We start from the raw sequence: 288,358 nt of genomic DNA on the forward strand, positions 1-288,358 counted from the left end.
GCAGTGGAAGTGTGGAGTCTTAACCACCTGAAACCAGGAAAGTTCTGAAAATGTTTACTTCCTATGACAAAAAAGAGTCTGAAATGCCATGATGGAAGGCTGAGTTCTCACAGAGAACACCCTACAGTGGTTTCTTCTGAATACCTTCAGGTTTTTGCCTCCACTCAGGGAGAAGACCAGGTGCCAATTTTCAATTACAGGGAAACATCCAGTATGTAGCTAAATTCCCTACTGTTTTAGAGAAACCGGTTGAAGTTTTTGGGCTGCTAATCTGCAGGATTCCTTTTAATCCCATCATTTTCAGTATGAATCAAAATTAATTTTTTAAAAAGATTTTGTTGTGTTAAATCTTAGAAAAGATTAAGGGGTGCAAGTTTAGGTAGTTCCCCTCATCCTGTTTTAAATTGGTAAAACATTCCCAGTTGAAAAGCATCCTGTGCCATTCTTAGAATCATATACTTCAAACCTTGCTCAGCCAAATGCTCAACTATTTTAAGAAAGGTGGCCAGCTCTAGGGGAGGTGTTAGGCCATTCTGTTTTTCCATGTCTTTCAGCTGCTAATGGGCAGCATCTTCAGCCCAGGAAAAGATGCTATCAGCTGATTCTTTTTGGAATATTTGGGATGTCAAATTATATTTACAAAAACAGGATGTGACAAAGTATCCTTTTTCCTTGGAAATAAAGGACTTTAGGCTTACTGGTCTATAAAGTGATGTGCTTAAGTCTTTAAGACTTGAGACTTAATTCTACCAAGTCTAAGAAAAGTGAGAATCCACCAGTGTTTATGGATTTGTAAAGCAAAGCCTGTTTGGCTGGTTAATGGCTTTTTTGAGATTCCCACATTTTAAAATGTTTTCAAGTTAATTCAGTCATTTTTATTATTGATTTTACAATGTTGTTTTAATTTCTGTTGTACAACAACTTGAATCATCAGTTCAGTTCAGTCGCACAGTTGTGTCTGACTCTTTGCGACCCCATGAATTGCAGCATGCCAGGCCTCCCTGTCCATCACCAACTCCCAGAGTTCACTCAAACTCAGGTCCATCGAGTCAGTGATGCCATCCAGCCATCTCATCCTCTGTCATCCCCTTCTCCTCCTGCCCCCAATCCCTCCCAGCATCAGAGCCTTTTCCAATGAGTCAACTCTTCGATGAGGTGGCCAAGGTACTAGAGTTTCAGCTTTAGCATCATTCCTTTCAAAGAACACCCAGGACTGATCTCCTTTAGAATGGACTGGTTGGATCTCCTTGCAGTCCAAGGGACTCTCAAGAGTCTTCTCCAACACCACACTTCAAAAGCATCAATTCTTTGGTGCTCAGCTTTCTTTACAGTCTGACTCTCACATCCATACATGACTACTGGAAAAACCATAGCCTTGTCTAGACAAACCTTTGTTGGCAAAGTAATGTCTCTGCTTTTGAATATGCTATCTAGGTTGGTCATAACTTTCCTTCCAAGGAGTAAGTGTTTTTTAATTTCATGGCTGCAGTCACCATCTGCAGTGATTTTGGAGCCCCCAGAAAATAAAGTCTGGCACTGTGTCCACTGTTTCCCCATCTATTTCCCATGAAGTGATGGGACCAGATGCCATGATCTTCATTTTCTGAATGTTGAGCTTTAAGCCAACTTTTTCACTCTCCTCTTTCACTTTCATCAAGAGGCTTTTTACTTCCTCTTCACTTTCAGCCATAAGGGTGGTGTCATCTGCATATCTGAGGTTATTGATATTTCTCCTGGCAATCTTGATTCCAGCTTAAGCTTCTTCCAGCCCAGTGTTTCTCATTATGTACCCTGCATATAAGTTAAATAGGCAGGGTGACAATATACAGCCTTGACGTACTCCTTTTCCTATTTGGAACCAGTCTGTTGTTCCATGTCCAGTTCTAACTGTTTCTTCCTGACCTGCATATAGGTTTCTCAAGAGCAGAAGTGTCCTAAAAGAAGTCAGCTCAAATGTGCCCAAAACATTACATGGTTTTACCTTTCTTCCACCTGCTTTTCCTACTGCTCACTTCCACTTCACTTGTTAATCCCTAGCAGAGCTGTGGCTGGGACAAGGGAAGTTATTAGAGAGTTGAAATGTAAGGTGACATCAAGATATCATCTCCAGATTTGGTGGGACACAACCATTATTTTTCAGAAACAGGACTGGCAGGTGTGGAGAATAGAAGGTGGGTAATACGGTGTCTAACCACAGGTGCATCTGCTTCTGGGTCTCGTTCCTGTGTCTCCAGGGTTGACCAATCAATACAGTCATTTCCTGGGTAGTTATTGTGTATATTTACCAAAAGGTCACAGAAGCATCTTCCCTGTGAAGACTGAGCTGGTTTGTTATAAGGTGGATACTCCAGTATTTCCATAAAACTTTATATTTTATGATATTTTGTGATGATTCATTTTACGAGTCTTGCTTCAGTGATCACAATTTTCAGTGTCACCTGGGCATGATGGATGACAACAAGGTAGATTGAACAATGTTGTCTTTAGAACATTTGGTGTTTTATGATAAGGCACAGTGGGTGGGTGGTCCTAACACATTTTCTTATCCAGGCTTCTAAAGCTCTAGGCAACCTCTACCAGGAGACAAGCAAAAGTATTTTCATTGTGTGGTTTTAAAATGGGCAATTTGGCTCATCTACAGTCAAAGTCGATGGTTATGGGTGAGGAGACCTTTTTACTTAAACAAGTGCGGCCTCTTTCAAAGGCTCCTGCAAGCAAAACATTTCCTGTTTTCATTGGAGCATTCTGTTATGTGGTCTGGCAAATTAATCCTCACAATCTGCAGTCAGATATCCCTTTCCAATTTTCATCCCATTAAGATTTTGTATAAATTTGTATTGGTGAGACAATTCTGGTGAATGTAATTTAATAGTTTGTGTTAATCTTGGAGAGGGCGTTAAGTAAAATGCTTCTTCTGTAAAAAAGAACAAATCTTGTCTTCAATTGATCTATAGATTTAGGATGGGTGAGAGGGGAAAAAGGAACTACAGAAAAGGCAAGATATTTCTCCAAATGTGACTAGGAGGCATGCAATAGGGAATGTCCAAACCAGCTTTTCTCTGGGGCAACCAAAAGGAAAACTTGTATTTCTGTGGTTGAACTATGGGAGCCCCCATGGCACATAGAACTGTATGAAGAAGTCTGACATTGGCCTTGAGCCAGAATGGGGTTCATAAATTCTATGTCAGAATCAAGTGTGGACATCAAAATACAGATTCCTAGACATAAACCTGAACAAGAACATCAAAACTACTTGGGACGGAGTCCAAAAGCTGCAGTTTAAGATGTTCCTCAGGTAATGTCTTATATATCCTAAGATTTGGGAATCACGGACCTACGCTGTTTTTCTTATCCATGTCTATCATTTTAGACAGTGTTAACATCTAACAACTTTCCAAGTGGCTCTGTAATTGTGGCTTACTCTCACACGAATTTATAAACCTTTATTCAAACTAATTAGAAAAATTATGACCCACAAGGTTCAGCCTCAGAATGAGTCATGAGTACAGTCTAGCCAAAAATTAATTTCAAAATAACAGCAAGTCTTTCGTTTCTGGAACGTGACTTGCAAGACATTTATAGGTTTCTGCACAACACCCCCTCCCTCTCCCATCTGCTCCTCCACATGAATCCTGATGCTCCATCTTCAGCAGTCTCCACTGCCCCATTCCTTCACATGCCTGCCCTACCATGAGAACATTTCGTTCTTTTATTCCAATTTCTCATAATTCTGAATCACAAAACTCTAAAAAGTGGGTTTGGTAAGGGAAGGATCTTCTTTTGAGGTTGAAGGGTGGGGTGGAAATTGGATGAAGACAAAGCCATCTGGTGAGCCTCAGGAGAGTTTGAGAGCCTATTCACAGTTTTACTCCCAAAACATTTATAGATTTATACATCATGTTCTTAGGATAGAGTAGATTACAGGGAAGAGTTAAATGGGGGTCAAGATATGGAAGCATAAATTTCTGTTTCCTAAGGGAGTTTGGTTCCATTACTGTGTTGTTTTGTAGAGGGTGTTCAAGTGAGGGGAAGAGAAATACGTGGAAATGAGCTTTCTCATGGTCTCTGTAAAATGTGTGTGCCTCAGAAACTAAGGCACACTTTTTACATCTATAAAGAAAGTTTAAGAAAAAGATTTTCCCCCAGGAGGTGAAATTCTAGAAGTATATGATAAAAACAAGGGAAACAAAGTCATGCAGTACAACTTCTGCTCAACAGAAAATATTCAGGTGGAATATGATCTCCAGGTGATATTCACGACCTGCCATAAATCAGTTGTTTTAAAAGTAGGATCAATTTGAAATGAAGGTAGAAAGTTAAAGCTGATATGCACATGAAAATAACTGATTTATTATTAAGTGAAAGAACAACTGTTAGTATATTTTAGGAAGCTGTATGGGGGAGGCCCACATCCCAAGCCCCGTGCTGGTCGCTCTCCATGCATTCTCTCTCATTCTAACAACAGCCTTACAGGTAGCATTATTCTTATTTTACAGAAAAGAAAACTGATTTTCAGAGTTTAAATAAACCATCTAAAGCAGCAAAACTGGGATGTGGGTGGATCCAAGATTTAAGATCTAGTCAGCCTTACTTGGGTTTCCCCAGTGGCTCAGTGGTAAAGAATCCACCACAATGTAGGAAATGCAGGAGATCTGGGTTTGATCCCTGCACTGGGAAGATCCCCTGGAGAAGGAAATGGCAACCCACTCCAGTATTCTTGCCTGGAGAATGCCATGGACAGGGGAGCCTGGTGGGCTAGAGCTGTGGACTCACAGAGTCAGACACGACCGAAGCAACTGAGCACAAGCTTACTCTAAGACTTTCCTTCATATCATGCAATATTGCCCTCAATTTATTAAAACTGAATTCTCTTTCTGGAATAGATGGGACAGGTTCAATGCAGTGGGTGGTTGTGGACTTCTATGTGTGAACAACTTGGTAGTGCAAGTGTGTAAGGTAAGGTAACTCAGTGTCTGAAGATGCTGTGTTTCCTTCAGACCTGGTACTGCCCAAGGTAAAGCTGGCCATGTCCTCTAAGCCATTTAACCTCAGGGAGACTTGAGCCTCTATTGTTGGCTCTCCCTCACTCTGCCACTATAGCCACCTGGCTAAGCAGGACAGGAGGTGTTCATCCTCCAGCCCCTTCCTGCATCCAGGTTTGATGAACATTTCTGTCCATTCTGGAATTCTTGGCCCCTCCCTCCTGGCCCACAGTTTAGCCTCCAGCACCCTACAGATAACAGGGCCTTCCCAGGTGGCTCAGTGTAAAGAATCTGCCTGCCAATGCAGGATACACAGGTTCAATCCCTGGGTCAGGAAGATCCCTGGAGAAAAAAATGGCAACTCACTCCAGTATTCTTGCCTGGAGAATTCCATGGACAGAAGAGCCTGGCAGACTACAATCTATGGTGTCACAAAGAATCACACATGACTGAGTGAGCACGCACACATATGTACCCCCATAGACAACAGCCTCTCACTGCTTATGGCTTCCCCCAGGAATATTCTCCCTCCAGGAGGGCCGATGAGATGAATCAGTACATGCACCAGTTCTCTTCCAGCTGACCCTGTTTAGTCCTCACCCATGATCTTGGCTAGGAAACTAGAGCCTTCCTTTATGACTGTGGAGTTGGTCCTTGCTTTGGCTCATCATTTCCCCCTCTTTGGGGCCTCCCACCTGCATTAAAACTCTCACTCCTCCATTCTCCCCACCTTCTAAAGTGAAAGTGAAAGTGAAGTCACTCAGTTGTGTATGACTATTTGTGACCCCATGGACTGTAGCCTGCACCAGGCTTCTCCATCCATGGGGTTTTCCAGGCAAGAGTACCGGAGTGGATTGCCATTTCCTTCTCCAGGGTGTCTTCCTGACCCAGGGATCGAACCCAGGTCTTCCGCCTTGCAGGTGGATGCTTTACCCTCTAAGCCAGCAGGGAAACTTCTAAAGCTTTTGAGTAAAATCTCACTGTCGATATCATCTGAGAGGTTCAATATGGTCCTGTCACTCTCTTTGCTTCAGTGATCTTGAGATACAGATATTGAAATTTATCTTAGTGTATTTCAGAGACATTCTCTTCAGGGTTTTGTCCCAATGACAGAACCATGAATTTATGAGCTGGATAATATTACAAAAATTTGGCTTCATTTCATTGATTCAAAATCATGAAATTTCAGCTCTGGAAACAGTCCTTCATTTCAGATGATAAATGAGCTGGACTAGTAATAATAACCATGACAGCAGTGACAGTTGTTGGTGTGATGTAATCTTTGTTATACATTTAGGACTAGGATTGTGCTTTACATGTATGGGCTCATTTAACCCTAACAAGGCCCTAACAGTATTAACCAAGAAGCACAACATCTCAGTTCTAGTAACATTATCATGGAAATAGAAATGACTTATTATAACTAGCTATAAAGCCACATTTGTTCGTGCTGAGTGGGCTTCCCAGGTGGCACCAGTGGTAAAGAACCTGTTTACCAAAGCACAAGATGCAAGAGATTCAGATTCAATCCCTGGGTCAGGAAGTTCTCCTGGAGAAGGGCATGGCAACCCACTCCAGTATTCTTGCCTGGAGAATCCCATATAGCCTAGTGGGCTACAGTCCATGGGGTTGTAAAGAGTCAGACCCAACTGAAGCAACTCAGCATGCGCACACACACCCTCGTAGTCAGGAAAATAATCCAAATCCAGCAAAAATCCAAACTTTTAGCCCAGATTAAGACTTATTTCCTCCCACAGCTTGGACTTTCTATTATTTTTCACAGAATCACTATCTGAGAAATTCGTAAATCATCACGGTCCCTAACCTGGAGACGGTGAGATGCTTTCATTCTTTTACGTGTGACACTTCAGTGACATTTTGCCAGCTGTTGCAGGCCAGTAGCAACATATGAATTGAAACTTCTGCCTGAAAATGGTTCCTCAGATGGTCAGAAGGAAACCCAGAGAGCAAGTGATAAGCACATTATAAAGTGAATCAACAACTGCCAGTGATACTTAATTGGCATTTTAGGAACTGAAAAGAAAGTAGGTAATAAGCGCTATCTCTGTCACATCAAGTACCTGTGAATGCTTTAAAAAATACTTTTGTGAATTTTTTAAATCTGTAAAGGAAACTTGATGTTCAGCATTTATGACCTAGCTCATTTTCACCTACTGACTTCTAACAGCAAACAAAACCTCTTTCAGCCAAGGAATTGCTGGAACATCCTGAGGAGGCTCGCTTCTCTAAAATGAAAATATGCTGGCCTGGGAAATGGATTCTATAATGTGATTGTTATGCAGATCAGACTCAATTGTTCTTGACTTGGTCACCACTGTACAAGATTTGAGGATTCTGGGACAAAGGTCTTCTCAAACTAGCTCCTGGTGTTTATAGGCTTCCTGGATATCCAGGAGCTGACCATCTGCCCCTAGAAAGCCGCCAGCTCAGCGTGCCCTACCCCATAACTTGAAAGCCGGTCTCATATGCACTTCACGGAAGGCAAGACCATTGTCCAGGTTTGATCACTTCTGGAGCTAAGTATGGAAGACTCATGCCAGATTATAATAGCTGCCTTTTGCAAGGAACTTCAAGTAGCTAATGTGGGTTTCTTATCAGCATCAGTCTCCTTAAACCAATATTACAATAGATAAAATCTAGGCTCACCCTCGGAGAAGGCAATGGCAACCCACTCCAGTACTGTTGCCTGGAAAATCCCATGGATGGAGGAGCATGGTAGGCTGTAGTCCATGGGGTCACGAAGAGTCGGACACTTACTGAGTGACTTCACTTTCACTTTTCACTTTCATGCATTGGAGAAGGAAATGGCAACCCACTCCAGTGTTCTTGCCTGGAGAATCCCAGGGACGGCAGAGCCTGGTGGGCTGCTGTCTGTGGGATCGCAGAGTTGGACACAACTGAAGCAACTTAGCAGCAGGCTCACCCTAATTTAGTCAGCCTGTCTCTCAAGACTGCATTATTTCTCCTGGAAGAGTTGGATGCTTGCTCTTTAATGACTGCTAAGTGACATTGTACAGGAGACAGGGATCAAGACCATCCCCAAGAAAAAGAAATGCAAAAAAGCAAAATGGCTATCTGAGGAGGCCTTACAAATAGCTATGAAAAGAAGAGAAGCAAAAAAGCAAAGGAGAAAAGGAAAGATATAAGCATCTGAATGCAGAGTTCCAAAGAATAGCAAGGAGAGATAAGAAAGCCTTCCTCAGTGATCAATACAAAGTAATAGAGGAAAAAAACAGAATGGGAAAGACCAGAGAGCTCTTTAAGAAAATTAGAGATACCAAGGGAACATTATATGCAAAGATGGGCTCGATAAAGGGCAGAAATGGTATGGACCTAACAGAAACAGAAGATATTAAGAAGAGGTGGCAAGAATACACAGAAGAACTGTATAAAAAAGATCTTCACGACCCCGATAATCATGATCGTGTGAGCACTCTCCTAGAGCCAGACATCCTGGAGTGTGAAGTCAAGTGGGCCCTAGAAAACATCACTATGAACAAAGCTAATGGAGATGATAGAATCCCAGTTGAGCTATTTTAAATCCTAAAAGATGATGCTGTGAAAGTGCTGCACTCAATATGCCAGCAAATTTGGAAAACTCAGCAGTGGCCACAGGACTGGAAAAGGTTAGTTTTCATTCTAATCCCAAAGAAAGGCAATGCCAAAGAATGCTCAAACTACTTCACAATTGCACTCATCTCACACGCTAGTAAAGTAATGCTCAAAATTCTCCAAGCCAGGCTTCAACAATACGTGAACCATGAACTTCCAGATGTTCAAGCTGGTTTTAGAAAAGGCAGAGGAACCAGAGATAAAATTGCCAACATTTGCTGGATCATGGAAAAGTTCCAGAAAAAACATCTATTTCTTCTTTATTGACTATGCTAAAGCCTTTGACTGTGTGGATCACAATAAACTGTGGGAAATTCTGAAAGAGATGGGAATACCAGACCACCTGACCTGCCTCTTGAGAAACCTATATGCAGGTCAAGAAGAAACAGTTAGAACTGGACATAGAACAACAGACTGGTTCCAAATAGGAAAAGGAGTTTGTCATGGCTGTGTATTGTCACCCTGCCTATTTAACTTATATGCAGGGTACATCATGAGAAACACTGGGCTGGAAGAAGCTTAAGCTGGAATCAAGATTGCCGGGAGAAATATCAATAACCTCAGATATGCAGATGACACCACCCTTATGGCAGAAAGTGAAGAGGAATTAAAAAGCCTCTTGATGAAAGTGAAAGAGGAGAGTGAAAAAGTTGGCTTAAAGTTCAACATTCAGAAAAGTAAAATCATGGCATCCGGTCCCATCACTTCATGGGAATTAGATGGGGAAACAGTGGAAACAGTGGCTGATTTTATTTCTGGGGGGCTCCAAAATCACTGCAGATGGTGATTGCAGCCATGACATTAAAAGACGCTTACTCCTTGGAAGGAAAGTTATGACCAAGCTAGATAGCATATTCAAAAGCAGAGACATTACTTTGCCAACAAAGTTCTGTCTAGTCAAGGCTATGGTTTTTCCAGTGGTCATGTATGGATGTGAGAGTTGGACTGTGAAGAAAGCTGAGTGTGAAAGAATTGATGCTTTTGAAGTGTGGTTTTGGAGAAGACTTTTGAGAGTCCCTTGGACTGCAAGGAGATCCAACCAGTCCATTCTAAAGGAGATCAGTCCTGGGTGTTCATTGTAAGGATTGTCGCTAAAGCTGAAATTCCAATACTGTGGCCACCTCATTGAAGAGTTGAATCATTGGAAAAGACCCTGATGCTTGGAGGGATTGGGGGCAGGAGGAGAAGGGGATGACAGAGGATGAGATGGCTGGATGGCATCACTGATTCGATGGATGTGAGTCTGAGTTGGTGATGGACAGGGAGGCCTGGCGTGCTGTGATTCATGGGGTCACAAAGAGTCAGACATGACTGTGCGACTGAACTGAAGTCACTTCAGTCGTGTCTGACTCTGTGCAACCCCACAGACGGCAGCCCACCAAGCTCCCCTGTCCCTGGGATCCTCCAAACAAGAATACTGGAATGGGTTGCCATTTCCTTCTCCAATGCATGAAAGTGAAAAGTGAAAGTGAAGTCGCCCAGTCATGTCCGACTCTTAGCGACCCCATGGACTGCAGCCCACCAGGCTCCTCCACCCATGGGATTTTCCAGCCAAGAGTACTGGAGGGGGGTGCCATCGCCTTCTCCTCTTTAATGACTAGGAGAGGTAATAGGGGATGTGGACAATGGCAGACTAGATGGTGGAAAGTATGTAGTATATTCTGGACATTTTTTATTCTTACTATAATTGTAACTAAAAGGTCAGAGGACTTGCTTCTGAATTATTAGTTTGGTACCCAGAATCCCCCTTTTATATGTATCCATGGTACACAGTTCTTTGTTGGGGGCAGAGATTGGCCGAGAAACCAGTTTTCTGTCATTTTGTGGTTTTTCTGGTATAACAGTGCTGGCTACACATTTGAATCATCTGACAGCATAAACAATTTTGACTTAGTTGGGCTGAGGTGGAGACTCAGTCCCTGGTATTAATATACCCAGGTGCTTCTGTTCCGAATCAAACTTGTGTCTACTCACCTGTATACAGTAGAGCTGATCTACTGATGCCGGATTGTGGTGAAGGAAAGTGCAGCATTTGTTTGCAAGGCTGATCAGGGAGTACTAGCCTCTAATGCTCAAAAGACCCCCAACTCCCCAGTGGTTTCAGGGAAAGGTTTATTAAAGACAGGGTGAGCGAGAGGTTTGCAGGGTGAGTGATCAGCTCAAAGACAGTCTAATTAGCCAGGAGTTAACATCAACCTCCTGGTTCCAACCAATTTGGGATCTAAGTGCTTGTGGTCAGCATGCAGTTTAACTTCTTCCACCTGGTGAGGGTTTCAGTATCTGCAAACAGCTCAAGGGTATGGGGATAAGGCAATGGCACCCCACTTCAGTACTCTTGCCTGGAAAATCCCATGGATGGAGGAGCCTGGTAGGCTGCAGTCCGTGGTGTCGTTCAGAGTTGGACAGGACTGAGCAACTTCACTTTCACTTTTCACCTTCATGCATTGGAGAAGGAAATGGCAACCCACTCCCGTATTCTTGCCTGGAGAATCCCAGGGACAGGGGAGCCGTCTATGGGGTCGCACAGAGTTGGACACGACTGAAGCGACTTAGCAGCAGCAGCAGCAAGGGTATGGAGACTCAGGAAGAACTAAAGGTCCTTGATTGTGTTTAATGGCTAAGTTATTGTTACTCTCTTGTTTGGTTGTTTTCCTTTGTTTCTGCATTTTCTCACTTTTCTGATTAAATTTGCTCTTCGGAACTTGGGGAAGGCCTCAGAAGCTAAGTTTTCTATAAGCAGAGGCCATGAGGTGGTCTTTCCTGGGAAGGCCCCATAGGGTCTTACTGAGTTGTACTTTAGTTATTTAGCCAGAATTGAGATCCAGCAGGTTTTGTTAAAATATGAGTTACAACAGCTTAAATCTACATTAGCAGGTATAGTTTAATGGGTGAAAGTCTGAGAGCCTCAGCCAAAATGTTGACAATTGGTGGTATATATGAAAATGCTTTGTAAATTATGAAGTGCTAAACAAGTGAGATTTTTTATTAATCTCCAGCAAATGCTTCCTAAGAATACCTGTGCTTGTAGTTCTGAAGTTAGTAGCCTTGGTCTTTTCACCCTTAAGAGATTGTGGCCTAATTGTTTACAATCTAATAAATGGTCATGTTTCAAGTAAGTATGTCTAATGAATAGTGGCAGTAATTGCGGTCACCTTATTATAGGCCAGACAACCAGATACAGTGTTATAGTCTGCAGGGCAGCCAGGGGAGTAATGATCAGCAGCAATTATGACACGAGTTAAAAGCAGGTTGCTTGCTGCAATTTTTAAGAGCTCTCACATGAAGAGAGACTAAGAACTCAGACAGCCAAAGGTCACTTCTGAATTTCAAGTAGAGCTAGGGCTTCCTTTCAGGTATCCTGGGTTAGACAAGACAGTAAAACCTCAGATGATTCCCATGTAATTAATTGCATTCTGTGACTGGCAATCATTGCATGGAGCCAGTGTTGCCCCAAACAGCACAAATGAATGTCTGATGCACTCAGATCAATAAAAGACAAGAAATTGTAGGAAAGCAACCGCTGTACTTCTAGACATGTCTCATTTGGAAATATAATTTGAGCTCTATAACAAGGAAAGAATCTCTGTGGAGGCTGAGGTCAGTGTTAACTGCATTTTACAGGCTTCCCAGGTGGTGCTACTGGTAAAGAACCCACCTGCCAATGCAAGAGATGTAGGATACTCAGGTTTGATCCCTGGGTCAAGAAGATTCCCTGGAAGGGGACACGGTAACCCACACCAGTATTCTTGCCTGGAAAATCCCATGGACAGAGGAGCCTGGCAGACTACAGTCCATGGGGTCGCAAAGAGTAAGACATGACTGAAGTGACTTAGCATGCACACCTGCATTTTACAGATAAGCATACCCTCCTTTGTGGGCTGTATTACACATTTTTTCAAAGTTTTCTCCCACATTATCACATAAGCGCAGTGATAATATAGGCAGGATAGGTTTTGTCTGTTTGGGAATTTAATACTAACACAGGTCATGAGCCTAGTCCAAGATTCACACAGCAGTAAGGGTCAGAGTGGGGTCAGAGTCTGGCAATCCCACCCCCTCCCAGGTGCTGGCCCCACTGTTCCCATGGTGACCAGCTGGTGATGGAAGAGATTCACAGAAGGGCTCATTGAGAATAGTCAGGACATTTGATATTAAAGCAAAGATTTGAATTGTATACATATTATTGGTAAACTCTCACATTGTGCACAGCTTGCCCTTTTTCCTCAGTTTTCTTCCTGTAGACAGGTTAATCAGCCATGTTTCTCAGAATTCCTCACTATTCCCTCACTCTTGAGTCCCAGGATCTGTTTGAGGTTGCATAATCTGAGAACTTGTGTTGGCTGTTTTATCCTAGTGTTCTGACTATCTTTGCTGATGACTGTTTATCTGGCTCAAACCACCACTCTATAGTTTTGGAACAGAGACAAAACAGAATACACACCACATTGAAATGGTTTCCCTCATTCTTTAGCTTATGGATTTGACTACTTTAGCCCTGCATGTCAGGAGTTAGGCATTAGAGAAAAGATGTTTTCCTATGCCCAAATAGCTCATTAAATTCCCTTAAGAAAGTTCCCATCCCATGATCCTTACTTGTAAGATAGATTCACTGCTAGCCTAGAAAGCTTTCATGTAAACAGTGATGAGACGTAAAGTAAAAGTAACTGCTAACAACTTGAATTTTTGCTGGAGCTCTGTGATCCAGCTCTTCTGAGTAAGAGGAAGAAGGTGATGCTTTCCTTCGAGGAGGGAGTGGTGCTCCAAGAGGTCTGCAATCCCCTTCCTCCCTTTACTGGAAGCCCTTCCCACTCCCCCTTTTTCCTTAGAAGAGAAGCCTGAATTAGGATAGTTCTTTAGGATATTAGCCCACCCTTTTCTTCATCTGTTGGCTTTTTGAAAACTCACCATTCCTTGCCTCAACATCTTATCTCCTAACTTCTTGCAGTGGGAAAGGCCTACGAACTTTGACTTGGTAACAGTTTCAATTCCAAATTCAAAGAAACTCTTCTACCTCCCTTGTAAGACCTTGGTCTTACGGGAGACAAAGCTTCTAACAAGTCTTTTAGGCCCATTTCCCACTCCCCCATATTCCTTCTGTTCCAGCAGTCAGGCTTCTGTTAGCTCACTTCCATTACCCTATTAGATAACAGCTCCATCACTGCCCTCAAGAAGGTATCTGACAAAAGATCACTTTCAGAGAAACTTAGACCCAGTTTGAGAGCTGAAAATGGCACTCTGCTTGGAAGGCACCACTATGGTTTATTTTGCCCTAAGCACAGCAAGCCAAGATGCCTGGATTTGAGGCAAACAGAATTATTTGCAGCAAAAGAGCAGAACAAAGAGACAGAAAAACAGAGCTCAAATCTTTCTTTTGAAGGCCAGAGGTGGGGGTATTTATGGGATGAGGACTAGAGAAGCACATCATTGGTCTGGGATGTGAGGAGCTTGGGGAAGTAGGGACAGGTGAGTGGGAAAAAGTGTGTCATCATCGTTCTGCACAGGCGTAATTAGGCTATGGGCCTCTACATCTTCAAAAGGTCACTGAGCAGATACTTACACATGCCTAGTTGGAGGGTCAGTGGTCCTAGCTAGTCTTAATGGGCTCAGCTTGAACCAGGCACATCTGACTCCAAGAACCTGGACAACAACTCAGGCAAACATCTTATTGTTGAAGCTACATGCACCTTGGAGAACATGCAAATTTTAAAATGATCTTGATTAGAGAAGGCAGGTGAAGTGGATTTGGCCCAAGGTTTCATACCCAGATGCCTAGGTGTGGCCCTGAGGGCTATGCATTGCCCTTCACAGTGTTACAGCAGCAGCAAGAATGTGGACCAGGAGCCACAGGGATTCAGGGCTGGCTTTCTGCTTTGAGATTTTCCAGGCAAATCACTCCTGGCATTTAGGTGCTTTGAGGGCCTCATTTCTCAGCCATGATTTTAAAATCAGTGTAGTCCCAGAAATTGACTGGCTGTCTGCATGGAGCATAAGGTGGAGGTGAGGCGCCTGGAGGGTGTGCTCCCCAGTCATGCTCCTGCAGTAACCTTCTACTTTAGTGAGGACCTCATTGACCGGTCTCTCTTCTACCCCACACTTTAAGTTGAACTGTTTTCTTTGTTGAAATACTCAACTATTTTGCAAAAGGTGGGAAATACCAGAGTAATTTAGAGTGCAACCTTTGGTGTCAGACTGTCAGCGTTCCAATTCTGCTATGTAGTTTTAGGCAAGTTACTTAGCCTCTCTGTGCTTCAGGGTCCTGATCTGTAAAATGGAAATGATAAAAATAGTACCTACTCTTGTGTTACTGTTGTGAGAATTCTATAAAATAATAAAGTGTTTTAAGACAGTAACTGGTACGGAAATGTTCATTAAGCATTAGCTTTTATTAGCATAATTCAACCTCTTCATTTCTTTGAAGATCTCAAAATGCCTCCACAAAATCTTTCCTAACTAACTGTACGACTTGGTTTTCAATGCATTTTCTGATCTCAGTAAAGGTACCTTGAATAGCACAGCCCTGCTATAGTTTGCTGTATTACATTGACTTATTTTCATCTTAAGGCATTTCATTTTGACATGACTTTTATCCACTAGATTATTAACTCTTTCAGGGCACAGAAATCATGTCTTCTACCTACTTACTCACCCCCACCTCCACAACCCTCCAAAACTTGAGTGTGATTTTTCTCCTGTTACCTGAACTGCTGAGATGGAATTGAAGAGCTCTCTGGCCCTCCCAGTCAGGTTGCCTAAGAATAGGCTGGACAAGTTTTAAAAGCAGCCCTATAGTCCCAAGACCCATCATGAACCATGAAGCTAGAGAGTAAGTATTATGCTTTTCTTTCAATCTTTGATTCTTTATTCACTTTTATTTTTATGAGGATGCATTTGTCATCTGGCTAGATTGTAAATGCCTTTGAGGACAGGGACCAATTACCATTCATCTTTGTGCCTACCTTCCTTACATCATGCCTCCCAGGAGCTCGATAAAATATTTGCAAATAGAGTGAGTTAATAATATGGTGTATTAAGGATGTGACTTTGCTCCGGGTAATCCCTTCCATCATTCAGCCCTCCCACGTTCAGTAAAGACATTCACTGCCTGAGAGATAAGACAGTGCAGCAGAAAAGCAGAAATCAAGAGGTCATTCTTAGCTCTTGAGTTTCAACTGTTTAAGCCATTTGGGATTCAAAGCATAAAATGTATGCCATAAACAAAAGATTTGGAAGAACACATAATTAGAGTGAGTTTCTCTAGTTTCTCCTGGCTACTCTCAAGTTAAATAAGCATTCCATAGGCGGGGGAAGTGACAAATAGGGAAGGAAAGGAGAGTTGCAAGACAGTGGGAAGAAAGGCACTGCTCTGTGAGGGTCCAAACTAGTTGGAAGGGTAGAGGAGAGACATATCAGGTGCAGTTGGCAGAGGTAAGGGTAGAAGCAATAGGAATAAAGGAACAAAGGAGGTGATTAAATGTTGGTGATTAAATAGTTAATCCCATTAGGGAATTGTAAATAGAAAATGTATGAGTTGCTGTTGTTCGGTCGCTAAGCTGTATCCAACTCTTTGCAATGCCATGGGCTGCAGCACGCCAGGCTTCCCTGTTCACTGTCTGAGTTTGCTCAAACTCATGTCTATTGAGTCAGTGGTGCCATCTAACCATCTCATCCTCTGTCACCGCCTTCTCCTCTTGCCCTCAATATTCCTAGCATCAGTGTCTTTTCCAATGAGTTGGCTCTTTGCATCAGGGTGGCCAAAGCATTGGAGTTTCAGCTCTATCCCCAGTCTTTCCAATATCCAGTAATCAATATTCAGGTTGATTTCTTTTAGGACTGACTTTGATCTCCTTGCTATTCCAGGGACTCTCAAGAGTCTTCCCCAGCACCACAGTTAGAAAGCACCAATTCTTTGGTGCTTAGCCTTTTGTATGGTCCAACTCTCACATCCATAACTACTGGAAGGACCTTTGTTGGCAAAGTGATGTCTCTGTTTTTTAATACCTGTAAGTTAATGACCATTCAAGAAAGAAATTTACTTAACCACAAAACCAAGCAGGCTTGCTCAGCAACAGAACTATGTAACCAAACTAAGAGACATGCCCCCAAGCAATAAAACAATTGTAGCATGAGCCCCACATCCTGCCCAGTGAGCTCAGTAAATTAGGACATACTCTCAGCATACATAAAAAACAATTTGTGAACCTAGCTTGACCATATAGGGACAAGAAAACTCCCCTGCTCAGGAGGAGAAGCTGACGATGAAAGCGTAATGTCCACTCAAGAATGATGAAGAAGGTCTTCTCCCCTCCCCACTTTCTTTGATTACAAACATGTAAGTCACGAAGTACTCAAGACAGCACCCTCTCACTTTATTCTAATACATCACTTGTCTGTGACTTTTCTTCCAGCTAAATTCTTTCTGTGCTGAGACACAAATGACCAGAGCTATTCAGAGCCCTGAAATGCTACCTAATACTTTCAGAAGCACCTGTGATTTACTGGGTAGAACATATTGAGCTTGGGAGGAAAGGCTGTGAGGAGTGTTTGGCCAGACAATCCTGAGCCAGGCTAACAGGCCTCTGTGGCTAAGAGTAGAGACAAGCCAAGGGAGAGAATCCGACACAGCAGGCCTAGCCATGTGGAGACAGGGACCTTCTACGTGAAGTAGCAGATGAGGAGAGATTCTGTCTCAGCAAACACAAGGGTGGGACAGAGGCTCCTCTGCCCTCTGTTAATTCCTTGAGTTTTAGAGCCACCCCTTTGGGTTCATAGGCAACCCTGAAAAGTTGAGGGAGAAATCTAGGTAAAATGGGGACTGAAAATAGAACTTAATTATGGAAAACTAAATCAACATGTTTTAAATGCCTGAGTGTGTGAGCTGAAATTCTTACCAGCTGCACAAATAAAAAATACATTTAAAATTTGTGAGATAATTGAGATAATCACTCCAGTTGATCACTAGTTTAAAATTTGGAAGACACAGTATCCCTCCTCGGTGTAAATATGGGGAAAAGAGGGGAAGGTGAAGGAGAGAGAGAGGAATGGAAAGAGGTCCATGTATTAAAGGCTACTAGAGTTGTCACTTCCCTTGTTATTTTATTCAATGACTCAGTAAATGTTTGTTCAACATCCACTTTATGCCACTGGGCTTGGTGCCTCATCTTGGGAAATATCCCCTTAAAGGGGATGATTAATTTTTCATTTTTATTCTTCATATTTCTGCACTTCTGTTTCATTAGGATGAATACATGCATCACTTGCATTTAAAAAGAGAACAGTGAAATGAAGTAGAGCAAACTGAGCGTGTAGCATGAAGAAAGCAGTGCAGCTGGAATGAAAGGAGTATGGGATAATAGCAGCGCAAGCTCTCCTGCACTGCCAGCCTCTGACTGGACCTCAGCAGAGCAGAAGTATTAAGAAGCTCAGTATCACCCACGCTGGATGCTTAGATCCCAGGGTGCAGGTTCATGTCTAGTTTAGGAAGAAGTTTCCAGGGAACTGGGTGTTTTGCATTCATCTCCAGGTGAAGCATGTGGATACTCAGGTAAGAACAGTACAGCTGTGTCCACTTTCACAGCTTCTTAGGAACTGATAGCCAGCAATAACATTTTTCATAATGTTTTTGGAATACTGGTGCTGGCCCAGACCCAGTTCAAATGCTCATCATCCTTCCATCATCTTTTGCTTTGGCAGGGAGTTGTTAGATAAAGACTCATTCTCCCTAGCAAATCAATGGTGTACATGTGGGGAAGGAGGTGGCCCTGGTCAGTCCTTGGAGCCCACTTATCTTCAAGTCCTGCTGTCTCACCCTATGTGGGTTTATTACATGATGTTACTGTGTTGTATATTTTAATGGAGACTTCATGTTTTGATGAAGTTACTCACTACCAAGTTTGGGTCAGGCTGAAGCTAAAGCTCTGGTAGTTTGACCACCTGATGAGAAGAGCCAACTCATTGGAAAAGACCCTGATGCTGGAGAAAATTGAAGGCGAAAGGAGAAGGGGGTGGCAGAGGATAGATGGCTTGATAGTATCACTGACTCAAAGGACATCAATTTGAGCAAACTCCAGGAGATGGTGAAGGATAGAGGAGCCTGGTGTGCTGCAGTCCATGGGGTTGCAAACAGTCTGGCATGACTTAGCAACTGAGCAACACAACCCTCAGCTTCAAATCCATAGGATTTCCATAATGGAAGGGACAATTCCTAGTGGTAGAAATGAAGGCATCTATGTTGTGCCTTCCACAGAAACAGACCTTAGTTTGGAGGAGAGCAATTTCCATCACTGACCTCACCTACAAAGATTGGCTAATATAATAATACCTTTATTCCATTTCTTTTTGTTACAAAATTTAAAAAATCCATTTTTATTTTTATCATGTATATCATACATGTACATATCTAAAATTAAAAGACTTATGCTTTTAATAGGAAATAGGAAAGTCTTCTAGAATGATTTCCATCCAGAATAGTAAAACTGCAGACGAGCTCCATTGAAAGAGTAAATCCTCTGGGTTTCTGGACAGCTGATAGTTTTATTGATCTAATTAAATATATGGCTTTTTTTTGTTTTCCTGTGCATAACTGCATATCATTTCTTGCTATCACCTGATAATGAGCAATTCTTACTCTTCTCATTTTATGACTTGATTTTATGTTGAGATCCCCCACAACTTTTGTGGCATTAATCATCACTGTGTGGGTTTACTTGTTTCCTAAGCAAAATGGTATCTTATGATAAATCATAAAAAGAGACAGAAATCATAAATACCTTTATGATAAATCAATAAAGGACAGAAATGGTATGTATCTAACAGAAGTAGAAGATATTAAGAAGAGGTGGCAAGAATACACAGAAGAACTATACAAAAAAGATCTTCACGACCCAGATAATCACGATGGTGTGATCACTCATCTAGAGCCAAACATCCTGGAGTGTGAAGTCAAGTGAGCCTTAGGAAGCATCACTACAAACAAAGCTAGTGGAGGTGATGGAATCCCAGTTGAGCTATTTCAAATCCTAAAAGATGATGCTGTGAAAGTGCTGCACTGAATATGCCAGCAAATTTGGAAAACTCAGCAGTGGCCATAGGACTGGAAAAGATCAGTTTTCATTCCAATCCCAAAGAAAGGCAATGCCAAAGAATGCTCAAACTACTTCACAATTGCACTCATCTCACACACTAGTAAAGTAATGCTCAATATTTCCAAGCCAGGCTTCAGCAGTACATGAACTGTGAACTTCTAGATGTTCAAGCTGGTTTTAGAAAAGGCAGAGGAACCAGAGATCAAATTGCCATCATCCATTGGATCAAAGAAAGAGAAAGAGAGTTCCAGAATAACATCTATTTCTGCTTTATTGACTACACCAAAGCTTTTGGCTGTGTGGATCAAAACAAACTATGGGAAATTCTGAAAGAGATGGGAATACCAGACCACCTGACCTGCCTCCTGAGAAATCTGTATACAGGTCAAGAAGCCACAGTTAGAACTTGACATGGAACAACATGGTTCCAAATTGGGAAATGAGTACGTCAAGGCTTATTTAACTTGTCACCCTGCTTATTTAACTTATACACAAAGTACAACATGTGAAATGCCAGGCTGGATGAAGCACAAGCTGGAATCAAGATTGCCGGGAGAAATATCAATAACTTCAGATATGCAGATGGCACTATCCTTATGGCAGAAAGTGAAGAAGAACTAAAGAGCCTCTTGATGAAAGTGAAAGAGGAGAGTGAAAAAGTTGGCTTCAAACTCAAGATTCAGAAAACTAAGATCATGGCATCTGGTCCCATCACTTCATGGCAAATAGACGGGGAAACAATGGAAAGAGTAACAGATTTTATTTTCTTGGGCTCCAAAATCACTGCAGATGGTGACAGCAGCCACAAAATTAAAAGACACTTTCTCCTTGGAAGAAAAGCTATGACCAACCTAGACAGCATATTGAAAAGCAGAGACATTGCTTTGTCGACAGAGGTCCGTCTAGCCAAAGCTATGGTTTTCCAGTAGTCACGTATGAATGTGAGAGTTGGACTATAAAGAAAGCTGAGCACCGAAGAGTTGATGCTTTTGAACTGTGGTGTTGGAGAAGACTCTTGAGAGTCCCTTGGACTGCAGGGGTATTGAACCAGTCCATCCTAAAGGAAATCAGTTCTGAATATTCATTGGAAGAACTGATGCTGAAGCTGAAGCTCCAATACTTTGGCCACCTGATGTGAATAACTGACTCATTGGAAGAGATCCTGATGCTTGGAAAGACTGAAGTCAGGAGGAGAAGGGGATGGACAGAGGATGGAATGGTTGGATGGCATCACTGATTCGATAAACATGAGTTTGAGCAGGCTCTGGGAGTTGGTGATGGACAGGGAAGCCTGGCATGCTGCCATCCGTGGGGTCACAAAGAACTGGACACGACTGAGCAACTGAACTGAACTGATGATAAATCATGAAGAGCAGAACTTCCCAGCCATTTCAGTTGAGCTCTGATATGGCTGTTCCACAACTGTCACCGACAGGATTCTCGATCCAGTGGCACACACATCCCAGACACTCTGGCCACTGTCTGCCTCTGCTTCCTTGACGCCATGTGCCTGTTCTTGCATAGAAGCCTCTGATACCCACAGTGCTTTCACAAACACAGGGCTGACAACAAAATTGCTGGTCTGGGACATAACATCAACACCTTTGAAAAATACCTAAAGTACTTGATACTTGATAGCTTATTTTCTAAACTCTCAGGAATACCATCGTCAGAGTCTGAAAAGCTAGTCTGTAGCAGCAGACTTCCATTGGGAAGCTCACAGCAGGCACAGGGAGTAGGTCAGCAACAGCCACACGAGTTAGACACAGAGAATGCTGGGGGGTGGGTGCGTGAAGAAGCAAGCAGAGAAAGGCACAGCACAGGCAGAGGCAAAGACACGCAACAGGACAGTGAGCACAACAGGCTGTTACAACAAAAATACCAAAGACAGAAAGGTCTAAACAAAAATGTGTTCCTCACAGTTCTTAGGCTGGGAAGTCCAAGATCAAAGGGACAGGCAGATTCAGTGTCTGGTGAGGGCCCATTTCCTGATTCGTAGCCAACTGTCTTCTCACCATGTCCACCTATGGAGAAATGGGCTGAGAGCTCTCTGGGGCCTCTATATAAGGGATCCCACGCATGAAGGCTCGGCCCTCATGAAATAATCACCCCCAAGATCCCTCACCTCCAAATACCATCATTTTGGGGTCTGGGGTTTCAATATAGGATTTGAGAAGGGATCATAAACATTCAGTCTATAGCATATCAAAATCCTTTTTCATAGTTAAGAACAAAAGCAGAATCTGCCTCATTTTCCTACTGACTTGTAAGCTCCTTGGGGGTAGAGCTGGGTTTGCTTGCATCTACACTAAGTTAAATTAATGAGGAAGAAAACACTGTCATGATAAGCACGCAATCCTTAATGCATATTTGAAAACAAAGAACAAAGGACAATAATGTCCTAAAAAAAACTCTGTTTCTGTCATTGCCACAAGGATTAAAATAGCTGTTAATTTTACTCAGGTTTAAAATTCCCAAATTCCTGGCTATTATATCTAAGTCATCTGTTTTTTGTGTGGTTTTTTTTTGGCTTAAAAGCTCTAAAAGCTGTATTTGATTCCATACATCCTAATGGACAGACAGTAGCTTTAACTGTACTGAGTTAATTATCTCTTCTTTATCTTCTATTATCATGCACAGTCTTCTAAAGTCATCTATTTTTCTATGAGTAGTATTTTCCCTTGCCTTTTGTTCTAGATGGAATCAGTACATTTTGAAATATACAAATCTACAGACAAAACAACTGAAATGTACAAGGAAAAGCAGATAGGAAGAATTTAGCCCAGTATTTCAGATTGTTACTTTTTTATCTTATTTTTCCTATCCTATGCTTTTCTTTCGGAGAAGGCGATGACACCCCACTCCAGTACTCTTGCCTGGAAAATCCCATGGACGGAGGAGCCTGGTAGGTGGCAGTGCATGGGGTCGCACAGAGTCGGACACGACTGAACAACTTCACTTTCACTCTTCACTTTCATGCATTGGAGAAGGAAATGGCAACCCACTCCAGTGTTATTGCCTGGAGAATCCCAGGGACGGGGGAGCCTGGTGGGATTTCTTATGCCTCGCACAGAGTCGGACACGAATGAAGCGACTTAGCAGCATGCTTTTCTTTTCTCATTTTTCTATTTTTAAGACATATAATTAAATCTGCAGTATCTCTTCAGGAATGAGTAAATTTGAGACAATAGTTGAGTAACAATCTTTAGAAACTAACATTTATCTGAATTTAAAACTACTTTTTTTTTTGTTCTGGCTTTCCCCAAACTAAATTGGTCAGACATGAAAAAAAGGAAAGGATTATGAAGCATTCTAACTTTTGATTTGAGTATGAACAACATGTTGGCTAATCTGTATTGATTTTATCTGCCAATCCAGATGCAATCACACTTTTAAAAGTAGGTTCCTGTAATTTGCTTCTCTATAAACTGTCACCAATGCATTAAATACTTTGAAAACAGTCTTTGTAAATCAATCTGCACTTATTAGATTTGTTTAAACGATAGCATTAGAATTCCATGCCGAGATTTAATTTGGTTTTAAAATAACTCCCTACATGCAGAACATTTCCAAGGGCGGAGAGGCTAGTTCCCAATTATTTTCATGCCGGCAGTGCTAAATGTGTTTAATGACTCACTTACCTACAAGCTGCGGGTTCTCTGAAGACCTCACAATTTGGTGGAACACACACATTTACCTCAAGCTATTTTATTTATTGAAAAAAGGAGGAAATGCAGAACCATACCCAAATGATAAGTAAAAGTTCTTACCTTGTTCTTGACCATGGTATTACAGACTTGACCAACATGTCGACTGACTTTTTGATTCAGACCTTGCAGACCCAAGCATGTCAAACTCAGGCAGTGTTTGCAGACTGGATGGGTATTCCATTGTAAGTTTTCTGTACCGCAGGTCTCATTAGCAGGAACTGCTGTCTCACCACCCACTACAGATTTGTCAGTCCCCATCCTGATTCACTGTCTATAGCTTTTTCTCTATTTTCATGTAAGGTCTTTCTGAATTTAGTCTCTCACGCTTCACTAAAACTTGAGGTTAACATATGCTCTTAGAAAACTCCTCTAAACCTCTTACAGCTATAGGCTAAATAAGAATAGAAAGCCAGTGAGATTAATTCATCTCTACAATTTTAAGACCAAGGTCATCGGTTAGTATCTGATGGGATTGTTGCTTACTACCATTCAGATAAATACTTTTCTGTAAAGGACAGAGACAATATTTTAGAGGGTAATCCTTGCCATATTGTTAGCCATAAATTACACCTATATTTGGAGAAAGAAATGGCAACCTACTCCAGTATTCTTGCATGGAAAATTCCATGGACAGAGGAGCCTAGAGGGCACTGTCCATGGGGTCACAAAGAGTCAGACACGATTGAGCATGTACACACACACACACACACACACCTACATTATTGAGTAGTACAGTGGGGCTTAATGGAAGGAATTTACAATCAGGAGGTGTGGGTTCTAGGCTTTATTCACCACTTATTAACTACATAGAAATATTACTTTGGTAAGACTCAAGTTTCTCATCAGTAAAATAGTATCAAGAGTATTTTCCTTCTCAACTGTGAGAGAGCCTGCTGAGGGCCCGCCGAGGCCTGGCTCAGGCTGGGAAGTCACTTGCAGTTTCCCCGTGCTCAGGTGGCACTAGTGGTAAAAGAGCCCACCTGCCCACGCAGGAGATGTAAGAAACTTGGGTTTGATCCCTGGGTCCGGAAGATCCCTTGGAGGAGAAAATAGCATCTCACTCCAGTATTCTTGTCTGGAGAATCTCATGGACAGAGGAACCTGGTGGGTTACAGTTCACGGGGTAACAAAGAGTTGGACACAACTGAGCGACTTGGCACACAGCACGTTTTCCTTTTCACATCTGAATATTGTGAAGATAAATTTTGATGAAGAACGTGTTTTAAGCCATGGAAAAATGAAACATTCTGAGTATTGTTAAAATGAAAGAAATTCTATGTTCAGGAGAGGGAAATAAGTAAATAATGAGTAGTAAGAAGAGTTGTAGATGTGATAGCGGTAAAGTGTGGTCTGCAGAAAAAGGAAGGTATTGAGCTGTGTCTTCCGGCATTGTACTTGCCACGGCCCCTACCCGCTTTTCTGTTCTTGTCTCTTTTGTCTCTCAAACCTGCATCTACCATACTCTCTGCTGCTAGGTTTATCCCACTCTGGTCCCTGGGATTATCTAGTCCCTGAGCTTATCTGGTCCCAGCCAAGCCCAAATTGCCAGTGGACTTCAAAGCTGAGCCATTGGGCCTAAAAACTGTACCCAGGGTCTAATAATGGAAATGAATTGTCTCTGTGGTCCCCAAGCCATCTTGCTACAATCCATATTTAAGAGTAACAGAATTACATTATTTCCTCCTAGAGTCATCTGGTACCAAGATGAATCTCCTCCCCTAAACTTACTCCACTTTATTTCCCCAATTCCCATGCTGACTCAGTTCATAAGTCTAGTCACTGCTTTAGTCCCTATTCTTCACTATAAAACCCTTCTGGAGCCTAAATGAACTGCCTTGACAGGAAGAGGGATGTTATGATTAATTTTCTTTCAAACACATCGATGTAGACTTTCAACAGAAAATTTCTAGTTTATAATTAGAGTTAGATAATAGGTGTTCAATAAAGTCATAGAAATTTAGGACTTATTTATTTGGAAGTATTACTTGAAACCATTAGGGTAGATGAGATTTCTTATGCTGAGTAAAAAGAGAAGTTGAGATACTGAGGACTCGGCCCTGAGGATTATTCAGTTAGGAAATATGAGGAATACTCTGTTAAAATTTTCAAAAACAATTCTCTAAGAAAGTCCCACTTCAGACTCTTTCTAAATGTCTGCCAAAAAAATGCTCAGAGGCACTGACTTCTCACCATTAACATTTGTTAATCACCAGTTCTTAGATTAAAGGAAGAATGGACACTGATGATGGCAGAGGAAGATAATGAAAGTTTTTAAGGGGCCAAGAATATCCCTTATGGAAGGAAAACTTTGGATAGATCAAGAATGCAAGGACCTGAGATCCAGAAACTGTACTTAGTCATACCAATTATGCTTTAAAAAAATCTGTATAATGATTACTTGAGATAAAAAGAATTCTTACACTGGATATAACATTTATATCCAAAAATCAGAAATCTTGCTATATAAAACATTAACCAGTCAAAAGATAAAGGGGAAGAAACATTTCATTTATAATAGGCCATATAATAAATCTAATTACAATAAATATAACTATAATATGCTAGATGTAGTTGAAGAAAAATTTAAAATTCTAATATAGGTTACTAGTGAAGAAGACTTGAATGTAACAGAAAAGTCTATTTGGTCTTGAGTAGAAATATATATATACACACACACATATATATAAGCAATTCTCCCTATATTAACCTATAATATTACTACAAACCCAACAAAATACCAATAAAATTTGAGGGGTAAGCAGTGAATGAAAACCTAATTCTCATTCTAAGTTTGAATGAGAATTGCACATGCAAGGATACAAAGAAATATTTCAAAAAATAAAATTATTAACTAGTCCTAGCAAAACAACATGGATCCAACAAGAAAATAAAAGATGAAATGATCAATAGAGAAAATAGAAAATTTTTGTTTTTTAGAACTCAGCACAAATACAAATAGAAAATTAACATGCAATAATATGGTATTGCAGATCACTGGGATTGATTATTCATTTGTTAATTCTGGTTCATTAATATGGCTATCTTGAAACATACACAACAAAGTCAGATTTCTAACTTACCCCTTACATCAAAATAAACTCTAGATTAATCAAAGATTTAGCAATATGATTATCAAAATTATTAGAGAAAGCAAGGTAAACTTTCCTATAATTTTAGCATTAAAAAGTACTCTCTAAATATGACTAAAAACCCAGAAGCCATAAATGAAATTAAACCAAAAATTTCACATGACTCACAACACCATAAAAAATGAAAATGAAAAACTGTGAGAAAATATTTGTGATACACATCATATAAAAAAGATATAGAAATATAAAATGTTTAAATATAAAATATTTAATACAAATATAAAAATAGTTCCTATAAATTAGCAGGGAAATATAGCCAAGTTGAAAAATGAACAAAGGCCAAATTCTAAAATTCAAATGAATTCTAACCATGAAAAAGCACTCAGTTTTACTTATAAGAAATAGTGCATTAAAGCTACAAGTATATATCATTTTCAGCTATTTGATTAACAACATAAGAGACTTTGATAATTCATGATTTTGGTGAAGGTGGGAGGAAATAGGCATTCATATATTGTTGTGGGTGTTTATTAATACAATTTTTATGAAATGCTATTAGGCAATATATAAAATGTACATACACTCTGACCAAACAATTCATCTTCTGAAATTTTATTTAACAAGTACAATTGCACACATGTGAAATGAACATATTTATAAGAATGTTCACTGTTGTGTGCACGTAAATCCAAAAGGATGAGAAAATATAAATGTAGAAAAAAGAATGAATAGTAACAATGAGATATCAGAAAGGGAATATAAAAAAAATCCCTTTTAAAATTGCATCAAAAATATTTAGGAATAAACTTGATCAAGGAGGTGAAAGATTTATATGCTAAGAATTCTAAAATATTAATAAGGGAAACTAAAGATGATTCAAAGAAATGGAAAGATATTCCATGCACTTGGATTGGAAGAATTAACATTGTTAAAATGGCCATACTACCCAAAGCAATCGGAGAAGGCGATGACACCCCACTCCAGTACTCTTGCCTGGAAAATCCCATGGACAGAGGAGCCTGGTGGGCTGTAGTCCATGGGGTCGCTAAGAGTCACACACGACTGAGTGACTTCACTTTCACTTTTCACTTTCATGCATTGGAGAAGGCAATGGCAACCCACTCCAGTGTTCTTGCCTGGAGAATCCCAGGGATGGGGGAGCCTGGTGGGCTGCCGTCTATGGGGTCACACAGAGTCGGACATGATTGAAGTGACTTAGCAGCAGCAACCCAAAGCAATCCACAGATTTAACACAATCCCTATCAAATTACCCATTACATTTTTCACAGAACTAGAATAATCCTAAAAGTTATATGGAACCATAAAAGACCCAGAATTGGCAAAGCAATCCTAAAGAAAAAGAAGAAAGTAGGAGGCATAACCTCACAGATTTAGAAATACTACAAAGCTACAGTAATCAAAACAGTGTGGGACTGGCACAAAAACAGACATATGGGTTAATGGAACAGAATAGATAGCCCAGAAATAAGCCCAAACATTTACAGTCAATTAACCTTTGACTAGTAAAGTAATGCTCAAAATTCTCCAAGCCAGGCTTCAGCAATACCTGAACCGTGAACTTCCAGATGTTCAAGTTGGTTTTAGAAAAGGCAGAGGAACCAGAGATCAAATTGCCAACATCTGCTGGATCAGTGAAAAAGCAAGAGAGTTCCAGAAAAAACATCTGTTTCTGCTTTATTGACTATGCCAAAGCCTTTGTGTGGATCATAATAAACTGTGGAAAATTCTTCAAGAGATGGGAATACCAGACCACCTGACCGGCCTCTTGAGAAACCTATATGGAGGTCAGGAAGCAATAGTTAGAACTGGACATGGAACAACAGACTGGTTCCAAATAGGAAAAGGAGTACGTCAAGGCTGTATATTGTCACCCTGCTTACTTAACTTCTATGCAAAATACATCATGAGAAACGCTGGGCTGGAAGAAGTACAAGCTGGAATCAAGATTGCGGGGAGAAATATCAATAACCTCAAATATGCAGATGACATCACCCTTATGTCAGAAAGTGAAGAGGAATTAAAAAGCCTCTTGATGAAAGTGAAAGAGGAGAGTGAAAAAGTTGGCTTAAAGCTCAACATTCAGAAAACTAAGATCATGGCATCTGGTCCCATCACTTCCTGCGAAATAGATGGGGGAACAGTGGAAACAGTGTCAGACTTTGTTTTTTGGGGCTCGAAAATCACTGCAGATGGTGACTGCAGCCATGAAATTAAAAGACACTTACTCCTTGGAAGGAAAGTTATGACCAACCTAGATAGCATATTCAAAAGCAGAGACTACTTTGCCAAAAGAGGCCCATCTAGTCAAGGCCATGGTTTTTCCAATAGTCATGGATGGATGTGAGAGTTGGACTGTAAAGGCTGAGCACCGAAGAATTGATGCTTTTGAACTGTAGTGTTGGAGAAGACTCTTGAGAGTCTCTTGGACTGCAAGGATATCCAACCAGTCCATTCTGAAGGAGATCAGCCCTGGGATTTCTTTGGAAGGAATGATGTTAAAGCTGAAACTCCAGTACTTTGGCCACCTCATGTGAAGAGCTGACTCATTGGAATAGACTCTGATGCTGGGAGGGATTGAGGGCAGGAGGAGAAGGGGATGACAGAGGATGGATGGCATCACTACCTCGATGGACGTGAGTTTGCGTGAACTCCGGGAGTTGTTGATGGACAGGGAGGCCTGGCGTGCTGCGATTCATGGGGTCACAAAAAGTCGGACATGACTGAGCGACTCAACTGAACTGAACTGATAGAATGGAATAATAAGGAGGAGTTTAAAGATGAGATAGTCCTACATGTACTGATTCTGATATGGAATGATCTTGAAGATAAATTAAGTGGGAAAAAAACAACAGCATTTTTGGATGCCATTACATCCGTATTTATATCCATATAATAATTTATAAAGTTGTATATACATTGATTTTGGATGAATTCATAAGTAACTGTTAAAAGCATGCCTCTTAAGAAGAGTAATTAAGTAGCTAAAGACAAGAATGTGGTAAAAACTTTCACCATATTCCATTTCTCCTGTTTTCAGTTTTGTACTACATGGGCTTCCCTGGTGGCTCAGATGGTAAAGCGTCTGTCTGCAATGCAGGGGACCCAGGTTCGATCCCTGGGTTGGGAAGGTCTGCTGGAGAAGGAAATGGCAGCCCACTCCAGTATTCTTGCCTGGAAAATCCCATGGATGGTGGAGCCTGGTAGGCTACCGTCTGTGAGGTCGCAAAGAGTAGGACACGACTGAGTGATTGTACTACATACATGTACATAAAAATAAAATTATACAATTACATGAACTATTAAATGTTTTATTGCTTTTATCCAAAGTTGCAAACATTTCTAAACAAAAGTTATCAAGGAAAATGTACAATTCTTACATGTGTAATATAATACAATTTTTATATGTGTAATATATATGTAATATATGTAAGATATATCAAATATATCTCAAAGTTGTTTTGGGAATGTATATTACCTGCTTTACTGAATGCTGGCTGTAGTGGAGAAGGGGTATAATGTCTTCCTTTTTCAACTGAAGTTTCATAAGGAGGTGATTCTGTAGTCCTTTGCGTATTGCTCTTAAGAACCATTTTTACAATCTTTTTAGTGAAAACAAAATATAAGCCTAAGCAACATTTCTTTCTTAGTAGCTCACATGAGAATTAGAGAACTCTGGAAATGGTTTCTGAAAGAACAGGAAGAGTTACAGAACAGAACTGGGAAATATGCAAATTATAACTCAGTCTCCATTTTTAAAATACAAAATTTTCGTACCATTAAACAAGATGAACTTTACAATAACAAGAACAGAAGAGATTTCTCTTTTAAAGAATCTTCCTTTTTTTTTCTTATTAGCATTTTAAAAAAGGGAATGCCTTTTCTGACTTCTAATTTTGAGAAATACTTTCCTTTTTTTCTAAAAGGAGGCAATGCCCTGTATCTGTAGTCACTTTATTTACAAAAAGCCTTCTGAAAAAGAAGATTATCTTCTTTCAGCAAAGCTTCTAAGTAAGCATCAATCTGCTCCAGGTCTCCGGCTGGACCACCCTGGAAAAGAGAAGCAGCAGTCATAATTGGGGAAGAAGCTACGGGGTTGAGCCCGGTTGTCTGGGTGACCTTGGACCAGTCTTCCCCATAAATCATGTAGCAACAAAACCCAGTTTGCATCTGAATAATGCTTTTAACCTTTTGAAATGATTTTGCATTTAATCTCATTTTATGTTCACAAGTGGTTAGGACCTTGGATCTTTTTCTTTTTCCTCTTCTTCTGTAGTGGAGGTTGTTTAACTGTGGTCTTTTTTTTCCCTTTGATTTAATTACTTGCCATATTCCTAAAGCCCCCACTCATCTCATTTTTATCTGTGTGTGTGTATTACAGGTTCTTCTCTTCCATCTTAAAATTCATGAATTTTGAGCCTTAGAGGCAAAACAGATGGGTAGGCAAATTCTGACTTCTCTGTTTCTCCTTTTTTCTCTGCAGCATCTTTCCCCATAGCCTTGGGCTTGCTGCCCTGATTTGTCCCCCTTTCCCTTTCTCTGTCTCTTTCTCTCAGTAGTCTATTGGGATAATCTCAAGCTCTCCTTTCCTGAGTTTCTTGATCCATGAACAGTTGGACAAATGCTCCCTCTTTCCCTAAATCTCAGTCCCCCAGGCCCGACCACGGGATCAACTTGCTCTCCAACTGAGCTCATGGATAGGAGAATTTTTAGCGAGGACCTATCAGGAATAATCCCGATGTTATCACTGTTTCCAAGTATCTGGCACTACCACAGTTTCTCCATCCCTCATCTGGTTCCATTAAACGTGTTGTCTGCTTTGTTCCATTTGCCCTAGATTTGTTCAGTCCTCTAACAAGTCTGCACTATACCACATCCCAGCTTTGTAAATAGGACCCTGTTTCTGCAGATGGGTTTCCATGATGCTGATATTCATTAGGATTTCAAAATATTCACAGACCCTGAGGCAAGCCCTGTGTGACCCTTTCTAACACTAACCGCTTTCAACCTGTTCCGTCTGGTCTAATTCCCTGGCTCCTGCTTTCTACCCAGCAGGCCAGACTTCCTCCTAGGACTCCAGGTTGGTTCTTGTCCTCAGCTTCTTCACGATTTGCCCCAAAAGACTGCTCCAGGTCCATTTAACCTCTCGTCTCTGCTCTATTCCACGGTACTTGCTCAGGCAGAGGCAAGGAAAATGGCAATTTCAAGTAGGGAAAGCAGGAGCCCTTTGAGCACCTCTCCAATGACACTGGATAAAGCATTTCACATTATGCGGCTAAAGCCCTTCACCTCTTTACTAAACTTTGTGAATAAAACAAATTAAGTTAGTGCTGATATAATTACTTTGGTTACTTTGAGGAAACCCAGGGTCTAACACAGAAAGAAGAGTAAACTAGTATTCTTTCATTTATTTTTTCCTAGCTGAACAGATTTGCTATTATGAGACCCAATAGTTTTTATGAATTTTCTTGATAGAGAGAGGTATTCTATTACTGTGATGAAGAACTTGGGTCTCTACAGTTTTTCTTGTTAGTGAAACAACAGACATCACTGAAACCCTACCGTGTGTGGACCCAGTTCTGCTCCAGGCCGAACTCTCTGTGGGAGACAGCTCCTGCCTTCTCACCCTGCATGGCCCAGGAAGGACCCGTCTCCTGTCCCAGACTCAGGGCCGATGTCTGAATTTTCTGTGCAGCCCAAGACAATTTTCTCCCCCTTCAGGCCCTGTTCCGTATATTTTTAAAGCAGGTTCTATGATATCTAAGGATCTTCCAGGTTACCATGACAATGAACTGAGCCAAAGGCTGGCTGTGAAGCAGCCCCGAGAGCGTGCCGGTGTCCACCCACAGTGCTGGGGAAGCAATGGGATGTGCGGTGCTGAGTGTACGATGCCAAGTTGCTCCAGACACAGACCTGCCCCGAGGGCCTCTACAAAGCTCTCTGAACCCCTCTTAGGGATCTTTCCTAGGGGTCCCACTCAACAACCTTTGTTTACACCCCAAGAAAAGCTGAGCAACACAGACATAGTTCCTGGGCTCACTGCTGATTTCTCAATTTATTTTTTAGCATCTACAGAGAGACCTTTTCAACACTGGCTATATATATTTGAATTTTTGATATATTCTCCCCAGCATTTCTGTATACTGTAATCAAAGACAGACTGTTCCTTACTGACCCAATCTATCACAGAAGCCCAATTCTTCATGTATTTAAATATATAAAAAACAAACAAGAGGAACAGTAATTCATACTTACATGATATTTCCTGATTTCTCTAACCTCACTTCTAAGATTAGAAAAGTCTGTTTTTTAACCTATATGTTAGGATAAAAATTAAAACGTTTTGTTGTCTGAAAAAATTTTTTTTAATTCCTACTAGAAATAAGCTATTGAGAAGGCAGAATAATTGAAATATATCAACAGCCCAAAGCTTCTAATTTTTTTTTTAAGGGAAAAAATAATAGGTCTTTTAACAATGTTCTAATTTATACTTTTAAAGCTCATTTATCTGTGATTTCCAGGTCTTAGGGAGAGTGAAGGCTACAATAAGTGACCTCAGTCCACTCAGTAAGTGGACGACGATGTCAGGAGAGGAAGCCACCCCACGGCTCTCTCCACAGCATGTGTTCCTACTACTCAAACAACACTTAACTACTTACCAGCTGAAGCTTCTGCAATAATACTGCCAGTTTTACACGAAGCTTATTCAGTTTATCTTCAGTAAGTTTTCTCTTTTTTTCACATTGTCCCAGAGATACTTCATTAACTACTGCTCTTTTGTTTGCATCGCAGATAACAGACTGAATCCTTCTCTTTAGTTTTTTTTCATATTGGACCATGTAAACATCACAGATCTGGGAATGTTTTTAAAACAGTTTTAGCATATTTTAAAAATATTACTTTCCCCTTCATATCACAATTCTACACATCTGTCCCTATATGTATGTACTCTGGGTAGTCTACGTTTAAGATACACTGATCCCTTAAGGAACTGACAATCTGATGGAAGAGGAAGAGGAAGAGAAAGGAGGAAAAATGTACAACAGTCTAGTAACTATGATATGAGCAGGCACACCAGGGTTGGTTCAGAAACCCTTGCTTTGAAATGAAGAAGAAACTGAATAATGGATTTGTTCTCCCAAACAGGGCTACATATTCTTCAGGGCACAAAGGGACAGGCGCCTGTGCCCCCTCTCCATAGCACAAAGCCAGCAACTTGGGGTTTCTAGACAGATTAGGTATTGTCTATGACTCAAATCTGTAGCAGCTGAAAAACACAGAAGCTACAATAAGAGGAATTCCTAGTTTGTCACTCTCCTTGGGTTGTTTAGTGTGATGTAAAGACTATGGTTATCTACTAACATGTATGACCTTTGCTGATTCAAGAGCCTTGGTGATTTTCCAGGAGCTCGTATTTATTATGCCTGAGGCACTTACAGAGCAGAGAGAAGGCATGGAGCAGCAAATGCTTCAATTTCAAAATGACATTAACTGCCTGTATCAACATTTTGAGGAGGCCAGGGGGTATTCTGAGAAAAGAGATATAGGGCAAATTCTGTTTTGACAAACATTTGAATGTTTCTGCAATAAGGAGGTTTCTGTGTTCTAACATGCTGGGTTGCCAGGAAAATTGTAAGGTAGCCGTGTCTGTTTTCCACCACACTCACTGCACACGCAGGCTCTTGCCCAGCACTGTCCATGTTATCTCCTTTCAGTACTCCTTGACCTCACACACAATTCTCCTTTTTCTATAAAATTCTTTAAACAAACAAACATCCCTAAGCACACTGAATTCTGTTTAATAGTCACTGACTACTTCCTAAATTCAAGGCACTGAATTTTATAATAGGTGATGAAGAGATATACAAGGTTCAGTCTTTGCCCTCGACAACCTTCTAGTCTACAGAATAAGAGAATACAAGTATGTGAATATTGTATCTTACAGGAGAAAATGTACTGTGCCTCAAGTAAGGCACAGATATTACTAGAGTTGAGAGGAGGGTGCGGAGTCTCCATTAAACTGAAGAGCATTTAAGTCCTGACTTAAGGTACTTGAGTTAGGTTGACATCAGTAATTTACCCCCAAAGGTAAACTTCCATGTGCTATTAACTGAGGGAATATTTGGGAGTGGGGACCCAAATACCACTCCAAAGTGGCAAACATTGGCCATACATACACCTGTTTACACACATACATACACTCACATATATCATGTGCGGTATTAAAGGCGAGACTTCATTGTGAGATCTATAGATTGCCATGTAAGGAAATCTTAGATGTTTTAGAGACTTACATTGCCTGGATGTTTGTATGAGGGCACGAGGAATTAGACTCTGAAATCCTTGACCTGGCTTTCCCTCTTCTTACCTTACTTCCTAAATTCTAGACCTCGATCTTCCTGGTATACACCAAGCTCTCTTGTCACAGGCCCTCCTGCACTTGCTGCTTTCTTTGTTCAGTAAATTCAGCTCCAGGTCTGCACAAGGCTCCTTCCTGGCCTCAACCAGTATTAAAACACAGCTCAGATATTCCTTGCTCTCTGTATCTGAAATAGCCTCCCCTTCCCCAACACACCAAGACTGTCTATCCCCTGGGCTTACACAATTATTTTATAGCACATCACACTGTATATTTATTTATGTCTTAGTTAAGTGTGTATTATCTCTCTTTCCCTCTGGAATGTAACCTCAGTGTAAAAAAACCGAAAACTGGTTTCATGCACCTTTATTTCCAATGCCATAGGACACTAAACAGTAAAAAGCTGGGACAGCAGATGTTCAGCATTCACCAGCAAGGGGTTTTCACGCATGCGGGCCAATCCTGCCTTGAAAAACAGGCTACGTTTTGAGATCTTGGAGGGGAAGCCATTTTTGAAAATCCTTCCTTCAACCTACAAGAAGCTGATGGCTTACAACTAAGGCCACCACCACCTCCTCCAGGAAGCATCAGAGGCACTTCCGGTGGAGGCTTCTGTCAAATCTAGGAAGTGAGATCTCCCACGGAGAGCAGGGTAAATAATTCAACACAGTGGGAATAATGACGGCAGAGTTATAGACAGTTCAGAAGTCAGCAGCCAATTACAGTTCTTAGTTTTCAGAACTTTAGAATTTACAGCTTTTGCCATCCTGAACAATAGCCAGGAAACACTTTCTTATAAAAGGCAACAACAATAATAAAACAAACTAAAATAGATAAAATTAAAAAGAAATACAGAATATGAAAAACAATTATTACTTAGAAACATAATAGTATTGCTCATCAGCAATAAAAAGAAATACGCAACTGTTATACTTAATGGATTTGAAGGGAATTTCATTGATGAATAAAGCCACTTGTAAAACGACACCTACTCTATGATTCCGTTTCACTAACATTCCTCAAATGACAAAACTATAGAGATGGATAACAGCTTGGTGGTTGCCTGGGGTGAGGGGTGTTTGTGTGTGTGGCATGTGACTATAGCTGGCTAACACAGGGAGATCTTTGTGGTAATGGGAGTTTGTATCCTGACAGTGGTGCTGGTTACACAAATCCACACACATGACAAAATGAGACACACATTCTACCAATTTCAATTTCCTGGTTTTGATATTGCATTATAATTATATAATTATGAAAAATAAGCATTGGGAAAAATTGGATGAAGGGTACATGGGACCTCTCTACTAGTCTATAATTTGCTGTGTATCTATAATTAATTTTAAGTTCAAAAGACAGCACTGTTAATGCAGTATAGCTTTAAGAATGTTTATACAGCACACTATATTCAAAATCATATTCAGTCTCTCAAAGTTCACTATTTTGTAACCAGCGAACTATATTTCCTTCAAAGGCTACTGGCCAACTTAGCCAGTTTCTTGATTTATGCTTCTTTCTTTCTCAGGCTAACATCTCCACGAGGTTTCTATAAAAGGTGACAATTTTGACAACTTTTAAAGCTCAATGTAAAAGGACTTCTGGCTGTTTTAACATTTTAATTAAGGTGGGTATAGAATTGTAACAGGATGAGAGGCTTAGTTCTGCTGGTTAAACTCACTCTTGTAGAGGTATTTGTGGTGGATCAAAAATGGAATTCTTCCAAACCCTATTAATTCAGGATAGAATTAGGATTTGAAAGAAAGGATATTCAACTGAGATTTAATTTTCTGCCTTGAATTTAAAAAGTCAGAGCTCTGGCAGCTCTGGAGCTCCAGAATCCTAACAAGTTTGCACAAAGTAAGGCAGGCCTACAAGATCTATAGATTTTTGTCCTCTGTTTATAAGAATATGCATGTGTTTGTGCAGGCAGACACTGCAGCAGAAATAATCAACTTTGATTCAATGCATGTTAGTAAGGTCCAGATGCATCAAAGGTTCTTATTGATGCCTCTAGAATATGAGAGGATTGCTAATTTCAAGGATTCTATAATCTAATTGGGGATAAAATAAAATACAAGAAACTACTGTAATATAAGGCAGAAAATTTAATTAATGCTAAAATAGAGTTTTAAGGTTCTCTCAGAACACAGAAGTCAAGATTAGTTAGTTTCATATGGAGAGACTAAGGTAGGCTTGAGATAGAAGGCAGCATTGGCTAAGCGCTCGAGACAGCTGTGGACTGGGGAAATGGGAAAGAGTATTTGGGGCGGATAGCATGGGCAAAGGCTCAGAGGCTTCCCAGTGTAGTAGGTTGGGGAAATTCCATTTTGGATGGAGCAGATGGCTTGCAAAACGAAAGAATGAAAGATGGTAGTTCAGGTTGGGTTACGCAGGACCACCAATGCTGTTATGAATCAGCTGCTGTTCTAGTAGTTATGGAAATTGCTGATGCAGTCAGGGCAAGGTGACCAAAGAAGTTTGTAACTACCAGGGGTCCTCTCTTCATTAAACATACATACCTTAGAGCAAGGTGCATAGTTATCCCCTAACAGATTTCAACAAATGATTTTAATATTAATAGTTTTTATAACCATGTACTTAAGGCTACCAGACATTAACAAATTCCCTAAGATCAGTTTCATGGGAGGAAACTCATGATTTCAATTGTTCTGTATTTTGCTTGTGATCTCAGTTTCAAAAGGAACTCATGGTCTCCTGACCCTTTATTTGCTTTGCTTCTTTGAATCCCACTTGCCCTGAACATTAAGAGGATTCTGCTGCTGTTGCTGCTAATTCACTTCAGTCGTGTCTGACTCTGTGCGACCACATAGACGGCAGCCCACCAGGCTCCCCTGTCCCTGGGATTCTCTAAGCAAGAACACTGGAGTGGGTTGCCATTTCCTTCTCCAATTCATGAAAGTGAAAAGTGAAAGTGAAGTCACTCAGTCGTGTGTGACTCTTAGCAACCCCATGGACTGCAGCCCACCAGGCTCCTCTGTCCATGGGATTTTCCAGGCAAGAGTACTAGAGTGGGGTGCCATTGCCTATTCTTCCTCTATTAATATCTTGAATAAACAGTTATTCAGTCTGGCCTCCAACACCCGACAACTTGGCTCCACTATCAAGTGTAGACACTGAAAAAATATCATTTAGAACAGATATGAAGGACACGTATATACCTGGATATGCTGAGATGTATGACAAACTAATTCATAGAAAATTTCTAAGTTTTACAGTGTAAATATTTAAAACAGAGTTCCCTAACCAACAGATAAAGATCCGTTGAGAGATCCAGGAGCCTTACTGGCAATTTGTTAAGCTGGCTACCACAGACTTGGGACAATTCCTGGTGGGACACTGAGCAACCTGCCTACCACATGCCCTCCCCACACCGTATCTTACTGTCAGTATCTCCCCATATAGTCGTCCTGTAATGTCAAGGTGGCTAGTAAGTAAACAAGAATCTTTTATACCAATAGGCTGAGAAGCTGTAGTATACCTGTTGTTGTTGATGTTCAGTCATTAAGTCATGTCCAACTCTTTGGAACCACATGGACTGTATAGCCCACCAGGCTCCTCTGTCCTTGGGATTTCCCAGGCAAGAATACTGGAGTGGGTTACCATTGCCTTCTCCAGGGGATCTTCCAGACGAGAGGTTGAACCCATGTCTCCTACATAGCAGGAGGGTTCTTAACCACTGAGTCACCTGAGAAGCCTGTAATATACCTACTACAAGTAATACTTGAAAATTCTCTAAGGATGAACTGTTACAGTCTGGATAAGAATGAGATGGAAGAAAGTGGGGTCGTGAAAAGAGCTCTGCAGCGGGACAAATCTGGGTTCCAACCCTGAATCTACTACTTACTTGCATCATGACATTGGAATGTTATCTTTCTGATTCTCCATTTCCCTATTACTAACATGGAGACAGTAGCACCTACCTTCCAGGTGTTGTGAGAGTTAAATGAGGCAACATAAGTAAAAGCCTAGTTTAGTGCCTGGCACTAGTGACTCTTAGTCAATCACAGGGTTAGATTCACTGATGAAAATATTAGTACTGTGCTAGAATAAGATAAAAAATATGTTGGATAAAAAGGCTGTCTTTTATTCTAATTAGGAAACGCTGACAGCTAAGTCTTCATGCTGAAAGTGTTCAATTGCAGCTTTCTCAAAAAAACATTATCTAGAAAATAAATTCATTTTTCAGTTGAACAATGATGAGAAAATAAGAGTTACAATATTCCTTCATTTCCAGTTGCTTATCACAGGCCAGCAGACGCTCAGGGAGAGACATCAGAGGCAAATATATCAACAGGGGTATTACGTTTAGACACACCCTAAAATCCAAACACTTTGTGACATAGCCTTTTTAGAAGAAATCTAGATTAGGTTCAAATTTTCATTTCAAGTCTGCCTAGTTACATGCTTCGGGGAACTTACTTCCCAATTCTATTTCATTTATTAAACATGAATATTCAAATGTACTCCATTCCCTACAAAAGGGGTAAGGAGATGCCTCTGCTTATAGTTATACTGAACACAACTTCAAGGAGCATGCTTCACCTCCCAGTCTTTATAGATTTTCATGTTATTATGAGAGCTTTCCAGAAGACGGCTGTAAACATAAGCACTTGGAAGAAGATGCTAGTATGTGTGCTAGTGATGGAGCTGGGACACCTGTTGGAGCAAACACAGGTGAAGTGTCAGTGGGGTCCAAACATCTCAACGTTGATCCTGGTGCCATGGAAAGTTCTAGACTGTTGTGGCCTCCATGAAGTATCTGGGAACTTCCACGGTGGCACTGGCTCCAGTGCTAATCCCTTGTATTGGCTGGGCCAAGTTCACACCTTGCAATCTCAGTTCCCTTGAGTGTGAATTAAGGAAGTTGAGGGCATATGATTTTGAGGTATTTCTCCAGTAGAGCCAAAGGACTCTATGGACTCTCTTCCCCTCCCCCACCAAGGGAATCTTTAAGAACTAGATACAGAGTATTCTAAGAAAACTGTAAAAAAAAAAAAAAAGGCATCTGCTGAGATAAAGATGATAATGAAATACACCAAAAAATACCAGTGATCTCTGAATGGTTGGGACTAAGGATGAATTTCTTAAAATTCCTTTTAATTTCTTTTATTGCCATTAACTATTGAGCTACTTCAAATCCTAAAAGATGATGCTGTAAAAGTGCTGCACTCAATACGTCAGCAAATTTGGAAAACTCAGCAGTGGCCACAGGACTGGAAAAGGTCAGTTTTCATTCCAATCCCAAAGAAAGGCAATGCCAAAGAGTGCTCAAACTACTGCACAATTGCACTCATCTCATATGCTAGGACGGAGAAGGCAATGGCACCCCATTCCAGTACTCTTTCTTGGAAAATCCCATGGACAGAGGACCCTGGTGGGCTGCAGTCCATGGGGTTGCGAAGAGTTGGACACGACTGAGCGACTTCACTTTCACGTTTCACTTTTATGCACTGGAGAAGGAAATGGCAACCTACTCCAGTGTTCTTGCCTGGAGAATCCCAGGGACGGAGGAGCCTGGTGGGCTGCCGTCTATGGGGTCGCACAGAGACTGAAGCGACTTAGCAGCAACAGCAGCAGCAGCATATGCTAGCAAAGTAATGCTCAAAATTCTCGAAGCCAGGCTTCAGCAATACGTGAACCGTGAACTTCCAGATGTTCAAGCTCATTTTAGAAGAGGCAGAGGAGCCAGAGATCAAATTGCCAACATCTGTTGGATCATCAAAAAAGCAAGAGAGTTCCAGAAAAAACATCTATTTCTTCTTTATTGACTGTGCCAAAGCCTTTGACTGTGTGGATCACCACAAACTGTGGAAAATTCTGAAAGAGACTGGAATACCAAACCACCTGACCTGCCTCTTGAGAAACCTGTATGCAGGTCAGGAAGCAACAGTTAGAACTGGACATGGAACAACAGACTGGTTCCAAATAGGAAAAGGAGTACGTCAAGGCTGTATATTGTCACCCTGCTTATTTAACTTCTATGCAGAGTACATCATGAGAAATGCTGGGCTGGAGGAAGCACAAGCTGGAATCAAGATTGCCGGGAGAAATATCAATAACTTCAGATATGCAGATGGCACTATCCTTATGGCAGAAAGTGAAGAGGAACTAAAGAGCCTCTTGATGAAAGTGAAAGAGAAGAGTGAAAAAGTTGGCTTCAAGCTCAACATTCAGCAAACTAAGATCATGGCATCTGGTCTCATCACTTTATGGCAAATAGATGGGGAAACAGTGGAAATAGTGGCTGACTTTATTTTTTGGGGCTCCAAAATCACTGCAGATGGTGACTGCAGCCATGAAATTAGAAGACGCTTACTCCTTGGAAGGAAAGTTATGACCAACCTAGATAGCATATTAAAAAGCAGAGATATTACTTTGTCAACAAAGGTTCGTCTAGTCAAGGCTATGGTTTTTCCAGTAGTCATGTATGGATGTGACAGTTGGACTATTAAAAAAGCTGAGCACTGAAGAATTGATGCTTTTAAACTGTGGTGTTGGAGAAGATTCTTGAGAGTCCCTTGGACTGCAAGGAGATCCAACCAGTCCATCCTAAAGGAGATCAGTCCTGGTTGTTCATTGGAAGGACTGATGTTGAAGCTGAAACTCCAATACTTTGGCCACCTGATGAGAAGGGCTGACTCATTTGAAAAGACCCTGATGCTGGGAAATATTGAGGGCAGGAGGAGAAGTGGATGACAGAGGATGAGATGGTTGGATGGCATCACCGACTCAATGGACATGAGTTTGGGTAAACTCCGGGAGTTGGTGACGGACAGGGAGGCCTGGCTTGCTGTGGTTCATGGGGTCGCAAAGAGTCAGACACAACTGAGCGACTGATCTGAAATGAACTAATAGCCACTTTTAAAATAGAAAGATCATAAACCCAAAAAAACTTGATAGAATTTTAAAAACCCAGAGAGATATCATATTGTCCAAAATAAGGACGTTAACACACAAATGATTTCTGATTTAACATAGTGTATCAAAGATTCAATGAGTCTATTTCTTAAAGACTCCGAATGTCATATTTCCTGTTCAAAATATAGTCCAATTCCAAGTGTTTCATAAGCGGTATGGTTTGGAAACATTTACATCTTTAAAATTCAAAAAAATGTTGCTTTGTGACATCTGATATGCTACACATTAATCTAAGTCTTGATAAATGAATGCAAATTTGATTTTCTTTCAAATGTAACATTTGGAAATGTGTATTATTTCTCCTTTGGAATACAGGATCATTTAGAATATAAATGACTACACTGAAAGGAAGCTTACCTGGTTGAAACACATTTTCAGCTTTTTGTTTGTCTGTTCTGGGCACTGTTCCAGCTGTTTTCATAAATGATAACAGAACAGGATATTAACTTTTAGAGAATGAGCTGTCTACAGCTGAGTTACAGCGTGTAAGTATCTAGTAGTATAAACACAGCATCAAAGCCTAGAACTTGCCAATATTGGTACTATGGGTTTTTTAAGTCCAAGTCGAATTAAATTAATTACCTACAGTAGACCTCACTTCATTCTAAAAATTATTAAGATAGCTTACATTATATAATATGGTTTAAAAAATTTGCAAGTGAAAAGAAAATCAAGGAGAGGGAAAAGTAAATGATTAACAATAAATAAAGAAGTTGGAGTTAGGATATCATGGATGGGGACACAACAGAAATAATCTGGGGAGAGACAGTGACACATGGGTCAGTATTTAAAGTTAGAGACTAGTTGAGGTTAGAAACATTTAGTAGAAGAAAGTGGTACAGGAACAAGCCCTCAGACATGCCAATGCCTAGCAAACAAATAGAGAAGAAGTTGCCAGCACAGAGGATGGGAGGGAGGGAAGCAGGAAAATGAAAATTTTGTGCTGTCATGGAAGTTACACAAAGAAAGTGCTCCAAGAAAGAAAGAGTGGTCAACTGCACTGATGTCTCCAAGAGGTCAGGTAAGAGAAGTGACTACTGCATTGGTCAGGAGAGTGGTCACTGGTAGCCTGACAAGACAGTCCCAGTGAAGTCATGGAGTCAAGCTCCACGGGAGAGAATGAGGTGAGAGTAGATGGTGAAGAAGCAGAAACGATGATGCAGGACTTCATCCAGGATCAGATGAAGGCATGTGGCACCTCTGCAGATTATCATGTGGTGCTCTTTTCACTGATACGTTTTCACGTGCATCTATCTTTTCCACAAGCAACACCAGGCATGAGATTGGAGACGGAGCCCCCTAACCCCGTGTACCCAGTGGGCCTCCTCCAGCCCCATGAGCAGCTCTGGTGGCCTCGGGCCCGCACCCCTCACTCAGCTTCAGCCCAGCCTGCTGGGACTCAGCAGCTCGGGGACTGCCCCCTGTGAGCCAGTGCCATGCTCATCCTGTGTGCCCCAGGGAGCTGCTGGTCAAAGTTTTCCTTCTCATCATATATAGTATTGCCACTGAGAGGAGACTGTGTAAATATGGATACAATGTTCCTCATCCTTCCCTGTGACGTCTTACTGATTCTAACCCAATCTTCTACTTGGCTCCTCATAAAAGGTGGCTGAGGGACAGTATCTAAGGAACAGGGACTATTTCTGGTGTAGGGAAGGAAGTCAAGGACTATGTCCTGTCTCTTTCCATCTCAGTGACCAACTACTCTCAGTCTGTACAATCTTCCCAGAGTTTAATTAAACTTTGGCCACATTAGTTTCCAATGCAGCTTTAATTCTCAGCCACCCACTTGGTATAAAGTTCCTAATTCACTAAATCTATTCTAGGTAACCCTTTACCTCTTCACTGAAGATTCAATTCAGGGTATTATGTCATCTCAAAGTTTAAGAAAAGCCAGCTTACCTCAGAACATGCTGTAAGTTCCTCCAGAGATGCCTGGCCAAACTCTGATGGTAGCTGATACTCAGGAAAAAAATACAGAAGAATCTCCCTAGGAACGTAAGCACAGTAGAGAGGGGAATACACCAAGAAAAGAGACGCAGCACTCATCTGTCAGAAATAGATCTGTCTCCTGGGTTCTGTGAAATTATCTTGGCAAAGATAAACATTCATAACTGGCAAATAGTTTTTATCACTGGCATCAAAGTGTTCTACAAAAGGCACTGACTTTCGTAGTGGGGACAGGGAAGTGGCTGTGCTGTAAAAGGGCAGCACGAGGAATCCTCTTGGGGATGGAAGTGTGTATCTTGGCTGTGTCAATGCCAAATATCCTAATTGTTATATTGTTCTATAGCTTTGCAAGATGTTACAAAACCAGATAAAAGGTACAGGGGAAACCTCTGTATTATTTCTTACAACAGCACGTGAATCTGCATTTATCTTCAGATGTTGATTAAAGCAAGCGAGTATGAGCTCACAATACCCATCCCTAACCAAGCAGTCCAGAAGACCCTTGCACCTACTTGAATGTTCTCCCTGGCAGAGGTCCAAGGCAACACTGCAAATCTCCTGGAGGAAAAGAGGCTGACAATAGGCTGACTGATTTTTGCCTAAGAAATTCAAGGAATTTAACTCTCTGGAGTAATTTTTTAATCCAGGACTATTTCAAGAACTCATGCATGGACCCAGCTTTTTCTAGACAGCAATGGTCATTGTTCTGACAGGTGTTTCATTTTGTCAAAAGGCAGCAGCACTCTGTCCTTCTAGTGTTCTGACTTTTCTAGGATTAATCACATAAATGATACATATTTCATTCCTGGGAGAACAGGACATCTAGAAATTTACAGCTACATCTTAAAAGTGAATAATGTTTTATGTTGAAGTATTCCAAGAACTTCCAAGGGATTTACAAATTTTTTTCAATTATAAAATAACTTGGCACACAAAGAAAAACATCTCTTACATAATTTACACTCCCAGTATTTTAAGTATATTATTGGTGGCAATATTCATTTGTAATTTTAAGGAGATTTAATCTAAAAAGTTAAAACTCCTCAGGATTTTTACACACATACAACACCTCAGAATTATTTGCCTGGCTAGTAAGAAGCTGAGTGGATAGGAGGCAAGATGAAATGGAGTTTCTGGGTATTTGAGCTGAGCAGAAATCAGATGGCATAGAAATAAAAGCTTCAACTAGACTCCCTGGGAAAGGGGGCCTGTGGTCAAGTTTATGGTGGGTTTGGTGAAGCAGAAGTGGTGAAAGGTTTTTAAATACAAACCACCCCTTTCCTTCCCTAAATCTAGTCTCCTCCCCTCCAATACGAACACAGGGTTGAAACCTCATCTATGCACTGGTCCTTTTCAAGGTGGGTATAAATTCTTTTGGGTTTAGATTTAGAGCTAGTCAGTAATCTTCCAAGGAAGTATTTCTAGAAAAACAAATATGTGGAGGTGGTGGCATGTGGTGGGTAGTGGGAGAGGGTAAAGGGGCAGGTTGGGGAGAGACAAAGTTCTGAATCAGTTCTGGATTATTCTCAATCTGTAAAATCTCTGCATCAAAATTTACATGAAACATCATTATAGTCTGAATAATGTCTCACACATGTGTACTAAAGACAGAGAGGTAAAGAGACAGACACACACACACACACAGAAAGATTATTTTAAAGTAAAACACTTTATATAAAGGTTTATGGAATCACTTGTTACAAATAGCTCTTGTCATGGTTGTATTTTCTCAGTATCCTCAAGCTCATTCATTCCACAGACATTTCCCAAACCTCTACTAAAACCCAGCCTGTCTCTAGTGGCACTTTCCAGAGACTGGCATCATGCCCCCATGCTAGGAACCCAATATAATCTTATTACACTGAATTCAGCCTAGTAGAGAATGCAGACATTCTCTATGGAAGCAAACTATCCAATACAGTGTCACAGAGGCTAAAATGAGAATGCAGCCTCATGGTTACCTAAAGGAGGGGCCCAACCTTGTGCTTGGGAAGCCCCAAGGAAGGAAGAGCTGGAATTAGCCAGCTGGAGGGGCAGGGGGTTCAGCCTGTGAAAAAAGAATTGCAGGAAAAGAAATGCTGGAGAACTGAGTATTTTTTGATGGCATTGAGAGCCCTGGTCAGATTCAACCACTCTCTAAAGTGCTAAAAATGTGTTTAATGTTGCTATAGGCTTTATATACAAAACTTCATATAATACTTACGGAAGCTCTTTGATTGAGGATTTATTCCTACTTCAATCTCTCTGGTTCTCTAATTGTTAAGGACCCTCATCCCTACCCTGGGACTTCCCAGAGAGATCAGTGGTAAAGCATCTGTCTACCAACACAGGAGATGCAGGGGACATGGGTTCGATCCCCAGGTAGGGATGATCCCCTGGAAGCAGAAATGGAAACCCACTGCAGTATTCTTGCCAGGACAATCCCACGGACAGAGGAGCTTGGTGGGCTACAGTCCATGGGACCACTAAGAGTCAGACACAGCTGAGAAACTGAGCACATCCCCACCCGACCTCCAGTCTCCTTCTCTGCCCCTCTCCCTCTGGGACCTCAGAATCTAGCTTTGTACCCTCTTCTCCGCATGGCTTCTGCTAAACAGTTCTTCCCTTGGGGATTCTGTCCCATGAGACTGACAAAGAAAACAAATTATTAATATGCTGCTCCTGCGGTTTGCAAGTACAAACACACAGACCTTCACATTTTCCTTTTACTGAAAAATTAATTCAGGAAAACTGTTAGACACTACTGAACAGAGGGTAAGCAACCAACAATCACAAATGTAGGATCTGAATGTAGATGCTTAAGAGCTCTTTAAAAATTCCTTTATTTATTGTCCTGAGTCCCTTTCTTCAACGATAATCTTCAATGACACCTTCTTTTGTTCCTGAGGATATATTTCATCAAACCTCTCTCCATCCTCAAACTTTAGGTTCCCTTTAAGACAGAGATAGTGATCCTCTAATCCACAGAAGGTCCCACAAGGAGGTGCTCAACACAAAACAATAGGAATAAAGTGGTGTCTGGAGTATCCAGGTGGATGCTGTGTATTTTGAGCGGGCTCATGAACTAAGTGGGCTTCCCTAGTAGTTCAGACAGTAAAGCATCCGCCTGCAATGCAGGAGACTCGGGTTCGATCCCTGGGTTGGGAAGATCCTTTGGAGAAGGAAATGGCACTCCAGTATCCTTGCCTGGAAATCCCATGGACAGAGGAGCCTGGCAGGCTAGAGTCCATGGGGTCACAAAGAGTCGGACACAACTGAGTGACTAACACACACACACGTGAACCAAGTGCCACCATTCTTGGGGAGTCTTTGCACCAGGAACACCCCTTCTTCCCTTGGAGCATTTACTCATAGTTCTACCCTGAAACTTGATAATAAAATCAGGAATTTGTCTTTAATAACATTATCTCTCTTCTTGGAAGCTCAAGAAATAAGTATCCTAAAGATCCTTCAGAGCTTCTCATCTGTAAAATAGGGATAATGAAAGTATCTATTTATAGGGAGGTTGTAAAGTTTAAGTGAGTTAACATATGCAGAGCCCTTAGGACAGTGCCTGGCACATAGTAAGTAGATAAAAAATATTACTGTTGTCGTTGAAAGTGATCTGAGATTTGATACTGCTTCAATATTTAGGATCTGACAAAATTCAGCAATCTGGATCTCAGTTTACCTTATTTACCTCTTACTAACTAACACAACTCAGGTGCACCCCATTATTTGAAAATACTTTAACATCCAGAAATATTATTCACTGCTTTTTACATTAATCCCCTTCAATTTAATTAAAAGTGTTCTTTGAAAATCTACTAATATATGTTAGACACGATGTGAAAGACTCAATCTGTTTTCCAAGGAGTTACTATATTTGCAGATTAAACAAATTAATACACATAAAACAAAAAATAATGCAAGATAGGAAAATGCTAAACTAAGCATAATCAGGTGATAAAATGGACAATAAGAACTACCATTTTTAATGGACGAGGCCCACTTAGTAGTGTTGAAAGGGATAAAAAAGATGTCACATTCAAAGTGACCCAAGTGGAGGGAACACTCCACACCCTGCAAAGGAACTGACTGCTCTCTCATCTGTGACAAGCAAGACAAGTCTGGTGGATAATCATGATTATAAAGAATATGGTGCCCTCCACACTGTAGACCGGCCACCAAAACCTTCATGTCTGGAAGAATTTAACGTCTAGTTAACACAAGGACTAACATATGGACCAAACAATAGAACAGTGCAGTATAAGGAGGAAAAAAAGAAACATAACACAGAAGACAAGAAATTTTTCTTCACTGGTGAAATTTAAGAAAACACACTACATCTTGCTAAAGGCAAAAGAGAAAATCGGTAAGTGAGGAGCTCCTTTTATTCCAGTTAAAACCTTGTGTTGTGTACAATTCTTTCCCCAGTGAATATTTTTATAAAATAATCACCCCCCAAAAAATTCAAGCCAGGATAGAAAGGAGCTTATTTATTAATTCATTTGGCTTTCAGAGAATTCAGTTGATAATAGTATGATGATTTTAAGTACTAAAGATTCTGCATGTTCATTAGGGAGATGGTTTCTGGAAAATTTTAATTTTCTACTGATGCCTAATTATAGAACTGGATGCACCTTACACTCTTAATACTCTCAATCAGATCATCTCCTTTTTGATCACACGTAACTCATTAAAATGAACAGTAATGATACACTTAGATGCAGAACAAAAATTAGACAAGTAAAAAAGTAAAGAAAATGATAATGTATAGTTGTACATCCAAACTCTACTACAATACAACCAGGCAAGTCTCTCCAGGCTTACAGTGTAGAGATAGCAAAGCACGTGTGGTATCTGTATGTGTGTATGTATTACAAAAAGTGTGTGTGTATATATGTAAGTCTGTACATCTGTATGTATGTGTGTGTGTGTGTGTGTGTGTGTATACACTGTGATTAAGAGGATGAAATTCCAAATCAGGGAGCTGGACTCAAACACAGCCCTGTCCTTGGCAGCTGTGTAATTATATCTGTGACTTCAAGCATTACTTAGTTTCTATCTCCCTTTTTTTTTTTTGGCTATACCATGTAGCATGTGGGGCCTTAGTTGGATTGAGACCAGGCCCCCCTGTACTGGAAGCTCTGTGTCTTAACTACTGAACCACTAGGGAACTCCCTAGTTTCTCTTTTTCAGTTTAACTTAAAAAAAAAAATAGTTAAAAATAATATCAGCTTTGTAAGTTTGTGTAAGGAGCTAATGTATACAAACCACTTGAGTGAATGAATAAAATAAAATAATAATGATTTTTAAATGGTAGCTATTATTATCAAGAAGGCCTGGTTCACTTGAAGCAATGTTCCAGTCATTGGACATGTCATGTACATTGTCCATACATTTTAAAATAATATGCACATATTTATTCAGATGTACACAGGCATATTCATATATAATTTATTGTATACTATACCATGTCTTAGGGACCAATTGACATGCCTGAATCTTATAACTAGTAAGAATCCAGGATTCAAATTTATGGCTACCCAACATCAAAGATGAGGATCTTACATAAAACTTCTGATCAAGTACTGACAGAAGGCAAGAAAATGGTTGGAGAATCCCATTCTTTAGGGACTATACTGTAGGCCATGGCAATATGACACTGACATCCACCATATAATTGGGTGATACTGGTACTGTCCTGAGGTGTGGTTTCCTTCTGTTCTATTCCCATGCTAGTACAAGCTTGCCAACCCAGGCAACATGCAGAGTTGGTGGTCATGACTTAGTGTTCAGGGATGCAGCACTCTGACTTCATTCCTTGGTCAACACCTTGTCACTGGGTTCCTACTGTCATTAGTGAAAATGTGTCCTGATACAAAGTCCAAAGTGGATTCACCTACATATAACAAGAGCTTCCCTCTTTCACCTGGGGCAGGATAGGCATTAGATATATGTTCCTAAAGGAGAGCAGGTGGGCCTTAATGCTCATGTAGTATAGCCCCATGGCCCTGGATGCTGCCACAGAGACTTCCCTAAAGCCCAGGGCAACTACAGAATGGCATCCATGTCTTCCAGTGGTTTGCAGTCTACTTTCACACACAGGACCCTAGACCCTGTCCTGGGCCTGAATAGGGGCCCTGGCTCCCTATATATATGCCCTACCTCACCTTTCTCTTCCTACCTGTTTGCATTCTTTGCCAACTCTCTTCTTCAGGAAGACTGTGTCAGTCTCTGATAAGAAAGTCAGTGTCCTAAGGGAAAATACTATTCCAGCTAGAGCACAGTGTATGTTTCCTTCTGCTAAAAATCTCTTACCTTATCCAGGCTGCTCACAGTCTGTGAAGCCCAACCAAACCAATTGGCTGTACTAACTTAGTGGTGTTTCTGCTCCTGACCCCCACCCTCTCATATGACACCTATCTGAGGGCATTCTTCTGTATAGTAACTTCTTTGGCTTGATTGTGAAGCCCCTTATCTTTGGTCCCTACTTGGAAAATCTCTGAACTTTGAACTTTATGCTCATGTCTCCATCCTTGCCAGTAGTACAGATGTGAGACTTGGGCCATAAAGAAGGCTGAGCATCAAAAAATTGATGCTTTCACGTTGTAGTGCTGGAGACGACTCCTGAGAGTCCTTTGGATAGCATGGAGATCAAACCAGTCAATCCTAAAGGAGATCAACCCTGAATATTCATTGGAAGGACTGATGCTTAAGCTAAAGTTCCAATTTTTGGCCACTGGATGTGAAGTGCTGACTGATTGGAAAAGACTCTGATGCTTAGAAAGACTGAGGGCAGGAGGAGAAGGGGGCAACAGAGGGTGAGATGATTGGATGGCATTACCAGCTCAATGGGCATGAATCTGAACAAATTCCAGGAGGAGGCCATGGCAACTCATTCCAGTATTCTTGCCTGGAGAATCCCACAGACAGAGAAGTCTGGTAGGCTACAGTCCATAGGGTCTCAAAGAGTTGGACACAACACAGCAACTGAACAACAACTCCATCCTTTGAGAACTGAGATCCAGACATTTAAATCCCTCATTAACCATGCCCACGAATAATAAGATTCTACACTGAAGCAAAAGGTAAAACTTAATTTCTTTCAATAAGTTCAGTATCTAAAGCTACAAAAAAGACTTCTTAGAAGGCCATAATGTCATTAGGGTCTTCAGTTCAGTCGTGTCCGACTCTCTGCGACCCCATGAATCGTAGCACACCAGGCCTCCATGTCCATCACCATCTCCCGGAGTTCACTCAGATTCACGTCCATCGAGTCAGTGATGCCATCCAGCCATCTCATCCTCTGTCATCCCCTTTTCCTCCTGCCCCTAATCCCTCCCAGCATCAGAGTCTTTTCCAATGAGTCAACTCTTTGCATGAGGTAGCCAAAGTACTGGAATTTCAGCTTTAGCATCATTCCTTCCAAAGAACACCCAGGGCTGATCTCCTTTAGAATGGACTGGTTGGATCTCCTTGCAGTCCAAGGGACTCTCAAGAGTCTTCTCCAACATCACAGTTCAAAAGCATCAATTCTTCACTGCTCAGCTTTCTTCACAGTCCAACTCTCGCATCCATACATGACCACAGGAAAAACAATAGCCTTGACTAGATGGACCTTTGTTGGCAAAGTAATATTTCTGCTTTTGAATATGATATCTAGGTTGGTCATAACTTTCCTTCCAAGGAGTAAGTGTCTTTTAATTTCATGGCTGCAATAACCATCTGCAGTGATTTTGGAGCCCCCAAAAATAAAGTCTGACACTGTTTCCACTGTTTCCCTATCTATTTCCCATGAGGGTCTTAGTGAGGCAGAATAAAAAAAAAAGAAGAAGGGAAACAAGGGAGGGAGGGAGAGAAAGAGGGAAGGAGAGAGAGGGGAAGGAAGAAGGAAGGAGAAATTCAGTAAGAATTTTCTTTTCCCCCTTCATGATAAATGTCCCTCATTCCTTTGTTTTTAATAGCCCTTTCTGTCCTATCTTCTATCCTTACAAATTCTGATTTTTTATTACACTGGAGAGAAAACTAACATCCACTATATTGCTGTACCATGTAACAATAGGACAGTTAGTGACAATAATTTGATCTCAAAAGACATGTAACCCACACTATATCTAAATCAGTGCAGTTAGGAGACAAGTCATAAAGTCATTTTATTGAATTTTCTCAATAATATTACCACTCAATAGAGAAAGAAAATCAGGAGTTCTCACTGCTTAGAAAATTCAACAAAGCAGGTAAATATCTTTACCTTAAATTAGATGTCAGTTTTCTTACTGTTTCCTTGACAGACGTGCTTTGAGAAGATTCTGTCAGTGCAGAAGCAACTTTACAATCACCACTCACAGAAACTCTGGCTTTATATCCAGAACTTGGATTTAAATCTTCCACTGGCATACTGGGCAAAAACAAGCTGAGGTTTAGAATTTCCAAGTGGAAATCATACACAATAAATGAGGTGTTAATATACAACAAATCAATGCATGGACATAAATGTAATGCTGAAAACTGTCATTTACACAGCTATATAAAAGCAATTCTCAATTATATGAATACTGTTTATTTCTAAAAAATCTTGTTTCAAGGTTTTTGGGCAACCACAATTAAATAGAATTGGCAGTAATTTATTTTTAACAACAGCAGTCATCTACCACTTGCCTCTTATTTGTTGAAAGAAGTTTTTAAACCCAAGTTCTACTTTAGCCTGTGGGAGAGTGAAAATGTTAGTTGCTTCAGTCATGTCGGACTCTCTGCAGCCCCATGGACTTCAGCCTGCCAGGCTCCTCTGTCCATAGAATTCTCCAGGCAAGAATACTGGAGTGGGTTGCCATTTCCTTCTCCAGGGGATCTTCCTGATCCAGGGATCAAACCCGGGTCTCCTGCATTGCAGGCAGATTCTTTACAGTCTGAGCCACCAGCTTGTGGGAGGGTAGGTACTAAAGGTAGGTCCAGAAATAAGGCAAAGTCAGTGGAAAGAAGTATTTAGTCAAGACCTGATGGAGGAAGAGTGTTTCAGGTGAAGGGTAATGATACTAGGGTAGAAACAAAGTAGGGTCTTTGCGAGATACTTGAGAAGGCCAGGGCTGCAGGCGTGGGGCACACAGGAAGATGCAGAGAGCGGACCCGAGAGGTACTGGCTATGGCGTGGGGGCTGGGGCTTATTTTAAGCAGAGCAGGTGCTCCCACTCGAGGGTTTCTTACATGGAGGGAGGTAATCTGATTGACACATGTTTTAAAAGGATAACTGGCTGCAGCATGGAGATTAACTAACAATGATGATTCATGAAGTAGCACATAGTGTGTTAATGAGGCCTACGGGTTTCAGTGTTATGAGAATAAAAATGCTTAAGAGGGCTAGGGGATACACAATACGGGAGGCAAACCCGGGTAGGCAGGTTGGGGCCAGATGATGCAGAGTCTTGTCCACCAAGTGAAAAGGAGATTTTTGTAATCCTTTCGTGCTAACATCCATGAATTAAGACCACAGCTCTGGAGAGTTTCCTGTATTCACACTATCTGGGTCTTTTTAAAAAAACTGGATAATAGCTTATAGCAAATGGAAAGTGCTTCTACTGTCAACAGTTCTTTGGCATTAATTATACTGTCTAACTTCAGCTGATACTTTATTTAAGATTAAGAACATTATAACTAATGCTTAATTGTCCATTAAAGAACATTCACACAGTGTCTGGCACTTATTAATTATAACCTCCTTTATGCTGAAATTTTATTAGAGAAGTCCTTAAAGTTTTTTTTTTTTTTTTTTTACCATTTTGGGGATGCTGGAAACTCAGGCTGCTGTTGGCATGGAGGGTAAAATGCACTACACCAGAAGACACACATTCCTCCCTGAACCTTTGTTTCTTCTCCTGCCACATAATAACAGAGCCTACTTCACAGAGCTGTGCCAAAGATTATACAAGATATACACAGAATTTATGCCTCTGTTATTAAGTCCTCAGTAGATGGTACCTAGTTATCATTGTCATTATAATCATCTTTATTATTACTACCACTACTAAATGAATTTGATGATTCTTCCATTAAGATTTTCTTAATTGGATCATAGTTCTAACATGAACTGTGTAGTTATGATTCAAAGATTATTTGAAGAAAATCAAAAGTTCATAAAAACCTAAAAGTAATATATGAAGTAATACACAAACACACATATACAACATGTGTATACACATACACATACACACATACAGACACATTCGGAGCAGAGTGAGGTAAGAATTTGCTTCCTTGAAAACATTTTTTCCCTCTATTGGATAGCCAAAATATTTAGCTGATTACATTTAAATGTGACAAAAGGCTCATGTCAAGAATATCCTAGCATACAATGATTATTACACTTACATATATGTATGGAAATAAGATTATAAGCCATACAAAAAAAACTAGGTCATAATTTCATAGTCATACCTTACATATACATGACATTTTCATTCTTTGACTGTATTAGAATAATTTGAATTAGTTGCTTGCTACGAGTAGGAAGTTAAGCCTATTCCATTCCTGAATCCTCACAAAAGAAAATAAAAGGTTTGGGAAAAAGAGTAAGAAATCTAGGGTATTCTATTCTTTCCTATCTCCTTTAAAATTCTGTTCCACTTTTAATTGCCTTTGCTTGTTGCTATTATTTTCTTTCTCCTTGTATTTAAACACTGGTAATTACTTTTCAACAGTATAATTGTACTCCCTTGGAATTTTGTATAACTGCAGTACACTCACCTTTCCCAGTTAGGTGATGAAGAATTTCTGTTTATTTCTGGAGTATCACTGCACAGCTCCTGTTTTTCTTCTAAAGAACATAGACAAAAATGAAGATAACCACATTTTGGCAATCACACGTAAGAGTGAACTAAAGGAAGTGTTAGCAGCTCATTAACAACTTGCACGTAATTTGGCTTTGTATTCAAACACTCTTGTAAAACTGCACCAATATCTTTTCAAGACAATTTACAATAACCTCTTAATAAAGTGTACACAGTGTACAAGAATCTGAGAGCCTCTGTAGCTTGTTTTTTTGTAATTTCTTTCTAATGATGCTTATTTTCTGTTATTGGTGTGCACAGGATGACTCACTGGACCTGTTTAGTGTCCCTTCTCTCAGCAGCCTCTGCACCCAGACAACAACTTGTCTTTCCCTAGTGTCTTACTCTCTTCCTTTGGGTTCAGGTTCAAAGACATCCTGAAAGACCCCAATCAGAAATGTGCCCCTAGAAGAGAGTTGGATTTTAATGCAGTAAGAGACCTACAATCATTGAGTTCGTCTTCTCACTCAGGGAACCTCAGAATCAAGAGGTTCAGAGAGGTGAGTGCTTTGTTAACAGTCCATAGAAAAGCAGAAATGCTTTGATCCCCTTGGACTGGTTTCAAGAGGATCTTGGGGAGAGTCTAAGAAATAAGTCAAAGTGTTCTTATTCCATCTAACTCTAGAATCCTTTGTGATAACTGTGATATTGTTCCACCAAGTAAACCCTTGCTACAAAGTCCAAGGCCATTGAAGGCCAAGTGGAACAGGAAAGCAACAAGAAATGTTTTAGATGGTTAGGACCTGCCCGACTACTCTAAGGAGACATAAAAGAGAATAGACAGAGAGGTTTTCCAAGCACACTGCAGGCACTGTTGGTTTTACTCATGATCTGCATACAAAGTGAAATTTCTTAACCTAATAGCCAACTAATTCATAATTACAGTCATTTGAAAATATTTCACAATTTGTTCCTTCCAAATCCAGGATGAGTATTTGAAATTAAATGTTAATTTTAGGATCAAAATTGTACTAACAATTTTTCTATTACAATTTGGAAATCCAACTGGCACATACTTGAAGGCATGTTAATAGCTTGAAACTTCTATAAAAGACTGGCTTTAAAATTAACAGATTCTTACAATAGAAATCTTGATTGTGTAATGGCAAATTATCCCAATTATGATGAAAAAGAAAAAGTGTGATTTCTTATGGCCTTCACTAATGGGTTCAAATATAAAGATGTGAATGAATGACTGATTAGGTTACCTAAGCAACAGAGTATAAAGGAAAGGAGTGCTTACATCTAAGAGTGAACACGAAATGATGGCATGGATCAATACAAAAATGACTGGGAGTGACTGAGTCAAAATGAACAGAGACCTATTTAGGAGACTAAGAAAGCCTTTAAAACTTATTTCAGATTAAGAAGATGACAATGAAAAAACAGTGGTTCTGCTGTTTAGGCCAATAGCATAATATTACAATAAAGGAGACAATGGTATAATAATATGAACATAATGAATTCTGGTAATAATAACGAATGAACACTAAAGAAAATAAAATTTTCTGAGTCTAGTTTGTTTCCAGCTCTCTGTCCTGGGAAATTGTCTTTAGATTGAAAACTATAACATGGGAACTTTATGTTTAAAAAAAGGTCAAATCTCTCATCTGAGACAAATTACACCCCATGGATAATAAATGTGCTTGTTGAACTACTCTTAGTGATCTCAGAGGAGTCATGCAAAATAGGGAAAGAACTAAATGACTGAAAACAGAGGAAGGTCATCATCATTTTCAAAAATAGTTTCTGAAAATGACAGACCTGATATCAATCCTCAGCAGATTTCTAAATAAAATTCAAGGAGGAGGGTGACATCTGTGCACTCTTGGGAATTCTAGGCAGTGAGGTCATGCAGGGGGCATTATTTTCAGGCAGGGAGTGCCCCTTCAAAACGTGTGAGGCTGGCAGCTCAGTCTCTATCACCTCTCCTCCCACTGCTGGAACAACAGATTTAACTTTTCAAAATCCAAACTGCTACCATAAGATATGTCACATAAGTCAAACTGAAAACAACTCAAGACATTACAACTAATATATGTAAACTGAATTCTTTTTTTTACCTTTTTTCATAAGAGAAACTTCCTTTTTTTCTTGTTTCAATGGAACATCAGTGTCACTTTCATCTAAAATCTGAAAAACAAGCTCTTTATTTAAAGCTGCACCAAAACAAAGGGTATATCGTAAGGTGAAAAAATGACCTTGAACATCAATGCCCATATCAGAGACCATAAAGTATACTTTAGGGACATGTTATGCAGGGACACAAACATACATGTTGTCAGAAATTATACTGGCACGCAGCTCAAGTATGGTTGCATTATAAATGTCATATTTACATCTATCATTTCTTCAAAGGAATATTTACATTCCTACCAATACTGCGATAGATTTTTTTTAAAATCCAAATCTTAGGTGGATGTCATGTTGACTGCAACACATGGGCCAAGTATTTGATCACCAGGAGCAACCATGGAGCCTCTGTTGTTTGGGAAGGGCAATCCCAGCTCTAGTTGCTACAGAGTAGACCCAGAGAATGAACTCGACATCAGTGCAATGAGAAGTCTGGGGAGGCTCAGGCCTCGGGCCCAAGAGTGTGATGGGGAAGAACATGCGGCCCAGACTGGGGAGCACACCTGGGAAGGTGAGAGAAGGGACACCTGGTCTTCTGACAAAAGAGGAAGTCTGCTTAAAGTGGGATGCAGAGCCTTAATGTGTTGAATGCAGGAGACAGGAGGGTTGGTGGCACTGAGAGTGAGGGGAGGGGTGTGTGTGTGTGTGGTGGTGGGGATGGAGGCTAAGTGGAGTTGGGAGAATTTGGGGGGTAGAATATGACAATCAGAAGCCAGGTATCCCATAACTTTGCGAATTCTGTGAGCCTATTTTTCAAGGCTCAATCAAAATAAATTTATATTTTGGGAATACACTTCTTTAGATCAGAGGCGGGTGGTGGGAGGAGTAGAGAGAGTTTATTTATACGTGTGAGTTGTTCAGTCGTGTCCAACTCTTTGCTACCCCCTGGACTGTAGCCTACTAGGCTCCTCTGTCCATGGAATTCTCCAGGCAAGAACACTGGAGTGGGTAGCCATTTCCTTCTCCAGGGTATCTTCCTGACCCAGGGATTGAACCCTGGTCTCCTGCATTGCAGGCAGATTCTTTACCATCTGAGCCACCAGGGAATCCTGAGTTTATCTATACCACTCAGGAAAATAGACCCAGAAGCTCCTTTCATGTATTTTCAAGTGTGTGAGAAGGTGGGGTAAAGACAGTAAAAAAGGAATATGGAGAAGACAGGGGGCAAAGCAAAAGCTCTGTCTGCTCCTTGATCTGAAAACCTCTGAACACTTGCTGAGATGCATGAGACTTCTGACTACATCACCCGTGTGTGGCATGGACCTGTCAGTTCTCTGGAGCTCACCCTTTGTGTGTGTATCCTTCACCTTTCCTGTCCCCTCTAAACTGCTAAACCAATGTGGAACAGAGAGTCTATCAACCCTCCTTCTCTCCTCTCCCGGGAAACAAAGGCACGTATTTTACATGGTGTTCGGGAGACAGCGCTCTGTCGAAGCAGGTTAAATGGGCACACATGTAACCTAGCAACAAAACAGCAGTGAGGCTGTCCATCACCGTCATTTTCTATTCCGCCCAAATCAAGAGAAAGCAAGCCTTGCAGGTAGGGGAAATAAATAAAACTGATTTTAAGCTACTTTGGTCTATTTCAAAATGTTTTTATTCTTACACTGTGAATAAATTCATGTGCCAGGAAGTAAATAAAATGCATATACTTTCAAAAGTTCATCTTGCAAAATGACTTTAAAATGGATATCTTATTTATTTCCGATGTAACAGAAAATTTAAAGTTATCTTCTGATGTGTTGACGTGTAAGGAAGATCTACATACTTTAAGCGTCTCTCCTTTGAACTGAATCTTTTTTGACTAGTTTATAAGCAGCATGGGCTTACCTGGTGGCTCAGATGGTAAAGAATTTACCCACAATGTGGGAGACCTGGGTTCCATCTTCAGTCAGGAAGATCCCCTGGAGGAGGGCATGGGTACCCACTCCAGTATTCTTGCCTGGAGAATTCCATGGACAGAGGAGCCTGGCAGGCTACAGTCCATGGGGTTGCAAAGACTTGGACAGGACTGAGTGACTAACACTTTCACTTAAGCTTAGCACACACTATTTCCCGTCACAGTTAACAGCAATCACAAGGGAAGCTCAGGAGAGGAATGAACTACTTAACGCCTTTAGCAATAACCACTTTATAATAATCTATGATGATCCTGCTCAGATGTGTTCATTTTCTTTGGTAACCTCTCCTTATGATGGAAATCAGACAAGATAAAAGAATCCAAGCTTAACAAAAATGGCAGGACTCTCAGCAAGAACTCTTGGGGGTGGTATTATTAACTCAGTCTCCTGAAATTACTTTTGCATTTTATTATTTAGCTCTCTGCTTTGAGCTTGCTATGTGTAGGGCTGTTTCCATGAAGATCAGCTATGTCCACTCACCCCTCTAGATGTTACTTAAACAGAGCTTTACCATCTCTATTGCAGGAGAGACTTCTTCTTTTCTTTTCCTTTCTTATATTTCCTTTATTCTTTGGCATAGGAATGTTTAAAATATTTTGGATAAATAATTCACAGTCTACAGTATTTCTTTTTGAATGACACTGTGTAAATATCTGAGTTCAGAAGAAACTGTTTTTTGTTTGTTTACAATGTACTTGTAGTTTTGAAGGTCTGGATTTTTTCAAGCCGAGACAAGGAAACACGTAGTTGTTTTTTCAATGACACTATTTGTATACTCTGATACTTGCAGGGCTCTTTCACATACATCATTTCATTATAGGAATATTCTCCAGTCTCTTAGGCTTAACTGTGTCTCATACTCTGCAGTCTGGGGATATCGCTTTCCTAAGATTTTACCTCTAGTCATGAAATAGATAACACTTCCCACACAGTAAATGAGATTACAGTTAAGTCTTAACGAGAGGTTTTAGATACCTTAATTAAAATTATGTTAACAATGAGTAGAGTGGGATTTGTCAGTTCTCCAAGGGATGCAAAGGATCAGTATAATACCATATGCTCAGTTTTGTGAAGTATGTATTTAAGAGGATAAATAAATCATAAAAAAGTTGGAGAGGAGAAAGAACACACCGTAGTCAATTGTGTAACAATCTTCTCACTCAATTGTCTTTAAGGAAGCCTTAACTGTTATCACTTTGGTTTTTCTCTGTTTCTTTGCCCCTCCACACCCATCCCAAACATTTTATCAAGGACCCATGAAGGCTACCAGGCTAGTTTGTGCCCTCCTGCCAAGTTCCAAGACCCTTCCTGTTTTTACTCTCCCAGAGTTAATGCTATGTTCTAGGTACTTCCCTTTGGTTCATTAATGTATTCAATAAAATTGAGTTCCCTGTATGGGTCAGACACTGCTATGATGAAGACAACAAAGTCCTTCCTTTATGGAGCTTATTTTCTAGTGAGGCAGAGAGATACTAAATAAGTAAAATGACAGGTATATAACTCTGCAAGTTCTGTGAAAAAAATAACGCAGGTAAGAGAAGAATGAATCAAGTTACACGGCTCCTCTCTGGGCTCACTGTTCTCTTCCACACTCGCCTTTTCCAGGTCTTGGACTTGCTGTGGATTTGTTTATTCCCCCAACTTTTTTCTAGTCTCTTCTCAAACACCCTCCTTCAGCTTGGCCTTGCTTGCCCCCTCTATATCAAACTGCTCTCACTCTCACCATCCAACAATGACACTTCCTGCCCCTTCCTCTGCTCTATTTCTCACCTTAGCACTTACCACTGTCCACCATGAAACACAGTTTACTTATTTATCTTATCTGTTGTCAGATCCCCCCACTAGAATGGAAGGGCCATGAAGACAGGGAGTGGTGCCTAATTTTTACCTGCTATATCGCCAATATCTAGGTCAGTAACTGATACTCCATATATTCATAGAAAGAAAGTGAGTTAAAAGCAAGTCAAGAAAATCCATGTGTGTCGCTGAGGGTGGGGAGTCGTGGAGTCCAGGCATTATGAACACGGGAAAAGGCTGTGAAGGAAAAATAAACTTAGGGAGCTGGAGGCCAAGGAAGATGAGGGTGCCTAGAGTGAAGTGAGAGAAGCAATGAGTAGTAGGCAGTGAGGACAGAAAGGAGGTGAGGCCAGGTCACACAGGGCCTTGGAGGGCACTTCATTTCGTTCTAAATGTGAGCAGAAGCCATCAGAGGGTTCACCTCCCACACTGTTGGTGGGAATGTAAACCGGTGTAGCCACTATGGAGGCTCCTTTAAAAACTAAAAATAGAGTTGCCATATGATCCAGCAATGCCACTCCTGGGCACATATCCAGACACAACTCAAATTTAAAAAGACACATGAACCCCTATGTTCATGCAGCACTATTCACAGTAGCCAAGACATAGAGACAACCTAAATGTCCACTGAGAGATGAGTGGATTAAGAAGATATGGTGGAACAGTATTCATCCTTAAAAAAGAGTGAAATAATGCCATTTGCAGCAATGTGGATGGACCTAGAGATTATCATACTAAGTGAAGTAAGTTAGAAAGAGAAAGCAAGTACACATATGACATCACTTACATGTGCAATCTAAAATAACCACACAAATGAACATATGTATGAAACAACAGACTCACAGACATAGAGAACAGACTTGTGGGTCAAGGGGCAGGGGAGCCGGGGCAGGAAGGACTGAGAGTTGGGAATTAGCAGAGGCAAACTATGATATGCTGCTGCTGCTATGATATGCTGCTAAGTCGCTTCAGTTGTGTCCGACTCTGTGCGACCCCAGAGATGGCAGCCCACCAGGCTCCCCCGTCCCTGGGATTCTCCAGGCAAGAACACTGGAGTGGGTTGCCGATTCCTTCTCCAATGCATGAAAGTGAAAAGTGAAAGGGAAGTCGCTCAGTCGTGTCCGACTCTTCGCGACCCCATGGACTGTAGCCTACCAGGCTCCTCCATCCATGGGATTTTCCAGACAAGAGCACTGGAGTGGGGTGCCACCGCCTTCTCCAAACTACGATATATAGGATGGATAAACAACAAGGTCCTACCATACAGCAGAGGGAACTACATTCAATATCCTGTGACAAACCACAATGGAAAAGAATATGACAAAGAATATATGTATGTATGTATGTGTAACTGAGTCACTCTGCCGTACAGAAGAAATTAACACACATTCTAAATCAACTATACTTCAATAAGTTTTTCTAAAAAGGAAGCCAGCAGAAGGTTCTATCAGTAAGTAGGAGAAAAGCATTATCTGACATTGTTTGGATGAGATACTCAGATTTTCACACTGTGGAGTCAAAAATAAGCAGTGGAATCATTTATAGAGCTATTATTGTGGTCTTGGTGAGAGACATCAGTGAATTGGCCAGGTGGGTAGCTATGGAGGTGACAGAACAGAGTATATATTTGAAGGTTGAGTCAGTAAGATTGGTAGATGGGTTGAGTACAGGCTGTGAAAGATGGAGAGAAATTCAAGTTTTGGCCTGAGCAGCTGCGAGTGATGGTGACATTTACTGATATGGGGAAGCATGCAGAAGTCCCTTGGAATTTTTTTCCCTCTTGATTTAGATAACCTTCTGTGTCCCAACTCATCCTGGTAATTATTATTTTTCCGTCTATAGTCAATCCCTCAAATAAAACTTCAGGGGGTTAAATTATAATAAACTGTGGAAAATTCTGAAAGAGATGGGAATACCAGACCACCTGACCAGCCCCCTGAGAAATCTGTATGCAGGTCACGAAGCAACAGTTAGACTGGACATGGAACAACAGACTGGTTCCAAATCGGGAAAGGAGTATGTCAAGGCTTATTTAGCTTGTCAGCCTGCTTATTTAACTTATATGCAGGGTACATCATGAGAAACGCTGGGCTGGACCAAGCACAAGCTGGAATCAAGATTGCCAGGAGAAATATCAACAACCTCAGATATGCATATGACACCACCCTTATGGCAGAAAGTGAAGAAGAACTAAAGAGCCTCTTGATGAAAGTGAAAGAGGAGAGTGAAAAAGTTGACTTAAAGCTGAACACTGAAAAAACTAAGATCATGGCATCCAGTCCCATTGCTTCATGGCAAATAGATGGGGAAACAGTGGAAACAGTGGCTGCCTTTATTTTGGGGGGCTCCAAAATCACTGTAGGTGGTGAATGCAGCTATGAAATTAAAAGACGCTTGCTCTTTGGAAGGAAAGTTATGACCAACCTAGACAGCATATTAAAAAGCAGAGACATTACTTTACCAACAAAGGTCCATCTAGTTAAGGATATGGTTTTTCCAGTAGTCATGTATGGATGTGAGAGTTGGACTACAAAGAAAGCTGAGCGCTGAAGAATGGGTGCTTTTGAACCGTGGTGTTGGGGAAGACTCCTGAGGGTCCCTTGGACTGCAAGGAGATCCAACCAGTCCATCCTAAAGGAGATCAGTCCTGAATGTTCACTGGAAGGACTGATGTTGAAGCTGAAACTCCAATACTTTGGATACCTGATGCGAAGAGCTGACTCATTGGAAAAGACCCTGATGCTGGGAAAGATTGAGGGCAGGAGGAGAAGGGGACGACAGAGGATGAAATGGTTGGATGGCATCACCGACTCAATGGAGAAGAGTTTGAGTAGACTCCGGGAGTTGGTGATGGATAGGGAGGCCTGGCGTACTGTGGTCCATGGGGTCATGAAGACTTGGACACAACTGAGCAACTGAACTGACTGAACTGATGCAAACAACGGCTTCATTGCATCACCCACCGTAACTCCTCGTCTTTGCCCCAGTTATTTTCAACTGACTTAAGGACACTGACCCTGCTGAAATTTCAAATCCTCAGTGCCACCCTTGCCCACTTAGATTCCTCTGGTCAAGTCCTCTTTATAATGACATTATTGTTCCAGGTTTCCATCTCAAAACTGTCATCACTTTTTATGGTTTAATCTACCATACACCTTTTCAAGCTGTGCTATTTTTCCTTCAAAATGTTTCAATATCCCTTGTCTTCTTGTACTAAAATCTCCAGGCAGCAGATTCCAATTTGGTTTTTTCATCCTTAGTTTCTCATCTTTGCAGAACTGTTTGACTATCACAACATTTTCATAACATAAAGAATTAATTCTTTAGAGAAAATCTCCACTATTCAACTTTCCTTCTCAAAACTGGGGTTCCAGGTCCTGACTACTTTCTCCTTCAGGTACAAACCCTTAACTGGTTTTCAAAGCTCTTTTCAATGTGATTCTAAGATATCCGGAAATATTTTCAGTCTTTCTTAATAAGTCTTTCTTAATAATAATCATCCTCCGTAAGAACCAAAAAAGTTCTCTTCAGAATCCCCTGTGAGCATTAGGTAGCCTTCTGCCTCCATGTCTTGGCCCACACTGTCCTCTCTACCTGAAATACATTCTCTCCTCCTTTTCTTTAAGTCTCTCTCACATTTTAAGACAACTCCCACTCTTTCCAAAATGTCCTTTTTAATTTGCTCTAGCACATACTCTTTTCCCTAAAGAAGTATTATCAGTAAATTACAAATAGTTTTAATTATTTTCATATCTATGGGACCCAGACAAGAGTGGAATCCTGTAGCAGCCTTATCAAGACACTTCAAAACAGAATTCAACACCTGAATCCATCTCCCAAAATCAAATCCAGTAACCCTGTATACGAGACAGCAAAAGAGACACTGATGTATAGAACAGTCTTATGGACTCTGTGGGAGAGGGAGAGGGTGGGATGATTTGGGGGAATGGCAATGAAACATGTATAATATAATATATGAAACGAGTTGCCAGTCCAGGTTCGATGCACGATACTGGATACTTGGGGCTGGTGCACTGGGACGACCCAGAGGGATGGTATGCGGAGGGAGGAGGGAGGAGGGTTCAGGATGGGGAACACATGTATACCTGTGGCAGATTCATTTTGATATATGGCAAAACCAATACAATATTGTAAAGTTAAATAAAATAAAATTTTAAAAAAAGCATTAATAAATATACAGGTTTTACTGAAAATTCTGCTGAGAAAAGGAGGAAACATTTAAACAAGGCAAAAATCAGCTTAAAATTACCATGAAAACACTCTAGCTTACTTCTTCAATTGCTAGCTGCCTCATCTCTCTCTACACACCTTCTCCTCCAGACTCTCCAGTTCCACAGCACCAGTGTTTTTCTGCTTGTGGGATTACCTCCTTTTCCCTCCCTCCCACCGCTTCCCACATACACAGAGTCACTCTCCAGCTCTGGCTTCTTTTCCACATAGCATTGTCACTCTCTCAATTTGCATTCTTTACTCCCACCTCCTGGGCCCCCGGAAGGCAACTGCCTTCTTTGGAATTACAAAAGGTGGTTTTTAAAAATCCCACTGCTGGGCATACACACTGAGGAAACCAGAAGGGAAAGAGACACGTGTACCCCAGTGTTCATCGCAGCACTGTTTATAATAGCCAGGACATGGAAGCAACCTAGATGTCCATCAGCAGATGAATGGATAAGAAAGCTATGGTACATATACACAATGGAGTATTACTCAGCCATTAAAAAGAAAACATTTGAATCAGTTCTAATGAGGTGGATGAAACTGGAGCCTATTATACAGAGTGAAGTAAGCCAGAAGGAAAAACACCAATACAGTATACTAACGCATATATATGGAATTTAGAAAGATGGTAACAATAACCCTGTATACGAGACAGCAAAAGAGACACTGATGTATAGAACAGTCTTATGGACTCTGTGGGAGAGGGAGAGGGTGGGAAGATTTGGGAGAATGGCATTGAAACATGTAAAATATCATGTATGAAACGAGATGCCAGTCCAGGTTCGATGCACAATACTGGATGCTTGGGGCTAGAGCACTGGGACGACCCAGAGGGATGGTATGGGGAGGGAGGAGGGAGGAGGGTTCAGGATGGGGAACACATGTATACCTGTGGCGGATTCATTTTGATATTTGGCAAAACTAATACAATTATGTAAAGTTTAAAAATAAAATAAAATTAAAAAAAAAAAGAAAAACAAAAAAAGTAATGTAAACCCCTATCCTTCTCTTGATTAAAAGATGTAATCAAGTAACGTCTCTACCTTTCATTGTTTTAGATTATATACTATTTGCCCTAATACGTACTTTAAGTAGGATAGAAATATCTTTCTTCTGCTGTTATTCACAGTGGATTAACCATTCTCCTTTATTTCTCTTATTATGCCTCTGGTAGATTATCAACCTAAGATATCAAATTACTATCTACTAATTTTCTGCTTTTAGAATCTATCAATCAAAGATAAGGATTATGCACTCTATCTTTATTTGTAAAATTAAAATTTAATTGCATAAAATTAGGATGAACATGATGTAACACTCCATAATTTGGGTAATTTTCCATATGTCAGAAATTACATTTTTGCTAAAGGACTGTCTGCTACTATTTTGGTAACAAACTTTCTGGATTCACTTTTAAATTCCTCTGCCAATTATGTAGGATAATAACATTTCACTATTAAAGATTTAAATAATGATATTCATTTTGCTATAATGATATTGTGCTACTAAATATAGGGAGAAAATCATTAAAGAAATTAAAACACTGAAAAAAAAATGTTTTTCATAATCTAAAGAATTATTTTCATTCGTTACAAATCATCCCGTTAATTCTCATAATAACCCTAAGAGTAGGTAATATCATTATTTCCCTTTTATAGGTAAGAAAACAGAAGACCATGAGTTGATACAGCTGACATGTGGCATGTAGGGCTGAATGTGAACCTGGATCAATCTGTCAGAATTCATAGTCTGTCTCTTTTCCATAAAACAATGCTAACTCGTGGTTTTGTAAAATTGTCTTCCAATTTTTCTGCTTCTTTAGGGTAGAGATAATGGTTTTTGTGTGTGTGTCCTTCCAAATCTCTAATGGAGATTCAATAAATGTGTCTTAAATTGGTGTATGGTTGCTGACAGTTCACAAACTCGCATTTGAATATTTAGATTCATTATAATTCACCCATGAGACTTTCCTCTAGGTCAAGGGCTGTATCACATATTGTCTTTGTGTCTGTCAATCTGTTGGTGAGTTGATGAATGATGCTGCAGAGGGTGAGTATAGACAATTTTTCTTCCAAAGCCCTTGGGGCAGCTCTGGTTTTTATCTTATAAAGGGGCTGCTCTATCTGAAATTTCTGATACCATTAGCAACAATCACAGGACAATACAGGCTCCTACAGAGGCAATGGTAACATCATCAACCAGGAAAACTGACTAAGAAATGGCCTGCTTTTAAAGTAACACATCTTCAGTCATCTGAAATCATATGGCAATATCAATGCAGTTTCCTACTAAATTTTTTTCTGTTATAAGGCAGAAAAATTTATATATTTAATTTTTACATTTGAAGGGTGAATGAGGCTGATTTAGGGACTAGCTATGCAGGTTGTTTACTTTTTTTAAATCTTTTTTTGGGTTACTGAGTCATCTTTTCATTTTCACTGTCATACAATGCTGATGCTAAAACTTATTGTGGCCTTTTGTTTGTTTTTGGATTTGGGTTGCTTCTTGGGGGTACTACCATAGAGCATAAACCTAGACATGGGGAACTCACCAGCTCTTCCAGACCTTCCTCAGCTTCTGTGTTTCCCCATGGAGGCCCTGTCAATGACCCCAGGGATTCAGAGCTGGTTGATGCCTTTCCTGGACTGGCATCAGCATCTTTTTTAAGATGCCATAAAGAGCTAATTAGGTGCAACTGGTAAAGGATTTAATTTATGCTGAGACTGGAAGATGGTTCCACCCACTCATTCCTTTACTCATCAATCTTTCTTCAGCCCCAGAAAGTGCCACACTCTGAACTAAATGCTGGAGGTTACATCTTTCAGAGTAAACCCTGGAGACACCATAGCCAAATTCTTAAAATACATCTGTCAGTGGTGATCTGGCCACTGAATTTTTTAAATGTCTGTGGTTTTGAAAAATGAAAGGAATCTATCTGTCAGTCTGTTCTAACCTAAGACCAGGTACAAGGCAAAAAAGACCTAAATGACCACAGAGGACAAAAGGGCTAAGGCCAAAAAGGTAGTATGGTTCATGGTTATTAAACAGGCAGGTCCAACCTGACTTAAAAACAACCATACCATAGATATTCTTTCATCACCTTAGCAAATGATATTCAGAGCAGTAACTGAAAGAAAGATTATTATAAAATATGGAAAAGCAACAAATACTGGTATAGGAAAAGTAAATGCTGTTTCATGGTAGAGTCAGAAAATTTGCATAATGTCAACTTGGAGTACATGTTGTGCCAAGATGAAGAAGAGCATGTGTGTAACAAAAAGTACTTTCATCACCCTGACTTGAGTCTCAGAAAATTATTCTTGCTGAACTTTTACTGTTGGCATTGGTAATTTTATTCCCCTCAGGTTCCTGCATTGTGAAGCATTCTTCTAATTGATCATTTGCTTGCCTGACCATCTGTTGTGGTTTGGCAACCTGATTTTCCCCATCACCTTTCGGAATAGTTTCCCTAGAATGTCTATTCCATAGAGTCACTTCTTATATCTCAACTGGTGACTTAACTTGAGATTGCTTACCTCTTTGACAAGATGCTTGAGAATCTAGTCCTATTGCTTCCTTTTTATTTTTATCGCTTCTATTAAGCATGGTACAATGACAGTTGATCAGACCACGTCACTTTGAGGGGCACTGGGGTCCTATGGAGCTCATATGCCAAATTTTTGCCTGGAGTAAAGTTGAACTGCCAATTTATCACAGAACAGTGCACAAGGAGCTTTTAATTGAACTCAGACAAACCCTTAATTACAACGGTACCGCGTGGCATTGCTCCAGTAAAGCAGAACTGCCTAGCAAGCTTCACTCAGACTTGGATTCCTCAGACATCTGTGAGAGGTGCTGCAAAAGAATTTCTACTTCCTCCCCTTCTGGAGTTAACTGGGACATGTTTGAACTTTACACTTGGGTGTGTAAATGTCTGAGACAGAAACGGTTCAGAATAGCCAGTATTCATTAAAAGGGAGGGCAGGGTGTGTGTCTTGAGCATGGAAGATGGAAAATAATATTTTCTGGAGGCCAAGGGTCAGGAGACATCAGCTCATGGGAGGGGTTGACAGTACAGTTATGATCACAACTATATTAGTAGACTTACAGTCTTAGGAGAGGAGAAAACTCTCCTTTCTAGGAATCAATCCTGAGACGATTATCCTGATGATTACTATGGAGACTGTAGGTTGACTGGGAAGAAAAGTGTCAGATCTTGCACACAAAAGGTCAAGTTTGGGGTGGATAAGGTAAGAAATGGGTTAAAGGTTAATGGGTTAAATGAAATGGGTTAAGCTAAAAATAGCTTAATCTGGGCAATGAATGGATGATGGCTGGATTTAAAAAAAAAATGAATTCAAGACTCTTGGCTGGAGAATGAAACTTTGTAAACCTATCTAAGCCACAATAGGCTGAATGTGAATCGATGCAGTATTTATCTGTGCCTTCAAATCCTGACCCCTGAGTAAGGAGTATTTGTGCACTCCAACCAATCTGTGTGGAATGGCCTGGCTGAACTGATGTGGGGTCAGCACACAGACATGAATGACAAAGGGAGAAGTCCTAATGAGGAGGGGTTAAGGAAGCGGGAGCTAGGGTTGAAGGTGACCACTTCCTGAGAGTATGATCCTCAACAAGTTTATTTTCCTCATCTGTAAAAATGGGGATGAAAAGAGAACATATCCCTTCAATTATTAAAATGATTAGATGAGATGATACATGTGAAGTATTGTAGCTGAATTTCATCATGGTCACACAGAAAAAGGAAAGGCTAACTCCACGAAAACACACGTAGTGCACACACACACAGAGTAGAATTTCAGAAAAAAAATACAGTTTTGCAGGAGCTGAGATTAAAAAAAACTGGATTGCACTAGTCACCTTGAAATGGGGGAGGGAACCATGGCAGTGCTAACAAGATTCTACAAAATAATGAAAGAAGTCTGCTGCAGCGCAGACTGGTGATCCCACAACTAACATCTCTGAAGTTCCAATTGAATGGCTATGTAGGGCATTCTGAAGAGGGTTAAGATGTCCTTAAAAAAAAAAAAAAAAAAAAACTCCTCATTATTTTCATGACAGTTTTTAATCTCTAAAATATGCCTGGAGTTTTAACTGAATCCCAATTGGATATTTCCACAGCTCCAAATGACATGCAAGCAAGGTCTTACCAAGAACACTCATACTGCATGGATTCTGAAAATGAATGGCCCACAGTGGCTGAAAGGCCAAGCATAAATTAGTATCAAAAAGGAAAAAGTGAAGAGAAAGAAGGGAAACTGCCACAGAAGTGACACCTGCCAACTATGTGATCAGAAGGAACTGGTGATAAGGCAAATGAAGTCCAACACCCCATGAAGGATTAGGGAGCATGTGAAATGTGATACACATGAGATGCAAACATTAAAAGTGACTCAAAAATAAGGATTACCCCACTGAGAAAGAGTATTTAAAAAAAATAGCCTCCAGAGACTGTAGGCCTTGGAGAAAAGAAATATAAAAAGCATTCAATCAAGGACTAAGGGGAGTAGGAGGAGGAATAAGTTAGGAAACAGATCAAACTGCTGTAACCTTGAGCCCAGCAAATGAGGTGACTTTGGAGATTATGACAATATAACTGAAATAATCAGCAATGGTTGGATTCAATATAAATCTGAAAAACAATCAATGCTTTTATCATTTCACTTGAAATTGCACAACTGTTGGTACAAAAGCCAGAGTAACATATGTCTGAAACTTGGAAGAGAAGAAAATGAAGTACCCTAATATGAAAAAAAAAATTCTTTCCAAAGGCAGACTGACAGACATTAACAACACACAAAAGAAAGAATGTGCTGATCAGAATAAAGATGTTCACAGTATTATTTATAATAGCCAAGATACTGAAGCAACCTAAGTGTCCAATGACAGATAAATGGATAAAGAAGATGTGGTATATGTACAGTGGAATATTACCCAGCCATAAGGTAGAATGAAATCTTGCTATTTGTGACAACATGGTTGTACGTGAAGGTCATTACGCTTAGTGAAGTAAGTTAGACAAAGACAAATGCTGTATACCTTCATTTATATGTAAGCATATACATGCATTCATGCTTAGGGAGCATGTGAAATGTGATACACACGATATGCAAACATCAAAAGTGACTCAAAAATAAGGATTATCCCACTGAGAAAGAATATTTTTTTAAATAGCCTCCAGAGACTGTAGGCCTTGGATAAAAGAAATATTAAAAGCATTCAATCAAGGATTAAGGGGAGTAGGAGGAGAAAGAAGTTAGGAAAACAGATCAAACTGCTGTAACCTTGAGCAGGTCATTCATTTGAACAAATGTCACAAAACAGAAACAGATTCACAGATACAAGAACAAACCAGTGATTGCCAGAGGGAAGTAGGTGGGAGGAGTGGTGAAATAGGTGAAGGAGATTAAGAGATACAAATTACCAGTTATAAAGTCAATAAGTTACAAAACGTAACGTATAGCACAAGGGACGCATTCCATGTTTTATAGTAGCTTTGTACTCTACACGATCTATGAAACTAGTGAATGGCTATGTTATATACCTCAAACCAATGTCATGTTGTAAGTCAATACATATTTCAATACATAGTAAAAAAAGAGTGGATGTAAAGCCTACTGTTGGTTACTGGAAAAAAAAAAAAAAAAAGAAGAGAGATGTTCTCCATGTAATGTGAACCAAAACACACACACACACTGGAAGAGCACAGGATGAGGGTGCTGGGCCACTGCCCTTCCAGTGTTACAGTTACAACTGGTAACGTCATTCCAGTCATCCTGTGCAGGGCAGTGGACACAGCAGGCTGTCTTAGCTGGAAACCCTTTAAATATTCAGGCACATAGCTCACCGGCACTGTCAAACTGTACTGGCCAACCCATGCAGATTGGCATAAAGGGAGAAAACACACGGTGAAGGTCAGAATGTGTCTTCCAATTGGACTGAGGCTGGGTTTATCTCTCAAAAGACTAAACAGCTGCTATGATATTGTACAACAGTCTCATGAGTTTGGATAATGTGAAATCATTTCTGTGAGATAAGACTTTCTCTGAGCTGAAGACAAATTTTAGAGCCTATGACACCTGATGCTTTCAAACTGTGGTGCTGCAGAATCCCACGGACAGCAAGGATATCAAAACAGTTAATCCTAAAGGAAATCAACCCTGAATGGTCATTAGAAGGACTGATGCTGAAGCTCCAATACTCTGGCCACTTGATGCGAAGAACTGACTCACTGGAAAAGACCCTGATGCTGGGAAAGATGGAAGACAGGAGGAGAAAGGGATGACAGAGGATGAGATGGGTGGATGGCATTACTGACTCAATGGACATGAGTTTGAGCAAAGTCCAGGAGATGGTGGAGGACAGGGAAGCCTGGTGTGCTGCAGTCTATGGAATCACAAAGAGAAGGATGCAACTTAGTGAGTGAACAACAGCATGACACCTGAAAATAAGACCCTGGGCTGCAGTAAATTCCCCAAAATAATAAAAACCACCTAACTGTGGCAAGTGGTCAGTAGCCAACGACTCTTCCTTAAGTGATAGCCCAGTGCACCCTGTGTGCCCTCTTTAAATTTGACAGGTGCAGGGTCAGAATTAAAGCACACGCACATGCACGCGCGCACACACACACACACACACACACACACACACACACACACACAAGCACCACAGTAAGAAGATAACTGGGGAGGAGCCCAGGGGTTAAGAACAATCTTTTTTTAATTTCCAAGTTTAAGAAAGTACAGGCAGACAAACATGCAGAAGCAATTATTTCCTACTTGAATTGCTGCAACCACAGCCAAACAGAAAAATTAATGGGCATCTCTGGATAATGTATAGTGTTTATCCAGATTAATTAGATACCATGAATTTGAAAACGGACTTCCTGCTAGGATCACAGGGACACAAATTAATCATACCACACACATTCATGCAAGTAACATAAGAACTTGAGAAATATTACATGAAAAGACAACAACAATTTTAACATAAATGTCATACTTAATTTGTGCAAAAGCACTTGCTAAAAGCTGCATGCAGAGGACAGAGAAGTGACAAAGCAATGGCTACATGAAAAACACACAAAGACTTTGAAGATTCTGCAAAGCAGGTGGGGACGACTAATATGCAAAGGTACATTCTATCACATTTGGCTTCCAAGAGGTAGAGAGGCTGAGTTCTTCACAACACTAGTTATATAGTCCTCTCTTCTTTTCTGCCCTCTGAATAAATGTTGACCCTTTTCCTTTTGAAAATATGTTGGTGCTCACTTCCTCCACATCCTATATTTAGTTGTTCCTTACTTCGATGTGAAGGGTTTTTTTTTTTTCTTTCCCATTCACAAATCACTTCTAGAGCTTTTCAACATCCTTTCAGATTCCTTCTTTAAAACAATTATAATTATGGAGGAAATGATATGATGTTTGGGAATAAAGCTGGGGAGGGGGAGGATACAGATGAAACAAGATCAATCACGAATTGATAACTATTGGAACTAGGAAATGGGCACACAGGGGTTGACTCTGCTGTTTGAAATGTTCCATCTTGGAACCTTTTTAAAATAAACCTCCATTATTGTTATGTCATGTACCTTGTGACAATGTTTTTCTGCTGAAGGGCACATAAATTAGGCTAAAATCAGAAGACATTGTGCTTCTCATTGACTCATTTGTAATTAAAACTTAATCCATAATCTTAAATTGCATTTTGAGATAACTTACCTAAAGACACGAAAAATGAGGCAAGAATTTGTCTAATTACTCTCTCTTATATTATCATGTCAAAAAATTATAATCTAGGCAAAAATAGTTATTCTTATACAGATTAAAGTTTAGTTATAAGCTTCTTGGAAATCAAGGTACAAAGAGAACTATAATGAGTAAAAAAATTCATATTCTGATAAAAGAAAGTATCAAATAGATTTTTTTCATGATATTAAATTCTAATATTCAAATGAACCTTTTTATTATTAATATAACACAAGGGGTGCCCTATAACATAACAAAGTCTTTAACATGGCTTCATAGATAAAGTATTTCTCATAATCCTTGAGTCAATTCTTCCCACACATGCATGATTAGTTGCTCAATCATGTAGGACTCTGTGACCCCATGGACTGTAGCCTGCCAGGCTCCTCTATCCATGGGACTATCCCAGTAAGAATACTAGAGTGGGTGGCCGTTTCCTCCTCCAGAGGATCATCCTGACTCAGGGATCAAACCTGCATCTCTCTGCACTGGCAGGCAGATTCTTTACCACTGAGCCACCTGGGAAGCCCTCTTCCTACAAACCAAGGACTTTTACACTAGGTTCAGTGAGGAAAACTACCTCTGCTAGGGTCTATGGCAGAATAGTACGATATGCAGGTCTTTGATATTGACTACCAAGTTAGAATCAGGGACACACAATCTATAGAGAAGCACATGGGAAGCGTGTCTAGATTTCTTGAAGAGACTTCTCTTTGAAGGGTTTTTGGCAGTGTCCTAATTTAAGTCAGTTTAGAATTATACTTTCTAGTAAGAATCCACACTATGAATTACAGAAAGGTTCATATGCTTTGGATTTGGGCATGTAGGTAGGTTTTGAGATGAACTTCAAGTTTATGTATATACACACACACACACACACACACAGTTTATATATATATATAATGTTATACACATATATACATTAACCCAATAGAATGGGTTCACAAAGAGTTGGACACAACTGGGCAACTGAACAACAATATTAAAGCTTTCTCACCCTGACAACCAACATGAAAAACACTACAAGATTAGTGGTCAGGAGGCATAAATCTCAGCTGTGTTTTCACTAATTTGTGTAGTTTTGGGCAAGTAACAAACTTTTCTGAGTCCTGTTTCTTCACCTAAAAGCAATTATTCAATTAAATGTTTCAGTTACTTTGGGCACTAATGTGAAATACCTCTTGGGTTCCTCTAATCTTTACAAATGTGAATACATTTCAAGGTATCATTTAGTCAGCAAAGTTTGTCTCACCGGGATTATATCTGAATTGCTGTTGCTGGTTTCAACTTCAATTGAAGCAAGGTTTTGACTCCTCTTTCTCTTCATTTCCCAAGAGGCCTATAGCAAGGTATTAACAAAAAATATACAAGGATTAGTAGCAATCAATTGTACATATTAAACCACTGTCACTCTTTCCTTCCTTCAGCTTCTATTAAGTGCTGGCTTCTGTAGGATAAACAGAGGGCATTCAACAAAATAACATCATAATGCAAGTTAAGTATGAGACGAATGGTGTAGATTATGGCACTCAACAGTGAATCAAAGGCCTTATAGTATTTTGCAAAGAATTTGCATGAATTACTGTCTATATACTGAATATATAACGTTTCATATGGATATATATATATGTATATATACATTGTTTTTAAAATTTATGTGGATGTTGCTGGGAGGAATAAGATATATATTCATTAAAAAATATCTATGATGGCTTTCTTTTACTATGTCATTCTTAATCAGTAGACGTTGAATATGCCTAGTATGTGAGATGTCTGCAGTCATTTAAAATTTTTTTTACAGTTTCAATGTACATTTTATAAAATATTGGCTATATTCCCAATGTTGTACAATATAGCCTTGTAGCTTATTTTATATATAATTGCTTGTATCTCTTAATTCCCTACACTTACATTGCCCCCTTCCCTTTCCTCACTGATAATGACTAGCTTGTTCTTTATATCTATGTATCTGCTTCTTTATCCTTATATTCACTAGTTTGTTGTATTTTTTGATTCCATATATAAGTGATATCATATAGTGTTTGCTGCAAATGGCACATTTTCATTCTTTTTATGGCTGAGCAATACTCTATTGTATATACACGCCACCTCTTCTTTAGCCATTCATCTGTTGATGGACACTAAGGTTGCTTCCATATCTTGGCAATCATAAATAATGCTGCTGTGAACTGCTATGAACACTGGGGTGCTTGTATCTTGTTAAACTAGAGTTTGGGTTTTTTTTTTAATATATACCCAGGAGTGGAACTGTTGGATCATGGGATAGTTCTTTTGTTTTTTCAGTGTCTACAATCAATTTCATTTTAATATAATCTAAACACATACCATTTAGAAAATACCAAGAAAAATTTCTGTACAAAAGCTGATACTATTGCATTTGGACAAAGCTGGCAAGTTCCTGCTATGAGCATAGCCCAGGAGACACCACCGAGGAAACCTAATATATTGGAGTAGATGTTATGTGTTTGGTCCACAGTTTGATAACTCTCAGGGTTAACCTGAAGTTGTCAATGTTTGGTGCTAGATGTAAAATTTCACTGATTACCCTGAAATCATTAAGATTTCTTAGACATATCTAAATTTTTAAGTAGACTTTCATCTAGAAGTCCAAGTCTTCTAGAATAGTCTTGAGTGCTAACCTTGCAAACCAAATATCAATCTCTATCCCATCAAAACACTATTTTTTGAGAAACCTGCATAGTGTTTTCCACAGTGACTGCACCAATTTACACTCCCACCAATAGTGTATGAGGATTCTGTTCTCACCAACATTTATTTGTGTTCTTTTTAATGACAGCCATTCTGACAGACATGAGGTAATATCTCAAAGGTTTTGATTTGTGTTTCCCTGATGATTAGTGATGTTGAGCATCCTCTCATGTGTCTTGTTGGCCTTCTGTATGTCTTCTTTGGAGAAATGCATATTTAGATCTTCTGCCCATTTTTTTACTAGGTTGTTTTATATATATATATACACACACACACACAGCTGTATATATATAGCTGTATTAAGTTGTTTGTATATTTTGGAGCTTAATCCCTTGTGGTTACATCATTTGCAAATATTTTATCCCATTCTGTAAGTTGTCTTTTCATTTGGTTTGTGGCTCCCTTTGCTATGGAAAAGCTTTTAAGTTTAATTAGGTTCCATTTGTTTGTTTTTGCTTTTGTTTTCCATTACTCTAGGGGACAGATCCAAAAAAAAATCTTGCTGCGATTTATGTCAAAGAGTGTTCTGCCTATGTTTTCCTCTAGGAGTTGTATAGTATCCAGTCTTACATTTAGGTCTTTAATCCCTTTTGAGTTTATTTTATCATCAATTACAAGGAAAAAACTGCAAAAAAAAAAAAACACATGGAGGCTAAACAATACACTTCTAAACAACTAGTGGATCATGGAAGAGATTAAAAACACCTAAAAATAAATGAAAACAAAAACAAATTTTTCCGAAACAGAATATGCAGTTCTAAGAGGGAAGTTTATAGTGATACAAGCTTATCCCAAGAAACAAGAAAAATCTCAAACAACCTAAAAATTCTTCCTAAGAGTTGACGTACAACATGTCTTCATTTCTTCCCCTTCCACTTGCTAAATCCATTGTAACCTGGTTTCTATTCTCTCCAATTCAATAACAATGAAATTCCTCCTGTGATTATTCCTATTACTACTAAGTCATTAAGTTAGTGAACTTTTTTGGCCTTTGGCCTGGTTGAGTTGACCTTTCAACCGAATTCAGCCTCTCCGATCATCTACACCCCATATCTCAGCAAACGGGTCAGTGTTCCCTCCTCAAGCCAAATACACAGGAACAAATACATCCACTTCTCTCCCCTCCACATGATCACCTCACCCACACCACCATTATTTCCCCCCAAGGCCACTGCAATAGCCTTTTAACTGCTCTGCCCACATTCATTCTGTTTGCTGAGAATCCATTTTTAATACTAACCCAAAGCAATCTTTTCTAAAGGAAATTTTGATCATGCCACTTCCCTGTTTAAAATCCTTCAGTGTTTTTCTATTGCTTTCAGTATAAATACAAAATCCCTTATCAAAGTATCAGCTTGCATGGTTCTGATGACTCCCTGCCCATCTCACACCACAGCCCCCTTTCCCTCACTGCCCCACCACAGCTTAGCTGTCTTCTTAGTGTCAGTGAAGTGTCAGTCAGTCAGTCATGTCCCACTCTTTGCAACCCCATGGTCTGTAGCCTGCCAGGCTCCTGTCCATGGAATTCTCCAGGTAAGAATACTGGAGTGGGTTGCCATTCCCTTCTCCAGGGAGCTGTCTTCTTAAGGTACTTTGTATTCCATGTTCTCTCATTAGCAAATAATGTTTGCACTGATTGGAAATGATCTTCCTCTCCATTTAGCCACTTAATTGGAATTCAATCGTAAAAGTTATGTCATCACTTTTTCAAGGAAGACTTCCCTGTCCTCCCAGGGTCAAACTTCCTATTATAAGGACTCACACTACTATGTCATAAAAACTGCCTCAGTGTCCGTTCCCATTTATCTGTATAATCATTGGATTGTCTGTCTCTATCACTAGACTATAAGTTCAGCGGGGACTTGGGACTATAGGTGGTTTTGCTCACAGCTAAATCCCCTGTAGCTGGCTAACATACTGAATGGCACATAACAGATGATTTTACACATAATATATTCACATATACATATGTGAATCTCCATATTTACATTCTAAAATGTGCTATTCTAACACAACTTTGTGATCACTTGTATGTTGTCTTTGGAGCATGCAACCTCCCCATAAAATTAGTCTACAAATCCCAAATCTTGAAATTCCACAGTTAATGAAATCAGGAGTTAAATGAGATATAATTATAAAGTGATAGCAACTGCTTTTTCTATTATAAGCATGCAAAAGTTGAGTATCTGCTGAATAGATGAATTCCTACACTCAAATATAATGCATAATTCAAACTAAAATTCTGAAGAAGGTGGACAGATTCAAGATTCAGTTTGGCCTCAACAGCCTCAAGAAAAGACTTAGGGCCAAAACTTCAAAATTATAGGGATCTGTATTTCAAATAATCTAAGAGAATGAGCTACCCAAAAATGAAGTAAGAAAAGGCTGCCTTTAGGAGGTAATAAGCCTATATCACTAAAGATTTTAAAGAATCCAATACCATTTTCCAAAGATATTACAAAGGAATGTGTGAGATATTTCTGTAATTTAACTATTATTCAGAATAATTCTTTTTTAAAGAACCATGCCTGAAATCTTGTCTTCCACCATGCTTAATACACTATCTTACACAGGGCAGAAGCTCAGTGGATATTTGCCAATGAAATTAGTTCCCTGCTTTCAGATATGATGGCAACTCATTGGAATATTTTCCATGTGGCCCATATTCACCCTTTCAGGGTAAAGTAAATTTTTAGAAACAGTAAAAAAACATTAGTAATCAAGTTTTATCAACAAGGCAGATAAACTAAGCAATAAATTTTGGCTTATAAAAGATTTTTTAAAGGTAGTAAGATAACGAAGTGAAGTGAAGTGAAGTGAAAGTGTTAGTCGCTCAGTGGTGTTCAACTCTTTGTGACCCCATGGACTATAGCCTTTTGGGACCTCATGGATTGTAGCCTGCCAGGCTTCTTTGTCCATGGAATTCTCCAGGTAATACTGGAGTGTGTAGCCATTTCCTTCCCCAGGGTATCTTCCCAATCCAGGGATCGAACCTGGGTTCCCCACATTACAGGCAGATTCTTTACCGTCTGAGCCACCAGGGAAGCCTGTGAGATAATAGCTGTGGTCACTGAACACTGATCAGGCACAGGGTAAATGCCCACTCAATTTTAAGTGTTGTTATTATTATACACTGAAACTAAGGGCAGATTCTCAAAGAGGAATTAAATAAGCGTCAACACTGTAAGAATGAAAGTGTAATTTTTTTTTTTAAAGAAACTCATTTAGATACATGGAAATCCTAGGGTGTACATTCATTATAATCAAGCTCAGCAGTTAGTTACATTATCAACATCACATTTTATTTTTCCAGAACTTGGACTATAGGGATAACTACCTATGTAAAATTTGACCAAGCATTTTTGCTATAAAGCACTGAATGCAAATTTCTCAAGATTACAGGTTTATCCTATATGGGTATTTCTCTCTTAAATACAGATTAAAATCTTTATCCCATAGAGGTGTTCTTTAGGAGCCCTTCAGTGCTGATATTAGCAATCTGACTTTTCTTCCAAAAGAGACAATGTAGGGAAAAAATAGAAATTGGGACTTTGTCCAGGGAACTCAGATTACAATATGTATGCTATAATTAGAGTGCTTTAAAAAAATGTGAAATGAAGCAAAATCTTTAAAAAATGTTATTTCTGGAAAAGTGAATGACTATATAGTTTTGTGGAAAAGTAACAAAAAAAAATCACCTGGTCTCTGCTAGCTAGTTTGACATTTTCCAGTGGAACTGCTGGATACATCTGCTGTTGAGGTTTCACTTTCTTCTGCCCAGACTTTTTCATAATTTCAGTCTCTGAAATATACTCTACATCAGAGTCCGCTCCTTCTGTGTTTTTTTCCCAGCCTCTGTGGTTGACCAAAAGCTCAAAGGATGAAAGAGACTCATGCTTCCAGTCATCACTGGAAGGTCTGATTCTCTGAATTTTCTTATTTCCCTTAAATAAGAAAGAACATGCTTTTAATTTGGGGTAGCTGGCTTATTTATAATTAGTTACCATTCCCTTATAATCTTATAATATTAGGTGATATTTATTACTAACAACAGTTTTAAAAATCAGAAGCTTAGAAAATAAACTTTGGCAAAGGTATACTGCTATAATGGCTTATTCGGAATTTGATTCAGCAGAGTTGGGCTGAGTCAAGAAGTCTGATCCTAAAGATGCAGAAGACTCCAAACTGGTAATACACTGTGCTTCCTGACTTACTCCTGAGCAGAGATTTTCTTGCTTTTGGATCTCTGGTGCATGTAGGTCAGCTATTTATTAACATAAAATTTGGTTGAGGTTTACAATCTCACCATTTGCCTGCTAAGAAATCTGAATAACCAAAATTGTAAAGAGTTTTTCATAATTTTGTGTGTGTGATTGATATAACTGAAGGTTCAAAAATTTTTAAATTTTAGATAATAACAGATATTTGAGGAATAAAATGTAATATGACATTTAGCAAAATAAGAAACAACATAGGAATTACATATAGAACATATTTCTAGGTAAATATATACCTACAGACTCACATACACACTCTCTCTCTGATTTTATATGCATAATTTTATATAACACATATATATTATAAATAATATGCTGGAAAAATATAATCATAAATACATTAAGATATCTAAAATGGTCATCATCTCCATGCAGTAAGATACATTAAGATATCTAAAATGGTCATCATCTCCATGCAGTAAGACAATGGGTGGTTTAAATTTTCTTATTTATACTTTACTTTCTGAGTTTTTCCTAATAAACATGAATTGTTATAATAAAAAATGATGATGGTGAAAAAATATCTATGAGTGCTTCACTTTCTGAACATATTAAACCATGATGACATTTGGCCCTTGGTAAGTCTTATCATTCCTATGGGAAATGTCACAAATGACTCAATCCCACTTTAATTACTCACCTTAGATGTTGAAGCTTGGAAGGGGCTAGTGAGCTCAGTGATCCTATTCACTGGTATAAACTGAGGCTATTATGGAAAAAAATCATTAGACAAATATAAGTAAAAGCAACTTTTAATTGGCATATTATAATAATTCAATGTTCTTCATTTTTTAAAGAAGTGCCAAGCTCACACACTCTTGCCAATCCTTAAGGAGTCCCTTTCAGTTTAGACATACAGTAATGGTATATGATTGGTAGTGACTGAACAGTACAAGATAATGCAATGAAGTATTATAAGCAATACAAGCAAAATTACAAGCAATTACAAGCAAACATCTTATGAGCAATAGAAGGGTGCCATGGTATCAGAAATTGTCTCCACAGCCCTCATCTCCCCTCTCTGGAGACCCTTTTTTCTCCACGTGTAGTTTCCAGCATCTGGAACAAATCTTGACCATTAGCAATAGCTCTGCATAGGTCAGAGCCCTGGATCTGAGCTTCAAGGGACTGTTGAGGATACACTGCCCTTAACTGTGTCCCTAAAAACTGACATCCATATTTATATAGTGCTATATTCATATATTACCGGGATAGTCTTTTCTTTTTTTGTAGATATTTAGCTGCTATCATAGTATCTTAAACACACCATTATAAGAGTTTGGTTTTCCCAGACTATCTATCTGCCAGAGTTTTCTATAGGAAGGGTAGGTGGAGGATAAGAGTCTAGGCGAGTTTTTCTTTTTTGTTTCCATAAGCAAAATCTCTTTTCTCATTTCTCCCCAAGAAATTCTTTTTCTCATCTTCTGCAAACATGGCTTTTTGAGTACTTTCATGTACACTCCACATCTTCTGTGAACCCAAGCAGGTCCAGTAAAGTTCCAAGGCTATAGATTTTCCATCTCCAGATGAACCCTTCTTTAGTAAGTGTATTTGTGTTGATTCTTTAGAAGTGCTATTGCTGGGCTCTTTCTTCCATTTCTCTCCGTTTCCTCCTGTGGGATTCTTGCATTATCTTGACTGCCTTGGGCAGCCCTGGGGTATTCTGGTATATATTTCCTAGCTCTACTGAAACTAGAGTTTGCATTTTTGTTCTCTGTTTTCCGGTTGCTCTTACAAGACTCCCAGGAAAAGAACAGGAAGATGCTACATCTATATAGCCATATATTTATAGCAGAAATCACGGTATGTATCACATTGTGTCATAGTCATGGTAATACTTGTATCTCTCTCTGAAAGTCATTTTTTATCTGTAGTACCCATCACAGTGTTTAGTGCTTTGAGTGAGTGAGTGAGTGAAGTCGCTCAGTCGTGTCCAACTCCTTGTGACCCCATAGACCAGCCCACCAGGCTCCTCCGCCCGTGGGATTCTCCAGGCAAGAGTACTGGAGTGGGTTGCCATTTCCTTCTCCATTAGCACTTTATAGGTACTCAATAAAATGTTGGTGATTAACAGGATAAACAGATGTTCCCAGAGACTATTGCTCATTTCTTTCTCTGTTGAAACACCGCCACAGTTCTATTCTGCACTCATAATGTGACTACTTCTTCATTACCTGTCAGATGTTATCACATATTTGAGATGCTTTATATTAAATGCCAGTGTCTTATTCCTGATATAGAGAAATGGATTGAGTGTAGCCTAGTAACAAGGTATGATACACTTACATCATTTGGGTTTGTATCATTTTTGGTGCTAGCTTAAAGATAATTACTTTTTGATAAAAAGTTTTATTACAGTGAGTTTTAACCTGAATGACTAATCACATCACTGAAGTTGTAATAAAAATTTTTAATTCCATTCGTTTTCCTCTTTTTATATTCATTTCAGAGTTGTGTTTCTACAAAAGAACTTCAGACATCATAGAAATACACAGCAAAAATGTCTCAACTACATTTTGAATAGAAAAATACCACTAATGGCAGCACATCTTTGCATTTTTTGTAAAACAGAAATCTAGGTAACATAGCTAATCCATTTCAAATTCTGTCTCAGTTACTTAATGAATGGTTGTTTGCTAGTGGTAATATCTTTATCATCACCATCACCTCTTCAGATTTCAGAGACTCATCATCACCTTAGAAAGCTTGCTAATATTGGTATTTATTTTTATATGATACTCATAAACTCTCCCAGAAAGACTGTTACATTTCTTTCCATTTTTGGAAAGTCCTGAAAACCACAGATTCAATAGCAAAAGCTGCAGAACATGAAGTATCTCTGCCAGCAGGAAAAACAGAGGGTCCTTAAAGTCAGGAATAAAGGAAAAAAAGGCTGTGGTGCATAAGAATCATGTGGAGAGCTGGACAGAAAAGCAGATTCCAAGGCTTCTGTCTCAGAGACTCTTGTTGAGTCAGTCTGCTGTAGACCTCAGGAATTTGAATTTTTACAAACATGTGAAGTTCTTACACAAATGACCTGATCATCATAGACTCACGGCCCTGGAAGACAGAGGATTCTACATTTTAATTTTAGATTCACGCTTAGTGGGACTGTAGAGACAATATTTTTATGTTTCTGTACTATGAAGGCTTTCTGATCAAATTTTACCAAAACTTTAGACCTAGCCTAGAAGAACAAATTTTAGAATTTAATTTATGACTAATTATTAGTGAGAGAGTATCTGAAGAGATTTACCCTCCTAGAGGTATGTATTTACATGTTAAGGAAGGAATGAGATCTGAGGATGTACAAGCATAGCTAAAGAAGATAGTCTTATCTTTCCCCTAAGAGATTTACTTATATTCCATAGGGTAACAGTAAGAATCCAGGATCCTTCTCAAAGAGCAAAGAAGTATGTGTCTGACAGGCAATAAGGTGGAGTTAGGGAGGAGGCTGCCCCTCTCTTATATAAATAACCAGATTTTTTCCCCCCAACTTTCTCGCTGATGATACAAACTCCAGTATATATAGGATAACATATGATCTGCCTCATCTCATCCACTGCCCCAGGGGTACAAATTAGGACAAAAGGGAATCAGAGTAATTATTTGCTATAATTAAATAATAGATCTGCTCTGCTCCAGAAACCTCATGTTTGTATTCAAAATAAAACAAATATATACAGGCATTACAAATTTAACACCCTGTAAATGAAGATGGGCAACTCACACTCATAGGCTCTAAAATTGGACAAAAGTGAAAGTAAAAAGTAAAGCGTCAGTTGCGCAGTGGTGTCCAACTCTTTGCGACCCCATGGACTGTAGCCCACCGGGTTCCTCTGTCCATGGAATTCTCCAGGCAAGAATACTGGAATGGGTTGCCATGCCCTCCCTCCAGATGATCTTCCTGACCCAGGGATCGAACCCAGATCTCCTGTATTGCAAACAGATAAAATTAAATGGATATTCACAAATACCTAGTTTAATCCCATTTTTACTGGGCTGAAGGGGGAGGGGTGTGCTAGGATCAAGGACTAGTGACATCAAACAGACCTGAGGTCAGCTTATAAACAACTCTTCCATAAAAAGAACAAACTCTTGCCATCTGTGACAACATGGATGGACCTACAGGGTATAAAGCTAAGTGAAATAAGTCAGACAGAGAACGACAAATATCACATGATCTCACCCATGTGGAATTTAAGAGGAAAAAAAAAGAACAAACAAAGCAATTAAGAAACAGACTCATATATATAAGTTAGCGGCTGTCAGAGGATAAAATGGTGAGGAAATGGGCAAAATAGGTGAAAGGGATTAGGAGATACAAACTTTCAATTATAAAATAAATAAGTCAAGAGGATGCAATGTACAGCACAAGAGATACAGTCAGTAATATTCTAACAACTCTCTATGGTGGCTAAACATCGTGGTGATCATTTTGTAACATATGAAAATATTGAGTCATTATGGTATACACTTGAAACTACTATAACACTGTATGTCAATTAAAATTCAAGAGAAAAGAAAAGAATGTGGACAAGCAAATCAAGCTAAGGAGTGGAAGAGCTACTGTTGGACATCTACTGTGCCCAATACTGAGCCAGATGTAGTGATGGGAGATACATGAGGAAGTGAACTCATGATATCTGCCCTCAAGGAATTTCCACACATGTTCCTCATGAGCAATAGTAGCTTGTTTGCTATACTGCGAACACAGGGCCCACAGATGTGACCGTATCATGCATTATCCCTTTTGGAATGACAGGTATCACCACAGAGAAATTAGATCTTTGTCACAAGAGTAATAAAGTAAAACATTTCAATTACAGTGAGCATCATCAGCCTCTTGTTAGACAGAGTGTCATAAGAGCTTAGGTGTCATAAATTTTAGATCATGGAAGTTTATGTAAGGAGGCTGAAAAGCTTGATAAACAAATAGATTTTCTAAGGCATCAAGCTCCTTAGTATACAGATTAGAAATCTCAGCATCCTATACAACAATGATACATTAAAAAGATTATATTCTAAATGAGAAAATGTGTTCACAGTCTTCAGTATAAAGTTGTGCTCAGATATGCCATTTCATTTTGAAAACACAGCTAAAAGGTCAGCGAGCCTTCTCTGCCTTACATTTACTGCTAAACTGTACACTTACTGTGGGAACTGTCAGACCACACGGCCTCAGTTTTTGTGTCCATGCAAGCACCATGAAAGAACAGAAGGCTATTGAGTTTTCTCAACAGGCATGGAATTTTACAAAGGCTCTTCATGTGATGCAAAGACTATGAATGTGACAAATGAAATCCAAATATAGTCTCTATACTCCCACTCAAATGCCAACACTTCATTTTGACCAAGTGTGAGAACATTATGGTGTCCAAGAATAGATGTAGACAGTTTTAAGTCTAACCTATATAGCTTCAACCAATCCAATGAAAAATATTTATCTTTGTATCTAATTGTGAAGAATTCTGCATAAACCAAATTGTTCCTTCAACCCTTCACTCATTTGGCAAACATCTATTATATAAAAGGTTCAGGTCTAAGTGTTATTGGGAACACAAAGATGAATAAACATGTTCCCTTATTTCAAAAATCTTACAGTCAAACACAGGAGACAGATAAAACACATGACTAACTATAATACCAGGTAGAAAGTGAAACACGGAGACTTCCCTGGTGGTCCAGTGGTTAAGAATCCATCTTCCAAGGCAGGGGATGCGGGTTTGATCCCTGGTTGGGGAACTAAGATCCCACCTGACAGGGGCAACTAAAGCCAGTGCGCCACAACTAGAGAGAAGCCCACGTGCCACAAATAAGACACAACCTAGTCAAGTATATGGAGAAGGCAATGGCACCCCACCCTTTGGAAAATCCCAAAGACGGAGGAGCCTGGTAGGCTGCAGTCCATGGGGTCGCTAGGAATCGGACGCGACTGAGCGACTTCACTTTCCCTTTTCACTTTCATGCACTGGAGAAGGAAATGGCAACCCACTCCAGTGTTCTTGCCTGGAGAATCCCAGGGACGGGGAGCCTGGTCGGCTGCAGTCTCTGGGGTCGCACAGAGTCGGACATGACTGAAGCGACTTAGCAGCAGTCAAATATATAAATAAAAGTTTTTTAAAAAGTGAAATATGTCCTTAAGAAAGACACACAGGAAGGGTAAGGGGAAGTGGAAGAAGGAGATATCTCTACAAGCAGGGAAATGGGAGAAGACTTCACACAGCAATGACATTCATTTTGGACCCTGAAGGACTAGGGAACAAAGGCACTCAGACAAAGTGTCAGGAATGGAGGCATGCGGCATCAAGGAAGTGGAGAACACAGAGGAACCTGCGGGAGCTCAGGGAGAGAATCCTGCAGAAGAGAAGAAACTTACGCCAAGGGACTAGTGTCAGATTAGAGAGAGCCTAGACTGTGGCTCCAGATGGGAAATTAACATTAATCAGAGAAGGTTAACCCAGAGGACCCAGAGAATACACAAGCAACACAGCACGTCTGCACAAATGAACTGATTATATAAATATACTATACTACCCACTGACTTTGAAAAAAGTGAAAGTATTAGTCAGTCAGTCATGTCCGACTATGTGAGACGCTATGGACTGTGCTTGCCAGGTCCCTCTGGCCGTGGAATTCTCCAGGCAGTGGACTGTTAATGGATTCTCCAATGGAGTGGGTTGCCAATCCCTTCTCCAGGGAATCATCCCAGTGGTACAAATGGGTAAACAGAGTAGGCTTCATCAAGGAATCAAGTTATCATTTGCCTTATAATGATCTGAAGGCATTAAGTGTATTTAAAGTGGTACCAAAATCCCTGAATGAAATGGACCTAAAACAATACTCCATATGTGTGATTATGACACAGCTGTCCTGTTGAACAATAGAAAGTAGAAAAGACTGTAAATTGTGATGTTAAAATTGACTGTGGCTCAGATCATGAACTCCTTATTATCAAATTCAGACTTAAATTGAAGAAAGTAGGGAAAACCACTAGACCATTCAGGTATGACCTAAATCAAATCCCTTATGATTATACAGTGGAAGTGAGAAATAGATTTAAGGGCCTAGATCTGATAGATACAGTGCCTGATGAACTATGGACTGAGGTTCATGACATTGTACAGGAGACAGGGATCAAGACCATCCCCATGGAAAAGAAATGCAAAAAAGCAAAATGGCTATCTGGGGAGGCCTTACAAATAGCTGCGAAAAGAAGAGAAGTGAAAAACAAAGGAGAAAAGGAAAGATATAAGCATTGACTGCAGAGTTCCAAAGAATAGCAAGAAGAGATAAGAAAGCCTTCCTCAGCGATCAATGTAAAGAAATAGAGGAAAACAACAGAATGGGAAAGACTAGAGATCTCTTCAAGAAAATTAGAGATACCAAGGGAAGATTTCATGCAAAGATGGGCTTGATAAAGGACAGAAATGGTATGGACCTAACAGAAGCAGAAGATATTAAGAAGAGGTGGCAGGAATACACAGAAGAACTGTACAAAAAAGATCTTCACGACCCAGATAATCACGATGATGTGATCACTCATCTAGAGCCAGACATCCTAGAATGTGAAGTCAAGTGGGCCTTAGAGAGCATTACCACGAACAAAGCTAGTGGAGGTGATGGAATTCCAATTGAGCTATTTGAAATCCTGAAAGATGATGCTGTGAAAGTGCTGCACTCAACATGCCAGCAAATTTGGAAAATTCAGCAGTGGCCACAGGACTGGAAAAGGTCAGTTTTCATTCCAATCCCAAAGAAAGGCAATGCCAAAGAATGCTCAAAGTACCGCACAACTGCACTATCTCACATGCTAGTAAAGTAATGCTCAAAATTCTCAAAGACAGGCTTCAGCAATACATGAACCGTGAACTTGCTGATGTTCAAGCTGGTTTTAGAAAAGGCAGAGGAACCAGAGATCAAATTGCCAACATCCGCTGGATCATGGAAAAGCAAGAGAGTTCCAGAAAAACATCTATTTCTTCCTTATTGACTATGCCAAAGCCTTTGACTGTGTGGATCACCATAAACTGTAGAAAATTCTGAAAGAGATGGGAATACCAGACCACCTGATCTGCCTCTTGAGAAGTGTGTATGCAGGTCAGGAAGCAACAGTTAGAACTGGACATGGAACAGCAGACTGGTTCCAAATAAGAAAAGGAGTACATCAAGGCTGTATACTGTCACCCTGCTTATTTAACTTCTATGCAGAGTACATCATGAGAAATGCTGGGCTGGAAGAAACACAAGCTGGAATCAAGATTGCCAGGAGAAATATCAATAACCTCAGATATGCAGATGACACCACCCTTATGGCAGAAAGTGAAGAGGAACTCAAAAGCCTCTTGAAAGTGAAAGAGGGGAGTGAAAAAGTTGGCTGAAAGCTCAACATTCAGAAAACTAAGATCATGGCATCTGGTCCCATCACTTCATGGGAAATAGATGGGGAAACAGTGGAAACAGTGTCAGACTTTATTTTTGGGGCTCCAAAATCACTGCAGATGGTGACTGCAGCCATGAAATTAAAAGACGCTTACTCCTTGGAAGGAAAGTTATGACCAACCTAGATAGCATATTCAAGAGCAGAGACATTACTTTGCCAACAAAGGTTCATCTAGTCAAGGCTATGGTTTTTCCTGTGGTCATGTATGGATGTGAGAGTTGGACTGTGAAGAAGGCTGAGTGCTGAAGAATTGATGCTTTTGAACTGTGGTGTTGGAGAAGACTCTTGAGAGTCCCTTGGACTGCAAGGAGATCCAACCAGTCCATTCTAAAGGAGATCAGCCCTGGGTGTTCTTTGGAAGGAATGATGCTAAAGCTGAAACTCCAGTACTTTGGCCACCTCATGCGAAGAGTTGACTCATTGGAAAAGACTCTGATGCTGGGAGGGATTGGGGGCAGGAGGAGAAGGGGACGCCAGAGGATGAGATGGCTGGATGGCATCACTGACTCGATGGACGTGAGTCTGAGTGAACTCCGGGAGTTGGTGATGGACAGGGAGGCCTGGGGTGCTGTGATTCATGGGGTTGCAAAGAGTCGGACATGAATGAGTGAATGAACTGAACTGAACTGAACTGAAAACTAAGAAAAGGGCAAAATTGAGTACTGCCAAATCCTCAAATGCAGAGGACTTGATTCTGTTACTCTGTCTTATGGTTTTAAAATTCTTGTCTAGGTTTACTGAAAAACAGAATGACAATTATCTAGCTGATGGGCCAATTAGTAGCTAAACAATCAAGAGTGATGATAAAAATGAAAATGCTTCATTACTTGGCCAGCAGGTGTCACTTGTCACTCGGTATAGAAAACAGCAGGTGATGAGGAATGAGCGCGGAAACGCACAGTGAGGAACACTCATTCATCTCTTCAGAGAGGAGAAGAAGCAGAATGTGCTGCTTCAGAAGCACAATTTATAAAGTGGCTCTTGGCTTGCTGGCACAACTTATCAATTACATCTTGTATTTGAGCCCTCCTACTAGGTTTATGAACTTATACATTTCTCTTAACAAATATGATTTGCATTACATCAGCTTGTGGCCTTTGTGAATGTTTTCATATCCTTTTTGACTATATTTATCATATGAGATTGTGAGCAGATTGTGTTGGAATTAGGCAAAAAGGAAACCAAAGTTAACTTCACCATTTAAAGATGTATGACTGATTCAACTTACTGAATTGCTCTGAAATTCACTCTCTTTCTGATGTTATAATTGTTATAACTGTAATGTGAGGATTAAATACAATACCACCTGTGGAAATGATAGTAGCTTTGAACCAACATGTTTAATTTTTCCCTAGAGGACAAGATCTAATCACTGAGGTACCTCTTCTACCAGCAGTTTTCTGACCCACTGTGAATTTTCTCTAAGTAGGGCATCCTGCAGTGGGGCACCTAGAATCTAGACTTTGTCACTCTGCATACCAGTAGTATGCAAAAAGGGTGGAGAAGACACTGCAGCTGCTGATTTCTGATACTAATACCATCATACTACCCTTCCTACCATTATTCCATCCTCCCTGGTTGTCAGTGATACAAAACCAACAACCAAAGAATCGAAGATCCTGAAAGGCTTTTGATTTACCAAGTTAACTCTTTGTTTTCCAGATCAAGATGCCTTCTGCCATTAAAACGGAAATGCAAGAGTAAGAAATGAAGTATGCAGATTTGGGCCATTTTTATATTTGCTCCCCAGATTTAATCAACGAATAAGTGAACATTGGTATCCAGAGGCAGGAAGAGAGAACAGGAGGTGGGCAAACCATAATTTCATGGCATGCAACTCATTATTTCCTGATATTGAGAGAATGGGCACCACTGATAGATATAGTGGAATGATGGTAATACACTAGCCATTACTTGATTTTCCAGTGATGTCTATCCTACACCTGAATAGTGTGTGCACTGAACCTGAATGGCACCAATGCCCTGTTTTTCTCACTTTGCCACCCTTCCTACGTCATAGTCTAACAGCACTTCTTCTAAAAAGCAGTCAGGAACAAAGTAAATTCTCATTGAATATTGGATGGTTTTGAGTCTTTTTTTCTGGCATCAAACAGCTATTACCAAATTAGTTTTTGAATACTTTCATAAATAATTTTTGTGAAAGGGGAACTGAGCTCACCTTTCAGAGGTCCTCTATTCAGTAATTACCATATCTTATAATGATTTATACAGTTTTTAAAAGACAAGCATGTCACAGAAATGCTGAGTTTATTTTTTAAAATACGAAAGTTTAGCATGTAATTTAAAAGACTGGTTCCATGAAGGAAAAAGCCCGTGCTCATCTCCAGGTCTTTGTTTATAATGCTCTTCTCACCTAGAATGCCCTGTTCTTTCCCTTTATTTACCCTAAATAGACTTTAAGATACAAATTGTGTCACTTCCTTTATGAAACTTTTTTGAATGAAGCCACCCTCCCTATCTTCTTGTAACTTCTGATTTAGTTTCAGCTATGGTAAAGAATCGGCAAAGGCAATGGCACCCCACTCTAGCGCTCTTGCCTGGAAAATCCCATGGACGGAGGAGCCTGGTGGGCTGCAGTCCATGGGGTCACTAAGAGTTGGACACAACTGAGCGACTTCACTTTCACTTTTCACTTTCATGCATTGGAGAAGGAAATGGCAACCCACTCTAGTGTTCTTGCTTGGAGAATCCCAGGGACGGGGAAGCCTCATAGGCTGCCATCTATGGGGTCACACAGAGTCGGACATGACTGAAGTGACTTAGCAGCAGCAGCAGCAGCAGTATGGTAAAGAATCTGCCTGCAATTCAGGAGACCTGGGTTCGATCCCTGGGTTGGGAAGATCCCCTGGAGGAGGGCATGGCAACCCACTCCAGTATTCTTGTCTGAAGAATCCCCATGGACAGAGAAGCCTGATGGGCTACAGTCCATTGGGTCACAAAGAGTCAGACACAATTGAACGACTAAGCACAGCACATGATCAGACAAGTACTGAACTAGCACTGGTTTACAGTGGTTGTTAATTTTTAAATAGCTGTCAGACTTGGTCCTCAAAGGGACTGTATATTATCCAAGGTCATGTTTTATTTCATGATTCAACAACTATCTGTTGAATACATGCCAGGCAGTGTTTTTGGTAATAGACAGTGAACAAAACCAAAACTATCCTTACAATCATGGGGCTTACATTGTGGTATTAGAGTTATTTGGTGGCTCAGAGGTTAAAGCGTCTGCCTACAATGTGGGAGACCTGGGTTTGATCCCTGGGTCAGGAAGATCCCCTGGAGAAGGAAATGGTAACACACTCCAGTAGTCTTGTCTGGGGAATACCATGGATGGAGGAGCCTGGTGGGCTACAGTCCACGGGGTTGCAAAGAGTTGGACACAACTGAGCGACTTCACTTTCACTTATTCCCCACCATGCCAAGCACAGGACAGCTCCAAGGGCAAGTATGAGTTTAATGACCACCTCAAAATTATGCCAACAACAGAGGAATGGATAAAGAAGATGTGGTACATATATACAATGGAATATTACTCAGCCATAAAAAATAAAAAAATAATGCCATTTGCAGCAACATGGATGGATCTAGAGATTGTCATACTGACTGAAGTAAGCCAGACACAAAAGGACAAATATATATGATTTTGCTTATGAATGGAATCTAAAAAAAAAAGGTGTAAATGTTATTGACAAACCAGAAGTAGAGCCATGGATATAGGAAACAAACTTATGGTTACGAGAGGATAAGGGGCAGGGAGGATAAATTGGATGACTGGGATTGACGTATATACACTACTATATATAAAACAGACCAGTAATGAGAATCTACTGAACAGCATAGGAACCTCTACTCAATATTTGTAATGTCCTATGTGGAAATAGAATCTTACAAAGAGCGGATATGTGGATATATTCGATCGATTCACTTTGCTGTACAGCAGAAACTAACACAATATTGTAATTCAACTAACTCCAATTAAAAAAAATTAACTGGTTTCCTATGGTTAGGTGAACCCTAACCAAATTTTTCCTTGATTACCACAAAAACAGGGTCAGTTAAGGACCCTGAACCCTGGAAGCGTGTTAAAGATGTGAGGATTGTTTTCACAAAAGCAGGCGAAGGGAAGATGATGAGTCTTAACATCCTTTGAACTGTTTGGAGTAGGTTTCTATTTAAGTACTGCTAAACTTTTTTGTTTATATCTGAAACAGACGGAATCTATAAACCTGGCTCAAGTTTTTATGAAAAAACCGACTACCAAGAAAGAAAGAATAAGTAGAATGGATGGCTCAAATCTGTTATTTCATCAGCCTCCATCAAAATCTCTACCTTGATGATGAATAAAACATCCAATCCTAAACAGAAAAAGGTAATTAAGACTTCATGACATACACTCTCACTATCTAAGGGTCAGTGCTATCCTCTATAGGAAAAAAAATCCAGAGACTGCAATAAAGATAAAACCAGTTCAAGATGTGCTGAATTCCTTCATAAAAATAAAAGGGGTGTTAAGGAGAGTAAGAAATAAAACATAAGGCAGAGGAACCAGAGATCAAATTGCCAACATCCGCTGGATCATGGAAAAAGCAAGAGAGTTCCAGAAAAACATCTATTTCTGCTGTATTGACCATGCCAAAGCCTTTGACTGTGTGGATCCCAATAAACTGTGGAAAATTCTGAAAGAGCTAGGAATACCAGAACACCTGACCTGCCTCTTGAGAAATCTGTATGCAGGTCAGGAAGCAACAGTTAGAACTGGACATGGAACAACAGACTGGTTCCAAATAGGAAAAGGAGTACGTCAAGGCTGTATATTGTCACCCTGCTTATTTAACTTCTATGCAGAGTACATCATGAGAAACGCTGGGCTGGAAGAAACACAAGCTGGAATCAAGATTGCTGGGAGAAATATCAATAACCTCAGATATGCAGATGACATCACCCTTATGGCAGAAAGTGAAGAGGAACTCAAAAGCCTCTTGATGAAAGTGAAAGTGGAGAGTGAAAAACTTGGCTTAAAGCTCAACATTCAGAAAACTAAGATCATGGCATCTGGTCCCATCACTTCATGGGAAACAGATGGGGAAACAGTGGAAACAGTGTCAGACTTTATTTTTCTGGGCTCCAAAATCACTGCAGATGGTGACTGCAGCCATGAAATTAAAAGACGCTTACTCCTTGGAAAGAAAGTTATGACCAACCTAGACAGCATATTCAAGAGCAGAGACATTACTTTGCCAACAAAGGTTCGTCTAGTCAAGGCTATGGTTTTTCCTGTGGTCATGTATGGATGTGAGAGTTGGACTGTGAAGAAGGCTGAGCGCTGAAGAGTTGATGCTTTTGAAGTGTGGTGTTGGAGAAGACTCTTGAGAGTCCCTTGGACTGCAAGGAGATCCAACCAGTCCATTCTGAGGAGATCAGCCCTGGGATTTCTTTGGAAGGAATGATGCTAAAGCTGAAACTCCAGTACTTTGGCCACCTCATGCGAAGAGTTGACTCATTGGAAAAGACTCTGATGCTGGGAGGGATTGGGGGCAGGAGGAGAAGGGGACGCCAGAGGATGAGATGGCTGGATGGCATCACTGACTCGGTGGACGTGAGTCTCAGTGAACTCCGGGAGATGGTGATGGACAGGGAGGCCTGGCGTGCTGCAATTCATGGGGTCACAAAGAGTCGGACACGACTGAGCAACTGATCTGATCTGATCTGATTAAAATAACAACCAGTGATGATATCTTTATGTCTGACCTGTTATAAAACTCAAAAGCAGACACTCTAGGATATGTAAAATGTTGAGCAACTCTGAGGATTGAAGACTGGTTAGGTGAATATGTTTCCAAATGACTTTCACTCTCTTCCCCAAAGAAACTCTGAGACTTCAGGCTAAAAGGGGAGAGTCAGTGTTTGTTGTCTATGACCCCAGGTGGTGGCTGACCTGCACAGCAGATCCTCAGCAAAGGTAGAGAGGTAAGAAGATGAAGCTGGGGTAGAAAAGAAGGTTTATTTTCCATGAACCCAGGAACACACATAATAATCAGGTGGTAAGCCCGAGTGTCTTAACTCCCAATTCAGGAAGGGAATTTTCTACTCAAATGAGCATTTTATTTCCTGACATCCACACAGGAGTCAACACATTTGGACATATGCTGCTGACCTCCTCAATTTCTATTTGAGGAACTTGACAGGCAACACAATTAAAAAATGCTGAACTTGGGTGCTAAATCTACAGAAAGGGATGCAATTACTTTATTAGTTAAGAGATTAAAACAGTAATTCTGCACACCACTTTTTCTTTCACTTGCAATTGTCATGGTTATCTATATTTACTGATACTGTTTTATTTATTGAATTTTCTTAACAATTAAATAAGACGTTAAGTTCCTGTATTTATAGGCTAGTATTTTTTAAAAGAATAACTCTTTACCTCAAAACATCTACCCTCAGGGAAGAAGCCTAATGAGATAAAAAGAGCATAATCTTTGTAGTCATATACATCTGAGTCCCAAACTTGACTGTGTGACCTTTGACATACCGGCTGACCTCTACAAGGCTGTACGCACACCCTAGAGTGGAAATATATTCCCTTATTTCTCACACACTATTGTGGAGATGGACTTATATTATCACATATAAAAATACAGCATTATTTGAAGAAGTCCTTTCCCTTTCTGGATCCCTGGAGTACCTGTGATCACCTCTAGAACAGTCCTTAGATCCAAAATGAAAAGGAGGTGACAAAAAAAGAAGAAAAAAAGAGGCTACACATTTATTTGGGTAAACCACTTTAGTTAGTCTGTATGCACGAAATCTGTACTCACGCTCAAGAATCTGGGTAGCTTTTGGAAAGAATTACTAACAGCTCACCTGTTGACGTGGTTCTACCAGCTGATTTTGGTACCTTTGGACTGATTCTTGAAGCTGCTTGTCTTTCTCATTCTTTGACTGTGATACTGTGCTCATAGTGCCCAGGGGTATGGAAGGTAGATGTTCTGTCCGATGACAACTTTTTACAACCAAGTACAAGAGAGAACATCAGGAAGAAATATAAAACTATTTACTGTCTGCAAAAGATTATTTATTTCAACAGGAATTGTCTCTGGCTTACACCCAAAACTCAAATACAGCATTGCTCAAATACAGCATTATATTGAGAATTTAGGTAATACATTAAGTTTCCACTTTTCTTGGAAAAGAACTTAATGGAAAATGTGGAGGGTACTATGGATTTACAAGAAAGGGAGAATATTCATTATTTACTAACGTTTCATTTATCCTGAGTTATCACCAAATGAGAACTTTTGCAAAAATATTTTTTAGATAACTGAAGCTTAATTCATTACTACCATGCATTATTCTTTTCCCAAAATATCTGGGATAGAAATCTGTGGTGGTGGTTTAGTCACTTAGTCGTGTCCAACTCTTTGCAACCCCATAGACTGTAGCCCTCCAGGCTCCTCTGTCCATGGAATTCTCAAGAATAGTGGAGTGGGTTGTCATTTCCTTCTCCAATATGTCTCTGTAAAAATACACCAAATAATTCTGCTTCGGAAGCACATAGATCCTTTGTTTGAGGATTGAGACTCACTGTGAAGACCAGTGACTACTATGATGGGAGGCAGCACCTTGTGATCACCTCAGGGGTTATGGAGCCACATGGTGGAGCCCCATCGAACAGCCCAGCACCCCATCTTCCTCTCCCTGCTGCTGGAGGCACACCAGCTGCTAGAGAACTCTCAGCTTCCTAGCCTTACTGATGGGCTGTCTCCAGTCACCAGTGGGTTAATACATGCATTACATAATCAAGCAGAATTGTCTATAAATTGCAATAAACAGGCTGTGCCTGAGGGCTTCTGTCTTTATGGTTGAAAAGAATACTAATGATTTTTGAGACATATGCATGCGAAGGTTTGAGGCCTTTTTTCCACCCTACTTCTGATTTCATGGCTATGTTCTGGGGCGCTGAGCTAGCCAAACTGCTGAAAAATTGAGATACCATCTTATTTCACTTTGGTATGGAGGCCTGGCAGGGACAAGAAGTTCCATTCCCATTGGACATGGCCTCAATCCAGGGCAAAGCTGAGGACATGCAATGTGGGAAGGGGGTACAAAATGCTGAAGTTGATTCTCAGAGCCTTACACAAGAGTTTTTCTACCCCTGGTAGGTACCAAAAAGAGGGGGAAGTGCGTGTCATAAAATACATGGGTGCTAAGCTCGGAAAGGGAGGAGGAGGTTGAGAATAGAGACAAGGGCTTCTTCAATCTGAAACAGTGCAGGGAAAGCTAAGCATCTCACTCTCACTACATTTCTCTATTTCCCAGGGTTCACCATATATTTTTCTTGCCCCCACCAACAGAGAAGAGTGAGGACTACAATCAAATTCAAGTACTGCTGTGAAAAACACTTAATTCCACCCACATATGGTATTTGTTTTTATTGTTATTTTCAAAGAAAAGTGGTAGATAAATCAGAGGGACACCTACCTATATATATAAAACCTATATATATATAACCACATGCAGTGTTCATCTGAAGACATCTGTGGGATAGTACCCACACAGGTTTATATTTCATTTGAGAAAGGAACCTTGTGGTAACATTAAGTTTTTATTTAGAAAAGAAAAACCTCAATTAATTTATTAAAATGCAATCTGTTTGATTGTCCTCAAAGATTTTTATAAACAAATTAAATCTTAATATGCAATATAAGCCATATTTTAAATATTTTTAAATATCCTTTCCAAAACTCACTTTTGGGTCTAGTCAAATGATAGGTATCATTTTTACTCTGCTGGTGATTCCTGTTCTAATATATACAAATACACAGAATGAATGTAATGGAAGCACACTGATATTTATTTCTTGGGTACTGTGACCAAAATGTGTAGCCTCCCTCTGTGCTTAAGGTGGAAAACAAAACAAAACAAAAAGGTGTCTTGGGAAAGAATGACTCCATTTTAAGCTGCCTGAGTCACCAACGCAGAACACTATCATTTTACGGGTATGTTTTACCACCACACAATATTTGTCTGGATTTGGCTTCCTGAGCTAAAGATCCCTACAGGTGGGGAGAGTAGTAAGGCAGAAAGAGCACAGGTTTTGAATCAAAGTGCTTGGATTCAAGTTTCAGGCTTAGGGAGGAATGGTGGACAGGTCACTGAACCCCCCTTAGCTTCACTCTTTTCTCCTCTGAGATTTGGAGAAAGCTCACGTGGTTATTCGGAGAAGGCAATGGCACCCCACTCCAGTACTCTTGCCTGGAAAATCCCATGGATGGAGGAGCCTGGTGGGCTGCAGTCCATGGGGTCGCTAAGAGTCGGACATGACTGAGCAACTTCACTTTCACTTTTCACTTTCATGCATTGGAGAAGGAAATGGCAACCCACTCCAGTATTCTTGCCTGGAGAATCCCAGGGACAGAGGAGCCTGGTGGGCTGCCGTCTATGGGGTCGCACAGAGTCAGACATGACTGAAGCGACTTAGCAGTACGTGGTTATTGTAATGAAATGACATAACATGTAACTTCAATGTAAGAGGGAGATATTATTGTATTTCCTGTCCCAGTTCTGGTTACACAAACTTTGTTCATTCAAATGCTGTTCATTGGCTTTAACCCTGCTGACAATTGGCAGGTGACAATTAACTGGTGACAATAAACTGCATTTTCTGTAAATACATATGATGCCACTTTTCACCCCGTATTGCTATCCTTTCACTCATCCAGTATTGCCTAATAAATAACTATACTTCCTTTCTCATCATTTTAACACACATTTTATCCACGTCTAACAGTGCGTATATATCAGAGTTTTGCTATTTCACAGCATAGTCTCAAAGTATGCATGGTCCATTTAAACATACTGAATCAGAGAACTGAATGAGGTCATCAGATCAACTTCTCTTCCCATGGGAATCTTCATCTGCATTGCTGTTGATAATCTCCCTTAAAGGAAGTATCAACTTTCAAGTAACTGCCCTTATAATCAAGAGTTTTTCTCCATAGCTCCCATTTCTAAATCTCTTGCTCTCACTTTAAGCATTGTTTTTGTCTTCATCTTTTCAGTGGAAATGAAATGCAGATGGTCAAAATTATGTCAGTATATTTAAAGAATCAAGGACTTAAGAAATTATAAATATAGGACTTTTTGCATTTCAGGCTTTTAAGGGCCATCCGTTTTCTGTGAACATGGCAAATTTATCTTGCCTGTCATCAGAAATGGCAGTGTTTTGATGTATAAAAGAGACAGAATTAGTATGGCTTTGAAACTAATTTTATAACACTCAGTGATGGCATCACCACTTTTCAAGGAGAAGGGACAAGCATGTCAATTCAAGGATAATGATTAGCTGGAGAAAAGGGAATCTATAGAGGTCAGATCCCCAGTTCTGTGGATCTGAGATGGCCTAAGGCTGGAGTGAGAAGTCATAGATATATGGCTAAAATATAATGGGAAAAAAAGTGAAAGTGTTAGTTACTCAGTTGTGTCCGACTCTTTGCGATCCTGTGGACTGTAGCCTGCCAGGCTCCTCTTTCCATGGAATTCTCCAGGCAAGAATACTGGAGTGGGTTGCCATTTCCTTCTCCAGGGGATCTTTCCAACCCAGGTCTCTTGCACTGCAGGCAGACTCTTTACCATCTGAGCTACCAGAGGAATCTAAATCCTCATGGCTTATTACTAAGGGCCCCCCAGTGACCAGGGACTTAAGACTGTCCTTAAAAAGGGATTCAGCTGGACCTAGAAAAGGTGCAGAGGGTACTATTATTGCACTCTATTCTATGTGATGGGAAGATGAGTTATAGAGAGGTTTTATCATTTGTCCAAGGCTTCACAGGCTAAAGGAGCCATGAGTCAAACCTAGGTAGTCTGGCCCCAGAGTCTGAACTTTAAACACTATCCCACACTGCATGAAAGTTTTGAGCTCACAGAAAGTGATCAATATTATCACCTTTTTTTTTTTTTTTTTGGACAGTTGAGGGATGGCACCAATTTTATTTACATTTCCAAGCACAAGTCTTTCCACAGAGAAATTTAAAAAACAAAACAAAAACAAAAAAAACCCAACTTATTTTAAACAACAAATGGGTGAAAATAATGACAGTAATAATTAAGACACTATCCATCAGACTATTCTTAATATCGAAACTGAGCCACTACTGTGTTCCTATTTGGGAGATAGTCAAGTTACAGGTTAGGACTAGAATCAGGTTGGCAGTCAGAAGATCAAGGCCAGCAGCTTCATAAATAGTCTTCTCAACCCCTGTTTGGGCTTCAATTTTCACTTCTCTTAAATGAAGAAGTGAGTCTAGATCAGTATTTTATAATCATGCTCCCTGGGGCTGTAGGCTTTTTACAGAGAGCTGGAGACAGAAATGAGAAGTAGATACCTCTGGCCCCAAGATTCTCAGCCTCCAATTCAATCAGGACAGTTCTGTTTTTATCTGTTTTATATACCTGAGGTCAGAGACAAATTTTATTTGGGGATTAAAAAAAAAAAAGGTTCTGCTGCAATCCAAGAAAGGGAGACTGAAAAACCCCTTGGGCCATGTGAAATCTAAGAGCCCCATCACCTATGACATTTTTCATTAATCTCTAAATATGATTAACTTGAAGACTCCAGGTTGAAGAGGTTTTAGTAGCAGTTTCTAAATGTTTTATTCCTTCTTATTTTTTTTTTCAGTTACTCTTTTTTTTTCAGGGCTGGATAAAAATAAACACGAATTATTACCCTAATGTCTATATTAGCAATATCGATCCACTCATCCAGGTCAAAGAACTTAGAATAAACTCCATGGAAAAGTGATGCTTCACTTAAGGGTGCCTCTGTTAAAGGGGCATATTAACTCTTTAGCCCACAAGGAAAAGAAGTAAGTCAAAAAGGGTGTGCAATAATGTTGACATCCATCAATATTTAATTGACCTTTTTCCTGTTTTAGTCTGAAGTTCTTCCTCCAAAAGCACAAAGCAATGAAATCAATATATGACTTAAACAGAAAAAGCACATGGTCTAACACTTAAGTATCTAGATAAGACTCATGCACTATAAGATTGTACATTGCGTGAAAATGAACTGGAAGACAGAACTCTTAAACACAGAGGTAAGGTTTTCCATCAGTGGAAGTGCAGAGCTGCACACCCAACATTAACAAAAACTTACACCCAAGTGTCTTTTAACTTGATGGAAAAGAGCACTAATGAAATATCCTTCCAGAAGTGGCAATAGGCTAGAAAGAGTTAGAAGGGATGACAGCTGCTAAGGGATGACATTTTTCAGCTTCATACATATAAATTATAGGAATTAAAAATGGATAAAGAATTTTAGAAAACTATCAAAAACTACCTGTTTTCCGAGAGATTAGGGTTATTAGCACAAATCCAGATGTCAAAGAATTCTTTTTCCTGATAATTAGTAGAAGGAGGCAAGACTCTCCACTTAAGGCAAAGATCTAAAATCATCAAAACAAAAACCACATACAAGAAAGACCACAATCAGAGGTGAATCTACCATAGTAAGATGTCAGGCTGCATATACCGAAAGTATGAAGTTATCTTTCAGTCCAAAGACAAGTGAATTCTTGACCATATACCATTATATTTGATGGCACAAATAGTCCAGGATTCTGAGCTACCTAGAACACCATCAATAAGTATTATCATTGCTGCCATTATTATTATTATTGCCATCATTGCTTAAGTTTTTTCCAGTTGGTTTCTGCTGGTTCCAGCCAAAAGAATATGAAGTAATAGGTCCCTCTTCACCTTTTCTTAAACCACAGGAAGGCATCAAGACTGACTCTCCCATTTTTTCTGACCCACTATTTATCTGCCAATACCACCGTCCATCTCCAACCACATGACTAAGATAAGAAGGAAAATCAAATTCTACCATTTACACAGTTCCTTGTTCTGCATTTCTTATAGCTCTTACTCTGCTCTCCAGTCTACAGTTCTTGACTTCTTTGTCTCTTTCCCCCTTTCAGTCTCTCCTCATTTTCAGGCACTCCACTCTCTTCAGGCTACTCCTCACTTGAATCCTGAATCCCCTCTACACCCTTTGTTAGTAGCTCTTGGGTAAATACTTCTTTCTCTCTGTTTATCTAAAATGGAGGCAGTCTGCACAGTGGTTAAGAATATGAATTTCACTACCTACCAAAAGGGGTTCTTGAGGCTTATAAGATATAATAATAATGATTAAAAAGACAACATTAGTAGCCATTTGTGATGGTTAATTTTATGTGTCAATTTGACAGGGCCACTGGGTACCTGGATATTTGGTCAAACATTATTCTGACTGTGTCTGTGCTTTGGATTAGATTAACATTTGAGTTGGTAGAATGAATAAAGCAAATTATCTTTCCTAATATGATGGGCCTCAACAAATCAGTTGAAGGCCTGAATAGGGGGGAAAAAGTTGACCCTCTTGCAAATAAAAGACAGTTCTTTCTGTCTTGAACCAAGACATCAGTTTTTCCTGTCTCCAAACTAGAACTAAGCATCAGCTCTTCTTGGGTATCAAATCTGTCAATATTTAGATTGGAACTATGTTATCAGGCCTCCTGGTTCTCAGGCCTTAAAGCTCTGGAATTAAAACAATGGCTCCCCCAGGTTTTTACCTTGCTGACTAAGATCGTGGGACTTGTCAGCCTCCTCAAACATCTGAGCCAATTCCCTATGATTAATATCTATCTATCCATCCATCCATAAATCTATCTATCCTGTTGCTTCTCTTTCTCAGGAGAACCATAATACACTATCCTAAGCACTGAATAAAATTTACATGTGTTAATTAATTGTATTTTCACAAAACTGCATAATGTAACTACAAATACTAACTGCAATTTATAAAAAAGAAAATCGAAGCTTAGAGAAGTTAAGAAATTTGCCCAATTTCACATAGCTTTCAGGTACTAGAAATTGGATTCTGGCAATAAGTTGCACATATCAAATACACACAGTCATTTTTAACCAGTGATATTATCATCCAATAGGTTGTTGCATACAGTCATCAATTTTCTCAATTATACCTTCTAAGTGCCTGTCGTGTGTGTTCCTCTTAAATCTCACTGCCATATCTTTATTCAGATCTGTGTAATTCCTCACCTGGATCCTGGATCGTACCAGAAGTCTTGTCTGCAGAGGTATGACCCTAACCTTTGCTTTAGGCCTTCTCCAAATCATCTTGCACTGAGCTGCCAGAGCAACCTTACTACAAGTGACATCTATCCAGTCAGGTCCTGTTTGGAACACCCCAGGCTCAAGGTTGGGGAGGTATTCCCTTGCTGTTCTTCTGTCACTAACTCATGTCCGACTCTTTGAGATCCCATGAATTGCAGCATGCCAGGCTCCCTTGTCCTTCCTTTTCCCACATCTTGCTCAAATTCATGTCCAAGGGGTTCCCTTGGCCCTGTGTAAGGAACTACAGTGTGATTTTTTTTTTTGTTTGCTTGACTGCTTCTCCCACTGGATGGCAGATTCCCTACAGACAGTGAAGACCCATAATAAGCGTTCAATGCTTCAGTGATATTCTCTCCTTTTGAAAAACTTCCAATGCTTCTCCATTGCTTATTAAAATTAAAACTCCTTATCCTGGCATTCAAGGCTACTGAACATGTTTACACAATCTAATAATTTTATCTATTATTATTTACTCATTATTGATTCACTTAGTAGTCAACTGCTAAGTATCTACTTTTAATTTAACACAGTGTTAAGTATTAAAAATAGGAAAATGACTGTTTCTATTATTCACCACAATAATATTAGCTGAATGGCACACTATATATTAACACATATTTCCAACTATACCCCTGCTTTCAAAAACTGACTTGAAAGACCAAGGCAAAGGCTACCTTGTCATGAAGCCTTGCTTCAATTTTCTCTCTTCCTTCTTTGAAACCTCAAAGAACTGTGGGTCTCTTTGACATCATTTACATTATTTTCACCTCTATTACAATTACTTTCATACTCATCTTAACCTTTCTCCTAGACCCTAATCTCTTAGAAAGCAAGAACTCTGTCTTACTTCATCTTTGACTTCCTTATTTCTTTTTTAACACAGTGACTTGCAATATTAGGCTCTTACTAAAACCTAGATAGCATATTCAAAAGCAGAGACATTACTTTGCCAACAAAGGTTCGTCTAGTCAAGGCTATGGTTTTTCCTATGGTGGTCATGTATGGATGTGAGAGTTGGACTGTGAAGAAGGCTGAGTGCTGAAGAATTGATGCTTTTGAACTGTGGTGTTGGAGAAGACTCTTGAGAGTCCCTTGGACTGCAAGGAGATCCAACCAGTCCATTCTGAAGGAGATCAGCCCTGGGATTTCTTTGGAGGGAATGATGCTAAAGCTGAAACTCCAGTACTTTGGCCACCTCATGCGAAGAGTTGACTCATTGGAAAAGACTCTGATGCTGGGAGGGATTGGGGGCAGGAGGAGAAGGGGACGCCAGAGGATGAGATGGCTGGATGGCATCACTGACTCGATGGACGTGAGTCTGAGTGAACTCCGGGAGTTGGTGATGGACAGGGAGGCCTGGCATGCTGCAATTCATGGGGTCGCAAAGAGTCGGACACGACTGAGCGACTGATCTGATCTGATCTGAAAAGTTTGCTAACTTGAATGGAATTTAACACTCACCACACTGAATCATGCATGGGATGGCCATGGCTTGTCTTCTTTGATACTGAACAGAATCTGAAGATTTTTCCATGTCCTTATTATCTGGGTATCCAAATTCATTCCAAAATAATGTTAGATTTCTGTTACCTAGGAAAAAAGAAATTAAAAAAAAAAAGCAGGAAGAAAATAATGAAAGAAAGTAAAACCAATAAGATCAAGATGGTAAGTAAAGGGAAATTTGGATATAAACACATGTACATATAATATGATTTCAAATATGTAAAAACTAATAACATATAGAAACAAGTGATTACGGTTTAACACTGGTTTTCCTTGAGTATGGATGAAATTGGTTTTCTACTTTACACTTTCTTGCATTTTTCCAAACTATATACAATAGATACGCATTGTATTTATAATAAAACCACAATTATAGTTATAAAAATATATCTATACTTTTATTGTTATAATAAAATACACTGACATTTAAAACTTTTTTCTTAAATACTCCTAGGAGGGACTGTGCTGATTAAAAAGTCACCCTTAAGACTAGTGGTACAAATATTTATCATCTTGTTTCACAGCCAGTTTCTATTTTATCTCTGGCTCCCTTTTCTTTCAGGCTCTATTGTTTATGCCCTACCCTTGCCCCAGATTCTAAACTGCTTCCTTGTTTAGAAACAGCACTTGTCATGGAGGTCTTTCAGGCATCCTCCTTAAGAGGCTGTGTTCTTATCCATTGATCCAGCAATAGAACTGTTAGGAATCTTCCCTACAAAACTTAACAGCACAATAGCCGTATATATGAGAGCACTGTATGAATAGGAAAACAAAACAAAAACCCCCTGGAAACAAAGTAAAAGCCTAGAACTGTTGTTTAGTCACTAAGTTGTGCCCAACTCTTTTATGTAGCCCGCCAGGCTTCTCTGTCCATGGGATTTCCCAGGCAAGAATACTGCAGTGGGTTGCCATTTCCTTCTCCAGGGATCTTTTTGACCAGGGATCGAGCTCATGGCTCCTGCATTGGCAGGTGGATTCTTAGGGAACTGATAAATCCCATTTTCAAACAAGGGGACACTAGGCAACCTTTAAATTAAAAAGTTAGAGCTAAATATATTATTGTGTCAACACCTCCAAGACAGAGTTTTAATAATTTTTTAAAAGAATGTAAAACAGCAAATCTAGTATAATCAACTTTTGTAATGTAAAAAAAGAGTATACATATAAAATGCTGATAACCATGCTTTTCTTTTCCTAAAAGGATACAAAAGAAAGTTTTAATAGTGGATACCACTTGGAAAAGGATAGAGAGAGAGAGGAAGGCAGGGAAAGGTACTTTTAATTTTCATTTTTTACTTTCTGAACACTTGAGTATTTTTACATGTGCATTTATTACTTTAAAAATACTTTTTTGAATAAGAATCCAAATTTAACATTCTGTCCAATATGGCAATCAACTGGCCACATGTAGCTACTGAGTACTTAAAATGTGGAAGACACAGAACATTTCATCAAAGTATAAGGTTCAAAAAGTAAGGTTCTAAAATATATACCTTAGAAATAAAATATATAAAATAGGGCCAGCCTTATATCAACCTTAATATATGACCAAGTAATCCAAGCAAAAACCAATAAATACCTTTACACTTTCCTATGCCTGTTAAGATTTAGGTTCAGAATGTTATATGCCTTTAAGACCAGCAGGGAAGGGACTCGGTCTTGAAAAGGTGCTTTGCAGTTGGATGGGTTGACAACTGCCCCGAAAATTCCCTGGTCTCCTACCTTGTCTCTTCACAAAATCTCCACTAGTTCTTGTCTAAATGTCCCTTTGTATTCTGCTTCCTTGGCCTTTCTCAACTCAGACTTTCAGTTTTCTGCTTTTTGCTCAGCGTGTGGTTTTGGCCCAGCCCAGACTTTACCCTTTCACTGTACACCAGAACCTGATTTAATCTTTGGTGTCTGGACAGGACTCGTGAGATCTTGTTCTCTGATTTCCACAAGAACTACTCAATTTTTGCTATGTTAAGGCACACAGAGCTATAGATTAACTTTGAGTGCTGTCTCTACCACACACTTATTGTGTAATTGTGGGAAGCTAGTAAAGTTTCTTATCCATAAAATGAGTGTCTACTCTAACTTGCCTTACATGGTCATCACTAATAATAAATATTAAGGTGCATTAAAAAATATAGTGCTGTGCAGAAACTTATGTTGCTGCTGTATCGTATTTGTTCTTTCTTTAAATGTTACTTCCCCAAGAACACCTCACCTTCTCAAAAAAGGAACTGTGTTTATTAGGTACTGCACCCTGTACCTAATAAATCCACAAAAAGTTTTGCTGCCATTCTAACAAAATAGCTCTTTAATGTGTTCTTTAGGATAAAATCAAAGTGAAATAATGTCTTTCCCTGAAAATATTAACTAATCACAGCTAACCCAACCCAGCAAACTTATAAAACAAGTATCAACTGTTAAGCCCGATATAAACATCTTAAGAGCTGGAAAACTACTAGGATGTTAGAAACACAAGCACATGCCTCTCAAGGGTGGGTGATACCTGCTTTGTGATCATATCACTCTTACAATGCTTATTATTATACAACACATATAACTGAACATTATATTTCAGTTCACTTTATGCCTATTTTCCCTCTAAAAAGTGAAATTCTTAAAGATAATGGATGTGTTTAGGATCTTGTTTTCACTAGCTGACACGCAAAGCTTAATATTTACTTATAATACTGAATAATTCTAAAGAATTACTGGCTATCAAAGGCACGAGAACATTCAGTAGCCTAATCTAATGACCAGGACTGACAGAAGATATGCCATTTGAAGTCAGTATCAGGACAAAAGAAACAACCAGCTATATTCAATCTGGGAATCAGAAATGGTTTTCCCTAATGGCCAATGCAATCTTGACTTTTTTCCCCATCAGACAGAAGCTATGCCAATGTGCACCATTTCTAATGTGTCAATAAAACAAATTTCCATTGAATGAACCCTGAAGATTATGTAGATGCTTCAGCAAGGTAAGTTGGCTAAAGAAATGGCCATGGGAGGAAATATACCACACAAAAAATTTTTTTTTCATGTGTTACTCAGTCTACAGAGATTTATACAACTATCCTGAGGGGAAAAAAATTTTCTCCCATACAAAAAATAAACCATCAGTGGATTTTAAGCAGAAACCATATAGATGAGGAGAGAGTAGTATGATATAATCAAAGCAGCAAAAGGAGAAACAATAACCTGCCAACCAAGAATACATTACCAATATTGAAGCTGTCTTTCAGAAATGAGGTAGAGATAAAGAATTTCCAAAACAAACAAAATTGAGGAGGTTCATTACTAGATCTGCCTTACAAGAAATGCTATAGGAAATTCTTCAAGCTGAAATGAAAGGAAACTAGTAACTTAAAAATTTGAAAATACAAAGCTCACTGGTAAGGGTAAGTATACAGTCAAATTCATAATATTCTAATTCTGTAATGATGGTACGTAAGTCACTTAACTCTAATATTAATATGAAGGTTAAAAGACAAAGTTCAAAAAACAACCATAGCTACAATAATTTATAAATGAACACAATATTAAAATATGTAACCTGTGAAATCAGTAAGTCAGTTCAGTCACTCAGTCATGTCCAACTCCTTGTGACACCCTGGACTGCAGCACGCCAGGCTTCCCTATCTATCACCAACTCCCAAAGCTTACTCAAACTCATGTCTGTTGAGTCAGTGATGCCATCCAACCATCTCATCCTCTGTCGTCCCCTTCTCCTCCTGCCTTCAATCTTTCCCAGCATCAGGGTCTTTTCAAATGAGTCAGCTCTTCGCATCAGGTGGCCAAAGTATTAAAGTTTCAGCTTCAACATGAGTCCTTACAATGAACACTCAGGACTGATCTCCTTTAGGATGGACTGGTTGGATTTCCTTGCAGTCCAAGGGACTCTCAAAAGTCTTCTCCAACACCACAGTTCCAAGGCATCAATTCTTCGGCACTCAGCTTTCTTTATAGCTCAATTCTCACATCCATACATGACTACTGGAAAAACCATAGCTTTGACTAGACGGACCTTTGTTGGCAAAGTAAAGAACATAAAATGCTTGTAGGGGGAGGGAGTAAGAAGGTTTTTCTATGTGACTGAAGTTAAGTTGTTGTAAACTTAAAATAGACTGTTATAACTATAACATGTTTTATACTTATAGTTTCATAACCACAAAGCAGAAATCTATAGCAGATGTACAAAAGAGAAAGAGAAAGGAGTCAAAGCATAGCACTACAGGAAATTATCATATCACAAAGGAAGAGACCAAGGGAAAAGAAACAAACTACAAAAAAGCCAGAAAACAACTGATAAGATGGCAATAGTAAGTCTTTATCAATAATTATCTTAAATATAAATGGATTACATTCTCTAACCAAAAGATGTAAAGTGACTGAATAGATAAATACCAAGACCCAACTATATGCTGTCTATAAAACACTCACATCAGTTTTAAGGATATACATAGGTTCAAAGTGAAAGGATGGAAAAAAACATACCATGTAAATGAAAATCAAGAGAGTGGGTAGCTATATCCAAAACATACTTTAAGTATGTTGGAGGAGAAAAGAAGATTATTATTTAATGATAAAGAAGCTGATTCACCAAGAGGCTATTAACATCATGTAAATACATACACTCACCGTCAGAGCACCTAAATATATTAAGCAAATATTAACAGACGTAAAGGTAGAAATAGAGAGCAAAGCAATAATAGCAGGGGACTGCAATACCCTTCTTTTAACAATGGAAAGACCATCCAGAGAGAAAATTATAAGGAAAAATGGACATTAAATACATTAAATATAAAATGGACCCAAATTAGAAAATATAATATTTCATCCAAAAGCAATAAAATTCACATTCTTCTTAAATGCACCTGGAATATTTTCCAAGACAGATCATATATTAGGTCACAAAACAAGTCTTAACAAATTTACAAGGACTGAATTGTATCAAGTATCTTTTCTGACCATAATGGTATAACACTAAAATCAACAAGTGGAAGAAAGCCGGAAAATTCACAAATATGTGGAAATTAAACATCAGACTACTGAAAAACCAATGACTCAGAGAAGAAATCAAAAGGGCAATTTTAAATATATTGAAGTAAAATTAACAAAACAATCCCATTTACTACTGCATCAAAAAGAATGAAATACATAGGAATAAATCTACCAAAGAGGCAAAGGACCTATACCCTGGAAACTATAAGACACTGATGAAAGAAACCAAAAATGACACAAACAAATGGAAAGATATACTGTGTTCTTGGACTGGAAGAATAAACATTGTTAAAATAACCATTCTACCCAAGGTGATTTGTAGATTCAATGCAATCCCTATCAAATTACCAATGGCATTTTTCACAGAACTAGAACAAGTAATTTTAAACTATTTATGGAAATGCAAAAGAGCCTGGATAGCAGAAAGAATCTTGAGGAAAAAAAGAACAGAACTGGAGGAATCAGACTCCCTGACTTCAGGCTATACTACAAAGCTATATTCATCAAAACAGTATGGTACTGGCCCCAAAACAGAAATATAGATCAATGGAACAGGACAGAAAGCCCAGGAATAAATCCACACATAGTGATAAACACTTCCATTAAGAAATAAACAAGAATGATATAACAAATAACATTATATTAAATACCTCAATGAACTAGAAAAAGAAGAACTAAGTCCCAAGTTAGCAGAAGGAAAGAAATGGCAAAGATCAGAGAAGAAATAAATGAAATAGAGAACAGAAAAAACAATAGAAAAGATTAATCAAACTAAGAGCCTCATTTTTAAAAAGATAAACAAAATTGTAAAACCCTTAACAAGACTTGGATTTCCCTGGTGGCTCAGATGGTAAAGAATCTGCCTGCAATGCAGGAGATCTGGGTTTGATTCCTGGTCAGGAAGAACCCCTGGAGAAGGAAATGGTAACCCACTCCAGTATTCTTGCCTAGACAATCACATGTACAGGGGAGCCTGGCAGGCTACAACCCATGGGGTCACAAAGGGTTGGACATGACTAAGAGATTAGCACTTAATTAGACTAGATAAGAATAACAGTGAAAACTCAAATAAATAAGATCAGAAATTAAAAATGAGACATTACTGTGGATACCACAGAAATACAAAGGATCTTAAGACACTACAATGAAAAATTATATTCCAAGAAATTATATAACATAGAAGAAATGGGTAAATTCCTAGAAACATACAACCTACCAAGACTGAATCATGAGGAAACAGAAAATATGAACAGACCAAGAGTGAGTAAAGATACTGAATCAGTCATTAAAAATCTCCCAACAAAGAAAAACCCAGGACCAGATAGCATCAGTGGTGAGTTTTACCAAACATAATAATAATAATAAAAATAATAATGCCTATAAATCTTTTCCAAAAATATATTCCCCCCAATTTTTTCTTCTTTAAAGAAAGAAAATTTCCAAACTCTTTTTATGAGGTCCACATTACTCTGATTCCAAAACCAGATAAGGGCTTTATAAGGAAAGAAAAATACAGTCTAGAACCACTGGTGAACATAGATGCTAAAATCCTCAATAAATAGAGAAGGGAATGGCAACCCACTCCAGTATTCCTGCCTGGAGAATCTCATGGACAAAGGAGCCTGGCGGGCTACAGTCCATGCGGTCACAAAGAGTCAGACACAACTGAGCGACGAACACATACACATTCAGTCTGTTTAATAAATGGTGGGAAAATTGGATGTACAGACAAAAGAATGAAGCTGGACCCTATTTCACACCACTCATAAACATTAACCCAAAATGAATTGATGATTTAAAGGTAAGACCTGAAACCATAAAGTTCCTAGAAGAAAATATACAAAAAGCTCCTTAACATTGGTCTGGGCAATGAATTTTGTTGTCGTCGTTTTTGATATAACACTAAAAGCATAGTGGAACAAAAAATAAACAAGAGCGAGTATATCAAACTACAAAGCTTTTGTATAGCAAAGGAAACACTCCAAAAAAAATGAAAAAGCAACATACAGAAAGGGAGAAAATATATGCAAATAATTTATATGATAAGGTATTAAAGTCTAAAATATATAAATAACTCAAATAATTGAATAGCAAAAAAAAAAAAACCCTCTTATTGAAAAATGGTCTGAAGACCCAAATAGACAGTTTTCCAAGAAAAAGACACACAAATGGACAACAGGTACGTGAAAAGGTGCTTAACATCACTAATAATCAAGGAAAGCAAATCAAAATCACAGTACCTTATGACGTCACACCTATTAGGATGGCTATTGTCAAAAAGAGAAGTGATAGTGTTCTTGAGGATGTGGAGAAAAAGGAATCCTTGTACACTGTTGGTAGGAATGTAAACTGGTACAACCATTATGGAAAACAGTGTGGAGATTCCTCAAAAATTAAAAAATGTAGTTATTATATGATCCAGAAAACCACTTCTGGGTATATATCTGAAGAAAATGATAACAGTATGTTGAAGAGATATCTGCACTCCCATCTTCACTGCAACATCAGTCAGTACCGGCAAGATATGGAAATATGGAAGCGACCTAAGTGTCCAATGATGGATGAAAGGTTGAAGAAAGTATGCCTGGATGTGTGTGTATGTGAGAGAGAAGGAGGATAGAGTAGAATATTATTTAGCCATAAAAGAGTTGAATTCTCCATCTGTTATAAGAATGAAACTCTAGGGAACTATACTAAGTGAAATAAGCCAGACAGAGAAACATATAATATGATTTACATGTGGAATCCAATAATACTAATAATAAAGTTGAATTCATAAAAACAGAAAGTAGAATCATGGTTGCTGGCAACTGTGGGCCAGAGATAATGGGGAGATGTCAGTCAAAGGGTACAAACTTTCATTTATAAGCTCAATAAGTTCTGAGGATCTAATGTACAGCATGGTGACTATAGTAAATAATACTGTATTGTATACTTGAATGTGCTAAGAGTAAATCTGAAGCATTCTCACACCTACATAAGCAACATGGTAACTGAGTGAGATGATAAGATGTTTTAATTAACTTGACGGTGGTAAATATTTCACAATGTATATGTGTAGTGAATAGCCGTGTTGTTCACTTTAAGCATATGTAATTTTTTGTCAATGATACTCAAGAAACCTGGAAAAAAATTATTGTCTATCCTAGTCTGGCAAGAAAGAGTAAAATGATTAATAGAATTCATTAAATTAGGTAGGCCTTAAAATATGAAAGTGAAAGTATGAGTTGTTAGGTCATGTCCAACTCTTTGTGACCCATAGCCTGTAGCCCACCAGACTCCTCTGTCCATGGAATTCTCCAGGCAAGAATACTGGAGTGGGTTGCCATTCCCTTCTCCAGGGGGCCTTTCTAAGCCAGGGATTGAAGCTGAGATTGCAGGTAGATTCTTTATCATCTGAGCCACCAGGGAAGCTCAAAAGGTTTTAATAAACCATATTTTGTTAATGTGTATTAAAGAAGTTTTTAAAAATTTCTCTTTGATCCAGAAGTCAATTAAGAACAAAATATTGTGTCTCAAATATTTCCCCCCCACCTATAGAGAATGCTATTTCCCTTGTGGTTCAGGCGATAAAGAATCTGCCTGCAATGTAGGAGACCTAGGTTTGATCCATGGGTCAGGAAGATCCCTTGGAGTAGAGAATGGCAACCCACCCCAGCATTTCTGCCTGGAAAATCCCATGGACAGGGGAACCTGGCAAGCTACAGTCCATGGGGTCACAAAGAGTCGAACAGGACTGAGTGACTAACACTCATGGAGAATGCTTTGTAGATAACCCCAAAATTGTTAATTTCATAATTATATTAACATCCTCAAGGTATTCTGATTTTAAAATCCATTTTACTTTTGTGAACAGGAAGTAGAGGAGTATATATTTTGAGACTTTTGTTTGAATAATCAACAAGCTTGTTAAACTAATGGAATAATCAGGGTTTAATGCACATAGAGAATTAAATTACTAATTTCTAGAATAAGTATCTGAGACAAGCTGTGAAAACCTAATTTACTGCTAGCTAGGTATGGAGTATTGCATTCAGAAGATTCCCGAAGTTTAAATTAATCTGATTAATTTTTCAGGAAAAAATAATGGAAACTACTGCAATAACTTACTAAAAAATTGTCAAAAACCAGTAACTAAAAGAGCAGTTCACATAGATTTTGCCTCTTAAAGGGGGAAGAAATCTAATAGCCTCTTAGAGGTCCGTTTCATATGTATTCATAGAATGTACAATGATATCCAGGGAATCAATTGACCAAGTGAAAAAGTAATAAAATTCAGTAATAAACTACCAAAGCAACATTTGATGTTTCCAATCAAATAATAAAACCTAAAACAGTTTATGAAAATAAAGCACCAAGAAAATCTGAAGATGGCAATGGTATTTAAACGAGGTCCCTGCCTTCAGGTAGTTCTGCATCTAAATAGATATTTATGTTCTACTTTTAAAGATTTCATGATCTGAGCACAGTCAGGTCCCAGTCTAGTCAAGGCAATGGTTTTTCCAGTAGTCATATAGGGATGTGAGAGTTGGACTATAAAGAAAGCTGAGCGCCGAAGAATTGATGCTTTTGAACTGGGGTGTTGGAGAAGACTCTTGAGAGCCCCTTGGATTGCAAGGAGATCCAACCAGTCCATCCTAAAGGAGATAAGTCCTGGGTGTTCATTGGAAGGACTGATGTTGAAACTGAAACTCCAATACTTTGGCCACCTGATGCGAAGAGCTGACTCATTTGAAAAGGCCCTGATGCTGGGAAAGATTGAGGGCAGGAGGAGAAGAGGATGACAGAGAAGGAAATGGTTGGATGGCATCACTGACTCAATGGACATGAGTTTGGGTAAACTCCAGGTAAACTCTTGCCATCTCCTGTTTGACCACTTTCAATTTGCCTTGATTCATGGACCTAACATTCCAGGTTCCTATGAAATATTGCTCTTTACAGCATCAGACTTTACTTGCAAAACCAGTCCCATCCACAACTGGGTGTTGTTTTTGCTTTGGCTCTGTCTCTTCATTCTTTCTGGAGTTATTTCTCCACTCTTCTCCAGTAGCATATTGGGCACCTACCAACCTGGGGAGTGATGCTGAAGCTGAAACTCCAATACTCTGGCCACCTGATGCAAAGAACTGAGTCACTGGAAAAGATCCTGATGCTGATTAAAGGCGGGAGGAGAAGGGGACGACAGAGGATGAGATGGTTGGATGGCATCACCAACTCAACAGACATGAGTTTGGGTAAGCTCCTGGAGTCCACGACGGACAGGGAAGCCTGGGGTACTGCAGTTCATGGGGTTGCAAGAGTCGGACATGACTGAGCGACTGAACTGAACATTAAAGATCTCAAATAGAAATTACACATCCATTCTTGGAGGACTGTAGATCACACTTTCTCCTCTGGTGAATACTGTCCTGTTTGTCCTTATCTTTGTAATTCTTAGCCAAGCCAGATATGAGACCCTTGTTAAGCTGATCCCTTGTGTGATCATTTATCATTTATGGTCTTGATAGCATCTCTGGGTTAGGGATAGGAAACTGGTTTCAAGTAACATACCAACTCTGATCAGCTGGTAGGGATGCCCATAAAATCTCGAGGCCAATTACCACTTATCAGGAAGAACTGCCATGATGGCTTAGAAAGTGTGTGGTGTATGTGAGATGAGAGAGGCCCTATGTGATCACTTCCCAAAGGATTTGATTTGAATTGAAGGAAAATAAGGCGAGATGTCTTCAGCAGTGGTAAAGGTGTTTCCAGTGCCCTTCTTTCTCTTGGCTCCTGGATGTGGTTGAGGTGGTTGGGTCCATCTCCCAGTACAGTACAGTTGATGGTACAGTAGGCTCCATAGCAAAACTCCAGGAATCTGCAGAGTTGGTCCAACTTTGCAGTAACGTCATGACTTCACCTGACAATGGAGCATCATTTCCTTTCATTCCATATTAGCTGCTTCCCACAAAGATCTCCTTAAGCTGAAAAAAATGATTTTAGAACCACCACCATCCTGACTTGAGAAAATACATGATGACAAAATAAATACATAAATCATGAATTCAATCATACTTTTATGTGATTTTATGTCTTACTACTCACAACTACATCGCTATATTTGAAAAAATGTAGCACATATATGTACAAGACATAACGCCGTCTTCAACAATCATCAGTAGCCAGGGATTCAAGGATTCCAAGCCACACTCTAAGGTCCCCTAGGCTTCGTGACTCCTCCCAGTTCAGAACCACACCATATGTGCAGGAAGATGGAGGGAAGCCTTATGAGGATATCTTCAAAAACAAACTTAAGGAAAGTTACGTTTCTACTGAGTTCTTCCTTATAAAGAAACAATTTAACTTTCATTTTTTTGGTTATATTTTTATTTAGTCACATTCATAGCTTTTCTATATATGCACTAATTTTTCCTGTTGTTTATAAAGAATGGAAATCAAAATTAGACATAATAATATAAATATATTCAAAAAACATTCTGTGTTATCACGGGTAAAAGCTTAGTCAGCTACCTAAGTCTCCTCAATACCTGCTGCTACTGCTGCTAAGTCACTTCAGTCATGTCTGACTCTGTGGGACCCCATAGACGGCAGCCCACCAGGCTCCCCCATCCCTGTGATTCTCCAGGCAAGAACACTGGAGTGGGTTTCCATTTCCTTCTCCAGTGCATGAAAGTGAAAAGTGAAAGTGAAGTTGCTCAGTCGTGTCTGACTCTTAGCGACCCCGTGGACTGCAGCCTACCACCCCAACACCTAGGTTAGCATAATTTTTCTTTCTACCAGGATTCTCTTTATCTTCACTTCAGTTCAGTTCAGTCACTCATTTGTGTCCGACTCTTTGCGACCCCATGAACCACAGCACGCCAGACCTCCCTGTCCATCACCAACTCCCGGAGCTTACTCAAACTCATCTCCATTGAGTTGGTGATGCCATCTAACAATCTCATCCTCTGTCATCCCCTTCTCCTCCTGCCTTCAATCTTTCCCAGCATCAGAGCCTTTTCAAATGAGTCAGCTCTTCACATCAAGTGGCCGAAGTATTAGAGTTTCAGCTTCAACATCAGTCCTTCCAATGAACACCCAGGACTGATCTCCTTTAGAATGGACTGGTTGGATCTCCTTGCAGTCCAAGGGACTCTCAAGAGCCTTCTCCAACACCACAGTTCAAAAGCATCAATTCTTCAGCACTCAGCTTTCTTTATAGTCCAACTCTCACATCCATACATGACTACTGGAAAAACCATAGCCTTGACTAGATGGACCTTTGTTGACAAAGTAATGTCTCTGCTTTTTAATATGCTGTCCTGGTTGGTCATAACTTTCCTTCTAAGGAGTAAGTGCCTTTTAATTTTGTGGCTGCAATCACCATCTGCAGTGGTTTTGGAGGCCCAAAAACCAAAGTCAGCCACTGTTTCCCCATCTATTTGCCATGAAGTGATGGGACCGGATGCCACAATCTTAGTTTTCTTAGACATACACAAAGCACCGTGACTTAATGGTCTCAAAAGTCTAAAGATTCTTTGTTGTTAACACAACTTATGTTAAATTGTTTAATTCTGATTTCGCTGTCTTAAATTCAGTCATTAGATACAACTTATTCTTTTTTCTAAAGCACACACACGCAGAATAATGAAGAGTGTTGAAGCTTTGCTTCTTGTATGGCAGGGAAAGATCAAACTGTAAGACTCAAAGTGTATTTAATTCTAGACAAAAGAAGGGCTGGCTTTTTCATATTTTATTTGCAATATAGGTGAGATCTTCTGAGATGTTTTAGCAAGAAATTTCCTTGTAGATGTTAAAAATATCATTATCATGATAACAATACAAGTGCAGTCAGATAGAAAAAGAAGTGTTAAGTGCTGTCAATGGTGATAATTTCAATTATCAAGTGAAAGCAGTGTAATGGATAAAATCTAAGACTGTGATATTTTTTAAAAAACAGAAGTCAAAACTAATACAATTATGTAAAGTTTAAAAATAAAATAAAATTGGAAGAATAAAAAAAAATAAAATAAAATAAAATTAAAAAAAAAAAAAAAAAAACCAGAAGTCAATGCTTTGAACTCCTGAACCATCCTGCTATTTTCTGGGAACTGGCACAAAGTAACAATTTTAAACATATATTTATGCAATAAAAATAAAGTAAAAATGTCTATAATGTTTTTTGATATTTTCTCTCCAATTCCTCTCACATAAAGCTTTTAGCCAACACAATTTTTTTAGTGGTATAGAATTCTACTGTTGCTGCTGTCAATAGTAAGGTCCCAACAAACATGGGTAATCAAATGGTTGATAAAAGAAGTTCTTCTTTATAGAAGTATTAGTTAATAAGCAATGAAAATTGATTTAATTAGAATGCAAGATTTTGGGACTCTTAAGGGATATGAGTTTTGATCACTAATTGTTAATATTATTAAAAGAGAACAATTTATGGCTCCTGATAGAACACTCTTCAACCTACGAAGTATCTTGATAAAACAGCCACAAAAGAACACACCTGAATTTGGTCAAGCTGCTAGATTCTACCAATTTACAGAGAAATAAAATAAACAGAATGAAAGAATCTGTTAAACTACACACAGTAATGCAGTCAGAAAAATTTAAACTGTGAAAACAGTAAGACAACCAATTCTGCCTACAAATAAATTGCAAAAAAAAAAAAGAGAGAGAGAGAGAGAGGGAACAATAAAGAGAAATATGAGGATAGGATAGAGGACTATGAAATATAACAGAAAATTCAAAATGTAAACACGAGACAGGATATTTTTATGCTATTAAAAAAGTATTGACAATTTTTAGATGTCATATTTGTATTGTGGTCATGTTTTTAAACAGAGTTCTTTAAGAATACATGTTAAAATATATGCAGATATAAAGTATCTGGAATTTCCTTCACGTTCCAGTTGTGGGGGAGTAGGTGGAAGTATGGATAAAACCAGTTTGCTGAGGAGTTGATAATTGTTAGGGTTGGATGATGGGTTTATGTATTTCATAATCAGTTCAGTTCAGTCACTCAGTCGTGTCCCACTCTTTGCGACCCCATGAACTGCAGCACGCCAGGCCTCCCTGTCCATCACCAACTCCCAGAATCCACCCAAACCCATGTCCATCGAGCTGGTGATGCCATCCAGCCATCTCATCCTCTGTCGTCCCCTTCTCCTTCTGCCCTCAGTCTTTTCCAGCATCAGGGTCTTTTCAAATGAGTCAGCTCTTCACATCAGGTGGCCAAAGTACGGGAGTTTCAGCTTTAACATCAGTCCTTCCAATGAACACCCAGGACTGATCTCCTTTAGGATGGACTGGATGGATCTCCTTGCAGTCCAAGGGACTCTCAAGAGTCTTCTCCAACACCACAGTTCAAAAGCACCAATTCTTCAGCGCTCAGCTTTCTTTATAGTCCAACTCTCACATCCATACATGACCACAGGAAAAACCATAGCCTTGACTAGATGGATCTTTGTTGGCAAAGTAATGTCTCTGCTTTTCAATATGCTATCCAGGTTGGTCATAACTTTACTTCCAAGGAGTAAGCATCTTTTAATTTCCTGGCTGCAATCACCATCTGCAGTGATTTCAGAGTCCCCAGAAATAAAGTCAGCCACTGTTTCCACTGTTTCCCCATCTATTTGCCAGGAAGTGATGGGACTGGATGCCATGATCTTAGTTTTCTGAATGTTGAGCTTTAAGCCAACTTTTTCACTCTCCTCTTTCACTTTCATCAAGAGGCTCTTTAGTTCTTCACTTTCTGCCATAAGGGTGGTGTCATCTGCATATCTGAGGTTATTGATATTTCTCCTGGCAATCTTGATTCCAGCTTGTGCTTGTTCCAGCCCAGCGTTTCTCATGATGTACTCTGCATATAAGTTAAATAAGCAGGGTGACAATATAAGTTAAATAAGCATGGTGTTAGCCCTACTAAACTGTAAATTCCCAGAGAGGGTGGACCTCGTCTGATTTATCGGTCCTGTAACATTCTGCGCCTGGCATCGATGAATGAATGAATAAAAGAACACATGAGAAATAGATTTGACATTAATATAAAAATGTATTTTCTAATACAGTTGTGCAAAGATTCATAGCTGCCTCAAGAAGTAGCAATTTTTCTTTCATGAGAAAAATTTTACCCTGTTTAGGCATAAAATGGCTTCCACTTGCCTGGGACTTCCCAAGTGGCTCAGTGGTAAAGAACCTGCCTGCCAATGCAGGGGATGTGGGTCTGATCCCTGGGTCAGGAAGATCCCGTAGAGGAGGAAATGGCAACCCACTTCAGTATTCTTGCCTGGGAAATCCCATGGACAGAGGAGCCTGGTGGGTGATAGATAGTTCATGGGGTTTCAAAGAGGCGGACATGACTGATATGACTGAACAGATACATATACACAATGCCTGGGGCAGGGGTGGGTGAGGTAAAGGGGATTCATGCATGGTGGGGGTGGGTGACTGGATTAAACAACTTTTAACCTTATTGCCAACCCAGGCCCTATAATTTGAGTTCTGCTGGTAAAGGTTGTTTATTGCATCATAAATTTCATTTTAGCTGATCAGCTATAATCTGTTTTGAAAAATTTTAGTAATACATTTCTATGTAATTACTTCTGTTCAAATTCAGATTTCATTTGCTATTTCTCCCTATCTTTTCCTTCTCCTTCTCTCTCCATTCCAAAAAGCTGATGATTAATATTTCCATTTTACTGTAAGGATGCATAAAGTTTCAGAAAACACAGTAGCAGACAGTGACGTGAGGACAGACTCAGAGACAAGAATACTTCTGAGATTCTTAGCATCAACTGTGCCAAAAGTAAATGCAGATCTGACAAATGACACAAAATTATTACCTCGCCATTTCTTTTTCTGCTGATTGGATTTTTAAATACAAGGGCCCAATTTTCCATAGAAACAGATCAGATTTACAGCAAATACAAAAATTGCATCTTTTATTTATAAGGTTAAAAATCTACCCAAATACTTTTCATTAAAATCGTGTGTCTATAATATTGACTTTCAGAGGGTTAGTCAAGCATTACATAACTTTGCTTCTTCCTGTGGGAATTAGTAAGCAGAGACCTGAAGGTCAATCTCCTCAACACAATTCCTGAGACTACCAATTCTGACCTTGATTACTTGATTCAGTTTGATACTGAAGTAGTTGTGAGATATGTGAGGAAATACACATGCTCACTCTCCTTTCTCCACTCTCTGCTTTCTTTCTAGAGGAACATCTTTTGTGAGAGCAACCTCTAGCCCCAACTCCATTCATGGACAGTTATGGAACTAGGACATCAACACGTTTTTAACCATTAGTGATTAACATACAAATATAACTTCCTGATGTTCAAGCTGGTTTTAGAAAAGGCAGAGGAACCAGAGATCAAATTGCCAACATCCGCTGGATCATAGAAAAAGCAAGAGAGTTCCAGAAAAACATCTATTTCTGCTTTATTGACTATGCCAAAGCCTTTGACTGTGTGGATCCCAATAAACTGTGGAAAATTCTGAAAGAGCTAGGAATACCAGAACACCTGATCTGCCTCTTGAGAAATCTGTATGCAGGTCAGGAAGCAACAGTTAGAACTGGACATGGAACTGTAGACTGGTTCCAAATAGGAAAAGGAGTTCGTCAAGGCTGTATATTGTCACCCTGTTTATTTAACTTATATGCAGAGTACATCATGAGAAACGCTGGACTGGAAGAAACACAAGCTGGAATCAAGATTGCTGGGGGAAATATCAATAACCTCAGATATGCAGATGACACCACCCTTATGGCAGAAAGTGAAGAGGAACTCAAAAGCCTCTTGATGAAAGTGAAAGTGGAGAGTGAAAAAGTTGGCTTAAAGCTCAACATTCAGAAAACGAAGATCATGGCATCTGGTCCCACCACTTCATGGGAAATAGATGGGGAAACAGTGGAGACAGTGTCAGACTTTATTTTTCTGGGCTCCAAAATCACTGCAGATGGTGACTGCAGCCATGAAATTAAAAGATGCTTACTCCTTGGAAGGAAAGTTATGACCAACCTAGATAGCATGTTCAAAAGCAGAGAAATTACTTCACCAACAAAGGTTCGTCTAGTCAAGGCTATGGTTTTTCCTGTGGTCATGTATGGATGTGAGAGTTGGACTGTGAAGAAGGCTGAGCACCAAAGAATTGATGCTTTTGAACTGTGGTGTTGGAGAAGACTCTTGAGAGTCCCTTGGACTGCAAGGAGATCCAACCAGTCCATTCTGAAGGAGATCAGCCCTGGGATTTCTTTGGAAGGAATGATGCTAAAGCTGAAACTCCAGTACTTTGGCCACCTCATGCGAAGAGTTGACTCATTGGAAAAGACTCTGATGCTGGGAGGGATTGGGGGCAGGAGGAGAAGGGGACGCCAGAGGATGAGATGGCTGGATGGCATCACTGACTCGATGGACGTGAGTCTGAGTGAACTCTGGGAGTTGGTGATGGACAGGGAGGCCTGGGGTGCTGTGATTCATGGGGTCGCAAAGAGCCGGACACGACTGAGTGACTGATCTGATCTGATAACTTACTTATTTTGAATCATACTATATCTTCTGTTGAGAAGACTTTGAAGAAGTTAGGTAGATAAAATAGGGATAGGAAATTACACAGAGGGGAAATACCTGGCAAGTCACACTCTGTGGAGTTGACAGTACCATGTTGGGAGGGCACCCACACTCCAAAGGAACTTACAGAGACAACCCCTACAATCAGGACTGTGTAAGACTGTCTTGAGTAAATCTGGGCTGGATTGAAATCATTCCTATAAGCTTTAAACTGAATGCCTAATTCCTTCTGAGGACTCAGTTCTTTATTCTAAGGATAAGCTGAAGCTTCAGTACTTTGGCCAACTGATGTGAAAAGCCGACTCACTGAAAAAGACCCTAATGATGGGAAAGATTGAGGGCAGGAGGAGAAGTGGGTGACAGGATGAGATGGCTGGATGGCATCATAGACTTAATGGACATGTGTTTGAGCAAACCTTGGAAGTTAGTGAAGGACAGGGAACTCTGGTGTGCCACAGTTCACAGGGTTGTAGAGTCAGACACAACTTAGCGATTGAACAAAGATAAGCAAGGATAAACAAGATAAAGAAGGGATTATGGAGAAAATATGAAGATGGAGGAAGTTACATAATTTTAAAATGCTTAACATTTTCTTTCTGAACCATGTTATGCTAGCATTTAAAGACCAGTGAGTAGATCATTGATTTACACAACCTCACTCCGTACCTTCCAATGTTTTATACAGCTTCAAGCACACCCTGCCAAATAACGTAGTCTTTCCTACATTCAATATAGCTTTAAACATGTCTCTGAGAACAAAACATACATGTGAAAAAGTATGCCTTTGCTAAGCATGAGTAACACGCACGTACTTTTCAGAGAAGTGTTTCTCAAACTTTATTGTGTGTTCACATCCCCTGAAGACTTTGCTAACATGCAGATTTTAATCCAGTAGGTCTTGGGTGGGGCCTCAGATTCTGCATGTACACCAAGCCCTCAGGTGATGCTGATGCTGCTAGTCCACAGACCACACTCTGAGGAGGCTTTAGACCATGACAGGAAAATCCAGCACTGGCAGGAAATTAACACCCTCAAGGTCATTCCCACCTTTATATTTGTTTCCCCTGAGTTCTTTCACTCTTTCCTGTTTCACCGGTATGAGACAATTTCAGGACTGAGCAGAGTGGGAACACACGCACAAAAATTCTAAAATTACAACTTCAAGTGAAACAATAATAAGAGTTTAAGTTGTCTCAAGGGTAGGATGTAATTTTTGATATGCATGAATTATACATACTTCATGCAATTCACTGAACAAATACACGGTAGCCTATGTATTTCCATAAATGAAGCCATATGTCTGCAAAATTTAAAGGAAGCTTAATTAATGCACAGCACACCACTTCATGTGGCTTCCCTCATAGCTCAGTCGGTAAAGAACCTGTCTCCACCTGGATTTGATTCCTGGGTCAGGAAGATTCCCTGGAGAAGGAAATGGCAACCCACTCCAGAATTCTTGCCTGGAGAATTCCAAGGACAGAGGAGCCTGGCAGGCTACAATCCATGGACTTGTAAGAGTCAGACACGACTTAGCGACTGAATCACTCATCATCATCACACCACTTAATTGTCAGGCGTCTCTGGAGAGTGAGGTGATCTGAATAAATCAGATTTTCTAGATAAGTTCTGCTGCTGCTACTGAGTCACTTCAGTCGTGTCGGACTCTGTGCGACCCCATAGACGGCAGCCCACCAGGATGCCCCATCCCTGGGATTCTCCAGGGACGAACACTGGAGTGGGTTGCCATTTCCTTCTCCAGTGCATGAAAGTGAAAAGTGAAAGTGAAGTCGCTCAGTCATGTCCGACCCTCAGTGACCCCATGGACTGCAGCCTTCCAGGCTCCTCCATCCATGGGATTTTCCAGGCAAGAGTACTGGAGTGGGGTGCTATTGACTTCTCCTTTTTACATTTCTAAGTGTATATAGTGATTTTTCTTGTAAATCTTTCTGTAATTAACATATTCAAGACTTGTCAGATATACAAAACAGGGTTTAACATATCTACAATTATTCAGGGTCAACAATGATTACACTATAGAAAGATTGAGGGGAAGAGAAGGAGGATGAGATGGTTGGATGGCATTACCGACTCAATGGATATGAGTTTGAGCAAACTCCAGGAGACAGTGAAGGACAGGGAAGCCTGGCGTGCTGTATTTCATGGAGATGCAAAGAGCTGGACACAACTTAGCTACTGAACAACAACAATAGGAGCTGCTTAGGTCTGTGTGGGACTCTGCATTCCTATACAGTAGAGTCCTAGAGTGTCCTTTGGGTGGTTCTCAGCTTATTTCCACCAAACTTCTGCCCCCTTCCTACATGATCAGCTGCCATTGCATACTGCTCTCTGATCACCCTCCTCTTATAATTTTTAACCTGCTGCCTTCTTTTTCATGTAATACTCTAGGGAAGATTCTAACTTCTTTCCTATTTCCCCTTTGTTTGTTTTATTAATTCAGGTACTCTCTTTCAGGCTTTTGGGTTACTGTCTATCTGAATCAGTACAATCATTCCAGCGTGCAGACATCATCAATTTAATCCCCATTAAGCATCTCTTATCATGGCTACTGAATACTCACTGATCCCGGTGTCCTTACAGTACTGGACCAAGTATTGTCCCATAACTTTTAGAAGATGATTATACTCATGGACATTGAGAAATTCCTGCTTATTATGGGATGGTTCCATGATCTCCAAGGGTATATTAACAATTCCAACTACACCTTCACCGAGTCTGGAAGAATAAATACATATATAAATTACGTGAAATTAAGCTAAGAAAACAGAAAAGGCTAGTATTTATCTTTCAAAATCAATTAAAAAAATAAATTCAGTCATTTGGTCCAAAGCATGTCAAAGTTAACAAGTTATAACTGTACTTTTTAATGTAAGTCTATGGTCATTCCAGTTGTGTTTGGTCCCATAATATAAAATTTCTTAATATGTCATTACTGAATTAATATGACTCCTTTTTTAAACCTATAACCTGACATGGGGAGTCAGAGTGAGTAGGGAAATGAGGCCTTGAAGCAGTAAACACCCCTAACAATCCCTTGCAGAGATAAACTGACACAGTCGTCTTAACAATACAGGCCAGACAGTCGCTTTTTATCATCCTTGTTTCACCTGTCAGGTTGGATTTCTCCTCATCATTGCAGAGGTCCACGGGTGCTCAGTGAAATCTATTAAGGGAATATACACTGTACTATCTGAGAAAGGAATAGCCTGATGGATAAACTTGATTTTTTTTCACATTTCAGCAGCTCTTGATGTATGTGGCTGGGCTCTTCTGCTTAGTGCTGTAACCTGATTGGGGAAAAGGCATCCAGAAATCGGGCTTTTCAGGGGCTCCCAGGGGCTGTGCCTACGACTGGTGCACAAGCCATGCCTTCCCAATTTGGGGCTTTCCATCATGTTTTCCATCACTTTCCCTTTCCACCCTGCCCTTCCTTCAACTCTTCATTCTGTAAGCCTAAATTTGGGCATCATTTCTTCCAGGAGACCTAACTTAACTTTCCCAGGTTTGGTTTACTGCCCCTCCTAAGAGGCTCTTTTTGCACCTGGTCCTTGCCTATAACAGATATTTGTTTGTTCATTTATCAATTCATTCATGCTCAGCACCTGGTCCCATGCCAGAAACCAGGAATATGTTATGAATAAGGAAGATAAGGTCCCTGTTTATGAGTTTTCCCTTAAAGGCTGAAAGCCATTACGGGTGACAAGATAATTTCAGATGGTATAAGCGGTGTAAGCAAAACACAGCAGGTGCCATAATATGTGAAGAGAGATAAGGTGGAAGGAGTGATGTCAGAGGCTAATTTTAATTAGATAGTCCAAGAGACCTTCCTGTGGAGCAGATTTCAGAGCTGATGCCTGAGTGACATGCTAGGACCCTCAGTAAGAAGATCTGAGGACAGAAAGTTCAATGCAGAGGGAAGAGCAAATGTCAAGGCCCAAAGGTAGAAATGAGTTTAGGATGTTTGAGAAACAAGATGCCTGCCAGCGTGCAGGGAATGCTGTCAGAGGGTGGTATCGGAGCAGGTGCTCCAGAGCCAGGCAGAAGCCAGATCACTGACAGAATATGAAAACCAGTGCTATTCTACATGCACTGGGATTTGAAGCAAGACAGTAAACTAATTTATATTTTAAAAGATCATTCTCACTGTTTCCACACAATATAAAAAATATGTATTTATACACTTGTCCTTCTCACTGGATTATAAGTTCCTTAGCAAAAGGTAGTAGGTCTTCACCATTCTGTCTGCAGAGTTTGGTACAGTGCCTGGCACATGGTACTATAATACCAGTGCTTGCTGAATAAACAAATGAATGAATCATGATCTCCTTGAGAGTGAGGGGACAAGATGAAGAAATGTTCCCCTGAGCTATCCTATTGCTCATGGTTATCCTGTCTGATTCTGTAATTTTCTACAGTCTCTCTTCAGGGCTCTACGTAATTCACGAGAGCTTCAGACCGACCACTGGGAAAGCACCAGAATGTATTCCTCTGGAATCCAGGCAGGCTGGCGAGTGCTAAGAATATATGCTCATGCAGGTAACTGGCAAGAACTCATTCATGCTGGGGCTACACAAAATGTTGAAAGGGTTGTGTTACAAGACTATGGATTTTTCTTTTCTAAAATTTTTTTACTCTGCTTGCATTATTTTTTAATTGGAGAAATATCAGCAACTTCACCCGAGTAGATGGCACAGAAATGGTAAAATTTCCAAAAGTGTGCTTTTTCCTTAGAGCAGGCATGCAATCCTACTGATATTATAAATTAGGCAGATGAATGCCTGCACGTTAATGGGAAGGGTGGATGGGGGACACGACACCTGCTCCCATTATGATTAATTACTCATCTAACTCCAAAGACAGGATCCTACCACACCTTCCCTCATCCTGCCTGTGCCTCTGAAAACAAAAACATACTTACAAGGACTTCAGTTTCAACTGTGGCCCGACTTTCTCGTGCATTTTGATCAAGCGGTTACTGCTATAAATGAACATCCCAGCTTGGCTTCGGTTTTCTATGTTCACACCAAAGAACAGGGTGAGTGTCCTTGCTTTTTTTAATTCTCTAGCATTACATTTAGAAAGTTAAAAAAAATCATTAAGTAAAAATATATATTTTACAAACTAATAATTAAATAACTCAGAAGGTAAACATAAAGGAACTATACACACACACACACACACACACACACATATATATATATATATAAAATATCCAGGTATTTTGCAAAACCTAGTTGGCGCATTCAGTATCTCTCTATAGCCAAGCATTTTGCATAAACACGATCAGCAACAACCATACCAGTTAAACATAAGCATTCCTTTATTCACAAATGAGTTTGCCAATTTAAATTTAAGAACTAGAAAGTCAGCAGAATCATGAAACATTAACTGGCCTAAATGTACATTGCAGCATTTTTGAAAAATAATCATCTGACCATGTGAAAATGTAGGTATTTCTAACACTGAATGTGATTTCTAACGTTTAGCATGTTCTCAAACCTCTAAATATTCTACACAGATTCAGTTCAGTCGCTCAGTCACGTCTGACTCTTTGCGACCCCATAAACCACAGCACACCAGGTCTCCCTGTCCATTACCAACTCCCGGAGTTCACCCAAACCCATGTCCATTGAGTCGGTGATGCCATTTAACCATCTCATCCTCTGTTGTCCTCTTCTCCTCCTGCCTTCAATCTTTCCCAGCATCAGGGTCTTTTCAAATGAGTCAGCTCTTGGCATCAGGTGGCCAAAGTATTGGAGTTTCAGCTTCAACATCAGTCCTTCCAATGAACACCCAGGACTGATCTCCTTTAGGATGGACTGGTTGGATCTCCTTGTAGTCCAAGGGACTCTCAAGAGTCTTTTCCAACACCATAGTTCAAAAGCATCAATTCTTCGGCGCTCAGCTTTCTTTATAGTCCAACTCTAACAGCCATACATGACTACTGGAAAAACTATAGCCTTGACTAGAGGGACCTTTGTTGACAAAGTAATGTCTCTGCTTTATAATATGCTGTCTAGGTTGGTCATAACTTTCCTTCCAAGGAGTAAGCATCTTTTAATTTCATGGCTGCAATCACCATCTGCAGTGATTTTGGAGCCCAGAAATAAAGTCAGCCACTGTTTCCTCATCTATTTGCCATGAAGTGATGGGACCATGCCATGATCTTAGTTTTTGAATGTTGAGCTTTAAGCCAACTTTTTCACTCTCCTCTCTCACTCTCATCAAGAGGCTCTTTAGTTCTCCTTCACTTTCTGCCATAAGGGTGGTGTCATCTGCATATCTGAGGTTATTGATATTTCTCCTGGCAATCTTGATTCCAGCTTGTGCTTCATCCAGCCCAGCATTTCTCATGATGTACTCTGCATATAAGTTAAATAAGCAGAGTGAAATATACAGCCTTGACGTACTCCTTTTCCTATTTGGAACCAGTGTGTTGTTCCATGCCCACTTCTAACTGTTGCTTCCTGACCTACACAGATTGGAATGTGCCAAAAGATATTCTTCAGTTTTCTTTTTCCATATTCAAAGTAAATCAGAGTTAATGAAGCATGTTTACAAGGACAACAGCTTCTGTTTTTCTGACTCTATCTGCTGGACTATGTTTTATGTGACATTTGCATTAAAAGTATAAAAGCAGAAATTAAGAGACAGCAGAATACACAAGAAACCATCATAGGAGCAGGAGGCTGAAAAGCACTTGCATGTAAGAACCAGAAAGAGGGGCATGACTTCAAGTACAAGCTCATCTTTGTAATAACCATATGACTATGGATGAGCCACTTCAACTTTTCGTCTCGTCTGAAAAATGGGAATTGTATCCGTCTAGCCACTTGGGATGCCATGAGGATTAAAAGAGATGATATTCAGCATGAATCTGAAAGACTTTAGGTGCGTGGCAAATGTCATTCTCCTTTTCCACCAAGAATGGTATCAAACATAGTTCTTTCCCTCCACTCATCCTGTAGCTCCCCTCATTCCACAGAAACAGCTTCTTTCTTTTCAAATTCATGATCATGGGCTATTAAAAGTAATATAATATACTTGCTGGACGGATTAAATATATCTATCATTAAAGGACAATAATAAAGCTTCAGCAGTCCTTCTATGTGGATGTAATGACAGAGATTAGACATTATGACATTAGATTTTTTGAGGGAGTTACTGACATGAATATATTATGTATTTTTAAATGCACAAACATGTAGGGTTAAATATATATGAATCAAACTTTTTCTCAAAAATGTCTACTCTATAATTAGATCCCTGCTGTTTAACTAAAAAGAATACTGATTTTGTAAAGAACCCCAAAACAGAGTATTAGAGGGTATGATGTAATCACTCTGCGATATGGCATACTGATTGTCTTCAAATATTAAAAAAAGCATTTTGCTATAAAAACAAGTCCACCCCAACTAGCATTATTATAAAATATAGGTTGCTCACCTTTTATGTCTATCATTGTGATAACAAAAAAGTCATCAACCAGCTCTTTCTTTCTGAAGACTTTAAAGTGGCCTTTGCTTTTCAGTAAAGAATCCTAAGGCAGTTATTTATTGTTTATTTTGATACATGCATACTTAACAGTTCAAATTTAAGTTGTGAGGAAAGTTATGGTTATATAGTGGGCTTCCCTGGTGGCTCAGACAATAAAGAATCTGCCTGCAATGCAGGAGACCCAGGTTCAATCCCTGGGTTAGGAAGGTGCCCTGGAGAAGGGAATGTCAACCCACTCCAGTGTTCTTGCCTAGAGAATCCCATGGACAGAGGAGCCTGGTGGGCTACAGTCCACGGGGTTACAAAGAGTTGGACTTGACTGAGCGACTCACACACACATGGTCATATAGCACATCACAATTCACATATACCAAAACACGCTGAAAACCAGTAACACGTCCTTAAAAATTTATTTGTAAAAGTTACCACAGTTTTCGAAGTCTGGCTTAACTTGGACAACAGCTATTATTTTCAGTTTAATTTGTTTGACACCTGAGCTGGACAGCAAGTCAACCTTACCAATGTAAACAATGGTTTTGTAATACAGGCTTGCTATTTTTATTTTAATTGTATATAAGTGATACTTTTACCTGAAATATCATCCATCTTAAATTGAAAGCAGTACTGGAAGATGGAAGAAACTGGGACTAACCATTCAGAGTTCAAATAGCAGAAGACATAGAGAAAGTGAAGCTGCCAGCTGACCCCCTGAGCAGTTCACTTCTTCATCATAAAATGATGAATAGCATAAAATGTCACAGGCTAAGGAAGAGAAACTGTCATAATAATGACCAAATCTGTCGACAGTGAAATCAGAGTTTCAGGGGGTTCCAACAAACAGAAAATCTCCTGTCTTACCTCTGCTTCTCTTGAAGAACCTTCTGCTTTGCTTTAACATCTTCCAGAGCTTTCTGTAATACATCCTAGAAAAGTACATTTGGTTAGGAGAGAACATAATGCCATTAAATTAATGAGAGCTGAGTTGATATTTATTATCCTATTATCCAGAGGTTTCACAAGGGTAACAGTGACAGGTCACACTGCCTAATGCAATTCTACCACAGTAAGTACTCAATAAATACTTGATAGATATGAAGTTCCAACAGCTAAGAAGACAAACCAAATCCAAGCCCACAGTTCTCTTTTTGCGCATATTCCAATGTCCTCTCTGTCTTTAGAGAAAGAGCCACTGCTCCCTTTAAAGTCACAATGGCTTTCACACAAACAGTGTGAAAACCTGGGGAAAGTCATTCCGTGTACCTGGCCTTTGTCTGTGAGAATGGACAATGCTTCATCATGTGATCTATCACTAAGGCTTTTTTCAGGAAAAAACAGAAATTGTGACTACAAAATTTTATCAAAGGCCAAAAGAAAATGTCTCCTCTCTATCAGGTTCCATACAGTCCTCACTAATACTCCCCAAACTTTCCCCTTATAGAATATCCCATCCCTGGATTTTCTCCCTTTCAGAGTGCCTCCATACCAGTGCCTGCCTGTCTTTCTTTTCTTCTAACTTGATATATCAGCTCATTCCTAACTCTATCTCTAGTATCTTCCCTCCAGTCAGGCAGAAAAGAAATAATGCATCATCACTATTTCACAAATAAGAACAAACTTTTAACATGCTCCATCCACCTGATATGAAAGATGGGCATCTCATTTGATGGGTAGACCACGGAGTGAACCTGTTTTCACTGACTTGTAAAAGAAAATGGTAAATGCTTGGTAAGTATTGCACTTCAAATTCAACCACTCAACTGCCTAGAGGAATTTAAGAGGTCAAAAGCTGAGGTCATTCTGCTTAGCTCTCTTCTCTGAGTTAAAGAAGTCAGTGCACATCAGAGCAACAAAGCAAGTTGCTCAAAGACGTCCCTACCTTTTCTGTCAATGGACTTAAGAGCACAGAGCAGAGAGGTGGTGAGAGGTAATGGGCTCAGGCAGGAAGAAAGGGAGGTCCTGACCCATTAGAAAGCGTCTGTTTCTCTTGTCATGCAAATACATGAAGCTAAGGAAATTGATTTTTTTTAAGAGACAAAATAAAGCTTAAACTTTTCTTTAAAAAATCTGTAACAATAAGATAGGTCTGTGGCAGATTCATTTTGATATTTGGCAAAACTAATACAATTATGTAAAGTTTAAAAAAAAAATAAGATAGGTCTACATTTACCTTAAAAAAAGTGAAAAGAAATAGGTAAAAGAGTTTTGGGAAAACCATGGAGCACTTTGGGGAATTACCATGTGCTACTCTCTGACTTCATCCTGTATTCATGATAGTTAGATATGAGAGCTCTTCCTCACACACAGCCTTGGTCCTTGAAAGTTTAAGAGCAAATTACAGAAAGAATTCCTACACTGAGACTGTAGAAGAGGAAGAAGGAAGGGTGAAGTAAAGCATTTTTTTCTCCAAACACCTCCTTACCCCATGCAAGCAAAGAAATATGCCAAATGATAAATATGCACCACAGTAGAAAGTCTGGTACCGTATTTTTGGTAAAAGTTAGCAAACTTACATGTCCTGCAGCAACATTCTTTTTCTCTTAGTTGCTATGTATTGTAATTAATAATAACAGTTCTTTACAACCTATCTTACTCATGGGCATATTGCAAGGATTACAGAGAATGTTTATGAACTGTGTGGAATAACTCATAAGAAAAGAGTTTTGCAAGCTGGAAGCACTGTTATTAATATTCATAATTATAGTATATAACTCCTGGCAGTAGAAAGAAGGATTGCTTATTAGTGTTCTCTTTGCTCTCCCCATTCATTTAGGTCCATAGGGAGCTATAATTTGAAGAGATATTTTCAGGGAGACTTGATAGGCTAGTTTTTTCTTTTAGCTTTTCATTATTTTCTCCCTTTCTTTATACTTTTTCCTTCATTTTAAAGAAATGAGTTGTGATGTCCTTCCCCACTGTTTCCAATTCACCCCACATTTAGTTCATCTTTGCTCTCAATCTCAGCCTTTCCCCAACTTGCTGAGTCTCCTCCCCTTTCTCTGCTCTCATCTGTCTACCTTGTGTTAAAATGAACTTAATCTCCTCAGCTTGTTTAAAGGTTTAGGAAGTAAGTGATAAGAGACAACTATGTACAGGAAAAAGCAAATGGCCCTGTTTGCCCTTTAAGAAGACTATATGTCATACCTTGGCAGAGGAAGACAGAGGAGTTCTGTCAGAGTGGTTTACTTTGATTTGTGCTTCTTTCAGGATGAGTTCAGCTAGAAACAGAAGCAAGATAATTTAATAAAACGAAATTATTTCAAACATCTTTAAATGAATATTACATATACATAATACATACATGACCAATAAGAATGGCTTACAGATAATAATTTCAGAAAATTCTATATTCCTTCTACAGTTCTCACACATTCCAAGGTTAGGTAGCTATATAGTGTTTCCTCTAAGGCATGACAACTTACAGAGCATACACTTGTTGTCATTTAGTTGCCAACCCATGTCAGACTCTTTGCAACCCCACGGACTGGAGCCCACCAGGCTCTCTCTGTTCATGAGATTTCCCGAATACTAGAGTGGGTTACCATTTCCTCTTCCTGATCTAGAAATCAAACCTACAGCTCCTGCCACCATCTCCTGCATTGCGGGTAGGCTGTCTATGTCTGAGCCACCTATACATATACATACAAATTCAAAAGTCATGACTGAATGTTTGGTTGACTGAAACTCTCTAAAATCCATGAAATATGGATTCAGAGCTACTCCTCACTCTTGGATCACTGGGGAAGGATGACTTTGTCCTTTTGTGGGAGGACAAAGTGTATAGCATTCTGTCTTAAAGTAGATGTAACATCAGTCTCTAAAATTATCTAACTCTGCAACAGAACAATGGGGGTTTCTTTTTTTTTTTTTTAATTTGGCTGTGCTGGGTGGTTGTGGCACATGGGATCTTTAGCTACGACATGTGAACTCAGTTGTGGCATGTGGGATCTAGTTCCCTGACCAGGGATCGAACCCAAGTCCCCTGCAGTGGCAACACGGAGACTTAACCACTGGACCATCAGGGAAGTCCCTGGGGTTTTCTGATGCACATCAATCTAGTTTCAAGTGTGTCCTTAGAATTTAATTATTTTTGTAATAATAAATAACATCATATTTAGACAAAACCAAAGATGGGAAATGTGTTATAAAGTTCCTGAGAGGGAGGAATTACATTTGACTAATTGTGGTTATTCCTGCAATGGTGAGAGCAGCGTTCAGTTCAGTTCAGTTGCTCAGTTATATCTGACTCTTTGCCATCCTATGGACTGCAGCATGCTAGGCCTCCCTGTTCATCACCAATTCCTGGAATTTACTCAAACTCATCTCCATTGAGTCCATGATGCCATCCAATCATCTCATCCTCTGTCGTCCCCTTCTCCTCCCACCTTTAATCTTTCCTAGCATCAAGGTCTTTTCCAATGAATCAGTTCTTCACATCAGGTGGCCAAAGTACTGGAGTTTTAGCTTTAGCATCAGTCCCTCCAGTGAATATTCAGGACTGATTTCCTTTAGGATGGACTGGTTAGATCTCTTTGCAGTCCAGTAGACTCTCAAGAGTCTTCTCCAACACCACAGTTCAAAAGCATCAATTTTTCAGGGCTCAGCTTTCTTTACAGTCCAACTCTCACATTCATACATGACTACCAGAAAAACCATAGCTTTGACCAGACATACCTTTGTTGGCAAAGTCAAGTCTCTGTTTTTTAATATGCTGTCTAGGTTGGTCATAACTTTTTTTCCAAGGAGCAAGTGTCTTTTAATTTCAAGGCTGCAGTCACTACCTGCAGTGATTTTGGAGCCCCCCAAAATAAAGTCAGCCACTGTTTTTCCAGTGGTCATGTATGGATGTGAGAGATTGACTATAAAGAAAGCTGAGCACCGAAGAATTGATGCTTTTGAACTGTGGTGCTGGGGAAGATTCTTGAGAGTCCCTTGGACTGCAAGGAGATCCAATCAGTCCATTCTAAAGGAGATCAGTCCTGGGTGTTCATTGGAAGGACTGATGTTGAAGCTGAAACTCCAGTACTTTGGCCACCTGATGCCAAGAGCTGACTCATTTGAAAAGACCCTGATGCTGGGAAAGATTGAAGGCAGGAGGAGAAGGGGACGACAGAGGATGAGATTGTTGGATGGCATCACCGACTTGATGGACATGGGTTTGGGTGGACTCCTGGAGTTAGTGATGGACAGGGAGGCCTGGGGTGCTGTGGTTCATGGGGTCAAAAAGAGTCGGACATGACAGAGTGACTGAACTGAACTGTTTCCACTGTTTCCCCATCTATTTGCCATGAAGTGATGGGACCAGATGCCATGATCTTTGTTTTCTGAATGTTGAGCTTTAAGCCAACTTTTTCACTCTCCTCTTTCACTTTCATCAAGAGGCTCTTTAGCTCTTCTTAGCTGTCTGCCATAAGGGTGGTATCATCTGCATATCTGAGGTTTTTGATCTTTCTCCCGGCAATCTTGATTCCAGCTTGTGCTTCTTCCAGTCCAGCGTTTCTCATGATTTACTCTGCATATAAGTTAAATAAGCAGGGTGACAATATACAGCCTTGACATATTCCTTTCTGGATTTGGAACCAGTCTGTTGTTCCATGTCCAGTTCTAACTGTTGCTTCCTGACCTGCATACAGATTTCTCAGGAGGCCGGTCAGGTGGTCTGGCTTTACCATCTCTTTAAGAATTTTCTAGTTTGTTGTGATCCACACAGTACAGCCTATGTCTCAGAATAATTGCTCAATGAATGTTTGCTGATTAAACAGACAATAATGATGTAGGCCATATAACAATAATGATACAGGCCACAAGTAATTACATACCTCTCTTTACTGCTTCTTCTGCCTTTTTAACTTCACATTTAAATGCTCCTTTAAAAGAAGATGTGACATACAGATACTTTCTGAAACAAAATAGGAAAGAACATAATCAAGTCAGATTATCATTTTAAAGTTCACAATGCAAAAATATTCCCTAAGAAGACTATATACTCCAGAGATACATTATTATTCAGAAAAATTCATCAAGTAAGTTACATTCAGCTGTTAAATCAGCAAAGTTTATAACTAAGAAAAATTCCTTGCTTTGTAATACTGAGCAATTTTGTTTCTGTAGGGAAACTTCAGGAGAGAGACAGGAAAATCTCTGCCCACACAAATATTCACTTAAACATGTAAAATGTGATACTTTTCTTAAAAAGAAAATTTTCTATTGAACTGCTTCATTATCAAAGTTTCTGGTTAATATACCCATCCTTCTTACCCAGACCATCATTGATACTGGGTAAACTGTTTCTCCCTCTCTGTAAACAATTATCTCTAACTGAAATGCTCAAAAACACACATTAATGTATCAGTTTAAATTACTAACACATTTTTCTAATTTATTGCTCAAGAAGCCTGTTTTCAAGGTTCAGGGTTTTACTGAAAGCAAAGATACTCCAGAACAATCACAGAGAAAGAAATGTATATATATCTTTTCCTCACTCAAAGTGAGCAAAATAGAGATGAGAAAGGCTCTGCAGAATCAGAGTTTCTCTGAAAGCAGTTGAAGCTATGTTTTTCTATAATAGAGGATTCCTGGAATAAGGATTTTAAATGCTGGTTTAAATCATCATAGAGAGAAAAACTCCAGATCAATATTTGGTCTGAGAATACTCAAAGCTCTGTATACTTCATTCTATAACTTTTGCCTCTCATATCCATGTAGACTTGGAAGCTTACCATTCTCTGATAAGGCAAGTTTTAGATAGGCAGTGAGAGGTAGAGGGAGAATTCTAGAACATCTTTTGAAGCCAAAACATTTTAGACATGTAAAAGAGAAATTTGTTCATGCAGAGGAGAGAGTCTAAATTTATTAATATATATACGCCCAATGAGTCTATGCCAGGGATAGGCAAAATATTGCTCATGGGCCAAATTAAGCCAGCAGCTTGTTTCTATTATAGCCTAAGATCTAAGAATTTTTTTTTTCCGTTTTAAAGGATTTAAAAAAAAGGAAAAAATTAGGTATCTGGATATGTCCAGATACCTACTCTCAGGCCCTTTATAGAAAAAGTTGACCAATCCTTAGAATCTAGGCTAATATCGATGATTTTTGAATCACAGCTTGATCTAGAATTGCTTTTCTATGCTCTGGTTTTTAAACAGTGTAAGCAGTAGTGCAAATTCTTCACAATACAAACAGGTCACACATAATTTACATGGCTGTTAGCTGGAGTCTGTTTGTTTTAAAACTCTTCCATTATCTCAACAGAAGCTGTACAGATATACTCTGGACAGAACACCATCATGATTAATCAAGATTTGGGCTACTTGGAGCCCCTTCTATCTGGGTTAAAAGCCTTTGTTTGTCCCTTACTAGGAGTACAAATTACAAAAGACTGGGCAAATGACTTCATTTTCTGTGATTCCATTTCCTTATCTGTAAATTGAGATAAAAACAGTGATGTCTGTCTCACAAGACTGCTAAGAGAATTAAAGATATCAGCATAGCTAAAGAACTTAGAATAATGCTGCTTCATAGTAAATTGACTTAGTAGAATGTGTTTTACCTAATAAATACCTTATAAGTTGTGTCTATTAGATATATGGTATAGAGGAAATATTAGTATGTATTTTAGAGATAATATGGAGAAGGAAATGGCAACCCATTCCAGTATTCTTGCCTGGAGAATCCCATGGACGGAGGAGCCTGGTGGGCTACAGTCCACAGGGTCGCAAAGAGTCAGACACGACTGAGCGACTTCACTCACTTAGAGATAATATACATTGGGAATATGAAATAAAATGAGTAGTGATCTTTTAAAAATCTGAAAAACTTGTGGAAGTGTGCCTAATTACCTACAAAAAGGCTTAATGCTAAAAAAATTAATAAAAACAAAAAACCTCACTAAATGACATCCTAAATTCATCTACTGCAATGGTTTAATGAATAATTCAAGTTATAATAACTATGTATCTTTACCTCTGACTTCAATGTTCATTTTCCAAGAAGATTTACACAGTCAGTACAAGAAAGGAACACTCATAAAAATCTAAGATAAAGCAATTCTCAATTTGTTCCCTTGATTTTCTTTTACAATAAACATGGTTCATTTAAATCATAACCAAGGTATATTTCAAATCAGTCTCTGTTACATTTAGGGAACAACAAAACCTAAGTTTTAAAGTAAGAAATCATTGACCACTATACACTGGAATTATCATTTGCTTTTAAAACAAAATCACATATTAATCACACAATTATTTTTATTTGAATCACTTAAATCAAATCTTTATTTAAAAAGTCAAAATGAAATTAAGGAGAAACTGAACAATGAGGTAATCCTTCAAAGATGATGTGAATTACACTACTCAAGCATTTTTAGAGACTACATGTTTACAGACAAGAAAACATAGGTGGCATAAAAGGTGCCAACTGTGCATTAGTGCTTAATTTTAAACAATAAAAACAAAAAAATGCTCTCTCTTCATGGAGTGGGTCATTGAGATAACCTGGTCTCAGATAATGTGTACATCTCAGATGATGGTTTGAATTTTATTATTCCATGGACAGAGGAGCCTGGTAGGCTGCAATGCATGGGGTCACAAAGAGTCAGACATGACTGAGTGACCAACACACACACACACACACAAACACACACACACTGCTCACAGCAGTTAAAGAAAGCTACGAAATATATGTGATTTTGTAAATCTAGTGTAGTAAATCTGCCTGTTTTCATAAAAGAATGCATCTTTGTTCAAATCCCCATCCATAATCAGAAGCCCCCATCAGCCTCACACATTATTTTTTTCTACTCGTGGTCTCTTGAAGATAAAAATGCTTCTGAGAATCATGCTTCTGAGAATCAGAGTAATACTGGAGGAAAAAGAAGAGAATCCATCCAGTTCTACTCCTCAGCCTTGCAACATTCCCTGCAAGGGAATGGTGTCCCTTCTAGAACTGGGCTTCTAGTTTCTCAGTGGTTAGATTGGTTTCAACACCATCTCCCAAACTCTGAATATACTTGACCTCTGCCCACACTGGATGTTGTGGTCTCTGTTTTCACTTTGTTTCTGCCTTCTCTCCTTGCCTAATTCTGCCTCATTTTAGGTTTCCACTCTTTCTCACACATTTCACCTTCTACATCCCTACTTTCTTCCATCAATGAAATTGCATTCAATTGTTTTGCTTATGTCCACTTTTTATATAAATCAATTTATTGAATATTTTCTTTCTAATAGAGCTTAAAAACATAAGGTCAGTGAAAAGTATTGAGGGACAATGGTTAAAAATTGAAAGCATTTCCTCTAAAGTCAGGAACAAGACAAGGGTGCCCACTTTCACCATTACTATTCAACACAGTTTTGGAAGTTTTGGCCACAGCAATCAGAGCAGAAAAAGAAATAAAAGGAATCCAAATTGGAAAAGAAGAAGTAAAACTCTCACTGTTTGCAGATGACATGATCCTCTACCTAAAAAACCCTAAAGACTCACCAGAAAATTACTAGAACTAATCAATGAATATAGTAAAGTTGCAGGATATAAAATCAACACACAGAAATCCCTTGCATTCCTATACACTAATAATGAGAAAACAGAAAGAGAAATTAAGGAAACAATTCCATTCACCATTGCAATGAAAAGAATAAAATACTTAGGAATATATCTACCTAAAGAAACTAAAGACCTATATATAGAAAACTATAAAACACTGGTGAAAGAAATCAAAGAGGACACTAATAGATGGAGAAATATACCATGTTCATGGATTGGAAGAATCAATATAGTGAAAATGAGTATACTACCCAAAGCAATTTATAGATTCAATGCAATCCCTATCAAGCTGCCAACGGTATTCTTCACAGAGCTAGAACAAATAATTTCACAATTTGTATGGAAATACAAAAAACCTCGAATAGCCAAAGCTATCTTGAGAAAGAAGAATGGAACTGGAGAAATCATCCTGCCTGACTTTAGGCTCTACTACAAAGCCACAGTCATAAAGACAGTATGGTACTGGCACAAAGACAGAAATATAGATCAATGGAACAAAATAGAAAGCCCAGAGATAAATCCATGCACATATGGACACCTTATCTTTGACAAAGGAGGCAAGAATATACCATGGATTAAAGACAATCTCTTTAACAAGTGGTGCTGGGAAAACTGGTCAACCACTTGTAAAACAATGAAACTAGAGCACTTTCTAACACCATACACAAAAATAAACTCAAAATGGATTAAAGATCTAAACGTAAGACCAGAAACTATAAAACTCCTAGAGGAGAACATAGGCAAAACACTCTCTGACATACATCATAGCAGGATCCTCTATGACCCACCTCCCAGAATATTGGAAATAAAAACAAAAATAAACAAATGGGACCTAATTAACCTTAAAAGCTTCTGCACATCAAAGCAAACTATCAGCAAGGTGAAAAGACAGCCTTCAGAATGGGAGAAAATAATAGCAAATGAAGCAACTGACAAACAACTAATCTCAAAAATATACAAGCAACTCTTATAGCTCAACTCCAGAAAAATAAATGACCCAATCAAAAAATGGGCCAAAGAACTAAATAGACATTTCTCCAAAGAAGACATACAGATGGCTAACAAACACATGAAAAGATGCTCAACATCACTCATTATCAGAGAAATGCAAATCAAAACCACTATGAGGTACCACTTCACGCCAGTCAGAATGGCTGCGATCCAAAAGTCTATAAGTAATAAATGCTGGAGAGGGTGTGGAGAAAAGGGAACCCTCTTACACTGTTGGTGGGAATGCAAACTAGTACAGCCACTATGGAGAACAGTGTGGAGATTCCTTAAAAAACTGGAAATAGAACTGCCTTATGATCCAGCAATTCCACTGCTGGGCAAACACACTGAGGAAACCAGAAGGGAAAGAGACACGTGTACCCCAGTGTTCACCACAGCACTGTTTATAATAGCCAGGACATGGAAGCAACCTAGATGTCCATCAGCAGATGAATGGATAAGAAAGCCGTGGTACATATACACAATGGAGTATTACTCAGCCATTAGAAAGAATACATTTGAAGCAGTTCTAATGAGGTGGATGAAACTGGAGCCTATTATACAGAGTGAAGTAAGCCAGAAAGAAAAACACCAATACAGTATACTAACGCATATATATGGAATTTAGAAAGATGGTAACAATAACCCTGTATATGAGACAGCAAAAGAGACACTGATGTATAGAACAGTCTTATGGACTCTGTGGGAGAGGGAGAGGGCGGGGAGATTTGGGAGAATGGCATTGAAACATGTAAAATATCATGTATGAAACGAGTTGCCAGTCCAGGTTCAATGCATGATACTGGATGCTTGGGGCTAGTGCACTGGGACGACCCAGAGGGATGGTATGGGGAGGGAGGAGGGAGGAGAGTTCAGGATAGGGAACACATGTATACCTGTGGCAGACTCATTTTGATATTTGGCAAAACTAATACAATTTTGTGAAGTTTAAAAAAAAAAAACAGTGTATCTATCTTCTGACTCATAATTTACTTCTGTAATCCATTCTACAGAAATAATCATATTTGAGCATAAATATGCACATGTCAAATAATGCCCAAGCATATCCAGTTTAGCACTGTAACAAGGAAAATGGTGTTTTACTGTCTGGTGGCTTATATGGTAAAGAACCTGCGTGCAGTGCATGAGATCCAGGTTTGATCCACGGGTCGGGAAGATTCCCTGGAGAAGAGAATGGCAATCCACTCCGGTATTCTTGCCTGGAGAATCCCAGGCACAGAGGAGCCTGACAGGCTACAGTCCATGGGGTCACAAAGAGTCAGACACAACTGAGCAACTAACAAACACACACAGTGAAAACCATAAAACCTAACTATGTATCAATAAGTAGTTAAACCACAGAGTACTATACCGTGCATCTAACAGTGCCAAAGAAAGATTTCCAAGAGAACTTTTGTAAATTAAAAAAAAAGTTACATATAATTTTATGTTTAAAAATTGTGTGTGTGGTTTATGTGTATGTAAATATGCAGAAGACAATCTGGGAGGGTATTTATTAAACTCCAGGCAGAGATTCTCCTTTGGGGAGATTACAGATTGCTAGAGCACAGAGTGAATGACAAGTGGTAAAGGGAGCTTTTAGTTATTTGATCTTCTCCAGTATCGAACTCTGTACTGTTTAAGGGTTTTGTTTTTTTTTTTTAATTTAAATTTTTTGCTGTGGCGGGTCTTTGTTGCTATGCACGGGCTTTCTCTAGGTGCGGCAAGTGGCATGTGGGCTCAGTAGTGTGACACATGGGCCTAGTTGCCTTGCGGCCTGTGTGATCTCCCCTGATCAGGAATCGAACACGTGACCCTGCACTGACAGGCAAATTCTTACCCCAGGGAAGCCCCTGTTTGAGTTTTAATTAATAAATTTTACTATTTTAGGAGCAAAATGGAACCACATCTCCTAGAGAGAAATAAACCCCTAAAGAGAAATCAAAAAATGAAAAAATATTGAGTAATTTTTAAGACTTTATGTGGCAAAACTATAGACTGTAGCATAATACAGCACTTTGTTTTAATCAGGATCACCTGCAAAATTTAAATTTTCATTGGTTTTTAATGCTCATACTTACAAAATTGGTCCAAAACATGTTGGCTAATATAAAACAAAGTATTTTTTAAATTTTAAGTTGAAAAAACAGACAACAAGAAAATTAAAGTTCTTTTTTTTTTTTTAAGTTCTAAACTTCTAATTATGCAGAAAAAAATCAGCCCACAGTTATGAATCACAACATTATAGTACTCACAATCATAGTTATTTTCTTTTTAAGTACAAGTTTGCCTGATTAGTCACACTATAAAATAGTTATAGTCCTACATTATTTATCAAAACATCTAATGAGGCATGATCAAGAATTTTCTGGCTTGTATGATGTTGACAGCGAGACCTGGGTGTCAGATAGACTTTTCAAACTTAGTATGTCCAGTACAAGTGGAAAGAACCTCATCACCATTCTCCTTGACCCCCACACACGCACCTCCCATATCATTAGAAGGCTTTCATGGCTCCTTGTCTTCATGTCACATCCAATCTGTCAGGAGGTCTGTGGACTCTTATCTTTACAATCTAAAGATAATCTAAACACATGTAATCTAAACATGTTTCATTACTACTACCATTACCACCTCAGCTCAAGCCACTGTAATTTCTCACCTAGAATACAGTAATGGTATTCTACTAATTTCCCTTCCTCCCTTCTTGCCCCATAAAATCAATTTTCCACTAAGCAGCCACAGTAATCCTGTAAAATAATAAATTAAGTAATGTCACTCTTCTCAAAAGACTTTACATTTTCAATACAAATTCCTCTTATTACCATTTTGGTCAAGCCCTGCAGAACCTGTCATCATCTTCCTCGCCTCTTTTCAATCACCATGCTCTAGCTCTACTATCCTTTCCCCGCTGCTTCTACGAGCTGTTCTTCTCTTCCTGGAAACATCATCCCATAAAATTCTTATACAATTCATAGTGGAATCCAACCTCCAAGATGTCCTCTAATGGTTCTTACTTCCTGGTGTTCATGCCTTTGTGTAGTCCCCTCCCACATTCAATCTGTGTGACCAAAATATGGAAGAAGTGATGGTATATGACTCTCGAGCCTAGCATTGAAACGACTGCAGTTTCTACTCTGTTCTCTTGAATTGCACACTCCAGTGAAAACCAATCCCTGTACAAATACTCAGGCAGTCCTGTGTAGTGGTCGAGATAAAGAGGAACCAAAGTGCCAGCCAGCCGTGGGAGTCAGCCAGATGGAAGTGTGCTACCCATCAAGCTCCAAAGCAGCCCTGCCCAAAATCTCTTGTCAACTTCATGGGAGATCCCAAAACAAAGCTACCCTACAAAACCACCATCAAATTACTGACCCACAGACAATGAGCAATAACAGATGGCTGCTTTATTATTAAGTCACTCAATCTGCAGGTGATTTGCTTATACAGCGTTAGATACATTCACTTTCTCAGTTTGTTCAGCTGTCTGCTCAAAAGTTCTTTATTTTAAAAAGTAACTTCCCTAATTTTCTGTCTAAAGTAGTCACCCAAAACCCCTCATTCCATGAATCTCTATTCACAAATGTGTGGGAACTATGCTGAGCATTATGTTTAAAATAAACATATTTTTATTTTAATCCTTTCAACCACCCTGAGGGAGAGGGGAATTTTCAATACACAGTGGAGAAGTGTCAGGTTTAAGCAATTGCTGAAGGTCCACAACTAGTAAAAGGCAAAATCAAAACTCAAAGTGTCACTGATCCACATTTTGCTTTCAACTACTTTCAGATATTGAAAGATTAAATGATTTAAGATAATACAAACTCATGAAGGAATACATAAGATGCACAATTTACAAAAGAGACACATTTAAAACATTATTAGTCTGTCCCAGTGGGTGGGAGGTGAGCAGTTGGGTAATATCCCTAAAAAATGAAGACTGTCCCAGAAGCACAGCGTTGCAGGATATTCAACAGCAGACCATAAACTCAATGTCCCTGAATATCTTTAAAAGGATCATGCTGCTCCTATGAAAATGGGGGACTCCAACTCTATACCATTTGGGCTCCTTTCAGTGCTATGAATCCACAGCAAAGCAGTGATAATGAGGAATGGAGATCTTCAAACAGATACTTTGGCTCTATCTCCCTTAAGGAGCTTTCAAAAGTGTCCGTCCTTAGTCCTAATGTGCAGAGATTTAACGCCTGCATAAATCAGAGTTATTTCTCTACTAAACCTAAAGAATCCAAAGCCAAAGGAAACCAGTAATGTCTGTTGCTGAAGATCAAATAATACAGCCATGTATTAGCCTGTCTGTATTATATAGATAAACAATATTTAAGATCCCAAGACTTCTAAAATCTTTACATTGAAAGATGTAAAGAAATCACCTAGCTGAAACTCTTACCTAAACAATAATTCTTTCTACAATCTAGGCTCTTTTAGGGACAAATTTGTCCTCATCTTGACTGAGAGTGCCTTTAACTGCTTCATTAATTTCATGGCACACTCACAACTCTGAGTTGGTATATTACACTTTATGTCATGTGTCTGGAGAAACTAAACTTCCCATCCTGGACATACTGGATTTAGTATTCTGGACATCAAACCTGCTAACTGGACCAGGGACTGGTTCAATCAAAGGAAGCTATGTGAGGGATCAAACCTTCCCAAACTCTTGTCTTGTCCCTAGACTCTGTCCAATAAGGAAGCTTTGAATTTGATGGTGGAAAATCCACCCTTCATGAAGCAAATACTAAATATACATGGCCAAGTCAGCTCAATAGAGCTCAGGTATAACCTGAGCAACACTGGGCTGTTGCTTCAGTTCTCAGAACACCCCAGCCACGGAGAAAACACTGAGACAAAAGTGACAGCGAGCATGCTGTATGGTGCCCTGCTCTGTGACTTCTCTGAGTACCCTTATCTTAAATATCAATGGGAAAAGGTAATCTGTGTGTCTCTGCAAAAAAACAGCACAACACTCTCATGCTGAGCTAGTCTTCTAGTGCTATACAGCCATTCAAGTTCTGCCGTCTAGAATTCCAACCATCACATGGCAGCCTTTCAAGTTTTCACTTACTCTTCTCTCATTCACAACATGATGCTCAATTCCATTAGTTAGCCCCTACCGGATAGTTACCTTACTGTGAGCCAGGAAGTCCCCTTCCCTTCTAAAGCATCCTTGTCTGAACATGACCCTCCAGACATGGTGTCAGCAGGACACAGTTTATTAACATCTTGTTCTGTCCACTAAGTTCCATAAACATCTTCAGCAACCCCATCATCCTATCAGCTTGTATCAGGCTTGTGGTCAATGAAAATACCTAGTTTTTTCATGTAAATGAGTATCCAGTCTAGTATTAATATATTAACACAAATAGATTTTAAAAATCTAAATTCAGGACTGTAAGTATTTATACTACATTTATCGTTTGTACTTCAATTCATATTGTGCCTGATATAAGATATTCCTCCTAGTTAAGGGTCAATTATAAACTCAAAATTGCTTTTTATCTAAATTATTGATAAACATACTGAACAGAATATGATTAAGGGATTAAAAATTCCCCTCAGTCCCTTTTCTAACTTGTCAGAGACATTGGGGTAAAGAAGCTCCAGTAATTATAAGTCAATTCATACAGCTAAAATCCAATGTTCTTTTTTGTGTTTGCAATAAAAGCACAGAGAAATGACTGATGTATAGGTATGTATTCTTACAAATAATATCCAGTGTTCATTTCTAGAAGTATACTGGAGCTTGGGTGGTCAAGTGGACAGAGTATTTAAACAATATATTTTAAACATTTCTATTCTGGTCACATAGGGTCATTCCCAGCTTTTAATTTGTTCTGATACTGCCATTAGAGATAGAGTGCCTTTCAGGGAAGAAATAAAGTAAGGGTGACCCCACAAGTGGTGAGATAACAAGGACAGAACTTCACATATTCTTACATAAAACTTTTGCCACTAGAGAACCTGTGAGGAAAATAATATGCAAGTAAATAAGGCAAATGGAGAGAAAGTTAAGCCTAAGGGATAAAGCCATGGAAAATTAAATCTGTCCTTACTGTAGATACCAAACACCAGATTTAACAGTTTATCAGAGCCCTGTGTAACACATGGCAAAGGTTCAAGCCTCCTTAAGTATCTTTTAAGGAATAAAATAAATATTATTATATCTATTCCTGGTAAGATATATCTAAAAATAGTACATTGAAATGTTCATTTAAAAAATACACTAGGATGGGAAACAGCCATCACTTGATTTTAAGTAATTTAGGTAGACAAAATTCAATTTAATAAAATTCCCCCAGAAAATAGAGACAAACCCACATTTTCCATTGGCTTAAACCATTTTGTACCCAAACTCCCTAAGAGATAAATAATTTAATTTGAAAAGATCAGCTATATTGATTGATCCAGGAGACTCTTGGTACTTTCCAGAACAATGAGGCTGATGAAAAGAAGTATCACTTTGATATGATTTAGGGAACGAATAGATTTATAGAGTAAGTCTCAGGCTTCGTATACTTCATTTTTCAAAATATGACCTGCAGTATAATCAGAAATCAAAAGTAAAGCTTTTGAGGAATCCATTGGTGTGTGGTCAGCTCATTCAATTCAGAGATCCACAATTTTTAATATCAGTATTGACATGAGTGATTGCAAGGCCTCAGGACAGCAACTACTTTTCCAGAAAATAAGACATCATAACAAATGTGGATCTATTATATAGAATTAGTGTGCTGTTGGGGAAGGAGCATGGAATTTGAATTGATAAAGAATTCAGAGTAAGAAAATTTGAGTTCTTATCCAGTTCTGACGTTTATTTATTTCTAAATAATGATAAAACATAACCCACAGTGTCACTGCAAAAGTCAACTAAAATAATGCATATCAAAGGGTATATATATATATACACACACACAGTGTACAAGCATTAAATGTTCCTCAGTAGATAGTAAACTGAAAGCTAGAGCTAATCTTATCTTTCTAGCACAATCTCAAACTCACAGAAGGTTTTGATAAATGTTTAGTAAAGAAATGAATGACCACCCACATATCACACACTAAGAAAAGACTGTCTTGATCACACACATAGTTGTACAAGGTAAGTTATACAATATGCAAATATATATATAAATATTTTAAAAAGCTTATGCTAAAATATAAATCAATTAGATACACATTTATACATATATTCTTTCTATATATAAAATATACATATACATATATGTATATGATTTAATAGTTCAAATACATTGTATAAAAAGAAAATGTAAGAGAACTGGATTTTCTTTAATAGCACCTATCACAATCAAAGCACCTAGGATTCAGTGCAGTAAATAACAAATTCCTACTTGAGGCGGACAATCTGAGTGACAGTGTTCACTACACCATACTGTGTTTATGGCCAAATATTTGTTTCATATGATTACTCTTCAGCAAACCTTCCAGAATGCAGTTCAAATTTTATTTGCCATTGTAAAACTCTTCCAATCAAATTAACAATTGGGGTCGGGGGATATTTTACAAATGAAAACTCTATGAACACAATTGAACGAAGGTGAATTACCTGGGTCTGTAGAGGCAATAGCAGAGGTATTTTGTTCTAACTCTTTTGGCCTGAATAAATATTCTCATCCAAGGATCAAAATATAGAACAGATGTATAGGCTCTGAATGACCATCTCTCTGGAAAACTAGAAAAGAAAATAATTGAATATAATAATGACATTATGTGAGAAGAAAAAATTAAGACTACCAAGTCATAATGATTACTACTAGCAACTCCAGAAAGTTTTTTCCTAAACCTAATCACATGACAAATACCAGCAAATCTTATAACACTCACAGACCCCTAAATACAAGGGCTTACCTGAATAACCTACACTTAGATTAGAACTTCCCACAATGCAGGAGACCTGGGTTGGGGTGAGCCCCTGGAGGAGGACATGCCAACCCACTGCAGCATTCTTGCCTAGAGAATACCTAAGGACAGAGAAGCCTAGCAGGCTAAAGTCCATGGGGTCGCAAAAAGTCAGACACGACTGAGCGACTTCACTTTCACTTTTCACTTTCATGCATTGGAGAAGGAAATGGCAACCCACTCCAGTGTTCTTGCCTGGAGAATCCCAGGGATGGGGGAGCCTGGTGGGCTGCTGTCTATGGGGTCGCACAGATTCGGACACAACTGAAGCGACTCAGCAGCAGCAGCAGACTTACATCAGTGGAGAAGGAAATGGCAACCTACTCCAGTTCTCCTGCCTGGAGAATTCCTTGGACAGAGGAGCCTGGTGGACTACAGTTCATGGGGTCGCAGTCAGACACGACTGAGCAACTGACACACACACACACCCCCAGACTTATATCAGCAATAGAAAAGATACTTTTCATTAAAACTATCAGCCCAGAAGGACAAAATCACATCAAATAAACAAAATAATTCCCTTGCTTAAGCATAACAAAAAGAATCTAGGTCCACATGAATGAAATGCATTTCCATGAAGTTACTGTGTGGAGAGAAATACAATAAAATGTTTAATTTACTTTGAAAATTATGAACAAGAAACATAAAACTTCATTCTATAACTGAAATAAGTATTAACATAAGGATTAAAATAAATATTAATGGCCAGTTGAAGGGAGGAATCCAACAATGGAATTGAAAAATAAAAAGAGAAAAGTAAAGGATGGAAAGGCAATGAAATTGAAGCGGAACAAAGTAAACAGCCTACGAGGAAAACTGCTCTTGTAAAACCTCATGGTGTTGAGAAGTCTTTGTGTTGCCAAACACCAACAACTCCAGGGACCTTCAATATTAAAGTATATTTACAAATTGTAAATCCTCTCCAAATAGACAAGAAATAAAGATTAAAAAAGGCCAAGCCATGCTGAAGAAGTAGCACTCTCCATCTACTAGGCCCAAGAAAAGACTGCTATGAAGGCTATAAGGCACAAACAGAAAGCAGGGAGTAGTAAACCTATCGTTTTTACAATCCCACCTCAGTCCAGAGGGAGGCAAGCTGATGGAAAAGAAATATAAAGCCTGTCTGGGTGGAGGTGTTGCTGCTTAATGGGTCACAATGTTGGCAGTTACTCAGTGAGAAAGAACAGAACTCTAAGGAATTTATAAAAATGATGACAAAGCCCATAGGCTTGCAGTCTAAGGATTTCCTGGTTGGTTGTAAGTTCCTCCAGGTGGGATCTGAAGCTCATTATAAATCCATTAATTGTTTAAAAATAAATTCTTTTAAAGTAAGCCTTCAGTAGAATTTCCCAATATTAATTATATAAAAGTATCTAGTATGGCTATTGTTTAGTCACTAAGTTGTGTCTGACTCTTTGCAACCACATGGACTGTAGCCCGCCAGGCTCCTCTGACCATGGTATTCTCCAGGCAAGAATACTGGAGTGGATTGCCATTTCCTTCTCCAGGGGATCTTCCTGACCCAGGGATCGAATGTGGGTCTCCTGCACTGCAGGCAGATTCTTTACCCTCTGAACCACCAGGGAAACCCAAGGTTAATCGCAGTGGTCTTTAAATGGCAAATATGAGTGTAGCTTTAATGTGACAAGAAAGGCTGTGTGCATGAAGATATAGCACTGCAATAATGAAGTTGATTATTAGTATATTAGAAGCTGTACAAGCAAGTTAACACCTCACCTGTAAAGAAAAAAAAAAGTCACCCTAGGACACTATAAAAATTCTGAGTACTTCTCCCATTATTCAAATTCTTTCTGGATCTCCTAATTTGAAATTGCCCTTACAGCTAGAAGCGTTCTTTTAACTTTCCTCAAAGCTAACACTTCTCTGTCATTTGAAGGTAAAAGTCAAAAGTAATTCAGAGCCAAGTTTGAGAATTTGAGAAATAAGGTAAGAGATCAAACTGAGTTATACAAGTTTTGATTAAAAAAACATCACACAAATATAAAATAAGGACACAAATCCTTCTACCTCTTAATAGGTCATTTTCTACTCATTCAATACATATTCAATGAACATTCACAGCACGTGTGTAAGGGATCCTCAAGCCCTTCCTTTGTGAGGAGGGGAATGCACTAGAAAGTCTCATGGGACTTAGCATATAACTACTCAAGGCTAAGATTTATCATGGAGATGTATAAGGATATACAGGAACTCTTACAGAAAAGATAACGGTGTCTGGAAGGATCTTTGCCTGGCTTTCTCACGTTCTGTGCCCCTCATGAAGGGTCACACAGACAATACTCTTCCGCAGCTATGAATATGTAGCAACATGTGTGTGATGCTTCTGCCTAGGGAAGCCCGTTAAGGGAGTAAGTGCTCAAGGTTTTTTTGTCTTTGTTGTTTCTGACTTTGTTTTTTCCCTGGGGCTGGTCATATAAGCACCCTCTGCCTAGCATGTATTAAAATTCCGGAGTCCCAGAAATAATGTAGATCCTCAGCATAAATCAGGTTGTTTACACAGTCTGCACACAGTGAGCCACCTTTATCTGTTAAGAGAAAGTTCTGTATCAGTGATGGGGGGCTGTTTACCAGCTAAGTTCCCAGAAGCCAGCCAAGGGTCAATCTTGTAAACAAACCTTTTAATATTAACATCTCATTTACTTGTGACTAACAGAATGGCAATAATACTTATGCTATTATGATGTTTCAGTGATGGAAAAAGGCGGCTAAGTAGGAAATCTGTATATGAAATAGGCCAATCAATGTCATTTTCAAATGCTTTTATATGATTCTTAAGGTCCTTCATGACCCTGACACCACTTAATTTTCCAGTCTGATCTCCTGCCAGCTTCAGTCTAGCCATTCAGGACTACCGACTTCTCCAGATATGGGATCAAGCTTTATAATCCTCAAGCCTTGGCACATTCAATTCGTTGGCCATTTTCAGTTACCTCCTCTTCACGCTTCAGGAGATCTCATTTGCTGTCAAAGCCTTCCCTCATTCCCCAAGGTTGGGTGAATCACTCTCTTCCAGTGCTTCCCTCTTTCTGTGCCTCCTTTTCATTGCACCTGAGCTTCCCAGTGACTCAGCAGTAAAGAATCCGCCTGCAATGCAGGAGACCTGGGTCCAATCCTTGGGTGGAGAAGATCCCCTGGGAGGAGGGCATGGCAACCCACTGGAGTGGGAGAACTCCATGGACAGAGGAGTCTGGCGGGCTGCAGTCCATAGGGTCAGAAAGAGTCAGACACGACTGAAGTTACTGAGCGTGCATGCATAACACTTAGTCTTGTCACTGCCTGTTTACCAACTGTATCCCCATCAGGCTGTACCCTCTATGAGGCTATCATCCTCATCAATAAGTATTTGCCAAATAAGTGAAAAATTTTCAGGACTTCCTTGGTTTAATTTAGAATAAACAACAGAGGAGTCTCTGTTGTTTTTCAGTTGCTAAGTTGGATCTGACATTTTGCAGTCGTACAGATTGCAGCACACCAGTTTCCTCTGTCCTCCACTATCTCCCAGAGTTTGCTCAAATTCATGTCCATTGAGTTGGTGATGTTATCTACCCATTTCACCCTCAGCTGTCCCCTTCTCCTTTTTCCTTCAATCTTTTCCAGCATCAGGATCTTTTTCAATGAGTCAGCTCTTTGCATCTGGTGGCCAAAGTATTGGAGCTTCAGCTTCAGCATCAGTCCTTCCAGTGAATATTCAGGATTGATTGCCTTTAGGATTAACTGGTTTGACCTGATCTCCTTGCAGTCCAAGAGACTCTCCAGAGTCTTCAACACCACAATTCAAAAGTATCAATTCTTTGGGTTGTTGGAAAAGGGTGTTTGCTACAACCAGCATGTTCTCTTGCCAAAACTCGGTTAGCCTTTGCCTTGCTTCATTTTGTACTCCAGGGCCTAAACTTGTCTTTTACTCCATATATCCCTTGACCTCTAACTTTTGTATTCCAACCCTCTTTGATGAAAAGGACAGCATTTTCTGGTCTTAGTTCTAGAAGGTCTTCTGGTCTTCACAGCACCGTTCAGCTTCTTAGGCATCAGTGATCGGGGCCTGGACTTGGATTACTACGATGTTAAATGGTTTGCTTTGGAAATGGACTGAGATCATTCTATCGTTTTTGAGGCTGCACCCAAGTACTGCATTTCAGACTCTTTTGTTGACTATGAGGGCTACTCCATTTCTTCTAAGGGATTCTTGCCCACAGCAGTAGACATAATGGTCATCTGAATTAAATTCACCTGTTCCCATCCATTTTGATTCACTGATTCCTAATATGCCAATGTTCAATCTTGCCATCTCCTGCTTGGCCACTTCCAATTTACCTGGATTCATGGAACCAACATTCCAGGTTCCTATGCAATATTGTTCCTTACAGCATCGGACTTTACTTTCACCACCAGACATGTCCACAACTGAGCATCATTTCTGCTTTGGCCCAGCTGCTTCATTCTTACTAGAGGATTAATAATCACCCTCCACTCTTCTCCAGTAGTATACTGGATACCTCCCATCCTGGGGGGGGGCTCATCTTTCAGCATCATATCTTTTTACCTCTTCATACTGTCCATGGGGTTCTCCAGGCAAGAATATTGGAGTGGGTATCCTTCCACAGTTCAGAAAATGACTCTTAAATCCAGGTACTGGACTAAATTAGATCCCTTCTGGAATATCTCAGAGGTGCCATATTTCTACTCATGAAAACATTGTATGTTATAATAACCAAGACACTTTTCTAAATTTACTGCCAAAGTCCCTAAAAAATCTATGAAGATTTTTTTGAAGTTGAAACTAACAAAGCCTAAATTATCTTGAATATACAGAAGTGCAAAAAGATTTTTAACTAGTTTAAGTTCTGAACTATAAAGGGGATAACCAAATTTAACCTTAAGGTAGATTATACCTAAGATAAATGTCAACTCAAAGAGGTAATTTAAAAGGCAAGTTATAAGCTTCGCAAAGTAATGAAAGTGCTTCTACCATAACCATAGTACAGTAAGAAGCACATTATAACAATTTGAAGCTGTAACTTTTGATGTGTTCCCAGGCAGCTCAGTTAAGACATAAACCAGAGACATTACAGAATGCTGTCCAATGACTGTCAATTTAGAAATACACTGACAATATGGCACCTAATTTCAAAACATTACTTGGTACAAAATTTCAACTCTGTGACCCTGTATTATATCATTGCTTTCAGAATTGCTTTGTCAGATGGGTTCCTCTAGTTGCCTGAGATCTGGAACTGTGATGGATTCCAGGGGTACGAAAGGCCCTTTTGATGGCAGTCAATTCCATGACATGCCTTTTTTCATCATGAATCTGTGACAAGAGTCCATGCTTTCTTCCATTTTATCATAAGGGTTGAATATGTTAAGAAGATGATAAGTAACTGAAAGCAACATGGGTACAAGGAAATCACATGCACAACAGACCAGAGGAAATGGTCATACAATCCTAGCCCCTACAAAAAGGGAAAAATGCTACAAAAGCGATTAAGCCTGAACAATTTGAAAACGTAATTCACAAAGACACATACACCCCCACGTTCACTGCAGCACTATTTACAATAGCCAGGACATGGAAACAACCTAAATGCCCAGCAACAAATGAACGGATTAAGAAGATGTGTTACACTTCTATACAATGCAATATTACTCAGCCATGAAAAGGAACAAATTTGAATTAGTTCTAGTGAGGTGGCAGAACCTAGAGTCTGTCATACAGAGTAAAGTCAGTCAGAAAGAGAAAAACAAATATCATATAATTACGCATATATATGGAATCTAGAAAAATGGTATTGGTGAACCTATTTGTGAGGCAAGAATAGAGACACAGATGATGAGACAGACTTATGAACACAGGGCGGGAAGGAGCGGGTGGGACGAATTGAGAGAGTAACACTGACGTATATACACTACCGTATGTGGGAAGCTGCTGTATAGCACAGGAAGCTCAACTTGGTGCTCTGGGATGATTTAGCGGGGTGAGATTGGTGGGGGGTTGGGGGGGTGGGAGGAAGGCTCAAGAGGGAGAAGATACACATATACATATAGCTGCTTCCCTTGTGGCTCTGCTGGTAACGAATCCATCTGCAACGCAGGAGACCTGAGTTCAATCCCTGGGTTGGGAAAAATCCCTGGAGAAAAGAAAGGCTACCCACTTCAGTATTCTGGCCTGGAGAATTCCGTGGACTGGTATAGTCCCTGAGGTTGCAAAGAGTCGGACTCAACTGAGCAACTTTCATTCCATAACTGATTCACATTGTTGTACAGCAGAAACTAATACAACACTGTAAAGCAGTTGTATTTCAATTAAAAAAAAAAAGAATATTTTACATAAAACTCCATATCAACAAATTTGAAAATCTAAACAAAACGAGTATTTTTAATAAGAAATTATAAATGATAAATTTGCCCTAAGAATTTTAAATTTTGAATAGATTAACAGTTATAACCCAACTGAAAAGTAAAAAAAAGTAGTAATAGGACCACAAAATTTTCAGGGAACTTCTATCCAACCTATAGGTAAATGACGGATTCACTTTATATAAACTCTTTTAAACTAACAAAAGAGGTGAAAAACTTTCCAGCTCATTCTACTATAGACTATACACCAATAGTAAGATAAGGATAATAAAAGCATAATTATAGCCAGTCTCATATGTAAACATAGAGACAAAGAAACATTAAATAAAATACTAGCAAAATTAACACAGTGAATAATACATCATAAACTAGTTGGGTTTATTTGAACAAAGCAAGGATGGTTCAACATTATAAACTCTAATATATTAATACATTGCTTTAACAGATTAAAGGAGAAAAACAAACCTAAATCACTTCAACAGATATCAGAAAGCACTGACTAAAATTTAATATCCACTTTCTGATGTAAAAAATAAAAGGAAACTCAGTTATTGCCTTCCTGAAACTGAAAAGGCATTGATTCAAAGGAATAATAACTAGAATAATCATCACATCTAATAGTCAAATGTAAAAAAACTCTATTAAGATAAAAACAAGACAAAAAAGCATGTCTGCTACTACCACTTCTATTTAACTAGCTAATTAGTTAAAACAAGAAATAAAGAAATAATAAGTAGATGGTTGGAAGGCATCACTAACTCAACGGACATGAGTTTGAACAAACTCAGGGAGATAGTGAAGGTCAGGGAAGCCTGGAATTCTGCAGTTCATGGGGTCTCAAAGAGATACGACTTAGCAAATGAACAATAACAGAAATAAAGACATAAAACCATCATTGTTTAAAGATAAAAACTACATATAAAATTTAACTGAAAACTATTAGAATAAAATAGTTCAGTAAATGGTGAGATATAAAGTCAACAGGCAAAAAGTCAATGCTTTGCCATCAGTAAACTAACAAATAAATAATTTGAAAAAGCAATGAAGAAAAAAATAAGTCTTATCTGAATGCTAAGAAGAGTCAGAAAATGCCCAAGAATAAACTTAACAAGAAATATACCAGAACTAAGTGAAGAAATAATAATAGCTAACAATTACTGGGTATGTACAATGTGCCAAAGAAGAATTTAAGCACTTTTTACATCATATATCATTTAATTTTCACTACAACCCTGTGATATAATACCATTACTATCATTACCATTTACAAATGACTACATTGAGGCTCTGTGAGGTTAACTACCTTCCCCATAAAAACACAGCAGGTAGAACTATAAATTGAACTCAGTCTAACTACCAAAGCTCTGTTCTTAATTAGTATGATATACTATGCTGTTATAAAACTCAACTATATAAAAGTAGACGGGAATAAGGACCAAAACATAAATATGCTAGTTCTCCCCCAATTAATCCATGAATTCAATAGACTACCAGTAAAAAAACCCAAGAATTTTTTTGTAATAAAACTTGAAAAGCTTGTTTTAAATATTCATATAAAAAAGAACATCTACAAGTGTAGGCAATTTTTTAGAAGTTTAGGGGTAGTCTTACCAAATAACAAAATGCATTATAAGGGCTACAGCAATTAAGAAATTCTAATGGAGCAGGAATAAAAAATTCTATCAGTGAAAAGGGACAGACTGTCCAGAAATAAATCCATGAATGGTTGTAATCTAGTTTATATTAACAATACACTTCAAATAAGTAAAAAAGGCTGGATTATTTTTTAAATTCTATATCCTTTAGGAAAGCACGAAATTAATCTATCCTTCCCCATGCATATAAACTTCAAAAATAAATCCCAGATGGATTAAAAGGCTATATGGAAATAAATTACAAATATTAAAAGAAATGATGATAAGAAAACATATTTGGCTAAGGACGGACTTTCTGAGTTCAGAATGCAAAAGAAGCAGAGAAAAGAAAGTATTAGTATTAACAGATTTGACCTCAAAAATTAAAAAATGTCTGTAAGACAAAGGAAAATACTAACAATGTTAAAAGTCAAGGGGGGAGCTTCCCTGGTGGCTCAGAAGTAAAGAATCTGCCTACAAATGCAGGAGACATAGGTTCGATACCTGGTCCAGGAAGATCCAGGATGCCATGGAGCAACTAAACCCTCACACCACAGTTACTGAGCCTATGCTTTAGAGCCTAGGAGCCACAATTACTGAGCCCAGGTTCTGCAACTACTGAAGACCCCATGACCTGGAGGCAGTGCTCTGCAACAAGAGAAGCTACCACATGAGAAGACCATGCACTGCAACTAGAGAGCAGCCCCCGCTCGACACACTGGAGAAAGCCCGCACGCAGCAATGAAATCCCAGCACAGTCAAAAATAAAAAAATAAATACATTTTTAAAGAAAGTCAAGTGGGGAAAAAGGAAAGGAGGTGTGTGTTTATAAAAAGCAAAAACAAGCGTCCTTGTGCTGATGAACTGGTGAATTTGCATCAAAGTTTGTTCATTATATTAATGTTGATATCCTTGTTATGATGTTACACTATAGTTTTGCAAAATGCCACCACTGGGAAAGGGTACACAGCCTCGCTGTATTGCTTCTTATTACTGCATGTGAGTCTGTAATTATCTCAATAAATGTTTCAATTTAAAAAAGGCCAAGTGTCAGTCTGTGTGTGTTCAGTCAACTCAGTAGTGTCTGACTCCTTGCAACCTCAAGGATTGTAGCCCACCAGGTTCTCTGTCCATGTGATTCTCCAGGCAAGAGTACTTAAGTGGGTTGCCATTTCCTCCTCCGGGGGATCTTCCTGACTTAGGGATTGAACCTGTGCCTCTTGCTTCTCTTGTACTGGTAGGCAGATTCTTTACCACTGTACCACCTGGGAAGAATGTCAGACTAGAGGAAAATGTTTTCTTCATATTTAATACCCAAAGCATTAATAGCTATACTACACTAAATATTCCTAAAAATCAACAAGAAAAACTATATAAAAGAAATATAAGCAAAACACACAAGCAAATTATGGAATTAAGTGTCCAAAAACATGAAAATATACTCAATTTTTTTAATATTTAGGAGGAAACTGGAGTGCAAAGAAATATTTAATCTACCTGCTAAATTTTTTTAAGTAACAAAAATTCATTATCTCACAGTTCTAGAAACTAGAACTGTGAGACAAAGATGTCAGCATAGTTGGTTTTTCTGTGTGAGCTGTGAAGAAAAATTTGTTTCATGAGTTTTGCCTAGGTTCTAAGAATTTGCTACTTGGCAACATTTTTAAAGATTGATTACATCAAATCATGGTGAGAATCAGGGCACTGAGAAAATTCAGACCATTGGTTAGATGTATAGAAATGTAAGTATTTTCACACAGCACTTTAGCACTATTTAAATTGAAAATTACTACTACTTAATCCAGCAATAATTTTTCTAAGAATGCCAAAGAAGTATTTGTACATGTGCCCTAAAATAAAACAATCAGCATTGTTGAAAGAGTGAAAAAATGAAGTTTAATCAATAGGGGAGCATTGATATATAACACCACATTATACATTATACTATAGTATATAGTAACTGAATATTATACAAAATTGTTATATACCAATATACAGTAACTGATCACTATACAGCCATTTCAAAAATAAGGTACAGCATTTTTAAAAGTCATCTTTTAGAATGAAGTGCAGCATTATCTTCTAAAGGGAACCAGGGTCTCTTGGAGAAATGACTGCAGTGCTATATCAGGGAAAAAAGGAAAGTAATATGAGCCCAGAACATCTTGTGGTTCCAGCAAGTACAAAAGTGTTTTAAAATGATGATGACATGAAAAGAACATAAGATTCAGCTTGAACAGGCTCCCACTAGCCAAAGCCAAATTTAGAACAACTCTAGCCAAATAATTTATATAGACAGTAACAGATTATGACCCTGAAAATAGAAAGAATGAAAAAGAACCCAAGGATCCAAACTACATATAAAAAGAGAAAGAGCAAGAGGTTGAAAGATAAAGCAAGTGTGGTAAAATACCACATTTGTGGAATCGTAGTGAAGTACATTGGAATTCTTGGTATTATCTTTGTAACCCATTCAAAAAGTTTAAATTATTTCAAAAAAAAAGGTAAAGAAGAAAAAATATCTGCATTAAATCTAATAAATTGACAATTATTAAGAAGAAAACTAGATGGTATATTTTAAAACTCAAGGTGCAGAATAATTTCTATAGAAGAAGAGAGATTAAAAGGAACTGGGGTGGAAAGTGAGGAAGCACTATTACACCAATTTGTATGTTTATGAAGTTCAATTTGTTTTCAATAATTTAATATATGTATACTACTTGAAGCCCTTCCCGTCATACACACTCCATCCTCTTCCCCAAAGATTAATGCCCCTGGAACAGGTGATGGACCACCATGTAAACAAGCAAGAGTGAGATGTAGTAAAGAGTAAAGAAAATGAACACACAGATCCAGGATTCACTGGCATATCTTACATGTAACTGCAAAGTCTTTATACAGTTCAGTTCAGTTCAGTTCAGTCGCTCAGTTGTGTCCAACTCTTTGCGACCCCATGAATTGCAGAATGCCAGGCCTCCCTGTCCATCACCAACTCCCAGAGTTCACTGAAACTCATGTCCATTGAGTCGGTGATGCCATGCAGCCATCTCATCCTCTGTCGACCCCTTCTCCTCCTGCCCCCAATCCCTCCCAGCATCAGAGTCTTTTCCAATGAGTCAACTCTTCGTATAAGGTGGCCAAAGTATTGGAATTTCAGCTTTAGCATCAGTCCTTCCAAAGAAATCCCAGGGCTGATCTCCTTCAGAATGCACTGGTTGGATCTCCTTGCAGTCCAAGGGACTCTCAAGAGTCTTCTCCAAGACCACAGTTCAAAAGCATCAATTCTTCAGGGCTCAGCTTTCTTCACAGTCCAACTCTCACATCTATACATGACTACTGGAAAAACCATACCCTTGACTAGACAGACCTTTGTTGGCAGTAATGTTTCTGCTTTTGAATATGCTATCTAGGTTGGTCATAACTTTCCTTCCAAGAAGTAAGTGTCTTTTAATTTCATGGCTGCAGTCACCATCTGCAGTGATTTTGGAGCCCCCAAAAATAAAGTCTGACACTGTTTCCACTGTTTCCCCATCTATTTCCCATGAAGTGATGGGACCAGATGCCATGATCTTCGTTTTCTGAATGTTAAGCTTTAGGCCAACTTTTTCACTCTCCTCTTTCACCTTCATTAAGAGGTTTTTTAGTTCCTCTTCACTTTCTGCCATAAGGGTGGTATCATCTGTTTATCTGAGGTTGTTGATATTTCTCCTGGCAATCTTGATTCCAGCTTGTGTTTTTTCCAGCCCAGTGTTTCTCATGATGTACTCTGCATAGAAGTTAAATAAGCAGGGTGACAATATACAGCCTTGACGTACTCCTTTGCCTATTTGGAACCAGTCTGTTGTTCCATGTCCAGTTATAACTGTTGCTTCCTGACCTGCATACAGGTTTCTCAAGAGGCAGGTCAGGTGGTCTGGTATTCCCATCTCTTTCAGAATTTTCCACAGTTTATTGTGATCCACACAGTCAAAGGCTTTGGTATAGTCAATAAAGCAGAAATAGATGTTTTTCTGGAACTCTTGCTTTTTCCATGATCCAGCAGATGTTGGCAATTTGATCTCTGGTTCCTCTGCTTTTTCTAAAACCAGCTTGAACATCTGGAAGTTCACGATTCACGTATTGCTGAAGCCTGGCTTGGAGAATTTTGAGCATTACTTTACTAGTGTGTGAGATGAGTGCAATTATGCGATAGTTTGAGCATTCTCTGGCATTGCCCTTCTTTGGGATTGTAATGAAAACTGACCTTTTCCAGTCCTGTGGCCACTGCTGAGTTCAAACAGGAGATGGCAAGAGTGAACGTCGACATTCTAGGAATCGGCAAACTAAAATGGACTGGAATGGGTGAATTTAACTCAGATGACCATTATATCTAATACTGTGGGCAGGAATCCCTTAGAAGAAGTGGAGTAGCCATCATGGTCAACAAAAGAGTCCGAGATGCAGTAGTTGGATGCAATCTTAAAAATGACAGAATGATCTCTGTTTGTTTCCAAGGCAAACCGTTCAATATCATAGTAATCCAAGTCTATGCCCCAACCAGTAACGCTGAAGAACCTGAAGCTGAACAGTTCTATGAAGACCTACAAGACCTTTTAGAACTAACACCCAAAAGAGATGTCCTTTTCATTATAGGGAACTGGAATGCAAAAGTAGGAAGTCAAGAAACACCTGGGGTAACAGGCAAATTTGGCCTTGGAATATGGAATGAAGCAGGGCAAAGGCAAATTGAGTTTTGCCAAGAGAACACACTGGTCATAGCAAACACCCTCTTCCAACAACACAAGAGACAACTCTACACATGGACATCACCAGATGGTCAACACCGAAATCAGATTGATTATATTCTTTGCAGCCAAAGATGGAGAAGCTCTATACAGTCAGCAAAAACAAGACTGGGAGCTGACTGTGGCTCAGAGCATGAACTCCTTATTGCCAAATTCAGACTGAAATTGAAGAAAGTAGGGAAAAGCACTAGACCATTCAGGTATTACAAAAAAAAAAAAAATCCTTATGATTATACAGTGGAAGTGAGAAATAGATTTAAGGAACTAGATCTGATAGACAGAGTGCCTGATGAACTATGGACGGAGGTTCGTGACATTGTACAGGATACAGGGATCAAGACCATCCCCATGGAAAAGAAATGCAAAAAAGCAAAATGGCTATCTGAGGAGGCCTTACAAATAGCTGTGAAAAGAAGAGAAGCGAAAAAGCAAAGGAGAAAAGGAAGATATAAGCATCTGAATGCAGAGTTCCAAAGAATAGCAAGGAGAGACAAGAAAGCCTTCTTCAGCGATCAATGCAAAGAAATAGAGGAAAACAACAGAATGGGAAAGACTAGAGATCTCTTCAAGAAAATTAGACATAACAAGGGAACATTTCATGCAAAGATAGGCTCGATAAAGGACAAAAATGGTATGGACCTAACAGAAGCAGAAGATATTAAGAAGAGGGGACAAGAATACACAGAAGAACTGTACAAAAAAGATCTTCATGACCAAGATAATCACAATGGTGTGATCACTGACCTAGAGCCAGACATCCTGGAATGTGAAGTCAAGTGGGCCTTAGAAAGCATCACTATGAACAAAGCTAGTGGAGCTGATGGAATTCCAGTTGAGCTATTTGAAATCCTGAAAATGATGCTGTGCCAGGGCTACCACTCAATATTCCAGTGAATTTGGAAAAGTCTTTATTATAAACTTATAATTTCATACCAGTATCCACACAATGGGCTTCCCTGGTGGCTCAGATGGTAAATAATCTGTCTGCAATGCGGGAGACCTGGGTTCTATCCCTGGGTTAGGAAAATCACCTAGAGAAGGGGATGGCAACGCACTCCAGTATTATTGTTTGGAGATTTCCGTAGACAGAGGAGCCTGGAAGGTTACAATCCATGGGGTCACAAAGAGTCAGACACAACTGAACGACTGACACATCCACATAATAAGGTTGTATGTCTTATGAATGAAATTTAAAACATCCAAATTACAGAACTGCAATTCCACACCTGGCATCTACATAAACTCTCTGAGTAAGGAATGTCAAAGCAGAATGACAACGCTGTAGATTTTGTATGTGCCAATTTACACTAACCACATATGAGGTTAATGATGGGCACTGACTCATTTTAAACCTTCCACCAGTCTGTCATCTTGCACTTTCTTAGTCCTACTACCCTCCATCAATATATAACGTTAGAAAATGACTTTTAATTTTAATAATCTGTGTGACTGTGATTGAAGGTTACTAACAACCACCAGTGAGAAGGTAAAAATGGATTAACTTGATTCTACTTGATTCTATTCTGCACAAATAGACTACTTCAAGGAAAAAAAAAAGTTTGGTGGGAGAAAATGTTACAAAGGTTTGAGGTGTGGGACTTGGTTCAGAGTTCCAAAAACTACCAGAATATAAATTAATAAACAAAAATTGGGGTGTCCCTAGTGGCTCAGTGGTAAAGAATTCACCTGCCAATGCAGGAAATGTGGGTTAAATTCCTGATCCGGGAAGATCCCACATGCTGCAGAGCAATCACGCCCATACACCACATCTATTAAGCCTGTGCTCTAGAGCCTGGGAACTGCAACTACCGAGACCACACGTCACAGCCACTGAAGCCCACGGGTCCTAAAGCCTGTGCTCTACAACACGAGAAGCCACAGCAAAGAGAAGCCCCCCACAACACAACCAGAGCATTGCCCCCTCTCACCTCAACTAGGGAAAAGCCCACACAAAGCAAAGACTCAGCACAGCTAAAAATAGATAACAAATTTTTAAAAATTTGTCTAAACAGGCCCAAAAGAGACATCTTGTTTTCTGTTATTAGTTCACTTTTATTTCTTTAACATTTAGTATTCTCAGCCCTCTCCGGCCCCTCCATTTTGTTCCACATTTTGATTTGTTACGAAGCTATATTTCATACCATCTTCTTCCCTTTCGAGAACTCTGCCTAAGCTTAACATGATATAATTCAACACTATTCTTTTTCTGTAGCTACAACTCTCTTTCTGCATGTTGCCCTGGAACCTCTGCACCCTTCTCTTGCACTCTCCACATACCACAATCACAGATCCAAACTCCAGTTTAATATATCACACATTAAATGCAAACTTATGCCTCATCTGCATGCTGAAATTGTGAGATGACTGTTATATACCTACACATAATTTTTCTTAAGTGAAAGCAGTTTATCTTTAGACTGATACTGCCAAAGCACAAGCCACCGCCCTGTGCTTGAACATCACACTTAATGAAATTTTCATGAGGCTATTGTCATCTTGAAACAAGGCCCTGACAATGGTCAGATAACTACTGTTAGAGCCTCAGCCCAAGGTAAAATGATGAAGGATTTTGATTGCTAAGTTTAAAATAATAAAATACTGGTGATGCCAAATATTTGCAAGAACTGTATAAAAGTTCAGATCCTTTGACTCACTGGTTCCCTTCCTGGGAATCTGTCTTAAGAAAATAATTCAAAAAATAAAAAAAATACATGTTTACAAATATGTTTATCTCAACATTACCCACAAATAATGTGAAACACTGAGACTAATGTTACTATACAGAAATGTAGGAATTGTTATGTAACTTATGATGAATCAATGCAATGGCCACTTATCAAGAAATCATGAAATGAGGCTTATTAAGACTATACATATGTTTAGAAGCAAATCGTAAATGAAAAAAGAAAACTGAAAAATTGTCCTTAAAAACACTAGAATGGACAAATATAAATGAATAATTATGATATAGAAATTCTTTTCCTTAAAAAGTTTTAAAATATTGTTTTACTTTTGATTTTACAACAAGAAAAATTGGAAGAAAATAAATTATACCAGAAAATCAATTCTCTGAAGCCAAACAAAGCCTGTAAGCTTTGGTTTTCCTATTCCTACGTAGAAAATTAAATTATTTTCAGAATTGGCAGGACCACATCATCTAAGACTAAAGGTGAAAATTAGACAGTTCAAAACCTTGAAATTTGTTTTTGGACAGATGTCAAATCATGCCCTGTGGCTTCAAAGGGATACAATAGCCAGAATAGAAAGAAATAGTAAAAAAGTTGTTTTATTACAAACCACTTATTCTCAAAACCAAGATATATAAACTGCACTTGATTAGAAGTTCAAAGATCAGAAGTCATAAATGGAAGACGAGTCAAAGAAAGATCCATCTTGGACCAGATGCATTCTTTCAGCCTCAAGATTTAATGGTTTTACTAATCCCTTAGTGAAGAGGAATTAGAAGTTATTGTCAGAATCCACTAACTTTTTAGAAGAGAAAACTGGCATTATTACTGCCTCCCCAGGAAGTAGTATTGCTCTCTCTACTTGGCACCAGCTGGTATTTACAAAAGAAACCATGAAATGTACTGCATCTTTGGTACAGAAATTATGTCACCTCTTTACAATAAATGCTTCCTCATAAAATCCCATCCTTGTCTTTAGAAAAATTTTCTTGTGATTGAAATGTGAAACATTTTGTTGAAAAATCAATCAAATAAAAAATTGCTGGGTGGTCAATGTTCCAAAGCGAAATTGTGTATTTCCTAGGTCTGATCCATTTTCTTTATTTTGTAATTAACTGCCTAAATGCCTTAAGAGGGCTTCCCTGGTGGCTCAGATGGTAAAGAATCTGCCTGTGATGTGGGAGACCTGGGTTCGATCCCTGGTCTTGGGAAGACCCCTCTGGAGGACACTATGGCAACCCACTCCAGTATTCTTGCCTGGAGAATCCCCACACAGAGAGGAGCCTGTGGGGCTATAGTCCATGGGGTCACAAAGAGTTGGACATGACTGAGCAACTAAGCACAGCACAACAAATGCCTTAAGAAGCTTCTAGCTTCATTAAACAATCTGGGAACAGTAGGAATTTTCCCCAAAGAATTAGCTGTCAAAGTATTCCTCAAATAATATATTATTTCCTAATGCTAGTGTTGAAAGGCTAAGGCATTCTGACAGATAACTGTTTGAAAATTTGAGCTCAAAGCTGTTAAGTAGTATGAAATATTGGTTTTGGAACCAGTCCTTAAGTAGAGGACATGGCCAGCAAGAGAGGAGGAGACAGTAATGAAGGTGCCAGTAACAGTTCTGGGCACCCTTTCTGATAATGGCATATTAATGTTGGCAGAGGGGTTCCCAACACTTGTAGAATGGTAATTAGGTTGGATATTTAAAACAAAACAAAACAAAACAACCACCTTTATTTCTGTGTAAAATGAGAATTCCACATTTTAGAATGAGATGAGAAAAAAATATACATTAGAAAAATATAGAAAAGATAATTTAAAGTGGGTTATCATATGTTAAAGTCTCTAACTGGGAAAAGAACTTTCAAAATTTCACTTCCAAGGGAAAAGAAAAAGTTGTCTAAGCTGATGTGCTTACTTGGGTCTCAACGCTGCTGCTGCTAAGTTGCGTCAGTCATATCTAACTCTGTGCGACCCCATACACGGCAGCCCACTAGGCTCCTCTGTCCCTGGGATTCTCCAGGCAAGAACACTGGAGTGGGTTGCCATTTCCTTCTCCAATGCATGAAAGTGAAAAGTGAAAGTGAAGTCACTCAGTCGTGTCCGACTCTTAGCGACCCCATGGACTGTAGCCTACCAGGCTCCTCCGTCCATATCTTCGTCTAAAACGTCACTGTCCAATACCGTAGCTTCTGGCCATACATGGCTATTGAGCACTAGTCCAAGCTGATATGTGGTACACATGTAAACCACACTGGATTTCAAAGATTTGGAATGGAAAAAATTGAATGGAAAATGTCTTAATATTTTGCATACTGAAATTTTGAAATTATGTTATATATATTTGATGAAATAAAAACATTGTTAAATTAATAACAACCATTTCTTTTTACTTCTCCTAATGCAGCTACTCATAAATTTAAGATGACATATATTGTTCATATTTTTGGCTTTCACTATATTTCTACTGAACCACAATTGTTCATTAAATGAATCAGTCCAGATTAAATTCTTTTAAAATCCCTTCTAACTGTAGCATTCTGACACTAACAGAATAAAGGTTTAAGCTAATAAGCTTTTTTTTCCTTCTTCCTCTTTCATTAGAAGTTTTTTATTATTGGACTATAATTGCTGTACATGTTACATTCATTTCTGCTGTACAACAAAGTACATCAGTTATATGTTTACCTATATCTCCTCTCTCTTGAGCCTTCCTCCCATGCCAGCACTCGAGGTCTTCACAACAAGATTGGTGCTCAATACCAAGCACCGACCCCAGCTCCCTGTGTAACACAGTACCTTCCCAGTAGCTACTTATTTCACAGTTGGTAGTATATGCATGTCAATGCTACTCTCCCAATTTGTCTGCTAATAAGTTTTAAATACAGAGTGAAATACAAAGTTACTTTAGAGAAATCTAGGTTTAATCACTATTTCATATTTCTCCACACTTTTTCACCCATGCCCCTACTAATTTCTCATTCTGTTCCCTATGGATCCCCAATAGCCAAGAAAAATGAATATCCATTTATTTACTTATAAACTGCAAGTAAGCAGTTCATAGGACCATTCTGAACTGTCATTCAGCGATATTCCTCTGAATCACCTCTGAAACATATGAAAAATATTGATTCTTAGGCTTGATATCCAGAGATTCTGACTCAGTAGATGTGGGATAAGACAGGATCTTGTACTTCTCAAGAAGCTGTCTCACAGGCTCAGCCAGATTTGGGAATCAGAGGTCCAGCCTAACATACTTTATCTGTAATTGGGGTAAAATGAATGGCTCTAGTGCTGAGGCCCAGTGGCCTCCGACCTGGAACCAGGATGCAGGTTTCCTAACCCCAGTTCACTGGCATCGTTGACACATGTTCTGACAAACACTCATATACTCACTCTCCAAGAGCTCCAGCCATCAGTATATCTTCTCTGTCAGTTTTAACATCCAACTCAGGTTCTCCACTAAGCAGAAGCTTCAAGTTATAAACAACCAGCAAAGTACCTAGTGGAAAAATAGATGTTTGACTTTTGTCAATATTTAACTACACTAAGCATTAGTCATGGTGCTATTATCTCACCTAGGGAATTAAGCCCGCTATAGACTAAATTTTCTTTTGTACTTCAGTAAATAAAATGCCTTGGTAAGTTTCAATATATATGTCTTATAGTAAATTCCACTTTCTGCCAAAGAGCATTGAGTTTCTATAGCACCATGCTTCTTTTTAACTATTCAACTTATTATGTCTTTCAGTGTGGATTCTTCTCATAATTTGCATTATAAAAACTGTTAGAAGCCTGAGCCAAATTTGTATTATAGGTAAAACTCTCATTGTCAGAACTGAAATCAATGCACATAAGAACAAAGATGAATTTTTACCATTTGTATAAATATGAAGTATTGCTTTGTATAAATGTGTATAAATATGAAGTAGACACTAACAGAGGTGTTGGTAAACTTTTTCTGTAAAGGGCCAAAAAACAAATATTTCAGACTTTGCAGGCTTCTTACAACTACTCACAACTCAGCTCTACAGTGTAGCATGAAAGCTGCTGCAGGGAATACACAGATAAATGATGTAGCTACGTTCCAGTAAATGGTAACTAAGAAAAACAGCCATGGGGCCAATTTGACCTGCAGGCCCTAGCTTGCTGATCCCTGCTCTAAAGCACAGTAAACAAAAACAACCCAAATTGTTTATAAAGTTGATTATAATATAAAGACAAACAGCACTGTCAGAGAAATTTGAAGAACAACCAATTACACTTTTCTTTCTGGTAATACTAAAATGGAGGGGAGAACAGCAGAGTGACTAAGAATCTGGACTTGGACTTGGGAGCCTAAATACATGTGTCAACACCCTGGACCAACCATTTACTATCACAGTGACTTCAGGTAAGTTTCCTAATCTAGATGATAGAGCTCATGAGGCACTTAAAACACAAGGGTTGTTTTGAGGATTAAATGAGTTAATTTTTATAAGGCATTTAGAAAAGTGTTCAGGAAATAGTATATCTTTCAGTAGTATATACATCAGTATTTCACAATTATAAGGCAACTAAAGAGACTATACATTAACCATCCTTAAAGTACACCATATATCTTAATGAAATGAATATTTAAGTGCCATTATTTTTCTTCTATGAGAAAGGGAAAAGGATGACATAAAACATTACTTTTAAACAAACTACCACAAGTTAGAGGAGAAATTTGCTATAAACATAACATAAAACAGAATTTTAATATAAACAGAATAGAATTTTGCACATTAACATTAGAAAAAGCAGAATGCAAATAGCTTTCTCTAGAGCAGGAATCTTTTTGCTTCTAGATATGAAAAGTGGTACAAGTCTGGAGAAAGACTGCCACAGAAGCCTGGACTTGTTACTTTATAAACTGCTAACTCTCTTACATGCCCTGCGGTCATCTAGTCCTGGATGCTGTAGTAGAGAGTCTCCTGACACAGAGAGATGAGGGGAGAAATTATCTCTGGCAGAGACTGTGATTCCCTATGATCATAGCCTGTGTCAACCTCTCCTTACCCGGTTTCACCAGGCTGTTACAAGTACAAACATTTCTCCCAGTGCCAGTGACTTAAGAGTTATTCCTGTTTGGATTCTCTAAGACAAAATTTATAAAAATAAAATGAATAACTGCCTCATATGAGATTCTACATGGCATTTTAAATAGAAATCATATTTACAGTCTTTTGTATGACACTGAAAACAAACACTTCCACATTAAAATTTCAGGGTTGTGATGATCTTACCACATTTGCCGTAGATCACATTAAACTGCTGCATCAATTCAGCTTCAGTTTTAAATGGAGAATATTTATAAATTATAGACAATTCTGTTGAGAATTTTTGAGGATCATCTGTGACAGATTCTCTGGTTCTTGTTAACCATGAAGGTATTGGAACCACAACCTATTAAAAAAAACACATCAATTTACTATGAAATACACAGATAAAAACCATCATTTTTTTTTGGTCTGACCCTAATTCACTCCAAATTACACAACGCTAAGTTAAGAGTGTACTTGCCCCAGGTATTCTAGTTTGATAAGGAAGAGGCACAAAACAAAAATTTATACTTAAGAGTTTTATTCTAAAATGTTCCACTACAGAACATGGTGACTGATGGACTCTACCTCAGCCCCCTACAGAATTATGGGTCAGATGGCAGAGGAAACAACAGTATCAGCATTTCAGAAGTTGAAAAGTATGACAGCATATCCAAGTAACCAATCCAAAGCCCATACCAGAAATGAGAAGTACCAGACTGATTTACAATTCAGAGCTCCCTCAAAGTCTCAGAGATTGATGGCATGAATTAGCTCTCGAGGTGGGGGTAAAAGAGAGCTACAAGCAGTCCAGCTCCCCATCTGGCATTAGCTCCTCCCCCTCCTCCATAGGGAATGGATGTTTACTCTGTGGAAAGAGTGGAACAAAGCATGTCTGGATTAGAGGATATGTCAGGCACAGTTGGCAGGTGACCTTACTGAGGCTGTGTGCTTAGCCACTCTGTCGTGTCTGACCTTTTGGGACTCCATGGACTGTAGCCCACCAGGCTCCTGTGTCCCTTGCCTGGGGATTGTCCAGGCAAGAATACTGGAGTGAGTTGTCATGGCCCTCCTCCAGGGGATCTTCTCAACCCAGGGATAGAACCTAGGTCTCCCACATTGTGGGCAGATTCTTTACTTTCTGAGCCACCAGGGAAGCCTATGAATACTGGAGTGGGTAGCCTATCCCTCCTCCCAGGAATCAAGCCAGGGTCTCCATGGCATTGCAGGCAGATTCTTTACCAGCTGAGCTACCAGGGAAACCCTTACTGAGATTAGAGGGATTCAATGAAAGTACACATATTGGATGCTGAGAACTGCAGATCTCTTCTCTCATTTGGCTCCCAGGTTCTGCCAGCTAGGCCTTCAGGTAGAAGACTGTAGGAGTCTTCTTTAAGATACCTGACCAGCCCAGAGGGAAAGACATAAAGAAAATTACACTGAAGATTACTCAATAAAACAGCCTGGTATGTATTATTGTGACCTGCATGGCTGCCAAGCCCCACCCACACTCTCAGAGCTTTCAATTGGCATTTTATTGGACTAACCTTAAAATCTGGAAAACTCAGCAGTGGCCACAGGACTGGAAAAGATCCCAGTCCCAAAGAAAGGCAATGCCAAAGAATACTTAAACTACCGCATGCTGCTGCTGCTGCTAAATTGCTTCAGTCGTGTCCGACTCTGTGCGACCCGAAAGACGGCCTCCCACAAGGCTCCCCTGTCCCTGGGATTCTCCAGGCAAGAAAACTGGAGTGGGTTGCCATTTCCTTCTCCTATGCATGAAAGTGAAAAGTGAAAGTGAAGTCTCTTAGTCATGTCCGACTCTTAGCGACTTCGTGGACTACAGCTTACCAGGCTCCTCCGTCCATGGGATTTTCCAGGCAAGAGTACTGGAGTGGGGTGCCATTGCCTTCTCCAAAACTACCGCACAATTGCATTCATCTCACATGCTAGCAAAGTAATGCTCAAAATTTCAAGCCAGGCTTCAGCAATATGTGAACCATGAACTTCCAGATGTTCAAGCTGGTTTTAGAAAAGGCAGAGGAACCAGAGATCAAATTGCCAACATTTGCTGGATCATCGAAAAAGCAAGACAGCTCCAGAAAAACATCTATTTCTGATTTATTGACTATTCCAAAGCCTTTGACTGTGTGGATCATAATAAACTGTGGGAAATTCTGAAAGAGATGGGAATACCAGACCACCTGACCTGCCTCTTGAGAAACCTGTATGAACGTCAGGAAGCAACAGTTAGAACTGGACATGGAACAACAGACTGGTTCCAAATAGGAAAAGGAATACATCAAGACTGTATATTGTCACCCTGCTTATTTAACTTATATGCAGAGTACGTCATGAGAAATGCTGGGCTGGAGGAAGCACAAGCTGGAATCAAGATTGCCAGGAGAAATATCAATAACCTCAGATATGCAGATGACACCACCCTTATGGTAGAAAGTGAAGAAGAACTAAAGAGCCTCTTGATGAAAGTGAAAGAGGAGAGTGAAAAAGTTGGCTTAAAGCTCAACATTCAGAAAATAAAGATCATGGCATCTGGTCCCATCACTTCATGGCAAATAGATGGGGAAACAGTGGCTGACTTTATTTTTCTGAGCTCCAAAATCACTGCAGATGGTACTTGCAGCCATGAAATTAAAAGACACTTACTCCTTGGAAATAAAGTTATGACCAACCTACACAGCATATTAAAAAGCAGAGACATTACTTTGTCAACAAAGGTCCACCTAGTCAAGGCTATGCTTTTTCCAGTGGTCATGTATGGATGTGAGAGTTGGGCTATAAAGAAAGCTGAGCACCGAAGAGTTGATGCTTTTGAACTGTGGTGTTGGAGAAGACTCTTGAGAGTCCCTTGGACTGCAAGGAGATCCAACCAGTCCATCCTAAAGGAGATCAGTCCTGGATGTTCATTGGAAGGACTGATGTTAAAGCTGAAACTCCAATACTTTGGCTGCGAAGAGCTGACTCATTTGAAAAGACCCTGATGCTGGGAAACATTGAAGGTAGGAAGAGAAGGGGATGACAGAAGATGAGATGATTAGATGGCATCACTGACTGAATGGACATGGGTTTGGGTAAACTCTGGGAGTTGGTGATGGACAGGGAGGCCTGGTGTGCTGCAGTTCATGGGGTCGCAAAGAGTCAGACACGACTGAGCAACTGAACTATATTCTATATTAAAGTAGTGAAGAATAACAGTGATCTAAGAAAAGTCTCTAATGTGACAGACAGAGACCAAATAAACAAGCACAAACAAAGCAACTCAGTGGTAACAAAAACTATAAGAGGAAAATAAAAATTTCAGAGGAAAAAATTAATCATAGTTAATATCTTCAGAGCTCTAAGCAGAAATATTGTATCTATGAAATAAGAACTATGTATCTTTCAAAAGGAATATTGAGAGACTAAAAAGACTCTTTAGAAATAAAGAACATGATTACAAAAAATGTCTGTAAGAGGGTTGGAAGATAAATGTTAGAGAATCTCACAGAAAACAAAACAATAATTTAAGGATGGAAGACAGGAGAAAAAGGATAAGAAAGTAAAACCATCTTTGGACATCCACAAGCTAAGAACAAATGTTGTAAAATGAGAAAAAAGATAATATAGATGGAAGAAAATCATCAACTACTACAGGAGAATAGCACAGAATTAAAGGACATGAGTTTTCAGACTGAAACATTCAATAAACGCCCAACACAATGGGTATAAATAAACCCACCCAAAGGCAAAACACTGAACTCAGAACACTGGGGAGAAAGACCCTCAGAAAATAGAGCGGAGGGGAGAAGAATGGGTCACACAGAAGACCGAGGAATTAAGACGGCTTCAGACTTCTCACGAACAACACTAGAAATCATATGATAATGGAGCAATGCCTTCAAAATCATGAAAGAAAAATCATTTAAAGAAAAAAACATCAAGACAAACTATCATTAAGTGCTTGGGTAGGAGAAAAACATTTTCATGCATGTGAAGTCTCAACATGTTTTACCTCTTATACACCCTTGCTGAGAAAGCTAATGGAGGATGTGTTACACCAAGAAGAGGCATAAAGCTAGGGAAGATGATCTGAAACTAGAGAGATGAAGAGAACCGCCAAGATGACGGCAGGGGCAGATCCCAGGATGGCAGCTGAACACCAACCATGGATCGCAGGAGTGTGAGGGGCCGCATTTAAGAAGACTGCAGAGCAGAGGCCTTCAGGAAAGTGGAACTGACAAAACAGCAGGTGAAATTGTCTGGCAGGAGACTAGCTTGCCCACTGGGATTAACACAGTGACAAAGACACATAAAACCAAGCAAATATTCAGTGACAGTGACAAGTACACAGACCACTAAGCAAACAATTATTAACTGCCAATTAAAATAAAAAGTTCTGCAGGAAAAGGAAAAATAGCTTATGATATGGTATAATTGTGTACAGTATAGTGCTTATATAGTCTCATAATAAAAATACTGAATATTTGACACAACCAAAATTAAAATCAAGTTATATTGAAGGTGGAGAATTGGAAGGACGTAGATGTGTGATAGGAGCAAAGAGAAAGTAATAGATAAATCCTCATCTTTTATAGTGGGAGCTTAACAGATAATGCCGAAATCAAATCAAGAAGTAACAATACAAGCATGTTACACAGAAATCTGCAGGAAAATATCAAAATAATCAGCTAACATTGTTAGCTGCTGTATATTGTCACCCTGTTTATCTAACTTACATGCACAGTACATCAAGGGAAATGCCAGGCGGGATGAAATACAAGCTGGAATCAAGATTGCCAGGAGAAATATCAATAACCTCAGATATGCAGATGACACCACCTTTATGGAAGAAAGCTAAGAATAACTAAAGAGGCTCTTAATGAAAGTGAAAGAGGAGAGTGAAAAAGTTGGCTTAAAACTCAACATTCAGAAAACTAAGATCATGGCATCTTGTCCCATCACTTCATGGCAAATAGATGGGGAAACAGTGGAAACAGTGACAGACTTTTCAAAATCACTGCAAATGGTGACTGCAGCCATGGAATTAAAAGATGCTTGCTCCTTGGAAGAAAAGCTATGACCAACCTAGACAGCATATTAAAAAGCAGAGACATTTCTTTGCCAACAAAGGTCTGTCTAGTCAAAGCTACAGTTGTTCCAGTGGTCATGTATGGATGTGAGAGTTGGACTATGAAGAAAGCTGAGCACCAAAGAATTTATGCTTTTGAACTGTGGTGTTGGAGAAGACTCTTGAGAGTCCCTTGGACTGCAAGGAGATCCAACCAGTCCATCCTAAAGGAAATCAGTCCGAATATTCATTGGAGGGACTGATGCTGAAGCTGAAACTCCAATACTTTGACCACCTGATGTGAATAACTGACTCACTGGAAAAGAAATGAGATTCCCAGCATCTTTTCATGATGCTGGGAGAGATGGAAGGCGGGAGGAGAAGGGGAACGAAGAGGATGGGATGGTTGGATGGTATCACTGACTCTATGGAAGTGAGTCTGAGCAGGATCCAAGAGTTGGTGATGGACAGGGAAGCCTGGTGTGCTGCAGTCCATGGGGTGGCAAAGAGTCGGACACGACTGAGCAACTTAACCGAACCTTGTCGAAAGTCATTGCCACTATATAAGTGGAAATGAGGTCACTGGTTTTACTTTTTAAAAAAAGAAAAAAGGAAATGGCTCATTTTAGGAAAGCTATAATCGCAGCTTTGGCCCAATTTCCCATGTCCTTTACACACATAAAGTACAACACAAATGCTTAAAGTATTGCTTTTCCTCACGTCAGAATCCCACTCAGCCACTCTCTGCTGCTTCTAGACTACTCCTATTAACTAGCCAGACTCCAGCACTGCCAGCAGCCATGCTGGGCTCCTGCTGGACAATCCTACATCTCCATACTGTCCTCCAAACCCACAGTCATCTCAGGTCTGAGACTTGCCACGTGCCATTTCTCACCACTCCAGCCTTTCCAGATGCAAGTGGTCTTTTCCCCATAAACTCTCACTCAAGGCTGTCTAGTCTCTTCATCCATATCCTGCTTTTGACAATTTACTAATACCAGGAATACACACTCATGGAACAGCATGCTTTTAAAATACCTTCATTTTGTTATTTATCCAATTCATACATGTCTGCTTTATTTTGTGACCAAACTGAAAACACTCTGATGGTCAGGTGGTCTTCTTGTTTTCTACCTTCCACAGGGTATATCCAGCACTGCGCAGACAGCAGTTACTCAACATATATTTGTTATCCTGAATTATAACTGATGTTCATAATACTAAAACTCAAATGCTGCAAATTAATAAAATGTCTCTGGGTCAGAAAAGGGAGCTAAAATTATGGTCAAGAGAGTAATATTTTTAAATCTGTTTTGCTTTCAGTTTCTTCAGATGTTGTTTTCCAAGTCTTCTGAATTTAATATTCTATTTACTTTAAAAGTGATAACCTATTTATGGATAGGTGGTGGAAATGTTTTGCAGGCTTCCAAAAATCTCACAGTGCCAAAGGGAGCCTCTTATTCTGGAAGATATGCGTACATGGATAATAAATAATGTTCTGAAAACAGGCTAGGATTAGAAAAAATATTCAAAAAAAGATCAATAGGACAGGCCTCCAATGACCCCAAAATGGCCAGCCACCTTCTATCTATTTCCCAGATGTATTCCTAAATTTCTAAATCATAATAGGAAAGCACCCATGATAGACTTTACCTCCTGAATAGTAAATTAAAATAACTTTATTACCATGGAAACCAAAGGAAACTCTCAACCCTTACCTCACTCAGACCTTCTCTTTCACAGAATGTCTGAGAAAAAAATACACAGGTCATCGTTTCTTCCTTCTTTGTAAAAAGAATAAAGTCTTTTCCAATCCTCATGGATCCGCTATATTAAAAATCAAGAATATAATGGTTTATATCTCAAACATTAGCGAGAAGGGACAGAGGAGCACAATATTGTTCTTTTCACTGAAATGACTCCACTGTTTTGCTGACTCTTAACCAAGGGAGTGTAAAAATATTTTTTTGTTGTTTGTTTTCTCAAAACAGAGCAGAGTTTGAACTAATCCAGCCCCACATTCTCACTTAAGATATGACTGCTGAGATAAGGTGCTGTCTAGGGCTGCAGCAAAGAAGGATCATCTGGTAGGTGCCACACAGGTAGCCATGGCCTCATGTCCTCACTTTTCATTGAGCAGACTAATCACATAAGCTCTGGATACATATAACGCCAGTGCAAAGACATGCATTAAGAAACAAACACAGAAGCTCTACGGTACACGGGTGTTACTTCCTAATCTCTGAAAAGGAGATTCATCCTCTATTTGTGAATTAAATTTTAAACTCTATTTGTAAAGTAAAGATTTAAGTCAGTTTGGGCATGGAAATTATAAAACAAGGTAGGACTCTTGGGTTTATATTCTTTTTTAAGTTTTTCAAACTTGGATCATTCTCAGTAAGACTTTCTTTAACCAAATATCATTCCTGATAACCAACAGCAATAATACTTACATTATAAGAAAGAAGTCCTCACCTTTTAAGGCCATTGCCATATTGCCCGATAAACTTCAAGGTTGATAATCGTTTCTTGGATGTTCCAAAGTAAATGATATCTGACGCTTCCTCTACAATTGACAAAGACAATATAAGTGGTTAGGACATAGGAGTCTTCACATTGGCCAGAGGTCCAGTTGTCAGGATGTCACACATATATTAGGGCAGACCCATACTTCTTGCATGAGTGCAGAGAAAATGATCTTTGTCAGGCTTCATAATCTCTGACCAGGATCTTAAGAGCAATGTACTGACAAGAGGTCAGAGTGACCTAGCTGTGTCACCCTGGGAAGTACAGCCTTAATTTCCTTGACCCTAAATGGGAGCTATTAACACATCCAATACTTTGGCCACCTCATGCGAAGAGTTGACTCATTGGAAAAGACTCTGATGCTGGGAGGGATTGGGGGCAGGAGAAGAATGGGACGACAGAGGATGAGATGGCTGGATGGCATCACCAACTCAATGGACATGGGTTTGGGTGAACTCCAGGAGTTGGTGATGGACAGAGAGGCCTGGCGTGCTGCAATTCATGGGGTCACAAAGAGTTGGACACGACTGAGTGACTGAACTGAACTGAACTGAACGCATCACAGAGTTGTTGACAAAGATAAAAGGAATAAATGAGATGATGTATCAACCTTGAAAACAATACGTGCCATTTGATAAATGCTAATAAATTAAAGATGCTATAATTATTTGTACCACTGGTAATTTTTCCATGGTTTTGGCCCTTATCCAGCCCCATGTGAGGTTGCTAACTGGGGAAGAAGGGCTATCTATTTCTGACTTTGAGAGTTATTCTCCTGATCTCTCCAGGCATTCTGGAATTCTGGAAAAGAATCCTCTTAACTTCAAAACATACATACCTCCAAGAAACAGGCATGCTCCCAGGGAAAGGAAAGACAGAAATGGGTCTCCCAATTGGGCTACATGCCCTGCATACACACCCCAGATCTGTCCTAAGGACCCTGTGTGAGGCTGGGTGCAGACATGCTATAGTGCAGTGGCATGGTTGTGTAAAGCCACTCCACTTGTCTGAAGCTACCTGGACATTTTATCACATGCTCTTACTAAGGGTTGACGATTAGATGAGGGTATCAATAATGATAGTATTAGCTACCCCTTATTAATCATTCAGTATATGCCAGGGACTACAGCATATACTTTATTTGCACCACCTATTTAATATTTACAGCAAGCCTACAAGGAAGATATTATCTGCATGTTACAGATGAGGAAATTTAAGTTTCTGAAGTTTATGTAACCTTCCCAAGGTCACACTAATAAATGGTACCCCCAGAACTATAACCCAGAGTTGCAGACCAAATCCTACGGTTTTTATCACATGCTGAACAGACTCTCATGTACGGTGGCCAGAGTTCTGAGCACATGGACAGAACACTGAATAAGACAGACAGGATCCCTGTCCTCAATAACTTTATGTCATGGAATGAGAAAAAAGCAGACAAACAAGATCCTTTCGGAGAGTATTAAGTGAGGGAAACAAAACCAGGAGAATGTTATGGGAATTAACAAAAATGTAGTTTGCAGACAGAATGCTCAGGAAAGGCCTCCTTCATAAGGTGTCCTCTGACTTGAGAGTCAAATGATGGAGGGCCAGCCAGGTGTGGCTGGGGTGCTATAAGCAAGAGAGTGCAAGGTACGAGAAAAGGTCAAAGAGGTGGACAGAGGCCAAGTAATGCAAGAAACTGAAAGTGTTGGGAGTATGAATTTTATTCAAAAGTAATGAGAAACGACTAAGGGCTTTAATCAAGGGCATCACTATGATCTATTAAAAGAAAAAAGTCCACTCAGAATTGCTGTGTGAGGAATGCACTAGAAAGGGGCAAGGCTGGAAATGCAAAGAGTTTGGACATCACCTCTTCCAAAAGGTTGAGCCTGAACCAACTCAGCTTGGACAACTGATAGATAGATTTTATTTTCAGTTAACACTTGAGTTCCAATGTTAATAAAGAATTGCTCTCAACACTAGTGACCCTTCTTAAAATACAACTGTATCTGTCAACTGAAGTGTGGATTTCTTCACACTTGTCACTTGTGCGTGTTTTGATTATTTTGTTTTTGGACCCATGTAAAAGAGTTGCTTCTTTTTTAAAGAATTGCCTTAGAATATATCACACATAGTCTTTGACTATTTAGACCAAGGGGGTCTTCTGAGACTTGAATATAATTGCTTTAGTTTTTATTCTGAGTTTCTATTAGCCCTGACGATCATTCTTTCCTCTGGTGTGGAACTGACCGGAACACTTCATATTATTTGAACTCCCTCACCGTTTGTTAAATCTGGCTTGTGGGATATACGCAACTGTTATAAGAATTCTAGGAGGACTTCTCTGGTGGTCTAGTGGTTAAGAATCTTCCTGCCAAATCAGGGAACATGGATTCAATCCCTAGCCCAGGAAGATTCCACATGCTTCGGGGCAACTAAGCCCAGGTGCCGTAACGACTGAGCCTGCACACCCTAGAGCCTGGCCTTGCAGCAGGAAAACCACCGCAATGAGTGAGCCCGCACACTACAATCCCCTCTTACCACAACTAGAAGAAGCCTGCACGCAGCAACAGAGACCCAGCACAGCCAAAAATAAAAGAAATAAAACAAAATGAGGAACTCAAGGACAAGGTATCTCAATTCATGAAAATCCTTTCCCTAAAGGAATAGTATCTCAATTCCACAGCAAACAGTAATCTGTACCTACTATGTACTGCCTTTTACTAGCCTTGAAGATACAAAGATAAATCATGCAATGCATGGCAGATGCTTTCACAATAATGAGAACATTCAATTGAAGCAGCTAAACCTTTGAATACGCAGGGAAGAAACACAAACCACTAAAAACAAGAAAAGGTGACCCCTACACCTGAAGGTTAAGCAGAAAATTTTAAACAGTGTAAAGCCACTTGAAACTGCCTCGGGTCTCTTGCAAGTAGTACCTGCAGGGTGTGCTATAGATCATCTCAGAGTCCATCCAATTACCGTTTGGTTCATTCATTCCCAGATGCTTTTCCTTATAAGAAATCTGTACCTTACATCTGTCATTTTTTCAGCAACACTGATTTATGTTCACTTTTGGTCTTGCTTCAGATGGTTACAATGAATTTACTCTGTCAGAGGGAACACTTAAGCCTAAAAAGCTCAACAATAAGTCTGGGGGTTATTTTCCCTAATAGCTCCATACCAGATTTTATATAGATAGCTCAATTTGTTCTTATTTATTTTATGGGTTTTCAGACTGTTTGTTCTAACAGGCAGGTAGGAATCTAAATAATTAACTTACCAGGGCTCATACCACATCCATCATCCAGGAAGCATAACATGAATCCACCCTGCAGTTCTTCATTATCCACTGTAAGGGAAAGCAGTTATTACTAATAAATAGTGGGCTTAATTTGTTCATCAGAAAGGCATGCTGCTCACATAATTATTTGTCCTCCCCAAATGCAGCCACTGAGTGACAGAATTATGGCACAAGGAAGAAGCTCAGAAAGTCATCTTGGCTATAGTTTCATGAGAAACCGCAGCGGGAAAAGAGTCAGGCAACAAAAGGGCTTTAAACTGACTTAAAACATGTTAATAAACTACATATACAGCATGAATGCTGCAGTCCATGGGGTTGCAAACAGTTGGATATAACTGTGCAACTGACCTGGACTGACCGTATGACATACCCTGTTTTGGAATCGGACTGGTCCTTTAAACTTCAGGTGTTTTCTCCCTGGAGGAGGGAATAAAAGGAGCCAGGGATGTGACTCCAGGATCTCTCTATCAAATTGATCAATGCTGATACCCTTCCACCAAAGCACTAATTTCAAAGTCAATCCAGGTCATTCTCATTAAACTCATCAGGCTCTCTTCCAAGTAGCTAATTTCCGTAAGAGCCATTTGTGGCTGCTGCTTAGTGGCAGCAAATATTTACCTCTTGAAAATGTAAATATTTTTGAAAATACCTAAGTTATTTGGAATCAATTTTGATGATGAAGAGATATCATTCAATTACATAATATAATCTCTTATTTAAAAATTGTGAAGTTTTAACTAAAAGTAATGAAGACTAATTTCAATGCACAGTTCGTAATCTGGCTCTCAAAGTAATTTCAACATTTAGATGTATCAATTCTAAGAAGCCTCTCTCTTTCGGTAACAACTTTATTGAGAAATAGATCACACATAAAAAAGCTCCACGTATTTAACATGTACAATCTGACACAGGTAAATGTCTGTGGAACCATCACATCAAGGTAGTGAACATAACCGTTATCCCAGGTGCCTCCTCCTGCCCTCTGAGGTCTCTCCCTTCCGACCCTTCCATGCTCTATCTATCACCCCCAGCCCATCACTGGGCAGCCATCGATTTACTAATTCCATCCTTACAGATTCATTTCTAGCATACCAGTGAAGTCAACTCTGTGTTCAATGGTTACCTCTAATCCACAATTTTTAAATGTTCAAGATAATCTATAAATAAGTACCTAAAAAATCTTACCTGAGCTTTCTGTGTTCATAATGTTCTGGTCATGTGTTCACTTGTAATCCCCCCTCCTCCAATTCACTTCCTGTTTACAAACCCTTTGGATCTCCCCAACCATCTCATTTCTCCAGCTCTTCTCTCTACCTGATTTCTGGTCTGCTTACCTCAACTTCTGTGTCAGAATATTCCTACCCTCTTTACGAGGGTTCAGCCCTCCCCTGACCAAGGCTGATACTTCTCTACTCAACTCCAGTTGAGTTCTCTGCGCAATGCAGTAGTTCTCAACCTTGGTTGCATATGTGAATCATCGGGAGATAATTTAACTGGTCTCGGATGGAGTTTAGGAATAGCAGCTCCTCCTGATTACCCTAAGGTTTATCAGAACTTGGAACCACCTGACACAAGTCAACTGATTTTGCAGCTCTTGGTATATAGTTCTCATCTAAGAAAGCAGGGCATTTTTTTGGTGAATGGGAGAAAAGACTCAAAATTCCCAAGAGTTACATACGCATGCTCAGTTGCTCAGTGATTTCTGACTCTTTGTAACCCCAGAGGAGCCTGCCAGGTTTCTCTATCCATGGGATTTCCCAGGCATGAATACTGGAGTGGGTTTCCATTTCCTTCTCTGGGGGATATTCCTGATCCAGGGATCCAACCTGCATCACCTGCTCTGGCAGGTGGTGTCTTTACCACTGAGCCACCTTGGAAGCCCATACAATGCTCAATTGTTCTATAAATTCCAATGAGGGCTTATAGACAATCAGCACCTCAAAGTGTAATATTCCCTCCCCTAGTACTGAGGCTTGGCCTTGTTTACTTCAGTCCCTTAAAACTATGGATCTCAGATTGATTTCTATTTGTTAAGTGTGTGTGTGTGTGTGTGTGTGTACGCGCACACGTCTAGTCACTCAGTCATGTCCGACTCTTTGCGACCCCATGGACTGCAGCCTGCCAGGCTCCTCTGCCCATGGGATTCCCTAGGCAAGAATTCTAAGTGGGTTGTCATACCCTCCTCCAGGGGATTTTCTTCCTGACCCAGGGATTGAACCTAGGTCTCCTGCATTACAGGCAGATTCTTCACCATCTGAGCCATCAGATAAGTATGCATGTCCAAAGCAAACCACAGCACCTTCTCCCTCGTCAGACTACCTCCTCCTTCTGGTGCTTCCTGCTCAATAAATGGCATCACTCTGCCATTAGGTTTTGGCTGCCTAAGTCAAAGTCTCAGGATCAAGTTCTCCACTTCCTTACCTGATGTAGAAACATGCCTTCTCAATTCCACCTCCTCATGTTTCTCAAATTTTACCACTTTCTCCATCCCCACAATACTGCCTTGGTTCAGGAAACTACCTTCTCTCTTCTGGATTCCAGCAGCAGTCCCTACCCCCTGTACTCCTTGCTCCCACAAATGAGAGAGTGCAGCCAGTCTACAGCCAATCATGTGTTTCACTGCTCTCCTGCTTATAAGTCCCTTGGACTGCAAGGAGATCCAACCAGTCCATCCTAAAGGAGACCAGTCCTGGGTGCTCAGTGGTAGGACTAATGTGGAAGCTGAAACTCCAATACTTTGGCCACCTGATGCAAAGAGCTGATTCATTTGAAAAGACCCTGATGCTGGGAAAGATTGAGGGCAGGAGGAGAAGAGGACGACAGAGGATGAGATGGTTGGATGGCATCACCAACTCAATGGACAAGAGTTTGGGTGAATTCTGGGAGTTGGTTATGGACAGGGAGGCCTGGCATGCTGCAGTTCATGGGGTCGCAAAGAGTCGGATACAACTGAGCTACTGAACTGAACTGAACTGCTTATAACCCTTGCACACCTTCCCACTGCCCACAGGATGAAAGCCAAACCAGTTAACAAATCTAGCTGTCTTTCATAAACTGACCCTCCTACCTCTCTAAGATGGTTAATTTTATGTGTCAACCTGGTTAAGCTATGGTGTCAGTTGTCTGGTCAACTAGATGTTGCTATGAAAGCATCTGAATATAATTAACATTTATAATCAGCTAACTGTAAGTAAAGCAGATACCCTCTATAATGTGGGTTGGCCTCATCCAATTGGTTACAGGTTGTAAAAGCAAAGACTGAGGTTTCCCAAAGAAGCATCAATTTTCTGCCTCAAGACTGTAGCACAGAAACCCTGCTTGAGCGTACAGGCTGCTGACCTGCCTAAAGATTTATAACTCAAGACTACAACATCAACTCTCACCTGGATTTCCAACCTGCCAGTTGCCTTGCAAATTTCACAGCTGCCAGCCCCCATAATTAAGTCAATCAACTCCTTAAAATAATGCCCCTCCTCCTCTTCCTCTCTGTCTATTATATGTCTATCAGATAGAATGAGAGAGACTGAGACAGACAGACAGACAGATAGATAGATATAGAGGGCAGAGAGAGAACGAGGTTGGCAGAGATCTCTGTCTACCTACCAATGGTTCTGTTTCTCTGAAGAACCCTAATGCACCCTCCATGCTCATCCCTTGCTATCCTCTCCCCTGCCCATATTGCACTCTTTCTGCTGCTGCTGCTGCTGCTGCTAAGTCACTTCAGTCGTGTCTGACTCTGTGCGACCCCATGGAATGCAGCCTACCAGGCTTCTCCGTCCATGGGATTCTCCAGACAAGAACACTGGAGTGGGTTGCCATTTCCTCCTCCAATGCATGAAAGTGGAAAGTGAAAGTGAAGTTGCTCAGTCGTGTCTGACTCTTAGCGACCCCATGGACTGCAGCCCACCAGGCTCCTCCACCCATGGGATTTTCCGGGCAACAATAATGGAGTGGGGTGCCATTGCCTTCTCCCTGCACTCTTCCACTTCCATACAAATAATCACCCTGGGCTTAATCTCAAACATCTCAAACATTCTGCAACACCATCAGTGTCCTATGTTCTCTCCAGATTCAAGCAACTATATATTTTGCTCCTTCCCACTTTCCATGCTTGATTCTCCAGACTCAGGCCTATTTTCCTTTCAGTCTCTAGTTCACAGACTGTTTCTCCTAGGAAGACTTCCTAATTCTTCCGCATCATCACGTGGCCATAATGAACGTTTTCCTTCTAACTTGTGTTTCCTACTTTTCAAAGTATATTCAAACACCTGCTGATGCATCCATTTCTCTTCCAGACAAGTGGTTCTTCTACTTTTTGAAACTCAGATAACTCAGAGATATGATGAAAGCTAAGGGCCTTCTACTCATAAAAGTGAAACTGCATACTATATTTTCCACAGATCCTTTACTAGGATGGTGATTTCTTAAAAGGAGGCACTGTGTATATTCATCGCTTAGCCCAGAGCCTGCCACTTGGCAAGCACTAAAAAATGTATGGAATGAGTATCCATGTTTACTAGAACTAGTACACACAGACAGATAAAACAGCCATGTCTGAATATATTCACTTTGGATTTTATAGCCCTAAAGGAAACTTAAGATTGGAAAGTAACTCACATGCCTCAGTAAATAATTTAAAAACTAGTCCAGTGCTTAACTTTGTACCCCGATACCAATTCTATCTATTGGTACATAAGCCTTTGCCCTAGTTTTATCTTTTTCATTTTTTCAAGAAAAATCAATTTGCTGGGTTGATAGCCATATTATGGTTTGCAGCAATAAAAAATTTTATAACATGAATAGGTAATTTAAAATTAAAAAAAACATAGGTTCAGTTTTTCACAAAACACATAAAACCTAAATACAGAAAAAGTGCCCCTTTCAATGCAAACTACAAAGATGCTTGTTTATTTTTTGTAATAATGCCAAGTGCTAGAGAAAGTGGGGTGAAGTGAATACTGCCATGCCCCGCTGGTGTCCTGTACTCCCCCAAAAGAACATACTGTGTGAATTCTGATCATTTGATCACATGTGTTGAACTCTGTGATTCCAGATAATTCTTCTCAACCCTTCAACCCCTTATCAATCATATGTGTGCTCTGAATGAAATTCAGCCTGAATGTTTCCTCCCTTCTCCACTGTGAGGACCACTGCCTTTTGAATCCTCATGAAATCTTGTGTAGATCATTCCACAGACCCCCTTGTTTGGTATCCTTTCATACTTCTGCAAACCATCTACAAACCATTCTGTAATCACTTGCTGGAGTAACTTTCTTTAAAAAGAAAAGAGTACATTTCTAATTTGTCAAATGACATTGCTCTAGACTATTGAATGGTTCACTGGCTACAGAAAGAAAATAACCTTAGTATGATATCCAAGTGCTCATCCATTTGGCTCTAAGTCTTAGCTCTAGTCAACCTAGCCTAGTCATTGTCTCTCGGATGCTTTTTCTCCAAATATATATATGGCTCACTCCCTCATTGTTATTTAGGTCTTGGCTGGCTTATTACCTATTTACAGTAACTTTCCCTAATCACCCCATTAAAAACAGAATATCTTTCCCATCACTCTCTGTTCTCTTATCGCCCTGTCTTCTTTTTCCCTTTTAGCACTTATTATGGCCTGGTATATTATTTACTTGTCCACTTCTTTATTGCCTAGCTATCCTCATTAGGATGCATGTTCCATGAGTGGACAGGCTTCATCAAACATGGTGCTCCTTGCTCTGTCCCTAACACCCAGAAAAACTGCTTGGCTCATTCATAATAGATACTCAATAAGTTGTTATTGAATAAATGAATGAGTCTCCGAACTAGTCTACCTCCATTCTTCTTCTCACAATTATTCCTCAGATGGGAAAATTCTTCTCTTCCCACACTACTTAACACAAATCATATCCATATTTCAACCCCTGGCTCTTCAATAAGAGGTATTCTTTCTCTGTGTTCCTACCATGCTTTGAGCGTCTCCTAGGCAAGAGACATGTTATCCCATTTTCACTTATATAATTGGATATGGATGGAAGATCACTTTTTCTCCACTGCTGACATTTCCTCCTATGGGGAATGGAGTTCAATCAGCAGTGGTAAGGGGCCCACCCTTTTCTGTCTCTTGATCACCTTCTCCTGGAGCAATGAGCACATTCATCTGACTAGTAATCTGGGGAAGAATAACCTATGAGAAGGTGCAGCTCAAATCTCTCCTGTTCCCTCTGAGAGCGAGCTGCCTGCAGAGAGCACAGTGCCGCTATAAGGGCGAGTGCCTGACGCTCTCCCACACCGAGCTCCACACTCCACCTAGACTTTGTCAGCAATGAAGACCAATGCTCTTATTTTATTTCTCAAACTCCTAAGAACCCGGGGAATAGAAAGGGAAGAAGAGTGGCATTTACTTTGTTTCCTCAAATCTTTCAAGATGTTCATGAACCAGAACCAAAACCTCATGGGCCAGAGGCACCCACCTAGCACGAATCTTAAACACTTAGAAAACTGAATTGAACTGAGTCGCTTTTTAAATACTGATAAGGATTTACATCGTGAACCACATCCTCTGGCCTGTGACCACCAGCCAATATTTACAGGAGAGCTGACAGGATCTGGATTGGGGATCAGCTTTAACACAACAGCTGTTTCTCCAGGTCGTGTTAACTACAGGACTGGATCACAAACCTAACTTCCTCTGTGTTCTAATGAAAAAAAACCAGTAAGTGAAATAAATATTTGGCGACTAAAATTAAGTCAGTAAAGACAACAAGCTTGGTTTGAATGTTATGGCCGTCCAACATTCACACTGCACATTCACTTATGCACTTTAAAACTGTGATAAGTTGGGAATGACATATAGTTAATAATGAATACCCATCAAGTTAATATTCATTTTAAAATAAAACAGTTTTTCCGTGGCAGACAAACTGCTACAAATCACTCTGCTGCTTTCACAAAACCCTGGAAGATCTAATTTTGTAAATGAGTCCCCTAACAAGTGAACAATTTCACTCAGAGTGTACTGTTCTCAACCTGGCTCCCCACAGGGTCCCTGAACTCATGAAGCACTTAGATTGCATTAATAATCTCTAGAATGTGGTTTGATTTTCATGAAATAAAAGGAAATCAAAATAACTACAGGGTTTTCCATTAGAATAAAAAATAAAAAAGCAAATGTGCTCACCTGAAAACACATCAAGTCTCGCAGCCCCTGCATCTCTGAAAACAATATAAAAATATTATTGCTTCAGTTTGATATTGTGTTTTTGAAAATTACATTAATCTGAATTTCTCATGTGACAATAGATGATCTATTGTCAGGTAACAAACAATGGAGAAACCCACTTAAGTTTCTTTAAAAACAATTACTAAAATATTCTTCCCTGCATTTGTAGACTAAGATTTATGATCACTCATAATTTGAGAATGCTACAAAGCCTAAAATTCAGAAATTTAAAAGAGATAGAATTTAGTGGTAGTTACACAAGAAGCTCAAGAAAATGAATATAAACATTAAAAAAGTTGGTTGGAAAATAATCCAGAAGTCATATAAAGATTTTTGTATACTTTAGAACAAAAAAATTGCTTATGTGTACCATATAATCACATTTCAAAGGAACATATATGATATACATGTGTTTATCTACAAGGAAAAAGATCAAATGTTAACAGGGGTTTTCTCTAGGTCAGAGGCTGACAATCTATGGTCTACGGGCTAAATCTTGACCATAACTACTTTTTGTGAATAAAGTTAATGGAACACAATCATGTCCACTTATTTACATATTGTCATTTATTTATTTGTTTCCATGTTGCCTACAGTCTGCCTTCACACTGTAATGGTATATTTGAGTGGCTTCAACAGAGGACATGTGGCCTTCAAAGGTGAAAATACTTAATACCTGGCTTTTTACAGAGAAGTAAGTTGTATACACCGCCCCCGCCATGATGAGGTCACTAGTGCCTTAGTTTTTTTCTTAGTTGTCTACAATTCACAGATACTATTTGTGTATTTTCTTAAATTAACTTTTAAAGTGAAAACTTTAAAAGGCAAGGAAAAAGAGCCAGAAGATCCAGGTTTCCACATGAAAGCTGTGAGAGAAAGGAGGAAGACAATGAGGTCTTAACTGATGGGGAAGTAAGGATGTTGAGGGGAATCTAGAAGGAAGCTCAGAATAGTAACAACCAGTGGGACTCAGACGGGGAAACCTGTGTCTCCCAAAATTTCTGTAAGTCTCAACCCAAAACTAGCCTAGGTCAATCAGGTAGGTACACTGTCCTTGTTATACAAAGTTGGCCCCTTAGCTCCTTTCTCTACCCAACTGCTTCGTCTAATGCTTCCTCCACAGAAATTCTGGAGTTACCATGGCCATTTCTTGAGCATTTTCTATGTGACAAATTCTGAATGAGGTATTCTTAAACCTTTCCATCTAATCCCTACCACAACGCATGACACACAGGTATCATAATTTCCATTATATAAGCATACATTATACAAGATATCAGGTATACAATAATCGCTCAATAAATGCCACTATACTAAAATTATTTTCATAGAAACAATTTCTTCATAGAGAAATTTCATGGGGTAAGACAAAGAAAAGTCATTCACCTTTATAGCATGTTAAGACATTCATAATAAGCTTTATACTTAAACGCAGGTACTTTCTCTCTGAACACCTGTTGTACTAGGAGGAGTCCCCTAAGGATTTTCTTCCTGTCCCATCACAGTTTTTCCTACTCTTTCCACAACATTCTTTTAATACCATCCAGTTCTAATTTAGACAAATATAGGAAACCATCAAAATCTTGAATACAAGGGTATGAAATAACATCTCAGAGTAACACTGGGACTTTAAGAAGACCTTCATAAGAGCGACAGAGTATCTTGAGTAGGTCTGTTAAATAGCTTTATTTGTTGTCAATTACTGGCATCTAAGCAGTGGTGACAAACTCCAGTATCCCCTGAAGACAGACAAGTTGAGGAGTTCAGGCTGGCCATGGAGAACCCTGGGAATGGCAAAGCTGAAGACACAGGCTGGTCCCAAGAGAGCACCTGCTACCTGGCTGATCCTATTGAGCTGGTCTCAAAGTTGCTACATATAATCTTGGGGGGAAAAAAAGCACGGGATCCAGTTTTTTTGTTTTTTTTTACATGGCACTTCATCTTCTCAAACTTTATAAACAATTCGTTCCTCTTATTCTTTACGAATACTGTACAAAGTTTCACTATGAGTCAAACATGAGGCAAGCTAGACTTGGTCAAGGTGCTGCCAGATTACAAGCGCTGCTCAAAGAATTGCTCAATTGATCATATTTCTACCACTCCCCTGAGTCTGCAGTCAATCTTTCTTTGCCAGTCACTCTCTATAAACTAGTCCCATTGTTCGATTTCTTCTATACTCTGGTATTACTTGCCCTCCTTTGTTAAAATGAATAAGTGAAACAACTTTATAGGAGAAAAGACAGTGGCAAAATGGACCAGTACATTCTTTCACAGTTACAGGTATCAAGTTGCTGAAAACAGAACTTTAGTAGGACAGAGGGTTAGTGGATACAGGACTATTGCTTCAGAGCTTGAGCAGACGCAAACAGTAGAAACCCTGTCCTGCTGTAGAGAGACTAACCACACACACTCATGAGCAGTGGCTGGATCCCTGTTAGCTCTATCTAAGTTGAGTTCACAGCTCTTCTGACCAACGAACTTTATTTTTTTCTTCTTTTCCCTCCTTTTTTTTGATGACTATGATTCCATTTGTTCTGCAGAGTTTCACAAAAAGAGGTGCTAGTGACTTTTTATTTAGTGTTGAGCTTTGCTGAACAGGAAGGAGGTCTTGATGGCTGGTTAAATGGCTATACATTCACCTCCCTTCTAAAGCTAAAAATGAGGGGGAAATGTAAAACACTGAAATATAGTCATCAATCAGTGGCAGGGAATATACTTATTAATATAAATAATATACAATATATTCTGTGCTGTTGTTTTTAGTTGCTAAGTCATCTCCAACTCTTTACAACCTCATGGGCTATAGCCCACCAGGCTCCTCTGTCCATGGGATTCTCCAGGCAAGAATACTGGAGTGGGTTGCCATTTCCTCTTCCAAGGGATCTCCCTAACCCAGGGATCAAACCCACCTCTCTTGCACCAGCAGTGGATTCTTTACCACTGAGCCACCAGGGAAGCCCTGTGCTGTGCTGTTCTTAATCGATCAGTACAGTGCGACTCTTTGTGACCCCATGGACTGTAGCCCACCAGGATCCTCTATCCGTGGGGATTCTCCAGGAAAGAATACTGGAGTGGGTTGCCTTACCCTCCTCCAAGGGATCTTCCCAATCCAGGGATCAAACCAAGGTCTCCCACATTGCAGGAGGATTCTTTACTGTCTGAGCCACCAGGGAAGCCCAAGAATACTGGAGTGGGTAGCCTATCTCTTTTTCAGATCTTCCTGACCCAGGAATCGAACCAGGGTCTCCTGAATTGCAGGTGGATTCCCAGCTGAGCTACCAGGGAGCCCCATTACATGGTTATTAACACAAAAACAGATGTCCAATTTACCAGCACTTCAAGTCTAATCATAAATACAAACTGAATAAAAATGAATAATTTCTCCCTTGAACTGTTCTTTTTCCTATCATACCTTGATTTTACAGAAAATTAACTCATGAAGCATTCCAAGTGGAGACAATGAAATCATATTTTCATCTAATATGGCTAATTTTATTAACGTCACACAATTCCTTTGAATAACCTTTGTTTACAATAAGCCTTACCTCGCATTGTCCAGCAACTCAGCTAGTGCTCCAAAAAGGAAACTGTGAGTGGTGCTAATGAAGAAACAGAGGGAAAATAAAAGTTAAACCAACTCTGTAATCAATGTAAAAGGTTCAAGACACATGCAATGTTCTCTAGTTTGAGGCAGATAATCAATTAAGAAGTTATTCTAGAAATTTCTCAGCACAGTCAAGATTCTGAAGTACATGTACTCCATGACAAAGCCAGGGCTAAGAACCCTATCGCCAAAATATCTTATTTACTCCTAATAAAACAAAGACTTCAAGGACCTGACTGTACTTAGAGCAAATTTTGACATTTTAATATTGCTTTATAAGCATTTAAGTTTTTCAGAGAATGTTTCATTAAAACTATATTATTTAAGGCCAAATAATTTCTGAAAAACCTTGACCAAAATCCAGACTCACTGAAAGACCTTAAGATTTTATCTGCGGACACAGGTATTGGCAGGTTACCCCAGTCTGCACCACTAACCTACATTTTTCTGTGGAATCTTTTCACCTCGGAAAAGACCATACCTATAAATAATTTCACAGATGACCAGCATTCACTCTCTCCTGTACCCCTCCTGACAAGTCCTGGGCACAGAAAGCACTAGATAGCCATCACTGTTTCTACTTGGAAGGCTGAATGTTTCTCTGTGGGTGGAATCAAACCGCCTTCAGGTTCTACCTTTGCTTTCCATTTCCTGATGTGGATATTTCAATCGGCAACATTATGGAGGGAAGAGTCAGTCAGCAATTTTCTTTTTATATATAGTAAACAGGTAGCAGAAGCAAAAGAAACACACTTATCAACAAACATCTGCTCATTTGTCTAATATTATATCCTTCTCCTTCTCTGTTTTACTCTAATCTGTGAGTAGTTCAGAAGGGCCACTCACTGGCCTTTTTATGCCACTCCTGCATTATTAGAGAGAAATTAAGTCTGGCCCTATTTGCCAGATTTGGGATAGTTAGGAGGACGGACAAAGGAATCCTCAGGTTCCTGCTTCAATTTTATAAAACTCTGCAGTTTTGTTTGAGTAACTAAATTGGAATTTAAAATGGAATTAATTTTTATTTTTATTTAATCCTTTAAAAAACCTTAAATTCGATAGTATTCAAAGACTTTGTTGACCCCCTCTAGTTTGAAAATATTATCTTCTTATAAGAGTGAAAAGCTTGGGTACAAGCTTTAAAAAAACAAACTGCATGGATTGCAATTTTTGCTTTAATGACACAAAAATTAATAGACTGTCTTATATACAGCTATCATAGAGTGTTCCGTGATTTTTTTTTTCCCTGCAGAGTTGTTATGCATGCTGACTGATTTCATTGTTTGACTTACAAATATCTACCTTTGCTTTCAAAATGTTAGTATTTTAACATTTTTATATGTTAAAATATGGTTAGTATTAGTACTAACCATCTGTAATTTCCTTCATTTCTCAATAAAGAAATAGCATAGGATGGTCAACAATTAAAAAAAAAAACAAACAAAACCGTGCTCATTTGTACAGGAAAAAGGATTATTTGCAATGTCTCAACAACTCCAAATACCCACAGACCACAGGACAACACTGTTGCCAAAAATTTATTTTTAAAAAATGCATACATATATCTATTTTGGGAATTTTAAACTATAAACCCATGCTGATGACAGCAGGATCTCTTGACTCTAGTCAGCTTTCAAATTTTTCATTAAAATAAACCCACTAATACAATTGTTGCAAAAAGGTGTCCTTCAATCAAAAGAAATTTAGTACTTAAAAATATAAAATACAGCAAAAGAAAAGTGCCAGTGATATGCTTTACAAAGCAGTACTTCAAACCATATGCCTTTCTAAACAATTCTTCAGAAAAGTAACTTCAATCATTCTGACCAAAAAAAAAAAAAGAAAGCCATATAAGCTTCTGTACTATTTCACTCAAGACTTTACTGACTTCCTGCCACATACCAATGTGGGCAGACATGGTCTCTACAACTTTAGGGGCTCAAGCTAGTGGGGGATATGAAAAATTCACAAGTAAAACATATAAAGATGATAACACAGCTTGTGATTCGGTGCCATAGAGGAACAGTGATGCGGAAGAGCCTTCCGAGGAAGGCAGAGCCTCTCTTCACGGAAGACATGGACTGAACCCTGGAAGATGAGAATTCAGGCCCTTGCAGAGCTAGAGTGGAAACCCTCTGGCAAGAACAGGAAGTGCACAGTCCTTGAAGCAGAAAAGAGCAAAGGAGGCCAGTCTGCTCTCGCTGCAGTAAATCTAGGCGATCACATTGAGAAGTGGGATGGTCAGGTCATGTAGTCCCTCCTTCTCCACAGTTAGGAGCTCATACTTAGTCCATACGCAACTGGAAACCATCATTGTGCTTTAATAAAGTGACATATCTGGTGGTTTTTAAAAGCTCACTCTGGCAGCTTTCAGAAAAACTGATCATAGGGGAGCAAGAACAGGAAGCAAAGAATCCAGTTTAGAGCCTATGTGATATCCAGAAAGGAGATGGCACTAAATATGAAGAGAAACAGATGAATTTGAGACACAAGAGTTAGCATGAAGAGGACTTGAGGATGGATTGGATGCGGGGGTGATATAAAGGAGGAATAAAAAAGTCATTGCTGTTTTACTGACGTAAGTCTCAGTAAAGGCAAGTCTCAATCAAAAATCTTAACTTGAATTACTGTATGATGACCCTTATATGTAGAATCTAAAAAGAAACGATACAAATGAACTTATTTACAAAACAGAAACAGAGACTTACAGACTTAGAAAACAAACTTATGGTTGCCTGGGAGTAAAGGATAGTTAGGGAGTTTGGGATGGACATATACACATTGCTACATTTAAAACGGATAACCAACAAGAACATACTGTATAGCACACAGAACTCTGCTCAGTGTTAATGTGGCAGCCTGGACTGGAGGGGAGTTTGACGGAGAACGGACACATGTATATGTATAGCTAAACCCCTTCACTGTTCACCTGAAACTATCACAACATTATTACTCCGCTATACCCCAATACAAAATAAAACGTTAAAAAAAATCTCATCCCAGGGACCTGAGAGTTGGCCAAGTTGTGGCTGATTTTGTTGCTGCGGCTTCATGCTGCTGTCACTTCAACAGACCACCAACTGATAATGGGGTGGTTTGAGGGAGGTAGTTTGGGGAGGAGGAGGAGGCTAGGGAGCAAAATAGCCACATAAACTATACAAAAATGAGGCTAAAGAACTTCCTAAGATAAAATTCAGCCTTTCTAGCACTCGTAATTTTTCTTCCACTTACTCAAAATTACTAGCTCTTCATTTGTCTTCTGCCTCAGCTAACGTTTAACATTTTGTACCATCCTTTCCAGCTTAAACCATTCTCCCTGATAACAAGTTAGAACTAAGTACCTGCTGAATATTGCCTGGGTGTTTTCTTTTGTGGTCTGTAAGAAGGACACTGTTTGTCCCAAGCAGCAAGGCCTGGCTTCACACTTCCATTTCCGTTGCTTCAGTTTTGCCATATTCTTTCTATCAATCAGAACTCGGTAAACCCAAATTACTAAAAAGGTTCCCCCAAATCAATCTAGCACTCACTGCTAGGCTTTGTGGTACTGAAAATAACAGATGAGAAAAACGCTGGCATTTGCCTCTGCCATGTGAATATTCGAAATAACACCTAAAGAGTATTCAAAAAGGATACTGGCCTGACAGAAGAAAATGTCCTAGTAAGAACTAGAATGTGAGATTCCTGTCTTCAAGGAGGTTGCTGCTGCTGCTGCTAAGTCGCATCAGTTGTGTCCAACTCTGTGTGACCCCATAGATGGCAGCCCACCAGGCTCCCCCGTCCCTGGGATTCTCCAGGCAAGAGCACTGGAGTGGGTTGCCATTTCCTTCTCCAATGCATGAAAGTGAAAAGTGAAAGGGAAGTCACTCAGTTTGTCCGACCCTCAGCGACCCCATGGACTGCAGCCTTCCAGGCTCCTCCGTCCATGGGATTTTCCAGGCAAGAGTACTGGAGTGGGGTGCCATTGCCTTCTCCAAGAGGTTACACTTTCACAAAGACTCAGGAGGCAACAGAAGCTGGAATCAATAAACACAAATTGTTCTCTGGCTTTAGTCGCTCAGTCCTGTGGGACTCTTTGCGACCCCATGGACTGTGGTCCGCCAGGCTCCTCTGCCCATGGAATTCTCCAGGCAAGAATACTTAAGTGGGTTGCCATTGCTCTCTGGAGGGCAACTTTAATCTTTAAAATGTCAGCATGTTCGGTAGAGAAATGACTATAGATAGGCCAAGTTAGAATGAGGCTTCTGCTGACCTACAATTAAATAGTTTTGTTTAGTGATTAACGTGGGCCTTCCTACCACTTGGTATTCACTGAAGGGCACCAGAGGCTTTCAGCCTGGTTTAGAACATACATCTTCATCACTTTTTCGTTGCCTTTTAAAAAAAAAAAAAAAAGCATATACATTTTAAATAAATAAATCCATGAATCAATGATACCAAGTTCCTTTTTTTTAAAGGGCACTTGGCGAGGAGATGGGCTTCTCCGTTGTGTGGAAAACTTCCCCACCGTTCCAGCTACAAGGGGGCACTCACGAGTTGGCGTGGATGAAATCCAGATGCAGCTGGGCCCGGAGCAGAGTAGCATACTTGTCACCCATGTTCTGGAACGCGACCCGCGCGGCCCTCGAAGCACAAGCCTAGGGGCCCAGCAGCGTTCCCGCTCAGCTCCACGCCCACGTCCAGGCCCACGCCCACGCGCGGACTCCCTGTGCTGCGAGCACGTGCTCCCCCTGGCGGCCGGACCGCGAAGCTCACCCTGCACTGGGTGTGTCCCAGACTTCAGGCAGCATCTGATAAGCCAAGCCTGTTGCCGATCTTGGATCCACCTGGTGAGGCTAAGGAGACTGAGCTAGACTCCTCTTCCCGAACTGAGGTTTAGGTAACCTTACTAAACACTTGTTCTCTGTTATTCTTCAACTGGAAAATAGAGCCCAAGGCTGGGGCTATAATTCGATCAGGAATGATCACACACAGAGACACACAAACCCACACAGGACGGGAAGAATGTGTGGCGAGGTCGGTAAAGGAGCAGGAAAGGCAGGGTGAGAACAAGGGTCGTTTTCCTTGTGTGGCTGTCACACCGCAGAGGTAAAGGCGCTTGTGTTCTCACTCAGCACTTAACCTATGTCACTTAGGCTGTGTTTTCTTCACTTGAAGGAAAGAAAGAAGAAAAGAGATCCGCCAGAGAGAGAATAGAAAGAACTAAAATCCATCGGAACAGAATGCTGAGGCGTGTGTCCCGAGTAAACCGTTTTCACCTGTCAGCTGACATTCAACGCAACTATTTGACATGCTGGCCAGGCTTGAAGAACAGACATTCTGTATTGCTCCAAAAGATAGAACTGGGAAAGTGGAAGGTGGAAAGAGAGAGGTTGGGGATAAATATAAGGAAGGGCTGTGTATGCCAGCTGTCCAAAAGGGGACACAAAGCAGAGTTACCAATACCCAAGCTGAAACAGGATTTCTCAGTGATGTGTTATGGAAAGGTCCTGCTGCAATGAGAAATTAATAGAATTGGTTGGCATCTAATTGCTCAAATTCATTTATTCTAAGGCAAATGACTTGCAAATAAGGTAGTTCAATAGTACTGCTGCTGCTGCTGCTAAGTCGCTTCAGTCGTGTCGGACTCTGTGCGACCCCATAGACGGAAGCCCACCAGGCTCCCCCGTCCCTGGGATTCTCCAGGCAAGAACACTGGAGTGGGTTGCCATTTCCTTCTCCAATGCGTGAAAGTGAAAAGTGAAAGGGAAGTTGCTCAGTCGTGTCCGACTCCTAGCGACCCCATGGACTGCAGCCTACCAGGCTCCTCCGTCCATGGGATTTTCCAGGCAAGAGTACTGGAGTGGGGTGCCATTGCCTTCTCCGGTTCAATAGTACTAGTGTTGGTGATTTACAGGCATTACACAAGCAATGAGGCTCACAAAAAAGAAAAAAACAATATCAGCTTTGGGGTGCTCATTCTACTTCTAGAGAAAGAAGTTTATCAGTTACTGCATTTATAAGACTCAATAGAGGAAGAAAGAATTTGAATGGCAACCCAAGGACGCATGATGCTCCACTTTAATTTGAAAACTGGAAGTAAATATAAACATTTCAAGTAATCTTCCTGATTGCATTTTTGTTTTAACAGTGGCTATGATGGTGTTTTGATAGCAAAATTCTCTTTACTAAGCAATGTGAGCTATCTTTCCAATTTTTCCTTTCATAGAACTTCAGTGAAATATGACATTTTATTTTCATTTTATGGGTAAGAAAAGCTTGACGAGCCTCTTCTGGGTTTATTTTACTACCCCAATTTCCAGCTGCTACCTCAAAGCAATTTACTATTGGGAGGGCACCAGAACCACAAGCCTGTAATTAGTAAAGGGCTGTGATACCTAATTTCTATTAGGGAAGGGTGTGATTATCACAGAAGCACTCCTAATAATCTGAGCAGAGCCCTCCTACAGGGAGTGGGCAGTCCTAAAGCACTGGACAGTACGGTTGGCCCGGATGACAGGAACACAGGGGGATCTGTTAGATGGTGCTAAAAGAGTCCTGAGATCACTGTACGTGCTTGCTCAGTCACTCAGTCATGTCTGACTCTCTGCGACCCCATGGACTGTAGCCCTCCAGGCTCCTCTGTCAAGGAGATTTGGACATCTGTCCTGGCAAGAATACTGGAGTGGGTTGCCATTTCCTCCTCCAGGAGATCTTCCTGACTGTACACAATCCACCGAAAGTCTTTTCCCCATTTCAACTCCGCTTCACCACACTGCTACCATAGAGGAAATTGCTGTTCCTCTTTAAGGTATACTTTTGGAATTGCCTCTCTTAGTCACGTCCCTCAGCCCTGCCTCAAGATTCATTTTAACATTATTTCATGATAAAATAAATACCAGGGGAACAGCAGAGAGGGAAGATCTTAAATGAGAACATCATCTGCTCATCTTATGGTTGATACTGATGTTAAGGACAGTCAATCTGGGATAACTAAACATTTCAACTTTGCAACATTCATGTACTAGTCACAAATGATGGATCAAGTCTTTCAGATTCCACTTTCTCCCTATCACTTAAGTAGTTGTGTATGAACCAGCATTTAATTACACAAACATGTTTAAACTTAAGACAAAGTTTATAAACATTAAAAAAAAATGCTTGTACCTATCAACCATGCACACTGTTATGCCATCTCCAAAGAACTATAAGAAATAAGTTCAGCATATGACGATAAACATGGAAAGCAAATGGTATTTAGGTCATACTATTTAAAGAGGTTAATGACCCTCAAATGATAATAGTGAAATGTTTCTGGAAGCAATTCACACCCTTCTTGCTCATTTTCTTGCTTTTGGGTGAACCTAGTCAGTGCATTTTCATCTCTTCCTGTCTACTCCATGTTAGACAGTGGTGGGGTTTTCATTTCAGAAATTCTGTTACCCATATAATTGACCACCTTTATATTCCAGATATTCAGCACTGTGATAAGTACCCCTGGAGATGGTGGCAAATATGAGGCCCAAAGCGTGCCCAAAGAATAATGATGGTATTAAATGAGTTAGAAAATACGGTATTCACTCTGGGTTGGCTAACCCACTAGCCATTTTCCCAATTTTCCTCTTTCTATTCTCAAAGCTGAAAATATGCTTTTCTAAACTCCCCTGTAGCAAGGGTACTCATAAATAAGATAAAAGCAGACCATGTGCTGAGTGGTTTCTAAAAAACCAATAGATAAAAGGCATAGGCGGGGCTGGTTCTACTTTTCTTTCCTGTTTCTGCCTTAAGTACAGGCACAACACCAGAATTTGTGTTGTCATTTGCATCCATGAGGGGAAGTTCAGAACTGTATGAAGCAGCCCAAGCATTCTTGAATTACTAAACCAAAGCCAGAAGTCACTCACCTCCAGTTTTTTTCATTATGAAATAAAACTTAATCTTTATTAAGTAATTATAATTGGATTTTCTTTTAGTTGTAGCCAAAACTATTTCTAACCAACAGAAAGAGAGACAAAAATTAATGCTAGGAAGCACCAGAAGCATAACTTCTTTCCATAATTGGGCAGATTATTTATTATGATCTGTTATTTATGTCTTTTGGTGCCAGATGTGGTAAATGTGAGATGAGAAGACACTTGCAGGAGCCATTAGAACAAAGAGATTGAAAGGGGGGAGATATGTGTGTGTGTGTGTGTGTGTGTGTGTGTAGGTATGTATACAGAATATTGTAACTAGAACTGTTAGATTGAATCACAGGAAGAGACATGTTGGCCAGACAAGTAAGGAGAGCATTAAAGAGAAGTTGGAGTGTCAGCATGAGATTTATGTTTAGTGTGATGTATAATTTGGAGCTGCTATTGGCTCATGTAATGAATCACTTATTTGGTGAGAGCCAAATCCATGGTAGGCTCCAAGAATATAAAAGTAAAAATACCTTGTTTCTTCCTTTGAGGTGTTACAGTTTAATACAGGTAGAGTGTCTCTGATTTCAGTGTAGGAAAAAGAAACCATTCCAGGTATACCAGACACCAAGGAATATAGATATTGACAGGGGAATAGATACTGACAGAACCTATGGAGCGGCTAGAAGGGCTCGAATTAGGGGTCCTCCACAGGATAGGCAAGTGCAACCTCACACCATGAAGCAGAACGGAGGGCAGAAGTCTCCTGATGCCTCTGCTACAAGTGTCTCCAGCTACCCACAAGGATGGTTTCCACATACAGGAATACTAAGGCTGGCCACTGCCTCTGTGCACTCGCATCTCATGTGCTGCAGGATAGTAGCAAGACAAAACAATATTTTTCACATCCAGAACCTAAGAATATTTTCTAGTTTTTTAATCTCTCTAACTGGAGATATTAGAGAGAAGATACATGGTGACTAGGGGAGACAATGCACAGTTTCCACCACATTGATGAACCTTTAGTGCATTAAGGTGTTACAGGTCCTTTGATAGAAGTTGGGACTGCAGGTAGGGAGGTAGGTTAGGAAAGATTTCAAAGAAGTGATGGGACTTGAACAGTACTTTGAAAGATGATCTTACATCTGCTAGATGAACAGAATCAGGATTGCCGTGCTAGGTAGAGTGCTCAGTTGAAAAAAGGAAAAGCATGAGGCTATGCAGACATTCAATAAACAGCTCATCATGTCTGGAGTATGGGGTGCAGCTGTAAGAAGACTGGGGAGGAAGTGGGAGTCAGATCATGGTGGACTCTGAATCTGCACTGAAGAATTTGGAATGGCTCCTGTCGGGGTGGGAAACCAGAGTCAGGCCTTCAGCAATGGAGTGGTATGAGTGAATTTGTGGTTCATAAGGATCACTCTGGATGCATGTGAATACCAGGTTGGAGGAGTTCAAGCCTAGAAGAAGGAAGGCCAGTTAGCAGAGTACTGCAATAGCCAGTGAGGAATAACATCTTGAGCTGGGGAGAATTTGATGTTATGGGGGAAAGAAATGGACTGGATGCCCTGGTAGCTTAGATAGCTATAAAGGTCATCTCTAGAAGATTTGCAATAAAGTGGACAAGAAACCATGGAGATGAGGACTAGTGAGAAAGAGATGAATATGAAATGTCTTGATTAGGAAAATGTGGAAATTGAATTTCTAAGTAAGATCACGAGATACTAGCAAATCCAGGGAGAAAATACAAATTTGGTTGGCTTAACTTAGTTCTTCAGGGGTCTGAGTGAACCAGGGGAAAAAAAAGGGGGGGGGGCAAGTTACTCCATGGTTTTAAGGTTGAAGTCCTGGGGAGATGGTCTTGCTCCTGCCAGTATTAGGTAAGTCACCCAAAATTACCCGTTTGAAAGGTAGAAGAGAATAAGTTCATGTTTGTGATGTTAGGATTTCGCATTACACAGCATATCCAAGTAGAGGATTGTCTGAGCATTTTAGACAAATATGTGGTTTTTCTGTCTTAAATGGATTTAGCTAACAACAGGTTATCATTTTTCAATAAAATATAATTTTGTTTTATGAAGGATATTAGTGAAATTATTAAGCTTTGTGTGCCTCTGAAGTCAGAGGCTGAAGAGCTCCTAGGACTGGAAGAAACTGGTTAAAGGCACCGGAAAAAAAGGAAACACACTTAGGGAAATGTACAGAGAAATGTGACTTTTTTTGAACGTGAGTTAATAGTGTCAACTCTGATCCAAAAAAATCTGCAAATAAATTTTCTGTATTGAACCTCCATTTAAACGTGTATGTCTAATTTCTGAATTGATACTGTGTATCAACTCAATAGGTTCCCAAGAATTACACACTAGCCTCACCCTGAAAAAATAAGACAGTGTTTTCTAGAATACTAGTTCCTAGGATTTATTCATAGAAAATGAAGGGGAAATAATGTATCCAGATCCCTCTCAAACTTGTTCTGCCTTCTTTCAACAAAACTGGTTTTAGCTACAAAACAAACATAGTTACAGATGCGGAAAACACACCAACAGTTACCAGGGGAAAAGTAAGGGGGAGAGGTAAATTAGCAGACTGGGACTGACATATACACACTAATATATAAAAAATAGATAGTTAATAAGAACCTGCCACATAGCACAGAGAACTCTACTCAATACTCTGTAATGGCCTATGAAAAAGGATCTAAAAAAAGTGGATACATGTATGTGTACAACTGATTCACTTTGCTGTACAAAACAAACACAGCATTGTAAATCAACTATACCCCAACAAAAATTAAAGAGAGAAAAAAAATCACTGCAAATAGCCAAATTTAGTGCATTGTTAGAATGCAAAGTGATGAAACAACACACATTGATCTTTGAGACACTGTAATAAAAGTCTTTAAAAGTTCAAAGGTAGGAAAAAACTTCACATATGTAAGTAAGGTTTGTACCCTGACCTTTGGGTGCACCACAGTTACAGATGTGCCATGAATCACTGACAATTCAGAAGTAGGCACACGTTTCCTGCTGTGGCACAAAAAAGAACCAACTCTTAAAATTTCTTATCTAACTCAAACTGCAGACCTTTGAAGTGAAACAAATTATCCTCTATGGTTCCCGGCAGACGATTTTCAGTCTAGGGACCTTCCTTACCCGTAATTGTATTATCTTCTCCTCATATCATACCACAGTAACATCCAGAAAATGCCTGGCATATTTCAGGTACTTAAACTTTTGTTTCTAATGTGAAATGTGCTATTTTTACTATTGTTATATCTCTCCCATATCAAACTGCCAGGCTTCTGGTATTTGAGGTAAGCTCAAAGAATATCCTAATAATAATAAAAAAGTTTTTAGAGCAGGGACAAACTTGTCTATAATCAAAGCTGCACAACAGTTTTAAAATAGTTTTTGGTTTTATTTCTTTTACTGTTGAACTTCAGTTATCTTTGTTCCACCATAAATGCAAAAACAAAGTAATGAAAAAAAAAAATCCAACATGTAAAAGAAATGAGCCTGTGATGTGTTATCAGGGATCTTCTATCACCAGCCTAACACTCCACTATCTTGTTATTTGTGGCCTGAAATTTCCTCAACAAGGTGTGAAACCTTTCATTTCACAGATACTGCTGGGGAAAATAATAGGGTGTGGTGGAGAGGAATTACTGAATGTGGGCTGAATACAGAGTAGCTAGTCTCAGGGTTCCCTGTTCAAACACTGATGGCATCCTGCTCTTCTGGCTCAGAGGTACTCGCCAGATACCCCTCCCTTGGATGGGGACTGGAGCATTGTCCAAAAGGGGCAACTTGCTCTCTTCATCCCAGTAACATGGTTTAATGATGGAGCACCTTCCTGGGTGTGGTGACTGATAACACATAATGCTATTGGAAAATTATCTATCAACAGAAAATGCCAACAGGCTTTGATATGAAGTGTGCACATGGGGATTGAGAATGGACAACATCTCTCAAGTTTCCAAATTCCATACAATTTCACCCCAAATCATTCAGTCTGGGTGTGGCACAAAGGTTGGGGGTGGGAAGTGAGTTATTTGTTCAGAGCCTGCATCCTTTTCACAGTGGCTTTCTAGCTTTGTGTCAGTTTCTGTAACATGCTTCTCTCAGTCTCTCTTTCTTTAGGGGTTATCTCTTTCTTATTGATTTTCTCACTTGTTCCTCCCCATTTCCAGAAGAAGCACCCTTACCCTCTGATCACTAACCACCAAATTGGCCAACTGGATTGTTGTCTCTATTCAAAACATCACTTCCTGCCAAAGCTAATCACCCCATCTTTTAAGGGACTCCTATCACAAGGTAGTCTCTCATCAATGAAAAGTCATATTTGCATAGATATCACCACTCCAAAAGTGGTATTTCCTTTTTTCTTGTTGCTGTTGTTCAGTTACTAAGTAATGTCTGACTCTGTGTGACCCCTTGGACTGCCGCACTCCAGGCTTCCCTGTCCTTCACTATCACCCAGAGTTTGCTAAAAATTCATGTCCGTTGAGTCAGTGATGCTATCTATGTCTAACTCTTGTAGATAAAAATACCCATAATACCAGAGGTGATGAGTAATTATTATTATCATCTTTCTACTGGTAGGATCTTCTCCCACAAAGAGGCATGCCTTCAAATACTGAGGAGTTCAAGGGAGTGGGTGCATTAAACTTGGCTGGATTTATTAAATATTGCCTCACTCTATTTAATAACTTAGAGACTCAAAATTTCTTTCAAGAGCTAGGTGCATGATATAATAGTATATAGTTGGACATTTACCTACCCCTTCTCTGTCTTTCCGTTTCTCCCAGAGCACAAACATATCCCAATCTCTGTCATAGTCTTGTCTTTATAATGTATCAGGCAGACCATAAAATATCTGTAATAATCTTAGTCTGAGTCCTAATGCTTATTCTTTCTAGGTTTGGAGTTTCTCCCTTTTTCTCATCCTTCTTTGCAAAACCACCTCACTGTTCTTATCCTCACTTAAAGTTCTCTTCTTTCTGGCATCATAATCCTCATCTAGAGTAACCAGAGGATTATTAATCCTGGGCAAAGTCTGATGATGCCAGTGGAGAATAAGACAACTCTCTGACCTAAAGGGTGCTGGGGCATTGAAAGAGGCTGAGATTCTATAGCCATTATCCTTCTGTTAAAAGTTAAACCTCTGTTCCTTATAGCAACCCTCTGTAAGGGGATAATCACAATTTCAAGAGCCTTGGAACCTAAAGTAAAATTTTATTTTTTTAGTTCCAAAAGATAATATTCTCAAGATTTCTTGAGAATGATATTACAGTGAATAACAACAACAAAAAAATGAGTATAATAATGTACTTAATGCCTATTATATGACCATGAATAAACCAAATAATCTTGTTTTAGTGCTTATAATAAATTTGTGAATTCTATCTGCATAACTTCCTAAAAATAAGACCAATGCTTCCATAGTGTGAAGGCCTCTTCCCAAGCTCCCTAACTCTTTCCCATTTATACCTGACCTGATACACTTTGTTTCCATAGAAAAGAAATGTACCAATCAACCTGGCTGGTGGTCAACCTTTGTGGGAATGGGAACTAAAATTTCACAATAGCCTCAACATGTTGACTCAGAGATATAAGTCACTCAACAATTTAAAAATTCCTGGGATGGAAACTGAGTCAGGTAGGACAGTGGGGGAAACCTGTGAGAGAGGTTTTATTTCACTCTTCTCTTCTACTGAAAAGTGAAAAACAATTTCACCGTGCCGGATATCATCAGCTGATAGATATCAGATAGTCCATCAGCTGATGGACTCTTCTTCCATCTACTATTTTCCGTTGACTTTCCAAATACTCTTTCCTATTCCTTATGGACAAGCAAGAGTTGGGAGAAGCAAAACTACCCAAGTTTGAAGGTTTTTTTTCTTTGCTAACATTATGGAGTGAACTGCAAACCGCCCTCCCATTCATATGTATTCATAAGAATACATACCTAAGAATGTGACTGTATTTGGAAATAAGGCCTTTGAAGGGGTGATTAAATTAAAATGAGAATACCAGGGAGTGCTCTAATTCTATCTGATTGGTGTCCTTGTAAGAAGAGAAGATTAAGACAGAGACACCAGGGATGTGTGCGTGCACAGAGGCAAAATTATGTGAAGAGGCAGCAAGAGGGAGGCCGGAGAAGAGCTGAAAGGAGGGGCCTCAGAGGAACCGAATCTGTCAACACCTTGATCTTGGATTTACAACCTCCAGTACATTGAGAAATAAATTTTTATTGCTTGTGCCACCCATTCTGAGGTATTTGCTATGGCAACTCTAGCAAATTAATACCCCCTTGTTCTTGTTTAGTCGCTCAGTTGTGACCAATTCTTTCACAATTCTATGGACTGCAGCCTGCCAGACCTCTCTGTCCATGGGATTTCCCAGGCAGGAAGACTGGAGTGAGTTGCAGTTTCCATTTCCATGGGGTCTCCTCAACCCAGGGGTCGAACCCACATCTCTTGCGTTGGCAGGCGGATTCTTTACCGTTGAGAGACCAGGGAAAGTAAAAGTATTAGTCGCTCAGTCGTGTCTGACTCTTTGCAACTCCGTGGACTGTAGCTTGCCAGGCTCCTCCATCCATGGGGTTCTCCAGGCAAGAATACTGGAGTGGGTTGTCATTCCCTTCTCCAACAACAATTAACGGGAAGCTGCTTCTGCCACTCTTATCCAGCCACTGCACCAACCAATGTTCTTCTTTTAAACTCTTGTCCCTCCAGCCCAGGACTCAAGATTCTCTGTTTAATGCTCCCCACCTATGGTGTTTTCAAATGCCCTCACCCATAACCTTCTCCAATATCTTAACTCCCCTATCTTTTCCTCAAGGAACAAGGTATTACAAGCAATAAGTTAAATCCTTTAAAGCTACTCCTTTCCTAAAGAATCCATCTCGTTGTTTTTATACAGTAAACTGAAGCACATGCACTTACACTCTGAGTAAGTCACACGGTCAGGGCTCCATTATAGGCAGCAGCAGAAAAACAGCATCATAAAGCGACAGAACAGCCTTTACGTCAAATCTGCACTAGATTATTGAGTTTATCTTCTGAGATTACCAGAACCACGGGAACAGATTGCTTCCCTATGGAACTAATACTAACGCCCACAGAGCCCCCTGCAGAGAAAAATCTGGCCCTGTTCACTACTGCAGTGATTTTTGAAAAATGCTTTCTTTGCTTTCGGTTTAGTGGAGCATGGAAGACTTAGCAAATGACAGACTGTGTTTTGATAGTGAGCCAACTGGCCAAGATCCCTTGATAATTTTGTGCTCTGTAAGCTAGCTAGCACATTGCTGATGCTCAATAAATGTCACATATTATCAACTATCAATTATTCAGTGTATAATGAGGAAGATGCCTTGGCATGCATTACCTCAAAGCTTAATCAAAAAGTGTGTGATTCCAACACCATATCATAAAACAGATTGGCATTTTTACTTAAACTGCTAGACTATCTACATTTGTATTAGTGACACATCTTTAAATTATTCCAAGTATTTGTTTATAGTGACAGTCGACAGAAATCACTGAAATTACTGAACATCAATAACAGAGAATTTCTGTAGTAGGTCAGTACAATATTCCTAAATGTTTTGTGATAGCCTCAAATGTGTTGTCTCCATTCCAGCACCTTGATCTGTACCCATTTTCTTTCCTTTCCTGGAATTTTCTTCCTCCATCATCTGGATTCGTCCTCATGAAAAAATCCAACTGGCCTCACTGGGAAATTTTCCCTGAAATGATCTTCTCCCACACAAGAAACAATGTTTGATACATCTTTGTAACTCTAGTACTTGGAACAATGTATATGGAATGTGTTCAAAACAGACTGATTCTGAAAAGTGCCTGGATCATAGGAAAGGCTCAGTAAATAGCTGAGTGAAGGAATACCTGAAGGATAAATCTGTAAATTCCCCACTGTCTTCACACCACTCTGTGGCCAGTTTCCAGATTTAGGGAAAGAAGGAGAAGAAACCCTTGCACAATAGGGGCAGCCTAGCTCTCAAGAGGACAGTGAGCCCCGATTATGGGGCTCTCTCCCCTCCGCTCCAAACCAGGATCAGTTCAGTCTTTCAAAGACCCTGAAACACCCACATTTGGTAAAAGAGAAGTCTATTAGGCAACTACTTAATTTTACTAAACCACATTAAACCTAAGGCATCTCAAGCTGTAGCAAGTTTTAAAATCTGTAGCAGTCACATTGAAAATGAATACAAAAACAGAATACTTTTCTCCAACATTTTGGCTAATTTCTCCAAGTGAACCCAACTCCTACAATTAATATATGGTGGGAGGGGCATGTATGCCTTCATGTCTTGACAACAGCATTGAAAAGTCAACAGTTAAGATGATAAGAGGAATATGCCGTACTTAAGTGAAGGGGTAAGATTAAAGGAAAACTATACTTTTTATTTGCCTTCAATAGGGCTTCATTTTATTCACATACTGAGAAAAATAAAATAAAAACAAAGGTTCCAGCTTCCAAGGCAAAACAATATTCTACCTAAGTAATTAAAAAATGGTTTCTGCATTCTACCAACTGAATCTGAATCTGACATCTTGTGCCTCCCTAAACCACTTAATGCCTGCAGGACAGACTACAGAAGCTCTCATTCATTCTTGGCATACAGATGCTCGGCCATTCTCTGCCTAAATGTAAAATAAAACTGTAAACTGTGATGGACTATTCCCTCAGTCCTAGAAGGGAAACAGTACCTCTAAGAGGTTTGACCTGATAATAATGACATGTTATTATTATGACATATACTCTATCTTATAATATAAGCCATACCAAACCCATTAGCAGTCCAATCAGTGTAAAACTGACTCCTTTACCAGTTACTATGGTAAGATTTTGTTCTCAGGTAGTAACTCTTTGAGAATCTCAAATCACTTCACAAAACCAAATGCTATTACCAGCTTATTTTCAATAGGCTGAATGCCACCAAAGGCTTAGTACAGTGGTTATAAGGAATATAGTATTCTCTCCTCCTTCAACACGTGGGCTAACCCTCCACCTTTTCTTGATGCTGATGATGTCATTGAATCATATAGGCTGCACTATGCCCTCCCTATGAGCACTGTGTTTTCCAAAGCTTTGCAGTTTGTTGTATCTGATTGCATTGGCAGCATGACTCAAGCAGAAATTAAAGTCAGCTTGCTCCTTGGTAGAATAAAGTTTTATTTCTTTTCTTTTTTTTTATTAAAAAAATACTTTTATAGTATTAGATCTGATTTCACACTTTTCCCTTCTAACATCTATATTACACTGATATGAAAGAGACCAAGGGAGATTACCAGGTCTATCAGACCGCATTAAAGTAATAATTTCTAAAAATAAAGCATCAAAGTTGTAAACAGACTCCATTGATGAGTTTCATTAATTCATGTCACTTGATATTTCTATTTTTCAAATACAGATATTCAAATTTCATTTCAAAGAAAGTTTCATGTCTTTATAATTAGAATTACCAATTTTTATGGATCTGACTTTTTTTTCATAGATCATAAGAAGAGAAAAGTTATAGGGAACACTGTTTAAGCTTAACATAAAAACAGAACTGCTATATTTTAGTTGTGTTTTTTTGTTTGCTTTTGTTTTGTTTTACTGCCAGTAGGATAAGTCTGTATATTGATAGACTAGTGCAGGAAAATGCTGACTCAGTTTAATGCAGTTAAGTTTAATTTGAATTGGTTGATTCAATTAAGTTCAATAATGTTTATTGGGGGCTATTATATGAGGCTGTTGTATGAAAGGTCCTGTGCCTGGTGGGTGCTGAAGACATACAAATAGGAGCAAGATGCAGCACTGGCTGCTTCAGGCAGCATGTAATGTACTCTGGAACACTGAAATGTACACACAGAACATAATACAGGGAAGCATGACCTAGGTACTGCTCCCACCCTCCTCATTTTAGGTCCTAGAAGTTGAGTGATGAAAGGAAGAGGAGAAGAGAGGAAGATGAATCTCTCCTTTGGTTCTGTAAACTTTAAATAAACAAGAAAGTACATAGTTTGCTGTTAAGAATAAATTGCATAATAATGAATTTATTCATTTAACTGTTAATCATACCACTGAAGAAGGGAACTGTTTGAAAAATAAAAATGAAAAAAGTGTTTGGATTTTATCATTGTATTAAATGATATATAGTTTGTTTGCTTTGTTGGAAACAAACAAATTTACCATGCAGTTAAACACTCCTTTTTCTTTAATTAAAATTTTTACTTTTAGATCTGTAGAATTATTTGTACTTGTAAGAGTGCAATACAGAGAGATCCTGGGTGCCCTTCACTGATCTTTCCCCAAAGGTAACATTTTGCAAAACTACAATGCAGTGCAATATCACAACCAGGATACTGACACTGATACATCTACTAATGCTACTCAGATTTCTCCAGTCTCATATGTACTCATTTGTGTGTATATGCATGTGCGTGTGTGTGTGTGTGTGTGTGTGTGTGTACAAGAGAGAGAGAGAGATTTAGTTCTGTGGTATTTTATCACGTTTATGTTCATATATCCACCACCACAGCCAAGACACAGAATAGTTCCATCACCACAGATGTCTCTTGAATTGCCCTTTTATAACCACACACACCTACCCTATTCTATCCCTAAGCCCTGCTGCTGCTGCTGCTAAGTCGCTTCAGTCGTGTCCGACTCTGCATACACGGCAGCCCACCATACTCCCCCGTCCCTGGGATTCTCCAGGCAAGAATACTGGAGTGGGTTGCCATTTCCTTCTCCAATGCATGAAAGTGAAAAGCCAAAGTGAAGTCACTCAGTCGTGTCCGACTCTTTAGCGACCTCATGGACTGCAGCCCACCAGGCTCCTCTGTCCATGGGATTTTCCAGGCAAGAGTACTGGAGTGGGGTGCCATTGCCTTCTCCTCCCTAAGCCCTAGCAACTAATAAAATGTTCTTAATCTATAATCTTGTCATCTCAAGAAGCTTATATAAATGGAATCATACAGGTAAGTAACCAGTTGAGATTGGCTATTTTTACTCATCATAACTCCTCTGAGATTCATCCAAGTTGCTGTGTCTATCAATAATTTTTATTAAATTATTATTGAGTAGAAATGCATGGTGTAGATGTACCTCAATGCATTTAACTTTGAGCTGTTGAAGACATCTGGGTTGTTTCCACTTGTTTTCCAGTTTTTGCCGATTATTAATAAAGCTGCTAGGAACATACTTATACAGGTTTTTGTGTGAACATAAGTTTTCATTTCCCTGAGATGAATGTCCAGTAGTGCAATTGCTGGGTTGTATGGGAATTAACTGTATACTACTCAGATTTATAAGAAACTGCCAAACTGTTTTCCAACGTGACTGTACCATTTTATATCCCCCAGCAAAGTTTGGGTGATCCAGTTTTTCCACCTTCTTTGTTTTGTTTTGGTATGGTTTTTAGATTACATTAGGCTGTGTGGATGGTAAAATTAGTAGATAAATACATGGCCCATATAAGAACAGCCTGTAAAAAGTCAGTCCAAAGAGTCCAAAGGGTAAAAAGGCAGGAGTCGTATTAAAAAAGTCATCTCAAATCAAGCAACAGGCTCTCAGACTGAGGTCATAGGGCTTCCAGGTATGCAGGAAATGCTTCATATTCTTGGAAAGTAACCAGTATGCCTTAAAGCTCTGTTCAGTCTAAATTAAAATAAATAAATCTTTTGTTTCCAAAACAGGATCATGGCCTGTAAAATGCTTCAAGCTGCCCTGTGTTCAACATTGCTTATAGGTAAGAACCTATTTCTTTTTTTTCTTTATCATGTCTTTTACAACTGTTAGATTGATAGATAACCTCTTTTGACTTTTTAAAGAAATGGACAAGCATGTTTTATTCATAGGCCGACTTAAAGCATTAGGGAAGCTAAGCTATTGTGTTATGCTGTGGTTTTGAACATGTCAGTGTTAATTGTATGTGTGATCATTTTATTCCTAATTATGTATTAACATGTTACTATTGCCAGTCTATTTAACTGCTGCCTCTAAAGAAGTGCTCTGGTGTCCTTGAACAAAGAAAAATTTTAAATGTCTTTTAGAAAATGTAATATGTACATGATACAGTTATGTGGAAACCTCAAGGTACTTTGAGAGTGTGAATTCATTAACCTTTTAGGAAAACTGTAGCTCAGAGAGGTGCTGAAGGCACCAAAGGCCAGACGATTTGCTGCCAGATTGACCCAGTAACTCAGTGGCTTATATCTGAATTGAACTGAGAGGTCATTTCATATACAAAACTGAAAATACTTAGAAAGGTATAAATTATTTTCATGCTTAAATCTTTATAATTTATAAACACTTCTGATGAAGATGTTTAAATCAGAATTTCTATGTTTATAAACTTGAGACCTAACCAAAAGAAATGTGTATTTCTCTTGAGATACACAGAGATGAATAGTTATAGATACATATCTATATCTAGAGTATGAATCTAGATATGTGTGTTTACATATATATGTGTGCATAATTAACCCTTTATTCCTAAGTATATAAATAATTTTGACGAAGAGTTTTAATAATCTATATTGAACTTTGCATTTAGGACATGTTTAAACAAATGATTAAGCAAATTTTAGTGAAGTTCTTATTAAACCATTGTCCGCAAGGCATATACAGCCATACCCAGTTACAGCCCCCACCTCCAGATGAAGAAAGTGAGGTTGGTTCCATTTAAGAGGTTGATTATAATCCAGTGGTACAATGCTTTTCCTGGGCTGCTCACGCACACAGTTGACTTCATCGTGGGTGACAGTGGATGACTGCAAGGCTGAAAGAACTACTATTGGTCCACATCCCCTCTGTGAACACAGCAGGGTCAAAAATACCAGCCAAGAAGGGAAATGGTCTGTAAATGGACTTTTATAGACTTTCTTTAAAAACAAGTTGGAATTAACTTTAAGTCCAGCTGAAAAGAAAGTATGTTTACCTATAAAGACAATTGGTTTGACTAACTGTACTTGATAGATAAATAAGTAAAATTAAGTAGTCAAAGTTCATGAAAGAACAAATTGAGGATCAGAATCCAAGGATGAAGGGATGCTGACACTGCTGGATTAACCCTTCAGATCTCAGGAAAGAAGCCTTTACTGCTTGCAAGTGGAGGAGACTGCAGTCATTAGAACCAGATTCATTTGTTCCACTAAAAACTAGTTCAACTGACATTTTTTAAATCATATAGCTCTAAAGTAGGAAATAATAGCTTGATTCAACTTTCTTTATTTTTTCCCCACCCACCCATGCCCCCTTTTTCATTTAAGAATATAGCCTATTCATCTGCACTTCCCTGGAGCCCTTTTTCTTGCCGTAAGAAAACAACGATTTTTTAAAGTTTGTTTTTATTATTTAAAAAAGTTTTCTCTGTTACAGATTAGTTGTCTAATAAATTACTTTTGTCTAGAACTTAATTTGAAGTAAGTAGGGAAGAGATCTCATTATCTTTTTCCCTAGTGGGAATGCTGAAGAGCCTACTAAGTAATTAAATTTATGAGCAGAGTCCCCAAATTGTTTTACTGATTTTCTCAAAATAGTAACTTATACACCTTGGGGCTGATTCCCTGGTCAGAGAATTAGAAGTCCAACTGTCACAATTTCATTAAAAAACAAAACAAAATCGTCTCTTTAGCATTTAGGTCAAGAATTGCTTTCTTCTATAATAAGACAGCAAGTATTAACACTACTATTTAAAATATTTATTGTGTGTCAGGGGCTTTCCATATGTTGCTGCTGCTGCTAAGTCGCTTCAGTTGTGTCGGACTCTGTGGGACCCCATATGTTACCTTAGTTCAACTCTCATAATCACTCTGAAAATAGATGTTATGAGTCTTGTCGTACAAAGAGGAAACTGAGGCTTAGAGAAGTTAAATGACCAAGATACACAGTCAGTCAATGGTCAATGCCAGATTCATAGGGGCATCATGTAGGCAGCACAGCACAACTCCTCCCAAAAACGTGATAGAGCCAAGATCATAGCCACTGGTTCCACAAGAAAAGGTCAGAAGTTAGGGAGCTGGGGGATTTTATCTGAGAAAATAGAGCCAAACAAGGACACAACTAAGAACTGTTCCTAGTTGTACCGATTTAAAGAAAAATCCCAAAGTCAACATGTTCCTCCTCAACAGGGCACACTACAATGTGAATCAGCCATAAGTATACATATATTCCTCCCTCTTCAGATTCTACAAAGAAAGTGATGTCATATGATATTTATCTTTCTCTATCTTATTTACTTAGTATGATAATCTGTAAGTCCAACCATGTTGTTCCAAATGGCATTATTTCATTCTGTTATGGCTGAGTAATACTCCATTACATACGTGTATATGTATGTACCACCTCTTCTTTGTTCATTCGTTTATTGATGGAAACAGGCTGCTTCCATGTCTCAGCTATCGTAAATAGTGCTGCTATAACACTGGGGTGTATGTATCTTTTCGAATTAGAGTTTTCCTGGAAGTCCAGGAGTGGAATTGCTGAATCACATGGTAATTCTATTGTTTTTTAAGAGACTGTTCTCCATAGTGGCTACACCAAGTTACACTCCTGCCAATGGTCTAGGAGGGTTCCCTTTCTCCACACCTTCTCTGCTGCTGCTGCTGCTGCTAAGTCACTTCAGTCGTGTCCGACTCTGTGCGACCCCATAGATGGCAGCCCAAAAGGCTCCCCTGTCCCTGGGATTCTCCAGGCAAGAACACTGGAGTGGGTTGCCATTTCCTTCTCCAATGCGTGAAAGTGAAAAGTGAAAGTGAAGTCGCTCAGTCATGTCCAACTCTTAGCGACCCCATGGACTGCAGCCTACCAGGCTCCTCCGCCCATGGGCTTTTCCAGGCAAGAGGACTGGAGTGGGGTGCCATTGCCTTCTCCGACACCTTCTCTAGTGTTGGTTATTTGTAGACTTCCTGATCACGGCTCTTCTAACTGGTGTGAGGTGATTTGGATTTGCATTTCTCTAATAATTAGCAATGCTGAACACCTTTCCATGTGCCTATTGGCCATCTGTATATCTTCTTCAGAGAAATATCTAAGTAGGTCTTCTGCCCATTTTTTGACTGTTTTTTTTTTTATTTTTTTATTGAGTTGTATGAATTTGTATATTTGGGAAATTAAGCCCTTGTTAGTCACACTGTTTGCAAATGTTTTTCTCCCAATCCATAGCTTGACTTTTCTTCTGGTTTATGGCTTCCTTTGCTGTGCAAAAGTTTTCAAGTTTCATTAGGTCTCTTTTGTTTGTTTCTGCTTTTATTTCCTTTGCCTTGGGAGACTGACCAAGAAATCGCTGCTACAATTTATGTCAGAATGTTTTGCCTAGGTTCCCTTCTAGGAGTTTATGGTGTCATGTCTTATATTTAAGTCTTTAAAACATTTTGGATTTTATTTTTGTATATGGTGTGAGGGAGTGTTCTCACTTCACCGATTTACACGTGGCAGTCCAGCTCTCCCGACACCACTTGCTAAAGAGACTGTACTGTTTTCCCACTGTATGCGCTTACCTCTTTTGTCAAAGATTAATTGACTGTAAGTGGGTGGGTTTATTTCTGGGTTCTTTATTCTGTTCCATTGATCCATATGTCTGTTTTTGTGCTAATAATATGCTGTTTTGATTATTATAGCTTTGCAGTATTGTAACAGGGCACTTTAAAAACTGAAACAGAAAAAAAAAAAAAAAACTGAAACAGCCCCACTCACATTAAGAGGAAATATGGAAAGAGCACATATTTGGAAAGTGCTTCACTAAGTAAACCAATCCTTGGGGCCGACCCATCCATTAAAGAATTTGGGGGTTCATGCCCATATTGTTGGCTATGGTCAAATCTATCCATAAAATGCAAGCATGCCTTCTGGTTTTAGACAGTGTAAAAAATAAATGGCCTATGATCTGTTTCTCTAGCATAGTTCCAGCTCTTGTTTTTCAATCCAGAGTTAGTAACCAAGGGCAATTTGTCTTGAAAGGTTTTTTGTTTGCTTTTGTTTTGACAGGAGCCTTTAAGCTCACAGTTCTTCCTCCTAACCCTGTCAGTATCTCCAATCCTCACCTTTGCCTTCTCGGCGTAGAAGGAATGGACCTTCTCCGTCATCACTGCAAGTGCTCCACTTCCTCGGAAAGCCTATATTCCCTGATATAGTTTTAGTTTATTATATAAGATTTTGTTCTTAATTTTACCTACTCACTTTGGCTTAAGATTGACTGGTGCTCTCAAGAAAGTGAGCAGTGAGAATAAACTCACCGCCTATGACTAGATTCAATCAGCACTCTGTGTGTTGTAGAAATTTGTTAACCTGCCCACACGCCAACATCAGTTATGGCTCTAGGATTGGGAATCCCATCCACGTATGTAGGCAGTGACCGTGGAGTCGTTACTGATTGAATCACATAAAAAGGTGCCTTTTGTGAGTCACAGATGTCTCTGTCCACAAGATTAAAAACTAATAAAAGACCTGCCAGCTTCAGAAATACTCCCCAGGAAATTACATAGTCATGCGTGGGAACATGTATATGGGTATATGTTACTGTGTTGAGAGCGGGTTAAAACAGATTGAAGTTAAACTCAAGTAATACCAGTTTCTGTTTGCTTTTCAAAGTACTCGATACATCAGCAACGGTAATGTCAATAAAGCCAAAGTTCCCGAGTTAAAAGTTCAGTTTCGAAAGCGTTTTATTAACAGACAGGTTAATCATGAGGACCTGTAAGCTGGTCCTAGAGTTTAGCACCTCTTTCTTTTCTCCAGTTCACTCCCATTGACCCTCTTTGCTTTCCTGCCTTTACTTCCCCTATTTGCCTTGCCCCTTGCCCCATGACTTTTCACCTTTTGTAACCTTTGTAACTCCCCTTCTTCTGTCTCTCCTTCCTTTGATTTCCTTTCTTGATTTCTCTCTTCTCCTTCTTCCTTCTTTTCTCTCCTTCACCATTTTCCCCTCACAATCCAAATTTCTCATCTCTTTCTCTCTTCCCCTTCCCTTCTCTTTCTCAATTTTATGTGAACTGCAGCAAAGTGAGAGAATACATTATACTAAAATACAACTCTTCAATCTTCTATCATGAAGTTTTGGGTTAGTGACCAAAGTTTAGAGTGGGAAAGAAAAAATAACAATTTCACTATTTGTAAAGAAAATTCTTTACTTACAGAATTTTCAAATCCAAAAATATGAATGTAAACTTGGGTATTTTAATCTCTCACAAAATTATAAGGTTTGTCCTACAGTTAGAGAGCTCTTTGAAAATTTTATCATATTGCCAAGACATCTGTGTATTCTTTTCTCCTCATCTTCTTTGGTACTTAATTCTTAATGATCATTTATACTTTATTTTAGTACTTTATTTACAAGTGCACATAATGGCCTGGGCACCTATTTCATCTTTTTTTTTTTTGAAGACATAAACATTTAAAGGACAAGAGCTGAGACTCAGACTAAGAAAATAGTAAATAATAAATATTCTTAATACTGGGGTCAGTTGCCATTCCCTTTTCCAGGGAATCTTTGCAACCCAGGGATCAAACCTACGTCTCCCACACTGCAGGCAGATTCTTTACCATCTAAGCCACCAGGGAAACCCTTAATTCCTCATACTGAGTTCTAAGTGCTCTACTTCCAGAATCCCGTTCCTAAGTATTTTTGAGCTTGTGGAAGGACTGGAGTGCTTATCTCCATGTTCAGCATGAACATCAGTATCCCCTACACCTGAGGGAAATAGCTCGCTGAGGGCTTATCCTATGAATCTGGCAGTCTTTCTGTCCCCACTGAATCCCTTCACGTTTACTTAATAGACAGTGAATCAGGAATGATAAGCTACCACTGGTTGGAGTGCCCTTGTCTGTGCTCCTTTTTTTCTTTCCTGTTTCTTAGTGAGGCTCTGAGACAACTCACCTGTTGGGTTCTCTGACACCTTCTAACACATAACATTCCACTTCTTGGTCCTGGTTTTGATCAAGTTGAGAAATAAATCAGAGTTGATTATGGAAGGCAGCCCATTTATTACTGAGAAAGGCTAATGAGGCAAATGGAATATAGTTGGATCACAGAGTTTGGAAAATTTAATATACAGTTTCAGCTTGTAGAACCAGAACAAAAAGTGTGCCCTCTGAGGGTGGCTCACTCTCAAGAGGAAAAAGGATGAATGAGCTGGACATGCCAAGTTATGCCTCTTGGATGTACCAAGAGGGAGCTCTCAGTGAGCCCCCTCTGCACAAAAAGAAAGGGAGTCTGCCATCAGGCTCTGCCCTTCCATTCTGCATCTTACATTTCACATCAGGCTTTCTGATCTTTTTAGTGTACGTGCTGTGCTTAGTTGTTCAGTCATGTCCAACTCTTTGTGACCCCATGGACTGTAGCCTGCCAGCCTCCTCTGTCCATGGGGATTCTCCAGGCAAGAATACTGGAGTGGGTTGCCATGCCCTCCTTCATCAGATCTTTGAAACCCAGAGACTGAACCCAGGTCTCCCGCATTGCAGGCAGATTCTTTACCATCTGAGCCACCAAGGAAACCCTTCTTATTACAAGTACCATTTTTCATAATCATAAGCATATTATATAGACTATTTAGTAATTTCCCCATTATCAAATTTAAAGACTCTTTTTCAACCTCTCCTGGGTAATGGCAATATGGGCAGTCTTTCCACTTCTGACTATACAGCTTCCCTGTTTAATATTTATTTTATTTATTATTTATTTATTTGGATGCACCACATCTTAGTTGCAACTCATGGGATCTTTAGTTGAGACATTCGAACTGTTGGCTGCAGTACATAGAATCTATTTCCCTGATCAGGGATGGAACCTGGGCCCCAAGCATTGGGAGCAGGGAATCCTAGTCACTGAACCACCAGGGAGGTACTATATTAGTTCAGTTTAGTTCAGTTCAATCGCTCAGTTGTGTCCGACTCTTTGCAACCCCATGAATTGCAGCATGCCAGGCCTCCCTGTCCATCACCAACTCCCGGAGTTCACTCAAACTCATGTCCTTCGAGTTGGTGATGACATCCAGCTATCTCATCCTCTGCCATCCCCTTCTCCTCCTGCCCTCAATCCCTCCCAGCATCAGAGTCTTTTCCAATGAGTCAACTCTTTGCATCAGGTGGCCAAAGTACTGGAGTTTCAGCTTTAGCATCATTCCTTCCAAAGAACACCCAGGGCTGATCTCCTTTAGAATGGACTGGTTGGATCTCCTTGCAGTCCAAGGGACTCTCAAGAGTCTTCTCCAACACCACAGTTCAAAAGCATCAATTCTTTGGCTCTCAGCTTTCTTCATAGTCCAACTCTCACATCCATACAAGACTACTGAAAAACCATAGCCTTGACTAGATGGACCTTTGTTGGTGAAGTAATTTCTCTGCTTTCGAATATGCTATCTAGGTTGGACATAACTGTCCTTCCAAGGAATAAGTGTCTTTCAATTTCATGGCTGCAGTCACCATCTGCAGTGATTTTGGAGCCCAAAAAAATAACGTTTGACACTGTTTCCACTGTTTCCCCATCTATTTCACATGAAGTGATGGGACCAGATGCCATGATCTTCGTTTTCTGAATGTTGAGCTTTAAGCCAACTTTTTCACTCTCCTCTTTCACTTTCATCAAGAGGCTTTTTAGTTCCTCTTCACTTTCTGCCATAAGGGTGGTGTCATCTGCATATCTGAGGTTATTGATATTTCTCCCAGCAATCTTGATTCCAGCTTGTGCTTCTTCCAGCCCAGCGTTTCTCATGATGTACTCTGCATAGAAGATAAATTAGCAGGGTGACAATATACAGCCTTGATGTACCCCTTTTCCTATTTGGAACCAGTCTGTTGTTCCACGTCCAGTTGTAACTGTTGCTTCCTGACCTGCATATAGGTTTCTCAAGAGGCAGGTCAGGTGGTCTGGTATTCCCATCTCTTTCAGAATTTTCCACAGTTTATTGTGATCCACACAGTCAAAGGCTTTGGCATAGTCAATAAAGCAGAAATAGATGTTTTTCTGGAACTCTCTTGCTTTTTCAATGATCCAGCAGATGTTGGCAATTTTCCCTTACTTCCACACTGCCTATCAAGCCATGATGGGCACTCATCTGTTGTGTGCATAATGTGAATATATTTTTATTTGTATTGCTTTAACTGGCCAGGTCTATTTTGATTTCCCTTTCACTTATTTCCATCTGTCTCAGTTTGAACAGAACTAAGTCTCAGTAAATTCCTTGACAATAGTAGGGGCTGTGCCCGCTTAGTATATTCTATACACTTTCAATATAATACCATAGAAAGGAAGTAATTTTCAGTTAATGACCTATTTGTTATGAACGTATTCCAGTTCAGAATGTTAGAACTGAAAAAGACCTTAGAGACCATATGATTCAGGCTTGTTTTGCAGAGCAGAAAATGGAGACACAGGAGAAAGAAGTGGCTTAGCGATCTAAGTTATTGCAGGGCCAGAGTAAGATTCCAGGTCTCTGACCCTTCTTGGCCTGCGTGGGGAAAGCTGTGATCTCAAATATCTCCACATTCTGTAGTGTCTGCCTTATTTCTACCATACAGGCTTTTCTGCATAAGATATTCCACAAATGTTTAGATGATAGGTTGAGCTTGACAGGTCCTATTAAAACTGACTATAATACAGGATGAAAGCAAGGAGGGTATGTCGGGAGTTGGAAAGAAAGAGAGGAAGATTTTTTTTCATAGCTTATGATTATAAAGTTTAAAACCAACCTGGTTGATACTGCCTACATTAAAACACACACACACACACACACACATATTTTAAAACCAAAGGAGTAATAGAACTCAGGGTTCAGTTTTCAATCCCCAGCAGTATTCTATAGGTTTGCAAACACAAAAGTCTGATCTTGCTCTCACTAACTTTCAAGGTTGATCAGACAGAATGAAAAAGGGAGGGGAAACTTCTCAAGCAGAGAAGATAATAGCATGCCCTTCTACATTACTTGCATTTTATTTCCAGCCCTGCCACTGACTTACTATGTGACCTTGAGTGAGTCATTTCATCTCCAGATGTCAATTTTCTCATTTGTAAAGTAGGATAATAAATACTGCTTTCTGTCTTTCTCATGGGTGATGTTATTATCACCACCAATTAATATTTATTGGGTGCCTGTTGGGTGCATACTACTGAGGTAGGAGTTTTGTTCTGGAAGGTGGGAAGAAGAGGAGATGAAACATTTTCCATAAGCATAGAGATTTACAAAAGACAGAATTATTAGAGCTTAAAATAGTTATGGCTTATATTTTAAAGCATGCCTCTCTGCCAAGGTTTATGTAATAGCATTTTTTCTTATTGTACAATACACCAGGATAATTACGGTACAGAATATTGGTTTTACTTTTGGATGTTATGTTCCATATAACATTATTTTAAACAATTACTATACTTTCTTATGTAGCTGTAATTTTATTCTAAACATAATTTATTTCAAAATATTTATTAGATATGGATGTCATTAGATCTATTTGCCTAGCCACTACCTCTGTTTCTCTTTTTTTTTTTTAAGAAAAAATCTACATTAAACATGTAACACTATAATTACCACCTTTTCAAAGAGAATGAAGAGAAATCTGAAAAGTCACTTGTTAACACATCCCAGCTAAAACCAAAGTTTTAATGCTGGTTCATCCACAGAAATCATTCCGAATGACTGATTGTCCTGTTCTCTACAAATCAATCCTGTCTTTTCATTCCTGCTGTCACTTACCTGAATCAAGTCCTACTAATCTCTCATCTGGACTATTTGATGAGCTGCCTACTTTGTGCCTCTCACTCTGCTCTCTTCCTTTTACCACCTGTTCTCCACACCCCCGACAAAGGAATTTTCCAAGGTTAATCTGTGAATAAACAAAATGTTGGCATATACATATACAATATTATTCAGCCTTAAAAAGGAATGAAATGCTGACATATGCTACAACATGGATAAAGCCTGAACACTAAGTGAAGTCTGTCAGATACAAAAGGACAAATTTTGCATGGCTCCTCTTAAGGTACCCAGAATAAGCAAATTCATAAAGACAGAAGGTAAATGGTGGTTACCAGGGGTTGGGGGAGAGGGTAATGGGAGTTATTGCTCAAAGAGTAAAGAATCTATTGGGAATGATGAAAAAGTCTGGAGATGGGGTGGTTGCATGACATTGCAAATATATTTGATGCCACTGTATCATACAATAAAAGATGATTCAAATGATATCACAATAAAAAGATTTCAAAAGTACATCTAGTCTTATCATTTTCCCTGTTCAGAAAAGATAATTATTTACAGAGGAAAGTCCAAATTCCTTGGTATGATGGTAGGATCTTCCTGATTGTAGCTCCAGCTTATCTTTCCAACATTAACTCTGACACATCTATACCACAAACAACCCTACCTTTCAATCATGTTGGCAAAGTGAGGGTCACTGAGTCACATAACATCAAGCAGAGCAGTTCCCTGTGCCTTACTCTGCTCCTCTGATCCTGGGCTCTCCAAGTTTCTTCAGCCTGGAATGTGTGTTCTTTGCTTCCCCTCCCTTCCTCCTAACTGTGGAAACCTCATCCTTTGAAGCTTAATTCAGAATCAACTTCTCTGTGAGACCTTCCTTCCAGTATCAGAATTAATCACTGCCCCTTCAGATAATCTAGTCAAAATATGCTGCTGTTGCTGCTAAGTCACTTCAGTCGTGTCCAACTCTGTGCGACCCCAGAGACGGCAGCCCACCAGGCTCCCCCGTCCCTGGGATTCTCCAGGCAAGAACACTGGAGTGGGTTGCCATTTCCTTCTCCAATGCATGAAAGTGAAAAGGGAAAGTGAAGTTGTGTCCGACTCCTAGCGACCCCATGGACTGCAGCCTACCAGGCTCCTCTGTCCATGGGATTTTCCAGGCAAGAGTCCAGAGTGGGGTGTCATTGCCTTCTCCAGTCAAAATATATCTTCTTATAATTATTTTTCAATTCTGAATATAATATGTGTTTCCTAGTGGCAAGACTTATTTACTGATTATCTTCCATGCAGTAGGAATTAGGGTGAGGCAAGTAGAGGTCTTATGGCACAAAATTTGTATAACCCTAAGAGAGAATTCCTTCTTTTTTTGTACTTTTTAAATTGAGGTATAGTTCATTTACAATGCTGTATTAGTTTCAAATGGGGCTTCCTTGGTGGCTCAGATGATAAAGAATCTGCCTGCAATATGGGAGACCCAGGTCCAATCCCTGGGTCTAGAAGATCCCCTGGAGAAGAGAATGGCAACCCACTTCAGTATTCTTGCCTGGAGAATTCCATGGACAGAGGAGCCTGGTGGGTTCCCATCCATTGGGTTGCAACTTATCAAATAACACAAAAATGAATTCATTTTGATATTTGGCAAAAGTAATACAATTATGTAAAGTTTAAAAATAAAATAAAATTAAAAAAATGAATTCTTTACTTTTTTGAATATTTTAAATTGAGATATAGTTCATTTACAAGGTTGTGTTAGTTTCAAGCATACAACAAAGTGATTCATTTACACATATATATCAGAGAAGGCAATGGCACCCCACTCCAGTACTCTTGCCTGGAAAATCCCATGGGCGGAGGAGCCTGGTAGGCTGCAGTCCATGGGGTCGCTAAGAGTCGGACACGACTGAGCGACTTCACTTTCACTTTTCACTTTCATTTTCATGCACTGGAGAAGGAAATGGCAACCCACTCCAGTGTTCTTGCCTTGAAAATCCCTGGGACAGAGGAACCTGGTTGACTGCCGTCTATGTGGTCGCACAGAGTCGGACACGACGGAAGCGACTTAGCAGCAGCAGCATACATACATATGTATATATATACACATTTTTTCAGATTCTTTCCCATTATATGTTTTTATAAAATATTGAATATAGTTCCCTGGGCTATACAGTCGGTCCTTGTTTTATCTCTCTGCCCCTCACTCTCGCACTATCCTCTTTGGTAATGGTAAGTTTGTTTTCTATGTCAGTTAATTCCTTCTTATATTTTATGCCCTACTGACTTCACTTGCCTCATCTAATCTCAACTCTGGTATTAAGCAGTTTATATTGATAATAGTTAGTGCTTATCATGCATTGTTTTAGTTATCTACTACAGCATAACTAATTTCCCCAAACTTTAGCAGCTTAAAACATTAAATACTTATTATTTCATGATTTCTAAGTGTCAGCAATTTGGGGGTGTCTCGGGTTCTGACTGAGGATCTCTCGTGAGGTTGCAGTAAAGATACTAATGGGAGCTGTGGTCCTCTTAAGGTTTGACTGGAGCAAAGGCATCAGGTTCACAGGTGGTTCACTTACATGACTGTTGGTGGAACACTTCAGTTTCTTGATGTGCTGGCCTCTCCTTTAGGGCTGCTTGAGTGTCCTTCCAACACGGCAGGTGACTGGCCTTAGTGTAAGCCATCCGAGAGCAGGGCACAGCAGAACCTGTAATGTCTTTTATGTCATAGCCACAGGAATCACACACTGTCATTGCCTCAGGAGTCTGTGATTACACAGGTCAGCCCTAGTAAGAGAAAGAGGGGACCACATGAATACTAACAGCTAGGGAATCTTTGGGGATCATCTTAGAGGATGGCTTCCATAGACATGTTACTTTGATTGTACTGATTAGATTACCTAGCAGCAGGTTAGTAACTATTATCTTCTGAAGTCAACATTTGCTTTTTACTTTTAAATCACTGAATAAATAAAACTACTAATTTTTTATAAATAGAGAATATGTCTGAGTCATTTTTCGATCCTCTGTTAGTAGTACTGAGTTTTGCACCAAGGCATCTTGACTGATGTTTAATATCCAGAGAGGCTGTTGTTTTCTTTTTTTAAAACTATTATATTGAAGTATTGCTGACTAGCAATGTTGTGATAGTTTCAGGTGGACAGCAAATGGACTCAACCATATATATACATGTATCCATTCTCCCCTAAACATCCCTCCCATTCAGGCTGTACATAACATCAAGCAGAGTTTCCTGTGCTATACAGTAGGCCCTTGCTGGTTATCCATTTCAAACAAAGCAGTGTGTGCATGTTGATCCCAAACTCCCTAACTATACCGTCCTCCCACTCTTCCCCACTGGTAACCATAGTTTGTTCTCTAAGTCTCTCAGTCTTTTTGTTTTCTAAATAAGTTCATTTGTATCATTTCTTTTTAGTTTCCTCACATAAGGGATATCATATAATGCTTAAGGGATATTATATGATACTTGAGGGATATCATATGATACTTCTCTTTCTTTTTGACTTACTTCACTCCCTATGACAATCTCTAGTTCCATCCATGTTGCTGCACATGGCATTATTTCACTCTTTTTAATGACTGAGTAGTATTCTATTGTGTATATGTACCACATCCTCCTTATCCATTCAACAGACTATCATTTTCAATATCTGTTTGGAACTAGAGCTTACTAGATTGACAAACTAAACTAGAAATAATAGAGCTGATAACTAGAATCCTGCTTAGAACTCAAGGCCAATCTTGGGAAAGCATGAGATCATAAGGAATATGTAAATAATGGTTATTTCCTTTTTTTCCATAAACATAAAATATTTTTATAATCTGACCCCAAGCAACCCTCCCTCTTAGTAATAATATAGTGCAATGGCTCTGAAGGGAGAATTCTATTTCCCTCTCCCACTAGCTCTGTGGCCTTAGACCTATTATTTAACTTTTTTTGTGCTTTAGTTCCCTTGTATACAAAATAAAGTGATTAACAGTACCATTTCTTAGGTTTGTTGTGAGTATTAAATAAGGGATTCCCTGATAGCTCAGTTGGTAAAGAATCTGCTTAGACCCCAGTTCAGTTCCTGGGTCAGGAAGATCTGCTGGAGAAGGGAAAGGCTCAGTAAATAAGGTAATTCAGGTATAATATTTAGCACAATGCTCAATAATTGTTAACTAAATTTATATAAAACTCTAATCCAGCCACCTCTAACCACTGTTTTCAGACATTGGTCTTGTAGATTTCCTAATGTCATACCTTTGTTCACATCACTTTTTAAGTTTCAAATTAAAAGACTTTTCCCTTCTTTCATTATGCTAGACATAATCTTTCCTTATGCTAGACAAATCTTCCCTTCACAGAATAGGTTAAGCAGTTTCCCTGACCATGAAAATATCTGCTTGTGCTCTGATACTCCAATCTTTCCCAAGCTACCTTGAAAGTAAGTGAAAGTAGTGAAAGTTTTAGTTGCTCAGTCGTGTCCGACTCTTTGCAACCTAATAGACCATAGCCTGCCAGGTTCCTCTGTTCATGGGATTCTGCAGGAAAGAATACTGGAGTGGGTTGCCAGGGGATCTTCCCAACCCAGGGGATCGTCCCAACCCAGGGATCAAACCTGGGTCTCCTGCATTACAGGCAGATTCTTTACCATCTGAGTCACCAGGGAAGCTCCCTTAGCACAGTCAAATCCTGTGTATCCTTATTTTGTTTTGTATCTTGACCCTTTATCCCCTCTCCTATAGAAGGGAGGTTTCATATTTATAGATCACTATAACCCTAACCTATACAGATTATTGGACAATGAAGGCTTGTTAATGATGAAGATGTAAAGTGTCTAATGTAACATTACTTACAGTTTGATTCATAATAAATGCTTCTTTATCACAAGCAATGAACAGATTTATATTGTTACCATGAATAAGTCAGGAGTATGTTCTTCCTTTATAATATGGTTGTGTTTTATTCAAGAATGAAAGCATAATATAGACTGTTAAAATTTCAAGATCCTAAAGAAGTATGGGTTTTTTAAATTACTTTTTCTTAATTCTAGAGTGAGAAGAAGATAGAAAATGCAAGCCTGCTTGCATTTAAAGAAGGCTCTCTCAATGTTAACAATGTTAACTACAGTTTTAGATTTGGGATCAGTCTACTTCAAAATGAAAGATATGTTCTATTTTAACAGGCTGAGAAAGCAAAAATAAGATTGTATACTTACAGGTTTGAACTAAGTGATTTACATCTGTTAATTTATCCAATCTTTATAGTAAGCCTGTTATTGTCTGTGTTATTATTGTTTTTATTATTGTTATATCTCTTTACAGACAGGAAAACTAGAGCTCAGAGAAACTAAGCAACTTGCCTAAAAAAGGGATAGAGCTGAAATTTGAATTTCAGTCTGCAGTCTCCCATACATGAACAGAAACTCTGAAACTCTTCTCCATCCACCACACAGCGTTGGCTGCATGCTGTGTGATACGCAGGTCACATAGGGTGATGAGAGGACAAAGATGCCAAAGGACTGAGGAGCAGCCATTGGCCCCAGGGCATAGATTTTCCAGAGTTTCCTTCTTAGGTGCCCTTCCTCTCAAACACCGTGGCTGCTTTAAGAGGACACAATTTCTTTAAGAGGAAACACTCAGATGTAAACTATTGCCTTAAAAGATGCTGTGCTGTTGGACTCAATTACAGGAGTACTGGGAGCACCATTTTTATTGGAGGACCCAGCAAACCAGTTCCTACGTCTCAAAAGACACATATATTTGCAGGATTACTGGAACCCAGATCACAGCCCGAATACGTGGGGAAACACACTGGTTGATCAGGTATTTGCATTACAAACAAAAGGCCCTTCACTATCTCCCTTTTTAATAAAAATGAAATTTTTATTTTATATTGGCATACAGTTGATTAACAATGTTGTGTTCGTTTCAGGTGTACAACAAAGTGATTCAGTTATACATATGCACAATCTCTATTTTTAAATAAGCATGGTAGCAACTGGCATTACACACCACCAGCCCAATTCCTATTTTCCTCTCTCTAGCTGTCCTGAGCTATACCTGCTCTTTCCTCCCCATGAAGAGGCTTTCATCTAGTAAATCCACCTCCTCCTTTAACACTAAGATCAAATGTTCCCTTCTTTCTGAAGCCTTTTCTTTCTTTCCAGGAAGGCATCTGTCCTTCCTTCTTCTCTCATCTTTGCAAGCTGTTCACATGTGAATAGTTCTCAAATGTCACCCTGGAATTATTTGTTGCATGCACCTGATCTCCCTACCTAGACTAAAAATGTAAGGTGCTTGTCTTATCCATCAAGGTCATTATTCTCAAGTTTCAGTGAATTAATTATTATATGGTTGGGCAGATGGATGGAGGTATCATGGTCATATTTTAGTTCCCTCTTAGCAGTTGACTAGCTAGTTTTTCTCTGTGATAATTATCCAAGCCTTTACTGTCATTCCTTCATTTGCTTGCTTTTTGTTCATTATCCTATTTATTTGTATTCTTACCCCAAGAGAAATGAAGAAATTTTCATTACCCAGTTTTATTTCATTCTTACTTTTTTGATGGAAGACAACATTGAAACTCCAGGCCAAATGAAATTGCTGGATTATTTGAGGATCTCAATTATTCATGACTTTCCACTATAATTTTGCAATTTAGGAAAAAATGTACAATTAATTGATTAATTAATTAATTCCTTCAATTATTTATTCTTTCTTTTCACTGTATCAGGCTCTGATTAGCACCAGTCATAAGGGTATATAAATAATATATTTATATAACATAAAGTCAGAAAGAAATGAATGTCCTTGTTTTGCTGGGGCCTGGGTCTCATCCGTACTCTGCTTGGCTGGATTTTAACTTGTCAACTAGGATCAGCTTGTTTTTGCTTAGCATTTGTTCCTGAAAAACACCAGCTTGAATAATGCATTTCATTTTATGCCTGTTTTTATCCAACAGGCATCATTTAGAAGTATTAAAACAAGACATTTGTTTATATGGCAAATGAAATAATTACATAAGCTGGTAGACTGGGTCTTCATTATGGAATATTGAAATTTTCAAGCACATTCTTGCCTATAACTGTAGACTATTGCTATAATGAACTGACAGTTACCATAATGTAACAAGACTCTACTGCATTGGTTCACCCTATGGCCCCATATGTACTGCAAAATATTTGAGCATTTAAGTAAACAGATCACTGAGAGTGTGAATACCAAACCTTACTCTTCCATAGTATTTCTCTCAGTCTTTCAGGAATATCTGCATGATAATCAGAATAATTGATGAGACATGTTCTAAATACTGAGAGATCATGACTTAAGTTTATTTTGTTGCAGGCTCATGAAACATGGACTGCTTTGAAAACGACAGCACAGTATTATCTGAATCTGAATACTTTCACCCTTGACACGTATACTGCCCAGTAAATGTACCTTGCTGGTTAAACCAGGATAACAAGAATAGTGGGACCCAAAAAGTGGCGATGTACCCCAACCACCAGCTTTGGGGACCTGAGGGCAAATCCACACCACTTACTATATTATTTATGTCTGCCTCATGGAGCCATTGAAAGGAGTAAATATGGAAATCCACACTGATACCTCGAATTAGAAGTTCTCAATAAATGGTAGCTCTTAAAATGATAACTGAAATAAAGACTGCAGTAATAACATTTACCAAAAAGGAGCTTTTATGGGAACAGAAAATATAAAGCAAAGCGTAGTGTCATTAAAACTCTCTGTCCAGGGACTTCCTCAGTGGTCCAGTGGTTAAGAATCTGCCTTCCAATGCAGGGGAGGAGAGGTCAGTCCCTGGTCGGAGAACTAATATCTCACATGCTGCGGGGAAGTCTGGGCACCACAACTACAGAGCCTGAGTGCTATAGAGCCCAAGAGCTGCAACTGGAGAAAAGCCTGTGCACCTTAACGAAAGATGCCACATTCCACAGTAAAGATCCTGTGTGCTGCAACTAAGTCTAGATGCAGCCAAATTTTTAAAAAATAATTAAAATTAAAAAAAAAAACTGTCCAAAAAGGAAACAAAACAAAACAAACCTCCTGTTGGTAACTCCTGCTTTCTACTGCCTTTTCTTTGAAAGAGTTAGTTCACTTTCCATTCAAGGAAGGAAATGGAATCTCTCAAGTGGAGCTGGTCCTCACCTCTTTTCTTCAATATTTGTCACTTCCTGAACAACAACAAAGCCAGTCTATTCCAAGACCATACTTCTGTTAAATCACAGCTGTACTGCTGTGGGCAATAGAGAACAAAATCTTAACTCATTTTGGGAAATAGATGATGACTAGGAGTCCAGTGGAACCCATAAATCTGTAAGCTTTCCTTAGAAATTTTGTAAAATTTGTGCAATTTTTGTATTCTGGTTTATAATATATTTATGATTGTTTCAATATGAAACAACAATTTTAAAGAAGCCTCACATCCATTATCAGTCACTCCCCATCCCCACCACACCCCAGCCCCTAATAACCACTAATAAATTTTCTGAAGCTATTTTTTTAGAAAAAGGAAGAAATAATATTTTAAACTTACCAGTCATGTGCTTTTATTCATCTTTCCAATAAAGCTTAAAAATTGACTCTACAGAAAAGTGGGCTACATTTATCCTATAGTTTTCCATATATCCATGGAATACTTCAGTAGTCTAGTTTAAGAAGTACTGAGAGATGATATAACCAATCATCAAGACACTCCCCCAAATCACAGATAAGTGGATTTGCCTTCGAAAGTCCATTTCTTTGTACACCTGCATCAATTGTTCTCTGCAGGGATTTCTTTTGGTAAACAAAAGCATCCCCTGCAAGACCATAGTTGATCTAATGGTCTTAAAACAGTCTTGAACACTTTTTCAGCAGCAAAAATCAGATGCCAAGAGCTGCACTGTAAAGACGCTGCCCAGCACTTTATTCTCCAAAAGGGCACTGGTGGCTACTCAGTATTCCATATTTCTTATCCCATCCCTTACAGATATTTTCAGTGAGAAATTTGAAGCTAATGCATAATTTATTATGTTAACTGTTACCCTTTTCTAATACAGATAAACAGATTTTTTAATCAAAGCACAACCAACTGAAAGAAAAGAAATCATTTAGTTTTATACTAAGAAATAAATTTGACAACAATAACATACATTTTGATACCACAAAGTTCTACACTTTCATTGTTTACTAAAAAAAGTAGGGAATGTCTATGTATTGCTCAGGGATCCTGTGAGTCAGAATCAATAGAATGTGTATATAAATAGAAAGAGATTAAGGAATCCACTCATGTTTACAAATGCTGCAGAGTCTAAAACTACAGGATAGGTTGGCAGACTGGGGACCAGACAAGAATCAATGTTACAATTCAAATCTAAAGAACACTGGGCTAGAAAACCAGGGAAGAGCTAATCTTAAAGTCCTAGTCCTAAGGCCATCTGCTGGCAGAATTCCCTCTTGCTCAGGAGAGGTCAGCCTGTTGTCAGGCCTTTAACTGATTGGATGAGTTACAGAGGGCAATCTGCTTTACTCAAAGTCAGCTAATTTAAGTGTTAATCTCATCCAAAAGCACCCTCACTGAAACACGCAGAATAGTTTGAAGACATATCTGAGCAGAGTGACCCAGTCAAGTTGACACATAAAATTAACCATTACAACCTATTTTAAGTGATTAAATTGTCTACACACACACACACACACACACACTCAGTTGTGACTGGAGCAATATATGGTAGGGAAAAAAGAAAAAGACTTTGATTCATTTTATTCAGTATACTATCAGAAAGAATCTTGGTGGATTGTGAGGCACTAATAATGGGAAGTTATAAGTTAGCTACCATGTTGATTTTGAAGTAGGTTAACATTAAGAAGGCCATGGCAACCCACTCCAGTACTCTTGCCTGGCGAATCCCATTGATGGAGGAGCCTGGTAGGCTGCAGTCCACGCGGACGCTAGGAGTCCGACACGACTGAGCGACTTCACTTTCACTTTCCACTTTCATGCATTGGAGAAGGAAATGGCAACCCACTCCAGTGTTCTTGCCTGGAGAATCCCAGGGACGGGGGACCCTGGTGGGCTGCCGTCTCTAGGGTCGCACAGAGTTGGACACGATTGAAGCGACTTAGCAGCAGCAGCAGCAACATTAAGAAACAATTCTACAATTAGATTGCTATCTGATCAAACAAGCATGGAAAGAAGGTTTCTTATTTAAAGATAACTTTATGAAAATCATTGCAAATTAATATATCAGAAAATGAACAACAAAGAAAACCTAGGTCTACCTAAAATAATTCATCTAGAAATCTAGTGGTTAACTTCCACATAACTGAACAGGAAGTGAGTAGTCAGTTGTATAGACAGGTTTTAAGAAAACCCAGATACCACATATTTAGCATCCGCATACAAAATTGGCTTAGAATACAACTATGAATTCAGTGTTTAAAGAAATTGCTTATATTGAGATACCAATTATCTGGTTGACTCCATTTAACTGATTATTTTCCCAATGGTATGTGAATTGACATAGTGATTTTTTTTTTTTTTGTGGGGGAAAGGGGATATTTTTTAAGTCTGTATCTAATTTATAAACCTTAAGTAAAAGTCTGCCTATTTAAAGACTGAAGATTCTATAAACATTTTTAAGAGTCCAGAACAACCTAAAGCAATCTGGACAATATTAGGAAAAATAGAGAGGATCAGAGACTACCCTTCTGCTCCCTTACTTCCTGAGACTCTACAGTCTTCCTGAGACCTCTGTGGCTGGGGTGTTCACATGTTCTATTGCAGCATAAAGAACTCACTTCCCTTAATAAAAGATGTTCCACAAAGTTAAAAAAAAGAAAGAAAAAAAAAGAACATACATGCTGTGGTGACTCTGAATTCTTCTAACTAGAAAATTTTCATTTTAGGGCTTAAAGGGAACCATGTTGATTTACTCTCTTTGTCTAATTGATTAAAAAGGCCAGTATTTAAGTGGAAGTGATTGGTAATTATATTACCACTAAATTCAGACTCCACTGAGAGTTTGGTGCAAATTTGAGGCTCACCAACTTCACTCTCATTACATAAACATTATCTGCTAGGTTTTCAGCATTTTTTAAATAGAACCAGTTAACCAATATGCTCAAAATCAGATTGATCCTTTTGGTGGTCTCTTGGATACTCTGCCCTCTAGAATTCCTAAAATACTGTTTCATATGGTTTCCCATTAGATGTTCCAGTGCTAAACTAGTCCATGGAAACAATTCTAAGTCTTCCTCAATGCAATTAAGAAGCATGGCTCTAATATTGTTATATATCAAAAAAACCTGCCATTGTTTTAAAACTTTTGGCTGATTAAGAGGGGAGAAAATAATTTTTTTACTGACATAGTCTTTCTTGTGTACTATACTGGACAGTTTATATACTTTTTTGTATTAAATTAAGATAGCATTCTGATAAGGAAGGTCCTGCAGATCTTACCTTAAAGAAAAAATTTAAGGCTTAGATATATTCTGCTGATACAGCTAACTTAGAGGTAGCTCTAAAATGGTAGAATGTCTACACTTAAATACTGGCTTCACCATTGCTAGCTATGCCATCTTGTGCAAGTAACTTACTTCTCTGGGCCTCAGTTTTCTCTTCTGTAATGTGGGAATAACTGAACATACTTAATGTGAGGAATACTTAAAATGGTATGCATAAAGCTCTTAGAACTCTGCCTGGCATGTATACAAACACTCAATAAAAACTAGCTATTACCCTTAAGAAAAAAAGTGAGCTATTCTTACCTTGCCAAAGGTTACATAAAAGTTCATGCTCTTTTCACTTACCACAATTTTGCTCTAGAATTCTGTTGCCCAGAACTCAAAGTTCCCCATGGTCTGTCTGGCCTCTCTCCTATTTATTTCTACTCTCCTGAAATACTCTTGCTACTTTGCATCATTTACTGATTCATTTATTTACTTATCTAACAAACACTATGACCATCTCTCTCTGGCCTAGTCAAGGCAGAAATACAAAGAGGACTGAGACGTAGTCCCTTCTCCATAGAGCGTTACATTCAGGAAAAGTGATAAATATCCACTGTATTTATTCAAATGAATTGTGCTGTGCTCAGTCACTCAGTCATGGCTGACTCTGCGACCCCATGGACTGCAGTCTGCCAGGCTGTCTGTCCATGGAATTCTCCAGGCAAGAATACTAGAGTGGGTTGCCATTTCCTCCTCTAGGGGATCTTCCTGACCCAGAGATCAAACCCACGTCTCCTGTGTCTCCTGCATTGGCAGGCAGATTCTTTACCACGGAGCCACCTGGGAAGCCTCATACAGAAGCCCCATGAGGCTAAGTCACTTCAGTCATGTCCGACTCTGTGCAACCCCATAGCCGGCAGCCCACCAGGCTTCCCCATCCCTGGGGTTCTCCAGACAAGAACACTGGAGTGGGTTGCTATTTCCTTCTCCAATGCATGAAAGTGAAAAGTGAAAGTGAAGTCACTCAGTCATGTCTGACTCTTAGTGACCCCATGGACTGAAGCCTTCCAGGCTCCTCCGTCCATGGGATTTTCCAGGCAAGAGTACTGGAGTGGGGTGCCATTGCCTTCTCCTACAGAAGCCTCAACGTAAGCTCAAATGAAAAACCATATGTACACAAAGGACAGAGAGCTTACTCAGCCTAGGGGAATCAAGCAAATGTTCACTGAGGAGATAGCATTAGATTCAGGTTTTAAAGGATGTATAAAAATAGTATGTTTATGCCATCTCTATAAGAACAGCTTTTCTATGATACTGTATTTTATACTTACAGTATATACTTATACTATTATAGTATAAATTTATACTATTACACTATTGTAGTATAAGCTTTTTAAGATCAAGATTTACAAGAGATTTATATTTGTAATTCCACCAATATCCAGGATGGTGATGTCCATGCAGTGAGAATTTGATGAGTAAATTGGTACTATCTAGGAAGATGCTTATCAAGGAGGTAAGTGGTATACACAAGATTTTCCTGCTACCCTTTACTATAGACAAAATGTTTGTAACTCCCCCAAAATACATATATTGCACTCTAATCTCCAGTGTAATGGGTTTGGAAGGAGGAACTTTGGGGTGATTAGGTCAGAGAGTGGAACTTTCATGAATGGGATTAGTGCCTTTATAAAAAAGACCCTAGAGAGCTCCTTTGCCCTTTCTGCCATGTGAGGACATAGCAAGAAGATATTCCTAGAGGACACATTTAGGAACCAGGAGGCAGGCCCTCACCAGACACCAAAGCTACTGGCATCTTGATTTTGAACTTCCCAGCCTCCAGAATTACGGGAAATAAATCTCTGTTCTTTATGATATTCTGTTATAGCAGCACAAACGGATTAAGGCACATTCTTATATCAGTGGTCAGACAAACTAATAAGATGCAGTATAATTTATCCACATGCTGTCTAGTGAATCAATAAAAGAACTAAGAACTCAATAATATTTTTTTTTCATTTCTGGCCTTTAGTTTCATCTACACAGCAGATCCAATCTCAAAAGACATCCATCCTCCTGTGCCAATTCATTACAATTTAAATAGACTAACTAATGGATGGGAGTACTGTACATATAGAACAAATTAAAAATGAAGTTATTTATTTTCATGTGTTGATTTTACTTATTCCATTTATTTTCTTCAAATCGATCTAAAACATCTTAAGCAACAGAACCAGCAGAAAATATATATATATATATCACACTATTATCTTCAATGATAGAGGCAGCCTGAATGAATTTTATTTAAAGTAATTTAACATTGACTGGTTAAACATATACACTACCCATCTGAAGCAAAGATACTGCCAGACTCCTTCAAATTAGAGACAAAAAATAAATGTCTGGAGATTACATCACAAATTGGAACTGTCTTAGATGGCAGTTCATATGTAAAAATAAAATAAATTCAAAATATTTTATATCATCCATCACAGTGACAAAAGCAGCTGCATTTTCTCCTTCTGATCATAATGTTTTTTTAACAGACAATTTCAGGAAAGGTGTGTCTTCTTAGCTCTACCCTCTTTTACTCCATCAAAAGTACATTTTTAAAAGAAATTCCTTGATGATCTTTAATCCAGGCAATAACTACAGAGAAAAAAAATGACTTGTGTTATCACTGAAATTTTAAAAATCTTTAAGTTTACCATACACAGACTCTCTGACATTTTTCTTGAGAGGCCTAAAGTTTAAATCCCGGTTCTGCCCCTTTGTTGGAGGATGAGGAGGATGCAGTCTGGTATTGAAGAATGTGGGCTTCCCTGGTGGCTCAGATAGTAAAGAAATTTCCTGCAATGCAGGAGACCTGGGTTCAATCCCTGGGTCGGGAAGATCCCTTGGAGAAGGGAATGACTTCCCACTCCAATATTCTTGCGTAGAGAATTCCATGGACAGAGGAGCCTGGTGGGCTACAGTCCATGAGGTTGCAAAGGGTCAGACACAAGTGAGCGACTAACACACACACACACATACACACACACACACTGAAGAATGCAGTTTCTGGAGCCAGAGGCCTAGGCCGTAGTTCCCTTCCTAGCATTTTCTCCTTGGTTGCATTACTTGGCCCCACTGTGGCTAAGTTTGCCATTGTGAAACAGCAATGATAAGTGCCCAGACTTCAGTGGGGTGGAGTGGGGCTTGCAGGAGATAAGCTTCTGGCACATAATAGGCTCTACAAATACATGCTTGCAATATTCGAATGCACATATCTCCACTTTGGTTTCCAAAACAGGTTTAACTATAAGGAAAATTCTTCATCTTATAAGCACACAAGGGTACCTTTTTTAAGATAGAAATATACCTGATTATGATAACAGTGTTGAAGAAACGTCCCCTAGGGGCCCCAGTCAACAATTTTGTTTTATCACCTGAATTTCTGCTTTTTAGTTCACATACCAGCACAAATCATTTTCCCTTAATGTACCATAAAATGGTTACCCAAATGATGACTAGCAGGAAGAAATTAAACTTAGGGAGCTCCCAAGTGTGGATATTTCCAAAACAACAGAGATGAATCTTACTAATGCTCTGTTTCTCTGAAGAATCTCAAACACTGACCCCACAGTCATAAATTTGTGACTTGTTATGTTTGAGCCCACTCCAGGACTCCTGCCTGGAAAATTCCAAGGACAGATAAGCCTGGTGGGCTACAGTCCATGGGGTTGCAAAGAGTTGGACATGACTGAGTGACTTCACTTCATGTTTGAGCCACCACGATACTTTGTGCTGAGGGTCAAAGATGAATGGGAGCAGTCCCTGCTCTAAAGGATCTTGAGGGCCTCAAGTGTAGTGAGGGGGTTTCCTTGTGTGTCCATTATGCTAATGAAAGTACCACATTGGAAGTTACAGCGGCAAAAGGCATCTGTTGGCCTGCACCTGCCTTTAGCTCAGACCTCATCCTGGGCTCCCTCCCATGACATGTTCCAGTCACATTGGCTTTCACCATGACTTAAAACATGCCAAGTCTGCCCCATCCTCAGGGACTTACATTTCCCCCTACCTGAACTCTTCTTCCCAGGAGGTTCACAATGTTGATTTCTTCTTCCCACTTAGATCTCAGTTCAAGTGTTCCTCCTCAGTGAAAGCATCCCAGGCCAATGGGTGTTAAGTAGCTTACTGCATTATTTTACTCCTGCCATTGTCACAAATTACCATAAACAGAGAGGATTCAACAATATGAATTTATAACCTTACAGCTCAGCAGGTCAGAAGTCCAACACCCATCTCACAGGAATCAAATGTCAGCAGGGTTGTGTTTCTTTCACAATCACAGAGAATCTGTTGCCTTGTCTTTCCCAGATTCAGGAAATCTTTGGTTCATAGTCTCTTTCCTCCATCGTCAAAACCAGCAATGTTGCATCTTTTGCCCCTTTAGCTATCACCATTCATTCTCTTTCCCTCTTTCTCTTTCTCTCTCTCTTCCTGCCCCCCATCACTTCTCTCTCTTTCCTAGCCCCCACCCCGCCCCCGCCATCACTTCTCTCTCTCCCTCTGTCTGACCAGAGCTAGGAAAGGTTCTCCTTTTGTAAGGACTTGTGATTAGATTCAACCCACATGACTAACCCAGTATTGTCGTTGATGCTGTTCAGTTACTCAGTCATTTCTGACTCTTTGTGACCCCATGGACTGCAGCATGCCAGACTTCCCTGTCCTTCACCATCTCTTGGAGCTTGCTCAAACTCAAATCCATTGAGTCAGTGATGCCATCCAACCAACTCATTCCCTATCGTCCCCTTCTCCTCCTGCCTTCAATCTTTCCTAGCATCAGAGTCTTTTCTAAGGAGTCAGTTCTTCGCATCAGGTGGCCAAAGTATTGGAGCTTCAGCATCAGTCCTTCCAATGAATACTCAGGACTGATTTCCTTTAGGATTGACTGGTTTGATCTTGCAGTCCAAGGGACTCTCAAGAGTCTTCTCCAACACCACAGTTCAGAAGCATCAATTCTTCAGCATTCAGCTTTCTTTATGTTCCAAATCTCACATGCATACATGACCACTGGAAAAACCACAGCTTTGACTAGATGAACCTTTGTTGGCAAAGTAATGTTTCTGCTTTTTAATATGCTGTCTAGGTTGGTCATACCTTTTCTTCCAAGGAGGAAGCATCTTTTAATTTCATGGCTGCAGTCACTATCTGCAGTGAATTTGGAGCCCAAGAAAATAAAGTCTGTCACTGTTTCCATTGTTTCCCATCCATGAAGTGATGGGACCAAATGCCATAATCTTAGTTTTTTGAATGATGAGTTTTAAGCCAGCCAGTATAATCTCCCCATATCAAGGTTCTTAATCTTAACACACCTGCAACATCCCTTTTGCCATGGAAGATAATATACTCACAGATCTCAAGGATTACCATGGGAACATCTTAGTGTCTCATAGTTCTGCCTACCACAGTACTACACTTTACTTTCTCTTAATCCCTTGCCTTTTTGAAATATTTTTTGTAGCACCATATGAAATCCTCTTAATTATTTATTTACTTAAATTTATTCATTTTTATATGTTTCTTTATCATATGAAAATCCTTCCACCCATTTCCCTGACACTATTCTGTAATACTGAGAAAAGAATTTGATCTACCTGGTGACAGCACCAACCCCAACCCCAAAGCAGCATAACAGAGGCACTGAATGAATTATTTTTAAATGAATAAATTCAGCTTTGGTAATTGAGGTAAGTTTTAGAGAAAAATGCTCCCTAGATTAAGTCTTGAAGATATTGTAAGGAGATTAGGAGGTGAAAATCAGGGGTTGGACTTTCTGACCTGTGCAAGAGACAGCAGAGTTACTGCAGAGTCACTGCAGAAAGACAACAGTGCTCTTGGAGAACTGGCCAAGGATGAGAGAGGCTGGAAAAAAATGAGTCATCGACAAATCACCAGAAACTTTTCAGATTTCATCTTGCGTGTAATGAGAGCCATTGAAGGGTTTTATATGGAGGCTAACTTGATTAGCTCTGCATTCAGGAAGACACTGCCACTGGTGTCATTGTCAAAGGAGATTATTTGCAGGAGGGCCAAATGGGAGGCTGAGAAGTGAGTTTTGTCCTTTCTTCCAAGGTTTTAGCTGATTAATCTGATAAATGAAAGAATGCAAAAGTGTTAGTAGGAAATCTCTTTATTCCACCAAGTAAGGCATATTATAATAATTGACCATTGGAGATAATTTTCTTCTTTCCCTTAGCAACTGTGAAAGATTTCGAAAGCATACTGGACTGCCTTCTTAATATTTTCTTGAAATCTTAAAGAAGATAGGTTATGTAAACGCTAACTGCTATACTAATTTTTTAAAACCCTTTAAAGATGCAGTTTTGTATGTTCCAGTCTATCAGCGTCACGTAAAGTCACACGTGGTGTGGTAGTCCAGCTGTCTTTTTCTCATTTGCTCCAAGTGTACAATGGTAGAAACAAAACAAAACACTGCTAAGTGATGCTGGCTTACAACTAAGTGGTGAGAAACAGGAAGGAGCCAAGGATGGCTCCCAAGTTTCAAATGTGGGTGACATGGGTAATGAAGCCTTCAGAAAAGGTTGATGACAGGAGGAAAATCTCATAGGTTCATGAGGTCAGGAGATGCCGTGTGTGATTTTAAAAACATTTAATTTCATGGTCCATCCTCATTTCATTTTCCTTTATATTCAGCTAATATTATGGACAAACACAGCTGTTATATTTGGGAAGTTATGGACTCATTTCTTAATTAAGATTTTTATGTGAAAAAGATAGTGCTACTCTGGAAAAAAAGCAAAACAGACATCAAATAAGTAAATAGTCAAAAAACCCATGGTATTTGCTAAATTGCAAAATGCTTCCCTCACCTCTCATTTTGTCTCTCATTTCTTCACTGATTGCTTTTGAATACAAGGCAATTTAAATATTAATAGTCATAGATTATATTACTTTCCACTTTAAAAAAATTTTAAATAATAGTTTAATAGAAAATGCTTTTATGTAAATTCTTTATCTGACCCAAAATAATCATGACCTTCTTCCTTATTGTTGATGGTTAAGACTGTCTCTTTAGATTAATCATATTTGATGCATTTTAGGGGACCAAAATTGGAAAAAATGATTCAATTACTTTAACATATGCACAAAATAACTTACATAATTAAGGAAATTCTGTTTATATATGGAGGCCTACATGAATTACTGATGAGTTGAGAGAAACAAAAAGAATTTCAAAACTGCCCATATCTAATGTGGCAATAATGCAGAGCAATGGAAAGTCATTCATTGCTGGTAATACAAAATGGTACAACCACTTTGAAGAAAGTTGGACAGTTTCTTACAAAGCTTACAAGCAGTCTTAGCATAGGATCCAGTAATCACATTCCTAGGCATTTACCAATTAGGTTGAGAACTTAAATTCACACAAAAGCCTGCATATAAACATTTATAGCATCATTATTCATAATGGCCCCAAATAGGAAGCAACCAAGATAACCTTCAACAGGTGAATAAATAAACTGTGGTACATCTGTACAGTGCAATATTATTTAGCAATAAAAAGATATAAGCTGTCTAGCCATGAAAAGACATGGATAAACCTTACAGGGATACAACTAAGTTAAAGAAGCCAGTGTGAAAACAGTACATATTGTATGACTCAACTATACCATCTTTCAGAAAATGCAAAACTAGTGAGAATAAATAGATTGATGGTTGCCAAAGGATTGGCGTGATAAACAGGGAGGGATAAATGGGTAAAGTACAGGGGATTTTTAGAAGGTGAAACAATCCGGTATGTGAGAGTGATGGTAGATTCACGACACTGTCAAAACTCATAGAATACTCACTATAGATTAAACTTTAGTGTAAACCATGTACTTTAATTAATCAGATCAGATCAGATCGGTTGCTCAGTCGTGTCCGATTCTTTGCAACCCCATGAATCGCAGCAACCCAGGCCTCCCTGTCCATCACCAACTCTCGGAGTTCACTGAGACTCACGTCCATTGAGTCAGTGATGCTATCCAGCCATCTCATCCTCTGTCATCCCCTTCTCCTCCTGCCCCGAATCCTCCCCAGCATCAGAGTCTTTTCCAATGAGTCAACTCTTCGCATCAGGTGGCCAAAGTACTGGAGTTTCAGCTTTAGTATCATTCCTTCCAAAGAAATCCCAGGGCTGATCTCCTTCAGAATGGACTGGTTGGATCTCCTTGCAGTCCAAGGGACTCTCAAGAGTCTTCTCCAACACCACAGTTCAAAAGCATCAATTCTTTGTGCTCAGCCTTCTTCACAGTCCAACTCTCACATCCATACATGACCACAGGAAAAACCATAGCCTTGACTAGACGAACCTTTGTTGGCAAAGTAATGTCTCTGCTTTTGAATATGCTATCTAGGTTGGTCATAACTTTCCTTCCAAGGAGTAAGCGTCTTTTAATTTCATGGCTGCAATCACCATCTGTAGTGATTTTGGAGCCCAGAAAAAATAAAGTCTGACACTGTTTCCACTGTTTCCCCATCTATTTCCCATGAAGTGGTGGGACCGGATGCCATGATCTTCATTTTCTGAATGTTGAGCTTTAAGCCAACTTTTTCCCTCTCCTCTTTCACTTTCATCAAGAGGCTTTTTAATTCCTCCTCACTTTCTGCCATAAGGGTGGTGTCATCTGCATATCTGAGGTTATTGATATTTCTCCCAGCAATCTTGATGCCAGCTTGTGTTTCTTCCAGTCCAGCATTTCTCATGATGTACTCTGCATAGAAGTTAAATAAACACGGTGACAATATACAGCCTTGATGTACTCCTTTTCCTATTTGGAACCAGTCTGTTGTTCCATGTTCAGTTCTAACTGTTGCTTCCTGCCCTGCATACAGATTTCTCAAGAGGCAGATCAGGTGGTCTGGTATTCCCATCTCTTCCAGAATTTTCCACAGTTTATTGTGATCCACACAGTCAAAGGCTTTGGCATAGTCAATAAAGCAGAAATAGTTTTCTGGAACTCTCTTGCTTTTTCCATGATCCAGCGGATGCTGGCAATTTGATCTCTGGTTCCTCTGCCTTTTCTAAAACCAGCTTGAACACCTGGAAGTTCACGGTTCATGTATTGCTGAAGCCTGGCTTGGAGAATTTTGAGCATTACTTTACTAGAGTGTGAGATGAGTGCAATCAATGAAAAAGTTCAGTTTTCATTCCAATCCCAAAGAAAGGCAATGCCAAAGAATGCTCAAACTACCGCACAATTGCACCATACTAATGCCAGTATGTGTAGGGGTGCAGTACATGGAAACTCTATATACTTCTCCTCAATTTTCTGTAAATCTAAAACTATACTAAAATAAAGCTTATTAATGAAGAAGAAAAAAGCACTATACTGACATCTTATAAACTATTTAAGTGCCAACAAGCACACCTACCTTCCAGAAGATTTTACTTGGAGGAAGAGTGATCATGCACCTCATTTGCCTGGGATAGTCCCAGTGTATGTCAGTTATTCAGTTATAATTATTAACTGAGCCTGTCTTTGTTCCCAAAAGTGCTTCATTTGAGATGATAAATTACATGATCACTGTACTTAGGAAAAAGGGAAGTAACATCTGTCTTTGAATGCAAAGAACTGGACCATGCCTTTTCCTTAGTGTCTCATTCAAGACTCACAATGTTCCTATGAGGATGACTTTGTCCTCTGCAATTTGCAGATGGAAAAATTGGAGCTTAGAAACTCACTTACTTAACCATACACATAGTCACTGGAAAATCCTGCAGTTAAACCTTCATCTCTAGGACTCCAAAGATTTTACTCTTTCTACTGCACTATCTGAATGTTGAAGAAAAGCCAGGTCATCTTTGGACTTCTTTCCAGACCTTGTAATTCTTTATGTATTTATTTTTTTAAATTAATTTTATTTTATTTTTAAACTTTACATGATTGTATTAGTTTTGCCAAATATCAAAATGAATCCACCACAGGTATACATGTGTTCAGTATTCTTGCCTGGAGAATCCCAGGGACGGGGGAGCCTATTGGGCTGCCGTCTGTGGGGTTGCACAGAGTCGGACACGACTGAAGTGACTTAGCAGTTAGCAGTATAGTAGTTATACCTAAGAAACTCATATGCATACTACTGAGCTAGTATAAAGTAGAGATTTTTAGAGTTTCATTTATAAAACTCTTCAGGAGTTTTTTCAATAAATGATGATGACGTTACATGTTATTTCTGTTAATTCCTGGGTATCTGACAATGACTCATAAGTACAATGCTAGGTTGCACCCAGATATACTGTCTGATCTGAGTAGAGAAAAGCTATGGGCCTGTGCCACCATATGTCTGCAGCAGGAATGAATTTTGGGGGAAGCAGAGAATCCTGTGGATCACGGCAGCTCACTCTTCTGACTGGCTGGAAAGAACAAACCAACCTTTCTTTTTTTTACTCTCAGTACATCTGGGCTCAGTTCAAAGACTGCAGTTTCTTGGTAGGTCTTCCAGACAGATTCTTCTCTGTCACTTCCATATTCTTCTCAGAGTATATCAGCCATCTTGGGCACTTGCTATCTTTCCAAAAAAGAAAGGCCTGCCTTGGGATATCATTTTCAGTTGTAATAGAATACACTGGAGTGGAAGCTGTTTCATAAAGGATCTCTTCAAAAGATGATTAAACTTTCCTACCTAGGTGAAACTTTTGAAAAGTGGGTAAGAACTTCACTCTGTGTCATGCTTTAGGAAGCAGGTTGTGTAGTAGATACGAGTATCAGCTCTATATGGGGTATGAGGTCTGCCGTTTGGAGTCCTGCCAGTAGTACCTCTTCTCTGGTCCTCAGTTTTCTCGGGTGAAACATGGAAGCAATAAAGCAGACGTTTCATAGGGATGAGCTTGTTATGAGCTTAAACAGGCGTATAAGAGACGTAGCCTTGCAATATAAGTTCTGTGAGGGTAGGAGAGGTTTGACTCCATTCTTACAGTTCCAGAAGTTTTTAAAGTATGATCTAAGGACTCGGGAAGGGGGCAGTCCTGAGGTCAAAACTATTTTATTAAAAACACGAAGACATAGACTTATGGACATGGGGAGAGGGGAAGAGAGGGTTAGATGGAAACAAAAATACTAAGACATTATTTGCCTTTTTAACTCTCATTCTCAAATGAGTGCAGAATTGAATTTTCCAGAGTCTACATGGTGAGAGATATTGTAATAGATAGAATGCAGAAGCAGATATGAGAAAATCCAGCTGCCTTTTACTGAAGAGATTTGCAAAATTACAAAACAATAAACTCTTCTCACTAACATTTTTTCCCTTGTAAAAATAGTTGTTCACATAAAAACATGTTTTATGTTAATATATAATGGATTTATATTATTATTGGTAAGAGAATAAATAAATACAAATTTTTAAATATTCCAGTTTAACTTTCTAATATAGTAAATATCAATGGCTATACCTCACATAATCAAAGTTTCTTTGAGGCCTAAAACAATTTCTAAGAGTGTGAGGGGGTCGGGAGACCAAGAAAACCAACAGCCACTAATTTAGCATAAGCATGGCACATGGTAACCACTTAATAAAACAATGATCAAATCACTAGGGCCTGGCTTAGTGTAACTGCTCAATAAATGAGATTGCTATTGCTGCTGCTGATGTGTTGATGGTGGTGATGAAAATCATGATGTGAAGTTTGTTGGGAGCCTTCTATATGACTGGAGTAAATATAACAGTAATTTTTAATGGAAATCTTATGTTGCCTTAGGCATAGCAGATGTTAAAGTTTAAAGTAATACAAAATTATTTTCAGTGTTTAGACTCCTTTTTTTGCTCATTCTCTTCCTAATGGGGTTGCTCATTCTCATTCTACCAGAAGCATTTTGGAATTGAGCCAAGGTCTGAAAAAATCAAAATACTATGTTTGGCACCAGACTGAATGATATGAAGGTCAGGATCTTTGTGTTTCACAAATTAAGGAGTCATGGGCATGTACTTAATACATACTGTGAAAACTAGAGGGAGAACAATGCCTCTAAAATTTCTCAACAAACAGGGTGATGGAGGGTTCCATGCCCCCAATCCTCCTCTCAATTTCCCCTTCCTAGGATAAATTGTCTAGTCCAGCTACTAGAACACACACTTATATTTTGTCAAGATACACTGCTACACTGGTTCACCAGGAAGAAAAACATTTCTGGGTAGTGTTTGCTGATTTCCATGGTATAAATATGGGGCCTCCCAGGTGGCTCAGTGGTAAAGAATCTGTCTGCCAATGCTAGGAGTCATTGAGTCGTGCTCTAGAGCCCAGGAGCCACAACTACCGAGCCCACGTGTCACAACTGCTGAAGCCTTCATACCCTAGAGCTCCACAAGAGAAGTCACAGCAATGAGAAGCCAGTGCATTGCAACTGGAGAGTAGTCCCCACTCATCACAACTAAAGAAAAGTCCAAGAAGTGATGAAGAACAAGCACAGCCAAAAATATATAAAATTATTTTTTAAAAAGTTTGTGACTCTTAAATATTTTTAACATACTGCAAATTAAATATTTTGTATATGATCTCAAGGTCTAAAAGGAACCATTAGGGAAAAATGGTTTGAGAAAAAATTTTTTTCACATGTAGTTTCATGGGAATTATATGATGATGCAGTCTCAAAATTCAGAAAACTAAGATCATGGCATCTGGTCCCATCACTTCATGGCAAATAGATAGAGAAACAGTGGAAACAGGGGCTGACTTTATATTTTTGGGCTCCAAAATCACTGCAGATGGAGATTGCAGCCATGAAATTAAAAGATGCTTGCTCCTTGAAAGAAAAGTTATGACCAACCTATACAGCATATCAAAAAGCAGAGATATTACTTTGCCAAAAAAGGTCCATCTAGTCAAGGCTATGGTTTTTCCAGTAGTCATGTATAGATGTGAGAGTTGGACTATAAAGAAAGCTGAGTGCTGAAAAATTGATGCTTTTGAACTGTGGTGTTGGAGAAGACTCTTGAGGGTCCCTTGGACTGCACGGAGATCCAATCAGTCCATCCTAAGGGAGATCAGTCCTAAATATTCATTGGAAGGACTGGTGCTGAAGCTGAAACTCTAATACTTTATTTATTTATTTTTTTGGTATGGGGAGGGAGGAGGGAGGAGGGTTCAGGATGGGGAACACATGTATAATTTTTTTTAAATTAAAATTGAATAAAAAAAAAATGAAACTCTAATACTTTAGCCACCTGATGTGAAGAACTGTCTCATTTGAAAAGACCCTGATGCTAGGAAAGATTGAAGGTGGGAGGGGAAGGGAATGGCAGAGCATGAAATGGTCGGATGGCATCACCGACTCAGTGGACATAAGTTTGAGTAGACTCCGGGAGCTGGTGATGAACAGGGAGTCCTGGTGTGCTGCAGTCCATGGGGTCGCAAAGAGTAGGACGTGACTGAGTGACTGAACTGAACTGAACTGAACAGTGGGATTAATTTTCATATTGACTGGTAATACTAAATGATTTATTTTTAAATTTCAGCTTTATTGAGGTATAACTGACATACAAACTGCATGATTTTTAAAGTGTACATGCATGCCACAACTAGAGAGCCCACATGGCACGACTTCTGAGTGCACATGCCCTAGAGCCCGTGCTCCCCAACAAGAGAAGCCTGCCAGCCACAACTTGAGAACATTCATGCATCACAACCAAGAGCCCTCACACCACTGCGGAGACCCAGAACAACCAAATAAAAATAAAACAAATAAGTGTACATTGTGGTGATTTGATATAGGTATACATTGTGAAAGAATCCCCCCATTCAGTTAATAAACATATCCATCACTTCACACAGTTTGGTTTTGTGTGTGTGAACATTTAAGTTCTACCCTCTTAGCAAGTACCAATTGTGCAAAACAGTTTTACCAACTATAGCCATCACTTTATACATTAGATGCTTAGAACTTATTTATCCTATAGCTATATAATAAAAGTTCGTACCTGCTTATCACCCTTTCCCTGTTTCCCCATCCTCCAGCCCCTGGTAACCATTTTTTCTGCTCTCTGTTTTTATGTTTGGTTTTTGTTTTAGATTCCACATAGCTAAACTATATTCTTTTTTTTTTTAAACTGTATTCTTAAACAAAACAAAACTAATCTAGGGTTAAATCCCACAGTTCTTTCTTTCCTATCTTTCATCACTAAACTCAAGTCTAGCTCCAATCTTTTCAGAATCGTGTGCTTATTTTCTCCTTGCTCTTGTTAACTCACAGTGTGTGGTGAGGTAATTGGAAGGCAAGGAGCTGTGTTTAATCCTTTTTTGCATGGTTTGACTTGGCATTCCAGAATGCACAATTTCATGAAGAGGGACAAGCAGAATGACTCAAGCTAATATCAAATGCAAATTTCCAGCCTGTTTCTCAGCATGCTAGGTAGTAAAATCAAGGAACTATAGGTTGTAAATGAATTTAGAGGTCATTCATTTCCTTGCAACTTACAATATAGTTAGGAACCAGCAGCATCAGCAGCATCACTTTGTTCAAAATGTAGAACCTCAGATCTCATCTCAGACCTGCTGAATCAGACTCAATTTTAACAAGACCCCAGGTAATTTGCTTACCTGCAATATACCAATTCTGAAGTGGCAAATCAGCCTCTCCTTGAATGTGTGCAGTCACAGGAACTCATTCCAATTTCTTTTCCTCCAAAGCATTTTAGCCAGTACTTAAGATTAATTTGGAACTATTGTTTTTTTTAATTTATTTTCAATTAAAGGATAATTGCTTTACAAAATTTTGTTTTCTGTCAAACCTCAGCATGAATCAGCCTTAGGTATACATATATCTCCTCCCTTTTGAACCTCCCTCCCATCTTCCTCCCCATCAGACCCTTCTAGGTTGATACAGAGACCGTCTTTGGGTTTCCTGAGACATACAGAAAATTTCCATTGGCTATCTATTTTACATATGGTAATGTAAGTTTCCATGCTACCGTCTCCATACACCTCATACTCTCCTCTCCTCTCCCCATGTCCATAAGTCTATTCTTTGTGTCTGTTTCTCCTTTGCTTCCCTGCAAATAAATTCTTTAGTACCATTGTTTAGATTTCATATATATGCATTAGTATACAATATTTATCTTTCTCTTTCTGACTTATTTCACTCTGTATAATAGGCTCTAGGTTCATCCATCTCATTAGAACTGACTCAGATGTGTTCCTTTTTATGGCTGAGTAATATTCCATTGCACATATGTACCACGGCTTCTTTATCCATTCATCTGTCGATGAACATCTAGGTTGCTTCCACGTTCTAGCTATTGTAAATAGTGCTGCAATGAATAATGGGATACGTATCTTTTTCAATTTTTGTTTCCTCAGGGTATATGCCTAGAAGTGGGATTGCTGGGTCATATGGTGGTTTTATTCCTAGTTTTTTAAAGAATCTCCATATCATCTTCCATAGTGGCTGTATCAATTTACATTCCCACCAACAGTGCAAGAGTGTTCCCTCTTCTCCACACCCTCTCCAGCATTTATTGTTTGTAGACTTTTTGATGATGGCCATTCTGACCAGTGTGAGGTGATATCTCATTGTAGTTTTGATTTGCATTTGTCTAATAATGAGAGATGTTGAGCATCTTTTCTTGTGTTTGTTTGTCATCTGTATGTCTTCTTTGGAGAAATGTCTGTTTAGGTCTTTTCCCCACATTTTGATTGGGTTGTTTGTTTTTCTGGTATGGAGTTGTATGAGCTGCTTGTATATTTTGGAAATTAATCCTTTGTCAGTTGTTTCATTTGCTATTATTTTCTCCCATTCTAAGGGTTGTCTTTTCAAGGAAACCTTGCTAGAGTTTCCTTTGCTGTGCAAAAGCTTTTAAGTTTAATCAGGTCCCCCTTGTTTACTTTTGTTTTTATTTCCATTAGTCTAGGAGGTGTGTCATAGAGGATCTTGCTTTGATTTATGTCATCACATGTTCTGCCTATGTTTTCCTCTAAGAGTTTTATAGTTTCTGGTCTTACATTTAGGTCTTTAATCCATTTTGAGTTTATCTTTGTGTATGGTGTTAGGAAGTGTTCTCTAACTTCATTCTTTTACATGTAGCTGTCCAGTTTCCCCCACATCATTTATTGAAGAGGCTGTCTTTGCCCCATTGTGTATTCTTGCCACCTTTGTCAAAAATAAGGTACCAATAGTTTCGTGAGTTTATTTCTGGACTTTCCATCTTATAATTTGGAACTACTGTTTTAGTGGTAGCTTTCACTTGCTGAAATGAATCACTTGATGTCCACAAGTATTACTCCAGAATTTGTAGCCAAACACAATCTAGACCTTTCCATTCTTATTTTCCAGTTTAGTTTATATGGTGCTTCTACTCCAGCAAGATGGACTATCTTAAAAGTACCCTGAAAAATTGATCTACCTGTGTCACATAATAAACCTAGCAGTCAGTTCTGTAGGTACGATGTTCTGTATCACTCTTCCTCTCTGGAACTCTCTGGAACCATCTTTCCTCATTGATTTGCTTGCGTAGATTCTATTCACCCACAAAAGCCCACCTCAGGGCTCTCCAGAGGACAATCCGACTCACCTGTACTTCCAAAGACATTCACTGGAGCAGGGCCGAAGGCCCAGTGCCTTATCATTGTATGTATCCCTTAACCCGTATGGGGGCTTTAGAAAATTAGAATTTCAGTGCCTTTAAACAGGACATGCACTGTCTGGTTTGACCACAGTTCTCACTTTCTGTATCATCCTTGAACAGATTCGTACATTTAAAATACCAGCTTTTCATTTAGCATACTCTGACCTGGTAATTCTTCCCTAAACAGAGGGCTCCTCCAATACTCTGAGCCAATTCTCAAATTATACACAATTTTTCTTTCTGCATTTAATCTCTTGACCATGCTCTTTCATCTGTGTTAGTTTGCATAGGCAACAATAACAAAATACTACAGACTGGCTGGCTTAAATAACATACATTTATTTTCTCACATTTCTGAAAACTAGAAGTCCAAGATGAGGTGCTGTCAGGGTTGGTATCTGGTAAGACCCCTCTTCTCAGCTTACAGGCAGTCATGTCCTCATTGTGACCTCAGGGGCTCTTCTCTGTGCATGCTCATAGAGATCTCTGGTGTCTCTCTCCATAAGGACATCAGTTCTATCAAATTAGGATCCCACCTTTATGACCTCATTTACTTTAGTTACCTCCTTAAAGGTACTATTTCCTACTACAGTCACATTGGCAGGGGTTAGAGTGTCAAAATATAAATTTGGTGGTTGTGGGGTGCATAATTCAGTTCATAACATTATCAAAACACATTTTTATCCTGAAGAACCACACATGATATTGTACAAATTTCCTCTGTCTTTATCATCTAAGGACTTTATAATCAGAGACATTCACCCAGACTTGCCAGCTGAACTGAATGCAGTATCAGAACTGCTTTCTGCTCCAGCAGCAATTCACAGGAAACAGAACCCAGCTGATTTCAGCTTAGTTGCCACTGACATAGAGGCAGCAACATAACACTTGCTCACAGGGAGCTTGCTATGTACTAGACACTGGTGTAAGCATTTTCACGTATACATGTAGACTTTTGGACTCATGACACTGTATGATAAAAATATTGCTTATATTGTTCCCATTTTCCTGATGAGAAAGCCAACACACACTAAGTAAATGGCTTGCCAAAGTTTACACATTAGAATGTGCTCAGCTGGGATTCAAGACCAGGCTGTTTGGTTCCTATGGCTGTGCTCTCGGCCACTGTACCATACTCTGCTTCTTGGCGATGAAGACAAAGGGATGAGGTGGATCTTACTAGAAAGGATTATAGCACAGCCCAAATATAATTGTATATTCATTCATAAATATGTATTCATTCACATATATTGAGTAGTAGTAGTCAATAGTAAAAGTTTAAAAATACATTCATTGATAGGACTATTTACTGTCCAAACTTGGAACACTGGGTAAAAGTTGGGGGGTGCTGTTAATAATTGTGTTAGAACAATAGGAGTAAGCAGAGTATCCCAGGCAAAGCAAGATGTAGAATCATACTACTTATTTGGCATCTCCCATTATGCCAGTACTATGCTAAGAACTTTACATATGTGATCCTTATAAAATCCCTCAAAGACAGGTATTATTCTCCCTATTTTACAGGTGAAGAAACTGAGGATCAAAAAAGTCAAGGAACTTGCCCAAAGATACAACTAACTTAAATAGTATAAATAGTATTTAAAGTAGGTCTGTCTGAATGCAAAACAGAGCTCCTAAATAGCACCCAGTGTCATTTTCCTCTTCCTACAGATGACAAGCAAGTTATGGATGCTTAAGACAATCAAATGGGATGATAAGTTCAGGGAAATAGTTAGGTATTTATTAGGCTTATAAATTTATTTGTCAGAAGAAAACACTTAGCAATTTTGTAACTGGGGCTCATCATATAAAGTTACCTGCAACAAGAAAGCTCAGAAAGGACAAAAAAAAGTAAGATCTTTGTGAGTTTAGGATCAAGTTTAACAAGTTACATCTGTGCACTCATTTATTAAATCATCAGTTATTGTTGAAGATGCTAAGAATTATATATACTCTGAGGAAATTTATATTTCAGTTGGAAGAACAAGATATACACATTAAATTTAAAAGACATACACTATCAGGAAGGAACATGTTTAACTGTCTAATGAGAGTCATAGGTGATAATGCTGGCTGTTCATAGAAGAGTAAGTTCATTTAAGTTGATAAGGTCAGGGAAAGTCTCATGGAAGAACTATACCTCAGGGATGGCCTCTTGAGATTTGCCACTCAGTATACCATGCTTTCCATGTTTTAGTTGTTTTATTATTATTGATGTATGGGAAGGCCAACAGACCAGGAGACTATTGACACTGAAATTATAGTTTGTTACTCATAGGTTATTACAGGGAAAAGCACGAGGGTCAGTCAAGAGACACAGGGCTAACATGCACCAGTCTTTATTCTGGTTTCTGTGGGGAGAAATGAGAGAGACAGAGTGAGCAGGTTTAGGACTGGCTAGATTAAATAATTTCAGTGGGTTCTGGGGCAGAGGGGCTGTCCCCAGTTGTAGAACCTGATAAAGGAGGTGACCAGGAATATGAGCCCTGGATTGATTGGTTTCTATTTGAAAGGTATCCTAATGGGTCCATTGTTAACCATGTCTTAGAATTGGCTAGTCCTGAAAGGATCAGCAAGACCTCAAATGTCAAAGCATCAAAATACAGAAAATTAAAGAAACTCAGAAGTGGTTTTGTCTTAGTCTTCAGCAGAAACATTTGTCTTTGTACTTTCCATAGGAGGTTAAGAGAAGGAAATTTGAACAATTCCATCATCCTGCAATAGTACCTTCAGTTTACACTCTTAAAGATAACAGTGCATAAGGGCATCGTGGGCACAAAGGAAGATTAATGAGAAATCCAAAGATGCTGATAAGAAAGTCCTTCCCCAAGCATTTGTCTCTCTTTCCCCCCACCTCTCTCTCCCTGCCCACTTCCTATAGGGAAGCTAGAGGCACTCTCTAGAGATTGTATACAGGTTTTAATTCATCAACCAAGATGCTCACTGGTGACAAAACTGGTTGATTTCTGCTGAACGGTCACATGGATAGCTCTGAGTTCAGCAAGAAGGGTATCTCCTCTGGGGTTCTGACTGCTTTGCTAAATTCTTGATTTCTCAAGAAGAAAAGTCAAAGCGTACCAGTAGTCTGGTGCATTTCCTGTCAGGAAGCTTGACAAACACTGGTTTGCAGTGGAGCCTGAGTAATGAGTGCATGCATAAAAGAACGTAGGTACACACGTGCATACACATGCACACAAGCATGTACACTTGACACATTTGTACACCCATGGCTGATTCATGTCAATGTATGTGAAAAACCACTACAATATTGTAAAGTAATTAGCCTCCAATTAAGAAAAAAAAAAAAAAAAAACAGCAGATAACAGAATACTCTGATTTAGATACCAGTCAATATGTATCTGAACCAAAAGCAATTTTCTCCTCTTTCAGTCTGAATAGAAGCCTCAGATTATTACAGGAGGTCAGGAAATGCAGCAAAGATTTACATAGGTCCTTGTTCATTTAAGGATCATAGGCAAAACTGTAATCAAGGGAAAAAACAAGGGTGTGGATAATTTAAAACAGGAAATAATTCAGAATCTATTTTATAATGCAAAATTACATTTCAAAACTGATTTTTGGTTTCAGGCTATCTTCGACTGCCCATGCAGTCAAAAAAATGAGCTGCCAAGAAGTTAACTGAAAGTTCTGTGTTTCTCAATAAAGCTGGCTTGCTTACTAGAGGTGGAGGGAAGGATTTGCACCATTTAACTGAGAGATCCCCAGTTACAGAGGAAGTCTTTTCTCTTGGTGTGTCAGATTGTCCAGTGTCCTAACTGGAGAGGTAGACATAGTATAAACCGAGCTCCTGGGGTTCTGGGGTGAAAGAGGGAAAGATGAGCTGCTGCTGCTGCTGCTGCTAAATTGCTTCAGTCATGTCCGACTCTGTGTGACCCCATAGACGGCAGCCCACAAGGCTCCCCCGTCCTTGGGATTCTCCAGGCAAGAACACTGGAGTGGGTTGCCATTGCCTTCTCCAATGCAGGAAAGTGAAAAGTGAAAGTGAAGTCGCTGAGTCTTGTCTGACTCTTAGTGACCCCATGGACTGCAGCCCACCAGGCTCCTCCATCCATGGGATTTTCCAGGCAAGAGTGCTGGAGTGGGGTGCCATTGCCTTCTCCGAAAGATGAGCTGAAGAGACACAATTCAGTATAGATTAGCTTTATTTATTCTCCAGTTTTCAGATGGGTTTCCTTCTACTCCAACCATGTAATCAATCAATCATTCTCCACTCTAGAAAGCAAACTTCTCAGCTTCCTTGACATTGAGGAGGGGAAGTGACCTGGCTGCTTAGATTGGAGGAAGGGACCCAGGGTATTATCAGTAACTGTTCCTTGAGCAGAATTTCAATCAATCCCATTTCTGATTGCATTTGCACCCCTACCTCCATATATACCTGGTTATCTCCTGCTGCTAAGTCTTTTGAACCTCTGTAGCAAGAATCAGCTTGCTTCTTGTTAGCTCCTCCCACTGCAAGCACTGATATCTGTTAAGACACATTGATACATTACTGTCCCAGCTGTAAAATTTTCTTGTCCTCCCTTGAATGTTGTCATAACCTCTCTTGTTTTCTAGGTTCATGATGTTTTGGAGAAGGAGGGAGAGCAATATCTATTAAAGAAAGAAAAGTTAATCACACTTCTCAGTTCATTACACATCGTTATTTTCCAATACAAGGGTCTTCTGCAATGGGGGAGACCCCAGTTCGATCCCTGGGTTGGGAAGATCCCCTGGAGAAGGAAATGGCAACCCACTCCAGTATTCTTGCCTGGAGAATCCCATGGATGGAGGAGCTTGGTAGGCTACAGTCCACGGGGTCGCAAAGAGTCAGACACAACTGAGTGACTTCACTTTCTGTATTTTTAAATGTATATTTATTCTCATCTATCCTCCCACTCCCATCTCTTTCCTTCTTCAAAGGCAGTCATATCTTGTAGGTTTAATGCATATGTTCTAAAGTCTTTACTGAATTTGTTAAAATATTGCTTCTGTTTGATGTTTTTTTTTTTTTTTTTTTTACTTGAGGGGCATCTGGGATCTTAGTTCCCTGATCAGGGATCAAACCCTCACCCCCTGCACTGGAAGGAGGATTCTTAACCACTGGACCACCAGGGGAATCCCCATGCATATGTTTTTATCTGACTTCTTAGAAATGTATATTTTTGTTTCATGTATATGGATTTAAGACCAGGAGATGACTGTGGCTCAGATCATGAGCTCTTTATTGCCAAATTCAGACTTAAATTGAAGAAAGTAGGGAAAACCACTAGACCATTCAGGTATGACCTAAATCAAATCCCTTATCATTATACAGTGGAACTGAGAAATAGATTTAAGGGACTAGATCTGATAGATAGAGTGCCTGATCAACTATGGACTGAGGTTCGTGACATTGTACAGGAGACAGGGATCAAGACCATCCCCAAGAAAAAGAAATACAAAAAAGCAAAATGGCTGTCTGAGGAGGCATTACAAATAGCTGTGAAAAGAAGAGAAGTGAAAAGCAAAGGAGAAAAGGAAAGATATAAGCATTTGAATGCAGAGTTCCAAAGAATAGTAAGGAGAGATAAGAAAGCCTTCCTTAGCAATCAATGCAAAGAAATAGAGGGAAAAATAGAATGGGAAAGAGATCTCTTCAAGAAAATTAGAGACACCAAGGGAACATTTCATGCAAAGATGGGCTCAATAAAGCACAGAAATGGTATGGACCTAACAGAAGCAGAAGATATTAAGAGGTGGCAAGAATACACAGAAGAACTGTACAAAAAAGAGCTTCACAACCCAGATAATCATGATGGTGTGATCACTGACCTAGAGCCAGATATCCTGGAATGTGAAGTCAAGTGGACCTTAGGAAGCATCACTACGAACAAAGCTAGTGGAGGTGATGGAATTCCAGTTGAGCTATTTCAAATCCTGAAAGATGATGCTGTGAAAGTGCTGCACTCAATATGTCAGCACATTTGGAAAACCCAGCAGTGGCCACAGGACTGGAAAAGGTCAGTTTTCATTCCAATCCCAAAGAAAGGCAATGCCAAAGACTGCTCAAACTACCACACAATTGCACTCATCTCACACGCTAGTAAAGTAATGCTCAAAATTCTCCAAGCCAGGCTTCAGCAATATGTGAACTGTGAACTTCCAGATACTCAAGCTGGTTTTAGAAAAGGCAGAGAACTCAGAGATCAAATTGACAACATCTGCCAAATCATGGAAAAAGCAAGAGAGTTCCAGAAAAACATCTATTTCTGCTTTATTGACTATGCCAAAGCCTTTGACTGTGTGGATCACAATAAACTGTGGAAAATTCTGAAAGAGATGGGAATACCAGACCACCTGACCTGCCTCTTGAGAAACCTGTATGCAGGTCAGGAAGCAGAAGTTAGAACTGGACATGGAACAACAGACTGGTTCCAAATAGGAAAAGGAGTACATCAAGGCTGTATATTGTCACCTTCCTTATTTAACTTAAATATTGAGTACATCATGAGAAACTCTGGGCTGGAAGAAGCACAAGCTGGAATCAAGATTGCTGGGAGAAATATCAATAACCTCAGATATGCAGGTGACACCACCCTTATGGCAGAAAGTGAAGAACTAAAGAGCCTCTTGATGAAAGAGGAGGGTGAATAAATTGACTTCAAGCTTAACTTTCACAAAACTAAGATCATGGCATCTGGTCCCATCACTTCATGGCAAATAGATGGGGAAACAGTGGAAACGGTGGCTGACTTTATTTTGGGGGGCTCCAAAATTACTGCAGATGGTGATTACAGTCATGAAATTAAAAGATGCTTACTCCTTGGAGGAAAAGATATGACCAGTCTAGACAGCATATTGAAAAGCAGAGACATTACTTTGCCAACAAAGATCTGTCTAGTCAAGGCTATGGTTTTTCCAGTAGTCATGTATGGCTGTGAGAGTTGGACTATAAAGAAAGCTGAGCTCCGAAGAATTGATGCTTCTGAACTGTGGTGTTGGAGAAGACTCTTGAGAGTCCCTTGGACTGCAAGGAGATCCAACCAGTCCATCCTAAAGGAGATCAGTCCTGGGTGTTCATTGGAAGGACTGATGTTGAAGCTGAAACTCCAATACTTTGGCCACCTGATGTGAAGAACTGACTCATTTGAAAAGACCCTGATGCTGGGAAAGATTGAAGGCAGGAGGAGAAGGGTACAACAGAGGATGAGATGGTTGGATGGCATCACCAATTCAATGGACATTATGTTTGAGTAAACTCCGGGAGTTGGTGATGGACAGGGAGGCCTGGCATGCTGCAGTTCATGGGGCCACAAAGAGTTGGACGCGACTGAGCAACTGAACTGAACTGATTTGAATTTAAACTCATACATATGGTATTGTCCTATAGTTCTTATTCAATTTCTTGCCTTTTTTCCTGCATAATGCTTTTAAGATCCAACCATTACTGTGTTTATATGTAGTGATTTATACCTCTTCTTATTTATTTTTTGGTAATTCCTTTAATCATAGTTCTACCAATTAGAGTCCATATTATTCTTATTTCTTAAAACATCTATATTTCACTCTACAATTTCCAATTTTAGTCTTTTTCTTAATGGAACAAGAACTTGAAAATATTTTTCAAACAATTCAAGTGAGAGATTATCTGATTTTCTCACTTGCTCACATCTAATCCAAGACTAATTATTTTTGAGATTCCTTTTAAAAATTACTTTCCTGAATAGTCTTAGTTCTTATTGAGAAAATAATTTTCTTTCAAATTCATATTTTATTAAGTATTGGCAAAATGTAATCAAATTAGATCATTGAAGTATTGAACACAACTAGCCTAAACCAGTTTGAGTATAAACACACAGAATCTTGATAAATATACTACTCAGCTGAAGGGATCTGTATGTCAGCATAGTAGAGAACATGGAGTATTCATTCAACAGGCTGCTGGCATCAGGTGGGATATTTTACAGTGAACATAAACACTCATTAACAGAGAGTGGTCTAAGAAAACTTCTAATACTATAGGTCCTGTTGGTCTGCTTGTTTTTGAAAACACCATATATTTAATTCCTTATTGTTTTATTTATTTAGGTTCTATTGTGCTTAAGTAAGAGTAGCTTCATAACAGGACAAAATGCAAACAACTTAAACGCAGATGTCTCAAAAGCTGAAAGGCAGCTATGGGTATTGTTGTGAGATTATTTATTCCAAATAAGCAGCATCAAAGTTCCAACAAATCAAATCTCATCTTTTACCCAGGATTTAAAATGGGATCATGGGTGACTTCCTTGGCAGTCCATTGGTGAAGTCTCTGCACAGTTCCATTACAGGGGGTACAGGTTTGATCCCTGGTTGGGAAACTTTAAGATCCTATATGCCATATACGCAGCCCAAAACAAAACAAAAAAGAAATAAATAAAATGAGAGCATGGTTGAAGACCAACCGAAGAGATGTCTGAGCTGAAAAGCAATACAAGGCTTTGGGTTATTTCTGATCATCAGCCACCCAGGCACATTCATTTCCCCAACCTGTTCTCAGTGTCAGTCCCAATATTACCTCAGTTGTTGTTGTTCAGTTCCCAGTTATGTCCAGTTCAATACCCCAGAGACTGCAGCACTCTAGGCCTCCTTGTCCCTCACCATCACCTGGAGTTTCCCCAAGTTCACGTCTACTGCATCAGTGATGCCATCCAGCCATCTCACCCTCTGATGCCCTCTTCTCCTTCTGCCCTCAAGCTTTCCCAGCCTCAGGGACTTTTTTGCAATGAGTCAGCTTCTTGCTTCAGATGACAAAATACTGGAGATTCAGCTTCAGCATCAGTTATCTCAGGTGAATATTGATGTTCTTCCAGAAAACTTGTCCTTAAAATGCTACAGAGAATCTCTCCTCTAAGAAATATAAAAGATTCTATGGACATTATCTTATTCTCTCTTCCAATGTCTTCCACAAGGGATAGATAAATGACAAACTGATGCTCTGTTTTACTTTAGAGGAAACTGAGGCTCAGGTAATGGTATTCAGAGATCCCACCCCAAAGGTGACAGCAGTTGACTGACAATAGCCCAGGGCCACTTTTTGTGGAAACTCCTCTGCTCATTCCAAGTAACAAAAAGCAAAGGAAAACAGACACATGGATAAAGTCAACCATGTTTGTGACACTGGTATTATAATCCTTATTGTTTTAATCTAACATGACTGATCTAAGTAGTTTTTATTGAATTAATATTGAAACCTCTTTTTCTCCTAAACTAAAAGACATCACTTTGGTGCTGTTTTTAATTGACACTTGGGAAACAGAAATAGAGTGATGAAGTGAAAATGAGTAAATAAACCAGTAGCACATGGCCAATGGCAAGGTTTTTATTTTTCTTATGTTTGAGCACCCTAGGATATTTCTTGGCACATGGAGCCTTTATTAACCAATGACAAGGTAGCAAACAACCAGCCAGAAAGGACACAGGAATTTAAATTTCAAAGGCAGAGGAAACAGAAATGAAAAATAATCATCCTGCCATTTCTAATATGTTTTTATTAAATTTTACACTTAGGTCAGGTCTTGAAGGAAATCTGCAGCAAGGAGGAAGCAAATATTTATACTTGTGGTCTATTCAAAACCAAATTGAGATAAAATTAAACAGAAATCAAATCTATTTTCATGTGTAGCAGGAGTCTCAGCATGAATCTAAATTGTATCTGTCTTCAGATTCACTTCTCTTGGCAGAACTGAAGACTGTGGTTCAAGAATCCCAAGAGTCTCCCCACAGACAAGCCTGAAGACCTCTGTCCTGGGAGGAAGGGGCTTCTTATCCTAAGGAAGGGCCCATATAAAGTTCTTCCTTTTGAGTCAAGAATAATGGGACAGGATGTGAGAGGATGGTGTCTCCCTCCGACGGCAAGTCAGGCACTAAGACCAGAGGCAGCACAGGGTCACAATGGCTAGAAGCAGAGCCACCATCAGCTGTGGCAGTGATGAATCACCACCCGATGAAACACATTTCTCTATGCTTTTGGTTCCCATCATGATGAAAAATGCAAGATTTTAATAAGGTTGCAGAACAAATGGAATTGATTTATAGTTTACAATTACGTAGTTCATACTGCATATTGCTTTATTTCCCATTTCTAATTGGTACATTTTGTTTTCCCTCCAGGACAAGAGTACACAAAACTTTTTCTGTAAAGGGACAGGCAGTAAATATTTCAGGCTTTCTGTGTCACATGTGTCTGTAGCATATGCTGCTTGGTTTTTTGTGTTTACAATCTTTTAAAAGAATTGAAATCGTTCTTAGCTCACTTATCAAATAAGAACAGGCCATGGACTGGCCCTTGCTCTAGGAAAGTGGACACTTGTGGAGCATGTTGTGATAGCCTGGGCATTTGGTGTGCCTGTGTTCCACCTTACCCCCTCCCTCTTCCACAATTAGGACTCCTGGTCAAGTCATTCAGGTGCATTTCACCAATCCCGCAGAGCCATATCTGAAACACTGAGCTGTGGATAAGGACTAAACAGATAATTCTGCTTTACTGGAGACTTAGGAGGCGATGCCCTGCTCTCCAAGGTCCAGAACGTGGTGCTAAATTTGAGGAGGTGCAGGAGATTCTCTCCATTTCAGGGGAATATGGACACATGGACACCACACAGGGGCTCTTAACAGTGAGCTGACTGACAACCAGAATCCTGCAGAAGAAAGGAAGAGACGGCTGGGTTTCGGCAGGTGTGCCAAGCCTGTAGACATGCACCTGGCAAGCCCTGGCTATAGATCTCATGCTAGTAATTAAAATAAGAAAGCAATGCAAAGATGGGTGTCACGTGGGAGCTGGCAAAACTGTGTCTGCAATCACATACAAGACACCACCTGGCAACATCCAGGAAAAATGGCAGCAGGAACTTCATAGGAGGGTGGAGTCAAACCTAAAGAAACACTCTTTCCTATGGTTAGTGTTAACCAATTTTATATTTTAATTGGCCTGGAGAAACACGAGTTTGTCAGAATGGTCCTGGTATTGTTTCCTCTCACAGAAATGGAAGCAGTCATTTTTAAATAGGAATAGCGTTGTGTGCGGAGAAGCCAATGGCACCCCACTCCAGTACTCTTGCCTGGAAAATCCCAGGGACAGAGGAGCCTGGTGGGTTGCTGTCTATGGGGTCGCACAGAGTCAGACACGACTGAAGCGACTTAGCATAGCAGCAGCAGCAGCAGCAGTGTTGTGTGAGCGATAAACCAATGTGCTAATCCAGTCGTGCTACTCAATAGCTACATAACTTTGGGAAAAGCCCTTTACTTCTCTTGGCCCTGTGTTTGTTCCTCCATACAGTAAGAGGTTAAAACAAAAATGTCTAAGGAATCTTCTCGTTTTCAGTGTGTTATGTAATAGCTTAATATTAAGTTGTTAGTATTAATTAAGGGCTTCCCAGGTGGCGCTAATGGTAAAGAACCTGCCTGCCAATTCAGGAGACACAAGAGACGTGGGTTAGATTCCTAGGTTGGGAAGATGCCCTTGAGAAGGAAATGGCAACCCACTCCAGTATTCTTGCTTGGAGAATCCCGTGGACAGAAGAGCCTGGTGGGTGACAGTCCATAGAGTCGAAGAGAGTCGGACATGACTGATGCAACTTAGCACAGCACAAGCCATTAATTAATTAGCCATTGTTTATCAAATCACCCACCATGTTCTAAACATGATGCTAAGTAATGAAGCTGCCGAAAGACAGTCTCTTAAGAATCTCTCTAAAAGTAAACTAATAATTATGACACAGCTTATTTAAAGTTAGGATAGAGATTGCCACAGGATTTTGGAGGACAGATCCTTCCATAGACATCAGAACCTAGGCCAGAGTTCCTGAGCTAGCATTTTATTGAGGAGCAAGAAGGAGAAAAGAAAGGAAAACAAAGGTTTGAAGAAACAGCTAAAATCTTGATCACACTAGAATTCTCCAAGGCTGTATGGATACCTCTGTGCTTTGGAACTGAATGGGGTTAGGGCACAGGGAGGAAGAGACAGGAATAAGCCTGTCTCTCATTGTTTGAAGTTCATACTATAAAAGGAATGCCCTTCTTTGCATTTCTGGATTATATGACCTCACCTCAGGGCTGGTCAGAACTCAGACCCCATTGCAAGGTGTTTCATTTGGCCCTGAAGTGGTTGGGGTAGATGAAATAAACGGGGCACAGTGGGTCAGCCTCAGGAACCAGGGTCTCTGCAGTGCCACTGTGGCGGGTACGATGGAGCCATGCCACAGCCAGTCCTCACCCGAGAAAGCCTGAGAAAGGAGAGGAGGTAGGTGATGTTTGAATTGCTGCTGGAAAGAAAGAAGGAATTTCCTGTATACAAGTTAGAGGTGAGTCAGAGGTGGAGGGGCTTGGCAACAAGCAATTTTCAGACTGAGAGAATCGTATCTGCAAAAACATTAGGTGTAATAGAAGATTGTAACGAGCTACAAGCATCACCTGGTTGGGGAATGGTGGTGCATAAACAAACAGAAGCTTCTTCAACCTGAAGAGCCAGTCTACCATCACTAATTACCAACCAGAAACTGAACCTACATGGGGCTGGTGAAATAGGAAAGATTTTATCACATACAAATGTAGTGTTCAAGAAATGACTCCTCGTTATTTGTTTATTTAGTCAATACATTTAACAAATATTTGTTTTATGCATACTGTGTAGAAACCATTTTATTGTACTCAGGATTTAGACAACAGAAGGAAAGTCTGCATTCCACGTAAGCTGCCTTCTTTAGGTATTCTGACACAAGGATATTTCCAGTGACTACTTTTCAGTCTTTTAAATTTCCTCTATGGTTTTAATTATAATGTGAGATATATATATATATATATATATGTATATATTTAACGTCCATATTTACCTGACAGGAATTCATTAATTCTTTATTGTATAACTAATACTCTCATATTGTACCATCTGTGAAATGAGCACAACAATTTATTAATTAAATATTGACTCTTGGAATATTTTTAAACACCAACACATTCAGTCATGAACAGATTATTGCTTTTTTCTTGCCTCTGTGCAATGATAATACACATTCAATTGTTGTTCCCTCTAAGAAAATGAATAAAGGGATTTTTATTCACAACTTTGTATATCGTCACCTGAATTCACATGAAGAATATTTCAGTGAGCCTTGAGCTCTTAGTAGGCCACTTATGCTGCTGGTTTCAGATGTCTGGGGATGAAGCAGAGTTAGTGTGCCTTCTGCTCATGTCCTTCCCTTCTTTACTGGGCTTAAAGGTCATGGCTCATTATTGTAACATTTTTGTATATACCCATAACTCTTTACATATTTTCCTGGTCTATTCATCTAGAAAAAAAAAAATCCAAACCTGATTAATCCAACTTTGCTTACTCAATACCTGTTCTTATTTTGTAGGTAAAAAAAAAAAGTGCACAGAACTGTGGTGACATATCTCACTTTAAATTTTGTAACCAGTAATCTCTCACATGGGCCTTTGGCTTTGCCAAGGTCAACTATATTTCTCTAATCCTTTCCTTCCATCACTCTTCTAGAGAGGCATTTAGTACTCTCCCCTTTCACAAACCTCACATAGCTCCTACTCTATCCTCACTCTTGGCCTGCCTTGGTTTCTATTTCTCTAAGACAACAGAATTGGTGAGGAGAAAACTACATACTCCTAACCACATCTACCAGCCTACTTGCACCTGTGCCCTGTACATCCACACTCCTCCTGTTAAACAAGGTATACATTGTCTGGACTCCTACTTAAGGATAATCCTCCACTTGTCACTAGACTCCATCCTCCTCATGTCCATTCAAGGATATCACTACAACCATTCTCTTTTCTTTTCCCTGAATTATCAATTTTTGCTCCTTCTGTGGTTATTTGCCATCAGCCTATAAACCTGACTTATTTCTCCCACTTTATTTTCATTCTTCTAGGCAAAAAAGAACATGCTACAACTAGAAACAAGAAAATTATGAAATGAAAAAGTTCACTAATAAAGGCAAACATACAGTAAAAGTAGGAAATCATCCACACATAAAGATAGGGAAGTTAGAAAACAAAAGTAGTGAAATCATTTATAGTCGATATAAGCTACTAACGGGTACACAAAATAATTAGATATAAAATATGATATAGAAAACAGTTATCACGAAGCAAGGAGAATACAAAGACAGGGTATCAGAAATGCATTTGAAATTAAGAGATCAGCAACTTGAAATAATATATATATATACTAATATATACATATATATATACATATACAGACACATATACATATATATATATACTAAAACCTCATGGAAACTGCAAACCAAAAATCTATAATACATCTACACACAAAAAAGAAAAAGGAATCCAAACATAACACTAAAGATAGTCATCAGATCACAATAGAAGAGTAAAAGAAAAAGAGTAAAAAGACCTATAAAAACAAATCCAAAACAATAAAATGGCAACAAGAACATATATATTGATAATTAGCTTACATGTAATTACCTCTCACCTTTTCCTATCACAATGCTGAGACTAGAAATCAACTTCAAGAAAAAAGAGAGAAAAAAAAAAAAAAAACTGCAGGGACTTTCTTGGCACTCCACTGATTAAAAGTCCATGCTTTCACTGCAGGGGACACAAGTTCTATCTCTGGTTAGAGAATTAAGATCCTTCATGCCACACAGTGTGGCCAAAAGAGGAAGAAAGAAAAAAAAAAAAAAAAACAACCACCAACAACCCATAAACACATGGGACCTAATTGATATACTACTAAACAACCAGTGGATCACTGAAGAAATCAGAGGAAGTAAAAAGTACCTAGAGTAGTCATGTATGGCTGTAAAAGTTGGACCATAAAGAAAGCTGAGCACAGAAGAATTGATGCTTTTGAACTGTGGCATTGGAGAAGACTCTTGAGAGTCCCTTGGACTGCAAGGAGATCCAACCAGTCCATCCTAAAGGAATTAAGTCCAATATTCATTGGAAGGTCTGATGTTGAAGCTGAAACTCCAATACTTTGGCCACCTGATGTGAAGACTGACTCATTGGAAAAGACTCTGATGCTGGGAAAGATTGAGGGCAGGAGGAGAAGGGGACGACAGAAGATGAGGTGGTTGGATGGTATCACTGACTTGATGGACATGAGTTTGAGTAAGCTCTGGGAGTTGGTGATGGAAGCCTGGTGTGCTGCAGTCTGTGGGATCTCAAAGAGTCAGACACGACTGTGCAACTGAACTGAACTGAGACTGAGAGACAAATGAAACTGAAAACATGATGATCCAAAGCCTATGGGATTTGAACAACAGGAAAAGCAGTTCCAAGAAGGAAATTTATAGCAATAAAAGCTTACCTCAGGAAACAATAAAAATCTCAAATAAACAATCTAACCTAACAACTAAAGGAACTAAAGAAAAAAGAATGAACAAATCATAAAGAGTAGAGCAATAATAATTGAAATAAACACTAAAAGAACAATAGAAAATATCAATGAAACCAAGAGCTGGTTATTTAAAAAGATAAACAAAATTGATAAACCTTTAACCAGCCTCATCAATAAAAAAAAGGAAGCAGGCCCAAATCATTAAAATCAGAAATGAAACACTAAAGAAATACAGAGGGTTATAAGACACTACTATGAACAACTACATGCCAACATAATGGACAAACTAGAAGAAATGGAAAAATTCTTAGAAAGGTACCATCTCCCAAGACTGAACCAGGAAGAAATAGAAAATATGAACAGGCTGGTTACTAGTAATGAAATTGAGTCAGTAATGTTAAGACTCCCAACAAATGTTCAGGACCATGTGGCTTCAAAGGTGAATTATACTGAACATTTAGAGAAGACTTAACACCTATCCTTCTCAAACTATTTTGAAAAATTGCAGAGGAAGGAACACTTCTAGACTCATTCTATGAGGCCAGATTCACCCCAAAACCCAAACCAGAGATCTCACTTACAGGTCAATATCACTGAGGAACATAAATGTAAACATCTTCAACATTCTCAACAAAATATTAGCAAACCAAATCCAACAACACATAAAAAGGATCATACACCATGAACAGGCTGGATTTATCCATGGGTCACTGATGGCTCAACATACGTAAAATCAATCAATGTGATACACCACATCAATAAAAGAAAAGACAAAAACCGCATGATTATCTCAATAGATACAGAAAAAGGTTTTGATACAATTCAATATCCATTCATGATTTAAAAAAAAAAAAACCTCTCACCAAAGTAAGTATAGAGGGAATATACCTCAGCATAATAGAAGCTATTTGTAACAAACCCAAGCCAACGTAACACTCAATGGTGAAAAGCTGAAAGCCTTCCCACTAAAATCTGAAACAAAAATATCCCTTCTCACCACTGTCATTCAACATAACACTGGAACTCCTAGATACAGAAATCGGACAAGAAAAAGAAATACAAGGTATCCAAATTGGAAGGGAACAGAGAAAATGTCATTATACGTCAAGGACATGACATTGTGTGTGTGTGTGTGTGTGTGTGTGTGTGTTTGGGTGTGTGTATGAAAACCCTAATAAGACTCCACATAAAACTATTGGAACGGATAAATTCAGCAAGGTACCAGGATACAAGATTAACAAACAGAAACTTGTTGCATTTATTCATACTAACAATGAAATATTAGACAGGGAAAGTAAAAAACTAATCCCTTTTAAAATCACATCAAACAAAAAATAAAAACTTCTGCATAAACCTGACCAGAGAAGTGACAAATGTATATGATGAGAATTATTAAACACTGATAAAGGAAACTGAAGGTGATTTAAAGAAATGGAAAGATATTTTATATTCTTGAACTGGAAGAATGAATATTGACATACAGATCAATGGAACAGAATAGAGACCCTAGAAATAAACCCACATAGTTATGATAAATTAATCTATAAAAAAGGGGGCAAGAATACACAACAGAGAAAAGACAGTCTCTTCAAAAATTAGCGCTGGGGCTTGGAAGATTCAAACTGTTTCATAAAAGTCCATTACTAAAACAATTCATTTTAGTTTTTTTTTATTGAAGTAAGATTACTTAAAATAATATATTCGTTTCAAGTATACAACATAATGGTTTGATATTTCTATAATTACATGCCACATAAAGTTACTTTTTTAAACTGAAATAAAGAAAAAATAGCACTGGGAAAACTGGATAGCTACATATAAAACAATGAAATTAGAACATTACATAACATCATACACAAAAATAATTTCAAAATGGATTAAAGATCTAAATATAAGACCAGAAACTTTAAAACTCTTAGAGGATAACACAGGCAGAGACTTTTTGAAATAATTTAAAGCAAAAATTTTTTTGGCCCTGTCTCCTAAAGCAAAGGAAATTAAAGTAGAAAATAAATAAATAGAACCTAATTAAACTTAAAGCCTTTTGCACAGCAAAGGAAACCATCAGCAAAACAAAAAGACAACTTACTGGATTGGAGAAAATATTTTCAAATGATAAGACCAATAAGTGGTTAATATGTGGTGTTGGAGAAGACTCTTGAGAGTCCCTTGGACTGCAAGGAGATCCAACCAGTCCATTCTGAAAGAGATCAGCCCTGGGATTTCTTTGGAAGGAATGCTAAAGCTGAAACTCCAGTACTTTGGCCACCTCATGAGAAGAGTTGACTCATTGGAAAAGACTCTGATGCTGGGAGGGATTGGGGGCAGGAGGAGAAGGGGACGACAGAGGATGAGATGGCTGGATGGCATCACTGACTCAATGGACGTGAGTCTGAGCGAACTCCAGGAGTTGGTGATGGACAGGGAGGCCTGGCATGCTGCGATTCATGGGGTTGCAAAGAGTCGGACACAACTGAGCTACTGAACTGAACTGAACTGAACTGATACAACATATACAAGCAGTTCATACAACACATCAAAAAATAAACAACTCAATTAAAAATGGGCAGAAGAACTAACTAGACATTTTCCAAAGAGGAAATGCAGATGGCTAACAGACATATGAAAAGATGCTAATTACTAATCATCAGAGAAATGCATATCAAAACTACACAAGATATAACCTCACATCTGTCAGAATGGCTATCATCTAAAAGAACACAACATATATTGGCAAGATGTGGAGGAAATGGAACCTTTGTATACTGTTGATGAAAATGTAAATTGGTGCAACCACTGTTGAAAGCAAAATAGAGGTTTCTCAAAAAGCTAAAAATATAATTGCCACAGTTCAGTTCAGTTCAGTCACCAAGTCATGTCCGATTCTTTGCAACCCCATGGACTGGAGCACGCCATGCCTCCCTGTCCATCACCAACACCCCGAGTTTACTCAAACTGATGTCCATTGAGCCGCTGTGATGCCATCCAACCATCTATCCTCTGTTGTCCACTTCTTCTCCTGCCTTCAATCTTTCCCAAAATCAGGGTCTTTTCAAATGAGTCATCTCTTTACATCAGGTGGCCAAAGTACTGGTGTTTCATCTTCAACATCAGTCCTTCCAATGAATATTCAGGACTATTCTCCTTTAGGATGGACTGGTTGGATCTCCTTGCAGTCCAAGGGACTCTCAAGAGTCTTCTCCAACACCACAGTTCAAAAGCATCAATTCTTCGGCGCTCAGCCTTCTTCACAGTCCAACTCTCACATCCATACATGACTACTGGAAAAATCATAGCCTTGAGAGACGGACCTTTGTTGGTAAAGTAATGTCTCTGCTTTTCAATATGCTGTCTAGGCTGGTCATAATTTTCCTTTCAAGGTATAAGCGTCTTTTAATTTCATGGCTGCAATCACCATCTGCAGTAATTTTGGAGCCTCCCACCCAAAAAAAGTCAGCCACTGTTTCCACTGTTTCCCATCTATTTCCCATGAAGTGATGGGACCGGATGCAATGATCCTAGCTTTCTGAATGTTGAGCTTTAAGCCAACCTTTTCACTCTCCTCTTTCACTTTCATCAAGAGGCTCTTTAGTTCTTCTTGGCTTTCTGCCATAAGGGTGGTGTCACCTACATATCTGAGGTTATTGATATTTCTCCTGGCAATCTTGATTCCAGCTTGTGCTTCCTCCAGCCCAGCGTTTCTCATGATGTACTCTGCATAGAAGTTAAATAAGCAGGGTGACAATATACAGCCTTGACATACTCCTTTTCCTATTTGGAACCAGTCTGTTGTTCTATGTCCAGTTCTAACTGTTGCTTCCTGACCTGCATACAGATTTCTCAAGAGGCAGATCAGGTGGTCTGGTATTCCCATCTCTTTCAGAATTTTCCACAGTTTACTGTGATGCACACAGTCAAAGGCTTTGGCATAGTCAATAAAGCAGAAATAGATGTTTTTCTGGAACTCTCTTGCTTTTTCAATGATCCAAAAGATGTTGGCAATAGAATCTCTGGCTCCTCTGCCTTTTCTAAAACCAGCTTGAACATTTGGAAGTTCATGGTTCAGGTATTGCTGAAGCCTGGCTTGGAGAATTTTGAGCATTACTTTACTAGCATGTGAGATGAGTGCAATTGTGTGATATTTTGAGCATTCTTTGGCATTGCCTTTATTTGGGATTGGAATGAAAACTGACCTTTTCCAGTCTTGTGGCCACTGCTGAGTTTTCCAAATTTGCTGGCATATGGAGTTTAGCACTCTCACAGCATCATCTTTCAGGAATTGAAATAGCTCAACTGGAATTCCATCACCTCCCCAGCTTTGTTCATAGTGATGCTTTCTAAGGCCCACTTGACTTCACATTCCAGGATATCTGACTCTGGTGAGTGATCACACTATTGTGATTATCTGGGTCGTAAAGATCTTTTTTGTACAGTTCTTTTGTGTATTCTTGCCACCTCTTCTTAATATCTTCTGGTTCTCTTAGGTCCATACCATTTCTGTCCTTGATTGAGCCCATCTTTGCATGAAATGTTCCCTTGGTATTCCTAATTTTCCTGAAGAGATCTCTAGTCTTTCCCATTCTATTGTTTTCCTTTATTCCTTTGCACTGATCCCTGAGGAAGGCTTTCTTATCTCTCCTTGCTATTCTTAGGAACTCTGCATCCGAATGGGTGTATCTTTCCTTTTCTCCTTTGCTTTTCGCTTCTCTTCTTTTCACAGCTATTTGTAATGCCTCCCCAGACAGCCATTTTGCTTTTTTGTATTTCTTTTTCTTGGGGATGGTCTTGATCCTTGTCTCCTGTACAATGTCATGAACCTTCGTCCATAGTTCATCAGGAATTCTATCAGATCTAGTCCCTTAAATCTATTTCTCACTTCCACTGTATAATCATAAGGGATTTGATTTAGGTCATACCTGAATGGTCTAGTGATTTTCCCTACTTCCTTCAATTTAAGTCTGAATTTGGCAATAAGGAGTTCATGATCTGAGCCACAGTCAGCTTCTGGTCTTGTTTTTGCTGACTGTATAGAGCCTCTCCATCTTTGGCTGCAAAGAATATAATCAATCTGATTTCAGTGTTGACCATCTGGTGATGTCCATGTGTAGAGTCTTTTCTTGTGTTGTGGAAAAGGTGTTTGCTGTGACCAGTGCATTTTCTTGGAAAAACTCTATTAGCCTTTGCCCTGCTTCATTCTGTACTCCGAGGCCAAATTTGTTTGTTACTCCGGGTATTTCTTGACTTCCTACTTTTGCATTTCAGTCCCCTATAATGAAAAGGACATCTTTTTTGGGTGTTATTTCTAAAAGGTCTTGTAGGTATTCATAGAACCGTTCAACTTCAGGTTCTTCAGCATTACTGGTTGGGGCATAGACTTGGATCACCCTGATATTGAATTGTTTGCTTTGGAAACAAACAGAGATCATTCTGTTGTTTTTGTGATTGTATCCAAGTACTGCATTTTGGACTCTTTTGTTGACTATGATGGCTACTGCATTTCTTCTAAGGGATTCTTGCCCACAATAGTAGTTATAATGGTCATCTGAGTTAAATTCACCCATTCTGGTCCATTTTAGTACCTGATTCCTAAAATGTTGACGGTGACTCTTGCCATCTCCTATTTGACCACTTCCAATTTGCCTTGATTCATGGACCTGACGTTCCAGGTTCCTATGCAATATTGCTCTTTACAGCATCAGACCTTGCTTCTATCACCAGTCATATGCTCAACTGGGTGTTGTTTTTGCTTTGGCTCCATCCCTTCATTCTTTCTGGAGTTATTTCTCCACTGATCTCCAATAGTATATTGGGCACCTACTGACCTGGGAAATTCATCTTTCAGTGTTCTATCTTTTTGCCTTTTCATACTGTTCATGGGGTTCTCAAGGCAAGAATACTGAAGTAGTTTGCCATTCCCTTCTCCAGTGGACCACGTTTTGTCAGAACTCTCAGCCATGACCCTCCGTCTTGGGTGGCTCTACATGGCATGGCTCATCGTTTCATTGAGTTAGACAAGACTGTGGTCCATGTGATTAGATTGGTTATCACTGTTTGGTCACTAAGTCATGTCTAAGTCTTTTGTGACCCCATAGACTGTAGCTCACCAAGCTCATCTGTCCATGGGATTTCCCAGGCAAGAATACTGGAGTGGGTTGCCACTTCTTTTTCCAGGGGATCTTCCCAACCCAAGGATCAAGCACACATCTCCTGCAGTGAGACACAGATTCTTTACCACTGAACCCCCCAAGGAAGCCCCACAAATGGAGTATAATTTTTAAAAATTGTGAATCACTAAGTTCATTATATACCTGTAACTTACATAATAATTGTACATTAAGTATAGTACAAAAAACCAAAAGCACATGGATTCCTGAAGAAGTTCAACATCTGATTAACATATAACCAAGCAATTCCATTCCTAGGCATATACCCCCACAAAATGAAAATATCAATACATGTCCCCACAAAAACTTGTACATAAATGTTCACAGCAGTGTTACTCATGATAGACAAGAACAGAAATAACTCGGTTGTCCTTCAACTGATACAGTAAGAAGCCACACAGGTGTAAGGACTCTAAAGAAAAGAGAGAGCTAGGAGAGCAGAAGGTGCTGGAGATGAGACCAGAGGAACAAGATCACACAGAGACTTACAGGCTTGGTTAAGATATTTATTTTTCAATATTAAATAAGAGGAAGCAAAACATTTGAAAACAGGGACTCGGTTATATGTGAATGTTCACATTAGCATTATTCACAATAGTCAGAATGTGGAAATGAATCAAATGTCCTTTAAGAGACGAATGAATAAGCAATTTGTGATATATTATTTTTTCCACCCATCCATGTTATTTATTTATTTATATTTTTAAAAATTGGAGTATAATTGCTTTAAATGCTGTTAGTTTCTACTGTTTCTAATGCTGTTAGTTTCCAGTTTCTAATGATGTGACTCAGCTATATGTATATATATATATATATCCCCTCCCTCTTGTGCCTCCCCCTTTCCCCTCCCCATCCCACCATTCTAGGTTATCACAGGGCATGTGACATATTCTTACAAGGGAATATTATTCAGTCACAAAAAGAAATGAAATTCTGATATATAGACATCAACAACAGATAAACCTTGGAAATATGAAAAAAAGCCAGACCAGAAAAGGACAAATATTGTATGATTCCATTTGTATGAAACATCTAGAGTAGATAAATTCATAAAGAAAGAAGGTAGATGAAATGTTATTGGGCCCTGTGGGGAGGGGAAATGAGAATTGAAGTGAAGTGAAGTGAAAGTTGCTCGGTCATGTCCAACTCTTTGCAACCGCATGGGCTGTCCATGGAATTCTCCAGGCCAGAATACCAGAGTGGGTAGCCTTTCCCTTCTCCAGGGGATCTTCCCAAGTCAGGGATCGAACCCAGGTCTCCTGCATTTCAGGCAGATTTTCTTACCAGCTGAGTCACAAGGAGAAATGAGAAGTTATTGCTTAATGATTACAGAGTTTCTATTGGGGATGATGAAGTTTTAGAAGCAGATAGTGATGATAGCTGCACAGTAGGAATGTACTTAATTTCACATAACTGTACACTTAACATGGTTAAAATGGCAAATTTTATGTTATGTATATTTTTACTATATTAACATATTTCAAAAAAATGAAGAGAAGCCATTAACAGGTTTAAAGTAGACTGTAGGAGTGTGAGGCATGACTTGATCAAATTTAGGTTTTGCAAGGATCACTTTGGCTTTAGCACAGAAGAAGGATGGAATGAGTTCCAAGATGTATGTGAGGACATCAGCTGGATTTGCAATGACGGTGGATAGAATTGAGATATACAAATTTTATTTTCTATCTGTATAAATTTTGGCTTGGTGATTAACTGAGAGGTAGGGAGATAATAAAGATGTCAGTCTAGAGACTACTGGAGTAAGTCCAACTTTGAGTATGATAGGTTGTGTGATGTCCATGGAGTGATATCAGGTAGACAGCTTGCCATATGAGTCTGGAATTCAACGGAAATGTGTACACTAGAGATATAAAACAAAGATTTGAATCTCTCTTCTAAAAACTATCAAAATGTTTGATATCCAATAATATTTTTTAAAACTTTGGAGATACAGAAAAGAGAGAGATAAATGCAATCCAGAATTAGTAGAATATATTGCTTGAGGGATAAAATTATTGGTACCCTGGGAAGAGACACAAGATTTAGTTTATCAGAGAGAAGGTAGAAATTTCAACACAACCAGTGGTGTAAAAGTTATACTAATTAGTAAGAGACTTAAAAGGCTTAGCAAAGATAGAGCTAAAGAAACAACTGGGACTATGACAGATGGTATAACAGTTATACATCACCATTCACTGGGCACTTCAGACCATGGACTTAAGTCCAGAGAAGGCCAGGTGCCTTTGAGAAGGCTGGCCTCTCACCCTAGTGCCTTTGAAGCAGCCTGGCCTCCTAGCAGGACTCCCGCTTTCCTGCTGTATCTCTGTGCTGGAAGCCAACCATCATGCCCAACTTGGCGCTAAGAGCCTCACCACTCCGCAGAGCATTCTTGCTGTTTCCTGTAGGTATGGCCACCTGGCCTTGGGAAGGGGCCATTAAAGACCCAGGTCTATCGATGACTGCCATAGAGTCAGCTAAGGGAGATGAGACAATGAGGAAGCAATATTCAAAGAGGAGCATCACACTGGGGCTCGGAGCACAGTGACTCCCTTTCAAACACAGTGATTCATAATACACCCCCACTTCAGAATCAGTGTTCAGGTTATAGTCTCATATTCGTCGCATAGAACCTGGCATAAAGAAAGTCTGGTGCAGTGTAACAGGTTTAAGGCCTCTATCCACACCTACCTATTAAGACACGGTTTTGAGGTGGGAAAAAGCACCAAATCATCTGAAATTTCACAAAGGAAGAAAACACCTATTGTTGAAGAAACTTTATATAAAGAGGGCTGGTTTCATGGTTTCGTATATTTTTATATTTATATATATATATATATATATATATGTAAGAAATGTGTGTGTGTATATATATGTGTGTGTGTATATATATATATATATATATATATATATGTAAGCAATTTGACAGTATAGTAAATTTTCCTTAAAATTAGCACAGTCATTCTATTTCAAGAAATGATCCTCAAGAAATGATCTAAAATACAAATATTTTATCAATTGAATCAAAAAATACATCATTTTATTGATTGCTGTTTAAAAATTGAATCTTGTGATTGACCTATTAAGTGTACAAAATAAAAAATATTAAAAATACAAAAAAAAAAAAAATAAAATACAAATATAAGTTTTAGGCACAATGATGTTCTATTATACAATTATTTAAAATAGTAAAATGTTGGAAAAATCACAATGTTCAGCAATTAGGGAGCAGTTAAGTGAATTAAAACATTACCATGCATTATAATACTAGTCACCAAAAATATTTTTATTTGTTAAAAATGTTTATATGTAGCATTAAGCCACAAAACAAAAACATAAAAAACTATATAGAATGTGACTTCAAAGATACTAAAAAGGAAAAAAAAAAAGACAGTGATTAAACAGCAAAATAAATTTAGTTATCTCTGTAGTTCACAGAATTATGAGTGACTTTCTAAATCTCCAACAGCACTTTACAGATTTTCTGCAATGAGCAGATGTTTATTTTGTCATTGTAAACAATAAACATTAGAAAAAATAGAAACAAAAGGATAAATTGGAAATTATGACTGAATTATTTTACTTATACGGGATTCAGAATTATATTAAATTTTGTCCTATGAGTTGACCATAAACACTGCCTTTCTTCTACCCACAGTCATCCCTTTTTATCCCATATTAAGTCAGCAGAATACCACTGTCAGAGGAAGTCTCAGGGCAGGCAATCTTGTTATGTTTATCATCAGGGAAGCTGGCCGGCCTGGGTTTGGAAGGAAGCTTTCCCGCCTCATGAGTGTCAAACACTGATTTCAGCATGGCCCCTGCTCTATCACGCCTAGTGTGGCAAGGTGCAGGGCCAGCAGGGCAGCCTAGACTGACAGCTGGTGCCTTGGGCTTTGTCAGCTTTGCTGAGTGGCTAGCCAGCTTGAAAAGGCAACAGGAAGCAGATGGCCAGCAGTCCCTTCTTTTTCTGGCCAGTGAGCCATCTGGAAAACAGGAAATTGATCCGCCGCCTGGAGAGGAAGGCACTGGTAATAAATATCTCTGATCCTCACATTTTACAGTGTACAATGTCCAAGGAAGAATGCAAGGTATCTGCTTCAGGAGCAGATGGGAAAACAATCCCAAGCATCACAGCTCATAGGATATATGTGTGTGTGCTTAGTCATTCAGTCATGTCCAACTCTTTGTGACCCTATGAACCATAGTCTGCCAGGCTCCTCTGTCCATGGGGATTCTCCAGGCAAAAATAATGGAGTGGGTTGCCATGCCCTCCTCCAGGGGATCTTCCCAACCCAGGGATTGAACCCAGATCTCCCACATTGCAGGTGGATTCTTTACCATCTGAGTCACCAGGGAAGCTGAATAATACTGGAATGGGTAGCCTATCCCTTCTCCAGTGGATCTTCGCTACCCAGGAATTGAACCAGGGTCTCCTGCATTGCAGGCAGATTCTTTACCAGCTGAGCTACCAGGGAAACTCCACAGGATATATATGGCAACCTTATTGGAGGGGGCAGCTTTCTGTGGGCCAAGAGCCCACAAGGCTCCACAACCCTACTAATACAGTGGCTCACAGTGTCACTGTGAATGCCAGCGAAGCAGACATGGAGAATGCAGAAAGTTCTTTCTTCTTCTGGAAATGCAGGCTGGACAACAACCACACTATGTGGGATCCTCCAACACCCTGCATTTGCCTCTCAGTCTGCAGGTTCTCCAAATGCCCTCCATGCTGCTGACGTAGAATAGGATTTGCAGCTTCAGAACACTCCAAGTATCTTCAGATGCTTTCCCTTTGATTTAAATGTCTGTCTCCCCACATGGAGGCTATAATTCACAGTATTTTTAATGGTGGGAATACCTATGTTCCGGAAGTTGAAATGTAAATAAAGGGATGCTCAAGTAAGGGCCAGAGGAAAAAAGAGAAACAGGTGAGATAGTCTCCTGCTTCTGAGGGTCATCATGCTGTTCCTTCCTTGTGCTTTCCTGCACCTCTGTAGTCCACAGATGGTCAGGTAGACACCACTCCCTGGTTAAAGGCCTCCCCAGCCTCTTAGACACCACCATGGACAGCTAGGTGTAAGTTCATATAGAGACTCTGGGCAAATAGAAAAAGTACTCTCTCCAGGATGACTGTATTAATGCAGTGACCAATCAGCACAACCATACGCAGAAACCCTGCCTGTGGGGGTTAGCCAGCCTGTATTCATCACCAACAGAAAAACAGAGCCTAAATTTTATCATCAGCATAAACTGAAATTCACTCAAGGACCTCAAAAACCATGATTTAATTGTGCATGCATGCAGGCATGTATTCACTTATTCAACAAACAGTTATCAAAGACTTACTGTGTACTAGACATCAAGATAAAATGTTGAGTGAGCTATGATCTCTACCTACAGTCTTCTTTATGGTAAGGGAAATAGAAGTAAAAAAATTTAAATACATAGACACATATATGTATAATCATATATATATATCTCACACATATGAGATACATAACAAATGTTTGATAAGCATGGGAGAAAAAACTTCTGCGAGTGGAAGTTAGGGGGAAAAATAAAGGCATTTTAGGTGATTTGTAAAGCTATGGGTTAGACTTTGCCTTTCTATCAGAAATCTTACATTTACAAGGGGTTGGGAACAAATCCAGTTCAAAATCTACATTTTGCAGCTTCTCAAGTAACTCTGCATGGTTATGTGACAAAGTTCTATACAATGAGATATAAGAATATGATGTGAGATGTCCAAGAAGTTACCTTACAGGGAAAGCAATGAATATTTCTTCCTGATGTCAGTTTGGAACTCAAATGTGCTCATTAGAGCTCTGAAAGCCACCTCGGGTTATAAGCATATTTAAGAAGTACAGAAGGAAGTGCTGACAACGGAAGACAGAAAAAGAGGAATCTAGGGCTAAGACAACTATGGGGGTGCCACACCATCCTCGGGCTGCCTATCTTGTGACTTAATTTATGTGAAGGAAATTCAAATTTATTTCTTATGTGAACCACTTATAACCTTTTTTTTTCCTGTCTCCTGAGTCCAAATTTAACCCTAATGATGTAGAGACTTAAAGGGCATGTTGTGTTTTTTGAAATGACATAATTTCAAAAAACCAGAGTGAATAAGTAGTAAATATATATATATATATGTATACACACACACACACACACACATATGTATTCTGGAAGCAGCTTGATTAGATTTAGGGTGTCATTTGAAGGAATAATTTGGATGTCTCTGCATACAGAAGGGACATAATCACACCTGTTTCTTTGGCAAGTGTACGAAATGACAGAGAATTAAAAAGATTAAAGAAATTTGTGGCAAGAAAATTACTTCGAAAACTGTTGCTAGAGTTCAGGTGAGAGATGAAAAAGGGTAGGGGAAGGTAGAAGAATAAGGATGCAAAAAATGTGATCAGTTCAAAAGTCAGTTCTGAGATAGAATTAAGAGACATGCCCTCCTTAAAAGTGGATAAGGAGGATGGAGTTCACGATTCCATCCTGGAGAATGGTCATGGCATTAGCTGGAACAGTAGGAGAAACAGATCAGGGGCAGGCTGTAGTCAAGCTCCCCTATTAACTATTTGCCTTGTGATATTGGGTAAGTCACTTAACCTCCAGGCGTTAAAGCCAAAGAGGTAACAAAATGGGAACTGTGGTGAGATAAAGATGGGAAGTGAAGCCTCAGGGTTTTCCCTGGACTTGTTAAGGTAACAGGTAAGGTGACTTGTTAAGTGTCTTTTCTGAGGGCTCACTGGGTTACAAAAGCAGAGGACGAGGTATCATGAGAGCTGCACAAACATGAGCAAGCTAAATTTTATGTGTTAAAGAAACATCACTTTCTACCAGGTCTTTTTGTCTCCTCCTGGTTTGAAATTTAGCTTATGTGCATAGAACAGAAGAGAACTGACTTCAGGGACTGCTAGGAATTCAGTTCTGTTGAACTGTCTCCCAAAGAAAATGTACTGTTTTCATTTTTATTTAGAATAAACTAGATACCCTTGTCCACAGATGAATTATGACCTCCAAGAGTCACTCCCCACGTGTGGTCCTGCAAGAGATATACCTGTCTAGTGTTTCCCCAATGTGCTTCTGCCTTTTTTCAAATAAACCCATTCTATCATCCTTTCTATCATCCCACTCACCCTGATTCCTACTGCTGGTTGTGTTCTGCAATCAGTTTTCAACTCACAATGAAATTTTCATAAGCTGAGCCACTGCAGTTGAATGGAGATAGTTGTGTCTCCAGGAAGTGGACCAGATGACCTTCATTTCCATCTCCAGTGATAGCATGAATACAATGCAGCAGGCAGAGTGCCCAGCACTATGAAACAACTGAACTTTTATATCTTTAAAATAATCAGTGCTCATTAGAAGCAGAACAGTGTAAATTAGTGACCCTATCACTGGAAGTTAGAACATGAACATTTTATTCCTAGCTTTATTACTGATTTACCACAAGACCTTAACTGACATGCACACTTTCTTTGGTCTTATTTTCTGTAGTTGGAGAGTCTGAGACTACTTTCATTCTGAGCTTCGGATTATCAGCACTATCAGAAATGAATGGGAGTACAGATAATCAAAAGTCATTTTCATTTGGGTTGAGAATTATTAATTTATGTTTGCAAAACTGACTTCTGGGGAAGTCACAGTTCTTGAAATCAGAAAACAAACCACACTGTAAAAACTGATTTAAGAAAAATTGAAAAAATATATATATACATATTTTGTATCTTTTTAAAAAAATATTTCATCTCCTTTCTTTCCTTTCTTCACTATCTGAAGTAAATTTGTCCTTCCTCTTTCTTTCCAAACAAGCATTCTAAATCTCACCTTGTTTAGAGGCTGGAAAACAAATGAGTTAGTTTTTAAGAAGGGAAGTTGAAATCTCTTGGACTTTAAACATTTATGTTTATAATACCTATTGCCAAGTAAAACAGCCTGTAAAACAAACTGGATCAGATTACAAGTGCCAAGGTCAGAAAAATCCATGTACACTGATTTCAGTGGCTTCCTGCTTTGAATGCCTTCAGGTAAGGAGCCAGAATGGCTTTCCATGACTGCCTGGTCCCAGGCTTTCAACCTGTAATCCCTGAAAAGTTGGAGGAAAAAAAACATGGCCATATGGCCACATGCTGTGTGCCCTGTGACCTTCCTTGCCTTGAACCTCTCTTGATAGGGTAATCTGTCAAATTGTTAATGGTTTAGCAATTAGGGAAAACTCTTCACAGTGTCCTCTGGTTATCACTAACCTCAAAGAAGGTTTTTAATTTGATGTTACTGAGGCTATCAGGTATTTTTTTCAGGAGCAGTGTACTTTATGCTGTGTCTTTACTTGCCTATCATAATTAATAAAGGTTTGTCAGCATGAATACATATCGGGGAACATCAAAAGCCTTGCCCTTCCTAACTTTAAGAAGTCTTTGCTCTAGCTTTTCCAGAATCCTGCCAAAAATGATTATGTCATCTAAATAGATAAATGCCTCTAGGTAATTTATATCCCTCAATTACCTCCTCCATTAAACACTGAAAACTGGCAGAGGACCTGGAAACACTTTTGGGCACCCTTTCAAATTGATACTCTATTCCCATTCGACACACAGGGCAGATGAAGTAGGTTTTTTTCTTGGTCCTCCCTAGATCAAATGGGTATTTGATCTTTCTTACTCTTCAAGTACAGGTACGTCCTCCAGTGTCTCCCAAGCAGATGGTACAAGGCGTCTCAAACTCCAGGGACAGGACATTAGTTGATTTTAGTGCACAATTACTTAGAAAGCCATAGTCCATGGAATCATACTTGGTCAGGTTGCTTTCATGCCACCATGCTGGAACATACCAAAGGCTCTGGGACTTGGATGTAGTCCTACTGATGAATAACTCTTTGGTATGCTTACATATCCTAGAGAAGGACATAGCAACCCACTCCAGTGTTCTTTCCTAGAAAAGTCCATGGACAGAGGAGCCTGGTGAGCTATAGTCCATGGGGCACAAAGAGTTGGATATGACTGAGTGACTAAACATGCACACACACACACACACATGCTCACATATGTGTTTAATTTCAGACCTTGAAATCTATCTAGAATTCTTCAGAAAAGTGAGTGGATCAGTTTTATTCTATTATTTGTTGTCTCTCTAAACATATTTCTCATTCTTAAAGGAAGGAAAAAAAAATACTGGTGTCTTAAAAAGTTTCCCTCCTGGTCTCTTGCTCCTTTCATTAGGCACTGAGATATCTTCAAAATCCAAAAATTTTAACTTTAATTTGGAAAAGACTACAAATGCAACTCTAACTAGAAAAGCAAGGGTTTTATAGCGTATATTTGTTTGATCAATATGCCCATTCTCTCTCTTTCTGAGGCAGCAGCAAGAAAAATGAGGAGAAAAGCACATCTAAATACAAAGGTCTGCCCTTGTTGATGCTGCTGAATTCACAGAAAACTGGAATTCATTCTTGTAAGTAATGACACACTCCACAAGCCCCCCAAATTGGTGTATATAATGCTAGATTATCTACCTGGTAAATGATCCCAAAGTCACTGAAATTCTAGTCTAAAATTAAAAATAAACAGACAAAAGATAAGCATAATTGTCTGAATGTAAAACATGCAGGCTCAAAACCATCTACCTCTGCATTGTGGGATGGTATTAGTAGTCCCTGTTAGGGCTGGATCCAGGATTTTAGGGTCTTCATATTTTGGATCTCTCTTTAAGAGAAAGAATACAAAATTACGTATATAAGACTTCATACAAGGATGTTGGCCAGGGAGCACAAAGATGAATATTTTAAGATACGTTCTTCCTATCCTTGAGCATCAAACAGGAAGTACTTCATCTTCTCTAACAATTTTGCTCCTTCAGTTATCCCTCCTTGCTTCCACAATCAACTAACCTTTCCTCCCTGCTGGATCATTCCTCTTATGCAAAGATGTGCTATTATCATCCATCCTTAAAAGTGTCACCATAAAAGTCTATTGACAATTCCCAGGACATAAATACAGAATCTGGAAGATAAAATGAAGTCTAACCTTTTTTTGGTCTTAGGCTACTTTCACTTGTTCACAAGGTATGTGTGCGGAGGCCTTGCACCCAGCAATTTAGACCAGCATTCCTGATGCAAAGTGGTGCAACTGACACTTCACCTCATCAGGTTGTGTGCAGAGATGGTATATCTGGCACTTCAATCTGGAGTGTAGGGAGCAGCAGAGCTGGGCCCCGTCTGTAGAACTCCGCCTCCCTCCCCTCCCTGCAGACAAAAACGCTATAAAGCAGCCATGCTCCCCATGGCCTTTCAGGGAGAACACATACTTCAGAGTGTGAGCCTACACCACTCAATTCTTTGATCAAAGAATGAAGCTTTCCTTTGCCTCTGAACTGATTTGGTATTGTTCTATTGGTTTGAATGATACCAGGCAGAAGCAGCCTTGCTGGGTAACTGTAGAAGGTTTAGTAACAAAATTTTGGTGACCACAAAGGGACAGACCATGGCCTTTTTGGCTACATCTATTCACTAGGATCTCCAACCTATAGGGTCAGCAGTAGCATTCTCCATAGTAAAGTTTTGATTTTGGTAAAGAAAAGCTGCCAGCCCTGTGAGCCAAGAGGCGAGACCAGGAAACAGCCCAGTTATTAAGGACCGCCAGACAAATCAGAACAATGATGTTTAATCTGCGTTCAAGAAAATGCATTGAGGATGCCTGAATGTCAAGGTTGGTACAAGACAGTGGCTTAACCTCTTTCAGTCAGTGCTAGTTTTTCTTAAGTGGGCAGAGGAGCCCTCAAAAGACCAGGAACCCCATTATTGAGAAGTCCTATGAGCTGCTGGGGCTTCCCTGGTGGCTCAGTGATAAACAATTCACCTCCCAGTGCAGGAGATTTGGGTTTGATCCTTAGGTCAGGAAAATCTCCTGGAGGATGAACTGGTAACTCACTCTAGTATTCTTGCCTGGGAAATCCCATGGACAGAGGAGCCTGGTGGGCTACAGTCCATGGGGTCACAAAAGAGTTGAACATGACTTAGCAACTGAAGAGCAACAACATGAGCTGCTGGCAAGAACAGGAAATACCCCCTGTCCATCTCTCCTCTCCTCTCTGCTGTGAGATGAATCTTGGGTTATTCTTTACCAAATGAGGTGCTGTAGGCTCTCCTCCCAGTATCAGCACAAAATTCCAGTTACTTCAGCAATCTGGTGAGGATCCGGTGGGAATCCCACGTACTTTTAGCTCTCATCCAGCAGGAAGTCTGCAAACTCCTCCTTTTCTGCAGAAAGGAAGAAAGAAAATGCCGTCGCCTCAGACAACTGTGCCACTCCCTAATGGACCAAACTGTTCGGAAACTAACATGGCTAAGCTGCTCTTGCCCAGAGGCAGTCCCATCTAAACTCCTGTGGGACATTCTGACTGAGGAGGGACTAACTACAGATTCAAAGGGGACCACCAGTTATATCAGAGTCCACACCATTTGGATGCCTTCTATTTTGGTCTTTTGAGGAATCCATTAACAATTCAGGGCTGGTTCCAAATTTCCTGAACTGGAAATCTTATTTGGGTCAAATCTTGTATTTGCATGACTAATGATCAGCCAGGGTCTAAACAACACAGGAAAAGTACTCCTTTTGAAGCAGGTCACAGTGGAGAAGAAGGGCACATCCAGGTACACATTCCATTTACCACTTCTGATCTACTTAACTGGAAATGTCCGAGTAAAGGGTTGAGGGAAAACCCAGAGGGGTTTCCTGAATACGATTAGGGGAACCTTTCACACTCATGACCCCACCTGAGCTGACACCAAGAACCTCCTCAAAGTACTCCCAATGAGGGAATAAAAGACCAGACAAAGAAACAGGGTAAATGGTGCCATTTTCACACTAGGGAACAAGTAGTCTCAGATACCAAGCCCACTAGGTCCATCAAGACAATGGAGAAGGGGATGGAATACAAAGGCTGGCCCATTAAAAAAAATAGGATCCTAAAAGGAATCCAAGGAGCCAGACAGAAGCCTATCAATTGATATAAGATAAAGGAAATCGATCAGGAGCCTACAGAAAACCCTCCAAGATTTGCAAAGTACCTCAGGGAATGCCTTCAAATCTACTACCACTGACCCTGAGTCATTGGAAGGGAATGCAATCCTGAGGTCATATTTTATTTCCCAAAGTGCCCTGACACTAGGCATAAGCTTCAGAAAATGGAAACAGACAAAATACCACTACCTGTTACCTGGTCAAAGTTGCCTACTAAAGGTTGAGGGTGTTTAATAATCGAGATAAAGGGAAAAACAGAGGACAAATAGGCCCAGAGGCAAGTTGTTGGCCTCCAATGTCAATTGGTGGGCAAGGGAATCTGAACTAACTGCCCTTGGAGACACTCAACTCCAATGAGTGGCACCCAGCCCCATTGAGTGATAGCAAGCCAAAGAAACTGCTGCTGCTGCTGCTAAGTCACTTAAGTTGTGTCCAACTCTGTGTGACCACAGAGATGGAAGCCCACCAGGCTCCCCCGTCCTTGGGATTCTCCAGGCAAGAACACTGGAGTGGGTTGCCATTTCCTTCTCCAATGCATGAAAGTGAAAAGTGAAAGGGAAGGCGCTCAGTCGTGTCCGAATCTTAGCGACTCCATGGACTAAAGCCTACCAGGCTCCACCGTCCATGGGATTTTCCAGGCAAGAGTACTGGAGTGGGGTGCCATTGCCTTCTCCAACCAAAGAAACTAGGACCTAATCAACGCACTATTTGCAAACAAGGAAAAACACCGAAAAGGACAATGTCCTCACCAACCACAAGAGGAATGCAAGTGGCAGATTCTGGCCACGACCCTCCAAGGCAGATGGTCCAAACAGATGAAGAATGATGGGACCAGAGGACTAAGCCAGCACTCCAATTGATCTCCCAAGGAGCCCCGGTTGACACTAGGCACAGGGATTAGACTGTCAAATTCTTAGTTGATACCAGTGCCACTTAGTTCTGAATACCAGATCAAGTAAACTCAGTTATAAGAGGTGTAAAATTATGGGGGTACAAGGGGAGGCCAAGAACAGGCATTTATAGAGTCATTAGAACATAAATGAGAGGAACACATGCTCATCCATTCCTTCCTGTATGTCCCTGAATACTCTATATTTCTGCTAGGAATAGATATCTTACATAAAGTGGAGGCTACTATCCACCTGATGGGAGACAAACTGGAGACTGGTGTCCCCTTAGACAAGGACACAAGATGATAATGTTAATGGCTAAGGAAAAACCTCCCTAGGCAGAGCAAGTTGATCTCCCTGGAGTAAATATCTAGTAAATCAGGAACAGGTGGGATGAGCTGTAGAGGCCATCCTGTGATAAGTTCATCTGAAGTCTGGACATACATGACCCAACAGAAAACAGTATCCTCTCCACAGGGAGGCCTTTTGGGGGCATTGCTGCCATTTTACAGAGCCTAATTGACCAGACTCTACTAGATGTTGCCAATCAGCCTGTAGTACCCTTTCTCCCTGTAAAGAGGAGAATTCCCAATGAGGAATGCCAGATGGTACAGGACCTCAGGGCACTCAGCGAAACCGTCTGGGGTATACATCCAGTCATCCCTAATCTTACATCCTGTTGGTCATCCTACCAGCCACCAGGACTTGGTATTCTGTGTTAGATTTAAAAAATGCCTTATTCTATATTCCATTAGCCCCAGAGTCCCAAGAAATGTTTGCTTTTGAATGACAGGACCCAAACATGCAACAAAACAAAGCAAAACACTGCTGGACACTCCTTCCCCAAGGGGTCAGAAATTTCCCCACCATCTTTGAGGAAACTTTGACCCAAAAGATCTGCATCTGAAGGAGGGAGCAAGATGGAATCAGAATATAAATGACATTATGATTACCAGCCCAACTATGGAAGCCTCTGACAAATATACTGCAACCACTCTGAAATACCTAGTCCATAAAGGATATAAGCTGTTCAAGGAAAAGGCTCAAATATTATAAACTAGGGTGACTTAACTAGGCTTCATTCTTCTGGAAGGCCAGAGAAGCCTATCCTAGGAGAGGAAAAAAGCCACTTGCTGCCTCATCCCTTCTAAAACCTGAGGGTGGCCAGGCTTTGCTCACCTGGATCCTTAACTATAGTCTAATAGCTAGACTTCTGTACAAAAGGCTGAAAGGAAAGGATAATGATCCTTTTGAATGGAATTTAGAATATGAAAAGGTGTCTTCAAGAAGTACAAAGCAACTGAGGGAGAATGGGTACATGCTGAAGATTAGCTGTATGGCTGAGTCCCTTTGCTGTTCACCTGAAATGGTCACAGCATTGTTTGTCAGTTCTATGTGCATGCTGAGTCGCTTCAGTCATGTCCAACTCTTTGTGACCCCATGGACTACAGTCCACCAGGCTCCCCTCTGTCCATGGAATTCTCCAGGCAAGAATACTGGAGTGGGTTGCCATGCCCTTCTCCAGGGGATCTTCTCAACCCAGATATCAAAGAACCCAGGGAATCAAACCCATGTCTCTTACATCTCCTGCATTGGCAGGCAGGTTCATTACCACTAGCGCCACCTAGGAAGCCCCTTATCAGCTATACCCAATACAAAACAAAAAGTTAAAAAAAAAAAAAAAAGAATTGCAAAAGCAATTACTTCAGGCCCCTGCCCTGGCCCTCCCAGATTTAGCTAAACCATTTGACCTTTAAAATTTGGCTCAGACAGTAAAGCATCTGCCTGCAATGCGGGAGACCCAGGTTCTTTGTTCAGTTGTGTCTCACTCTTTGCGACCCCATGGACTGTAGCCCACCAGGCTCCTCCGTCCATGGGATTTTCCAGGCAAGAATACTGGAGTGGGTTGCCATTTCCTTCTCCAGGAGATCTTCTTGACCCAGGGATTGAACCCAGGTCTCCCGAATTGTAGGCAGACGCTTTACCATCTGAGCCACCAGGGAAGTCTAGCCACCCCAGTATTCTTGCCTGGAGAATTCCATAGACAGAGGAGCCAGGTGGGCTACAGTCTTTGGGGTTGCAAAGTGTCAGACACGACTCAGCAACTAACACTTTTCACTTTGACCTTTATGTTTATGAGAGAAAGGGAACCACCCTTGGGATATTAGCTCAAAAACTGCTGCTGCTGCTGCTGCTAAGTCGCTTCAGTCGTGTCCGACTCTGAGTGACCCCATAAACGGCAGCCCACCAGGCTCCCCTGTCCCTGGGATTCTCCAGGCAAGAACACTGGAGTGGGTTGCCATTTCCTTCTCCAATGCATGAAAGTGGAAAGTGAAAGTGAAGTCGCTCAGTCATGTCTGACTCTTTGTGACCCCATGGACTGCAGCCTACCAGGCTCCTCCATCCATGGGATTTTCCAGGCAAGAGTACTACAGTGGGGTGCCATTGCCTTTTCCGAGCTCAAAATCTAGGAGCCCTTATTCCAGTGGTTGCTTATTTCTCTAACCAATTAGATCAAACAGCTAAGGGATGGTCCCGCCTACGGGCAATAACAGCTACTTCAACCCTGCTAAAGGAGGCTGAAAGTTAACGTTTGGTCAGCCAGTCACTATATGGACTCCACACCACTTTCAGGCTTTAGTAAGTTCTAAAGGAACAGAATGGCTGTACCCTGGAAGATCAATTCAAATTCAACCTATGCTTTTACACAACACAGTGGCTACCATAAAAACCCATCACACTCTAGACCCTACCACCTTGCTACCCACAGAAACAGAGCCCCTGGAGCATGACTCTATAGAAACCGTATGAACGTGCTTAGTCACTCAGTTGTGTCTGACTCTTTGCGATCCCATGACTGTAGCTCGCCTGGCTCCTCTGCCCATGGGGATTCTCCAGGCAAGAATAATGGAGTGGGTTGCCATGCCCTCCTCCAGGGGATCTTCCCAACTCAGGAACTGAACCCAGGTCTCCTGCATTGTGGGCAGATTCTTTACTGTCTGAACCAATGGGGAAGCCCAAGAATAGTGGAGTGGGTTGCCATGCCCTTCTCCAGGGGATTTTCCTGACCCAGGAATTGAACCAGGGTCTCCTCCATTGAAGGAGGATTCTTCACCAGCTAAGCTACGAGGGAAGCTCATAGAGACCATAGACACAACGAATTCCAGTTGCCCCAACCTGTTTAAATGATCCTTCCCCAAATGTCAAAGAGGAATGAACCACAGATGGGAACAGTTTTATGACAGAGGGGAAAAGGCTAGCAGGGTATTCAGTGACCTCCCAGACTCACGTCAAAGAAGCACAAAACCTATCTCCATGAACTTCTGTCCCAAAGGTAAAACTGACAGTCCTCACCTGAGCCTTAGAGCCTGGGACAGAGAGGATCTTAAATGTTTATACAAGTTCCTGGTATGCATATGCCATCTTACATGTACATGGGATATTTGGAAGGAAAGGGGTATGCTTACTGCAGACAATAAACAAGTGAAACATGGATTAAGCACATTGAAGCTCTTAGAAGCAGTACAGCTTCCAAAAGAGGTGTCAGTGATTCCTTGTAGGTGTCACCAGAAGGGGACTACAGAAGTAACAAAGGAAAACAAGGCAGATGCAACTGCCAAAAAGGTGGCCCTAGAACCAGGCAATTGGCAACTACTCCTCATACCTCAAAGCCCAGAACCATACAATTATCTCCCAATCTACAAAAAGGAAAAATTAGACAAATCCCCCAAAGAGGGCTTCAGTAGAGATCTAGGAGGCCATAAGTGGCTAATTGATGAAAATTAGCCACTTTTCATCAACAACACTTCTTTCCCCCAACTGTAGCTTGTCAAGCCACCAGAGAGGCGTATCAAGGACTTACTATGGGATAGAAGCCTTATATAATTAGTTGAGGTCATGGTAATTCCTGGCATGAAAAGTATAATCAGTGGAATATTTAAGACATGTCCCACCTAGACAATGAGCAACTCCAGCACCATATTCCCAAAGTCCCCCAGATAAGTCTTATTCAGACCAGGGGGACATATCCTGGAGAAGACTGGTAGACTGATTTCACTGTCAGGGCCAGAGTACCTGGCAATTTCAGGTATCTCTTTGTACTAGTAGACATTTTCTGGTCAGATAGAAGCATTCCCCACTAGTCCCAGTTTGGGGGCAAGTCCCTTTCTATCATTCCTCACTTAGTTGAAGTGACTAGGGCATTATTAAAGAAATAATCCTCAGATTTGGCCTCCCAGGATTCCTACAAAGCAATAATGGTCCAGCATTTTGTCGCTAATGAAGAAGGGGATTACATGAGCCTTGGACATAAAATAGATCTTGCACTCAGCCCAGAGACTCCATCATTGAGGAAAGTAGAGAAGTTCAATCAGACTTGGAAAAGGGCCTTAGCCAACGGATGTCAGGAAACTCAAAAAAAATTGGATTAAGTTGCTTCTGATTGCCCTGCTCTACATGTGGTTAGCTCTAGGGGGTAAGTTAAAGTTAAGTGCATTGAACTCATATACAGTAGACCCATTTCCAAACCGAAGAAAAGGGACACTTTAACCCCCCTGAAAAAGAACAACTCAAGTTTGCCCTCCAGGTAGGAGAGGCCATGATAGCACCCATGGAATGTGGTAACCGGGTGCTGCCTGTACCCACTGATCTAGCCCTGTACCTCTTCCAGACAGAAGACTGGATGAACCTAAAGACATGGAAAGCTGGTAGCCAACAAAACCAACTCAATCCTAAGTGGAAAGATGCCACCTGGTGATCCTAACCATCCATTCTGCCCTGAAGTTGCAGGGATCACTCCATGAGTATACCACACTCGAGTGGAGGAGGCTATAGAGCCCAAACCTCCTAGAGACAACCTGGGGTAATGGATTCCTTTGACTACTCGTGTGAACCGCTCTCTGCCTTGAGGCAGCCCCATCCACAGCCTGTTGGGAAAAGCACTAGATCATATCTCTCCATCTTCTGATCCAAGAGCAAAGCTTTCCTTTTGCTTCTGAGCAACTCAATCTTATTCTGTTGACTTAAATGGGCAAAAGGACCCTTGCTGAGGATCTACTCAGGAGGGTTGGTTAAAAAGGCAAAACCAAATAAAACATTCTTGACCTTACAATTCCCTCCAGTTACTGTAACAATTCTTTTTTCTCCCTTACAGTAAAACATTAAAGAAACTCTCTACACACATCATTTCTGCTTCTTCACCTTCCATTACCTTCTCAATCTACTTCACTCTCAATAATAACCTAAAAATCCTTCACGCTAAGGTTGCCAAAAACATCCAGTCCTCTGATATCATCTTACTTGACCACGCAGAAGCACTGACACCATTGTATACTGTCTCATTCTTGAACTACTCTCCTCTTAGCTTCCCTGACATCATCTTTTAGTCTGGCTACTTTACTTCAGTCTCTTTTGCTTGCTCCTCATCTAAATGTTACAAATTCACCTGTATCATTTTTCTCCCTATGCATTTTCTTTGGGTGATCTCATTTATTTCCATAGCTTTTAAAACCATCTGCTGGGAGGGATTGGGGGCAGGAGGAGAAGGGGACGACAGAGGATGAGGTGGCTGGATGGCATCACTGACTCGATGGACCTGAGTCTGAGTGAACTCTGGGAGTTGGTGATGGACAGGGAGGCCTGGCGTGCTGTGATTCATGGGTCGCAAAGAGTCAGACATGACTGAGTGACTGAACTGAACTGAACTGATGCTGACAACTCCCAAATTTCTGTATCTGTTTCACACTCTGACCCCCACAGTTGTACATCCAACTACCTGCTTGACATCTCTTAGCAATTTTACGTGCATTTCAATATACCAAAATAAAACTCATGACTTTTCCCAGGGCTTGGTAATTGAATGAGAAACTAAGCTTGCAAACAAAGCACCAACAAAATGTGGGAAACTCCCCATTTTTTTAAGGAACAAAATCAATATTTAATATATTAAAATAAAACCATACAGGTAGTCATCAGGGTTGAGGCTTAA

General features: G+C 39.4%; 2 protein-coding genes across 3 annotated transcripts; one reads left to right on the forward strand and one right to left on the reverse strand.

Annotated features, from left to right (window-relative positions):
* Positions 1-29,842: 29,842 nt before the first annotated feature.
* MORC1 (MORC family CW-type zinc finger 1) lies at positions 29,843-190,998 on the reverse strand. The gene is given in 27 exon segments (XM_059887296.1): positions 29,843-30,475; positions 30,477-30,563; positions 33,173-33,367; positions 42,169-42,222; positions 43,714-43,801; positions 51,998-52,159; positions 54,484-54,550; positions 56,630-56,725; positions 79,796-80,078; positions 81,052-81,117; positions 95,743-95,881; positions 101,216-101,321; positions 104,512-104,640; positions 124,690-124,844; positions 127,048-127,191; positions 130,485-130,549; positions 132,768-132,841; positions 135,443-135,522; positions 147,727-147,852; positions 166,956-167,061; positions 168,827-168,986; positions 175,409-175,517; positions 176,166-176,256; positions 179,485-179,553; positions 186,674-186,708; positions 190,261-190,314; positions 190,955-190,998. Coding segments are annotated over 27 exon segments (2,856 nt in total). The 3' UTR covers positions 29,843-30,403.
* Positions 190,999-209,626: 18,628 nt separating this feature from the next.
* On the forward strand, positions 209,627-227,552 carry C1H3orf85 (chromosome 1 C3orf85 homolog). Of its 2 annotated transcripts, XM_002684739.5 has the most exons (4): positions 209,627-209,803; positions 209,904-209,956; positions 225,583-225,716; positions 227,238-227,552. In XM_002684739.5, exons 2-4 carry the CDS (start codon positions 209,908-209,910, stop codon positions 227,325-227,327), a joined length of 273 nt encoding a protein of 90 aa, XP_002684785.2. In that variant the 5' UTR covers positions 209,627-209,803; positions 209,904-209,907; the 3' UTR covers positions 227,328-227,552. The 2 variants fall into 2 exon arrangements, with proteins under 2 accessions (XP_002684785.2, XP_010799435.1); XM_010801133.3 differs by lacking the exon at positions 209,627-209,803 and having other exon boundaries at positions 209,817-209,956.
* The last annotated feature ends 60,806 nt before the right edge of the window (positions 227,553-288,358 follow it).

This window comes from Bos taurus, chromosome 1 (genome assembly GCF_002263795.3).
Source record: "Bos taurus isolate L1 Dominette 01449 registration number 42190680 breed Hereford chromosome 1, ARS-UCD2.0, whole genome shotgun sequence".
NCBI lineage: Eukaryota > Metazoa > Chordata > Mammalia > Artiodactyla > Bovidae > Bos > Bos taurus.

Coding starts and splice junctions, on each gene's coding strand:
- C1H3orf85 (XM_002684739.5), top strand. CDS start 209,908: ATGGCCTGTAAAATGCTTCAAGCTGCCCTGTGTTCAACATTGCTTATA. Junction 209,957..225,582: donor GTGTTCAACATTGCTTATAG/GTAAGAACCTAT, acceptor ACTCAATTACAG/GAGTACTGGGAGCACCATTT. Junction 225,717..227,237: donor GAAACACACTGGTTGATCAG/GTATTTGCATTA, acceptor ATTTTGTTGCAG/GCTCATGAAACATGGACTGC.